The sequence below is a fragment of the Macrotis lagotis genome, chromosome 5 (assembly GCF_037893015.1).
Source record: "Macrotis lagotis isolate mMagLag1 chromosome 5, bilby.v1.9.chrom.fasta, whole genome shotgun sequence".
Lineage (NCBI taxonomy): Eukaryota > Metazoa > Chordata > Mammalia > Peramelemorphia > Peramelidae > Macrotis > Macrotis lagotis.
In genome coordinates, this window is record NC_133662.1 from 242,300,580 (window position 1) to 242,588,937 (window position 288,358).

Below are 288,358 nucleotides of genomic sequence, written 5' to 3' on the forward strand. Positions count from 1 at the left end.
TGGCTATGAATTGCTTTGCTCTCCTCATCTGTAAATTACCTTTGCATATCCTTTGACCATTTGTCAATTGGGAAATGGCTTTTTGTTTTAAAAATATGACTCAGTTCTCTGTATATTTTAGAAATGAGTCCTTTGTCAGAATCATTAGTTGTAAAGATTGTTTCCCAATTTGCTACATTTCTTTTGATCTTGGTTACAATGATTTTATCTGAAGCATACTTTTTAAACTTTATTTTTCTTTGTTTTTTTTGTCTGTTTTCTTTTTACAATATGACATATAGAAATATGTTTTGCATGATTGCATGTATATAACCTATATCAAATTGCTTACTGACTTGATGGAAAAAGAAGGAGAGAGAGAGAGAGAGAGAGAGAGAGAGAGAGAGAGAGAGAGGAAGAAAATTTGGAAATCGAAAAGTTTAAACAGTTTTTAAAAGTTCAAAAAGTTTAAAAATGAATGTTAAGGGGCCGCTAGGTGGCACAGTGGATAAAGCACCGGCCCTGGAGTCAGGAGGACCTGGGTTCAAATCCGATCTCAGACACTTAATAATTACCTAGCTGTGTGGCCTTGGGCAAGCCACTTAACCCCATTTGCCTTGCAAAAACCTAAAAAAAAAATGTTAAAAATTTTTTTATGTGTAATTTGAGAAACTTATCTATATATATCTCTATATATTTATATATATTTATATTTATATTTATATATATATACATATATTTATTTAGATTTTTCAAGGCAATGGGGCTGAGTGGCTTGCCCAAGGCCACACAGCTAGGTAATTATTAAGTGTCTGAGACCGGATTTGAACCCAGGTCCTCCTGACTCCAGGGCCGGTGCTTTATCCACTGTGTCACCTAGCCACACCTATAATACTTTTAAACTGAGGTTTTACTTTTGTAAATCTATTACCACAACAAGAAGAGCAAGAGAGTGCAGAAAGCAACTTAGTGAACAAACATGTGATTAATCAAGAGAAGAAATTTGGCAAAGGCAACACTTTTTTTTAAATTAAAGATTTTATTTATTTTTGAGTTTTACAATTTTTCCCCAATCTTACTCCCCCCCTGCCACAGAAAGCAATTTGTCAGCCTTTACATTGTTTCCATGGTATACATTGATCCAAATTGAATATTATGAGAGAGAAATCAAATCCTTAAAGAAGAAACATAAAGTATAAGAGATAACAAGATCAGACAATAAGATATAAGGTTTTTTCCCTAAATTAAAGGGAATAGTCCTTGGTCTTTGCTCAAACTCCATGGTTCTTTATCTGGATACAGATGGTATTCTCCATTGCAGATGGCCCCAAATTGTTCCTGATTGTTGCACTGATGGAATGAGCAAGTCCATCAAGGTTGATTATCACCCCCATGTTGCTGTTAGCATGTACATTGTTTTTCTGGCTTTGTTTTTCTCACTCAGTATCAGTTTATGCAAATCCCTCCAGGCTTCCATGAATTCCTGTCCTTCCTGGTTTCTATTAGAACAATAGTGTTCCATGACATACATATACCACAGTTTGCTAAGCCATTCCCCAATTGAAGGACATTCACTTGATTTCCAATTCTTTGCTACCACAAACAGGGCTGCTATGAATATTTCTGTACAAGTGCTGTTTTTATACTTTTTCATCATCTCTTCAGGGTATAGACCCAGTAGTGGTATTGTTGGATCAAAGGGTATGCACATTTTTGTTGCCCTTTGGACATAGTTCCAAATTTCTCTCCAAAAAGGTTGGATGAGTTCACAGCTCCACCAACAATGTAATAGTATCCCAGATTTCCTACAACCCTTCCAACAATGATCATTGTCCTTTCTGGTCATATTGGCCAGTCTGAGGGGTATGAGGTGGTACCTCAGAGAAGCTTTAATTTGCATTTCTCTAATAATTAATGATTTAGAGCAATTTTTCATATGACTATGGATTGCTTTGATCTCTTCATCTGTAAATTGCAAAGGCAACACTTTAGAAAAAACATTTGTTTGTAAAATCTTATGAAAGGATAATGGATGAATATGAGCAGTATCATCTCATAAAGAAGAGAAATGGGGAGAATAAAAATTCAATTTTTAAAGCTTGGCAAGAGATCAAACTAGGCAAAGTAATTCCAGGGACCTTTTGATATGAAAATGAAAGGACAGCAAATGGAACAAAAATGTAAAGATTTGTGGAGATTACCATTACATATTATCTTGCTAATTCCAGAACTTGGAGTTATCATACATAGATCTCCATCATCTTAATCTTAGTTGTGCATGTAGGGGAGGTAGAAATGCCACTGAAGAGAATATGGATGGAATAAGAAGTCACCTAGCATCAGGTATGTTAAGGACAATATAATTTTAAGATTATTAGGGATCAATATATAAGATATCAGAATGAGGGGAATATACAAAACATGTGGAAAAAATCTTGGCCCTTACTAATATCGAAATAAAAATGACCAATGAAGAAACCTAAACAACTCCTGGCCTATATACCTCCTCTATCATCTCTATAAAATCTTTATGACTCATGCACCAATTACTGACATCCTCAATGAAGCTATTAGTAATTAACAAGTTGAATTTGGTAAGTTATATCCAACAATGGACAACACCTTTACCTTTTTGTCAATTTACTGAAAAATGTAAAGAATATAAAGTCACATGGTGCCTATTGTTCATTAATCATGAAAAAACCCCAGATAATTCCCTAGAACTAAATGCTGCCAAACATAATCATCATTTAAGATTTTTTGAATCTTAATAACCTGCTGAAATAACCCATCCAATCACTCTCATTTTTTCTTACCTAGCCCAGATCACTGAATGAGTGCTTCTTCAGATGATGAGGGTGAGGGATGACAAGTGGACAATGCATTCCATATATTAATATTGTCTGGAGAAATATAAAGTATTATGTCCAATGGGTGAATGGATGAATTTATGGGATATTTGTATGCTTGCCAACTGTGTCATCACTGTGATGGTGGTGATCAGAGGAGGGTCCAGGTATAAAGAGTGATGGAATGTTCTTGTTGGTAGAGCAAGCTCCAGAACATGACAGCACTTTTTTTTTTAGGTTTTTTTTTTGGTAAGGCAAATGGGGTTAAGTGGCTTGCCCATGACAGCACTTCTTGGCAGAAATCTGCAGTCACACAAAAGAATTGGGCCTCACTATTCATGAGAAAAGATCAAAGAGAAGTAAGAATGTCTATTGCCCAGATTATAGCAAGAAGTTGAATGGACAAACTATAGAGCTGACCATAAGGATCGCTATCTGAGACCGATAATATCATTGCAGTATTAGTTGTCCCCAGAATTAAACAGGAGGAGATTGACTGGATTCTCTTAGGAAATTATTATTTTTTTTTAGTTTTTTTTTGCAAGGCAATGGGGTTAAGTGGCTTGCCCAAGGCCACACAGCTAGGTAATTATTAAGTGTCTGAGACCGGATTTGAACCCAGGTACTCCTGACTCCAAGGCCGGTGCTTTATCCACTGTGCCACCTAGCTGCCCCAGGAAATTATTATTAATTAATTATTTGTGTGTAGTAATATTAATATTAATAATTTAATAGTAAAAAATTAGATTATTGCATATTGCTGTTATATAATGATAACCCACTATATCATAATAATCAGCAATGCATAATCAACAATATATAATAGAATGTCTTTATATATAGCTGAAATAAAACTATAACATTATTATATTAGCTACATTATGATGGTATAGAATACTAACATTAATCATGATGTTAATAATTAGCAATATTATAGTGCTTTTATAACTTGATTTTAAAATGATAGCTAGCATTTATATTTTATGGTATATAAAGTATTTTACATATATTATTTCTTTTGATCCTCACAACAACTTTGGAAATGCTAATATTATCCCATTTTATAGATGAAGAAACTAAAGCACGGTCAAATAACCAGTATGGGTCTGAGACAGGTCTTATTATGCTTTCCTCCAAGGCTACTTTAATGACTCCAACTTTTCCAGGGAAACAAAAGTCCATCTTTTTAAAATACCTATATGCTATCAGCAGCAAGATGTGGCCTTCATGATCTCGACAAAATTAAAAACAAACCACAGAAAACCATGGAGAGACACATGGGAGATGTGATTAGGTTGCAGCACTTAATAAATGAGGAATTTCAAAGTCAAGGATATTGTCATGGAGATGAAAGACAGGAAGAGAAGAAGGGCTGATCAGATGGTGAATATGAGGGATGACAGGTGGGCAGCTAGTGTTTGGAGAAATAGAAGGTGTATGTCCAACTGGGTGGATGGATGAATTTATGGAAGAACTTAGAAGAGCTGCCCAGAATAGGTTGACCACCACAGGTAGAGACCCTGGGTGAGAACTCCTCAATCAATGACAAGGTCTATTCATTTGAATATTTCTGTAGCCTGAGGAGAATTTGAGTAGGCATTCTCCATGGTTTCTTAAAGCTTTAAATTGATGGTCTTAAGATCTGAAGAAGGACAGAAGTTTTCCTGCTGGTGCTATTAGGCCTGCAGTATGGAAGAGGACCACACTGACCAACCAAATGATTATAGGCATGAGTTGCATAATTATGTTTATGATAGTGAGGGGTATGCTGGGCATCCTTCTCACTTGTCTTTACCAGTATTGTTTCAGCCCGTGGTCTGACTGATAGGAAACAGGACTAAAGGAGATAATCTGGCTGCTTTGGGAGTCTCTTGACCTTTAAAAAAGAAAGTGATTCTGCTGGTGAGAACTAGGTGATCCACCTAAAATGGACAAACCAGGGAGGGAAGGATTTCAACAGACAGAAGTGGGGAGGGACACTATTCCCCAGGTAAAGGGTGGACGTGAGCATGAAAATGTGAATGGGTGGAACAGGCTCATAGAATAGTAAATAACTCAATTTGGCGAGAGTCTAACATCAGAAAAGGAGAGTAAGAAGTGATAGCAATCACAATAACTCCCATTGACTCACAGAATGACAGATTGCTAGAGCCAGTTAGAATGTTCAAAGCCCTCCAGTCCAACGCCCTTACTTCACAGCCAAGATGCAGAGAATTGTGAGTTACTCAACTGGAAAAGCCAGAACTGAGAGTCAAACCCAGATCATTGAACTACCCATAATGCACCCTTCCCACTAGTAATAAGAGCTGACACATTTATAGAGAGTATATCCATTTTCAGAATACATCCTATGCATTAATTACTTTGAGGAGCAAGATGACACAGTAAGGTAAATATTTAATTTACATGCAAGGAAGTTAGAACATGGTTACATGATTAATAAGCATCAAAGGTGGGATTTGAACCCAGGATTTGAGCCTGCACTGTGATATAGAGGTTGAAAGAACTTGGGTGCATAAGAGAGGCAGACGGTCCAGAATTAAGAGACAATAATCTCCCTATGTTTAATCCTGGGCAGACTATCTCATAGAACTATATTCACCTCTAGGTGCCACTTTTTTAGAAGATATGTTGAAAATGGAGAGGGTATGGGGGCGGCTAGGTGGTGCAGTGGATAAAGCACTGGCCCTGAAGTCAAGAGTACTTGGGTTCAAATCCGGTCTCGGACACTTAATAATTAAGTAGCTGTGTGGCCTTGGGCAAGCCACTTAACCCCATTTGCCTTGCAAAAACCTAAAAAAAAAAATGGAGAGGGTGGAGTTTTAGAGAAGAGCTCCCAAAATGAATTGGGTTCAAATCCTGCCTCTGAAAAGATTGACTGTGTGACCCTGGGCATGTCCCTTACCTTGTTGGTTCCTGGGCCAGGCACTAAGTTTTGGAAAAGGAAGTATCTTACTAGGAGTCCAAAGGGTCATAAGAACTTGAAAGATCATCTGGGTCAACCCTTTTTATTGAAATGATAAGGAAACTGAGACCCAAGGAAGTTAAGGGACTTACTCAAGTTCACACACTAGTAGATGGCAGAGCTGGCATTTGAATTCAGGTCCTCGGACTTCAGAATCAAGGTTCCTTTTCACTGTGCATGCCTGTTTCCCATATCAATGAATCAAAAATCTGTTCTCCCAAAATAGTATAAGCTAAGATACTCTCAGAGGAGAGTAGAAGTAGGATGATGATGGGTCACGCTGACCAGAATTGGTTGAAGGAACAAGGGATGTTTTTCCTGGAGAAGAGAAGATTCAGGGCAAGGGCTGGGACTTGTTAGCTGGGACTTATTCAAATATTTGAATAAATATTTGAATTTGGAAGAGGGAATGAAATTCCTCCCACTTATCTGAATAATGACAAATCACATTTGCATAGGGCTTACAAAACTCTCTTCTCACATCAAACTAGTTGAGGTTGATTTTTTCACCCCCATTTGACAAATGCGGAAACTATGACTTGCCCAGGTATCTCATATGGCCTCTGAGGCCTCTTACCACATCATAATTATGATTCTAAGACACTTAACCTCTCTGGGCTCAGTTTCTTCCTTGTAAAATGAGGGAGGTGGACCAGTTGACTTCTGATGTCTCTCTCTCTCTCTGTCTCTTTCTCCTCTATGTCTGTTATCTTTTGATAGTGAAATTCTAGGGAGCAAACTGCCTATAAAGCTGCTGTCCTAACTGTTCTTTCTCTGCAGCAGACATATAGGGACAGTTAACATCCTAGAGAGACCCACAGAAACAAAGTTCAAGATAATATAAAGTCAGGACCTGAGACCTTTGGGAGTCCCTGAAATAGACAGAGTAGGGTGGTAGTCTATGAACAGGTAGGATTTAAACCAAGACTAGTTCAATATTAGGCAGATTATTAGCATAGCTGACCATATCAATCACAAAACCAACAGTGATCATGTTTCAAGAGATGTAGAAAAAGCTTTTGACAAATCATCACTCATTCCTATTAAAAACACTAGAGAACATAGGAATAAATGGGTTTTCTTTAAAATAATGAAGTATCTACCTAAGCCATCAATGAGCATTATATGTAATGTGGATAAGTCAGAAGTGATCCCAATAAGATTGGGGTAAAACAAGGATGCCCGTTATCACCACCATTACTTGATATTGCACTAAAAATGTTAGCTGTAGTAATAAGAAAAGAAAAAGAAATTGAAGAATTTAACTTGACTAGGAGGAAACAAAATTCTCACTGTTTACAAATATGATGGTATACTTAGAGAATCATCTTAAAAACTATTTGAAATAACTAGCAATTTTAGTAAAGTTGCAGGATATAAAATAAATCCACATAAAACATCAGTAATTCTGTACATTACCAACAAAATCCAGCAGTAAGACATAAGAAAGAGAGATTCCATTTAAAATATCAGTAAATTACTTTAAATAAATGACCTTAAATAAATAAAATAAATTACTTGAGAGTTCACCTGCCAAGACAAAACCAGGAACTATATGAGCACAGTTACAAAACCCTTTTCACAGAGATAAAGTCAGATCTAAATAATTGGAAAAGTATCCATTGGTCATGGGTAGACTGACAATTCTACCTAAATTAATTTACATATTCAGTGCCATATCAATGAAACTACCAAAAAATTATATGATAGAACCAGGAAAAAATAATAACAAAATTCATCTGAAAAGAAGTCAAGAATATAAACAAAAAAAATGTAAAGGAAGGTGATCTAGCTGTACCTAAACTATTCTATAAGTGCTAATCATCAAAAGAATTTGGTCCTGTCTAAGAAATAGAGTGCCAGGTCAATGAAATAGCAATTGGAAGGCAGTAGTAAATGACCATAGAAACCTACAGTTTGCTAAACTCAAAAACTACAGTTTCTGAGATAAGAACTCATTATATGACAAAAACTTCTGGAAAAGCTGGAAAATAACATAGTAGAAACTAGGCATAAACCAACATCTCACATCCTATATCAACTAAGTTCAAAAATGGGTACATGATTTAGACATAAAGGGTGATACCATAGGCCAATTAGGAGAGCAAGAAATAATTTAGCTGTGAGAAGAATTTATGACCAAATAAGAGATAGAGCACATTATGAGATCCAAAATGGATCATTTTGATTCCATTAAATTAAGACACAATCAGGGCGGCTGGGTGGCGTAATGGATAGAGCACTGGCCTTGGAGTCAGGAGTACCTGTGTTCAAATCCGGTCTCAGACACTTAATAATTATCTAGCTGTGTGGCCTTGGGCAAGCCACTTAACCCCATTTGCCTTGCAAAAACCTAAAAAAAAATTAAGACACAATCAAAATCAATGAGGAATTAGGACTAAGGGAAAAGAAAGAAAACCATGAGATAGGAAGGAAAAACATAAGAGAAATTTTAAAAAAGTTTAGAAGGACTGTGGAAAGTTGGAAAAAATTTCTCAAATATAAGAATGAATCATTCCCAATTGATAAATGGTCAAAGAACATGAAAAAGGTTATTTTCAGATAAAGAAATTAAAACTACCTTTAGTCATATAAAAATGCTCTAAATCACTATTGAGTAGAGAAATGCAAATTAACTCTGAGGTACAACCTTATACCCATCAGATTGGTTAATATGGCAGAAAAGGGAAATGATAAATGTTGTGTTAGTTCATCTCCAGAGATGGTTTTACTGGAACTGACTGCTGAGAGCTAGATAAAGATGGACACCAAAGATAGATAAGCAACCCAGGAAAGGGCTCAGCCAGCCCTCACACCAGAGATAATTGAGTGGTCTAGGGTGTAAAGAAGACATTCATATTCTACCTCAAACACTTAGCTATGTGACCCTGAGAAATTCACTTAATGTCTGTCAGCCTTGGTTTTCCTCAACAAAAAAAGATAAGAATGATAGCAAATAGTATTTCATCATTTTTTTATTTATTAAATATTATTAGCATGTGAGTGAAGGGAGCAGAACCAAGAGAACATTGCACACATTAACAACACTGTGAGTTGAACAACCTTGATGGCTGCAGTTCCTCTCATTAGTTCAGGGAGCTAGGACAATCCTAGGAGACTGCTGTGGACAATGCCATCTGCATTCAGAGGAAGAATAACAAAACAAAACAGAACCAAACCAAAAAAACCCTATAGAATCTGAATGAACACGACATTCACTTTTTTAAAGTTTCTCTTATGTTTTTCCTTCCTATCTCATGGTTTTCTTTCTTTTCCCTTAGTCCTAATTCCTCATACAGAAAATGACTACTCTGTAAACATGTTAAACATAAATGATGTACAATGTTTACCAAACTACCACTGAGGGGAGGAGGGTGGGAAGAGAGGGTGGAAGGAAATTATGTAACATAAATATGCATATGCATGTAGATGAATGTTGACAAACTTTCATAACATGTAATGGGAAAAATAAAAAATAGATTTTATTAGTATTAAAATTATTGATTACTATAATTGTATTATGAATATTAATTAATAACATATAAATTTATCTCATAAGGTTGTAAGGATCTTATGAGATAACATGTGAAGGGCTTTGTAAAGCATATATAAATGCTAGCTTTTGTTATATAAATGTCAATGGGATATCTGGTTCAGAATGTCCAGTAGGCAGTTGTTGCAAATAGGGCCAACAATGTAGGCCTAGAGCCCTTAACATAGAGAAAATAACTAAACCCAAGTGACCTGATGTGATTACCAAGAAAAAAAAAGAGGGAAAAAGGGCCCAGGACAAAGTACTGGGCTACACCCACAGTCAGGTGGCATGTGGGGATGATGACCCATCATATTCCAATATTCCAGGCCATGACAATGAAAGCCTTGAATTGGGGTTGGAACACAGAGAATGGAATGTAACAGAGTGATGCCAGATACTGTGAAAAAATAATCCACAGGATTTGGCAGTTGACCGGGTGCTAAGAGTAAAGGGCATGGGGCAACTAGGTGGCACAGTGGATAGAGTACTGGCTCAGAGTCTAGAGAACCTGAGTTCAGATCTGGCCTCAGACACTTGACTCTTACTAGTGGTATGACCTTGGGCAAGTCATTTAATGCCATTGTCTCACAAAAACTTAAAAAAAAAAGTAAAGGGAAGGAGCTGGGGGTGGGCTTCCAGTATTGAGATTTTGATTCTAGTTAAGTGAAAGGATGATGGTGTCCTTAACAGATACACAGAGGACAGAGTGAAGATCTGGTTGGGATAATGAGAGGTTGGAAGTGTTATACTTTTGAACTATGTATTGTTGGTTGGACATTCAGATTTAAATGGCCAGCAGGATGATGGAAATACAAATTTCCTGTGATAGGTCCAGTGGAAACAAATATGCTAAAAGATAAATTCCTTATTTTGTAAATTTTCTTTCATTTTTAAATACTTCCCTGGTCCTATTGTTTCCTGCCTACCAGACCTACCTGATCTTATCTCAGATTGCTCTGTAAGCTAATGATGCTCTCTCTGAGTCACATAGCTCAGAAGAATAGAGAGAGAGAGAGACAGAGACAGAGACAGAGATACAGATGGAGATAAAGAAAGAGATAGAGATACACATATCTATAGATAAATGCACACATATGTATATACACATTGTGTAATACAGAAATAGATCAATCAATATCTATCTAGGGGTGGCTAGGTGGCGCAGGGATAGAGCACCAGCCCTGGAGTCAGAAGGACCTGAGTTCAAATTCGGTCTCAGACACTTAATAGTTACCTAGCTGTGTGACCTTGGACAAGTCACTAAACCCCATTGCCTTAAATAAAGTAAAAAAACAATAAACATCTATCTACATATTGTCTCTGGAATCATGAGATATTCATGTCGCTCACCTACTGATGGTGGATGACAAACTCTCAAATGGACAAATAAACTATGGTGTCCCTTTCTGTATCCTCTGCTAGCTGCTGCTTATAGCAGCAAACAAGGACTCTGAAAATTCATGTAAGGCCCCATTCCTCACCCAGAACCTATCAGGGAGCAGGTACTTGATTGTTTGGGTACATCTTGCAGCCTGCTTATGACCATCACAAATTCTTCCAATTTATTTAAACTACCCTGGGCCTCAGTTTTCTCATCTGCAAATTAAAGAATCTGGACTAGATGACCTCTGAGATCCTTCCCAGCTCTAGTGCTATTAGCCTACAGAAATTGTAATTAATGGAAAGCTAGAATGGGTTCACCTCAACATGCCCATGAGCTGTCTGCCCACTTGCAATATTCTGTACTGTTTGACATCTTTCTGGACTCATTTTTCTTTTTTTTTTCCTTTTTTTTTTTTTGGCAAGGTAAAGTGGTTTGCCCAAGGCCACACAGCTAGGTAATTATTAAGTGTCTGAGGCTGGATTTGAACTCAGGGACTCCTGACTCCAGGGTCAGTGCTCTAACCACTGGGTAGCCTAGCCGCCCCCCCCTTTTTTTTCAAGTTTTAAAGATTTTATTTATTTTGAGTTTTACAATTTTTCCTGATGTCAATAACTCCCTGATGTCAAGGTCTTCTTTGAGAATGAAGGACAAAACTTTATTATTATAGATAAAGAGCAGTTAGTGTCTGAGGATGGATTTAAACTCAGAAAGATGAATCTTCCTGACTTCAGACCCACCACCCCAACTACATAGCATATATGGATATCCCTCAGTCTCAAAGAGGACCCAAATGATATCGCTATGTCCAATTGTGACTAACCAAGACAATGAGTTCAAAATGCTCTCCCTCAGGTGGGACACAAATAGTCTATGCGAATACCTCAGGTGGATTCTTTAACTTGCACATCTCATGTTTCCTTTGAGCTACTTCAATTCTGTTTAGTTCATAGAGAAGCAACCTCTCTGATGAGGTCAATGTTGGGGATACAGATAAGAAAAAAAGAAAATTTCTGCCCTCAGGAAGTTTACAATCTAAGAGGGGAAAGATAAAACATGAAAGAAAACTGGAAAACTGGAGGAGGGGTTCCTGGGGAATATCTAGGCACTGGGGTATGATATTCCCCAGAATCTAAACCAAGCAAATCTGTTGATGGAAATGGAATTACTTGGAAAGTTCAGAAAGTTCAGAGCCCTCGATAAAGGAAAGGGTTCCCTTACTTGCTTCTACATCTCTTTTATCCTGGACCATTAAGAAGAGATATTCTTGGGGCAGCTAGGTGGCACAGTGGATAGAGCACTGGCCCTGGAGTCAGGAGGACCTGAGTTCAAATTCGGTCTCAGACACTTACTAATTACCTAGCTGTGTGGCCTTGGGCAAGCCACTTAACCCCATTTGCCTTGCAAAAACAAAAAACAAAAAAAAGAAGAGATATTCTTCACCTGGGGGATCTGTGCACTTGATTTTTGAAAAATTTTTAGAAAGATTTTATTTTGAGTTTTACAATTTTTTCCCCATTCTTGCTTACCTCCTCCACCCTCCATAGAAGGCATTGTTAGTCTTTACATTGTTTCCATGGTATACATTGATCTAAGTTGAATGTGATGAGAGAGAAATCATATCCTTAAGGAAGAAAAAGTATAAGAGATAGCAAAATTACATAATAAGATAATGGTTTTTTCCCCCTAAGTTAAAGGTAATAGTTTTTGGTCTTTGTTCAAACTCCACAGCTTTTTATCTGGATACAGATGGTATTCTCCATCGCAGATAGCCCCAAATTGTCCCTGATTGTTGCACTGATGGAATGAGCAAGTCCATCAAGGTTGATCAGAACCCCCATATTGCTGTTAGGGTGTATAAGGTTTTTCTGTGAACTTGATTTTTAAAAAGTATTTTGATACTGTATTTCAATATAATTGACTTCCTTTGTAATCATTTATTTTATGTATTTAAAGACATTCTTTTTTTCCAAGCATTTTATAAGGTTTATTAATAGTAACACATGTTTATTATATTGATTTAAATTGATGTACTGTTATAAATGGCTCAAGAGTACTTAGTCCAGAGTGATTATTTATTGAGCTGTCTTAACAAAATGGCACACTCTCTCATGGTGAGAGGGAGGGGTGGGGAAAATCCCAAAATACAAGCTCTTTTATAAAGTTTGAAAGGTAAAGACATTCTGAGGAATCCATAGGCTTCTTCAGATGGACTGAGACAGTCCATTACTGAATGGAGCATGACTAGAGCAAGGTAAGAACCCTTATTCCAGAGGCTTTTGCCACTGCAGTCAACTGCTAACTCAGGGGCTTTTGATGGGATTTTCACTTCCAGGTGTGTTCTTGAGTCTGCTTGGGTATAGATATATATATATATATCTTTAACCTATTTTTTTTAAGTTTCCTGTCTTTCCAAGGCTGGGGCACAAATACTGAGCCAAATAACCCACCAAGGGCCTTGGGAATTGTTGTTGTTCCATTTCCCATGGCCCTTGGAAGCTTAATATTTGTGCCCAGCCTTGGAGGGTTCTGCCCACCATGGTAGCTTGAAACATATCCTCTAAGTATAATCACCATGGAGTAGGGACCTAACTCGAGTATCACCATGATTTCCATTAAGACAGCAACCAGGACAGGTTGGTAGGTACCTTGACAACTTCCACACTGGCTCCAGATTTCTGTTAGGTGAACGCAAGAAGGACTTGAAATTCAAATTTGGCCTTAGATACTTTTTAGAGTGTGACCCTGGGTAAGTCAACTATTGTCTGCTTTAGTTTCCTCAACTGTAAAATAAAGATGATAAAAATTACTATGGGGGTGGCTAGGTGGCGTAGTGGATAAAGCACCAGCCTTGGAGTCAGGAGTACCTGGGTTCAAATCCAGTCTCAGACACTTAATAATTACTTAGCTGTGTGGCCTTGGGCAAGCCACTTAACCCCATTTGCCTTGCAAAAATCTAAAAACAAAAAAAAAAACAAAAAAAACTACTGTGTAGAGTTTTTGTGAGGATCACATAAGATAATATTAGCCTAGTGTCTAGTACATAGTACCTCTCTTTTCTTTTTCCCTTTCTCATTGAAGACCTCCTTTCACCTTGACATTGAACCAGTAAGAAATATACTTTTTGAGTTGATATTCAACCATTTCTGAATCATTTGATTTGATCATATTGTCATCTAATCCACATCTCTCTGTCTTCTCTTATCTAAGAAGAGTATGAAAATAGTTTATCTAACACTTTGCTAAAATCTAGATAAATTATATCCACAGAATCCCTTTCATCTACTAGTTTAGTAAGTTTCTCACAAAAGGAAATGATATTAATCTGGAATAAACTGTTCTTGATGAAATGATGAGTCACTGAAGAATTTTCCCAAGATTTGAGGTCAAACTCAGTGACCTCTAGTTTGCAGATTCTGTTACTTCCCTTTTTTTTGAAAATGGGGACCCTATATCTCAGTCTTCAATCATTTGAAACCTTTCCTGTGTCTATGACCTTTCAAATATCAATGGCTCAACAATGACCCATGTCAGCCCTTTCAGGACCTATGGTTACAGTTATTGGGGCCAGAGTCTCAGAAGAAAAAAAATTAACCTTGAGTAAAATGGAAAATATTTCAATAAAAAAAGGAAAGGAAAAGAAAAAAAATTTCAACCCCATATTCTTATCATTCTCTACTAATTACTACATTCCTAGATTTCAAGATATGGATTTGAAAGTGGAAGGAATAGCTAGTACTTTCAGCCCCATTAATCACTATGCTGGAACTCCTGAAAAGCAGCTCTAACATGAGAGATAAAATTATTCCTTTATATTAAGAGAAACCTGGGAAGTCATCTTTGGAGGATTTGTCCCATCCCAATCTGCACAGATTCGAAAGACTGCAGCCTCTGCTGCCATCTCCAGTAAGCTGGAGAGGATGTACCTGAATGAGTCTTTTCTGAGGATATCTAAGTACTGTGGGAGAACTTTTTCCTTTTCTCCTCTGGTATAGACGCACTACATGATCATTCATCTTGAGAGATGTTTGTGGTCAAATATCAGAAATGCAACGGACAGGAGAAACTGAACAAATCTCTTTATTTTAAAAAGCTTCAAATTCTTTACAGAGGCTTTGCTCCAAATGCTACAGTGAATGACCCTAATTTATTTGCAGATGGTGCCAATGGTCATGGCATGTATCTGTCCAATGGTGAAACCAGGACAAAGGAAGCTACCAGCTTGGGAAGAGATGTAAAAAATGAAGCCAGGGAAGCTCAGTGCCAGGGACGGGTGGTGATGAGTCAGAAAGACCAACCTCATTTTCTATGTTACCTTTGATAAAAACTCAAATCCAATTAATTTACTTGTCATGGTCTGATGTCATGGTCTTCTTCAAGAATGAAGGACAAACATCATCATCATCATCATCATTTTCATCATCCTCATAACTTGGACAGTCAGTTGGAGACCTATATTCATTACACGATTCCCTCCTACCTCATACTGCTTCTTATTCTTTCTTCAGGATCTGTGGATGTGGGTTCTTTGGGACCTTTCCCCAGGCACCCCAGAGCAGGGAGATAAGTCAGGAGGGCTCCATGTAAAAGTACTGAAAAATTTTCCTTGTATTTTTATGTTTAAAATTATGTGATCATAGCAAGTTAGTTGTGTAATGTGAAATTTTTTAATCTTGAGTTCCAAATTCTCTCTCTCTCTTTCTCTCCTCCTTCCCCCCCAGAGACAGTAATAATCTGATATATGTTATTTATGTTCAATCATGCAAAATATATTGATGAAAGGAATTTTAGAAAATTTGATTGATAGATCTCTAGAGAATAATAAATGGGAATGGAAAGAAGTATTTCTTTTCCTCAGCTATCCACAGAACCTTCACAAAAACTGATCATGTATTGAGGCAAAAAAGCTCCCACACAAATGCAAAAAAAAAAAAGCAGAAATGTTAAATTTACCCTATGGGGATCATAATGTAATTAAAATTACATAATGAACCTTTGAAAAGTAGATTAAAAATTAATTGAAAACAAAAGAAACTAATCCTAAAGAATGTATCAAAGAACAAATTATAGAGACAATAATTTCATCAAATATAATTGCAACAAAGAGAGAACAAACCAATATTTGTGGGATGTAGCAAAGCAATGTTAAGGAGAACATTTATGTCTCCTTAAATGTTTATATTGATAAACGAAAGAGCAAATCAACAAATTATCATTAAAAAACTAAAAAAAGAATATACCCAATTAAACAACAAATTAGATATCTTGAAAGTCAATTTAGAGAATAATAAAATTGAAAGAAAAAATTCCATTTACTACTAAAACAGGAGGTGGTTTTATGAAAAAATCCAACAGCAATAAAATAAATCATTGATTAATTTCATTTTAAATAAAAGAAGAAATGCAAATTATCCATTTCAAAAATAAAAAAGGATAATTTCATCAATGAACTGAAACTAAAAAAATTATTACTATTTTGCTAATTATATACCAATAAATCTAACAATCTAAGTTAAATGAATGATATTTACAAAAATATAAATTGCTCAGATTAACAGAAGAGGAAATAAAATGCTTAAGTAACTCTATCATGGAAAAGGAAATTGAATAAACCACCAATGAATTCCCTAAGAAAAATATCCCAGGATCAGATAGATTCACAAGTGAATTCTACCTTACTTTTAAAGAGCAATTAGTTCCAATACCACATAAATTACATAGAAAAATAGGCAAAGGAGTTCTACCAGATTTCATTTATGACACAAATATGATGTTGATATATTTAAACTAAGAGGAACAAAAATACTGAAAGCTATAGACCAATTTTCTTAATGAATGTTGCTGCAAACATGTTAAATAAAACACTAGCAAGGAGATTACAGCAATATATAACAAAGACCAAACTTTGTGACTAGATTGGATTTACATTAAGAATACAAGTCTAGTTCATATTAGGGAAATTATCAATATAATTGACCATATCCAGGACAAAAAAGTCAATCAATCATATGATATGTGCAGAAAAAGCTTTTAACAAAATACAGGGTGCTAGGTGGTGCAAGGGTGGCTAGGTGGTGTAGGGGCTGCTAGGTGGCACAGTGGATAGAGCACTGGCCCAGGAGTACCTGAGTTCAAATCTGGCCTCAGACACTTAATAATGACCTAGCTGTATGGCTCTGGGCAAGCCACTTAACCCCATTGCCTTGCAAAAACCTAAAAAATACCCAGCATTTATTCCTATTAAAAATACTAGAAAGAATAGGAATAGTTGGAGCTAATCTTAAACTGTCAAAAAATATCTATCTAAAACTATAAGCAAGCATTATCTATAATTAAGATAAACTAGAAGCCTTTGTAATGAGATCAGGGGCAAAGCAGGGATATCTATTACCATCATTTTTATTCAACATTGTACTAGAAATGCTAAATATAACAATAAAGTGAGACAAAGAAATTAAAATAAAAAGGCAATGAAGAAACAAAACTATCACTTTTTGCAGATATAATGGTACACCTAGCTATGCCTAAAGTCAACCAACAACCACACAGAAATAATTAAAACCTTTAGCAAAGTAGCAGTATAAAAAATAAATCCACAAAAATCATCAGCAGTTCTATATATTACCAATGAAATCTAACAGGAAGAGATAGAAAGAAATTCCATTTAAAATAATTGCAGACAGATAAAATCCTTGGGCGTTACCAAGACACAGGTTATCATGGACTTTAAGACCCTTGACATCACTGTTAGATAAGCACCCTCCACCTGTGGATGAATCACTACTTCCTTTAGTACTTGCTTTGGCTTCCATCTTTTGAACAAGTCTCCTGATCCTTTGTTGGCCTCCATTTTCCATCTCCATTGATATAATTTTTATGACTGGTTTTAGAATCCAATTCTCATGACCTTCCTTTTTAGCCAATTTCCTTCGAAAATTATGAGGTCCCTGGCTCCTACCTTTCTTTTCTCTGCCCCTTTGAAATAAGATCTACCCAAATCTAGGGCCATGCCAGACAGCATCTGACATTCTTCCCCTTCTTTATTCCAAAACTGTGATGGACAGAGTCTGAACTTGCCAGTGGTCCTCTTGTTACTAATTCAGCAACTGTTTCCTCCTTGTAATTGGAATCAGGTTCAGAATAGCAATTTTCCTTTGTGACTTCTATTTTTTGAAGGGTAATGAAAGTATCATTAAGGCAAGTTAGGAACACAAGCACACAGAATGAAACCACTATCTAATGAGATCTGCCCAACTCATTTCACATTGCTACAGATCTCCAGATAACTTATTCAGCTTTTCCAGACTCTAGGATCTCATTTGGGACAGGGGCTAAATTTGTTTAGCAAGCATGCGAATCACAAGAAGAAATCTAATTGTCAAATTAAATCTAATTGAATTAAACAAATATTATTCAAGTCCATGAAGACACTGTGCTAAATGATGGGGATATATTAATAATAATAATATTTTTCATTATCATTGTTCTGTCATTTCAGTCATGTCTGACTTTTCATGATCCCATTTTGGGTTTTCTTGAAAAAAAATATTAGAATAGATTGTCATATCCTTTTCCGACTCATTTGACAGATGAGGAAACTGAGGCCAACAGGTTGAAGTGACTTATCCAGGGTCACACAAGTAGCAAGTGTCTGAGGGTAGATCAGGATTATGAGTTTTCCTAATTCTCTGCCAGGCATTCTATCTACTGTGTCATTTAGTTACCCATAATAATAATAAGCTAGCATTTATATAATGCTTTAAGGTTGGCAAACCACTTTATATATGGCATCTCATCTGATACTCAAAACAATCTTGGGAGCTAGGTGCTAATTTACATGTAGATAAACTGAGTCTCAGAATGGTTAAGTAACTTGCACAGAGTCACAAGGCTGATAGTGGGGCAGCTAGGTGGTACAGTGGGTAGAGTACCAGCCTTGAAGTCAGGAGGACCTGAGTTCAAATTTGAATTCAGACACTTAGTAATTACCTAACAGTGTGACCTTGGGCAAGTCACAACCTCATTGACTTGCAAAGCCAAAAAAACAAACCCAAGGCTAATGGTGTTTGAAGCCAGGTTTGAACTCAAGTCTTCCCAACCCCAAGTCCAGTACTCCATGAAATTGTTGTATGTTGTCCTTTGCTCTGGAAAAGGACTATGACTTCCAGGAGATGACACCATGACATGCAAGTGCCTTGGATTTAAGTACTGGAGGGCTGTGCAAAGACACCAGCCTCACTCTCTCCTCTGGAGCCATAAGTCATCACTAAATAATGGCTATCATTTACATAGTTCTTTGAGATTTATAAGGTGCTGAACAAATATTATCTCACTTGATCCTAGCCACAAAGCTGTGGGGCAAGTCCTATTGTTATTTCCATTTTACAAAGGAGGAAATTGAAGTAGAGAGAGATTAAAGAACCCAGGGTCACAGAGTTAATAATCTGAGGCCAGATTTGAATTTAGAGTTTCTTGAGTCTAAGCCCAACACACTCTCTACTAAAGACAAAATGGAAAAACTACAAGCAAAACCACACCCTGCTTCCAAGAAGCTTAGAAAGGATATAGAATACACATAAACAAATAAGTAAATCCAAGGGAATTTTAAAAGGAAGAAGTAGAGACAACTGAAGAGATTGACAAAGGCTTCTTGGATTTGGTGGGGCTTGAGCTGTTGCAATTTGTTTTTTTTTAAATTTATTTAAGGCAATGGGGTTAAGTGACTTGCCCAAGGTCACACAGCTAGACAATTGTTAAGTGTCTGGGGCTGGATTCCAACTCAGATCCTCCTGACTTCAGAGCCAGTGTTCTATCCACTGAGCCATCCAGCTGCCCGGACATTCCAATTTCTAAGAAAGACTAAGGTAAGGGGGGCACTTGTTCCCAGGATGGGGGAACCCTTAATTGGGTAGCAGATGTACTGTGGCTTTGGGAGCACCAACTAAGGGCCAGTTCCTAAGTGGGAAGGAGCAAAGAGCAAAAAAGAAATATGCAAGAGATGTGGATGGATAAGATTTAGCAATTGATTGACTTTGGTGTGAGCCCAATGATAACAAATTTCACCTCTGATATGCCTGTGTGACCCTGGACAAGTCAATTAATAGCTCTTGAGCCCAGCTCCTCATTTGTAAGATGCATTGACTGGGAAGCAGATGGACTGGGGCTTTGGGGAAACAGGAGAAGAACAGGGAAGTGTGTGACAGAGTCATAGGAATGAAGTCAGAAAGGCAGTGGAGGGTTTGCGAAAACAGGTTGAGAATACTGCATTTTATACAAGTGAGAAGAAGACTCCACAGGGACCTCACAAGGTCAGGCTGCTGTTTAGGGAGATTCTTTTGACAGTTGCATTGGGAAAGAAGAAATAGGAGAGAGGGGGAAAGGAAGCCCAACTAAGGGATGGTTACAAAGTGGAAAAGAAGAAGAAAGGTTAAACATGTAAGAGATGTGGATGGAAAAGATTTAGCAAATGATTGATTGTGGGCTGAGTGCAATGATAACAAACTTCACCTCTGATATTACTAGCTATGTGACCCTGGACAAATCATTTAATCCCTCTTGGGCTCCTGTTCTCATCTGTAACATGAGGAGATTGAACTAAGATAGGCTTTTTTTATCTCTAAATCTATGATCTCTTGTAATTAGAGTCTGATATGTCAACTTGCCTGGCTGATAGAATTCTCCACCCAGAAGAGGGCTGAAAACTTGTTTCCAGGAGACCCCATGACATTATAGAATGGAAGTACTTTGGAAAGACCCTGGAGCATCCATGGACATTTTATAACTGGTCCCAATTTGCAAACTACTTACTGAAATGGAGGTTTTTTGTTTGCCTTAAGGAGGCATTTCAGTAAAGTCCCTTCCTCTTTGCCTGATAGCTTTTGGGAAAATATGATTGGGTCCATTGCTCATGATGATCAGTGAGGGGAGCAGACTGTCCAACTTTGTGAATCTGAGGATGAGAGGGTCCTTCGGCATTCAGGTGTTCTAGAGTTCAAGTTGGTAGCCAACAGGAATGAACCAAGGAGTGAGAAATCACCTTTGGGAGTCACCTTCAGGACCCCAGCCCAGGATCAGGGAGGTAGCAAGGACCTAGAGTCAGGAAGACCCAAGTTCAAATCTGACTCCAGACACTTATTAGCTGTGTGACCCTGGGCAAGTCACTAACCCTGTTTGCTTCAGCAGAAAAGAGAATAATTGGACTCACAGTACTGCAAGAGAGAGAAGGGAGACATTGACTTTTGTTTTTAGGTTTTTTTTGCAAGGCAAATGGGGTTAAGTGGCTTGCCCAAGGCCACACAGCTAGGTAATTATTAAGTATCTGAGACTGGATTTGAACCCAGGTACTCCTGACTCCAAGGCCAGTGCTTTATCCACTATGCCACCTAGCTGCCCCAGCATTGACTTTTTTTAAAATTAATTTTTATTAAAGATATTATTTGAGTTTTACAATTCCCCCCCCCCCCACAGAAAGCAATCTGTCAGTCTTTACTTTGTTTCCATGTTGTACCTTGATCCAAATTGGGTACAATGAGAGAGAAATCATATCCTTAGAGAAGAGACAAGAAGTCTAAGAGGTAACAAGATCAGACAATTAGATATGTGTTTTTCTAATGTGAAGGGAATAGTCCCTGAACTTTGTTCAAACTCCACAGCTCCTTATCTGGATACAGATGGCACTTTCCTTTGCAGACAGCCCAAAATTGCTCCCGATTGTTGCACTGATGAAATGAGCAAGTCCTTCAAGGTTGATCATCACTCCCATGTTGCTGTTAGGGTATACAGTGTTTTTCTGGTTCTGCTCATCTCACTCAGCATCAGTTCATGCAAATCCCTCCAGGCTTCCCTGAATTCCCGTCCCTCCTGGTTTCTAATAGAACAATAGTGTTCCATGACAAACATATACCACAGTTTGCTAAGCCATTTCCCAATTGAAGGACATTTACTTGATTTCCAATTCTTTGCCACCACAAACAGGGCTGCTATAAATATTTTTGTACAAGTAATGTCTTTACCCTTTTTCATCATCTCTTCAGGATATAGACCCAGTAGTGGTATTGCTGGGTCAAAGGGTATGCACATTTTTGTTGCCCTTTGGGTATATAGACAGTGACTTTTTAACTATTTATTTCTATTCTATCCAAGCTCCCTTTGGCTCTAGTGAATGACTTAAAGCTCATCTTATTCTTACTTCTTAATATATGCCATTTAATGTGTGAAGGATCAGGATATAAGTACAAAAACAATACAGGTTAAATTGATAATTAATTTATGAAATGGAGCCAAAATCTTTCCCATTAAGTACTCTATGAATCTCTTGTAAATAGGATCTGGGAACTTGATAGGGCACTTTTTTTTTGATAGGTTACTTGATGGGAAAGACTTTGATTGAAAGGGATGCAGAGGTCAACAACATTCTGGGAACATTGAATGGGTGAAGGAAGGCAATATGAGGCAGATGGTCAGGAAAGAGACAGAGAATATGACTCATGTAAGCATGGAAGCCCTAGGCCCCAAGGTCCTGATGAAGATTAAAGACTTCTGGGGAGTGGGAATTAGAGAGGGCAGCTAGCTGTTTGAAATCTGATTTTTTTTTTAATTTTTGCAAGGCAAATGGGGGTTAAGTGGCTTGCCCAAGGCCACATAGCTATGTAATTATTAAGTGTCTGAGACCGGATTTAAACCCAGGTACTCCTGACTCCAGGGCCAGTGCTCTATCCACTGTGACACCTAGCCACCCTGAAATCTGATTTTTATAGAGTTTTTTGGGGGAAGAAAAATAGATCAACTCCTATTTGAATCACCTTGGACTTAGTTCATTAACCTATCCAGATCATCTCAAAGTGACCAGTAACACGTCAAAGTCATCAACACCTTTGTTTTTTGATGTTCAGCTGGTTTAAAGCTGCAGAAGTATGGATTTTGTCTGGAATTTACCTATTTTAGGACCAGCACTTTAACAAGCAGGCCCATCTGGCTTCTGCTGCTTCTGCATATATTACTAGGATAGGAATTTTAGTTAATATAAAGTATGCTCCCTTAACTGGTTCCTTAGAAAACTTATAATTCTGCCTGGAGGAGTGGGAATGATCAGGAGGACCAGGTCAAGATACAATTTTCACACAGGTCTTGTGCTAAAGGAATATATATTCAAATGGGAAGAAAGAAAGCTTATAGGGGAGTGTGGTCCAGATAGGAGGGTTTTGATTTGAAAAGTCATAAGAATGGAAAGGGAAGTTTATGGACAGAAGCAGGCAGTAGTGATTTGATTAGAGTTTTAGAGATAGAAATAGGTGTTCTATGAGGTCCTGGGCCCTGAAGAGAGGTGAAAAGTGAAGAGGCTGGGTAGATATAATGATCCACATAAATCATTCAGGACTGTGGGGCCCAGAGCAGTCATTCCACAGCAAAAAGGATTAAATCCCCTTGGGTATGGTCTATGATCCAATGGGTAGAGCGACAGGTGGGATAGGTAGCAATGAGAGGGCTGGCTATAATGGGAAACATGGTTGAGGTTGGCTAGGAGTAGTGATCCATGCTCACTATTTGACAGTAGAGTCACTAGAGCAAACCAGGCATGGGGGCATGGTCAGGGAGAAGAACAGGTGAGACATTAGAAGCCTTCCTCCCTTCTCAACTCTGCCTGTGGACCTCCCTTGAAGCCCCAGCCCAGATCCCATCTTCTATAGGAAGCCTTTCCCAAGCTCCTTAATTCTAGGGCCTTTCCTCTGTTAAGCATTCCCTACCTAGTCTGTTTATAGCCTGTTCGTGTGTTCTTGTTTGTATGATGTCTCCCCATTAGATGGTGAGCTCCTTGAGGGCAGGAGCTGTCTTTTCCCTCCTTTTCTATCCATTGCCTTACACATAGTAAGCACTTAATAAAAACTGATTGATTGATAGATAAATTGGCTAGTGCTGTTGGTTGAGTTGAATAATGACGTCAAGTTTAGGCAAAAACCTGAAGACCAGCGTGGTTGGATCAAAAATTGTGGAAGAGATTAGCTCTAAAGCTAGAAGAGATCCATCTAGTCCAGCCTCCATTTACAGATAAGACAACTGAGGCCCAAAGAAGGTATCTTGCCATAAATATTAAGCATCAGAGGTAGGATTTGAACCCAGAACCAGTAAGGTCTAGAGAAGAAAGTATTAAATCCCCTAGGGTGTGGAAGTCCATTTCAAGGGTGTAACCACACATTTGGTGGACAAGTGGTGTCAAGTTGCTGAGGTTGGGGAGGAGGATGAGTTCTGCCAGGTCTTTCTCCTGCTTGCCCTTGTCAGTCAAAAGACTTTCATCAAGTGTTGTTTGTGCTTCAGCCTCTATACTAAGCACTGGACAAAACGGGAAGCTGCCATTCCAATGGGGAGACAACGCATAAACGTCTATCACAGACAGGAAACATCTTACGGAAAAGGAAGGTTGGTGTTGGTGTTTCTGTGATGTGTGAGTGACTTGGATTTAAGTGAGGGAGTCTCCCATCTCTGAGGGAGGGCATGGGGTCAGGGAGGACCATGAGAGAAGCTGGGATTCAATGGGGTCTGGAAGGAAGGCCCAGGGCGAGGAGGGAGAGCAAACCAGGCATGGGGGCATGGTCAGGGAGAAGAATAGGTGAGGCATTGGAGGCCTTCCTCCCTTCCCAGTCTTCTCCTATCACACACTCTTCCACCAGTAACACTGGCCTCCCCGCAATTCCAGGCACAAGTCATCCCATCTTTCAGCTCCTGACTTTTTCTTTGATGCTCCCAAGCCTGGAATCCTCTCCCTTCTCAACTTTGCCTGTGGACCTCCTTTGAAGCCCCAGCCCAGATCCCATCTTTTTTTTTTTTTTTTTTACAAGGCAAATGGGGTTAAGTGGCCTGCCCAAGGCCACACAGCTAGGTCATTATGAAGTGTCTGAGACCAGATTTGAACCCAGGTCCTCCTGACTCCAAGGTGGGTGCTTTATCCACTACACCACCTAGTTGCCCTCCTCTGTTTCTTTATAGAACTGCTTCTTATTCCTTCACGGTTTTGGCTAGGAGACTTCTCAAAAAACCCCAGGTCTCCCACTGCATCTGGGGACCATCTCCAGTCATCCTGAACCATATTTGGCCCCTTGGCTCTGGGGGAGAAAGTGAAGCTGGTAATTGCATAGCCTTCCCTTATTAAATCCAATTCACCTTGCATGTCTTGCCATCACCTCTGGGAAGTCATGGCCCTTTCTGAGAAGAACAAAGAGCTAGAAAACTTCTAGCCCAGCAGCTAGAAACTTCCAGATCCTTGGTTTGGATCCCCACTGGGGACCCTCATCCCATCTATGGTCTTTTCACGTGGAATTAGAGAGCAGTGTAGTCTGGGTTAAGTCCCTTCCCTTAGGGATGAGGAAGAAGGATGAGATGATCTTCCAAGACCACACTCTCCTCCCTAAACTACATCATATACATATATGTACACTTGTATATGAACGTGATGTCTGCTAGATAGAATGGAAGCTTCTCCAAGGCAGATTGTTTTAGTCTGCCTCTGAATCCCTTGTACCTAGCACAGTACCTGCACGGTGCTGAAGGATTGCGGCAGGAGGTAGGGCAGCAGGCTAGGAGTCAGGAAGGCCTGAGTTCAAATGCAGCCTTAACTGGATTACAGTCACTTAACTCTGATTTTAGGGTATATGCCTTAGAGATCATCTGTCATATTCCCTCAGTTCACAGTAGTTAGGTTCACGAGTGCTGTAGAAAGTGCTGGAGCATTTGGGGAATTTATGTAGCGGTAGGGCTATTCTGATCTCCACGTTACAGATGAAGAAACTGAGGCAGAGCTGGGTGAAATGACGTGTCCAGGGCCATCTAGTTTCGTTCGGCGTCTTGCTTTTACGAAGAGAAATAAAGACTGGCTGGAGAGCAGACAGGTTAAAGCCCAGGGTCTGGCTCTGCTCATTAGTCCCACTTCCTTCACAAAGAAAACAACCTCTATGAACAAAGGAGATGGTAGAAGAGGCGCAGAGGCCTTTCTGACAAGAAAGCCCTCCTATACACTCACTGGAGCCTGTATTGGCGATTAGAAGAATTCTCAAGCTGATCAATTGTACACATCCCTTAACTAGTTCTTCGTTCTCCACCTTAAACAGAGTAAAACCCGACCCAGTCCAGAAGGTGAAAGGGGGATTCGAACCCGCGCTCCCGGGACATTCAAGGAAGGGGGAGGAGGCAGCTCTTGGTTCCTCAGGCTCAGAAGGCGTGACGTCTGAAGGCGGAGCCTCGGGATCACGTGATCACTCTTCCCTCCCCCCCCCGGCGGCTCCAGGGAAAGTCCTCCAGCGTCCCAGAGTTCCGCGGCTCCCGGAAGTGCCGTGGCTTCCGGAAGCGCCTGCTGGCTTGACCGAGCCGGTGCTCGCGGGGGCACCGGGGGGGCGGGGGGGCGGGGACGGGGCGCAGCCGCCGCCGCGGGCCCGGCGGGATGATGGAGGAGGAGGAGCTCGAGTTTGTGGAGGAGCTGGAGGCCGTGCTGCAGCTCACCCCCGAGGTGCAGCTCGCCATCGAGCAGGTGAGGCGGCTGGGCCCGGGGAAGCCACGCCCCCGGGGCGGGGGAGGGGAGCGGCCACGCCCCGAGGCGGGGGGAGGGGAGAGGCCACGCCCCGAGGTGGGGGGGAAGGGGAGAGGCCACGCCCCGAGGTGGGGGGGAAGGGGAGAGGCCACGCCCCGAGGTGGGGGGGAAGGGGAGAGGCCATGCCCCCGAGGCGGGGGGAGGGGAGAGGCCACGCCCCGAGGTGGGGGGGAAGGGGAGAGGCCACGCCCCCGAGGCGGGGGAGGGGAGCGGCCACGCCTCGAGGTGGGGGGAAGGGGAGAGGCCACGCCCCCGAGGCGGTGGAGGGGAGCGGCCACGCCCCCGAGGCAGGGGGTAGGGGAGAGGCCACGCCCCAAGGCGGGGGGGGGGGGGAGGAGGCCCCAAGCGGGGAGTGGGACCCTGCGGAGTGGGAACCCCCCCAGGGTGAGAGTGTGGTGAAGGTCGTCCGGAGTTGGGGGCTCGGGCCGGCGAGGTGGCGCAGTGCATGGAGCACCGGCCCTGGGGCCCGGAGGACCCGAGTTCAAATCCGACACTTCATAATGACCTGGCTGTGTGGCCTTGGGCGAGCCACTTACCCCCATCGCCTTGCAAAAACCAAAAAAACAGAGTTGGGGACTCGGGGGGCCCCAGGATCAAAGCCTCCGGCCTCCCAGAAGTCAGGGGACGGGCATTCAGGGCCATGCTGGGCCGCCCTAGGCCGCTTGAGCATAAAGCCAAGGGGTTCTATGTTGTGGGTTCGGGGGAGGGATTGTTTGTAGCACATTTGACTGAAGGGGCCGGGGCCTGGAGGGTTTGGCCCCCAGCTGAGAGAAGGCGGGATCTCTGTACCTGTGCCAACAGGTATCACCATCTCCGAACCAGTTTGCTCCTTTCTTTTCCTAATATTTTACTGGGCAACCTCAGACCCCCGCCCCATTTCCAAACCCTTCCTCCTTTCACTTTCTGGATTCTGTTGGTTTTTACTTCTGTAGGAAGAAATAGTTAAGGGATTTTTAATACTGATTAGATCGAGACTCTGCGCCTCTTCTAACATCTCCTTTGTTGATAGAGATTGTTTTCTTTGTGAAGCAAGTGGGAGGTTAATGGTGTTTACACAGACCAGTGATTTCAGTCCCTGCCACCTGGCTACTGATTTCCCTGTCCTTGGTCTTCCCAGAGGAGAGGGACAGGCTGGATAGCCTCAAGGGCTCCTTTCCTGAAACTAAATTTATGTTCCTCTGGTGCCTTGTCTAGAGAAAGAATTGAAAGGCATCAAATAATAGGCAGAAGAGGAGACAAAGTGCTATGTATTTGCTGATGACTATAAAAGGGAATCCTAAAGAAAATAATTGAGATCTCAAGTAGCTTCATAGGCCTCTGCCATAAAAATCAGGAGCATTTCTATAAACAGTAACTACAAAGTGCAAGTCTGTTCACTTGCCAAGAACCACATCTAGACAATTATAAACTGAAGTAAAATGATTTATGTAACTTTTGTTAACATAACCTGAGGGTTGGCTATTTGGTGCTTGGGGCTGGGCCACTCTAGTACGATAAAAAGGTAATGCTAGGTCAGTTGTATTTATTGAGCACCTTCTGTCGGCCCAGCCCTGAGTGCTCAACCCACTGAAGGTAGGGGAGGAAGACTTCCCAGGTCTGTCCTCTGTACCTGGAACAGGATTCTGGGACTCTGACCACATTCAGATCCTGATTGCAGTCTAGGCCCCCCCTCAGCCCCGTGGCAGAGGGGTGCACTTGTGGTCATTTACAGATCAGGAGAGCAGTCAGAGCTTCACACATTGAGATCCTTGTGGGAGGGTATCCCAATAATACTCAGGAAGCACCCCAAAACCAGACACAGGCTGGAGAAATGAGGAGTTACACCATTGAGAAATACTTTGTCGGGGCTGCTAGGTGGCACAGTGGAGAAAGCACCAGCCCTGGAGTCAGGAGTACCTGGGTTCAAATCCCGGTCTCAGACACTTAATAATGACCTAGCTGTGTGGCCTTGGGCAAGCCACTTAACCCCATTTGCCTTGCAAAAACCTAAAAAAAAAATATAAAGTTGAGAAATATTTTGTCTATGATCCCAAGAAGGATCAAAATACTCAATCTGAAGATGAGGAAACACAAACTCCTGCATCCAAAGACTCCAAGAAAAGCAAAAATTGGGCTAAGGCTATGATAGAGCTCAAAAAAAAAAAGATTTTGAAAATCAAGTAAAGGAGATAGAAGAAAAATTGGGAAAAGAAATGAGGAGATGTAGGAAAAATATGAAAAAGAAGTCAGCTTAGTCAAGGAGATCCCCCCAAAAAATGCTGAAGAAAATAACATTAAAAACCAGCATAGGTCAAATGGATAAAACAGTTCAAAAAGTTTTTGAGGAGAAGAATGCTTTAAAAAGCAGAATTGGCCAGATGGAAAAAGAGATAAGAAAGCTCTCTGAGGAAAACAAATCATTCAGATGGAAACAGGACTTACATTACAAGAAGTCAAGACACAATACTTCAACACCAAAAGAATGAAATTTTCAAAAGAATGAAAAATTAGAAGGAAACCTGTCCTTTCTAATATCATGTCTTCTCTTGGTCCAGAAAGCGTGCCCCTCCTTTTCTTCCTTCATCCCCATCATGCCTTCTCAACCCCAATGGACTCTTCTGCCTCTTTTTGTATCCTTGAACTTAGAGGGGTTGGCACATGGTGAGCACTTGGGTTGGCCTGTCACTCTTCCAGAGCCCTGACAATGGGGGAGTCCCCAAGATCCGGTCCTCATCTCTCTTCTCTCCATATTTCTCCCAATTCTGAACAAATATTACTCAAATGGTTCCCAAACCCATCACCTTCACCTGGGTTCCCCCTTCTAGATCCATCCATCCCCAATTACATACAAGACATTTACTCACATCTGCATGTCCCTGAAGAACCTCCAACTCCTCACACTAAACTCAGTTCATTATCTTCTGCCCCAAATTTCTTCCTTCTGTCATTACATCTGCCAATGACACCACCATTCATTCCATCTTCCATGGTGAAGAACTGACTGTTCATATATATATATCTCACTTATATTCAGTTAGCTGCCAGGTTTGATCAAATCTGCCTCCATTCTCCAAGAAGTCACCAGTTCTCCCTCTGCAAAAGGTGGGGGACTTGTAGTAGGAGATACTACTTGATTCAGACTTTTTTGATGAGTTGGTTAGTTGACAGACTTTTCTTTTTTTTATTCTTTGTTATGGATGGCTCTGTAGGGTAAGAAGAAACAGAAAATACACTGGGAAAAGAAAGTGATAAAATAGTAAGAAGATACCAATAAAATTCTATTTTTTTTCTTTAATTCTTTTTTCCGGTTTTATTGAATGTGTTATCTTTTGAGTGATCTTGTTAATCTCTTAGGCTCTAGAAATGATTTAGTCTCTTTTAAATTTAATAGCTGCCTGGTCTTAAGACAACCAAAGAGTGAATCATTTACCTTTTAATAAGAATATAAAATTCTGTTTTTAAAAAGTCAACCTCTACAAATTCTCTTGTATTCCTTGCTTCCTTTCAGTTCCCATTGCTATAACCCAAGCCTGGAATACTTCAATGGCAGCTTCTCTTACCTCTGTTCTTCCCCTCCTCCTCACACCTCATCCATCCTTTTCACATCTGCCAGGTTAAACTTCCTAGCCCTTGATTCTAATCTCATCTTCCTTCTGCTTAATACCCTACAGCTATTCTCTGAAGCTTTCTGAGCAAAAGTCAGGGTCCTCCACAATCCCAGCTCTTTTGTGTTCTCTCATACCAAATCCCTGCCAAATCTGGCTCCAGTCAAAATGATCCCTGTGCACATCTCCTTCCCTTTGCCTCTTCTCTGTCTTTGCTCACAGTTTCCTAATCGAGAATGTCTTTCTCTCCCCACCTGCTGAATCCCTCATTATTCTTTGAACTGACACCCCATGTCATTATCTCCACGAAACTTTCCTAACCCCCTCCTCAACAATGAGCTTCTCCTAAGATGTCACTCGGCATTCCTTTAACACATTCATCAGTTAATGAATACCAGTCTCTTCCCAGAGATCTCATGGCTTCCCCAATATCTAGGACAGAGCTCTCAAAAATTTATGGAAAGTGAAGTTGAATGATGAGATCCACAAATTTTAGTGTCAGTCTCAAGCTAAAGCAGAGCTTAATGTTAATTAAGAGAATAAGTAGTTAGCAAGTAGATTGTGTGTGTGTGTGTGTATGTGTGTAGACGAAAGATTGTCAGATAGATAGTCCGAGCATAAGTCAACATATCTCATGGATTTGTAGGTAAAAGTTTTTTAATTTTTTTTTAAATTTTAAAATTTTTTTAGGTTTTTGCAGGGCAAATAGGGTGAAGTGGCTTGCCCAAGGCCACACAGCTGGGTAATTATTAAGTGTCTGAGGCTGGATTTGAACTCAGATACTCCTGACTCCAGGGCCAGTGCTCTATCCACTACACCACCTAGCTGCCCCAGTAAAAGTTTTTAAATGATTTTTGTTCTTCTGAACTTGTCTAGGAACCCAGAGATGACATTTAGACAGTGTCCTGTTTTTAAAAAATAGCAAGGTGAAAAATATCACCATTTCATGTTGACTAGAGAATATGTCACATGTTAGATTAAGAAAACAGTTGGGGCAGTTAGGAGTTAGGTGGTGCAGTAGATAGAGCACTGGTCCTGGAGTCAGGAGGACCTGAGGACAAATCTGACCTCAGACACTTAATAATGGCCTAGCTGTGTGACCTTGGGTAAGTCACTTATCCCCAATGTCATAAATAAAAAAAGAAAGAAAGAAAACAGTTGAATATTCCCCTGGGTTAACTATATATTAACACTTTGACTTGAAATCTAGAGTCCTAAATGTAGGAAGTATAGTCATTCCCCTCTTCCCCAGGAACCTCTCTTAAGATTTTTGGTGCCAAAAAATTCAATCTGTCTTCTGAAAGAAGAAATCATCCAAAGGAACTTGGAAGCTCTTAGGGATAAAATTTTACTTTGTTTTTGAAAGATTGGTATAAATTTTCTTTTTCTTGTTAAATGTATAACAATTCTGTAATTACAAACTAGCAATTCCCAATTCCTTCTGACATATATCTCTTCCCTAAAACAATGCAAACTTATGCAGAATCTTTCAAGTATATCACTGCAGTAATGACTTGAGAAATGTCATACTTTCTGCAAAGGACAAGAACATGCTACAGGTCGTTTTGATTTTAGGATGCTTGTTTATTTATGAATGAGCTTACACCTGCCATTTTGATTAGTTCCTGAGAAAGAGGAAAATGCAGTTTCCTGAAAACTCTAATTATAAAACCATCTACTAAACAACCATTAAAGGAATTGCTTTATTTCTTTCCAGTCTATGGGATCATGGGGTGGGGCAGTTCTTTCAGAAAGGCATAGATGGCATATTTAACAAATTTGCAGCTAACACAGGGCTGAGAGGAATAATTAATGAAATGAATGATTGTCAGGATTCAAAAGTGAGCCAAATCCAGGGGGATGAAATTTAATAGAGATAATGTAAAAGTGGTAAAAATATGTAAAAAGAGGTTCCAGAATTAACCTCAAAAGTGCAGGATGGATGAATGACTAGAGAGCAGTGCGTATCTGAGAGGCAATGTGATACAACGGGAATTGAGGACCTGGGTTCAAATCCTACATTTGATCATTTGATACTTACTATGGTTTTTTTTTAGGTTTTTTTTGCAAGGCAAATGGGGTTAAGTGGCTTGCCCAAGGCTACACAGCTAGGTAATTATTAAGTCTCTTGAGACCAGATTTGAATTCAGCTACTCCTGACTCCAAGGCCAGTGCTTTATCCACTACACCACCTAGCTGCCCCAACTTACTATGTTACCTTGAATAAATCATTTAACTTTACTTGTCTCAGTTTCCCTATCAGTAAAATATGGAGGTTAGACCAGATGGCATTCCAGTTCTAGATCCATAATTCCACATATTAGAAAGAACTGGGGCTTTCGGACAACTGAAAACTGACTGGGATATGGTATGCTAGAGAAGTCCAGAAAACAAATAATCATCTCAGACTATATCAGTAGAGAGGTAAAGCATCTAGTTAACAAGGAGAGGATGTTCCCATTGGTCTCTGCCATGGCCAGGGGCACCAAATGGGGAACATTTACTCAGGGTCTTACATTTTAGAAGATGCAAGGAAACAAGGAAGATAACCCACTAGATGGGAACCAGAATGAATGAAGGGTCTCAAATTTATACCAAAACAGGGTCAATTAGTGGTACCAAAAGACTTAGGAGAGATTTGATAAGTGTCTTTAAGGAAGGACTGTCAAATGGAAGACCATTTGAGTTATTATTAGAATTGCTTGTTTCCAGGACATAAGAAACTAATTCAAATACATTAAAGTAGAGCCATTCATAACTCTTAAATGATCAAAGGATAGAAACAGTTTGCTAAGTAATCCAAGCTATCAGTAGTCATCAAAAAGAAAATACTCCAACTCACTAATGATTAGAAAAATGCATATGAAAGTAACTCTAAGGTTTTATTTCATACCTATCAGATTGGCAAAGTTGACAAAAAAGATAAATGACAAATACCGAAAGGAATGGGAAAACAGGCACATTAACAGTCTTATGGAATTATGTCCCCAAAGTTAACTGTGTGTACTCTGCCTCAGTGATACCACCAGTAAGTCTATTCCCCCCCCCCCAAAAAATGAAAGAGGTAAAGGACTCATGTGTACAAAAATAGTTAAGAGCAGCTCTCTGTGTAGTAGCAAAGAAGTAGAAACTGAGGGGATGTCCACCCAGGGGGGAAAGGCTGAACATGAATGGCTGAATCTGAGTACTATGCAGTACTGTTTCACTATAAGACATGATGAAGGGAATGCTTTTAGAGAAGCCTAGGAAGGCTGGTATGAACCGATGTAGAGTGAAATGAGCAGAACCAAGAGAACAATTTATATATCAAGAACAATGCCATAAAAACAAAACTGACAGACTTAGTACTCTGATGCCTGCAATGACAAAACACAGCTCCAGAGGACTTATGATGCAACCATGCTGCTCACTGACTCAAAGTGGAGAATGAAACATAGTTCTTGGAGTTGGTCAATGAGGAAGTTTGTTGTGCTTGACTATTCATATCTATTAGTTTTTTGTTTTTTTTTTGCAAGGCAATGGGGTTAAGTGGCTTGCCCAAGGTCACACAGCTAGGTCATTATTAAGTGTCTGAGGCTGGATTTGAACTCAGGTACTCCTGACTCCAAGGCCAGTGCTCTTATCCACTGCGCCACCTAGCGGCCCCATTCATATCTATTACAAGGGTATTGTTTTTATTTTTTTTTCTTTTTCATAGTGGGGGGAAGGGAAAGAAAATTAACTGGGTAAACTGAAAAAAAACTAGAATTGCTTGACCCCAGAGAACAGAACTAAAAAAAGGTAAAAGCTGAAAAGGGAAATATTCCCAATTCTAATTTTTATAAGGTAGGATCTTTAATATTCATTATAACCATTTTGAGCTCATTGTTGAATATAGCATGGGTACTGATCACAAGTTAATTCCTACCACACTGTTTTCCAGTTTTCCTAGCAGTTGCTTTCAAATAGGGATTCCTTCCTTAAGCAATTTATGGACTCTTTCTATACTGAACATTGACTTACTGAATCACCTGCTTCTGATTTTTCCTTATTTATTCTATTCCTTGCAGTATTGCATTATACTCACATGTGATAATTCGTTCACCTGTTCCCCTCTGATTGGATATCACCTCAGTTTCTACTTCTTTGCTACTACATAAAGAGCTGCTCTATCTTTGTATAGATGAGTCCTTTACCTCTTCCTTTTTTAACCAATATTAAATAGTTTTGACAATTTTGAGGTCTAAAAGGACTATTTCCCTTTCAGACCCACTTTTTTTTTAAGTTTTTTTGCAAGGTAATGGGGTCAAGTCACTTGCCCAAGGCCACACAGCTAGGTAATTATTATTAAGTGTCTGAGGCCAGATTTGAACTCTGGTACTCCTGACTCCAGGGCCGGTGCTCTATCCACTGCCTAGCTAGCTGTCCCCAGACTCATTTTTTTTAGGTTTTTTTTTTTTTGCAAGGCAAATGGGGTTAAGTGGCTTACCCAAGGCCACACAGCTAGGTAATTATTAAGTGTCTGAGACCGGATTTGAACCCAGGTACTCCTGACTCCAGGGCCGGTGCTTTATCCACTACGCCACCTAGCCGCCCCTATGTTTACTCTTACAAGAATATTTTAGTTCTGTATTAAGAAATAATCACTTGTACAAAAATAAAATAAAAATAAAAGAAAGGAAAAAGAAAGGACAGACTGATGCCATAATGTGGGTTAGTAGTATTGAGATATAAAGGCCATTGGATGGGGCACATCCTATCAGTTGAGTGCTTTTTTTAATGCTGTGTTTTTTATGAATTTAAAAATGTGAAATTAAGAAAGAGCCCAGGGTGGCTAGGTGGCGTAGTGGATAAAGCACCGGCCCTGGAGTCAGGAGTACCTGGGTTCAAATCCGGTCTCACACTTAATAATTACCTAGCTGTTTGGCCTTGGGCAAGCCACTTAACCCCATTGCCTTGCAAAAAACTAAAAAAAAAAAAAGAGTCCAGAGGCTTCACCAGATTGCCAAAAACATCCATGATATAAAAATGGGCAAGACTCTGCTTTTTAGAGTGAAGCTGCAAGGCTTGACTGGGGGGTCCCCATGGCGGGGCACTGTGGGGAAAGCAGGACCCACAGGGCAAAGGTGCTCAGGTAGCAGATTCATCACATACAGCAGGCCTGGACTCACCCACTGGCTCCCCATACTTGAGCTGTGGCTGCCACCCCCAGGGCCAAACATGGAAAGAGTAGAATCAGTAACTCCACCAGGAAATCTTGGGATTGATGGTCCTGGACCTACGGCAGGATGACAGAGTTTCTCATGGTCTTGCCAGAGCATACTCCCAAGACTCTTTGCATATTTGGATCAAACTCTGAACAGGTGTATTCCCGGTCCCATCATAGTAGCTTCTGTGTCTCTGATTTTTAAAACCACAAATGGTGATTAACCGTTTTCTCTCTCTCTCTCTCTCTCTCTCAATCTCTCTCTCAATCTCTCTCTCTCTCTCTCTCTGTCCCCTGCCCCCTTCCTCCTCTATCCCACTTGTACCTAGGTGTTTCCAAGCCAGGATCCTCTGGACCGAGCAGATTTCAATGCTGTGGAATATATCAATACCCTTTTCCCAACAGAACAAGTAAGTCCTTTAAATTTTATTTATGACAATAAATTGCTTGCCCATAGAAAGAATTGTGATTTGCTTTCTCCTTAGTTACTATGGTGTCCCTTTAGCCTAGAGAAGGATGTTAATTCATGATTGAGAATGAAATACAGATCAAACCCATCATTGTCAACTTTGGAGAATAGCCAAGATTTACTGTGTTGTTGAGGAATTTTGTTCTAATGAGCAAATTGCTAGAAATCATAAATAGGGGTGGCTAGATGGTGCAGTGGTTAGAGCACCGGCCTTGGAGTCAGGAGTACCTGGGTTGAAATGCAACCTCGGACACTTAATAATTACCTAGCCCTGTGGCCTTGGGCAAGCCACTTAACCCCATTGCCTTGAAAAATCTAAAAAAAAAATCATTAATGACTGGCCTTTAAGGATTAGCCAGACTAAAGGGGTGGCTAGGTGGCGCAGTGGATATGGCACTGGCCCTGGAGTCAGGAGTCCCTGAGTTCAAACCCAGCCTCAGACACTTAATAATTACCTAGCTGTGTGGCCTTGGGCAAGCCACTTAACCCCATTTGCCTTTTAAAAAAAAAATACCTAAAAAACAATTAGCCAGACTCAGCAGTGAGTTTGTAAGTGAAAAGTGGTAATGAGGAAAAGGTTGCCCTCCCCATCTTTGTTCTTCATTGTGGTGTGTTTTGTTTTGTAGGCTGGGTTAGTAGTAAGGGTGACTTTTGTGCAGATGTGGGGGGTGTTCATGTTGGGGATGCAGTGGAATCCAACATCATCTGCTGCAGTTCCTGTTTGTCCTTACTGCCTTTTCTCTGTGATTGTGGAATTGATCTGCTGTCTAGCTTTTTGTTTGCATGTTGTATCTCCCAGTAGTTCATGAGCTCCTGAGGCCTGGGACTGCCTTGTGCCTGTCTCTGTATCCTCAAGGGCTTAGCACTGAACCCTTCATACAAACTTGTTGACTTGACTCAATGGCAGGTGAATGATGCTGCCCTGGTTACAGGTTTGCTCTGCTCCCCATCTGCAGGACCAGAGCCACAGCAGGAGATGTCTTCATCCTGGAGAGTAACAGGTCCATGGAGAGGAAGCAGGGGAAACATTTGCCCTTGGGCCCACATGGTTGTCTTATTCTGTTTTTTTGTTTTTGTTTTTTTTGTAAGGCACTGAGGTTAAATGACTTGCCCAAGGTCACACAACTAGGTAATTATTAAGTGTCTAAGACAGAATTTGAACTCAGGTCCTCCTAACTCCAGGGCAGGTTCTCTATCCACCTAGCTTGCCCCCTGGTTACCTTATTCTGGACCATGGAAATAGTTTTATGAGCCAGACATCTTCTCTGAAATAAGGAATCTGGAGTGTTGATTCATGAATGGCTGGAATTAGGGGCAGGGAGTCCAGCTCATTGTTGATCCTGGGAAATGAGGCCTGGGGTCAGAGGACAAAAGCAGGTGAGATCCAAGGCAGAATTTCCTAGGGTAAGGGATTGTTATATTTGGAAGTTGGGCTAGAATTTGTTTCCTTGAGGCATTTAAACAAAAGAATATCTCTCTCTCCAGGTTTCTGTGAGTCCCTGTGAGAGAACCTTCTAGGTTTCTGATTTCTTAGAATTCTTACTTTCTCTACCCTCCTCCAGGTACTGCCCTGGGGGTGGGGGCGAGTTAACCAAACTCAAGATTTCATCTGTACCAGGAACTCCCAATGAGGAAATTCCTTCTACTGAAAAATAGCAGCAACTTGAAAGTTGAGAAAATATTGTAGGACACTGAGGAGTTCAAGAATTTACTCATAACGATAAAAATATATGATAGCTGCTAGCTCTGTGGAGCTTTAGATTTGCACAGGGCTTTACCAATCTTGTCTCATTTGATCCTCATAACTCTGAGAGGTAAGAACTGCTATTATCCTCTTTTTTCATATGAGGAAGCAGAGTCAGGCAGAAGTTCTGTGATTCACACAGCTAGGGAGTGTTTGAGGCAGGATTTGAATTTGGATCTTCCTGATTCTGGGTCTCTAGACAGGACTTCGTCCCAGGTCTTCCTCATTTCTAGATCTGTTCTCTATCTACCGTGTTAGGCACCTTTCACAAAGCTCCTTAAGGAATGAGTCTCTTGACTGGGTCCAGCTGGGTTTTCAGTTTACTGTCAGTTCCTCTTTCAGGACTGTGGCCAGAGCTAAAACTGATTATTGTTGGTGACCTCATGGGATGACTTAGTGGAAGATGAAATAAACCCTGATTTTCTTGAACTTCCTCTTAGGGTTTTCTCAGAGTCTTCAGTAAATATACTATATCCCAGAAAAACCAGTCTGCTCACTCAATAAAATGAACAAAAATAATGATTTATGTCATATTTTACACACACACCTGTTATCACCTGTTGGTTTTCACAACCACTCAACAGCATTGGTAATGCAGGTTTTGTTTTTATCTTTTTGCAAGGCAAAGTGACTTGCCCAAGGTCACACAGCTAGGTAATCATTAAGTGCCTGAATTCAGATTTGAACTCGGATCCTCCTGTATCCAGGGCCAGTGCTCTATCCACTGTGCCACCTAGCCACCCCTACAGTTATCTTTAATGATGAGAAAACTGAGACTTGTGGAAGTGAAATGACCTGTCCAAGGTCACACAGTGATAGAGAGAATGATGGTGCCATTAACAGCTATACATTTCTGACATCTGTATAATTTTTCAAAGTTTATAAACTGCAGAGATCACCCCAGTGACCCTTATTCTCAGTTTACAGATGATAAAATGGACCCAGAGAAGTTGTGACTTCTTGTGTCACAAAACACCAATGTCCCCAATGTCTTAAGTGGGATTCCAAACTAGGTCTTCTTGTCCCCATACATTAGTCTCTGTGACTCATTGCAGAGAAGTTAGGAGAGGTGGATTTGAGTGTAAAGAGAATGAATTCTCTTTGGACCTTGTTGTTTGAGATGCTGATGGTCTTTACAAATGGAGATGGCCAACCAGTGGTTGTTGAAGCTTAGGAGAAAGGCCTTGCCTGCCGTGTAGATTGGAAGTCTCCTGATCTCAGTACCCATGGGAGAAGAGGAGAGGACCTTTGGTCCACACATGCCTAGGAACCAGGCCAAGACTTGAGAATCCCATAAAAGAGAGACTGAGAACTATCATAGACACCGAAGGAAAGAATCTTCTGAAGGAAGGCGTCATCAGTGTCCACAGCTACCAAAAGGTCAGGAATGACTTTGGAGAAAATGGCCCTGCCACAGCAGGGCTCTGATCTTCCCTCAGAAGGTTTGGGAGTTGATGTCTCCGAAGCTAGCCCAAGGTTTCTTAGAAACTCAAAAAGAGCTTAGAACCAAAGACAGATCCTGATGCTGACCATGTCCTCCCTTTCCCCTTTTCTCTGCTGTTTAACCCAAGGAGCACAAGTCTGTGACCCCCCCACCCCCACCCCACCCCCACCCCAGGGCAGATACATAGAACCTTTGGATGGATCTCTCTAATACAGAAGTTCAGAGGTTGGAGGTTCTCTTTTCACAGAGCCCAGGGTTATAATGGCATGTATGGTGTGCTCAGAGGACACCCGTTAACAGGTTGTAATCTCCGGGAAAAGATAACAATACACTGGACAGGTGACTTTGCTTAGTTTCCCTGGGATAGGTTTTTGTTGGTAAAACCTGTAAAGTTTGGAAACAGAAGTTGTTATATCTGCCCCAGGCCATATAAATTTATGTTGGCAGTTAGCTAGGGAGATGAGCTGGTGTGAGTCAATCCAGTTGTAGGAATGAGAGTGTATTATGGAGGGAGGAATTAAAGAAATGAATGGTAGGGCCATTTGACTTTAATAAAGAATGGGACCTATTTAAAGAAAGGTGTGACCAGCAGGTAAGGACTGACCTTTTCCACCTCTTAAATCTTTAGCCAGTCTTTTAATAGAGATGAGTTTGCTTGTTCAAGGTAGTAAGTGGCAGAGTGAGGATTCAAGTCCTTGAACTCCAAAGTCCTTGAACTACCCTCTGCACCATGCTGCCTTTCCAATAGAAGCAAGATACAAGACTTTTTTTAAACTCTAAATAAAGATAGTTGCCAAGGAGTTTGTAGCTTATTCTAGAGATCTTCAAAAGTGAAATGGCACCTTAACTCCTCTCCTCTCTAGATGCTGGCTGGTGGCCTTCATTGCATCTCGTGAGTTTGTGGTCCAGGGTGTGGTGGATAGGGGCTCAGCGGCCGAGCTACTTGGTTGTAATCTTGACTGGACGGCAAATTGTGTCCTTGGAGATTGGAATGTTGACCATATCCCCGAATGTCATCTTGGAAAAGTTGCCTGATGTTCCTGTGGGTTCATTTCACCATTGATAAAATGCTGCCTTCACCATGCCAGGGGCCAGGCCACCACAGTGCCTAGCAGGTTCAGAGGGGTGCCTGCTATTTCTGGTCCAAGACCCTGACCAAGTTCCGGCTCATTTACTGTCACAGTCCCTCGAAAGATGTACTTGCTTTGGGCAACTCTGGGGACCTTCCTGCGACTTCAGTGAGGTTGACTTAGATGACCTCTGAGCTCTTTTCAATTATGATCTATGGTCCTGTAACCCTCTGATTATGGAGGGCCTTAAGACAGCTTGCCTTGGAAGGAGTTTGGATATGACTCTGTAACTAACAGGGAACCACTGAGGATGCTTAGTAGTTGAGACAGGGCATCACTCCTGTCTTGAGCTGAGTGCATAGGGCGAATCCATGCAGGGATGTGGTTTGTGGGAACCTGGGGGAGAGTTAGGGGCAGCCTGAACTAAGGTACCCAGCGTCGGCCAGGTTTTAGAAGTCACCGAATCCGGTCCAACCTGAACAAGAATCTCTTCTTTATTTCTACAAGGGATGCCATGAATGGAGAATTGACAAGTGTGTTTAGTTCCTCTGAGCATATTGATTTAGAACTCCTGGAGAAACCATAGGAATTTGGTTCTTGATCTGAGGTTTGGGAAGCAGTGTCCACTAGCAGTCTACTGGACCATAGTCACTGGACAAGGCTGTCTTTCCCTCTCCCCACCTTTATTTGACTATGAGGGAACTAAGTTACAAAGGAGACATTGATGGCACTGGGCCCAGAAGCCTCCTGACCCCAAGGGTAACATTCTAGATGCACTTCTGCTGAAATACAATGACTTTGGCTTCCCCCACAAGAGTAGTTCATTGCATGATATTATGTATTCTTGACTAAAACTGCCCATGAGTTCAGAAGATGAGGGAGCGCCTTTGCCGGTTTCCTTTGTGAGAAGCATGGAAGTCTAAACTCACTCCTTGTTCCTAGCCCCTCTTTGTTATCCACCACAACAGTGAGAAAGGTCTCTGAAGGCTTGACCCAAGCAGTAGAAAAGGGATAAATGGGCATTTTTGGTTGAAAGTAGATATTTAAATCTTGTCATCGATTTCTTTCTCCTAACAAGGTAGCTGATAGCCACCCTGGGCCTCAGGTAATTCTTAGTCAAATGAAGGAATCCAATCTGGCCCTCAGCTGCCTCAGCTGCCTGAAAATTGAACCTTTGCACATTTGTACATTTTGTACATTTGTACCTTTTCAATTTTGTCCACTAGAGGGGAGCATTTCCTCAAATTTTCTTTCATCTAGCAGACCTGAAGCAGAGAGAGAGAACTGTTTTCATTTACAAAGGAATCAAGACTATTCATTTTCATTTAGAGGGTTCACAAATAAGGCCTGTTATTTTCCAAGGAAGGCAAATTCTATTAACTGAAATACCAGGCAGACTGACTCTCTCTTTCTTCCTTCTTTAGTCTCTGGCAAACATAGATGAAGTCGTGAACAAAATTCGATTGAAAATAAGGTATGTAACCCAGCATTTGCCTTATCTTCATAAATTGTGAACAGGCCAGAGCATGTGTTGGTTATCTTCTGAGGAGTGCTTAACCAGAGGGAACATTTAAATCTCAAGTTTTATGGTGATTTTTTTTTTAAGGCCTCACTTTCATCTGAGTTTCTTTATAAGGTTCTTGTGCCAAAGAACTTAGCTCTAGGGTCACCTCTCAATTAGTCATCCAAAGAGGAGGGAGTGGTAGCCCCCGATATTGGATGAAGCAATTCTGCTGGATTTTGGAATGAATGATATAGCTCCTCTCCCATTGAGCAGACCAACCTGCTTTAGGCTTCTTTAGACTTATGTTCCTAACATACACACCAGATAAGTGGAGAATGTGGGCTTCTGAACTTGCCAAGGAGATGTCAAGGGAAAACCTATTTAGTTTTACAAATTATTTTAATTTTATTAAAAATCAAATTTTATGGATATCATTTATTTTTACATCACTTATTTCCCAATGTTTCCTTACCCTTTCTCCCCACCCAGAAATCTATTCCTTCTCCCAAAGAATAAAAAAGATTTAGCAAAACTGCCCAACTCATCAACTAAGTTGAGCTTTCTGAGCAACATTCCACACTCATGATTGGCCCACAGGGAGATGCTGTGGAATGGTGACATGGAACAACATCAGGAAAAAATTCTTAACTTCTTATAGTTAAAGCTATAAAGATCCACAGACTGAATTCTTGGGACCTGGATAATTTAGAGTTGATTCTATGCTGTCTCAGCTTTCTTTAAGCTGTTGAACTGCTCAGGATCAGTTTTTCTCATGAATGGTTTAAATTATATCTCTCGTTACCATAATGTGTCAGTGACTTGTATTTCTTGTTTTTAGCTGTCAGCAAACTGGCCTGTGTGGGAAAGAATAGGAACTAGGCCATTGGTTCTTGTTCATTCATGTTTGAATCTGAAGCAAATGGGGCATTTTTAAACTTACAAGAAAAGAATACTCAAATGGGCTCCCAGTGTTCATTCAGGCTGTCACTATCACTGCTGAGACCTGAACCTCCCTCAGCCCTTTGTACTCAATTCTTGTTTTTTAAAAACAGTTTGATGAATCGTACCATTTTTTTTTTCTGCCAGGAGATTGGATGACAACATTCGAACAGTTGTGAGAGGTCAGACCAATGTGGGGCAGGATGGAAGGCACGTAAGTAGTTTCTCCTTGTCCTCAGCTTTCAATCTTGTAGTCCTTTACATCTCCCTTACCCCCTAAGACTTTAGCCACTAATTGCTGGGCTTCCTTCTTATAGACCCTCTCCATGTTCTGAGCTATCCCATAGGTACTTAGCCATGAATGTGACTTCTGTCTCCAAGAGGAGGGATGGGTGTTGGTGAATCTCATTTTTATCCTTTCATTATTGATAGCTTTTGCAAGATAGTTCCCATGGGCTAAGGGGATGGTCTGTGGCTGTGGGTGTATGGCCTGGATTTCTCTTCATCCTCTTTCCTAGCATCACACATCTCTGCCCTCTTTTGCATCTGTGCTACTCCTGGAAGAGACCCTTTGACCACAAAATAAGTGGGTGAGACCTTTCCTGATATTTCAGTACCTGAAAAATATAATAATCCCCAAAATATGATCCAGTCTCCAGTTTTCATACTCCCTGCTAACACTGAATACTTCCACAGACTCCCCAGTTCAGGAGGACAGTAAAAAGTAGGGATTGGGACAGAAAGGCTGGGTGATCATCTTGTAAGAATTTCCTGGGCAGTTAGATTTTCTTTCCACATTTATTCATTTCCACAATCAGGGTAGATGTCTGACCTTTAACTCTAAGAAAAAAATCAAAGTCTGTGTCCCAACATTCCTTGGCTGAGTGACCTTGACCAGGTCACTTGTTTGGATTCCAGACTGCTTTTGAAGATGATAAATTACTGAATGGTTATCAGGACTGCCAGTGGAGCCAGTTTACTCACTGGAAATTCCCTTCCAAAGGAAATCAATTTCAAATCTGAACCCAAAAATGTTCTTTTAGAAATCATGATCAGAGCAGTGCACTCTTGAACTTCATTATATCTCTTCTACTTCTTTCCTCAGTAGTAATTAAGTTGGGGGCGGCTAGGTGGCACAGTGGATGAAGCACCAGCCCTAGAGTCAGGAGTACCTGGGTTCAAATCTGGTCTCAGATACTTAATAATTACCCAGCTGTGTGGCCTTGGGAAAGCCACTTAACCTCATTGTCTAGCAAAAAAAAAAATAGTAATTAAGTTCCTTGGGGGGGTAGGATAAGTTTGCTATTGTCTTTGCTCTTTCTACAGCCAAGAAATTAGTAAATGCTTATTGGAGGAAGGAATGAATGAATTCTTAATTCCTTTTAGAATGATTTCTCTTTCAATAATCCTAATCCTACTCTGTACTTTCTTTCACTTTCTCTACTTTATTTAAAAATGTAGCCTCTGGTGGCTAGGTGGCACAGTGGATAGAGCATGGGCCCTGGAGTCAGGAGTACCTGGGTTCACATCTGGCCTCAGACACTTAATAGTTACCTAGCCGTGTGGCCTTGGGCAAGCCATTTACCCTAATTGCCTTGAAAAATCTAAAAAAAAAATATAGCCTCTGTGTGGTTGGCCTCTTAATACTTTAATACCATTGATCACTAAGGTCCTTCCTCATCACTTCCTCATCTTTTTAATGTAACCAATAGGATGTCAGTTCCTTGAGGGAGGGGCTGGTTTGTTTGGTACTTGGTACCACATCTCAGTTCTCAATTTGTGATTAAAGGACTTCGTGGTCTGTGGAATTCTTCTTTACTTTTCTGGTTGCTCCTGAGAATCCTGTAGTCAGGTGTTATTGAGACTCTTTTGCATTTACAGTTTTAGTTATATTTCTGTCTTTTCATTCCAGGCTAACTGTAATGAGACTTTTTCATTTCTGTCTTCCATTTATCCTTTAACCTCTTTTCCTAGTAGATAGGGTGTTTTTTATGGGCTTCTTCTCAGGGTTGTGTTCCATTTTGGCTTCTTAAACTGTTTGCTTGATTCTTAGTCCTGATTGCTTTTATTTTTGGTTTGAATAATTGTATTCCCTGAAGAGCCATCATTGGTTGTGGTGGATGAGGTCCATGCCAGTGTGACCTTTGGGGGAAGTGAATGGGCATAGTGCTTGAAGCAGTTCTCTTCACGCTCGGCCTATGAATTCTGCTATGAAAGAATGGAAACCCTTTAGAATAAACACCAGGATCTGGGTACATATGAGTGACTTAGTGCTGGATTGGGGTCCGCATTTCCCATCGGCCTTCTTTACTATTGTTTGGTAGGGAGCACTGCTGCTTACTGTGACTTAGCCAGCCCCGCTTACCACCAGCTTATTGGAAGCGTAAACACACTTGGGAGAGTCTCTGGTCCTTCAGTTTTAAGGGAAAAAGAAAATGGGTGATTCATCAGCTTTTACATTGGGTCATGCTTTGTCGATACAGAGCGGGTAGATATTTATGTTTAACCTCCATGTCCTCCACATGCTAGCAATTCTTGGAGAACTGGTCTGAGAATTATACAGTGGAAAGGGCAGGCATGTTGGCGTTCCCACTCCCCCACCCTCCAGGACTCCCAGGTCACAGGATGCTACAGCAGACAGTTCCTCTTTCAGAGAGCAAGACCATAATTTGCAAGAATGTTTAAATAGCATTTCAGTCTGCCATGGAATTGTCTCTTCGTCTCCTTAGAATCCAGACAGAGGAAGCCCAGGAAAAGTAATTGCTTTTCCTCTGATCTCCTCCATTCGTCTTTTTTCCAGTCACTCGTGTGATGCAAGCTGAAGTTAAAACCTGTTTTAAGGGAACTTTTGGATGGAGTCCTTGTCAGCTTATGAGGGTGAGAGCTTTACTCTTGAGCATCAGCCCATCGGTTGGTCTGCTGAAGGGAGGCTTTGTTTGACTAACACATACTTGGTGGAATTAGGACTGCTCCAAAATGGGATGTTTTAAAGGGTGAGAGGCCCTTTATTTCTCTCTCCTCTTGAACAGAGGAAAGTTCACTTTCTGAACTCCTTGAAGAGTGATTTATTTCATTAGCTTTGCAGGTATACCCCAAATCAAAGTGGAGGCCTGAATGGGAAGGAAAGGAAATAGATTTTACTAAGGGGAATCTTGAGAAAGGATCTGACTTTGAGCCAGGGCAGACCAGTTTTTAAAATATCTTTCTTCAAGACCTAGAAGGACAGCTTCTCCTATCTCTTGGGTGTCCCTGTTAGGGCACAGAAATAGTCAATGAGTGATTGCCAACTGACTAACTACAACCTTTTACAAACAACTTAAAATTCTTTGACTATGCCAAACATTTGCAACCTGACAGTATGTTGCATTGCCATCCTCTGGAATGGTATGCCTGGACCAGCTTCACTCTATTAATCTTTAGTTAGATCCCATCTATCTCCTCCTTTCTGTACCTCCCCTGAGGCCTGGAATGCAAGTGGTGCTTGGGAAGATCCTGGAACCCAGTGCACTGTCATCTGCAAGGGTCCTTGAAGTGGCTCTTCCATGGAAGGCACTGGATTTTAGTTTATTTTTTTAAAATGTTGCATAGTGAGTTAGGTCCTTTAACTTTCTTTGACATTTATGAAATAATTATGACTCACTTGGCATTTGGTTGAATATAGTGACCTTTTGCTGGTTTAAACTTATTATAATAATAATAATAAGTTAATTAACATTATACCACTGTTATCATTCTCATAGTAACAACATGCCATATTTCTACTTTATTTTAGAGTAAAAAAGAACTTTTCATCCAGCGTTTCATTTGGTCCTCATGTTAGCCCTGAGAGAAAGACAATTCTGAGGATTCTTATCTTCACTTTATAGAAAGGGAAACTGAAGCTCAGAGGAGTTCAGTGACTTGCCCGAGGTCTTACATTGAGTCAGTAGCAGAGTTGGAATTAGAGGATCATAGACACTAAGTTGGAAGGAACTTTAAAGGTCAACTATTCTTATCTCTTCATTTTCCAAATGAGGAACTGAGTCTCAGAGAGATTGAGGTGAAGTGCTTTGCCCCAGTCACACAGATAGTAAGTGATAAGAGTCAGAATTCACACCTAGAGCTTGTGACTCCAGATTCAGCCTCCACTCCTGGACTCCTGGTCCAAGGCGACAAGTTTCCTGCTCTAAGGAACCTATAAAACTTATTACTAAGTCTGTGCTTCACTTTTAACTGTTTAATATCAGGATTGAAAATTAATGGTCTCAGGGCAGCCAGGTGGTGCAGTGGATGGAGCACTGGCCCTGGAGTCAGGAGGACCTGAGTTCAAATCTGACCTCAAACACTTAATAATTACTTAGCTGTGTGGTCTTGGGCAAGTCACTTAACCCCCTTGCCTTGCAAAAACTAAAAAAAAAATAATAATGGTCTCTGAGTTTAGGGAGAATGATTGTAGTATCTCCAGACACCTGGTCCTTTTTATCTGTGTGAGAGTATTATAGCTCCTGAGGAGCAGAGCCACATTGGTGAGGCATAGTAGAAAGAACATTGGAATGGAGGCAGAGCCGTTACACAGGCATGTATAGTTGTGTTAACCACAGGTAAACCATTCACCTTCCCCGAGCCTCATCTGTTAACACAGTCAGTTCCATTGAAAATGCTTTGTAAAGCTTATGGGAGGATGTACGCATGTGACTTATTAGTGTCAATAACAGTGATAATTGGGAAGTTGTGGCTAACTCATCATCATCAAAATTGCTATTATTAACTCCCAAGAGCAGCCAGTGTTTGTTCAGTTCCCAGGCAAGAGAGAGAAGGAAGTTGAAGGGCAGGCGGGAGCATGGCCACAGTGAAGCTGGTTCACTCAATTTGATCAGAGTGAGCTTGAGGAGGATGTCTCCAAGATTCTCCTTCATCTCAGCCTTTACCCAGAGCCCTGAACTGGTAACTAAGAGGATATGACTTTGTTCTGGTCTTTGCCACTGATGCACATTTTTTCAAGATTGTGCTGCTTAAAATCTCTGTTTCATTATCCATTGACAAAGAGGCCTGCGAACACTGGCTCTCTTGTGAGAATTACCTGGAGAAGCATGTCACCCTCCAGGGGAAAAAGTGAAATATACTTTCTGTTTTTAAAATTAAGCTATCACCTACTTTAGGAAGACAAGCCCAAAAAAAAGTATTGTTTTTGTGGGGGGGTTTTTTGTTGTTGGTTTTTTTTTAAGAAAGAAATGTCTTCCAAGCTACAATCTTGTAGCTTCCAAGCTAGCTTTGAGCTCTTTGCCCAGATAGGTATTTGACAGCCTGAGACCAGTTTGAATGGATCCAAGGATATTCCAGGACATCTAGGTATTACAGTGGGTAGAGCACTGGGTCTAGAGTCAGAAAGATCTGAGAACAAATCAGATACTTCCCAGCTTTGTGATCCTAGGCAAGTCACTTCATCCCTGCCTCCATTTCCTGATCTGTAAAATGGGCAAAATGATAGCCCCCTACTTCCCAAGGTTGTTAGGAAGATCAAATGTGATAAGATTTGCAAAGTGCTTTGTAAACCTTAAAGTGCCTTATCAGGGCTAGCTATTCTTGTCACTGAACGGAGATGATAAAGTCACAGCCCTCTGGTTATTAATCATTGCTCATATGTTGAGGATTTTTCTCATGTCTTTTTTTTGTTTGTTTGTTTTTGTTTTTGCAAGGCAAATGGGGTTAAGTGGCTTGCCCAAGGCCACACAGCTAGATAATTATTAAGTGTCTGAGACCAGATTTGAACCCAGGTACTCCTGACTCCAAGACTGGTGCTTTATCCACTATGCCACCTAGCCGCCCTGTCTTTTCTTGTTTTTAAGGTTTTTGCAAGGCAGTGGGGTTAAGTGGCTTGTCCAAGGCCACATAGCTAGGTCATTATTAAGTGTCTGAGGCTGGATTTGAACTCAGGTACTCCTGACTTCAGAGCTGGTGCTCTATCCACTGCGCCACCTAGCCGCCCCTCTCATGTCTTTTCAAATTGATTCCATCTCAGTTTTTTCTGAGGAAAATATTTTAGAAGATTAGTAAATCTCTATCTAAAGAAGCATTCTGTTTTTAATAATAGAAATATAGTTAATACAAAAAGAATAGCTTATACAGTATAAGAAATTGGTATTTTTCTAGTGTCTCCTTATTTAAACAAACTAAATCCTTTTCAAAGAGTCTTCTCAAAATTTCTTCCACACAATTTGGTCTCCCTTTCTGGAATGATGTTTTGTCAGAACATCTGAAACCAAAACTGCACTGATCTTCCAACAGCTCCTTCTGTAGGTGGATATAACTACACAGTGCTGAACATTCCATCACAGGGTGGAGCCCCACTTTTCTTGGGAACCCCGTTATCACTCATTTCTGATGTGGGGGATGCTGAAACCAGCCAGCCCCAGCTGCCTTCACTAGAGAGACCCGAGGCTCCAGCTTTGAGTTCAGTTATTGCTGTCACTCCAGGGGATTTCTTCTAGTGTAGAACCCAGCCTGCCTTTGCTTACTGAGCTGTGTTCAAGTGAACCAAGACAAGCACTATGGAACTTCTGTTAATGATCTATTTAACCACGGTGATGATTTTATTCTATCTTCCTAATTCATCCTGCTTATTACCTATGGGGTGTTACACTGCAGAAAAACTCTGCTCCCCTACCCACCTTCATAAACTCCTGCTATATAGATAGTCCATCCATAAGGAAAAGGAGGGACAAACCTTTCTTCTCCTGTGTGTAGAAAAAGAGCTCGCTGTTTGAATTGGCTTAAAAAGGTGGTCTTGGAACATTTTCATGAATGTTATATTGTTAGTCATTGTTTCTTGGGTGCCTCCAAACTGTGGTCAGAGTCTGTGAATTTTTTCCTTTCACTTCCTTTTCTTTCCATTCTTAGAGGAGGTCCAGGCCATCTTACCTTCAGTGCCCTGGCCTTTGTGAAAAGCTTGACTCAACTTACATGGTGATGTTTTGTTTTTTTCCAATAGTAATGGAGACCATGTGATCTGGTCTTTCCTATGGACATAGAATAAAGTATAAAATGCTTGATTTTAATACTCTGGCTAATAAAAGGTACTCTGCAGTACCACTGCCAGAACTGCCTTTACTAGGTCTGTCCCTGATAATGTTGCATCTTGTTTCCAAACCATGTTCCTTGCCCATCATTAGACCACTCCGAGCTGCCATACTTACTTTGTTTCCTCTCTGATCCTAACCTGCTCCCTTTATTTGCCTCAGTGTTTTTTGTTGTGCAGTTATCCCACTCTTACCCTCCTGTTCCACCTGAACTCAGACCTGGAATAATTTGCACACCTCTAGTTTTCGAAGGCTTCTTTCTTCCTCTAGGTTATAAAATCGTTCCTCTTCCTTGATGTCTTTTGGTTGAAGACTTTTCGCAACTCTTCTGTTATCCCTACCTCTTTCACTGAAGATATCCCTGTACTTGCACATGTTTATCAATTTGTTTTTATTGAGTTTATCTCTTATTAGCTTAATTGACTAGAATATTTTCTAATGAGGCCAAGCCTACCCCATTGCTGTCATGGTACTTGACCAGCTGTCTTGCACATTAGTATTATCGACTGAGGAAAATCAGGGAAGGGAGTATAGGTTGTTCTTCTCAGTTCGTTGAAGCTATTGAGGATAGAAACAACAGTCCTATCCATAATGGGAGATTAATAGCCACCGGTCATATATCATGACATTTAGTATACTTTTATTTGTTTAATTGTTAAGAAATAATTCTATTCAACTGTTATCATTAGCCATTTTAAGATGTCTGCTTTTTTCTGTTCAGTAACACATTAATAAGGCATTTGATATTTTTTGATGAAGCATATGAAGCATTTTAAATCTGAGGTATTTGAAAGGCATTGATGATCTGTGTTTCATTTTCTGTACCCATATCCTAAAATGGTGATAGTGACTTAAGCTGAATGGACAGGACAGGGGAGGCCATTTTGGACTTTCTCATTTTATAGATGAGGAAGAGGTTGATGACCAATGCTGCACCAGGAGGAAGTCCCAGAGTGGGGTTGGAATCCAAATCCTGTTTCTGGAGCCAGCCAAGTGAACTCAATGAGAGTCTGTGCTTTGAAAATTTGGGAGGCTGAGGAAAGGTGCCTTTTGGTATTGGTTAGCAAATCTTGTCTGAGTCTAATAGAGAAGAAGGGCAGCAGGAAGTCCATTAGTTGTGGCTCTGCTCCAAACATACTACTTCACTTTGGACTGTTTTCCTCCTCCTCCTTTCAAGTTTATAAATCTCTTTTATGTCTGTGGTCTCCTTAGAGCTTTCCCTCCCTGCCTTTACCCCCACCCCTAGGTGAGCAGGCAGTCTAGGAGTCATTGAATTCATTTTACAGGTGAGGAAGCAGGGTTGGGGAAACCAAGTAACTTTCCTAATCAGCTTGTAAATGTCTGAGGCAGGATATGAACCCAGGTCTTCCTAGTTCCAGCTCTGCTTTTTATTAGTTCCTATTGACATTCTTCTGGGTCTTGATTTACTCATCCTTACAACCAGAAGGGCTTGGGCTGGTTGGTCTCAGGGATCCCTTCCAACTCTCAAAGCCCAAAAATGAGTCCCAGGATTACGTGTGGAAGGTCGCTTTAATGTTACCTGAGTCTTATTTGAAGTCTTTGTTTTTTATAATGAATGAGCCTACTAATTACCTGTTTTCTTAAAATATTCCTTTTTTAGATTGGGAAAGAGATTGCAATAACATCTTGGATTTAAAAATAAATCATATCGTGTCTGGAGTCTTTAAGTTTTAGTATCCACTGAGCATTCAGTAGAACTTGCCCTAACCATCTCAAAACTCACCGTGAGACTTGAAATTCTATAGTTAGCCCTCTAACAAGTCTAGTAGTCTAACCAGCAGTTAGACAGAAACCCATCCCCAGCCCCACTTGTCTGCAGCATGGTTATTGAAAATGGTTGGTAACGAGTGGCCTGCCAGGAAGAGCTCTGTAGTTTGTTTCTCTTCTGGCCCATTGCCATTTATTTTGGCATTCTCCAGTGACTAAGATAGAAGGTCAAGAGTAACTTTCGCCATTTGCTTGGTTCCAAGGCAAAGGCAGACAGACACCAGTCTGATTTCAAGTCGGAGAAAATGCAGTTCTTCACTACTGTAACCACCCTGGCTGCTACCCAGCTCCCCTTTTTCTTTTTACTGCTAAAAGGTTGTACTTGCTGGAGACTGCATCTGTTAGAAATTGTAGTAGTGATGCTGATAGGGCAAGGTTGGCTATGTCCTGACAGAGGATGGAATTTGGAAACCCTGGCTCCTTGTAAGAGTTTGACCTCTTTTTTCCTTTCTTCTTTCCTCTTTTTTCCTTTCTTCTTTCCATCCCATGGAAATACAGTAGTTAGAATAGCAGCATATTCACAGTGTTGTGGTTGACATGTCAGCATTTCCATTTATAAATCCCTGTTTTAAAGAGTCTGTGACTTGGCTGTAAAACTGGCTTCTGCTCTTATTTGGCCTTTGAGTTTTTAGCTTGAAAGTTGAGTCAATTTTTGGAAAATCAGAGACACTTTTGTTTTAGCCTTGTTTTTGCGACCTCTGTAGCAGTGTTTGGCTGACACAAAGAAATCGGGCTATGCATCCAGAGAGCTAATATCCACAGTGTTTGATGAGATATCAGGAATTTGGAGTTGTGTTTCCTTGTGGTGACTTAGCCCAGACCTGGCTCTTGAATTTACACATCCTTCTTTTTTAATGCCTCATCTCTCTGGGCAGAGCTTTTATAGTATTACCTCACCAGGCAAAGATTGTACCTGACCCCTAAGTCATTTTTCAATTTTTGAAAATTACCAAATGTTTGTTTTATTTTGCCTCCCTCCTATCTCTCTCTTCCCCTCAGGAAGAAAAAAGAAAATGACAAAGCAAGACATATTCCTGCATTAGCTATATCCAAAAAGTGTATGTGCACGTGCACATACACACACACACACGTATATACATGACTGTTGGACTACTAATCCTGGGATTTTTCTTTTTTCACTAAGCATATTTATTCAAAGGAACTTATTTTTCATTTTCTTTTTTCTAAGGTAAAGGGAGAGATTGGGAGGGAGAGAAAATAAAACATTTGGTAATTTTCAAAAATTGAAAAGTGACAGGGTCAGGTATAATCTCTGCCTAGTGAGATAATAATATAAAAGCTGTGCCCAGAGAAATGAGACATAAGAAAAAAGGATGTGAAAATTCAGGAGCCAGGGCTGGATTAGGTCACCACAAGGAAACATAACTCAGAATTCCTGATATCTAACACTATGGGTACACATCTCAGTCTGCACCCCAAGTCCACACCCTGTCCAGAGGTGGAGCACAAAGCCATGTTTATGATGCCAATGTGTCATTTGGTACCTAGAATAGAGTGATACAGTCAACCTGGGTTGGTTTTCTGTCTAGTGATGCAGGTCACCTTTGCATCTGTTGTCCCTGCCCTCCTGAGAATCTTTCTTGTTGTTGAAAAGTGGCCTTCCCTTACATCTTTTTTTTTTTCAAACTTTTCTTTTTTTTTATTTTGAATTTTACAATTTTCCCCCTCTGCTTGCTTCCCTCCCCCCATCCTCCACAGAAGGCAGTCTGTTAGTCTTTACATTGTTTCTATGCTATACATTGATCTAAGTTGAATGTTATGAGAGAGAAATCATATTCTTAATGAAGAAAAATAAAGTATAAGAAATAGCAAAATTACATAATAAGATAATGTGTTTTTTTTTTCCTAAATTGAAGGCAATAGTCTTTAGTCTTTGTTCAAACTCCCCAATTCTTTCTCTGGATACAGATGGTATTCTCCATTGTAGCTGCCCAAAACTGTCCCTGATTGTTGCACCGATGCAATGAGCAAGTTCATCAAGGTGGATCATCGCCCCCATGTTGCCATTAGGGTGTAAAGTGTTCTTCTGGTTCTGCTCATCTCGTTCAGCATCAATTTGTGCAAATCCTTCCAGGCTTCCCCGAATTCCCATCTCTCTTGGTTTCTAATAGAACAATAGTGTTCCATGGCATACATATACCACAGTTTGCTAAGCCATTCCCCAATTGATGGACATTTACTTAATTTCCAATTCTTTGCCACCACAAACAGGGCTGCTATGAATATTTTTGTACAAGTGATGTTTTTATCCTTTTTTCATCATCTCTTCAGGGTATAGACCCAGTAGTGGTATTGCTGGATCAAAGGGTATGCATATTTTTGTTGCCCTTTGGGCATAATTCCAAACGGCTCTCCAGAAAGGTTGGATGAGTTCACAGTTCCACCAGCAATGCATTAGTGTCCCAGATTTCTCACATCCCTTCCAACATTGTTCATTGTACTTTCTGGTCCCCTTACATCTTTTGATGCTATGTGGGAACTAATGGATGGCATGCAGATTATCCATCTGTATCCTTTGCTCTTGATAACTACTCTTGACCAGGCTACCTCATCTTCTGGTCATAGAGAACATGATGTGACTAAGCTCAAAAGTATTAATAGTGTGGCTATTATTGCTTTCCCTCAGCTACATAGGAGAGACTTGGAAGGGGAAATCGTCGGTACTCACAGCAGACTGCCTCTTTTGAAGCAGGAGGTTGGTTAAGTGAGTGGTGAGGTCCTCAATCAAGCCACAGGTCATTTTGATTACTGAATTGATCTCTTTTCCCTTCTTGATCATAGGAACAGACAGCTTATGAGGGGTGAGAGGCAAGATGGAGCCATTTAAGCCAGGCCTTTGAAGAGAGGCTTCCTAGAGTGGGGTCTCGGGCACTGGATTGGGAGTCAGGAAAGATAGCTTCAGATCTTGCCTTTGATACTTCCTCACTAACCATGTCCTCCTTTGGGGCTTACTTTCATTATGCTAAACAAAGAAGTTGATTGATTCAGTGATCTTTAAAGCCCTGTTTAGCTCTCCAATTCTGTGTGCTTGTCCATGGGAAATTCTGAGCTCCTTGGGATCCTCCTGGAAGGGATTGACACCCTTGAGGTGGAGAGAAGGAAGAATCTGGGAACTAGTCAGCCTGCCAGAAGGCCTCTAGCTTCTGACTTTGGCCAGGAAAAGTCATTTTTATGTCTTTAGTTCTGCTAATGTGACTTCTGTGTACAAAGATATCATTGTTCATCTGCCATCAGCAAGACTTATGCTTTGAATTGTTCTTCTAGTAGTGATAATTAAACTATGCTACTCTGTGATATTTTCATTTGGTTGGTTGGTTGGTTCTTGTCCTTTTGTTATCAAAGAAGACCAAAACAACATCACTAGGTTTGAGACAAATGACAGTATGTCTGACTGTGACTGATCAGACCAATATGAGCCCAGAATGCTCTGCCACAGGTCAGACACAAATAGTCCACATGAACACTTGGGGGTACTCTGAACTTATGGATGTTTCATTTCCTTTGAACTCCCATTCTGCCTTCCTTATAGAGCACAGCTCCCTCACTGATAAGGGCACACCATGCTGGGCAGTACTGTGCCAGTGTCTTTCAAGCTGTATGGTCAATTCTGTAATTCTTCAGTAAGATCTTCAGGGTGTTTCGGCATTGCTTCTTCTGACCCCCTTGTGAGCACTTGCCCTTTATGAATTCTCCATAAAATAGTTTCTTTGGCAAGCATACATCTGGCATTCTAACAAAGTGTCCAGTCTATCATAGTTGTACTATCTGTAGTAAGGTTGGAATGCCAGGCAGTTTGGCTTGAGAAAGGACCTCAGGGTCTGGTGTCTTCTCCTGCCAGGTGATCTTCAGAATCTTCTTAGGACAATTTGAATGGAAGCGATTCACTTTCCTGACATGGTTCTGGTAGACTGCCCAGATTTCACAGGTACGCAGCAATGAAGTCAACACAATGGCTCTGTAGACCTTCAGTCTGGTAGGCAGTCTAATACCTCTTCTCTCCCATACTTTCTTTTGGAGCCTTCCAAATACTGAGCTCGCTCTGGCAATGTGAGTGTCATTGTCAATGTGGACCTCCTTGAAAAGGATACTGCCAAGGGAAGTGAACTTGTCCAGAGTCCTCAAAACTTCTCCATTTGCTGTAATTGATGATTCTGCATATGAATGGCATGTGCTGGCTGATGGAGCACCTGGGTTTTCTTGGTGTTAATAATTGTTAGACCAAAATGAGCACAAGCAGCAGAGAATCGATCCATCTTTTGTTACAACTCAACTTTGGAGACTGCTTTGAGGCACAATCATCTGCACCAACACTCCCTCCACTTTGGTCTTGGCTTGTAGCCTTTTCAAGTTGAAGAATTTGCCATCGGTGCAGTAACTGACCTTGAGATCATGTTCATCCTCAATGAAGGCATTTGAGATGCTTTCATATACTCTTAGAATGTAAGGTACTATTGACTTGGGCATGTGTAGGAAGTTTTCAATGAAGAACTCCATTTATACATCTTCTTTATTTATAGTGAAAGATTGCAAGGCTTGCTTAGAGTCACTTGGTTGGCATGAGTTAGAGACAGTACTTCCTACCTCTGAGGTCAGCTTTCTAGGCAACATACCACACTACCCTCCAATTCATTTATTCATTTTATTTTTTATTTTTAGAAAGATTTTATTTATCTTGAGTTTTACAATTTTTCTACCATTCTTGCTTCCCTCCCCCCACCCCCCACATAATTAAAGTAAGAGATAGTAAAATTACATAATAAATTTTTTTTTCTAATTTGAAGGTCATGGTCTTTGTTCAAAGTCCATAATTCTTTCTCTAGATACAGATGGTATTCTCCATTGCAGATAGCCCAAAATTGTCCCTGGTTGTTACACCGATGGAATGAGTAAGTCCATCAAAGTTGATCATCACCCCCATGTTGCCATTGGGGTGTATAATGCTTTTCTGGTTCTGCTCATCTCACTCAGCATCAGTTCATGCAAATCCCTCCCAGGCTTCCCTGAATTCCTGTTCCTCCTAGTTTCTAATAGAACAGTAGTGTTCCATGACATACATATACCACAGTTTGCTAAGCCATTCTCCAATTGAAGGATATTTACTTGGTTTCCAATTCTTTGCTACCACAAACAGGGTATAGACCCAGTAGTGGTATTGCTGGATCAAAGGGTATGCACATTTTTGTTGCTCTTTGGGCATATAATTCATTTATTAATAATTTCTTGAAATTAGGTAGTTCTTTGCTATTTTTATTTTTTATTCATTTATTATAATTTCTTACTTTACTTTTTTAAACAGGAATTTTCTAAATTATAAATAATAGTTTCAATAAATAGAAGAAAACATAATGAGGAAAGAATATGAAAACATTGAAAGAGCATGAAGCCAACTTGTCATTTTTTTGAAACTTTAACAAAATAATAGTAGCATCTTAGTTGCTTAATGCCTCTTTTCAATCTCACTTCCAATTGTATTTAAAAACCCAGCAAAACCAAACATGTTACTATTTATTCATATTTCCTTCATTTGCCATTTTTAATGGGTCAGTAATATTCCATTCATTAATAAACCACAGGTCACTGGTCATTTGCTATTTGTTGTATATAGAGGTTGTTTCCAATTTTTCAATACTGGAAATTGAAGATATTTAAGAATGCTTAGCTTCTATTCTCTTCTACTGCTACTCTTCCTTTTCCTTTATCCTGAAAGATTTCAGCCATAAAATCACTGATGTACTGTTCATATACAGTCTCCTGTGTTCATACTGAGATGTTCCACTTTCAATAAGCCATGACAGTGTCTTGCCTTTCTGGAGTAAGAGGAATGGACAATGGAGAAGAACCTCTATCTCTCCATTCTCCTTTTGTCAGTAGTGTTCATTGCTAGTTGGGTCCCAAGGGTGAGGGGTCTAGGTGTGGCAGCAGGTGTAGGAATGGAGTGTCTCTGTATCTCTTTCCTAGCAGCATCTTCTCCATCCTCATCTGGCATCTTGTGCTATAATTGGAGGAGCCCTTATGACCATGAAAAAAGAATGCTTTTGTTCTTTACTAATTGTCCAGTAGCTGCAAAATATAATGACCTCTAAAATGTGACCCAACCTCCAGACCTTTCACCCACCTCTCTGGAGAAGAGAGCTCTTACTAAATGCCCCTACAATTTCAGTTTTGTTTGAGTCCAGCTAATAAGAGGAGAACAGAGAGAGTCAGATAATCAAGTGGCCAGTTTTTCCTCTTTAGTTATATTATTCTCATTTTTATGCATCACAGCCAATGGCTGGTCATACTGTTAAGAAGATGCAGATTCAAGGCCATGTGTGACCCTGAACATGTAAGCTGAATAGACTTTTAAACTACCCAAGTCTCTTGGATTGGGAATCAGACCTCTTTGCAGTGCCATATGTTACTGCTACACCTCTCTAGTATGAGAAAAGACATGTATTTCCTTTTTAAATAAAAATAATGTTTTTATTGCTGAGAGGTAGCATGGCAGAGCGATCTGCTGTCAAAGTCATGTTGACCTGGATTCAAGGCATGCCTCAGACAAATACTAACCAAGTAACCTTGCAAGGCTCTAGACCTGTGGAGTACTTCTCAAATAGACCTGGTGCCTTGCAGGCTTCCTGGTGACCATCTCTATAGCTGGTTTACCTGCTCTCAGGAATTTGAAACCCTCCTGTAGCCATGCTCTACAACATGAGATTGTCTGACCCAGTAGCTGCTCTTTTCTCCTGGCAGAAGGGAGGAATGTCCCCTATACCAGGGAAATCACAGGTCTTTTCTCTATATTCTTTGCTCCTCAAATTTTTTCACTGTCTCCTGTTTTTATTGCTTTCTCAATTTGCCACATCCCCTTCCCTTATAACAGAGAAGAAAAAAAGCTAATCAACTTATGGGGTCAGTGATGCATGTTTTCAAGGTGGTTATACTGGGTACACAATAGAGCAGAGTTTCCTGGCTTGCATGAAGATCAAGTCCATGACCTTTGACTCCAGATCATATCTGCACTGGGTCATGGGAAGCGGAATTGAGACTCAGGAGAGATGAAGAATGAAGAGATAGAGTTGAGGAGCAACTGTCTGGAGAGAGCTCTGAAAACCATGACTGACTTCTCACTGAGGACAGGTCTAAAAGTACAGATGGTCTAGGAGAGAGGCCTGAGAGAGCATTGAATGGTGGAACCGGAAGAAAATTGAGATGGAGATCTTGTAGCGCAACAGATGAGGGAATGCATTTGGTTCACATGCATGGGAGCAATGTTTCTGGGGAAGCAGCCAGAGAGAAGCCAGGAAGGTCGAGGGGGACAGGAAGGACAAATGCCTCTTAGGTGTTGGGGATTGTGAATGCAGAGAATGAAATAATCATGGCTCACATTCTAATATGAAAAATAACTAGGACATAGATAAATGTACACGGAAAAGAAATACTGAGTGACTAAATATAACAGAAACACATGGTAGCTTCAAAGGAAGGGCTTCATACAGAAGGTAATGCTTGAGCTGGGACTTGAAGGGAGAAAGGCAGCCTGGGGGGCAAAGGTGAGAGGGAGGATATTCCAGACATGGGGGGTGGAGGAAGAATATTCCAGACATGGAAAATGGGGTTGGTATTCTAAGTATGGGAGTGGAGGGTTATTCCAGACATGGAGAAATGGCAAGAAGTCCCAGACAGGGAGGATGAAGGGTTGTGTTCCAGACATGGCAGATGGGGAGGTATTCTAGGCATGGGGGATGATGACTCCTTAAAAGCTAAATTGGAGAGAGAATTGTGGAGCATTCAGTGACTAAATGATAAGGTAGTGTTAGAAAGAAGAAGACAACCTTGGACTTGTGATGGAGGAACTCATAGCTATGTGTAGGGAACAATGAGGGTTGTTGTGGTCAAAGGCAGTCAGCATTCAGAATGAAGTTTCCTTTATATGTATCTTGTCTCCTAGATTATCATATTTCTTCACTCCTACTCCTTACAACTAGGTATAGTAAGACTTATGATTAAAGGCTTTTTCTTTTCTTTTCCCATTTGAGGATGTTCCTTAGAAAAAGAGCTTTTCAAAAGTTACTTCTTGGGCAGCTAGGTGGTGCAGTGGATAGAGCACTGACCCTGGAGTCAGGAGTACCTGAGTTCAAATCCAGTCTCAGACACTTAATAATTGCCTTGATGTATGACCTTGGGCAAGTCGCTTAACCCGATTGTTTTGAATTATTTTTTTTTTAAAAGTTACTTCTTGTAAACTAAAGCTGTTTCTTTAAACATATTCACCACTTCCAATCATTTCAATGCTGACTTTTTTTTTTTTTTTTAAGATATGGGTGAAAATAGACTTGAGACTGTGATGGTTTTGTCTTGTTGGGCTTTTGAGTTTGTGTCCAGGCTTTGTCTTGTGATTTGAACTTCTGGCCCATCTACTCAAAGCTGTAAAAAGTTAGGTCTTTAGTTCATGTTTTCAGTAGATGTGGTCTGCACAAGTTGTAAATAAAAGTCACTTACGTGGAACAGAGCATTTTAACAAGCATGGCAAGAAAAGACCTTTTGCCCTTTGCATTCTTTTGGTTAAAAAAAATGGAAAGAGATTTGTTTTAAATAAAGCCCTTTTTGTTTTCCAAGTTTTCTGTAGAAGAATAAGTGATATATTTACTGACGGCTTTTCTCCAAAAAGGAAACCTGGCATCTGACCAGGGTCCGCAGGACCTGTAAGATAATGGACTTAGGGATCTGATGCGCATGAGCCCTTAGCACTTGGGAGCATTCATTTCTAAGAGGTGCTTTTAACCCATCTTTTTCTTACTGCCATGGCTCATGGGAAATTCTGTTGGCATTGCTCTTGTCTCCCCATTTGTGCCAAAGCCCAGAATGTGCTTCATCCATTCCAGTAACATCCAAGAGTGGCCTGCCAGGAATTCTGTTGGTGACAAAGACCACCTTTTTTTTTTTTTAAGGTTTTTGCAAGGCAATGGGGTTAAGTGACTTGTCCAAGGCCACACAGCTAGGTAATTATGAAGTGTCTGAGGCTGGATTTGAACTCCGGTCCTCCTGACTCCACTGCGCCACCTAGCTGCCCCAAAGACCTTTTTTGTAAAGACAGGGACTTTTTCTGAGTAACCATCATTACTAGGATGAAGGTTCTCACAGTCCTTCTTTCTTCAGGTTATATACAAGACACTATATGTGAAGGTGAAGGCCCAGAGGGGTGGCTAGCAGCTTCACTCACTTCTACAGAAAGAGAAGAAGAAAAGGCAGGAGGTTGTAACAGGGCCTAATGTTCCTTCTGCTTCCTTTATGGCTCCTATGTAGATGATGCCACCTTCCTCAGAAGGGCACGGAGAGGGAGAGTCCATGCCATACAGAAAGAAGCCCAGATAGAGTAGTTGGCTCTTGCTGAATCTTCTAGGTTATTCTTCCAAAGCTGTCTAGTATCTCCATATTGCAGACTCTCTGGGAATTACGAATTGCCTCAGTAACTGCCTCATAATATGCCCTTGTACACTAGCTAGAGTCACGCTCCGGTGCTCCGTTCAGAGACTCTGGCTAAGTAAAATTGGAAACAGACTTATATGGGCAATTAGTTCTGCTTTTAATCCACATACAGCTTGGAGTGGAATATATGGCCACATTTTATTTTAAAGCATGTCTAGGGATGGGGCCAGAGTCTCTATTTTAGCACGTTTTCTGATTAACCAGATAATAAATTTACTCTACTGCTTATTTATATGAAATCTTGAGTATCTGCATGGCCAGAAATTGAGTTTCATTGATAAAATGCTTTTTTAAAAATTATAATAATTAGCTGTGAGAAGTTAAATATTAAGTTTTAGGGTAGATATCAAGAATGGATGTTTCAGGCCACTTTTGACTCTGGAAAATGAATTATACCAAAGTTTCCAACTAAGGTACATTATTCTAACAAGTACAAATATTCCAGGAAAAACTGGCAGATAATTTATCGTTATTTTGGTCTGGGAAACAGAAGATTGTATGAGTCTTAATTGTTTGTTGGAAAAGGAATACAGTAACTTTAGTGGAAGAAAACAATTTGAGAGAAGGAAAAAGAGAAGTGGGTGCATTTACCTTCTCTCCATGAAGGATTGCCTATGACCTCAGTTTAAAGATGTATAGGACTTGACTTTTGAGTTCACCACTGAATTCCACATATTTTAAGGAGTACATTTAGTGGGCAGGCTATTGTAATTGCACCAGAGTCTCTTAGAATCACAGGATCTTATTTAGAACTGCAAGGGACTTTGGTCCTACTTTTTTTTCCAATACAATCTATACACTCCCCCTCCCCCATTTTTATAGATGAGGAAATTGATGCCTAGAGAAATATAACCCCTTAATCTAAAGAAGTTGGAGTCACTTGAACTTGGCCTGTCAGGCTCCCAACTAGGGATTTTTCTATTATGTCATGAAGCCTTCTTATAAAAATTCAGATACCCATCCATTTATTTTTTACTATTTACTAACTTTATTTGAATTTTTCTGTAAAGTTTTTTTAATATTCATTTTTTTAATTCTAAATTCTTTACCTCCTTCAAACTTCTCTTCATTGAGAAGGCAAGTAATATGACACTCATTATAAAGGGGCAAGAAAAATACATTTTTAAAAATATGCTTCAGTCTGCACTAAGAGTTCATCAGTTTTAGTGGCAGCTAGGCAGCACAGTAGATAGAGCACCGGCCCTGGAGTCAGGAGTCCCTGAGTTCAAATCCAGCCTCAGACAGTTAATAATTACTTAGCTGTGAGGCAAGCTACTTAATCCCATTTGCTTTGCAAAAAAAAACCTTAAAAAAAAAGAGTTTATCAGTTCTCTCTGGAGGTATAGCATTTTCCATTAGGAGACCTTTAAAATTGTTGTGGATCATTGTATTGATCAAGGTAGCAAAGTCTTGTTCTTGATCATCATAATATTACTTTTGCTGTGTAGAATGTTCTCCTGGTTTTGCCCACTTCACTTTACTTAGATTAATTGATGATGGTGTAAGTCTTCCCAGGTTTTTCTAAAACCATCTCTCTTGTATTTCTTAGAGCAAAATAGTATTCCATCACAATCATATAGCACAGCTTGTTCAGCCATTCCCCAGCTAAGGGACATCCTCTCAATTTTCAATTCTTTGCCACTTCAAGAAGATCTTCTGTAAATATTTTGTACATGTAAATCCTTTTCTTTTTCTTTGAACTGTTTGGAATAGTAGTGGTAGTGCTGTGTCAAAAGATTTAGTTTTATATCCTGTTTGGTATAGATCAGGTTGTTCTCCAGAATGGTCAACTCCACCAGCAGTGCATTAGTGTCCATATTTTTTCACATCTCTTCCATTGTTTGTCATTTGCCCTTTAAAAAATAAATCATGTATCAATTTTGACCATATCTTCATAAATGGTATGAAATCTGGCCTCTGCCTAGACTACTTTTCAGTTTTCTCCCCTGCATATTTTGTCAGAGAGTGAGTTCTTGCTCCCAAAACTTGATAGATCCCTGCCCATTCATTTTTTAGATGAGGAAACTGAAGCTGGGGTGGGGGGGCTGGTGTAGTGAATTTTCTCAAGGTCAATGAAGTAAGTTATTGATAGAGCCAAGATTAGAACCTGGCTTTTCTGTCTAATCTCAAACTTGGTTTCTTGCCACTTAAACATGCTTCTGGTTTATTCCTTTCCTGCTAAGTTGTTATATGTTAGGGAAATGCCAGATAATGTTGGTAGTAACAATCTCAACAAAGTATAATTAGGAAGGTAGATCCCACTCCCAAAAATGTTATGTTATCTATCTAAAAGCCCACTAAGAATGCTTGGGAATTGTCTCTACTATTCTCCTGCCCCTCACCACCCTTCCCCCCACCCCTCTCCTCCCCATTAGAATAAGGGATTATATAGGGATAGATAGGAGAGCTGTCTAAGCATAAATAAGAAATGTTGTTTGACTCTGTGCTTCCTGGGATTTTCTCTGACTTTTTTTGGCAAGACTTTTTCTTGATTATAAATGTGAAATTCTAAAAGATAATATGAGTTGTTGTTTCAAAACCAAGAGCCAAACTGCTTTTCTATTAAGGACTCAGTCTATTCCAGCATCCAGGTTACAGAAGAGACAAGATGTTCTCATTTCTGACATAAAATCCAAGGCATATGGTAGAGCATGGAAATCCTTGTTTTAGGTATAAGGTTTGGCTTTGACTAGAAAGGCAGAGAGACAAAAACCCTATTAATGGCAGGAGGAGGTAAAGAGAAATTATTGTTTGGGGAAGAGCAAAGCCACTCAGTGTTCAATCTGAGGAAGGAGATTTCAGCAGGACCCCCCCCCCCCCCCGTAACCTAGGGGAGTCCTTTTTTCCTTGGGTGCTTCGTCCATTCCCATGACTTCAGTGATTATTTCTTTGAAGATGCTCAGATTCCTTTCCCCAGAGTGCTAGGCAGTCATTCAGCAAGTATTTCTTAAACTCCTACTATATACCAGGTACTGGGGATATAGATAGAAAGGCAAATATGAATCCCAGGAGAACTTCCATTCTAATGAAGGAAACAGATGTGATGTACATAGAGTAGAGGGGAACCAATTTTAGGAGGAAGACTCTGGAAACTGGCAAAAGTCTCCTACTAAAGGAGGTGGGTGGGCTTCTGAGAGATTCAGATGAGGGGCCAGAGCATTGCAGACCTGTGGTTTGAGGGGGCAGCCAGGGCAACAGTACAGAGATGGGAGATGAGAGTTGCTAGTTCTGAGTAAAGATTGGAAATGTGGGAAGTGGCCAGATGGTGCAAAGATTGAAGTACCAACCAGAGGGCTTTGTTTGATCCTGAAGGTAATAGGGAGTCATTGGCATTCATTGAGAGGAGAGGGTGACATGACCAGATCTTTGCTTGGCAGCTAGGTGGAGGGAGGCAGGGAGTTAGGCAAAGGGGATTAGGACCTGAATGTGGGCAGTAAGGTGGGGAATGTGGGAGTACAGAAGGGAAATAGATGAGAGCCAGAAAAGTTAAGATTTGGCAACAGATTGGATTTGAGGGTGGATGAGCATGAGGAGTTGAGGATGACATCAAAATCTCAAAACTGAGAGACCAGGAATATGGAGGTGCCTTTGACAGGAATGAGAAAGTTCAAAGAGGGAATGGTTCAGGGAACAAAGATAACACATTCTGTTTTGAATATGTTGAATCAAGATGTCTATGGTACATTCAGGAGACTGAGAAGCAACAAGAAAGAGAGAGATGTCATGAAAACTTGGAAGGAAAAAAGGGCAGGCAACAGTGTCAAATGTAGCCAGCCAATTGAGAAGACGTAAGACCAGTAATAAGGGGATCAATTGTAACTTTGGAGAAATTGATGTCCTTGAATAATGAGTCAGTTTGCAGAGGCTTAGAAGCAATGAAAGGCACTGATGATAATGAAGGAGAGATTGAGGATGATATCCAGCATCTGTCTTGCTTCTCTGTCTGTCTAATCTCATGGATACCTCAAACCCTGTGTGTCTAGGACTGAAATTGTTATCTTCACCCCCATACTTGCTGTTCCAGAATTCCTAGAGAGGGGAATCAGTGTGACAAAGTGATGGTCACTGATCCAGACCTGGAAAGTACCCAAGAAGTCACTTCGTCCAATGCCCTTATTTTTCTTTTTAGGTTTTTGGGTTTTTTTGCAAGGTAATGGGGTTAAGTGATTTGCCCAAGGCCACACAGCTAGGTAATTATTAAGTGTCTGAGGCCAGATTTGAACTCAGATACTCCTGATTCCGGGGCTGGTGCTCCATCCACTGTACTATCTAGCTGCCCCTGCAATGCCCTTATTTTAAAGAAGACTAAAAAAAATCACCAAACTTGCCAGAACTCACACACCTTCAGTTTGAATCCAGAAACTCCAAATCTAGATTCAGTGCATTCTCTGGTGGCCTTTCCCATCTTTTTTTTTTTTTTAAGACAGATTAAAAGAAACTGTGCTCATATTAAAGAGATACCCTTTAAAGATATCCTTTATTATCCACATTCTGCATTTGTGATCATATTCTTTGTGTTTGTAAAGGGCTTGCCAGGATGGTTTCAGAAACTCTGCTCTTGAATCCAAAGCAAACAATGCTCTTGGTCAAAATGAAGTTGCAATTTCTTTGTCTGGCTGCTATCTTCCATCAGCGCCATACATGTTCTACATGTGTGTTCCTTTAGTCCCACACAATTCCCACACTGATTTTTCCACTTGTGTGAGCTTCTGTGGATCATCCCTTTTAAGGTGTGGTATCCATTTTTGTAAGCCTTTCGTTTTCCTGGAAACTTTTGGCTTACTCGAGTGGGCCTCTGTTCTTGTACAGTTTCAACAGTGGCTTCCAGATGGGGCAATCCAGATGGAGGAGCACCACAACCCCAGCAGTCCTCTCCGCTTGCTGGTTGTTTGAGAAGTTTACATCCTGGATCTTCCAACATCCAGAAGCCCCTTCTCTTTTCCCCTTGCTCCTTCTCTGCTGTAATTGAAGGGGACACCTTCACAGGCTGCTTCGCCCCAGTCACATCTTGTTGCTGTCACTGTCCAAGAATGTTGAGGCCTTTTTGATACCTTTTCTCATTACATCACAGTCATTTTTGAAAATATTTTCTCAATGATACCCTCTCCCTTTTAACAGAGAAAAGTGTTGAGCACAAAATAACCAACACTGTACCTACATCTGAGAATGTCCACAAGATTCTGCCTCAGGAGTCCCCCTGCCTCTTTTCTTAGAGGAAGGAGGGATGAATCCATTTGAATGGATGAAATCTTGAAAGACTTTGTCTCCATACATGATAGGAGGCATTCCATATCAGAGTTACTGTGTAGTCGTCTAATAAGATTCTTGGTAGTAAGCAAAAACAGTTTTCCTTCAGTGCAGAGAATCGACTGTACAGGTAGTTGATGCTGCTTTGCATTTCCTGTTTTTTCTTACCTATTCATGAATCCCTTTTATTTTAGGCATTGGAAGAGGCTCAGAAAGCCATCCAGCAGCTCTTTGGCAAAATTAAGGATATCAAAGACAAAGCAGAAAAATCAGAGCAAATGGTGAGTGCATTAGTTCTCCTACATTTTTTATCTGCCTCAAATTTAGTCTTTTTCATTATTGGGCCTCCTTCCTCACTTCCTGTCAGCCACAGACAGTTACCCTCTGGGTAGGGCCAGCCTCTGGGAATACACTCTGGAACAACTTCACTGATAGCTGTTTGTCCTGAAACTTCCTTCTTTTCCTGTCCTTAAGGTAACCCTGTCTTTTAGTTTATTCCTATAGTTTCCATTGATTTCACATGTTTCTCAGTTGTCTGAATATAATTAAGGTGTCTAAGCTGCTCTAGTCTGGCCCCAGACCTGGCCAGGTCATTGCCATATTATTTCCCTTCCCAGTCTCTGCATTGTAGCCAGACTGAACTGCTTGCCAGTCCCCAATTTTGGTCTTCCATCTCTGGAATGGACCTGAAATGCACTCCCTCCTCCCCTCCACCTTCTTGAGACAATTCCTGGCCCCCTTCAAAGCTCATGTGCTATCTTGTACAGGACACGGCCTGATTCCTCTTTAGTTGACACATGTTGCTCTTTCTTCCTTACTTATTGGTATAGAGGTGTATCACATCCCAGTAGAATATAAGCTCCTTGAGGGACAGGACTGCTTTTCTTTCCTTTTTTTGTTTTTTGTTTGTTTGTTTGTTTTTGCAGGGCAATGGAGTTAAGTGACTTGCCCAAAGTCACACAGCTAGGTAATTATTAAGTATCTGAGGCCGGATTTGAACTCAGGTCTTCCTGACTCCAGGGCTGGTGCTTCTATCCACTGTGCCACCTAGCTGCCCCTCTTTCCTTTTTTTAATTAATTTTTTTCTTTAAAAAAAATTTCTTTAAAAAAAAATTAAGTTGGGGTGGCTAGGTGGCATAGTGGATAAAGCACCAGCCCTGGAGTCAGGAGTACCTGGGTTCAAATCCGGTCTCAGACGCACTTAATAATTACCTAGCTGTGTGGCCTTGGGCAAGCCACTTAACCCCATTTTCCTTGCAAAAACCTAAAAAAAAAATTAAGTTGATTTTTTTTTTTCAAGGCAGTGGGGTTAAGTGACTTGCCCAGGATCACAGAGCTAGGTAATTATTATTATTTTTTTTTAGTTTTTTTGCGAGGCAAATGGGGTTAAGTGGCTTGCCCAAGGCCACACAGCTAGGTCATTATTAAATGTCTGAGGTCAAATTTGAACTCAGGTCCTCCTGACTCCAGGGTCAGTGCTTTACCCACTGCTCCACCTATCTGCTCCAAAAATTTAGTTTTATTTTATCTTCAGATTTGGAATTTTCCCCTCCCACCCTCACTCTCAATTAAAAAGCCAAACAAAACAAGACCTTTGGTTTTGCCACAAGGTGCCAGACTCCTATGTTTGAGATCTACGCACCCATGCAATGCTCTCTTGCCTCCAAATCAGCCTTCTCCAAGATCAACTCTAAGGTAATTCTGATTCAGTTCTGCAGAATAGCAAGTCAACATTCTGGACCAGACCTACTTCAGACTAGCCTGGGACTTCAGGGTTGGGATTGGGATGTAATGAGGCATACTCACAGGCCATGAAATGGCCTCCTGTTATTTGCAATGCACCAGATCTCAGGAGCAGCAGTTCCCCATAGCTTGGGCTGTTTATGGCTCAGGTGATACAGAAGCCAGGCCAATGGTTCGAACTTTAGTACCCTGTACCAACTAAATCCTAAGGAGAGCCTCCTTGTCCCCTTAAGGGGACTGCTATTACACAGATGCTTTTCCCACCACACATGGGCTCAGGCCCTTCAGCATCCTGGTTGCCCTGGATGACTTCTAGCTTATCAGTACTCTTCCTTCACCCTGGTACCTATGGGTGAACACAGTCTAAGTATGGTCTTCACAGGCCATAGCACAAGAAGGACGATCACCTCTATTCTTGAAAGTTTGAGGTTAAATTCCCAAAATTGAATATCACAGGAAGTATTTAAGCAAGAACTTGATAAACTTTAAGATGTGTCATCTGTAAGGAAGATTCCTTTCTCTGAAAGATCTAAGGGGAGGCAGCTTGCTCTAATAAAAAATAAATGTTGGGAGTGGGGGAGGGAGGGTGTCAAGAGACCTAACCACCTCTGTATCCCTGGGCAAGTCATTGAATCTCACTATATAAAATGAGAAGCTTGAGAAAGCAGGTTATCAGATTTGGAGTGAAAGAACCTGGGTGTGAATCCTGTCTTTTTCCTTTTGTGGTCTGGCTGAGCTCATGGAGTGACTTAATGTCCCTGGGCCTTAGTCAGAGACCTAGTTGTCAAAGCAGAGAGCTGGCCTGAAGCACCTGTGGGTTTCCTATAGCTCTAAAGCCATGATGCTCCAATTTTGCATTAGAAAAAGCTCTGAAAAAGTCCTTTCCAGCTCTACAGTGGTTTGATTCTATGAGAACTTTACATTTCATCCCTTAGAAGGATGAGCTCTTCCTATGATCTGTTCCTTAGTCAGAATGAGGGGCTGTTATCAGCTGAACCATGGGAAAGGTCAAAAAGAGAAGTCTTCTTTGGGAGGGAAGAGCATAAGTATTTTGCCCCAGAGGTAAGCAACTATTGAATAATAGTTGTAGGCAATCAGTAAAGAATGTGAATTTGTAAAAGACCAGAAACAGGATGTCTTCCAGGAGCCAGAGCACCCAGAAGTTTTTTCCTAGCTGAAAATGAAACTGGGTACTCTGGACCCTTCCAAAGATGCTGGACACTTAGTTCTGTGGTTGGGCATTGCCCCGCCTGCTCAGCCTACTTTCTGGCCTTGCTACCCATTGAATCATGCCACAGACCACCAAAGTCTCTTTTCTCATTCTCTTTTCCTTCAGCCTTCTGATTTCAATTTGTTGTCCCTGTTCGTGTTCTGGCTAGGTGGGAGTGCTGTGCTTCTGAACGGGCTGTTTTTTAAGCAGATATGGCTCTCATTATAGAGCTTATTTATTGAGAAAAGGGTGCCCTTTAGACTATTGTGAGGCTCTTTCCCAGATAGACAATGCTCAAAGGAATTAATAAGTAACCTGATACTTATTGCAAGTATAACCTTGGGCAATTCACTTTATCTCCTTGGGCCTTAGTTTCCTCAAACTGTAAAATGAGATAATTGGCTTTTGAACAAAAAGAGTTAGGACTCTTGAGACAAAATCATCTTATATCTGCTGGTCTGGTGGAGCTTTGTCTGCCATGGCTTAAGTCCACTCCAGCTTAGCTCAACAAGCTGACAAGCCAATGGAGCAGAGATACCTTTAAGGAAAATGCTATCTATCTTCACAACCAGTTTTGGGCTGTCCCCTACTTATCCTTAATTTTGTATGACTTCTCACATAAGCTTGCTGTGAATGAAAGGCTCCCTGGTGACTTGCTTTTGGGGAAAATGGAAACCAAGTTGTGAGCAGTTTGCTCAAGGTCACATAGAGCATGGATTTGAACCCATCTTCACAGGACTCGCCAGAGTTCTTTTCAGTACATCCTTCTACCTGTCTAGAGTGAATTCAGTATCTATTTAAAGGGTGTCTTAACAGTCAGCATTTGAGGATCGTTGTTCTACTTGGAAGAGCTTCATCTTCTGCCAGTTGAGTATATTGAATATTCTTTTGCCTTCTTTTGGCCTGACTTGGCCCGCTGTGGTCCATTTGAATCCTTTTCTTGGGTGATTGCTCTTGTGCTAAGATGAGACCTCTCTTCTCTGCTCTTGGATTCATTCTCAATTTTGTTTTTCACCATTTAGGTTAAGGAAATCACGCGGGACATTAAGCAGCTAGACCATGCCAAACGTCACCTGACCACTTCCATAACCACCCTGAACCACCTGCACATGTTGGCAGGAGGTGTGGATTCCCTTGAGTAAGTTAATTGAGCCTCTAGCTCTTTCCATTCAGAGAATGTTCAGTGTTCCTAGAATGACATAGTAAGGTTGCTCAGGCCTCAGCTGCTCCACGACACAGTACCTTCCTTCTTCTGTCAGTTGGACATCTCAGACATTCCTCCACTTGTCCTTTGGATTGTGTGCCTCTTTGGGCACCATTTGTATCACATCTAGCTCATTTGATTCCAGTGGACTGATGCTTCCCCGGTAGAAATGGGTGTTGAGATGCATGACTCTACTTGACAGAGTCCACATCAGCATGTTTTTCTGTGCACGTCTAATAGCCCTAAAGACCCACTTGTGTCGCTCATTGTGGGTTTCTCAACCCAGGACTGCAAAAGCCGTGCTCCTTGAACCTGATATGTGGGAACTCTGGAAGCAGTATAAAAAGGATGAGCTGATTGAGAGTTCGATTTTCTCAAAAGTGATTCCCATAAGATCTATAAAAAATTCAAACTGCCTTTTTTCCCTCAGCAAAACCTAGACATTGTCATATGGTCTTATTGACTCTTTAAGCCACAGAATAGCATAAAGGAAATCTAGTTACTCTCCCTCCCTTAGGATGAGGGAGGAAGGTTGGTAGGACAAAGCAAGGATGCCCTATTAGCTCCCTGGCTCACCCTTTCAGTGTGGGTTAATTGATAGCTGGGGCAGGCTTGGGAGACCCACTTGAATTCCTGTGGGGATTATTCTCCAGTTTCTTTCCAGAGAACTCACTCGTTTTTATCCAGTTGAATTGGTTCAAGCAGTATGAACTTGACACCTTGACTTGAACTTGATCCTGCTCTGTTAAGGGCCTCACACAAGAATAATAAACCATGAACCTATGGTTTGGAAATGAAGACTTATTGAAGGATTTGGAAACTGAATGTTTAGGCCTCTTGGCCAAGTTTGACTGTTGAGTCCATGGACACTCTTTTATTGGCATTGGCTCAGATGACCTCAGTAGTCACCTTAGAAAAAAGATAATCTCTCTTGGCAAGGAATGTTGACTGAAATATTTAGTATTAGTGTAGTGTGTAAATCAGTGTCAACAGCTTTTGATATAACCTGGAAAATGCTTCCTGTCATTAGAGACCAAAATAGACTTTTCCCTATTGGTAATGTCCTGGATTTCTTAATCTCTGATTTTCCTTGCAGAGCTATGACAAGGCGGCGACAGTATGGAGAAGTTGCCAACCTTCTACAGGGTGTAGTGAACGTCTTGGAACACTTCCACAAGTACATGGGAATTCCACAGATTCGGCAACTTTCAGAAAGGTAAAATACCCATGAAGGGAATTAGGGGATATGTTACAACACTTAACTTTTCCAATAGTATAAAGTCTTATGTGTTCCCCATGGGTTTGTCATTGACCTGCTTCTCTTTTGTCTATACTTTACCATCACATTCCTTCCCATGGCTCCAGCTTCCACCTTCCACCCCAGTGATTCCCAAATGTCTATCTGACCTCTTTGCTTGACGGAGACAGCCTCCAGATGTCTCCAGGACATGTCTGCTTGGATGCACTTTGGGCTCCACTTGAATCCTAACCAGTGTCTTATCTCTTAAACCAGCTCTTCCTCCTGATCTCAGAGTTTTTCTCTGGATGGTTCCTGCTTTTGCTCAGTCAGTATGTTTGAAGGTTGGGGTTCTTTTGACTCTTCTTTCTTCCTTGCCTTTCATATCCAGTCACTTGCCCTTCTCCTTGATTCTTCCCCTGTGACATCTCAGGTGTCCCTTTCCAATTCTCCACTCTTCTTCCCATCCTCCATCTTCATCTTAGGGACAAGCTTCTGTTACTCTTGCCCCCTAATAGGTCTTTCCACCTCCATTTTCATTTCTCCAGGCTAGCCTGTTGTCAGAATTAGTTTCTTTACATTTAGATTTGGTCAAGTTCTTGCTTAAGACTATTTAATGTCTTTACCTAATATTCAGGTCCCTTGACCTCCTGACACTGTCTGTCCTTAACCTCCCATTCCCCTGGGCCATTCACTAAGCTTAAGTTCCTCTCTGCCCTTTTTCCTCCTTATCCCTATTCCTGTAGCTTTCTCTTCCTCCCAACCCTTGGAGCTCAAAGACTGTCTCATCCATGAAGCCTTCTAAGTGACAGCCATCTCTCTTGAACCTCAAATGCACTTTGTTTTACAAGTCCTTGATACCCTTATGTTGGCACATTGTTTATTAGCTGTGTCTTAGACCCTCACTAGAACTGGAAGCCCCCAGCCACTATCTGTCTTTTGGTGAATAATGTCTCTCCCAGAGCTCTACATCTTATGGGCATCAGTAAATAGTTTAAATGCATGAATCAGGAATGTACTTGATATGATATGTTCTCCAGAATGGATAGCAGAAGGTAATTTGTTTTATCTTCATTTCAGTTGAATGCAGAAATTTAAGTAAATGTAGTATTTTTCCAAATTATTTTTCTAGGTGCAAACCTTGCTGTATTATAATTTCCTGTTTGATTTTTAAGTGCTGTTGTTGGTTGCAGTCAGCATGGAACTAAAAATTATATTTTTAATAGACTTGATTCTTCAAGATTAAAATTCCCCAAATTAATTAGCTATTATAAGATTGGAAGAGTTTTAAGGTTTTTATATATAGTTTTATACTTTTTCACCTCTTCACATACATCTTTTTTCCTTCAATTAATTGCCAGATAGCCTAGATTATCAAATCAGTCAATTTATTAACCTACTATGGCCAAATAGAAGGCTAGGCTTAAGGGATACAAAGACAAATGTGAACTAGTCCATTCTCGAGGATCTTCCTTGTTGATGGAAACATCAGGTATAGGTAGAGGGGCTGACCAGTACAGGGGCATGGACATGGGAGATGAAATGTTATGTGTGAGAAATCTCCAGAAGGCCAGTTTGACCGGACTGTTGGCCTTGTGGAGTGGAAGTAATGTAGAATCAGACTAAGAAGATAGATTGATGTCTGGTCCTGAAGGACTTTGAATGCCAAACTGATGAATTTATATCTGATCCTAGGTGTGATAGGAAACCACTGGATTTTATCTAATATGAGAGGGACATGATCAGACATGGACTTTAGAAAAGTCATTTTGGGGGCGGCTAGGTGGCGCAGTGGATAAAGCACTGGCCCTGGAGTCAGGAGTACCTGGGTTCAAATCTGGTCTCAGACACTTACTAATTACCTAGCTGTGTGGCCTTGGGCAAGCCACTTAACCCCATTTCCCTTGAAAAAACCTAAAAAAAATAAAAAAAAAAAAATAAAAGTTATTTTGGCAGCTGTGGCCAATGGAATGGAAAGGGAAAAGACTCAATGCAGGAATGCTATTGCATAGGTCCACATGAGAGGTGAAGAGAGCCAGAAATAGGGTAGTGGCCATACTCATTGAGAAGGGGAATATTTGTAGGACATCATATGGAGGGAGACAAGAAGAGATCAGACAATCAGATGAGAAGAAAGAGGTAAGGCTGACCCTGGGGAATCCTCTGATGGTGGTGCCTTCCCCTCCCCAAAGTAACAGAAGTTTGGAAGAGGATGATAGCACTCTTCTGGGCTCACTCAGTGTATTGGGCCACAAGTGGGGGCCTGTAGTGGTGCCTGTCTTGCCCATTTTTATAGTGTATAATTCTCACTATGAATATTACCAGTGGGCTCCTTGGGAGTCACCTTATTATCTCCAAGAGGGATCCCAACTTGTGAACTGGAGAAACTGGGGCCTCTTTGGTCCCTAGAGAATGAGATGAACCTGAGGGAAAAAAAATTAGTAAAACTGATTACTGCTTCAAAAAAAAAAATAGGACATCCATACTGCTTTCCACCCATGTACTTTTGTAAAGGAATGGAGGGAGCTGTGTTCTCATGCCTCTTCTTTAGTGCCAAGTTTCTTCTTCATACTTGAGCAACATTGGATTGTTGGCATGGTTCTTTCTACTTCCATTGTTGCCGTCATTGTGTATGTTGTTTGCTTCACTGTGTTCACTTTTTGCATTAGTACGTGCAGATCTTTCCTAACTTCTTTGGACTCGTCATACTCATCATTTCTTTAGCACGGTCATATTTCATTGCAGTCATGTACTGTAATTTGCTTATTCAGTCCCCAATCTGTAACTTTGTTTCCAAATCAGTGCTATCATGAAAGGGTCTATTATAAAGATTTTGGTGTATGCAGAGCCTTTTTTTCTTTTGGTCAATGACTTCCTTGTACTTTGTGCCCACCAGTAGAATCTCTGGGTCATGGAGTAGGCGCACTTCAGTCACTTTATTTGTATAATTCCAGGTTGCTTTCTAAAAGGATTCTATCACTTCACAATTCCACTAACAATGCAATAATGTACCTGTCCGTCCTTTGTTCATCCATTATTCCTATCATTTGTCTTCTTTGCTACTCTGCTGTATTGAAATGTTGGGGTAGTTTTGATTTGCATTTCTCTTATTTTTAATGATTTGGAACATTCTTTCATTTGGTTATTAGGCCTTTGACCTTTTCTGTAGATTCTGGGGAAGCCTAGCTGGTCACTTCTGACTTGTTTTAGGGATTTTTATGGGGGGGGGGTGGAGATCCTTATTCCTTAGCTAGCTCTAGAGTATTTTAAGTTATCACTAGAGACAACCATTATTAGAAAATTCCTCAAATACTTTAAGCATCCTTTATTTCCACAGTATGGACTTTCCACCAAACACAGATCCCAATTCTTCCACTTTTTAGTAAATGGTGCTGGTTGTATACATCCATTCCTTGATAACTAGATGTTCTGGAGATAAACTTCACATTAAGGCTGGTCCCCAGACCTCAGACAGGGAGCTTGTTGCTGGCCTGTCCTGCTCATTAGGGCCTGTCATAGCTCATACGCCGCTGGCACTGCCTTGGTGAATGCAGGAGTGTCCTGTCCACACCATGGTAAGACGGACATTGGAGAAAGCTCCTGTGGAGGATGGGAAAATTGCTTGGCATAGATGGTGTTGGTGATACATTCTTGGATATGCAGACAATTCTCAGTTATTCTCATTAATGAATGTTTAGTACACATGATACATTGCATGGGCATTGCTCTTTGGCAGCTTTTCCCCTGTGCCCACAACCCCAGCAGATGAATTTTAGAGAGGCTTAGAGAGAGGGTTGATTAAGACTCTCAGATAGGGATGGGGGAGAGGGAGGTCCAAGTTTGAACATTTCTCTCTGTTAATGCCTGTTGCATAAATGACTGGAATGAAAATACAGACAGAATTGTAATTATCAGACAGATGAAAACACATTTTGTGGTCAAGAAGGATGTAGGGGTTGGCACCCAGCAGGGAATCTCATTGTCAGCCCTGTTCACTCCTGTCAGGCCAGGTTGCTGCAGGCCTCTCTAGCTGGGGTTTGAGTAATGCCAGGGGACTCTCCCCTTCCTCACTCAACCATCCTTTCTGGCCCTCCAGCACTGCTGTTGTCCAACCCACTCAGACCAGGCTGGTGGTGGAACTGATAGTCAACAGAAGGAAAACTGTAGGAAGCATCTGAGAGGGCTGGCAGCCTCTGGGGTCACATCCTTATCTGTTGTCTGTATGGTATTTCTGTCCTCAGGTAAACTGAGGCTTCTCGAGGACACAAGCTGTTCTCATTTTTATCTTTGTGTGCCCCGGACTAATATGTTGATTGGAATATAGTTGGTGCTTAGGAAATGCTCCTTAGTTGATGGGATGGTAGTCCCCTGGCTCCACATATAACCCCCTCTTTCCTCTGTGGTATTATACTCCTCTACATCTTCCCTGATCACACTCTCCTTCTTCAAATGACCTTCTATTTACATCCCTGCTTTCTTCACTGTCCTATGTGTTATCTGCTTGAGGACAGGAATTTTTTTATTTTCCTCGGGCCTAGAACTGGCACCTGAGAGGTGTTTATATTTGAAGGGTCTTGGGACAGTAGGTTTGGTTAAGTCACTTTCCTGTCATGAATCATAGAGTTTAGAGGTAGAAGGGACAAACTGATACCTTTAGAGGTTCAGGGTCTGGTCCAAGATTACGTCAATAGTAGGAAGCAAAACAAAGTTGTGAATCCAAATCAGGTGAATCCTGTTACTGCATTTTTGGTGTTTCTCTTGAAGGAATAAATCATTTTTCTGTGAAGAATATGGACAAGTGTGAGAAGACTTACATGAACTGATACAGAGTAAAATAAGCAGAACTGAGAAAACTTACATACCTAGTGAGCACAGTAAACTGATGGAAAGGAAAAGAAAAAACCAAAACTGAATATTGAGGCCTTAGCATGACCACACACAACTCTGACCAAATGATAAGAAAGCACACTTCCCCTTGTTCCAGGAGGAAGCCTGTTGGTACAGAGCAGTGCTTATACTGCCAGTCACTCTTTTTTTTTTTAAGGTTTTTGCAAGGCAAATAGGGTTAAGTGGCTTGGCCAAGGCCACACAGATAGGTAATTGTTAAGTGTCTGAGACTGGATTTGAACCCAGGTACTCCTGACTCCAAGGCTGGTGCTTTATCCACTATGCCACCTAGCCGCCCCTGCCAGTCACTCTTAATCACTTGGTTAGTTTTGTTGGTTTGCTCTTTTTCCTCTTCTATTCTTTTTTATAAGGATTAGTTTCTGTGTAGAGGAAAGGAAGGAATATATTTGGAAAATGTAAAAAACAAGAGATATCAATAAAAATTAAAGATAATAAGCAAAGCTGTTCTCTGAATAACATTGTCTTTCTTGAGGTCATTTTCCAATCTTTGTATTAACCAAATGTATTTGCACCCATCTCTCTGGATGATGTCCCCAAATATAGTTGTAAATTTATAACCTTGTTCCTTTGGATCTAACTGTTCTATAATATTGTTGTTGGGGTTTTTTAGGGGTTTTTTTTTTGCAAGGCAAATGGGGTTAAGTGGTTTGCCCAAGGCCACACAGCTCTATAATACTGTTTTTGCTGAAACTGTTATTTTTTTCTCTTTTTCTTTCAGTTTTAATCCCCCTCCGGTTTTTTTAATTTTTTTAATTTATTAAGGCAGTGGGGTTAAGTGACTTGCCCAAGGTCATGCAGCTAGGTAATTATTAAGTATCTGAGGCTGGATTTGAACTCAGTCCTCCTGACTCCAGGGCTGGTACTCTATCCACTGTACCACCTAGCTGTCCCTGTCCTCCCTGTTTTAATTTAAAAAAATTTTTAATAGTATCATTTTCAGTGAGAGTATGAAATCTCCTTCACCTTTCCAGTAAGCCATCTCTTTTAACAAAGAATAAAGAAGAAGAAAAAAGCAGATCAACAAAACAAATCAATTCCTAATCAGTATTGGGGCTTGTGGGATATACACTATTCTGCCCTTAAGCTCTCAATTCTGCAAAGAAAGCGGGGAGGTCCCATATTTTTCATCTTGTCCTTGAGGTCAAGTTTGATCATTACTACTGTGAAATATTCAGCTTCATTTTTTTGTTCTTTCCTTTTCCATTGTTATAGTTTTTATGTACACTGTTTTTTTCTGGTTCTGCTCATTGAAGTAGTCTTTTTATGAGGTCAGTTAAATAAGTTGAGCTGGGCATGTCTGTAGGTCAGTGCTCCAGACACTTGTCAATGTGTGGCCCCTGCAAACACACAAATTTTGGGTTCTCATGGGCATCTTCCTTCAGTACATATCCCTCCAGGCTACATGTGAAATTAAATAATGTCAATAAAAATGTAAAATGACCTTAGAGGATGGGAGGTGGGGGAAGAGTCTGATTTTAGGTCTCCTCTGTGTTTGCTTGTTTAGAAGGTTCTAGAAATTTAAGGAAAGCCCAGGCAACCTATTTTTAGTACTATCCCTGCTGAATTTTCTCCCTTGGATGTTTATATAGTGATAATCACACCATCTGGTAATGATAGAAGTAGCCATTGGGGTCAGGGAGGAGGGGGCATTAGGCCTGACTCTCTAGAGTAACTAAGTCTAAAACTAAGTTGCTGCTGCCTTAATTATAGAAATCCTAAGTAATGGTTTGTTGTGCTCACTGTGGCTTGGGAAGAGGAAGTGGATGGGCCTTGATTTTGGTTTAGCAATTTCTTTGGACTCTCCTGCTGGAAAATGTTTAATATAGCACTGAAGGAAATCTTTTTTGAATTTTGCCATTCCATTTCAAGTTTTAGTGGCTTAGGCATATCCAAGAAACCAAATGTTTCTGGGAATTAATCAGCATTATCCAAAGAAGGCATCGAAGAGCCCTGTAATCTCCTGAAAACAGATACTTTTGAACTGCAGACTTCTAAAGGCCGTTCTTTAAAAACTGATGAGGAAAGACATGGGGAAGTTGGAGAGGCAGTGGGAGGGGACCAGGAGACCTGGGTTTGGGGTCTGACCCTCCCACTCACTCGTTCTTTAATCCTGAGCAGGCCTCTCAATCTCAGGGGGCATAGGAGGGACTTGGACTCCATGATCTCCAAGGTTTTCTCCAGCTTCACTCTTCTGTGAATCTGTGATTTGGAGTTCAGACTCTCCTAGAAGCTGTTAGACTGTGGCACTGAAGTGCTGGCTCTGCTCTCTAACTAGACACTACATTTTGGAACCTTTTTTTTTCCCAGAGCAAAACTTTGTCCACTGGTGTCTTTGGGAGAAGCCAGTCCCAAGGGGATGAAAGGGACAGCCTTATGACAAAGCATGTTTTCAGACATTCCAACCCTCCTCTGTTCCCTCTCTTATTCTTCCCATCTTTTGGAAACTGATGATCCAAATGGGGGAAAGTCACCTTTCCACAGCACGGAGGCCACATCTGGATTTGGTTCTTCTTCTCTCCCTCTCCCTCCCCCCCCCCCCCCCCCAGAGGCCCTGGCAACTGCTGGTTTGCTTTTACCTTCCTGTATCTCAGGGAGGCTGTCATTCTCAAGTGTAAAGAGCACTGGCATCACATCACTTGATTATGCCAAACCTATTTGAATTACTGGAGATCTAATTGATTTTCCTTGGAACCAGGAATAGGATAATTTCTATTGCAACCAGGATAGGTGATTGGGTTAAGAATTAGCATTTACTCAGCACTTTGATATCTGAAAATAGCTTTATGAATGTTGTCTCAAATGAGCTCACAAGAACCCTGAGAGGCTGGTTTATTATCACCAAACTGCAGATGAAGAATGTAAAACTAAGAGTAAATGACTTACCCAAGGACATCTATTTATTGAGGATATGAATCAGGATTCATGCTTAGGCTTCCCCTACATTATATACAATATTCTATCAATGCGTAGAGCCTTGGACTTGGAATTAGGGGGACCTCAGTTCAGATCAAGCTTTCACTGAATAAAATCTTGAGGGATGGATCAAGTTCTCCATAGGAATGCCTATACATTCACTTTTATTAACGAAGGAGTTCAAATGTATCAGGCTAAGATATTTGCCCCTCAGAGCCAATTTTCTTCTTTTTGGTATATCCTAATTGGACACTTTATTATAGAGATGCATAATCTTCACCTGGAAAATAAATGAAGTCCCTCTTTAAATTCACTGACCTCATCAGTCCTTTGTGTAGAGAAGATTGTTGCCCTTTCCTGTTGGTTGGCTAAGATAATTTGGAGCATAATTCCAAGTCACTCCCAGTTCTATCAACAGGGCTTTTCACTTGCCTGTTTTTCTGCCTACAATTCCAGCTTAGGCTCTTTCCCTCCTTTATCATCTTGGCCACTTTGGAAGGAGTGAAATAAGACTTCAGAGTTGCTTCAGATGACTTTCAGATGCATACAATGAAACTGAATCTCCTCTAGTACCAATTGCTGGTAGAAGTATCCAGTGATGAAGACACACAACTCATGCAAACTCCCTGTGACACTGAGGAGTTCACAGCCAGGCCTGGTTGGGCCTGTGGAAGCTCCTTAGAGAATGCAGCCTCTGGGGCAGCTAGGTGGTGCAGTGAATAGAGCACCAGCCTTGGAGTCAGGAGTACCTGAGTTCAACTCTAGCCTCAAACACTTAATAATTACCTAGCTGTGTGGCTTTGGGCAAGTCACTTAACCCCACTGCCTTGAAAAATCTAAAAAAAAAATGCAGCCTTTACTTTTCTCCAGGTCAAGAGTTTCTGGGGTCAAAGGGGAGTCATCCCTCTATGATTTTCACTTCCTTTTTTGAATTCTGCACTGGTGGGTCCATTGTATTTTTTTCCCCCTGGTTGGAAAGTAAGTCCATTATTTCCATTACAAGATAGAAGCAGAGGATAGATGGAGATTGTAAATCTCTGTGAATTTGTTATTGCTCCTTGAGTTTTGTGGGTTTTTTGGTCCATTATATGTTGTCCACTCACAGTCCTGTTCCACAAGTATTTTGAAGGAAGCATGGTTGGCAACAGATGAGAATTGGATCCAGGTCAACAGTGATATACACATATAAGAGTCTTAAGAGCATGAGGTTGTTCTTTCTCTAGCAACTGAAAGTGCACTGGAGAGAGTCTGGGGCCTGGAGTCAGGAAGACCTGAATTCAGATTTGACTTAAGACACATTTACTAGCTGGATCACCCTGGGCAACTTAACCACGAGGTGCCTCCATTTTCAAGACTGTAAAATGAGATTCATAACAGCCATGCCTCAGAGGATTGTTGTGAGACTCAAATGGGATCATTTTTGTAATATTAGCCCAAAAGGAAATTCCATATTCCCTTCTCCTCTAGTCTAATTGGAGCTCTCCTTTGAGATGTGGAAGTGTGGAATACTTTACCAAAGGGATTGGGAGAGAGAAAGGGAGTAGGTGAGGGAAGCCCTGGAAATTCTTTCCTAGAACTTTTTTTTTTTTTTTTTTTTTAGGTTTTTGCAAGGCAGTGGGGTTAAGTGGCTTGCCCAAGGCCACACAGCTAGGCAATTATTAAGTGTCTGAGACTGGATTTGAACCCAGGTACTCCACTGCGCCACCTAGCCGCCCCTTGAAAGCTGTTTCAATTTATATTACTCTTATTGTTGATTTAGAGCAGGTTTTTCCTGGTTTTGGGTTTCTTCTTTTGTAAATTTTTCATATTCTTTGTTAGGGCTCTTGGTCTTTGATTTGCATTGATACCTTTAGATCTTGACTATCAGACTTCCCCCCCTAGTCAGTAGTTTTTCTAAGGATTCTCTCTCTGTATTTTGTTTGTGCAATAACTTTGTCAAATTGTTCCTTGGAGGGCTATTCTTATATAGATTTAGCTAAGGATAGCCTTATCTTAAGCATTTCTAGTCCTTTTTGATAAAGTCTTAAAGAAGATGTCATTAGTGTCAGCAAACCCACCCATGAATGTGGTTTGAAAAGTTTTGCAGATAGTGGAAAAACCCTGGAAAGTATTTAGGATAAGACATAATTATAACTGTATCAATGGAAAACAGACTGTTTAAGCCACCCTCCCCTTCCTTTTTCAAAAATCCCAGGTTGCCAGACCTAGTCTTAATAGTTTGGGCCAAAGAAATTGTGGTTTGGGATTCTTAGCTGTTATTTGAAACCTAGTGAAGTTAATGCAGGAAAAAAAAAGGGTGGAGATCAAGAAAGGGAGCAGACTTTTTTATGATGTATATGAAGAAGCTAACCTTAGATGCATTGAGATTTCATTCTGCATTGGGAGATGGCCATCAACTGCTGGCCTTTTCTTCTATTTTTGTTCCATTGAAGCTTAGGGTGATGAGAGTTCACAGTTAGATGGTGCTGTAGTTATGGTTTACAGCCTAGAGCCAGTATTCTATCATAGAAAGAACCCTGAAATGGAGTCTGAGGGCCTGGCTTCTATGTGACCTTGGGCAAGTCCCATCACTTCTGTAAACTAGGGGCTTAGGGGGCAGCTAGGTGGCACAGTGGATAGAGCACTGGCCCTGGAGTCAGGAGGACCTGAATTCAAATTTGGCCTCATACACTTAATAATTACCTAGATGTGTGGCCTTGGGCAAGCCACTTAACCCCATTTGCCTTGCAAAAACATAAAAAAAAAAGACTAGGGGTTTGAATTAGACAGTCTTTTAGAGACTTGAGCTCAGGCTTGGAAGAGCCTACAAAATGAGTGGGCCTTCAGACCTTGTTGGGACTGGTTAGAGTGGAGTGTTCCCCCTAGATAGTCTATTCCTTTAAAAATAGATTTATTGGAGCAGCTAGGTGGTACAATGGATAGAGTACCAGTCCTGGAGTCAAGAGGACCTAAGTTCAAATCAGGCCTCAAACACTTAATATTTACTTACTTAGCTGTGTGACCTTGGGCAACTCACTTATCCCCATTGCCTTGCAAAAGAAAAGAAAAAAACAGATTTAGGATAAGACATAATTATAACTGTGCCTTTTGTTTTTGCTATCACATTCATAATAAAAATGGTAGCTGATATTTTTGTAGTGCCAGACACTGCTAAGGACTTCCCAGCTCTCAAAACAACCCTGGGAGGTCGGGGCTATTATTAACCCCATTTGAGAGATGACAATACTGAGGCAAAAAGGAATTAAGTGACTTACTAGGGTCATATATCTCAAGTATCTGAGGTCAGATTTGAGCTCAGGTCTCTCCACTTCAATTCCTAGGCTCTAATTCACTTAAATATCTCACTAACCCATTCATTTCCAAATGCATCCCTCACCTTTTTAACTTTTACCCTTGTAATGAAGAGGTTTTAAAAAAGTAGCTCAGGAAAACTAAGTATTTTTTATAGCCTTGTTTTCTATCACAGCTAATTATTCATTCATATATCTCAATCATAAATGAATATGCTCAAGAAATATTGTAGTCTAGTGGTTAAAGTGCTGGGCTTCAAGTCAGGAAGACCTGAATTCAAGTCCTGTGCTGGCATTTACTAGCTTTGTGTCCATTGGCAAATCACTTACCTTTTTTATTTTTTAGATTTTTGCAAGGCAATGGGGTTAAGTGGCTTGCCCAAGGCCACACTGCTAGGTAATTATTAAGTGTCTGAGGCCGGATTTGAATCCAGGTACTCCTGGGCCACCTAGCTGCCCCATCACTTACCATTTCTGAGCCTCTGTTTCCTCATCTATAAAATGTGGGGCTTTGAAGAGATGGCCTCTGGGGTCTTTTCTTGCTCTAAGTCCTATAAATAATGCATCTATACTAGTAGAGGGCTTTCTCATCATTTTTCAAAAGCCACATATTTTTTATTTTGTTAAGGATTCTGTTGTTAGTTTCTGGGTCAGAAAGTGAAAGGGTATTTGACCTTCCTTCCTACTCCAGTCCTGCCCTAGGGATATTTGGGGTCTTCCTTCTTCAACTATCAGGAGCTGTGAATTCACCAACCTTTTCAGTCCTGTGGACTTGCCTTTTGTCTCAACCTCTGCTACACACAGGGATACCCTTGATGTCCCCATTACTTAACTGTTAACTCCCATCCTTCCAAGTGGCTATATGTCTTATCCTCTAAAGACTTCTTTGTCTTCACCTTGACCTTCAGTAGCACTAGTGCTCCCTCCCCTTTTGGCCCCATCATTTTGCTGTGGATTCCCTTTCCTCCTTTCAGAATCTTCCCATTACATTTAACCATTTCAGCCACCCTTCAACCTCTTGTTCCTTTCTCCTATTACCACTCATGCTTTGCCAAACCCCATTCTTGGCTTAACCCACCACCATCTGTCTTCTCGGCTCCTACATGTGTGCTGCTCCATTCCCTTGGAGGAAATAACACAATTGTGCTGACTGGATCCATTACTAATTTATAGGAAAAAATCTCAACTTCACCTTAATTGCTGCACAGCAGTCTTTTTATTCTACACTATTTGATACTCTCTGGTACTCCCCTAGGGGTTGTTCTAAACTTTCTGCTTTCTTCAAGCATTTCCTCCTTTACTTCAGAGAAAGAGGTGGCCCTTCTTTTCTTCTGACCAAGACCATCCCCTGAACAGGTAGAGGGATCCTTGATCCTCCCCCCTCTAACCTATGGCTTCTCTGTGTCCCATGAGTATCTCAAACTCACCTTGCCCTAAATGGAACTTATCCTCCTTAAACTTACTCCTCGGTCTCCTCCAAATTTCTTCTAAAGATCCCACCCTCCTTCTACTCAGCTAGGCCCCCACCATCTTGGTGCCTTCTTTCTCTCTGACTTTTCTGTTACTGCTCATAACCTGTGGCTAAGTCTATCTTGACATCTCTTATATCAGTCCTGAACTTTCACAACTGGCACCATAGTTGAGACCCTTATCACCTCTTGATCACTCTTACAATGGGTTCTTCTCTCTCTCCAAGTAAACTTCCATACAGTTGTCTTGGGAACACCCAAGACCTCCCTTGCTCCAGGAATCTTCACTTGTTCCCTCTTGCCTCCAATAGAGTCTGAACTCCCCCTTACTCATTTCAAGCTCTGTTTCCAAATGGGATTCCTGCCCCCACACCTTTGTACAGACAGGCTGTCCCCCATCCCTAGGACATGCGCTTTCCATAGCTTGGCCTCTTGGATAGTCTTTAACCTCTTTCAAAGCTCTCCTTCCATAGGCCTCCTCTGATAGGAAGTCTTTGCTGGCTTTCCTTGCTTGATCTCTCTTCCTCTTCAAATGATCCTGTTTGCTTCAATCTGTTGCCAGATCTGGTCACTTGGGTAGCAGGCTTGTGTAATGCTTTTTTATTTGTTAGGCTCACTAGGTAGAGTGAGTATTTCCAGAATTAACTGTGATATAAACATTGAAATGTTAGGTTTTAAGGCAGCAATTGATTTTGGTTTTATCCTTGTATCCCCAGTATTTGACGTAGTGCCTGCATTTAGTTGCTGTGCTGTGGATCATTCTGTCATTTTTTTGTGCAAATAGGAGGGTAGTAATGGAGATAGCTAGAATTCAGATCTGTGTAGCATTGTAGAGTTCTTATTTTACAAATTAAGCTTTTTAGTTTGTTTTATTGAATTATTTTACTTAAATTAGTTGGCATTTCCTGAAAATATCCCAAATGAGTAGCATAGGGCAACTTAAAGGAGTGAAGATGGGATTCTGGCTCTTTCACTGGGTTATCTTGAACAAGTTGTATTCTTTCTCTGGAACTCCATTTCCTCATTGTTAAAACAGAGGGATACAGAATGATTTCTTAAGAGCCCTTCTTGTTCTGTGATTTTGAGTCTAATTCAACACATAGGTAGTTGAGTTTGTCCTGATAAACCATGCTGAGCCATAACACATTTTCTCTCCCCTACAGAGTAAAGGCAGCCCAGACTGAGTTAGGGCAGCAGATCCTGGCTGATTTTGAAGAAGCTTTTCCTTCCCAGGGGACCAAGGTAATTAATGTTGGGATGTCATCTCTTTGTTGTCATGTCAGAACAAATTCTGACACTTTCCTCCTGGGCTTGCCAACACTCTGGAGCTCCTAATAGTGGTCTGGCTTCCTAAAACGTTCCTTTCTGTTTAGAATTTTGTCTGTACTGTCTATAATAGTACAGCACTGATTTCTGTATTTGCTAACTGAAGAATTGTATAGGCCCAGCCTGTGTATATTGAATCCTAATATCCTTCTTTCTCTTGAAATTAATTTTACTTATGGCTGTATATTTTTGTTAAAGTCATGAAAGGTTCTCCTCAGGCTGAAATTTCTTTTGGAAAAGTAAGCGACCTCTGATTATCCCCAAAGGAGGAAGAGATTCTGGGACAGTGTCAGCAATTTTAGATAGCATGTGATGAGATGCTGTCAAGATAATCATGGCTCTGCTTCTAGTGGTTGCCCAGTTGGAGAGCTGCCCCTGGTAGTCCAGTTGTGTCTTCCTGCATACAAGAAGCCCCCAGTATTCCATTCGGGGGCCTCTGCCTTATTCTTCTCCTGTGGCAAATATCCCTTGCTATGGCTGTGGATTTGTTGTGCTAGCCTCTAAAGGAAACCCTTTAAACTTCAACAGATGATGTCAAGGGTGTTGGAGGGAGACCCCTTAGAGGCAGAATCAGCTCCCATCTTAGATAACTAAGATATTTCTGGGGACCAAAGTGAGATATTGTTTAGACCAAAGTGAGAATAACATTGGCATGCAGCCTTCCTCACCATGACATGGGTAGCCAGATTTGTTTACTGAGTCAAGGAAGTTTCCTGGATCTGGTTTAATATTCTGTAACTGGAAACTCCCTAATCATATGCCTTTGTCCTCCATGGATGTAATTTAACATGCAGGTGTGGGTGTTTGGCCTAGGATCAGCTTTGCCCCTTCTTTGGGCAGCTGTGGAGCGTGGTTTCTGAGCGTGATCACATTCTCTGGTGGAGAATTCCTTCCCCATCAGGTCATGTTTATATGACCCTCCACTTTGACTACTGATCATAACTGATTTGACTTGATGTTCCAGAGAGAAACAGTGTGGTCCCCATTTCCTGTGAATACTTGACATGTCGGTGAACAGAGGGACTTGAGGGGCTCCGTGGCATAACCTAGACCTGGAGCAATAGGCACATCTCTGTTCTTCTTTGCTTCTTGGAAGGTTGCCCATGAAGGCCAGTTTTGCCATTTGGAAGAACTCGACTCTGACTTTCTTGCCATCTTTCTTTTTCCCAAAATCCCAGCTTGTTGCATTTTGGATGATTTTCTTTGACCTCTATTTTTCTGCCATCTGCTATCTTTAACTTTTATTTTTGTAAATAGCAAATTGGCATCTTTTGTGGCGCTTTAGAAACATAGACAACCGCAGTGCCATTTTGGGAAAGCTTAGTATTTTCTGCCAAGACCAGGAAGCAAGGCATCTAATGATGAAATCAGAAGGCCAGCCTGCTACCTGCTGAGCAGTGGACTTGACTTGGGATGAATGTGTGACCTTGGGGCATTCTGCAACTGGGCCACTAGGAGAAGCTGCTCACTGGGGGGGGGGGGGGGGGGGGAAGAGCCCAAAGAGATCAAATCAGGGTTTTGATTGTATATGCATTAACTTCAAAAGATCCTTTGGCCATTTGATGACTCAGTTTCTATTTTTGAAAAAGGAATGACAATAAAAATAATTGGCATTTATATTTGTTAATATATTTAACATTTATTGAATATTTAATATACTTTAAAGTTGACATTTATATAATGCATAAAAAATTTACTAGCATTTTCTAGCCCTTTTGAACCTCATGTTAATTTTAAAAGGTGGATACGCTGTAGATGATTTTGTCCCCATTTTACAGATGATAAAACTGAGGCCCAGAGAAGGGAAGTGACTTTTCTCATGGTCACAGAACTGGTAAGTGTTGTAGTCAGGTTAGGAGTCCAAGGTCTTTGGACTAGTCTTGCCCTTGTCAGGCAATAACAACATTCAGTGACTGAGTCGTTGTAACACACTTGGCAAACCTTAGAATGTTACAGAAAGATTTACTATTCTAGTTAATATTTGTCAAGTATTTTGACCTCACTATCCAAAAGAACAGCGCTAACAGCCACAGAATGTGGGGGTTAGAAGAGACCTCAAAGAACGGACAGGACAGAAGAGACTTGTCCACAACAGAGGTAATTACACAGTCCAGACTAGAACTCAAGCCTTTGACTTCAGGCCTGGATTTGTTTGTTTTTCCCATGTATTACTTTTGTTTTTTCAGTGTTTAGCTGCAGTGAAAGTTCTAAAGAATGGGAAACTTGGCTATTGCTCTGTCATCCTCCTCAGAGCTCTTCCCTCAGGGTGTAGTGTTGATACTTTTTTCTCTTTGGTAGCCTCACTATGACCCATTAAAACCTTGGGAGTGGGGCAGCTAGGTGGTGCAGTGGATAGAGCACCAGCCTTGGAGTCAGGAGTCCCTGGGTTCAGATCCGGCCTCAGACACTTAATAATTGCCTAGCTGTGTGGCCTTGGGCAAGCCACTTAACCCCATTGCCTTGCAAAAAACCTAAAAACAAAACAAAAAGAAATTTTTTAAAAAGCTTAGGAGAGGGGTGGCTAGCTGGCGCAGTGGATAGAGCACCGGCCTGGAGTCAGGAGGACCTGAGTTCAAATCCGGCCTCAGACACTTAATAGCTGTGTGGCCTTGGGCAAGCCATTTAACCCCATTGCCTTGCAAAAAAAAAACAACTAAAAAAAAAGCTTAGGAGACCTTAGATGGATGGTTTGCCATTAGCCAAACTAGTGTCAGAGTTTGGTACCCCTTTGGAGTTTGGAAGATCCCTCCCTTCCTCCTCCCCCCATGTGAACTATAGCTAGTGATTTCAGGCTAGAGAATTTCAGAGATTCTAGAGAATTCCAGAATTCCAAAGAAGCGAAATTCTTTCATCAAGATAACCAAAATATCCATCCACTGCAGTATTAACAAGTGTCAGGGGAGTGGGAGAAACAATAGCAGAAATGTAGAACAGGAAGGAGAGTCTGTCAAAGGCCAGACAAGTTTTAGGGACTTCTTTTTTGTCTTGTTTTGTTTTGCCCTAACTATTGAATTGTTGCCTAATTTTTGTCTTAACAGAGGCCTGGAGGCCCCAGCAATGTCCTTCGAGATGCATGTCTGGTTGCTAATGTGTTGGATCCCAGGATCAAACAGGAAATCATCAAGAAGTTTATTAAGCAGCACCTCTCTGAATACCTGGTGCTCTTTCAAGAAAACCAAGATGTGAGTGGTGACCAGAATTGGCCAGATGCTTCTTTGGGGTTTTATTAATAGTGATCAAGAGAGCCTTTGTCTATGCACTCCACCCCACTGGGCACAGTCCTTCCTTAGCATCCCAGACTGGTGATATAGATCCATGAGCTGCAGATGTCTGGGATCAACACTGGGGATCATCCATTGTTCTTTCCCAGACTCTCTTGAATATTGGGGAGAGATGGTAGACTTAGTTGTGTTCCTTTTTTCTCTTTAAATTGTCATTGATATCTGTGGGCACTGGGTGATTTTTTTGGCTTCCTATCTTAACCAGGTTGCTTGGCTTGACAAGATTGACAGACGCTATGCCTGGATAAAACGCCAGCTTGTGGACTATGAAGAGAAATATGGGCGTATGTTTCCACATGAGTGGTACATGACCGAGAGGATTGCTGTAGAGTTTTGCCATGTCACAAGGTAAATCAGTACAAGGCATGCCCTGAGTCTAGTGCTTTAGGGAATGATGCATTAGAGGAATAACTCCCATGTCTATCCCTCCAAAGTGACTCCAAATACAGACTGTCGTCGATGGGTGGGCTTCATTGTTCTCTGGTGCATATCTGACCTGAAATCTCATTCTCTACCTCAGTCCCCTCTCCAAGTACATCTCTGCTTAGGGATAGTGTCCTAGCTCTCTCTCATTTGAGCTTTTCTCACGATGCCCCTGGTTCAAAAAGCATTTCTCTTAGAAATCTCCTTAGATTGACCCAAAATTATCTTTGACCCCAGGCATTCTTAGGCCTCCATCATTCCCACACATGATAATATGATGGTATGATAAGCAGTAATATCCCAAGTCTGTAGCATTTCTGCTTTGGACTTGCTAGGAAGGGAAATAGAGGAAAACAAGAAAACTCTTCAAAGATTGAGATGCCGGGGTTGGGGGGGGGGTCCTTCACCTCTTGTTTCCTTCTTAACACCATGCCAGATGCATCTTTGATACTCAGTCATTATTGGCAGCTGTTGATAATAGTCCAAAGTAGTTAGAGATGTCATGTCATTTTTCTTCACTGGGTTTCATTGGGAGAGCCTTCATTAATTCAGCAAACAGGGCCTGCTGCCTGTCAAGGACTTCTTTGGGTGCTGGGGTCCCTGCCCTCAATCTTATATTGATGGGAAACAGCATCACACACAAGAGAATAGAAAAATAGATGCCCAAGTCATTTCCCTGTGTATTGAGGCCACAAGGATGGAAAGATCAGGAAAGACCTCCAAGTAGATGGACCATAGCCAGGTCAGTCTCCTGCTGTAGGAGGACTAGAGCCCCCGAAAATGAGGTCAGTCCATTGGTGACAAAGCTAAGAAAAAATCTACCAGACTCCTGGTCAGCAGTGGGTGGGATTAGTAATAATTGAGTTATTTGGCTGAGAGCCTCATGGTGCATGTTCAGACACACATTGAGTTAGTCAAGTATTTAGTACCGATAAAATAAAAAACAATGACCCTTTCAGGAAATAAATTAAATGACCATAAAAAAATAGGTCTTCTCTGCCCCCGTGACTTTGCAGGGAGTGGTGAGGATCCAGGGATGCAGAAAACTATATGTAATGTCAGATTTTTTTTGCTACATTGCCTGGTTTTGCTGGTTGGGTTGTCTCTCCTTTCTGTTCTTTATTATAAAGCCTAGCTCTGGAAAGTAACAAGAGAAGGAAGAGAGTGAGGAGTGAAGATGATGCCAAAGAGACAATCCTTTGAAACTTGCTAAAATCAAATAGATCAGCGTCCACTCATTCTCCTGATGCCTTCCTAAACACACCCAGAATATTCCAGAACAACTCAGTTCCATTCCTGTCTTCCTTTGTTTCAGGGCAGAATTCATTTATGTTTTAAAAACCTGTTGGGGGGTGCAGCTAGGTGGTGCAGTGGATAAAGCACCGGGCCTGGAGTCAGGAGTACCTGGGCTCAAATCCGGTCTCAGACACTTACTCATGACCTAGCTGTGTGGCCTTGGGCAAGCCACTTGACCCCGTTTGCCTTGCAAAAACCTAAAAAACAACAACAACAACAACAACAAAAGCTGTTGGAAAGCTTTTCTAGAAAAGGGGATACTAGATTGGTTTTTGTGGGGCAATAGTGACAGATCTGGACCTGGAGTCAGGAAGACCTGAGTTCAAATGTGGCCTCAGATACTCACTAACTGAGTGAGCCTGGGCAAGTCACTTCTCTCTGTGCCTCAGTTTCTTCAGCTGTAAAGTGAGGATAATGATAGGACCTCCCTCTCAGTTTAGTTGTGAGGATCCAATGAAATCTTTTTAAGGCCCTTAGTTCAGTGTCTGGCATTGGTAGGGATTTAATAAATACTTGTTTCCTTCCTTTCTTGAGAAACAATAGGCTCCAGTGCATTTGGATTTTAGAGCAGAGTGAAAGTGGGTGGTAACTTCCCTCTCCAGTTCTGATTCTCAAAGCTGCTGGGAGCTGCTGCTCCTTTGCCCAGAGGCTGACGGACAAGCAGGGTCCCTGGGAGGCTACAACTCTGGTCCTGCCAACAAGGACTTCTCAACTTCCGGATCTACTATTGTTCTGCAGTCAAAACCATAGTTCCTGCCAAACTTCAATTGTTAGAAATCTTGTGGAAGGCCTCACAGTCTTAATTCCCAAATAAGCTCCCAAAAAACTTTTGGTTTTGAGTTCTGTGGTTAGCCTTCTTGGGCAGGTGAAAGCAATTTAGCACTTAGCAAGCAGAAGGCAGGGGACTGGTTGAAAGAGTCCCAGTCCAGCCTTCTCCAAGTCCTACCTTTACAGAAATTTGCCTCTGCATAGCTGAGGGACTTTCCACACTGGGATGGCCACACTGATAAAGTCAGAGGTGATCTTACTCATGACCTATATTTCAGATAGAGCTGGTCACCAAGCACATCCTTATTTTTGATGGTGGCCACATAAACCAAGAGATAAATTATCAAACATTTTGAATTGCATTTAAATCTAGTTTAGGGATTTGATAGCAGAACCAGCCTCAGTTAGGAAGCCGAGGATTCTAGCCTCACCTTGAGCAAATGATGACTTTGTCACCCCAGGCAAGTTGTTTATTAACCTCTTCATGTCCCAGTTTCAGAACTGTTGCAGTCAGTATTGGCGGAAGGTGGTTTTTGTTTTTTTTTTTTTACCTGGGACATCCCTTATACCAGTGAAAACACAAGTCTGAGAACATACTTACATCTAGAAAATGTAATGATTTTTTATACAGCATAGTGATTTTTAATAGGCTATGATTTTGTTGTAAGGTGACACTTTATGAATTCATTGTCTGAGTCATAATTCTGGATAGTTCTTAGTAATAATATCAGAGGAGGCAGAAAAGAATAACTAAGTTCATTAAGTTGTAGGGGGGCAATCAAAGTTGACCTCACAATTCCTGATTTTATGTTGCTGGCTTTCCCTGAAAATTTTCCTGAGGCTCTGATGCCCACTTACCAGAAACTCAACTAAGGCAGGACTCATCTCAGTGATGGACATGCTCCCATGTTGTTTCTGACCATCTACTAAGGCCATTTGCCTTTTCCTCCCAGAAGTTATCTATTTCATGTGACTTTTTCTTTTTTCAAGGGTGGAACTTGCCAAGATCATGCGTACCAGAGCTAAGGAGATAGAAGTGAAATTGCTTCTGTTTGCTATCCAGAGGACGACCAACTTCGAGGGACTTCTGGCCAAGCGCTTTTCTGGCAGCACCCTGACAGATGGGGCCCCGGTGAGGACTGGGGAGGGAGAGAAGGGAAGGCAGGTGGCACCTGAGAGGTCCTTGACTCAAACCCTCTCATTTTGTAGCTGAGGAAACTGACACCTAAAACCCATCCAAGTCGGAATGTCACTCAGTTCTTGTTACTGACTTTCATTGGTCCTTTACAGAGAATGGTGGACTTTTTCCCAGTCATTTTGATTTAAGTATTCTCATTTTACAGCCTAATGATTCTGGCAGCTGTAGACACTCAATGTAATCACACATCTCTAACCTTTAAGCTCATATATACCCATTTTTATTGAAGTTGATTAAAAATTTTAGGGGCAGTTCTAATTGGAAAACTTCTATTGGTCATCATTTTGCTTCAAGATGTCAGGTTAAACCCTTCTCTCATGATATTTTAGAGTTGGAAGTAATCCTCAAGTTATTAGTTCATTTCACCTTGAAGGAAACTGAGATCCACAAAAGTAAAGTGACTCACTACTTAGGTGTCAAAGGCAAGACTAGAACTTACATTTCCTACATTTCTGCCTCAGGCATTATTGAGTGTATAAGACCTTGAAGAGTCCTGAAATTCTGCCATGATTGTTCAGGGAAGAAAGGCACTGCTTGTGTTAGGGCTGCTGAGACCTTTTCAGGGTTGTTTTCTATCTCTGATTGCTCAATCTCACCTGTGATTTCAAGAAGCTATAGCATGTGCAGCAGCCACACTGTGGTAAAACATCTTGGTAGACAGGCTAAAACCATTTGAGGGTAACCACCAGATCCAAATCTATAGCATGTGCAGCAGCCACACTGTGGTAAAACATCTTGGTAGACAGGCTACAACCAGTTGAGGGTAACCACCAGGTCCAAATCTGTTGGTTCATTGGATGGGAGATGAGGCCTGTCCCAATCTTGTGAAGACTTCCCTAGATGGAGTGAGTGGATGAGACCACTTTGTTCCCACAAGCCATGAAGGTGGCAGAAGCAGATGCTGTGGACTGCTTAGAGCTTGGTCAGTCATTGAAGACACCAAGGTCATCCATTGCATCCTGGGCCATTGCCTTTCATGTTGATTGTTGTCTTACCACTGGACTTCAGTTACTCTGCAAGAGAGAGTGTGAGAGAGAGAGAGACTGAAGATTTCACACAACAAAATTTAGTAAAAAGAAAAAAAATCGAATTCAATAAAAAAAGCATCTACCATGTAGGTAAAATCAGACTCTTCATTTTGGTCTGTGAGGAACCTACTCAGTAAATAATGAAGGTGACATCCTGAGAAAATTCAATGACTTCTTTGAAATCTTATAAGCTGTGACCCTCTAGAAGCATATTGGAGCTCTCCATCTTTTGGTCTGTGGAGTCCTATTCTTTGGGGTGGCAACCTTCTCACACCGAATTCAGACAGCAAACATGACAGTATTGCTTCTTCTAACCCCCTTGTGAGTGCTTACTCTGTGTAAGTTCTTCATAAAATAGCTTTTTTGGCCAGCATACATCTGACATTCTAACATCCAGCCCATCATAGTTTCACTCTCTGTAGTAACGATGGAATGCTGGACAGTTCAGCTTGAGAAAAGACCTCAGGGTCTGGTATTCTCTCCTGCCAGATGATTTCAGAATCTTCCTAAGACAGTTTAAATGGAAGTGATTCAGTTTCCTGAAAAAGTGCTTGTAGACTGTCACAGGCATACAGCAGTGAGGTCAGCACAAGGGCTCTGTAGACTTTCAGTTTGGTAGTCAGTCTAATACCTCTTCTCTCCCAAATTCTGAGCTAGCTCTGGCAATGCCTATGTCAACCTCACTGTCAATGTGCACCTCCTTGGAAAGGACACTGCCAAGGGAAGTGAACTTATCCACAGTCCTCAAAACTTCTCCATTTGCTGTAATCGATGATTTTACATATAAATAGTGTGTGCTGGCTGATGGAGCACCTGGGTTTTCTTGGTGTTAATTAATTGTTAGACCAAAATGAGCACAGCAGTAGAGAATCGATCCATCCTTTGTTGTATCTCAGCTTCAGAGGCTGCTTTGAGGCACAATCATTTGCAAACAGAAGATCCTCCACTTTGGTCTTAGCTAGTAGCCTTTTCAAGTTGAAGAATTTGCAGTAGCTGACCTTGAGGCTGTTCATTCTCAGTGAAGGCATTTGATAACATGACTGAAAACATCATGCTAAAAAGAATGGGAGTAAGAACACATTCTTGTTTGACTCCTTTGGTGACTGGTTAATCTTGAGAATATCACCCATTATCCAGAACCCGGACATGCACACTGTCATGAAGTTGATTTCCAATAATGATGAACTCCTCCAGGCAACCAAATTTTGACATAATTTTCCACAAATCCTCATGATAGATGGTATCAAAGGCCTTGGTCAGATCTATAAATATTGTATATAAACTTCTGTTCTATTCCCAGAATTTTTCCTGGAGTTGTCAGGCAGTAAACACCATATTGACTGTTCCTTGCCTGTTTCTGAAACCACACTGGCTCTCATCAAGATGATCATCTTTCATAGGTGAAAGATCAGCCTATTGAGGACTCTGTCAAGAATCTTACCAGCAGTAACTAAAAGAGAAATACCCCTGTGATTGTCACAGGACAATCTCTTCCCTTTACCTTTATAGAGATGGACAATGGTGGCATCCTTCAATTCTTGGAGCATAACCTCTTCATGTCATATAACCTGAAAATTTTCAGTCAGTTTTTGAATGAGCATAGGACCCCCCCACCCACCTTGAAAATAGAAGCTGAAATAGAATCAGTCATGCTGCTGGTAAACCCTGTGGAGTTCTTGTTTTCTTTTTTTTTTCTTTCATCTTAGTAAGATTGGCATCTATTAGACCATGTGATTGTAAGAAGAAGAGACAGATAGGATGTGACAGGCAGCGTGTGGTGCAGAGTGCTGGATTGATCATAGACTCATCCTCTGTAAGCTGTAATTCATATTCAACCAAAGAGGTGACCCCAAGGCAAAATGAATACTAGAAGAATTAATGCCCAGAGATTAGACTGTGTCTCTGAGCCAAAACGGTTGCTAATGGAGGGAAAGCAGAGCCAAAACACAGTTGGCAACAGTGGAGCAGAAAAGGAGTGGGCAGCTTTCAGAGAACTGGTGTACAGCTCTGCATTTGCTCATCTGAGCCAGAATACTTGCAAACACCAAGACTGGTTTGATGAAAATGATGGGGAAATATTGAAGCTGCTAATAATAGCTACTGGTTGAGGAAGAGTGGGCTGAATCGGCACTACTTGAACTCCCAACTCTGAAGAGTGGTAATGAAAATAGTGTGTCCATTGGAATCAAAAGTAAATGTTTGTACTTGATCTGGCTACACTCAACGGCCTTTATGAGGGACATGATGATTAGATTCCAGGTGAAGAGCACTCTACTCTTAGTCAAGTGAATAAGAGAAATGTTTTTATTATTGGCCACTAAAGTAGCTTTTGAAACCAAATGAACTTCTCTGCTTTATTGCCTTTGGACTTCTTAGACTTTTCTTTCTTCCTTCTTGGTTGCTATATATGTTAGTTTGTTTCCCTCCCTCCTTCTCTCTCTCCCTTTTTCATTCCCTTCCTTGGTCCCCTCCCTCTTCTCTCACTGTACACATAGGGAATCAAACCCTTATCTGCTGATGCTCTACCCACCAGAATGTAAATTTTGATCTCTGAAAACTCACATGATATCTTGGGGTTTGCAGGCCAGATTTCTTTTTTAAGGACCGTGTGCTCAACTCAAATCACTCTGGTTCTCATTGATTGACCAACAGTAGGTCCCAGCTCAAGCCTCATTTGGTCATTGTTTGGACTCTAATGGTTCAGAGTGAGTGTAAATTAGAAATTATTTGGCCAGAAATCCCAAGGATCTTTCCCTTTCAGATCAATTTTGTTGGTTTTTTGACTAGGTAAAATAGACCATTCTTTGCCTAATCTTTTACCCACCCTTAATCACTGAGTAGGCATTGCCTCAGTCAAGTGAAACCAGTTAAAGACTTTAACTTAAAAGGACCAAGGTCAGGGCCAGCTTGGTGGCACAGAGCATCCACTCTAGAGGGGACCTGAGTTCAAATCTAGTCTCAGACACTTAATGATTACCTAACTGTGTGACCTTGGGTGAGTTACATAATCCCATTGCCTTGCAAAAAAAGAAACCCCAAAAAAGACCAAGGTCTCCAAATGCACCTAGAGTCATCTCCAGTCCCAATGGCCCCAGATGACTCCAGAGGAAAAAGTGAGACAAAAAAGAGCAACCCCCACCCCCCGACACATACACACGCACACTCAAATCCAATTCATGTGCTTGTCATGGCATCACCTCCCTGATGTCATGGTCTTCTTTGAGAAAGAAGGACAAACAGCTGTCTCTTGATTACTGTTTTTGCAGTCCTATGTTTCTTTTTCTTTCCCTCCTTCCTTACCTTACTGCCTTTTTCCCTCCCTCTAAGGCTCTTTTAATACTTATTTATGCTTTTTTTTTAAACAGTATTTTCTTAATATGCCCAGAATTCAGAAGCCATAGGTGTGGTTTCAAGTTTGAGGCCCACCATGGTTACTTAAGGCTGATGACTTGCTGACTCTGCCCAAAGATTTTCCCAACTCTGCCCTCTAGCAACTTGACACTTGGGGTGGGGAGCTAGGGAGGGAGGCTGAGGCTGAGAGAAGAGAAAGGGTGGAGGGTTTGAAGTGAATGGGGGACAGGAGCAGGGCAAGGCTGCAGCCACAGTGGGTGAGGACTTCAGCAAGTGGGCAGCTTCTTTTCTCAGCCAGAAGGCCCCCATTTTAAGTAGCATCTGTATCTGGGGCACTGCCTTCCCTTGCTTTGCCTTGCAGCATCTTATGAGTAAAGTCCTCAGAATGGATGGCAGTCCCAGAGATGACTGTTAGAAAGCAAATGTGGCTGTCATTCATTTTTTTAGTGTTTTACTCTGCTGATGCTTGGGATGGGATTGGTACTCACTGTAAAGATGTGTGTCACTCCATTGCCATTCTCTTATCTGATTAAAGCTGTCAGAGTAGGCCAAACTCCAGATTTGTTAATACAGCCCTGATGGCAACTGAGGGCAGTGATTCAGAACTGAATCATTCCATCCAGAAACTCCAGAAATAGGAAAAGATAGACTGTTGGGAAGGAAGCCTCCCTATTAGTTTGCTGTTTTTCCAGTTTCAGCAGAAGATTTTGCCTGATCTTTCTTCACCAGTTAGTCCCCAGCCATGCTTCCCAAGTATGACTAGCACTAGACTTGAGCTCCAGACTGACTACAACTCTCTTTCGCCTCATTTTGAAATTACACGAGAAGTAAGTCAGGAAAAGGCTCTAGGAAGATGGCAGAACTCTGAGATCCTCCAAAATCCCACTTCCCTCTGGCAGGGAGAGTTAGAAAGATGACTTTGGCATTTCAGAATTTCATTCTTTGACAACTGGATATCTCTTGAAATGAAGAGAATTGTGTGCCCAAGTAGAGACAGGGCTCACTCAGCCAATGTCTCCTTCCCTCCCAGCAAACTTACAGACTTTGAAGCACAGCCCAGAGCCTCTTTTTTTCTTAAGGAATGGGATGGGGGGGGGATCCCAAATGATTTAATTGAGGGGATGAACTTGCTATTGGAAGAATTCTGCCTTTCTGAATGGCAGGAAGGCAAATGTTGTCATAATTGAAAAATAAGAAAAAAGAAAAGATTCTTTTAAAATAGGAAAATGTGTTTCATTTTCCTGGCAGATTTTTCACCCCTCTTGGTTTCATTTAGGAATCCTGAAGCCAGTGGACTATGTCATTTGAATTATGCAAAATTTAAACCCAAGCTTGTAATTCTGTCCCAGCCTTCTGGAGGCCACAGACTGGGGGGATGAGGTAGAACATGGCCTACCCTGGTCCAGGCCAGCATCCCCAGACCTGCCACCCAGGGCCACATTGGGTTAGCAGCTACTCCAACTGAAACTGGTTAATGTTTCATTTGTCTAGTGCTATATAAATACCAGATGAGCAGGGTGGCTCAGTGGATAGAACATTGGGCTTGGCTTCCTCTTTTGTCTGGGAAAAAACCCAACATTTTTGTGAAGGCCTTTCCTGCCTTCTCTAGAGGTTCCCTCTTCCCTTTGCCTGGCACCCCTCCCTTTTCTGCTTTAAACTTCCATACCCTAGGCAGGCTTGTTAACTGGCCCCAACTTGTGTTCCATTCAAGGTGGGAAAACAATCAGATATACCTGAGTGATGGCTTGGTTGCTGCTCCATCTCTAAGGGACCAACTTCCAGATCTATGGCCCCGGATTTCTTATTTGACCTCCAGACTCCTGTCTTCATTTAACTATACAAAAGAGGGCCCTAGTGGAGTTTCAGATTCAGTGTTTAGGGGCAGCTAGGTGGTGGTGCAGTGGATAGAGCAGCAGCCCTGGAGTCAGGAGGACCCGAGTTCAAATCCGACCTCAGACACTTAGTAATTACCTAGCTGTGTGGCCTTGGGCAAGCCACTTAACCCCATTGCCTTGCAAAGCACACACACACACACACACACAAAACCCAAACAGATTCAGTGTTTAAAACCAAGCTTATCATCATTCCCCTTAAACCAAGGACAGGGAAGGTCCTGTAAGCCTTATCATATGGTATGGTTTTGCTACAACAGCTGCAGGTGGGACTCAGATTAAGGGTGATTTAGTTAGGCTAATTCTTTTTTTTCCTTTGGTTTTGGCCAAGTAGTGGGGTTAAGTGACTTGCCCAAGGCCACACAGCTAGGTAATTACTAAGTGTCTGAGGTCGGATTTGAACTCGGGTCCTCCTGACTCCAGAGCCAGTGCTCTAGCCTCTGCACCACCTAGCTGCCCCCAGCATGATTCTTGAATGATGTTATATATATCCAAATGACCCTTGGCAGGAAAAAGGTTCCCTACCACTTCTGTAAACTTTCTAATGCCTATTATTGGCATCATTCCCCTTCCTCATTGTGCATGTCCAGTTAGTTATCACCTCTTGTTGAAGTCCCCATGCAGCATCTCTCCCATCCATCTCTTTTGTTCTATTCTTACTTCAACCACCAGGACAGATACATATTACCATCAAGCTCATCATAGGCCCTCCAGACTCTACCATCTTCTGTCATCTTGATACCAGAATAATATTTTTTATATCTTGAGCCAGTGATCACCTTTCCTCCTCTGCTTGGACACCCTCAGTGATTACCTTGTGACTAAAGTGGAACCTTCTTTGCCTGGCATTTAAGACTTTTTACCATCTGATACCACCCTTCCATCTCCTCTGCTTGGGTGCAACAGATGCCCCCAGGTATCCATTGTGCTTCTGTCCTTGTACCTTTACTCAGTCCTTTCCCTTTTAGAATAAATTTGTTCCCTTTCCTTGCCTGTTAACTCCTTACTCATTCTTTTAAGCTCAACTGAAATTCCCTGTCCTCAAGGAAGCCTCTCTTATTATTGGTGGTAAACTTCTTGCTCAGATATCCTATAGCACTTTGCTTTGAAACTCTCAGTTATACTATTTTTAATGTATTCAATTTTTATTTATTTAAGGCATTGGGATTAAGTGACTTGCCCAAGTTTACACAGCTAGGCAATTATTATGTGTCTGAAGCTGGATTTGAACTCATGTCCTCCTGACTCCAGGGTTGGTACTCTATCCACTGCACCACCTAGCTGCCTGGGTTAGAAATCTTCGTTATAGGGAATTTTTTGTTGTAAACAGAATTTGACCTGAAAATTTTAGCACATAATGTTAAGTGTGTTGATGACACTGTTGGGAGCATTATTATCAAGTTGAATGCAAACTCCCTGGATCAGGGGCCATTCCCCCTTTTGTCTTTGTATCTTTATTCCATAGTCTGCTGCCTCATACATAGTAGACATTTAATTGAGTTTTTCTTTTTTGGTCACATCTCAGCTCTCAGTCCTCATATTGAAATCTTGGAATTAGTTTGCCTATCAGAATTATTAAGAAGGCAAAAAATTGGAAGGGAGGGGGCAGGAGCTTGTTGAGAAGATCAGAAACAAATTCTTCCTCTTTTCTTTTGTTCTCTTGATAGAAAAAGATTGAAGTCCCTCCTCCATCCACCAATCCTTTCCTGGACGATGAAACTGGACCCGAGATGGAGGAATTGACTATGGACAAAGGGGACTTAGATCAGGTAAGTCCATGGGGCTTTGCAATCTGTTGAACAGCCTATTATTTTAATCTAAAAATAGTATGACCAGTGACTGTATATATACTTGATGAGGAAGCAGCTTTGGCAGTTTTTATGTAATTCTCTACTTGAAAATGCATCTTAAAAAATGATGGAAAAAACAGCCTTTGTTCAGTCTCTGTGCTATAGAGGGGTCTCTGGATTCTCAGCACTGAATTCATTGACATGCACAAACATAATTAACCCATCTGGGAGAGCAAACAAAATTCTGTTCTGCCTCATCCATCATTCCCTGAAATTGTCAGCTCACTTTTCTATTGCACAATCATCTGTTTGGTGGTGATGTGAGATATTGAAAGATCAATTCTTGGCTTTCAGATTTTTTTTTTTTTTTTTTTTAGGTTTTTGCAAAGCAAATGGGGTTAAGTGGCTTGCCCAAGGCCACACAGTTAGGTAATTATTAAGTGTCTGAGGCCGGATTTGAACCCAGATATTCCTGACTCCAGGGCTGGTGCTTTATCCACTATGCCACCTAGCTGCCCCAGATGTTTTCTTTTTTTAAAAAAAAATTTAATTTATTTTTTCTTTTGTTCTTTTTTAAGTTCTAAACTGTCTGTATCCTTTTCTTCTTCCTTTCCCACCCACACTAGAGAAGGCCACTATTTCACATAGTAAAATCATGTTATACATACTTTCTATTTATCTGTTTTTACCTCTGGAGATAGATATCATATTTCTTCTTAGGTCCTTTATGGTTGATTTGATTGTTTATACTACACAGAATAACTTAGTTCATAATTATTCTTAAAACAATTTTGCTGATACTTTATACAATGTTCTTTTGGTTTTGCTCATTTCTATTATTTAATGCTAATCTTTCCCATGTTTTTCTAAAATCAGTCTGCGCATCATTTCTTATAGCACCATAGTATTCCATCACAATCACATAACACAACTTGTTTAGCCATTCCTCAGCTGATGAGCATCCCCTTCATTTCCAGGTCTTTGCCATCACAAAGAGAATTACTATAAATATTTTAGGACATATATATTCTTTTCCTTTATCCCTAATCACCTTGGGAAGCAGACTTAATAATGGTATTGCTGGAGCAAAAGATTTATACAGTTTTATAACTTTGAATTCCAGATTGCTCTCCAGAGTGGATCAGTTCACAATTCCACCAACAATGTTTTAGTGTCCTGGTTTTTCCACATTTTCTCTAATAGTTGTCATTTTCCCTTTTCTTTTTTTTTTAGCCATTCTGATAGATGTAAGATGATATTTCAAATTTGTTTTAATTTATACTTCTCTAAAAATAATGATTTAGAGTGTTTTGGGGTTTTTTTTTTGGCAAGGCAATGGGGTTAAGTGACTTGCCCAAGGTCACACAGCTAAGTAATTATTAAGTATCTGAGGTCAGATTTGAACTCAGGTCTTCCTGTCTCCAAGGCCAGTGCTCTATCCACTGTGCCACCTAGCTGCCCCTAGAACATTTTTTGATATGACCATATATAGTTTTGTTGTTGTTGTTGTGTTGTTGTTTAGTTTTTGCAAGGCAAATGTGGGATTAAGTGGCTTGCCCAAGGCCACCACAGCTGGGTAATTATTAAGTGTCTGAGGCCAGATTTGAACTCAGGTCCTTCTGACTCCAGGGCCAGTGCTCTATCCACTGCACCACCTAGCCGCCCCCTATATAGTTTTGATTTCTTCATCAGAAAATTGCCTCTTCATATCTTTGACTATCAATTTATTTATATGAATTTGATAGAGTTCTCTACATATTTGAGCTATGAGACTTTGACCAAAAAGCTGTCTATAAAATTTCCCCTCCCGATTTTCTGCTTTCTTCCTAACCTTGACTACCTACTTTGTAAAACTTGACTTTCAAATTTCCAGGGCAGTTCAGAGTCCCTGCAGAGAGAGAAGAGAGAGTCTCTGTTGAGTTGCCAGCTGATCACTGGAGTGAGAAGTCACTGTGCAGGCCTGGAGATAATGGAAGGGACCAATGACAGATGAGGAGGGGGCTCTCAGTTTCCTCTTGCTTCCCCCTCCTTGACCTTGGTTCTTCTGTTCCAGATTGTTTCAGGAGCAGTCAGAGCAGGAAATCAAGTCTTTAAATGACCCTTCCTATTTAATTTGCTTTTCTTGGCTGGTGGGGGCTTATTTCTTGATATTTTGGTTCTTTTTCAAGGTGAATGGGGAAGGCAGCCTAGGGAGCCATCTCTGGGCCCTTGAAAGCTGTGGGCTTTTTCAGGTAGTTTTTCCCCATTTCCTGCTGTGGCGAGGCTAACTGTGTGGTCTCTGTGTTGGGCCTTAGAGCCCTCAGACCTTCCAGAATCCATTTCTAAAGGAATGCTGATGATTTCTATCTTGCTCTTTGCATAAAGGGAAGGGGACAGGGGACAGGAAATGAAATATCACATTCTGAAAATCTCTTTAAAAAGAATTCACCTGTTCCGAAGTCCCATTTTATTGCCCAACACTGTCCAAAATCAGAGGTTTCTTAAAACCAAATAATGACATTTTCACATTTTGCAGGAATAGATTCAGTTCCAAAAGGGATAAGAGAAGGGCTGTACTTAAGGAGTAGAATAACATTCTCAGACAGTCTGAGACCCACCTAGACTCTTCTGGCTCCTTTTGACTTTCACTTTTGCTTGGATTTTTGAGAGTGATCATACCTCCCCTCTTTCAGGTGCTGCAGAAGCAAATGACCATGATGCCTTGGCCATGCTTGCTTTTTCTGGATATTAATCCTTATTTTTAGCTGGTCAGCTCCAGGTATTCTGGAACTGGGTTAATTGGAAGTTAGTTGCACATTGCCTATCAAATCAGTACTGCCAGGAAAAAAAATCCCCTTCTCTGGCTGGCTCTTGTGGAAGCTGCCGACCTGAGAACAGGTGCATTTATTTTTGGTGAGCAAGATGCTGATGTGGCAAACATACATAAGCCAACAGGAGTTTTCTCTTTATTACTAAAGCTGTAGAATTCATGCTTTCACATATTATTCCTCAGCTCCTTCTCATCCCAAAGGTAGCAGGACAGCAACAGTTAAGGAAGAGAAAGTAGGATCTCCTTCCCCAGCAACTTTTTTGATTCCTCTTTGGAGCATATAAGGGGAAGTGTAAAGAATGGGAACCCATGTCAGTTCTCACTGCAGGACACTAATAGGACACATGGAGCCCAAAGATCCAAGGATGAGCCTGCTGTTTCAGGCCAGGCCTTTCAGGGCCAGCTTAAGGCAAGTGGCATTGTTAGGCATCTTGGCATTTGTCATTTCTGAACTTGAGAGGAAGGTAGAGCTCATTGTGGAGACAAGTTCTTAGAGAAGAGGCTGCATTTGAGAGGGGGATGGGATTGGGTTTCAGAAGGGGCTTGGGAGGTCACTAAGTTCTTTGTAGTCTCAACACTTGACATGATGCCTGCACACAGGTGTCGTACCTTAGTAAACCTGGATAAAGGCTTTTTGACTTGGCCAAGATATTTCCAGTGTTTAAAAAGGAGCATCTGAAAAGGGCATTAGGCAAGCATGTTAAAAAGGGCCAGGGCAACAAATAAGAAAGTCATGGTCTCAAGTCCACCCTTTGGGGATCCGAGCAGTTTGATTTAATCTGTTTACATTGGATGAGATTTAAAGGAAACAGGGCCAGCTGTGGCCCTCCTGACTGTGACAACAGGAATCTTTTATTATTCCATCAAACTCCAGGAGGAAATAGTTTAAACATCTGCAACTTTTGGACAGAATTCACACACTCAAAAATCTAGCCTCGATGCTACTGCTGAATGATTGAGTCTTTTCTTAAAGCTGAGAAGTGACCATTGGGGAACCTGAACAATGCAGAAGTGAGACGTTGTCAGTGTCCAGCTTAGACTCCCCAGCTGCTTCCTCACTCTATAAATGCCACTTCCCAAGCACATGTCGACTTCACATCAGGAGACAAAGAGCTTGGATCTTTCTTCCTATATGTAATCAGCTGCAATGGTAAATGCTATTGCCAAGTGTGCCAAGTCATAATTGTGAAGGGAAGAGGATAAGGGGAAATCAAGGTAGACATAGATGGTATTGGTACCCAGGGCTCCCTTGTCCTGTCGTTTCACCAAGGGTTCTGCTAAACTCTAGACTTCATGTATCTCCCTATGCTGTCAGAGAATCCTTGAGGGACCCCAGAAATTCATAGGCCCATTATAGACCCTCCAAATCAGGTCTGCCCTGACTGCAGAGGAGCTCCCAAGATACCTTGCTTCAACACAGAGCCCTGGGCTCAATGTAGCCTCATTGATTTGGTCCTGGGGGCTTCCCTGATGACCTCTCATCTCTAGGGAAAAACTAATGGCAACAGTGAAAATTCTGTTTCTAAGATATAAGGAAAGGGCAGCTAGGTGGTACAATGGATAGAGCACTGGCCCTGGAGTCAGGAGGACCAGAGTTCTAATCCAGCCTCAAGACACTTAATAATATTTGCCTAGTTCTGTGACCTTGGACAAGTCATTTAACCCTATTTCCTTGCAAAAAAAAAATAAGAAAGAAACATCTGTTAAATTCATAGCCATTGTGAATGGCTAAGGGCTTCCCTTGACCATCCCTATCCTCCATGTCTTCCCTCCCCCCCCCCCAAAAAAATCTGAAACTCTCAAACTGTAAATAGGGCTGAGTAAGGAATGATTAGAATTTATGTGAAGTTAGCTTTTAACTTCTGATGAACGTGTTCAGTTCTTCAGGGATATATTCAGGGATCATTCCTTCTCTATGTGCTCAGATACATGAGAAGTCCTACCACTCATCCTGCTCAAGCCATCTTTCCTTCTAGGGTTTCCCCTCATGTATACTTTTTGCTGTGTTTGTTAAGAGATAGAATCGGTTCTCTTCGACAAAATGTTTGAGTGTCCATTTTGGTGGACTTGAGCCCTGAATTTGAATTCCAGCTCTTTGGGTGACCATGGACAAGTCACCTCTCTCTGGTCTGATCATCTTCACCTATTAAAAAATCAGGGGTTTGGACAGATAATCTTTAAAATCTCTTCTAGCTTGACAAGTCTGAGAGAGTTTTGTTAGCAAGGCTACTTATAAGGTTCAGAGACTTTGGATAATAATGCTAAATCTGAAGACTTAGAGAAACAAAAGGTGACACATAGCAATTTAAAACTCCCCATTTGTTTTCAGAGTGATGTTTGGAAAGGGAATGAATTCATGGATGTAACTTTACTATAAGGATGCCTGTTTAGACAGCATGCTGGAGAGTCATTGAAGCTGTCACACAGTTGGTAAATGCAAAGGCTCAACACTAAATCTCAGGGTGAACAAAGTTGGTGAATGACACCTACTTTCAGAACTCACTTACTGTCCTCTGGTTGTAATCAACTGTAGTGTAGGGCCTGTGATCACTATATTATGGAACTGGGAGCGGGGTTTTAGTGGCTCTTGTCTTTGGAGCTGTTTGGAAGTGTCCAGAGATTGCTCACATGCTGTCTTTTTCCTTCCCAGCCAAAGAAGCCAAAAGTCCCAGAAAATCCATTTCATGGAATCATTTCCAAGTGTTTTGAGCCTCATCTCTATGTGTATATAGAATCCCAGGACAAGTGAGTTTTGAGCATTTTTTGTTCTTTCTCTTCACCTGTGCATTTTGGTCTCTCTAACCAACTATTGAGTCTTCACACAGTCTGTTTTCCATATTTAACACCACAGAGGTGTAGCACCTTCCAGGTGTTAGAGGAGAGAGACAGCAGGCCCGAGCCCCAGAAAATCTGTTAAGGGCATTTCATTTCCTGACCATTAGTAGCCGTGAATTTTACAGTTTATTGTGCATATAAATCACAGTGCTTACATGTGCCTCTCAGGAACCTGTGGCAAGGCCCCCACCTCTGTAGCATGGAGGTCAAGCCCAATTCCATGCCTGTTAAGATTCGAGGCTTTTTTAGGGGCTCAGCATTTGTGGCATGCAGGAAGAAGGAAAATGGGCTGAGATACATGGATGCTATTTGCAACCACCTGGGAAGAAGAGAAAACAAAAAGCTTTTTGCAGCTACAGGGTAGATGTGATTACTTTGTAAGATGTCGGTAGCAGATGAGATCCTCCCAAGTCTTGCCCTGGTAGAACAAGCTGCTGATGGCTCTTCCTGACAGAGTCTCACAAGATCACTTTTCTAGCTGAGCTGGTGCTGTCCCTGCTGAGGGTATTGATGGGATCTTTGGGGGAACTTGGGATAATAAAGAGTTAGGAGAATTTCCTAATGGGGAGGAACAGGAGAGGGTAGAGGAGAAGAAGGGAGGATGCAGGAAAATATTTAACTCCTGAGCTTAAAATAATTTTTCTAGGGTTTGGCAGACTCTTCCTTCCTGGTCTTTGCAAAAGTTCAACTATGTGAGCAAAAGAGTGCGCTTGCTACCCTCTGCAGAGAGGATTATACTGTAGGGGTCTCATCTGCTTTTCATAGAATTTTTTTTTCTATCTTTTCCCTTCTCCTAGAAAAAGAAATATTTCTTATTAGACTTATAGTCCTAGAAAATGTTTTTTTTTTTATTGAACTTATACTTTATTTTTCTAAAGTTGCATGCAATGGTGGATTTTCAGCATTCACCCATTTGCAGATTTATGAGTTCCACATTTTTTATCACCCTTCCTTCCCTCCCTCCCCCCCTCTCCCCTCCCCATGGTGGCAAGTAGTCTGGTAAAAGTTATACATGTACCTTCGTGTAAAACATATTTGCATATTAGTCATATTGTGAAAGAGGAATTAGAACTAAGGAGAACGAAAGGAAAAATACAAAAGAGGTTTTAAGAAAGTGAACTCAGTATGCTTTGTTCTATATTCAGACTCTAGTTTTTCCTTTGGATGTGAATGGCATTGCTTATAGCAAGTCTCCCAGGGTTGTCCTCACTGTCCCAACTGCTGAGAGAAGCTTCGTCCATCACAGTGGATCCACTCACAATGTTGATGTGTTCTGCTCCCTTTGCTCTGCATCAGTTCCTGAAATTTTTTCTAAAGTACGACTACTTGTGATTTCTTTTTTTTTTTTAGGTTTTTTTGCAAGGCAAACGGGGTTAAGTGGCTTGCCCAAGGCCACACAGCTAGGTAATTATTAAGTGTCTGAGATGGGATTTGAACCCAGGTACTCCTGACTCCAGGGCTGGTGCTTTATCCACTACGCCACCTAGCTGCCCCTGCTTGTGATTTCTTAAAGAACTTATTCAGTCATTCCCCAGTTTCCTATTCTTTGCCACTACCAAAAGAGCTGCTATAAATATTTTTGAACATGTGAGACTTGAAAATTAATTCTGAATTCAAGTTGCTATACTTTATTTTTTAGTTTTTACAAGGCAGTGGGGTTAAGTGGCTTGCCCAAGGTCATACAACTAGGTAATTATTAAATGTTTGAGGCTGGATTTGAACTCAGGTCCTCCTGACTCCAGGGTTGGTGCTCTATCCACTGCACCACCTAGCTGCCCTTCAAGTTGTTGTACTTTAAAAAATTCTTTTGTGCTTGCTTTCTCCCCCCCCCCCCCCCCGATTGTACTTTTAAAAGATCTCTTCTTGCTAACTGATCATTGCATGTAATCCTAGCAGTTCAACCTAATGACATTGGGCAGGTAGGCTGGTTAAATCTTTTATTTCCACCTCTTTTTGTTCTGGTTGAAAATAATTGGAACTCTTTCTTTGGGCAGATGGTTTGCTCACCCATTCAACAGACTCTGAACTTGGAGCTTTAAAGATGATTTAAGAGGCACTGCTGAAAAATGGAGTCCTTGATTATATTGGAATATTAAATTGCAGAGAAGCCCCCTAGTCTGGAGGTCAGATTCTGCCTTGATTCCAGGCCCTGGTCTGATATCCCTTAACTAACTCATCCTCAGAGAGCTCAAATGAAAATACACAAAGCCTGTGCTTGTGGAGGCCGTGGCTCAGGCCTGAAACCAACCTCATTTTCCCAGAGGCATGTGTTCCTATCAGCACGGCTCTGATATCCACTCTCCTCTTTTGACTTCAGGGTTACACAAAGCATTCACTGTTTGTGGTGCTTTGGGCAGGGAGCCAGATCTCTCCTCCATAGAGGCTCTCTCTTTCCCCTGTGAAAAATGAAGTGCTGCCTGCTCTGACTGCTCTTGGCCTTGTTCAGGGGATGTTACCATAGCATCAGGAGACCAGTGGAAGCTATCAGACCTGTGAGTTAAAATAGGTAACACCTCTTGTCAATTCAGAGCAATCAACAGGAGGCAGAAACAGAGACAGGAGCAGCAGGAATCATTCTTGAACTGGAAGGACCCTTAGAGTTCCTCTGGTCCAATCCCCTTCTATTATTGAGAGAGAAACTGAATTCAAAAGTGGTGAAATGATTTGCAGATAGCAAGTTTTAGTTTGAATCTCAAATTCCCTCTCATATCAAATGAAGTTGTTGGAATAGGTCATCTTAAAGGTTCCTTCTGGTATAGATATTCCATTAATAAATCCTAAGAAGAAACACTTAGAGGCAAGATGAAGTAAATTTACTGCTTTTTCCATTCATAGTCTCTTTTGCACCCCTTGCCTTGAGCAGCTCAACCAGTGGTAACTAGTGACTCTTGAGCCTGGTCTCTGACCTCATTCCACCCAAGCTTAGAGGTAGTTTTTTACTCCCTTTTTCTCCCTTGCCCTCAGAGCTAACCAGTAGCCAAATATTATTGATCCTACTGCCAGAATATATTTTATATATGTTCTTTACAATTTATATATGTTATATGTTATATATATGTTAACTCCCACTATCCTCAGCCAGACTAGATTGTTACAATAATTTCCTCACTGGTTTTCCAGCCTAATTTCTTTCCTATAATCTTAATTCCTTCTTCTTTTCCTTCATACAACCAAAATAATTTTGCTAAGGCACAGGGCTTTCTATGTCACCATCCCCCTTTCAGAACTTATAGTTCTGGATGAAAGGCAAATTCCTTAGCTTAGTATTTAAGATACTTCACAGTCTCACTCCAAATTACCTTTTCAACTTGATTTGATGTTCTTTCTATTGGTATCTCTTCTCCAATTCTATCTTGTATTCTCTTGTCCCTTTGCACACATTTTTTCCACATTCCTACCTCTTGCAATCTTTCTCTTACTTCAAGGCCTTACATAAGGAATCATTTCCTCCACATAAATTTCCTTGATCTCTCTTCCCTTTCCTCCCATTGGAAAGCCAGTCTGTCCATTGGCAGATTTTTTCAGTCATGATTTGCCCTTGTCACATTTTACTTGATTTCATCCTTGTTTGTGAACATATTACACTCTCCCCTTGGGGTCATGAACTGTTTCATGTGAGTGTGTCTTTGAAGCTCTTGATCTTCATCAAGTGGGTGGGTGGAGTATGGATTATTAGTGTGAAATAACTCCTGATTCACTGGTATAAGTGAAAGGCTGCTTTAATTTTGGGCCAACAGAATCATCTTGAATCTTAGACACCTTCTGAACCGCTCCTTTGGGGAAAAGGAGGAAGAAATAGAGCAAGAGCTGGGTAGAGGAGGGAGTGGAAAGAGTCAGTGACAAAAACTAAGGAACAACAGGCAAGCATGGTGGGAGACCGGGGGGAAGAGCACCAGACAGGCCAACGTGAGGGTGACAAAGATACATTGGAGTTGGAAGTATAATAATGAGGAAGAGAAGAGCAATGGCTATGATCTACCAGGCCATAGTATTGACCATTACCATTGCCTGCCCTTACCCTATTCTCCCCCCAAGGATCTGTGAATTTCATTTAAAGAAAAAAGTGACTGCTGTTCTTATCTTAAACCTCAGGCTTTCCCCCCTCACCTTCTCACCTTTCTGATTTCTATTCAGTAAGGTGAGCATGGCTGTCTCCAGTGCAGCTCTGCATGATCCTTGTCTGTCCTTCCAGCAGGCCTCCCTTGAGGATCTTTCCTCAAGAAAGTCTTTTATTTCATCTGAGAACACTCAGACTAACTACATGTAGCTTTGCTTTCATGGAATGAGAGCCTGGCTCCTTTTTTTTCTCTTAAGGTTATGAATAGGGGCAGCTAGGTGGTGCAGTAGATAGAATACTGGCCCTGGAAGTCAGGAAGAACTGAGTTCAAATATGACCCCAGACACTTAATAATTGCCAACTGTGTGTTCTTGGGCAAGACACTCAAACCCCATTGCCTTAAATAAATAAAAAAAAATTTTTTTAAAAAGGTTATGGATAGTAAGTCAGTTTGCATTGTTTGGCTATTGGTAAATGCCTTTCTCCCTCCCCATCTCCTTACCTCTTCCTTCTCACCATGTCTTTGTTAACCTGGCTCAAGGTATATGTTGTGAGCTCTTTGAGGGCAGAGAACATGTCTTCCAACCTTCCAACCTTCTGCTTTTTCCTGAATTTTTTTTTTTTTTTTAGGTTTTTGCAAGGCAAATGGGGTTAAGTGGCTTGCCCAGTGCCACACAGCTAGGTCATTATTAAGTGTCTGAGACCGGATTTGAACCCAGGTACTCCTGACTCCAGGGCCAGTGCTTTATCTACTACGCCACCTAGCCACCCCTTTTCCTGTGGTTCTTGACAAAGTTCCCTTGTAGTATTTTAGATATCTCGACACTATGCAGACCTCAGGCTTCCAGGTGTCCCTAGGAAGGTGACTGCTGCAGTGCTCCCTATAGTTGTGGCCTCTTGGACGCTTGAACACTTCAGTAATTCTGTGACCTCCAAGATGTGGGTATTTCCTTTGAAAAGCAGATTGAAACAGGCCTTCTCATTCTGCAGGCCTCTTGCTCATAGATTGTCCAGAGATTGCATCTTTATCAATCATGTCAAGAAATGTTTAAAAAAACTATTCTTCAGATCATCCAGATGCACATTATTTGCTGATAAGGGTGTGTGTTTTGTTCTCTATAAAAAGTCTTTTTTTTTTTCTGGTACCAAGCAAAAGCAAAGGGAAGGGAAAACTCACCTAGAGACTATTGGAGTAGTTCTGATGGAGGAGAAAGAATCTGGAGTAGGGGAATAGCAGTGGAAATAGAAAAGAGGGGAAAATGTGAACAATATTGAAGAGGTGAGAGGACTTGGCAGAAGGGAAGCCTGGATGGTTGGGACAATCTCGGAACTACTGATGGAAACAGAGAAGTCTTAGACTTCTTTATGCTTCCCCAGCACCTAGCTGATGCTAGGTCCTTGTAGACCCTCAATATGTATCAATGGATTTGATCACCCACTCACAGGAAATGAGGTAGTTACATATAACTGATTTAGAGGCTAGATCACCTTGTTTCCTGTGCAAGTCATTCTTACTCTTTGGACCTTCTTCTCCTCCTGTTTAAATGGCATGAGACTAAGATGATGTTTTAGATTCCTCCTAGCTTTTATATTTTTGAGAATTAGAACACCATACACTTGTGTGACCAGATTCGTCTGTGATGATGTAAGGAGGTAACCACAATAATTTGGAGAGGGGAGAGAGAATCAAGCTGCCAGTCCATCATCAAGTATTTATTGAGTGCTTACTCAGTCTAAGTTGCTGAGATAAAGAACCCAAAGGATGAATGAGCCCTGTCTGTTAGGTGCTTACATGCTCTTATCATCATGGACTAGAATTGCCAGAGCAGCCACACTTGAAGCATGGGGTTTTTGGAGGAGGGAGGAGGAAAGACAAGAGAAGATCATGTTAGCAAAGAGAAACAGATTAAATGAACAAAAATGGGATTTTATTTTTGCTGTCACATTTAAAAAATTTGTCGCTCTGAATTCTCTTCCTCTCCTTCCCCAGTGTGAAGGCAAGAAATGTGATCTTAATTATGCATGTGAAATTATACAAAACATATTCCATGTTAGATATGTGGCAAAAAAAAACAAATCCAAGAAAAATAAAGAAAAATTTAAAAGTATGCATTCAGACTATTCTTTCTGTGGAGGTGGATAGTATTTTTTTAATTGTAAGTCCTTTAGAATTGTCTTAGATCGTTGTATTGCTGAGAGTAAGTCAATCACAGTGGATCATCATACAATATTGTTACTTTGTGCAATGTTTTCCTGATTAGCTTCACTTCACTTGGCATCAGTTGATATAAGTCTTCCTGAGTTTTTCTAAAAACATTCTGCTGATCATTTCTGTCGCTCAATAGTATTCTATCATAGTCATATACCGCTCCTTGTTCAGCCTTTGTCCAATTAATGGGCATCTCCTCAATTTCCAATTCTTTACCACTACAAATAGAGCTGCTATGAATATATGCTATAAAAAAAGACACATAAATCCTTTTTCTTTGATTTCTTTTTTTATACAGATATCATAGTGATTTTGCTAGATCAAAGGGTCAGTAGACTTTTAGGAATAATTCCAAAATGCTTTCCAGAATGGTTGGATCAGTTCACGACTCCATACAATGCTGCATTGTAATTCCCCCAAAATGATGTTTCAGGAAAGGGATGACCTAGCTAGGAGATAGCCCCAGTTGTATGAGAGATTGGGGAGTGTGGAAGATGAGACCAGATCTAAAGAATGAGCCCAGCAATCATTGGACTTTCTAGGTTCAGAGAAACCAGACTTTAGTCTTTTCTCCAGCCTTCATACCAAACAAACGACCTGAATAAGTCAGAAGCTGTTGGAGGCCAGTCAGTTGCTCTACCACATCTGGTTACAATAAGTTTTCAATAACAAAAACACTTGAATAAAATGTCAGTATTCTTGGGTTCGTGCTAATTGGTGCTCTGTGTGTGTGGTTTTTGTCTTTTTCTTCTGTTCCTTAATGTAAATACTTTTTAAAAGCACAGCTGGGTTTCTAGAACATTCCCTGGTAACCCCAGACCAGGCAGAAGATGGGAAAAGCCCCTTTTTTTGCTGATTATCATATGGAAGGGGTACCAGGCAGTGGCAGAGCTTTGCCAAGTGCTTTTAGATTTCTGCTCTGCAAAGCCCAGAAATGGAGCCTGAATGGGCACAATAGCTCAAGGGTCCAAAACCTAATTTCTTTATGTGAAATTTGAGGTCTAATAAAAACTGTCATTTCCAGAAGTCTACCTGAGACCTTCACTTTCTCGAAATTCCTCTTCAGATTCGTGGGCAGTATAGACTGTGAAAGTTCAAAGGCCGGCAGGCCTCAAAGAAGCCAGGAACCAAGATAGCCCATTCCAAAGGAGGGTGGCCATGATGATGATGATGATGATGATGATGATGATGATGATGATGATGATGATGATGGCATTGGAGGCTGGATGGCAGATAGGTAGATAAAGCTTGAGGAAAGCAAGGGAGTTTTTTTAAATAGTTGAAAAGTTGTCTCAGAAGAAAGATCAGACATACTTTTTGGCCCTCAAATACAAAATCAGGAGAAATGGAGGGAATCAGATTTTAGTACAACAAATGAGTCAGAACTATCTACCAGGCTGGCCCAAAGGATTCACTGGACTCTCTTGGAGCTGAGAAGGTGGAAAAGACCTGAGTTTCTCATCACTCATGAAGGTCTTCTCTTGGACATTGGATGACTACTTCCTGTGAATGAAGTAATAGGTAGTCATCATTTTGGATAATGGCAGACAACTATTGAGGTTCCTCCCAGGTCTGACACTGGTAGATTCTAAGCATCAAGGGAAATTTGAAGGACATTTACTTGATTTCCAGTTCTTTGCCACCACAAACAGGGCTGCTATGAATATTTTTGTACAAGTGATGTTTTTACGCTTTTTCATCATTTCTTCAGGTTATAGACCCAGTAGTGGTATTGCTGGATCAAAGGGTACACCCTGAATTCTTACTCTGGAGTTCTCGTGTTGCTTTTTTTTTTTAATTTTTTTAAAATTTATTTAAGGTAATGAGGTTAAGTGACTTGCCCAGGGTCTCACAGCTAGGCAATTATTAAGTGTCTGGGTCCAGATTTGAACTCGGGTCCTCCTGACTACAGTGCTCTATCCACTAGCTGCCCTGAGTTCTCATGGGTTTTTTTTTCTGAATTAATTAAATGTTTTGACCAAAAATAGCCTGTGAATGAGATTATAAATATCTAAATGTCCCTTGACAGAAAAAAACAGTTCCCCACTCCTGCTCTAAGAGTGGATTCTGTTTTCATTTTGTCACTAAATGATTTGAAAAATAGACAAATTACCTAAATATAACTGAACTTCAGTACTCCCATTGTAAACTGGAAAGACCAGTATATGCTCTGCCTATGTGGAAAGGTTCTCATGTAGATAGGGAAGTGGTTTAAAACGTACAAAATATTCCTCCAACACAAGGTTGTTCATTGGTGTCCTTTTTGTGAAGACCTTTAGAAATTATCAGCTCATAGAAATATTTTTGTTGGTGTTATTTTACCTTCATTGGAGAAAATCAACACTTTTTTCTCCTCTCTTGTTAGGAATCTTGGGGAACTGATTGATCGATTTGTGGCTGATTTCAAGGCCCAGGGGCCTCCCAAACCAAACACGGATGAAGGTGGCGCTGTGCTGCCCAGCTGTGCCGACCTCTTTGTCTATTATAAGAAGTGCATGGTGCAGTGCTCACAGCTCAGCACTGGTGAGCCAATGATTGCTCTGACCACCATATTCCAGAAGTACCTCCGGGAATATGCTTGGAAAATACTCTCTGGCAACTTACCCAAGTGAGTCGTATTCTCTTTTCTACCCCTCAAGTGGTGACATGAAATCTAAATGAGGAGGAATTATCCTAAATACTGTGTTTCAAACGTTCCATGCTTAAGATTGGTAAGGAAATTCCTTGAGATATTACTAGACTAAACTCCCCTCATTGTGAGAAGTACTAGCCAGTAAATAGTGAGTGTGATGGAAGCCAAGGCCCTGATTGAGTTTTTAAGGATCTTTACAACATCTTTATTGCAAGCCCTTTGTGTCTGTCAACAACTGTATGTCTATAGCAATAGGTCAAATCCAAGAGACTTTCTGTATTATGTTGTCATCGATTATTGCTTACAATTGAGAAATCATTGATTAAGGCGTGAAAATAATTGGAGCTACTTAGAGATTTTCCTTGTAATAGGCTTTGACCTATAACCAAAAAGTCTACTTCTTGGCTTACTCAACAGAATCAGTCCCCAAGGCTAAACCCACTGACTGGTTTGAACTTTTGCTCTTATTGGTAAAGTGTGTTTCATGTAAATGTTTTCTATATTATTTGGAAAGAAAAATAAAATATGTGCCAATACTCAGGGCCAAGTTCTATAAGCATCTCATTTTAGAAATCTTGTTTGTTTTGTGCCTAGTATACCCGCTTTATTTTCTTGAATGACTTGAGCTTTCTGTAGCCAGACAGAATAGGTGGAAAATATTCTAATTCTGTTAGATTTCCCCTTTAGAATATGGCTATGTCATCAGGATTTCAGGATATTACCTTGACTGTCATTCTGGTTTGTCATCACCATAAAAAACGAGGTCAGGGGCCATGTCTGACCCATCATGTATCTCCAGTGGGCCTGGCAAGTCCTTCTCATTTAGCAGTCACTCAGTGAATATTTATTGTCGACCTGAGCTGCTAGACATGTGAAAACTGCCTGTGTGTCATTGAATATATTGCTTTGCACTTGTTAGATAAGTAGAATCTAAGCACTTGGAACAAGCCCCACTGCCAGTGTGTCTAGTGTATGATGTAGGGCTCCATTAAATGCATGGCAAATTGAATCATATTAGGCACCCAATTAGTATTGTTTGGCATTTGAATTTCCAACTGCATTTTGTGTCTAAAGACCTCTAGATCAAAGTGCAGAATTTCAGTTCCAGTGTCAAATTTTTGGAAAACATTAAATCAGGCAGCAACTTCTGTGTCTCTGATGTGCCAAAAGGAGTTCTTCCTATCAGGAAATGCCAGACTAACTAGGCAACCCTACAGGCTCTTTGATGATCAAGTATATAGTGAACATCCCACTGTTGACTAGGTAAGACTTGATGTCTGGACTTCCTATAACTGTTGCTCAGAAGTTTTAAACAGATGAGGGTCAAGGTAAGGTCAGTAGGAAAGAGGCTCATTATATTTGGACTTGGATCAAGTCCAATCTATTACTTGCTTTGTCTTGTGAGTTACCCTTTTTCCTGCTCAGGAAGAACATTAAGAGTTTGGTACTGACCACCTCCTCTTCCTCTTCCTCTTCCTCTTCCTTTTCCACTTTGTCTTCCTCAGGACCACTAGCACCAGTGGAGGGCTGACCATCAGTAGCCTCCTCAAGGAGAAGGAGGGCTCAGAAGTAGCTAAGTTCACTCTGGAGGAGCTCTGCCTCATCTGCAGCATCCTAAGCACAGCTGAGTATTGTTTGGCTACCACCCAGCAGGTGAGCAAGTCAGTGTCCCTCTTCTCTCCCTGACTTTGTCGCCTCATTCTCAGCATAGGCAGATTGAGCCATTGGAAAGGTGATGGATGCTAGCTCCATACAATTTAGAGATGCATTGAATTGATTTGCTTTCTTTTATCAAAGAAACTTTTTTTAATATTTTTTTTTGCAAGGCAAATGGGGTTAAGTGGTTTGCTCAAGGCTACACAGCTAGATAATTATTAAGTGTCTGAGGCTGGATTTGAACTCAGGTCCTCCTGACTCCAGGGCTGGTACTCTATCCACTGCACCACCTAGCCGCCCCCCATCAAAGAAACTTTTAAAAAATGTATTAATTCATTTTATTTTGAACTCAAAAGTCACTTCTCAAAAGCCACCTAGGCACACTTATCAAAGTTTGTTCTCTCAAAAAAAATTCAAGCAAAAGGAAACTTCATTGTAACCCTGTTGTATGACCTTGGTCAAGTCACTCAGCACGCTGGGGTTTGGACAAGGCAGCCTATGAGGAGCCTTCCAGCTCTACATCTGTGAGCCTTTGGTTCTTTCACCAAATAACCTGAAGGTCATTGAAAGTATGTGACATGGGCAGCTAGGTGACGCAATAGATAGAGTGCCGGCCCTGGAGTCAGGAGGACCTGAGTTCAAATCCAGCCTCAGACACTTAATAATTACCTAGCTGGGTGGCCTTGGACAAGCCAATTAACCCCATTGCCTTGCAAAAACTTAAAGAAATAAAATAAAAATAGATGGTATGTGACTCTCTCCTTCTATATCTTCTCAGTTGTTTGTGGATGGGATGCATATATATACCTTTGACTTTGGATGGTTTTGAACTTGATGGTTATTTTGACCATTATACATGACACATGTTTAGATTCATAGCCTTGACTATGGAAAAGTACATGAGAAATGCTGGAATACCAGAGGTTATGAACTTGAGGCCTGTGAACTTGTTCTTATTAATTTTCAATTAATATTAACCTCTTGATCTAATTAGATCTAATTGAATCTTCCCATTTTTCAGAGGAGGATAGTGAAGTGCCAAGAGATTAGATCACACTGGGAAGGAGTAGATGACATGGGATTCAAGACCAGGTTCCATAGTCACAAATCTTCTTTCCCATCCATCTCACTGCTTCTCTTCTCCAGCTCCCACTGGTGAACATGAGTAGCGGAGACTGGTCCTGGAAGGGAATGCCCGAGCAGGAGAGCCCAGCAGGCAGCTCAGGACACCAGTGTTGAGGACACACCCTCCTCCTGAAAGTGGATCACTAGCATCCCCTCGAACAAGGAGGACAGTGATGGGCCTAGTTACACAGCATCATTGTGGAAAGGGGCTGTGCCGATGCTTGGCCATTAGCCACCATGAGTCACTGCCAGTGATTCCATTCTCAGGAGTGGTACCCGCCGAGGGAGGTCCCTGGAGGTTAGCATCTGGCTCCTGAAATGGCCATCGCATCCTTGTTCTGCCTAAACAAGCAGCTTGTGTTGGGGATGATGACGTCCAGGAAGTGCGTTGCAGGAAAGGCTGATGACTATGTGTTGGAGCCACCAAAAGTGGCAGCATCTCAGTGACCTGAGGAGGCCGCAGAAGGACCCCCTCTTTGTACCTTTCTATGCCCCACATGAAGCTCACCAGAGGCATCTGGGGTCCTGAGAGGACGACTTGTAAAGTCTCAGCCTTTTCCTCCTGTTCAGGATGATTCTTTATATTTGTCTGGGTCAAAGGAAGACAGATATAAATTATTAGTGAGTTGGCCTAACTTGTGGTTCTTGTGTGCCAAAGGAAGAGCATGTGAGGCCAAATAGAAGACTGAATCACTCTTCATGTTGACCCAGTGAAAAGCAGAGATGGAGTCCTGGTAGGGGAGGAGGCAGTTAGTAAATTTGAGGGAAGGGGATGGGAGAACTTGGTTGCCTGGAGTTGCCTAATAAATATCTACAATGACATGGCTTTAGAGTAGAGAGCAGCAATCTACAGCATAGCCTGGGACTGCCTGGGAGACACAGAACCACAACTTTCAGGTTCACAGTAGTGATGGAATAGGTGTGTTGATGGAGAAGTCCCTGTTAGACCAATTAAACTTGAAAGCAGTGGATAAGTGGGGTGTGTCAATGGCCACCTGCTATATTCCCCACCCCCCACCCCCCTTGAAATCCCTGTGAGTCAGTGGGGAAGGAGGGAACTTTGTGGGGTTTTCTAGCCATGCCCTCTCCTTCCTGAAAATAGTCTTGGGTGGCAGGAGGGGACCAGAAAGCAGCCGCCCCTTAGACCTCTGCATACAGAGTCAGAGAGAGGGTCAAGAAGGGGAATCAGAAGAGAAGAGAGGCAGGCATGCCTGGGGAGCTAGATGGATTTAGATTAGTCCCTTCAAATGATCCCTTGGAGCCCCATTGTTGTATAGCATTTTCATCTACTCCAGAAAAAGAAATGGTTCTGAGAGAAGAAACTTGACTCCACTCTCCTCACCAGCCTTTTCTTTTCTTTTTTTTTTTTTTTTGCAAGGCAAATGGGGTTAAGTGGCTCGCCCAAGGCCACACAGCTAGGTCATTATTAAGTGTCTGAGGCCGGATTTGAACTCAGGTACTCCTGACTCCAGGGCCGGTGCTCTATCCACTGTGCCACCTAGCCGCCCCATCACCAGCCTTTTCTGTCGGATCCCCTCTTCCCTTCAAGAAGCACATCATGGAGAGTAGGAAGACTTAAATTGTCCCTGATGTCTCAATTGTTTCAAGGAGGCACCACCTAAGGGAAGGCCTAAGACAAGAGCCTAGACTGAGGCTCCCATGGAGTTGATCTCATGGCTACAGAGAGAACACAGTGGCAAGAATAGGGGTTCCTCAACTCCCAGGCATCTCTGGAGATTCTTGGAGTTCCTGGTCCAGAGAAGTTTTCTTCTAAGTTGTTGGGAGAAAGTAAAAAAGGGGAACCTGTGTTGCCTGCTTACTCAGCAAAAACTCTCTTTTTAAATATTATTTATTTAAGGCAGTAGGTTTAAGTGACTTGCCCAAAGTCACATAAGCTAAGTAATTAGGTGTCTGAGGCCAGATCTGAAGTCAGGCCCTCCTGACTCCAGGGCCAGTGCTCTATCTGCTGCACCATCTTGCTGCCCCTTCTGCAGAAACTCTCAGAGCTGGTTGGCAAACTTAGTGAGGATAAGAAGGGAATTTTTTTTTTTTGCAAGGCAATGGGTTTAAGTGGCTTGCTCAAGGCCACACAGCTAGGTAATTAAGTGTCTGAGGCTGGATTTGAACCCAGGTACTCCTGACTCCAGGGCTGGTGGTCTATCCACTGCGCCACCTAGCTGCCCCAAGAAGGGAATTTTTAAAGGAGGAGACCATTAAAATGGATTATATGTATGGCACAGAGGATAGAATGATGGACTTAGAGTCAGGAGGACCTGATTACAAATCCTGCCCAGGATCCTAGGCAAGGTACTTAATTTCTCTTTGCCTTAGATATTAATTCCATATAGAGGGCAGTTAGGTGGTGCAGTGGATAACACTGGCCTTAAGAGTTAGGAGGGCAGGAGTTTGAATCTAACCTCAGACATCTGACTCTTACTAGCTGTATGACTGTAGGCAAGTCACATAACCTTGCTTGCCTCACATCCAGTGCCATCTCTAGTCATCCTAATTCATATCTGACCACTGGACTCAAATAATTCTGGAGGAGAAAGTGAGTCTGGGGACTGAGGGGACCCCCCCCGCCTTACTCAAATCCAATTCACATACATGACATCACCTCCCTGATGTTGTGGACTTCAAAAATCAAGGACAAACATTAATTCCCTGTAGATCAGTAGGAGTCCCCATACTTGGAGTCCTTTAAGCTACCAACATCATAGATGTTTTACCTATTTACCTAGAGGAAATGCTCTGCAGAATCCTCTGTGGGGCCATCTTTAAGTATGTCATAATTTCTTTTGCTTCCTAACAGCTTGAAGAAAAACTCAAAGAAAAAGTTGATGCGAGCCTTATTGAAAGGATCAACCTGACAGGGGAGATGGACACATTCAGCACGTAGGTGCCACCCACCGCCCTCAGTGGTCTGTCCTTCCCCTTTTGTTAGTGCAGGATTCCTCTTTTGGGGGAAGATAGTGGTTGTGATAGATGCTGCAGTGTAGCAGCCCATGAGTGATGGGGTTCTTCAGGATGGGCACCAGTCTGCCCCCTGCATCGCCCTGAATGGGTCACAGATCCTTCTCAGCCACCCTTAATCAAGCCACAGATGGTTTCCCAGGTGAATTGTAGCCAGTGCACAAAGTAAAATAGATTGCTGGGTTATAAAAAGTATGAAGTTTGGTCTTAGTAGTGTCTCTGCATGTGCACATGTGTGTGCATGTTTGTGTGCTGTGTGCCTGAACTCCAACTTGGGAATCAGCCTTGCCTTTATAGAAACTGCTGGGACCCTTTGAGAACAAAAGCTCCCTCTGAGGCATTCCTGGTTTTTCTTTGCAAGATGAACCACATGTGATCAGTCAGCAGGAGAGGCTAGGGATCAGCTTTCACTTAAGAAATTAATTGAAGAGAGCTCAAAATTCCCTTTAGCCATGGGGGCATTTTTTAGTTTCCTGTTTCTCTGGCTTCTGTTTGTAGGACTAATACAAGTATTTGGGGGAAACGATAGAGCAGATTTTCATGGGAGGTCAAAAGGGATTTGGGAATGGGGACCAGGAAGAGTCCCCATGGAGATTCCATGTCTAGACCACATGGAGGGATGACAGGATGTATAAACAGGACTAGACCAGCCAGCAGGAAGGCCAGAAATATTGTTGTCTCCTTCTTGAAATACATCTTGAGCCCATCGGATTACTTTATGGTTGGAGCCTTTTCACAGGATGAAGGCTACAGGAATCCCAGTTGTTTAGAGAAAACGATTGTTAGTGTTCGAGGCTTATCCCTGATGTATATAATGTGTTTGCCTTACAGTGTCATTTCCAACAGCATTCAACTGCTGGTTCAGGATCTCGATGCTGCCTGTGACCCCGCTCTTACTGCCATGAGCAAGGTAAGTTTTCAAGAAATGGATCTCCACTAAGTTTTTATGACTCATTCCAGAAGGTTTCCATGACTCTTCTCTTGGAGCTTCTGGCTCTCCACCAAAGAGAGGTCAGCTTGAGTAGAAAGAAGATTCTTTTTGGTACCTGCCTTAGATGCCTGCCATGTAACAGCATTCCCTATTTCCCACTAACCAGGAGCCTACCCAGGACAGAGGGCTCAGGGCTCCGGAAAACTAGAAGCCAGTCCCACACCAGTGAGGCAGCAACAGAGGCCATTTCTGGAATAAATGAGCGATTGAGAGAATGAAATCAGTTTCTTGTCCTTTTAAAGAAACAGAGCAGATGTCTTGTGTGTGTGTGTGTGTGTGTGTGTGTGTGTGTGTGCATTTAGCAAACAGATGATATTTAATTGGTGTCTAACAGGACAGCGTTCTTTTCTGTAGCTTTCAGGTATGCTTGGTGCTTTCCTCACCTCTCTGTGATATAAATGGTCTTCTGAAACCTCTCTTAGCAGATGAGTAAATCTTCACTGGCTTCACTCTGTTTCATTCTTACCTACTGAGAGTTGAGAGCTTTTTCCTCTAAATTTTGCTTCTGGCTCCTGATGTGTTTTTTAGGAGACATCCAGAGGGTAGAACCAAACTGGCATCCATTAAGTCTTAGATTAATTTTGGTCAGTGATTCATTACTTATTATCTAAATCACTCTTCACTCTTGTGGTGCTTCCTTTATATTGTGTGTGTGTGTGTGTGTGTGTGTTTACATAGTAACCTAAATAATCCTATAGATTAATTGAGCTGGAATGTATGAGGTTATTATTTCTAGAGCATCACCAGAATGAAGCCATCCCCTGGAAGCTTTTAGGCTCCCAGGTTTCACTGTCTACCCTTGGGAACTCAAGGAAAATTTTTCTCCAGGGGCATCTTGGGCCAGCAACCAGCACTCTGTAGGAAAATGTAGTGGGGGAGTGACCATGCCACAAGGTTATATAAGCAGAAGGTTGTCTGAATTTGGGTTAACAGAGTTTTGTAAATATTCAATGAAAATATAGTTAAAATTGCAGTTCTCATTCATTTCATCCCTAGGTGGAGACCATGAAGGAACTGGGGAGAAAATAGGGAGGGGGACAAATCTTAATATTCTGAGTGTTATGAGGTCCTGCTTTCATAATAGTGATTGTTACAGCAACCATGTGGTCACTCTGAGAATTCCTACTAGACTTTGGTATTTCTTCACTTGAGCCCTATTTTCCATATTCTCCTCATTCATATGCAAACAGGTCCTCCTGCTTAAAGGAAAAGAATGGAAGCTGATCCATCCTTCCAAAAAAGTCAGAACCAGAGAGTATAGGGTTCATTGTGTAGATTCTGATTATCTCCTTGCTGCTGTTGAACATTAGCTGTATCCTGACTGTGATGCATTCCAGCTGCCATCTACCCCCAAACCTCTGCACACTCTAGGTTGGAATGCAGCTGGTGAAAGAATTTTTACATTTACCAAAGAATGGATCCTGCCTCCCTGCCTCCCTGCCTCCCTCCCTCCCTCCCTCCCTCCCTCCTGGCCTACTCTCCTCCAGTAAAATAACACTTGTAGGGTTTTAACACTCCAGGTGTTGCTTATATGAACTGTCAGTTCATTAGGTGGTTTTTCCTCACACTCCTTGTCTCCCCATCCCCCCCAACCCCCAAAAACTTCCTAGCCAGAAAATATTAACAAAGACTGGATCTTCAGACTGAGTTGTTTATACCTTAGACAAAGCACAGACTTGGGAAAATAGCAGCTGGTTGGCCATTATGTTCTGTTCTTCTGCCTTCTTTGGAGGAAAATGAAATCCATGTGATAAAAATGACCAGATAGAAACTAGCCAAGTGGTCATAAATTGACTCAACCAGTTCTTTCTGTTCCTTGTCCCTGGGTTCTGTATTTTCTATCCATCAGCCTGTCAAATGTGGCTTCTTCTTCTAGGACTTGGAAAACTTCCATTTTGTGAAATGGTTATTTATGGTGCCATGTTCCATTTAGCTTTGCCTCCCGTTGAATAGCTGGTGTCAAAATAACTGTTCTTTATAAAACACACTTGGAGTCTACAGAAGATGTATGCTACTTTGCTGGGAGCTGTGGGGCTCAGGTAGTTAAGGTGGGATGCATATACTTAGCATAAAGGCAGGGACTTTGTTGTCCAATGTTGGAGACCTGGTGGGCTAACCAATGAAATTAATAAAATTAATCCGAACACAGGCACATAACCCAGACAACTGAATAGCCGCGGTGCTTTGGGCTAAAAGGGGGTGGCAGCAAGGAAAACTTTATTATTGGGAGCCTGCACCTGATTGATCAAAGGCATCTGATTGGCTAGAGTGGAATCAACAAGCTCTAGGCAGAGAGCACAGCTTGGGTAGAGAAGCTGGCGTCCAGTTGGAGGGAGGGAGGGAGAGAGAGAGAGGGAGTCAGTGAGTCATCTAGACTTGGGAAAGATGGAGGAGGTTTATCTGAATAGAACCATTCAACCGCGTGAATTGTGAACGTAAGGCCTCTTGGTAAGATGAATCATAGCATGTTCTAGAACTGAGAAAGGACCTCAACTGGACCCTTGCTTTGCTACGTCAATCCTTTTATTCTTGCCAAACCGACTCTCTTGAACTCCTTGTGATACCTCTTACAGACCTCTTCTCAAGTTCCTCCTCTTCTGTCTAAACCTAACCCTAACCCTTACACAGAGGCCACACCTTATGAACTTTCTTTTTTCACTTCAAAATCCCTTAGCAGTGCATCCCCTTCTTTCAAGTTTCTGAAACTGAATTGACCCTTTTCCCCAAAATCAACCCTCTCTGTCTCCTTGGTCCCATCTCCTCCTGCATTTTGACCTCCATCATTTTCACCCTCATTTTCATCTTTTCTTTTCTACTGACCCCTTCCTGCTTGATCTCCCTCATCTTAAAAGAAAATATCCTTGGTTCTGCTGAGTTCTCAAGTTACTTGTCCAATGCCTCTTTTTGCTTTCCTAGCTAACCTTATGAAAAAATACATCTTGACTCATCGCTTCCATTCTACCTGAAAAGCCTCTCCTGAGCCCCCCAGTTATGAATGTCTTCGCCCTCCCACATTCCTTTGCCTTGTATTAGGCGAGGCACTCACACTGTTCTGGAAAGCCAGCATTGTGTCTTCCCAAGACCTGCTACAAAGGCCTCGTGTGGAGAAGGGGCTTGGTGAATGGCTATGACCTGAATGGTTTCCTTCCACTTCCATTAGACTGGGTAGGACTCCTGGAGGTCAGGAACTACCCTCTTTTTGTTTCTTCAGTGCCTGGCAAATAGTAGGTGCTTAATAAATGTTCATTGACTGACTTCTTTCATCCCCTTGACCTCACCCCTCAGCTCTCCAAAATTTCTAATGGTCACTTAGTTGAAATATCAAACGACCTTCCTCTTTGACCTGTCTGCAGTATTTGACACTGCTGACATTCTTCCCAGGGTTTGGGGACACTGATTTCCATCTTCTTCCCCTCCTTAGGCTAAACTTGATGAAGAACTGTATCTGATCCAGTCTGCTTCCTAAGCACGGCTGTCACTAGGTCCCCATGTCCAGCAGTCATACAACTGACCTACAATTCTGGATCACCAGAACAGAACATCTGTGGCTCTAAACTCCATTATTTCTGTCGAAGGCTGCCTCCATTTTCCCTCTCACACCAAAATAGCTGACAAATCTTGTTGATTCCTTCCTCAAGTCATTCCCCTTATGGCTATGAACTTCCTTCAAGCTCTGATGTCCTCTTCCCTAGTCAATTTAGGCAGTCTCATTGGACTCCCAACTTTAAGAATTCACTTGATCCTCTTCTCCATGGCTCCCAAAGTCATCTTCCTAAAGTTCACGTTCATTGCTCAAGAATCTTCAGTGACTACCTCTTGTCTCTTAAGATAAAGTATATATTGTACAAATTATTATTCATGTCTGAAGCTTGTCCTTGGTCTCCATAGACATCAAAGAATGACCAATGATCTTTGAGGATAATATATTAACGGCAAAGGCTGTGATGCCACCTTTGCCTCTTCCTGCCTGAGTATCCTTTTTTTTTGTTAATGGCCCCACGGTGAAAAGACATATCTTTCAAACAAATCTTGTCTTCACTTAATAAATGAAATTCTCATGACAAGTAAGCAAAGTTACTTTTCGAAAGTTACCTTTCTTTTGACCTGAGCATTGGGCTACACTAACATTCCCAAAGAGATTTCGAGATGACTGACAATCCTCATTTGCCTTGACTATTAGTGAGCAGATCTATTTCAGAAGACTCTCTGTGACCTTTCTCATTTGAGAAACATTTCAGTTCATTCTCCAGATTTTTATAATGATCATTTTTATGATCGAATGTTTGTTGTATTTGTTGATTTGACCACATTTCTTTTTCAAAATAACATTTTTATTAATATTTTTTGTTTTCATATTACTTACATTCCCTCATTTATCAAGGAACATCTATCCCCTGCTTCCCAATCCCCCCTTTATAATAGAGGATGAAAAAGGTAGGGAGTGGGGGACCAGGGAAATATCTATCAGAACCTTCCAGATCATAAAAAAAATCTGACATTATTTGTAGTATTTCACACCCATAAACTCTTGTAAAGAAGTGAGGGAGTCCTCTTGGAGTCCTCTTATATCTTCTTTGAATCAAGCTTGGTCATTTTAATTTCATAGCTTTAGATATCAGTTGTTTTCCTGGTTTGACTTATTTTGTTGTGCATCAATTTTTAAGCGTCTTGTAACCTCTTAGAATTCATTTTTTACAGCACAGTAATATTCCATTACATTAACATGCCACATTTTGTTCAGCCATTTTCTATTCAGCATATCACCAAGTGTTTATTAAGCATTCCCTACCTGCTAGACACTGAATAATAATACAAAGAAAGGCAGGGACATAGAGTCCGTGTTCTGGGTGAATTTACATTCATTCTGGTAGGGGAAGTGATCAATGCCGATATCAGTCCCTAATCAGAGTAGATACAAACAACATTGGAGGTTGTCTGCCACTACCAAAAAGACTGCTAGAAACATTTTTACTACATTAAAAACAGAAAAGCACTGAGCTCCTTGGAGTATCTGCCTCCCAGAACTCTGAAGGGTTCGGGCGGTTTCTTTGTGTACTTCCAGATTTCTTTCCAGAGTGGTTGGACTGATTCACATCTCCACCAGCAGTGCAGTGTGGAATATTTTTAAAGCTACTGTTGCCTTTGGGTCTTTGCCTTCTGACATTATGAAGAATGCTACTTCCTAGTCTCCTTTCCTTCTCTTTCCTCCTCTTCTTCCTGTCTCTCCTCTCTCTTTCCAGCCGGTTTTTTCTTTCCCTCTCTTTTTTTCCTTCTCTTTCTCTCTTCCCCCCTTCTCCCTCTTCTTTTCTCTTTCTTGCCTCCCTTTTCTCTCTTCTCTTTACCCTCTCCTCAACCTCCTTCCCTTTCTTCTCTTCTCCCCCTCTCCCTTGCTCCTCCTTCTTCACCCTTCTCCCTCCCTTCTTTTTTTTTCTTTTCTCTGTTCTTATTCTCTCCTTTCTCATCCTTTCTTCAGTCCTCCCCCATCTCCTCTTTCTTCTCCCTTCCTCCCATCTTTTTTCATTGATGCTGCTCCTGGCTACCCTCAAAGCATTTTTCTCCTCCTATTTTTCTTAATCAAGATCTCACCACTTTCCTTATCTGACATTTGTGTTCCCCTGCATCTTGGGTTCTGCTTTCTTCCCAGAAGATTTTTTTTTCTTGTTTACATATTGACTGTTAAATACCAGCTGGAATAATCCCAAGAAAAGCACAAAAGGAAAGACTTGAAAGTTGGAAAACTCCATTTATAATGTCAGGAGCAAAGTTTACCAGAAGTTAGGCTCATATTTCCACTGATGGCTTTTCTTGATGTTTGTTATTTCTTCCATCTGAGCTACTGTTTATTCTCCAACTCCCCCCTTAAAAACCCAAAATATATTTCTAACAGCCTCACCTTAAGGAACAAGACCACTTTGGATGAAGACCCAGTAGAGTGACTGGACTTCTTTTCCCAGTAGATTTGCTTATCAGGGGATGTTAACAGCCATAGCCCCAGATGGACCAGGGGTGGATAATGAGCAGCCCCTGGACACAGCCATTGGAGTCTGTGAGTGGCAGGAAAAGCCTCCTGGGAGTGCCAAAGATGTGCTCCCCAAACAGTAGAGGCATTGGTGATGCCTTTGTCCCCTGCATTGGAAAGTCTATATTCTCATTTTGTTTAAACCTTAGCCAACTGAAATCATGAATCAGGATTGTTGTTGTCATTGTCTTTAAACTTAGCTAGCAGTCACCACTGGCTACAGTGGAGCATAATGGCTAGAGAACTGGAGTTGGAGAGAGGAGACCCAGCTCCAATTGGCCCACCCTCCAACAGACTCACTCCATAGGTACCCTTGGTCCTCACACTGTTGGCCCTGCCTGGAAGACTGATCTGCATCCTGTCCATCCTTCAAGATCCAGCTTAATTGTGGTCCTTTGGAAGGGGGAGCAAAGAACTCCCCCCAAAGCCTCCATTCCAGGAAGGCACTTAAGCCAACTGTTTCTTCCTTTCCAGCTTCCTTTTGTGTGGTGACTTCCCCCTTAGATCATAAATTCCTTGAGGCCAAGGACTGTCTTTTTCCATATTTATGTTTCCAGTGTTTAGCATAGGGCCTGGCACATGAGTAGGCACTTCCTAAATGTCTCTCAGCCAACTGAAGCCTTCCCATGGCAATTCCAGCCCTCACTGACCTCTCCTTTTCCTGGCTTCTTTAAGCTAGATCCACAACCTAGATCGTGTATTTGCATTTGTTTTATTGATGTGACCCTTGCAGGCAGGATATCATGATGATAGAGGGCTGGATGTGGAGTCAGAAGGATCTAGACCCTGATTCTGCAACTTGGACTTCTCAGCAGCCCCTTCCCTCCCCGATCCACAGCTGATCCTCTAAAACTGAGCTGCTCAGCTGTATTCTGACTTCAGGCCATTCTGATGTGGAGCTTCCCTCCAAAATCCCACAGATTTTTGACAGATTTTTGACATGTTAGATACTGACCCAGGTGCCCAGCCAGGACTGACAGTGGCCAGCCATTACTCGAAGTAGTTAGACATTTCACTTCACATTTCACATCAGTGCACTACTATTTAGTAGACTGGAATAGGGATTAGACCTGGGAGAGGAACTTTCAGGTGATGAACCTCCCTTTGCCAGTACACATTAGCTCCTCTTCAACATACAATCTTATTGGCCAGGTGCACTTAGAGGTTAAGTGACTGGCCCAGGGTCATTCAGCCGTCAAGCATTAGAAACAGGACTTGAGCCCAGTTTCCCCTGTTTACATGACTGTCTTTCTGTCCACCACACCAGATTGCCTCAAATCATATGAATAGAAGGGGAAGTGAGGAGGAAGGAGTCTTATTCACCATTTCTCTGTGGCATTTGCTACTCTCCACCTCCAAATGGAAATACTGCAGTTTTTAATGAGGTGTTTATAAATGGGCGATTCTTCCATGTCAGAAGCTGCCAGTATATATACCATAGTGTTGTTGCTTTGTTGATAGCTGTTGCTAGTTATGAATTGATGGAATTCAAAGAAAATATCCTAGAGTCACCTAGGAAATATCCTTACCATCATTTGCCTTGTCCCTCCCTCCATCCCCCAGGCAATCTTAATTTTTTTTTAAATTTTGTTAAAGGTTGGGGGTGGGGGTGAGAAGCGAAGAGACATTGAGGACATAAGGTTTGGGCCTCTCCCTAATGAGATCATTTAGCATCACCTAAAGAATTTTCTCATAATATGGGTGTAGTCAATTCCCTAAAATCAGATTGAGGGAAAAGCCATGGTAATAAGATAAAAAAGTAATGAGGAAAACATTACACATATGTAAGAACTGAAGGTGAATTACAGCTTCTCCTCCAGGGCCTCATTAGGAGATGGAGCTGACCCTGGGTCCTGCCCAAGGGCAAGCTCTGGCATGCAAGACCTTCCAGGTCTGAAAGGTCTTGCCCAGGATGGACTTTGTATCCTTCCCCTAAAGACCAGCCCAATGAAGTATGGAGAGAACAATCATCAGGGATTGGGTACTGTGTAGTTCATTGTTTTTCAACCAGAGCAGATCTTTAAGAGCCTTGTCTTGAGGCATCAAAGGATTCAGATTGGCATGACATTAAGACATGACATTAAGAAAATGATGTTTCTTTAAAGTTTTGAAGTGTTAAAACATAAAGTGGGGACTATCCTGGATCAACACTCCCTTTGGGGCCCTCTGGACCCGACTGCAGAACATCTTGGCTGTTAAGTGGCTGTATGATCCAGACCATCAGACAAACAGAGGCATCTTCTCAGCATTCTTCCAGTACTTTCATTCTCATTATTCAAGGACCCACACTTAAGCAGGACATGAAGAGATAGTTGTGCTTTATCTCCTATATCCAACCACAAGCAAGTTCTGAGTGGAGCTTGGTCTGATGGTGGGCAGTGCCAATCTGTGGGCCCTGTTGCTTGCAAGGATAAGGCTGCTTAGTCCTTTGAGCCTCAGCATTCTGGAGAGCTAAGGTCAAGAGGATGTTCACTCTTAAGTCTGACATCAATTTGGTGAACCACCAGCCTGCCTGAGAAGAGGCAAACTCACCCAAGTAGGAAGAACAGAGCAGTTCAAGTTTCTGTGTGATTGCCCAGTCTGGGTAAGAAGGGGAGATCCAGGCTTCCAAACAGAAATGGAATGGTGGATACTGCCATCCTGGTCAGAGAAAGTCACCATGCAGGTTAAGGGAGGCATTGATTAACTTTGGACTTTTCTTTCCAGATTTCGTTTATTCAGCAGATGTTAAATCATTTCTCAAATTGCTCATCACAGTTTGTGCAGTGTACTCTGTGTTAACTCCAGAAAAGATAGAGAGATAAATAAGACAGTCTTGGCCCTCCAGGAGCTGGTGATCTATCAACACTAGATAAAAAAGACTCATCTCTTACCTAGCCTTAATCACTGAATGGGCGTTGTCTCAGTCAAACTGAGACCTGTTAAAGACCTTAAACTTAAAAAGACCAAGGTTTCTCACTGTCTCCAGGACCATCTCTATCTAGCTACTGGACCCAGATGACTCTGGAGGAGAAAGTGAGGCTGGTGACTTAAATCCAGTTCACTTGGGAGTCACAGCATCCCCTCCTTGACCACATGGTCCTCTTCAAGAACAAAAAAAACAAAAGGACAAATCTAGTCAACGTTATAGAAGTTGTAGACAAATTAATGCAATGTAAGTTCACCTGGGAGAAGTGCCTAAGAGTAGTAATAGTTACCATGAGTTTAGATGAAAGAGAGCTTATTTCTTCCTTCACCACTGTCTCACATCATTAAGTGTCCTTGTTCCTTACCAAGTCTATTCCTCCCTCTACTTGTTCAGACGATCCATTCCATCCTGTCTCCTCCAACAGAGTGCCCTCTCTGTCATCCCCACTCCATTTATTTCCAATTTCTTCCTCTCTCCCAGCTCATTTCCTGCTGTCTGTTTTCCTTATCCTGAAAAAAATCTTAACTTGATCCTTCCATCCTTACTATATCTTACCATCCTTACTATAATCCTTTATCTCTTCTGCCCTTTGCAGATCAAGTTCTCAAAAAGGGTGACCCACAAAAGATGCCCTTTCTCTCCTATTTTCTTCTTAACCCCTTGTAATCTAATTTGTGAACTTACCATTTCAGCTGAACATCACATATATTAGGAACTGGAGGCAAATTATACTTCTCCTCCAGAGCCTCCTGTTTCTTCCAAAGTTACTAGTGATCTCTTAGTTGCCAAATCCAGAGGCCTTTCTCAATCCTTATTCTCTTTGACAGCTCTTTTTGACATTGTTGATCACTCTCCCTCCTGATGCTCTCTTCTCTAGGTTTTTAGGACTTTTTTCTCTCCTGATTCTTGTCCTACCTTCTCTGACCACTCTCTATCTTGCTCTCTAACCACAGGTGTTCTGTCCTTAGTCCTCTTCTTTGGTTCTACTTCACTCATCATATCTCATCAGCTCCCAGAGATTTAATTACCATCTCTATGCTAAGTCTCAGATCTGTCCACCTGAATCTTTTGCCTGACCTCCACCTGTCTTTCAGGATCTTGAACTGGATTTCCAGTAGACATCTTAAACTCATTGAATGCATCTTTTCCTCTAAACCCTCCTTCCATTTCCTCAGGCTTACAGTATGCCTCTTACCCTCACCCTCCCATATCCAGGCTGTTCCCAGAACCTGCCAGTTTAACCTCTGCACCTCCCTCCTCTGACACTGCTGCCAACACTTGGATTATTGCAGTAGCCAGCTGGTGGGTCTTCCTTCCTCAAGTCTCTCCCTGTTCCAGTTCATTCTGTTTAGCCATTAGAATGATTTTTCTGATGAACCCCATTGGCTACCTATCACCTCCAGGACAAATGCAAAATGCTGTTTAATGTCCAAAGCCTTTGATGACCTGGCCTCGCCTATTTTTCCAGTCATCTTATACCTTACCCCCCAACATGTATTCTTCTTGGATCCAGTGATGCTGATCTCTTGTCTTCTTCACAAACATCTTTTGGCTCTGCCTAATCCCCCATGCCTGGAACCCTCTTTCTTCTCTGCTCTATTGTCCTCTCTGACTTTTTTTTAGGGTTTTTTTTTTTCACAAGGCAATGGGGTTAAGTGACTTGCCCAAGGCCACACAGCTAGGGAATTATTAAGTGTCTGAGGCCAGATTTGAACTCATGTCCTCCTGACTCCAGGGCCGGTGCTCTATCCACTTCGCACCTAGCCACCCCCTTGATGACTTCTTTTAAGTCACAGCTAAAATCCCATTTTTTACTGAAAGCCTTCACTAACCTCTCTCAGTTCTAGTGCCTTCCCTTTTGATCATTTCCTCTTGTTCTTTAATAGCTTTTTTGGACTATAACTGTGTTCATGTAACTGTTCTCATTAAATTGTAGGCTTCTTCAGGGGAATTTCCTACAGCTTTTGCCTCTTTTTGAATCCTTATCACAGTGCAAATAGTTAACTCTTAATAAATTTTGATTGATTGATAGATTGACTGCAGCTGTCAGTGGAATTGGGCCTTGATGGATAAGTAGGATCTTGTTGCTGATCCATCACAATGTGGTCATCTCTTTGAAATCTGCATGTAACCAAACTTTCAGATTTTATTCCTTAGTGGGCGTCTTTTTGCCTCCTAGCAGAGCACTAGGCTTCTAGCTCCCTGTTTTCCAACCTGTGTGCACTTATGATTGCAAGTTGTGTGCATATCTAATAATGCGTGACACAAGTGGGGGGGGATAGGCATCATCGAAAGTTGTATTTTTCAGTTATCTATTGCTTTAGAGCATTTGCATCATGAATTCTATACAGCCTTAGAGATATTTGATAGCAGACCATTAATGGTTTGCATACAGAATAATAACTCCCCTGGTTTTATTTTCTCTTGGAATAGCACTCAAGCTTTGCCTTTGACCACAGAAAAGTGGAAAAGCTGCTTATATCATTTTAGATAGAGAAGTGGGTTTGGGATATGTTGATTGTACAAGATGTTTTGGGCTATATACACACACACACACACACACACACACACACAGAGTGGGCTATATGGAGCATCTGCTGGTGTACTTAGACTAGAAAAGAATACACACAAAGGATCCATTCAGAGACTTGTTTCTCCACATTTCACATTCTAGAAAACTCATGATGGATTGATGTAATCCCCACGAGAAGGGCTGGGGTAGGTAGTTTTGTTGAAGATGGAGACGTTGTTCCAAGCATGAGTAACAAGATGCAAGAAGGCATGGGCTTTTTTGCATGGCTGTCTGGCCCAAGATCAGCATGGGCTTAGGTCATGCCTTGACACCCTACTCCACCCGGGCAAGCCGGGCAAATGTCTTTAGCAATCAGGTGAAAATCCCAAGGCTTTCAGCCTACTTTTCCTCCCCTTGCTCCACCTCTACTGTCTCCAAAAGCACAACCCCCTACTTCCTGTTCTCCCCTGCCTCTTGCCCCCTACCTAGCTAAAGGACTCACAACTTTTCCTTTCTGTTCTCTTTCCAGATGCAGTGGCAAAATGTTGAGCACGTTGGTGACCAGAGTCCATATGTCACCTCTGTGATTCTCCACATAAAGCAGAATGTCCCCATCATCCGTGATAACCTGGCTTCCACACGCAAGTACTTCACTCAGTTCTGCATCAAATTTGCAAAGTAAGTCTGGGACTTTTTTTTTTTTAATGATTTCCTTTTTGTCATTTTACCTTAAGAAAAAAATGGAGTTCTTTCCATTATCTGATTGTGATGCATTGTCTTGAGAACTATCCTTGGCCCTCCTATTATGAAGCTCTTGGCTGGCTCTTCCCTCCAGTGTTTGTCTAAGAAGGGCATCCTTAGAATCAGTTCAGCATTTAAAGAGCAGACAGTATCACAAAGCCGAATGGAACTGATGGGGGCTGCTAGGTGACACAGTGGATAGAGCACCAGCCCTGGAGTCAGGAGGATGCGAGTTCAAATGTTGCCTCAGACACTTGATAATCACCTAATTGTGTGGCCTTGGTCAAGTCACTTAACCCCATTACCTTGCAAAAAAAAAAACCCTAAAAAAACCCCCCAAAAACGAATGGTACTGATGTTTAGAGCAATGGATAGAGCACTAGCCCTGGAGTTGGGGAAGACCCAAGTTCAGATATGGAAATATCTAGTAGTTCTGTGTTCCAAGGCAAATCATTGGTGCCTCAGCTGTAAAAGGAAACTCCTGATATCACCTGCTTCCCTGGGGGATTGTGAGGATCCAGTGACATATTATTTGTAAAATGCTTTGCAGATCTTCAAGTGACCCATCAATGATGTGGTTGTTTATTAGCCAAGGTTTTGGGTGAAGCACACCAATCTCTTGGTATGCATAGTCAAGGACTTTCTTTAGTTATTTTTTGTGGATTATTTTATCTCCTCAACTATATTAGAAATTCTTCAAGTACAGGGAGCCTAGATTCTCTATCAGGGATTCTTAACATAGAGTTCACAGATCATTCTGCAGATAGATTTCAAGACTTCTGTGAACTGGATTGGAAAAAGGGACCCCTAGATTTCCCTGGCCTTGGTGGGGTCTCCTTTGTTTTCCTGGGTACTGTATGGATGCATTTACAATCACTGTTCTGATGTAATCCCCCGTCAGATGGAATCTGAGAAGCAGTTTTAGGCTTTCCCAAGCACTACCCAAAGCATCAGGACACACAGACAGGGCACCGAACCTCTTATCAGTCTTCAGGGTCGGTGCCTGCTTCCTGCTTGGGGCTTCCTTGTTTCTCAGGCAAGGTGGCAGGAAAAAACCCCAACTCTGAGCTTATTGCATATTGGCTCAGCCACTTTTCCCCCCAAGTGTTTATCCCAAGAAAGGCAAAGACCAACCTACTTCAGGTGTGACCCCAAGTAGTTCCCTTTACCTCCCTGTACCTCAGTTTCCTTCCCTGTAAAATGAGGGAGTTAGATGTAGGTTTTAGTTTTCTCTCTTGGGAGTTGGTCTCAGAGGTCTCTTCCAGCTCAGGAAGGATCTGTGATGAACCCACTGCATCCCATGGCACCAAACCAGATACAAAGAGGCAGTGAGCCATGTGCCCGTTCAATGGGGGAAGGATGCTGCAGTGGATTAAGTCCAGGGAGAGTGCCGGTGGCCTCCAGGAACTTGTTCACAGCTTTCTTCAAGCATGAGTTTGAAGACAGGAATATGAGCCCCTCGAAGCAGTAGCGGCTGCTTCCTGATTTCAGCCCAGCGTTCTGGGCTGCCGCCTTCCGGACTGCCCACTTCCTGGAGAGTCTGCCAAGATGAGAAAGCAGCTCTGGGGCATCTGCTGCTTCTCACCTTGATTCCCCAGCAGGTCCATGGGTCCATTTCAGGGCATTTGTGACTGAATGCAGAAAAGACGCATTTATCTTCATTCACCTCCAAATGGAATTGCATTTCCTTCAGATAAGCAAACATGCTTTTGAGAAAGGGTATGGTCCCAAGCTTCCCTTGATGCCAGAGCATTCTGTGGCCCAGAAAAATGATGTACTTCCATTAGAGTCAGATAGCTCCAAGTAGCCAGATAGCATCCAGGCCTTGGAGGCCTGTGATCAAGGAGCTGAGGACGGGTTCCAGGAGGGTCAGCCGGGGCTGACCAGCGCTGCTGCCATGGGCTCCCTAGTGACCATGCACCTGCACCTCACCTGCAGATTTCTCTCCCAAAAATCTCTCCCAGTTTTTGCTCAGTTAAGTTTGAGGTTGTTTTCTCCTGCTTTTCTCAACAATAAATCTTGAAGGAATAACAAGTATGGGCTGGGTTTTATACTCAACTTCAGTTCTCGTTTGTCAGGAAAAGGATATGGTGGGATCTCCAGCGGGGCGTTAATGTTTGCACTGTGGCAAATGAACTAAGAGCCAACATTCCCTCTTCTCTCTCTGGGTACTCATTAGTTTACATTAAGAACACCGCCTGATAAATCATATTCTGACGCTCCCCATAATCACTGTTAGAAATTCTGTCTCAGTGAAAATTTATTATGCTTAAAGCCTCCTACGGGGATTGCACAGGGGTTTGCTTGCTTTAGTGAACATAAAGAGAACCCAGACGTCCGTCTTCTCAGCTGGTCTCAGCACGAGCCTTATGTCCCGAGGCTGCCACAACCCTTTAGATGTCCCCTGAAGCCTCTCTGGAGGGTCCAGTCTGGAAGGAGTGACCTTCTGTCCCGAGGCAGAGCTCCCCATTTGGTGCCACTCACCCTCAAGTCAAGAGGGGAGATTTTTTTTAATGAAAAGTGTCACTCCCTGATCTCCACTTTGTTCTTTCTGTGCTTCTCCAGCACTAATCGGCCCATAGGGCCAGAGGTCTGGCTACAGAACAGGCCATCTAGTCTGAGCCCCTACTTTAAGGAGGAGATTAATTGTCCTACACAAGATCCTACAGAGAACAGACATCAGGTGAATTTTAACTCCATGGCTAGAGCCTCGTATGGCCCTCCCTTCTTCCACCCCTCCTTTAGCACCATCCACTGGACTTAGCTAAAGGTTGCTGCAGCCTGTAGGGATTGAGCTATTGGAAGTAAAACCCCCTGTCCTCCTCGTGACCAGCCTTGAAAGGTAGAAGCTCTCCCCGATGTTTTTTTTTTAGACTCGGGGTTGCTCTCATAGTGTTTCCTTTGGCATTTCTGCATCTGAGACCTATAGTAGCTTCATATAGAGACAGAGCTCTGTCCACTGTGTTGGGAGCCTCTCCATTTGTTAGACTACTCTTCCTCTGGAAATCCCTCTGGTACAGACTTGGCATTTTTTACTTGCTATCATGACCTATCCCCTCATAGAATGCAAGTTCTTTGAGGGGTCTATCTTTGTCTCCCCAGCGCTAGCGTAGTGCCTCCTATAGGAGAGATACTTAATAAATGTTTAGTTGAATTGAATTTTAAAATTTAAACTTAATAATGATCAAAAGCATATAACCCCTAAAATCCCAATTGCACATAATTGAATGTAAGCAAAGGGCCTGTGACTTTAGCAGTGTGGGTGTTTCCCACCAGAATAAATGAAGTACAAGAGGTGACATCGTTGGCCAGGGTCACACGGCAAGTGTCAGAGGTGAATTGGAACCAAGATCCTCCTGACTTGACGCTCAGCACCAGGCTGCTCCTCCAAGATCGCAAATGTATAAAATCTCACATAAAACTCATAGCATTTCACAAAGGAAAACTCAGCATATTAGACAAATGTAGACAGAAACCAAATCCACCTGAGGTTCCCTGGTCTTTGATTTTGTCTTCTGTTTTTATGTATTAATAGTTGTGTGCATTTCTTGGTCAGCTGATCTGTTCACTCCCCTCCCTGTGAGGGCGAGGAGGAGCTTTAAATGCATGTGGGTGCTTCTGTGACCTGAGAAGACATTTTCAGATTTATTGCTCTCTTTTCACAGCTCCTTCATTCCCAAGTTCATCAACCATCTCTTCAAGTGCAAGCCGATTAGCATGGTGGGAGCTGAACAGGTGAGAAACCCTGGCTCAGGATGTGCTCCCCAACCCTTGGGCTGCCTCACCTGGGTACAGAAAGCCCACAGGGAGTCCCCACACCAGTGATGACGACTGAGGGTAATGAGGATTCTTGGTTTGGGGATGCTTTGCTAGCACATGCTGACTGACTACCTCCAGTAACAAGGGTCCTTGAAAACTCCTCTTCCCAAAGCTAGCATGATGACAGGCAAGGTGGCTCCGTGGAAGTTCCTAAAGGACCAAGGCCATTTTCACCCTTCCACTCCTTGTAGAAATGTAATGGCATAAAATAACCTTAGAAGCAAACTGCTGTGTAGGCCTAGTCCACATGATGTGGTTTCTTGCAGAACCCAATGTGAGGCGGGAAAGCATTGGTGGCATTTGTTCCTGGTCCACCCTCCAGTTAACAGAGCAGCAAAGATGGGCATCTTGTGCTGGAGGCTACTTCTAAGGGCCACTGATGTGACTGGCCACCCCTCCTCTCTTCCTCCCTTCTGGTGGACTGGAGGGTCTCTGAGGGCAGACCTGTTGGTTTCTCTGTCTGTGTTCCCATCCCCCAGCACACAACGACTCACCTCTAGTAGGTTCATTAAACGTATTTGTCCAATTGAAGCATTGTCAGGCAGGACTACTACATGTCTTTCGTGTCTGAAGCAAGCCTGTCTTTTGTGGGGAACTGAGAGAAGGGGTTTTTTCCCATTGTTAAGAATTCTGCTTTCTTCCTCCAAGAAACATCAACCATAAAGTCCAGCTTCCCACTGCCAACACTTTGTATTTGCTCAGTCCTGACAGATTGTGTCCTTGCTGTCCTTGTTGATGTGAATCTGAACAGGTCCTAGCACTCTCTTTGCAACTTAATTCTAGGTGGAAGCCTCGAATGGCCAGGTTGGAAGGAAGGGCCAGCCCCAGCCAGAATTCACACCAGCCTGCCTTTTGTCAGATCGTGCGGAATTTGTTGTTGTTTTTGTTATTTTTGTTTGTTTTGTTGTTTTTGTCCTTTGTTCTCAAAGAATAGCCGCCAGTGAGATGGTGCCGTGACAAGCACATGAATTGGATTTGAGTGGGGGTGGGGGGAGGGGTCTGTGCTAAGTGTCCAGCCTCACTTTCTTCTCCAGAGTCATCTAGGTCCAGTGGCCAGATAGGAATCAGGATGCCCGGAGATGACCCTGAGGGGGGCAGTCCAGGGTTAAGTGACTTGTCCAAGGCCAGACAGCTAGGAAGTGTTAAATGGCATGATGTGGATTTGAACTCAGATCCTCCTGACTCCAGGGCTAGTGCTCTATGTGCTACGCCATCTAGCATCATCAATAATCATAGCTAGTGACTCTCTGAGTTTTCTCTGTGAATTATTTCAGGTGTGTGTTTTCTTTTTATAACTAGTGCCTAAAGAGTCTTTTTAAAATTTCTTTCTAATTTCATGTAAAACTAGTTTTCATCATTCATTTTTCTTAAGATTTTGACTTTCTCATTTTTCTCCCTCCCTCCTTCACGTCAGCAAGAAATCTGAAATGGGTTATACATGTACGATCATGATAAGCATATTTCCATATTAGTCAATGTTATAAAAGAAAAATCAGAACATAAGGAAAAAAGGCAAAACAAAGTTAGTTTTTTCTCTGGATGTAGATGGCATTTTGTATCACAAATCTTTTAGAGCTGTCCATGATCACTGACTCACAGCTGATCATCACACACAATGCTGTTATTAGTATGTAGTGTTCTCTTCATCTGCTCACTTCACTCAGTATCCATTCATGCAAGTCTTTCCAAATTTTTCTGAAATCAACCTCCTCATGATTTCTTACAGAACGGTAAGTAGTATTCTGTCACATTCATATGCCACTGTTTGTTTAAGCCTTCCTCAATTAATGGGCATCCCCTCAATTTCCAGTTCATTGCCACTACAAAAAGAGATGCTATAAATATTTTTTTACGTCTGGGTTTTTTTACCCGTATCGTATTTTATGATCTCTTTGGGATACATACCTAGTAGTGGTATTGTTGGATCAAAGGGTCTGCACACTTCTATAGCCCTTTGGATGGGGTTTCAAACTGCTGTCCAGAAAGGTTGGATCAGTTCACAACTCCACCACCAGTACAGTAGTGTTAGGGTCTAAGATTCCTGAGAAGGCCTCTGTCTGACCTAGGCCTCTTAATACCCTACAACACCTCTCTGGTGCTCTGAAGGGTGCCAAGGTTAGTCAGTAATCATTGAAGTTAAAATACAAGCCCAGCCAGGGTCCCAGGAGGGGTACAATGAAGCAGTCATTGACTGAGTCTTACAAGACTCCTAAGACTTCCCCCAGTATCTGAAATCCCTGACTCTTGCATATTCAACATAGAAAACTAATTCTTTCCATTGGAAATAGCAGAATGATGCCCCAACATGTGGTCTCCAATTTCATTAGCATATGAATCTGGGGATTCTAGACTGTGGAGTCTGTTCACTTACTGTTGAATGCAATCAGATTTTTCTGGGTGATTCCTGGATTCCTCTCCCCTTCGTCAGATCACACTCTGGTATGAAATTTCTGACTCCAGACTTGCTGAGGCCATTGGAAACATAAAGTAGATTTCACACCAAAAAATGTATTTCATGTGTCTACAGCTTTGCCAAGTCGTTGCTAGCTGACTTAAAGGATTTAATGTCTGATAGCCACAATCTTTTTGTTTTATTACATCAGTCCAGTACCTCATCTGTTTTTTTCAGGTTTGCTCTCCAGCCTCCTCCTGCCCCTTCTTTTACCTTTCTTTTTCCTCCTTCCTTTAGTTTCTCTTTCTCCCTTTTTCCCTCTCCTCCCTTTCAGCCCCTTCCTCCTCTTTCTGTTTTCCCTGTCTCTAGCCCCAAAAAGAGCATTGAATAATTCAGCACCTTATAAAGTCATGGGGGGGGCATGTGAATGAGTGGACTGGCAGATTCATTAAGCAATATGAATAATCACTTGTACTTTCACTCATGAGTGAGAAAACTCATAAGTCCTATTTAATTTTTCTCAGCTTGGAGACATAGCAGGGGAATCCATAGAAATGGGGGAGAAAAAGCAGGCTGTGCCCCCTCAGGACTCACTGCAGCTGGCCCAGGTTTACCTTTTTGGACAATACCTAGTCTCAGAAATCCACAAGGGTGGGTGGTGTAGCTTGAGCAGCCTGGGAAGGGGCAGGGGAACTGAGACAGGGAGACTCGGAGGCCCCAACAGATCCCTGCCATGTGACCCAAGTCATGACAAAGGCCATGAAATTCAAAGCTCCAGCCTGGCCCCATCTCAGCCAAGTCTGCTTTGCTAAGTTGATGGAGCCTCAACTTAGGATTCGCTGTAAAGCCTGAGCCTACTCAGAGAGAGGGAGAGTAGGGGCCTTACCCATTTCCTTGTCTGTGATCTCTTCTTGGTTAGTTTAAAATGTTTGAGTTATTCCCCTTCTGGTATCTGCACTGTCCTTACAAAGATGTCTGGAGCTTAATAGAGGTCCACACTGGTCTCCTGCCCATATTCATAATTCAACAAATTCAGCCTCTGGGGATAAAAAGACAAAAGAAAGGCTAATGATCATAGATCAGAACTGGTATGGACATGCTGCCTACAAAGTGGCGTAGGAGGGAAAGGGGTGGGGGTGGGGGCAGAATTAGAAATCCCTGTGGCAGGTGGAACTTGGAGCCAAGGATTCTACAAGATGGAGGAGAGGAGGGAGTGCCTGCAGGCAGGCATGGGGAACCACTGGTGCAAAGGGATGGCGATGGGAGATGGATCAGCAAATGCCCCAGATGTGTAGACAGGGCATGTCAGTAAAAGAGCCTCTGATCCTAGAGGAATGGGGAGCCATTGAGTTTATTGAGTAGGAGGAACACCTTGCCCAGAAGTGGACTTTTTCAAAACCACTTTTGCAGCCTCAGGGAGAGGCAGAGCCTGGGGTCCGGGAAGCCAGTTAGGAAGGGACTGTAGTAATACAGAGGACGTGATGTGTCTGAGCTAAACTAGCAGCCAAGTAAGGGACAAATGAGGGGGAAAGGGAGTGAGGGGACGAAGATTGTCAACTTCCATGACAGGAAGGAAGGGGAAGGATGGTTCATCATAGAGTCTGGATTGGACAGAGAGGACATAGAGCCGGTAGAGGAGTGAGAGGAAGGTACTCTGCTGAGGGATCAAGGTGAGAGTAAAATATGGATTTAGAGGTGAGAGTGGGGGACGTGGTAAAAAACTGGGAACAGATGATGGCATGTCAGTCATGGAATATGTATGTGTGGCAGGCATGAGGGGCTCTGACTACTACTGTCTGTGTAACTGGAGCAGCACAGTGGATAATGGCAGAGGTGGGGAAGCTCTCGGGGACGGGTGGGGTGGGAGAGTGAACCAGGCCCTGAACTCACTGGGAAAGAAGAGACCATGTCCTGGTCAGGCTAAACTGATAACCTGGATCTGGCCAGGATGAAAAACATGGCTAAAGTGAACCTCAAGGGAGAAGACACTGCAGAGGGATGTCAGTCAAGAGTCTGGAACTGACAGTACCTGGCAGAGAGGGTTTCTGCCTCCCTCACAGGGATTAGCAAGTCAGGAGTATAAGGGGGGAAATGCAGCAGTAGCAGTGTCATCTGGGGAAACTGGGGCTTAAAGAGAGCCATTTTTGAATAGAAGCTCCCTAGGCCCCCATGGGTATGGGAAACAAATTAGGAGTAGGTATTGATGCTGGAGAATGGAGGTGGACAGAGATGGGGGCTACATAAGGAGGGAAAGGGTTATTCTTGCAGTCCAGAGTTCTGTAGCGCTGGGATGGAGAAGGTAAGGGGCTCAGTGTATGCTGACCCTTGGGAATGAGTCTAGATGGAATAGGTGGGAGAATCTCTGCTGATGAAAGCAAGAACTTTACAAGAGGCAAGCTCTCTGGGTCTCTTCAGGCCTGTGGGTGGTGTTTCTAAATCTTGAGGTGTCCGAAAGCCTGGCCAGGAGGCAGGTAGTATTGCTCTGTGTTGGGGAGGGGGGACTTGGAAGCCCAGCCCCCTTTGCTCACCATGAGTAAGGCATGGTGCTGGGGAGTACAGATGACTCTTGGTGGTTTGGAGAGAGAAGGAACCAGCAGCTGGGGCTTAGGCAGGGTAAGGAAGAGCTTCAGAGAGATGGACTATGGCCCTTGAAACAGCTCATGAAGGAAACTGAGGTTCCAAGAAACCAAAAGTGAGGAGAAGGTGCTTCAGGGACATATGGGGGTCCCCTGTGCTCAGCACAACTACTGCCAGATCTGAGGTCTTCATGGCTCAACTCTGTGTCTATAATTTGCTGGCACTAGAAGGGAGCCAGCAGAAAAGGGAAAAGTGACTTGTAGAATGACAGGGACAGGACTTGGGGTCTCAAAGACACAGGATACTCCCAGGTAAGGAAATGCCCTTCTCTAACGGGGACCAGTGCCTTCTTTCCAAGTCTTTGCAGACCAAGTGGTGAAATAACTTACTCAGGTCACCTAGACAGTACATCACAGTAGCAGGACCCAGGGCCTGATGTGGAGCCAGCTCACTCCTTCCCCAAGACTGTCTCCTAGTAGAATAATGCTGAGAGCCGGGCATGGTGGTGCCTGCCCATACGTCCCTGCTGCCAGGGAGGCGGGATTGGAAGATCTCTTGTTCTCTGGAGTTCTGAGCTGCCTTGGCTTTGCCAAGTGAGTGTTCAACACGTTGGGGAGGCCAACAATTCATTGACAGGGCTCAGTGGGCCCAGGTTGAAACATGCAGGTTCAAGCCTCCATGCTAAGCCTGGGCCAGTTAACAGCCCAGGAAAGTGAGAAAAATGAACCAGGGAATGATCCTGATGCATCATTTTCCACTTGACCCTGGTATAGACAGTGACTAGGCTTAGAGTTAACCTGGGTGGCTTTGTAGCCACGGCCAAGGCTGCTGCTGCCCCTTGACCTGGGCTCCTCTCTTGTTCTTGCAGCTGCTGCTAGATACCCATTCTCTGAAGATGGTGCTCCTGGATCTGCCATCCATTGGCTCCCAGGTGGTGAGGAAAGCACCTGCCAGTTACACCAAAATTGTTGTGAAGGGCATGACCCGGGCTGAGATGATCCTGAAGGTAAGAGCTTGTTCCTCCTTTTCTGCTGGGCCTCTCTGATCATGTAATCTTTGCCTCGGGGCCTGATATAATGAGGCAGCCTCTGCTGAGAGGTCTAATAGCATATCTTGATGAGGTCATTAGTAGGAAAAATCAGTGACCCATTTAGTTTACAACAGGAATTCCTGGCCCGGTGAACTGTTAGCTCTCCTTCACAATGCTGCTCTGCCACCTACACCCCAGGACTGTGAAGTGAACCCAGAACAAATGTTGTAGTCATTGAAGCTAGCCAGTGAATGATTTGTGGGCCGAACTTTTAAAATTCCTTTGGAACAGACTCTTGCCTCTTGGAAGACTGGCATTGAGCAGGACAGAGAAAGGTTCTGAGACTGAAGCCTTCCCCATCTGCCACTTGATGGGATTAGAGCAGAAGGATTGATGGCTACCCCCTTTCATAGCACGTCCACAGCCACAGTGGACTTCAACAGGGTCACCCTTGACCAGCTTCTGACCTCTGGACTCCTTTTCCCTTCGTTCCTTCTCTCTTCCCCCAAAGTGGTCACTGGTGAGAACTTTCCACCAAATTGTGCTGTTTCTCTGGTCCCCCTTGGAGTCAGAGGTCCTGGGCTGCCTCCTGACTCTGCTTCTCTTCTTGAGGATGTTAGTCAAATCTGCTCTGGGCTTCAGTTTACTTTCCTGAAAAAGAAGGGATGAGACCAAATGACCTATCAAGTATCTTCTCTCTCACACTCAGTCCTGTGATCCCCCAGGGTGGTCGTGGAGGTGGGTGATGAGCAAACTAGGTGCAGTGAGGGTGGGCAGCAGGTGGTTTTCTTTGTTATGCCCTTTCCCTTCTTGCTATGGGGGTTTTGGGAAATGTTTTACAAAGTAATTAAAAATATAGTGCAAAATAGATCATGTTAATCTGTGATCTTCTAAGTAAGTCACTGTATCACCCAGAGGCATCTGTTTCAGCTCAGGTTGAACACCACTGTCTTGGTACCACCTTAGCAGCTGTACACTTCAAATTCAAGCTATTTTTAAAAACAGGCCAAAAGAGCATAATTAGGGAGGTCAAACTCCTTTCAGGATTCTGAAACAAGATGGAAAAAAAGTGGGCATTACTTATAATCTAGGAACATTGGAGGAAAGACACTGCTCTCATTCCTGGCCAGCTCGATGATTCTTTGCCAGAGAATATAGATTGGAAGGTATAAAGAACATGCCCAGATTCAGGAGCCTCTGGGTTTGTAGATTTGCTTTGTTTTAACTCTTTGGGAATTAAGGCTGTGCAGATTTGCAGGAACTAATAAAGTAACCATTTATTAAATGCCCAATTTCTGCCAAGCATCATGCCAAGTCTTCAGAGAAAAAGTGAATCTGACCCTGCCTTCAGTAGCTTCCATTCGTTTACTAGGAATGCAAAGAGAAGGGGTGGCCAGGAAAGGACATTTTGTGTTGAAAAGTCCTGGTGAAGATGAGTTGAGTCACAGGGTCATAGAGTGAATCCCTGCAGCAGGGACAGTATTAATTTGAATATGGTTCCAGAACTGGAAATGGGAGGAGCAAGGGCCTGAGTGTGGTGCTGTGGTGACTGGCAAAAAGATGGTAGGATAACAAGTGAAGTGTGGCATGCATCGTCTAGATAGAGGGCCACCATGGGGAGGCACTGACCAGGGCCCACTGGAGCTCCAAAATGGAAAGGGTCCAACCCTCTAGCACTTGGGTATATCTGGAGGGAGCAGCATCAATTGCGTTCTGCTTCTCTTTTGTTTCTGTTTTTTTAACTAAAGGAAGAGTTTCATGTAGGTAATATAAATAATTAAATTTTGTGTTCTTAATTTTAAAAAGCAGGAAAAAATGAAAGCCAAGAATTTCCTTCCAGTTGCATAAGAGCAAAAGAAAATAATTAAACTTTGTTCTGACTATTCTCTAGGCTCCTTTTCCTTTTAGAATCAGAGACAGGCCAAGAGCAGAAGCAGAGACTAAAATAAATGTCTGTTAGTGGCCTTTCGGGGACAACCAGGCTTTAGGGAGCAGAATGATCTTGGTTTTTTTTTTTTCTCCCCTTGTAGGTGGTGATGGCCCCTCATGAGCCGCTGGTGGTGTTTGTTGACAACCTCATCAAACTCCTTACAGACTGTAACACAGAAACCTTCCAGAAGATCCTGGACATGAAGGTCAGAGCCAGGATACCCCTGCCGCCCTGAGGACTGTCCCTCTTGACTTTCACTTCTCTTCTTCCCTTGCCTCCAAGATTCCTCTTCCTCTTCCTTGCTCCCTCTCCCTCTATTCCTTCTCCTTTCCTGTGCCATGGGTTTGTTTGCTAGTGGACAGAGGGCTAGAGAGAGTCACGGGCCTGGTGTCCAGATCTTGTTAGTGGCCCTGGGACTTCCAACCAGACATCCCACCTCTCACCTCACCTCTGCTTTCTCTTTTGTAAAATGAAGGGACAAGTCAGGTTTCCTCAGTGCCCTTCTGGGTGTGCTTCAGTATGAAGGGGCAGGGTCCAGAATATCCCCGCCATTTCTGTTGCCCCTCACCCCAGCACCAAGGGCCTGTGCACTTCTCTCAGCATCATGACCTCTTTTCTGTCCCCAGGGCCTGAAGAGGAGTGAGCAGAGCAGCATGCTGGAACTCTTCCGCCAGCGGCTTCCCACCCCACCAGCAGCATCGGAGGGTTCTGGCTCCACATCCCTGACAGCTCCCACACCCGAACAAGAATCATCCCGCATCCGAAAACTGGAGAAACTCATCAAGAAGAGACTCTAAGCAAGCTGGGCGGGGTCCCGGGTCCCCTTTGCCACTTGCCAGGCAGCTGGTTTGGAAGATCCTTAGGCCACCCCCTTCTCACTTCAACTCTCAGATCAGCATCATCCCTCCTGTTTTCCTGGGATATTTGGATTTGTTGATGTCCATTTGCCACATGGTGTTGTTATTCCTTCCCTAACCTGTGGAGGCACTTGGGGAGGAGAACAGGAAAGGGGGGTGGGTTGGGTAATATCTTCCACTTCTTGAGCCCCTGTTACCAGGAGCTGTTTCAACACCATCTCTACTCCCTAAAAACAGAGTCCCAGACAGAACAAGTGGAAGCTTCTCACTGTCATGTAATTTCTATGGATTCATTGCATGTCACCTTCAGCCATCCCCCCACCTCCCGCTTACACCTTGTTTCTCCCCTTCAAACTGCCTGTGGAGACCGCTGACTGCTTTCCCCCTCTCCAGTTAGAATTCTGTGTCTGATTGGTCCCCTGGGAGGGACCTCCAAGTCCTGAGCATGTGGAGGGACCGATGATATGCCTGCCCTCAAACCAATTTTGCCTTTGCCTGTCACCATTTGGCCAAGTGACATTTCTGCTCTTTGTCCAGCCTTTTCTGCTTCAAGTCTGGTTTCTCCAGCCTTGAAGGAAGCTCTCTCCCATTTGTGGGCCCAGCCCTCAGAGGCCGAGCGTCTGAGGATACAGTGTGGTCATTGCTTTGAGGAAACGGTTCTGCTCCACATCTTAGGAAGGTTGCAAAGGTGTATTTCCTGTTCCCATTTCTGTGCTCTTCTCTCCCTTTGGAGAGAGGGCCACTCTCACAGCCCCAGAAGCTTCTTAAGAAAGTGGTTGGGCTGAGAGAGGGAGGCAAATTTAGTAAGCTTATTTGATGAATTTGACACCTAACTGTGCAGAACTACGGGAAAACTGCTTCCTTTTCTACCCTTACTCTCCCCCTTTCCCTTAATTCAGATACAGTCCTTGTCCCTGTCCATACCTAATGTGAGTTTGAAATAGCAGGTGTTATATACACATATAACTGAAAAAGAGTTTCAGGAACTCATAAAGGAAAATATCCTACAGAACTGACTTTTAGACCTCCTAGCCTACCCATTGTACCAGTCCCTCCTTACTCCTTGAAATGTCCCTGGACCCTCTCTGGCTAATCTGACCTAGTCTTAGAGATAATATAGCACAAGAAAAAATGATTCCTCCTCGATCATTAGGAAATCATTTCCTGTGGCCACAGGAAGTGTAACAACTGCAGTTTGTTGGAAATCAATTTGGGGTTAACTGAGAACGACAGGAGAAGTGTGGCCCTTCCTGACCTATGTCCTTGCCTTAAGGATTGTGAGAAGGAAGGAGGGGATGCTTCATTTGTACCAAATCTGCTGTCAATGGAGGCCAACCTGACCTGTGAAGAGGGGAGAGGATGAGGAAGGGATTTGCAAAATTCATAAAACACCAAGTTTGAAAATCAAATCATAGGCTTTTCTTCCCTTTCCCTGTCTACTAATCATTTCTTCCTATTAACCTGTTTCCCTGATTTGGTTCATTGATCCCAATTCCCGTCTTCTGAATTCATTTCCTTGGTTTTGAATTTTTCTTGCTAATTAAGGGAACTTTTCAATCCCGGACCTCTTAGACTGCTGGACATTGATAAGGAAGACAGATGAAAAATCAGGATTTCGGAGCATATTTATAATGTGATTTTGACGGAAGACTGCAGAGTGGCTGACCAAGCTAGTAACAGGTTGACTTTGGAAAGGTCACTCAGCTGACATGAACTGGATTTTCTTCTTTTATTGGAAGTCAATTGCATCTCCTATGTACCCTTTCCCATCATATTTGGGCTGGTTGCTTTGAATTCAGTCTATGATTCTCTTCTGTCTTCAGGAGATTCCTTTTAGGTCACTGGCTCAGCAGCTTGTTGAAGTCCTGGTTCTCAGTATGTAGTGAGCTGATGTGTTCTCACTTTCTGGGATGATCTGGTGAGATGTATTTACTCCTCAATCCTTTGGATCTCCAGTACCTCCTCTCTGAAGGGGGTACCCCAGTACTGAACACTACAGTTAGGCCTTGTGTCGTGATGGAATGGAGAGATTTCTATAAATAAAATATATTAGACATCGTTCAGACATCACTGAAAATATTTGTTTACTGCTTAAATTTATAGTCGATGTTACGGACCTTGCCTCAAGTCTGACTTTTCCCTCAGTGACCATACTCTTGATATTCATGCCCACAACAGTCTTACAGTATTGCCCTCACTTCTGAGGAACCTGCCTGACAAGCAATAATTGGCAGCTTTTCTATATAACTTTAAATAAGGGCCTACTTCTCTCAATTGTCCAGATCCTTTAAGGAGAATAGAAAATCTCAAACACTTGGAAGTGACTTAAGCCAAATATCCGCATATAATATTGGTCATTTTCAACCCCACCCCCAGAAAGTGATGCCTGCTATAGGAGTTTTTCCATTTGGGTTGGATCAGTGGTGGTTCTTTTATTTGGATTATTTAGAATGAAAAATCAATAGACCTCATCTGAACAGGAAGAGTGTAGTAGCCAAGAGAAAGATTGGGAATACTGTCTGTAATGGACATAGAGACTGCTGAATGATGGCATCCTACAGTAAAAATAGTCATGGAATTTGCTTTATTCCTGAAGAAGTCTAAACTTCACTTTGATTTACAGAATGAATTAAACTGGGACTTGTTTTTCCCCCACCCAAAAACAATCAGCCAGACTTGCTGGTCTACATGTCAGACACTGGGGGACTGCTTTGCCCTACCTCCTTTAAACAAGAGTTTCTTCCTGCTTGCTCCCATCCAGTCGGTTCATTTGAGCAGGCTCACTAGCAGCTATTCTCCCAAAGATAAGGGTAGTAGAGCATATAGGCTAGCTCTGGAAAGATTCAGCAAATTACTGGAAAATCCACTGAGGGAGCCAGTGAGCTCTGCCAGATTTTGGTAGTTATATAGTGCTTTGTATTGAAATACCATAGCTACACCAGCTAAGGTGCCTTGGCTTCCTTTTTACATCTCTGCCATAGCCAGGGTGCTTGTAGGGTGAAGGCAAGTGGTTTATGTGTGTCTTGTTCCGGTTGGGATCTGTCTTCAAAATGAGCAGAATGGTGGCTAAGAGAATTGAGCCAAATATCAAATACACAGGCATATTGGAAAGCCAGTCTACATAAAGGATGTGTTTGTCTTTTGTATGTACAATAATTTGCTATTTCCTTGTATTTATCAAACTGGGTGCTTCTGGAGCCTTCAAATTGGACACCTAAGTAAGATGTAAATTTCCTTCCAATAAAAGGATGCCGTGTTTTTTGTCATAACTGTCTTTTATGTTCCCCATCTGGAAGTGATTTCTTGGTGTATATTGGAGCACGACACTGGAGCTAATTAAACCATTATTGGATGTCATTTGCTGGAATGAGTTTCATTACTGCTGACAGAAAGCAGAGTGGACAGCAGAGAACCACTGGGAAACCATGTGAGCACCCTGTTCATCTCTCTCTCTCTCTGTTGGGGGGGGGGCATCCCTTCCCTAAGGTCTTCTGACAAGCTGAAGATAGTGCACAGGAATAGGAAATGGTGGGAACAAGGACGTTTTAAAGATTCTTGTCTAGCAACAAGTCAAGTCAGCAAGCATTTTTTAAATGCCTACTGTGTGCCAGTCTTGACTTGTCCAACCAAGTGAGGCTGATGCCTGTGCACAACTCTCACATAAATCCAATTCACCCAAGTCATCCCCCGCCTAGTCGTTCAAAGAATGAACAATAGCTATGGGCCGAGCACTGTGCTGAGTTAAGTCCTGGGAGTACAAAGAAATACATTAAGGAAACCTGCTCGCCTAGTCTAGTGGAGAAGACCACAGGCAGACAAATATTCACAAAGAAATTAAAGGCAAGTTAACTTGGGGTTGTCTTAGAGGGAAGGCACGGAGACTAATGAGCACTGGGGGAGGCTTCCGATAGAAGGTGGAGTTTTAGCTGGGACTTGAAGGATGCCAGAGAAGCCAGTTCATTATCACTGAGTCACAGAGCTACGAACACGGCCATAAGCTGGCCCCCTTTTGCCTTTGCAGGTTATGAAGGGCTTTAAATAGCAAACAGGAATCTGTGTTTGGTCCTACAGAGGATGGGAAGCCTGAGATGGAAAACATCATAGAGGACTTGGTTGCATTTGTACCTTATGAAGATTAGTTTGAGGACTGAAAGAGAGGATGATTTGGAGTGGAGAAAGACTGGCGGGAGAAACCAACCAACAGGCTATTGTATCGTACAGGTGTGAGGTGATGAAGCCTGCACAAGAGTGGCTGTGGTGTCAGAGGAGGGACATAGTCAAGAGATGCTATGAAGATAGAAATGTCAGACCTTGGCCACAGTTTGAATGGAATAGTTGAAAATGAGAAGACATTTAAATTGTGAACCCAAGTGATGGGGAGGATAGTGATGCCTGTGACTTTAATAGGCAATTTTGGAAGGGAAAAGGTTTTGAGAAAGAGAAGTTCAGTTTTAGACATGAGTTTAAGAGGTCTACAGGACATCCATTTTGAGACTTCCAATAACAGGAGGATGTGAGATTGGAGGTCAGAGAGAGGTAGGGTTGTGTAAGTCTTCAAATCATCTGCCCTAAGATGTTATTTGAATCTGATATGATCGTCAAGCAAAAGACTTGGGAACAAAATAGAAGAACTGGATAGAGCTTTGGGGGACATCTCCATTTATTGGGCATGACCTGAATACAGATCCTGCAAAAGAAGACTGAGGAGTGGTTGGATAGGGAGGAGAAATCTGGGGAGAGCAATACCCTGAACATCTGGAGAGAGAAGAGATGATCAAGGAGAGTGATCAACAGTGACAAAGGCTAATGGGCAGCTAGGTGGGTCAGTAGATAGAGAACCAGGCCTGAAGTTAGGAGGTTCTGAGTTCAAATCCAGCCTCAGACACTGTGTGACCTTGGGCTCATCACTTTACCCTGATTGCCTTGCATCCAGGGCATCTCTAATCATCCTGATTCATATCTGGCCACTGGACCCAAATGGCTCTGGAAGAGAAATGAGACTGGGGACTTAGTGCAGCTCCCCCCACCCCCGTCCATATACATAAATGACATCACTCCTTGATGTCATGGTCTTCTTCAAGAATGAAGGATGATATAAAAAAATTTAAAAAATTAAAAAAAAAGAATGAAGGATGATAATAATTACCTAGCTGTGTGACCTTGGGCAAATCACTTAATCCCATTGCCTTGCAGAAACCAAAGTGGGAAAAAAGAACATTGGTTTAGTGGATAGAGCACTGGCCCTGGAGTTAGGAGGACCTGAGTTCAAATTTGACCCCAGACACTCGACGTTGTGTGACTCTGGGTTAGTCACCTTATTCCAATTGCCTTGCAAAAACAAAACAAAAATAAATAAACAGTGACAGGCTACATAAAGGTCAAGGAGAAATGAGGATGGAGAAAAAGCCTTTGGACATGATGAGACTATAGAGCATAAGAAGGAAAGAAGTGATTATAGACACCCTTGGACTGAAGCAGACCTCTTCCTCTGCTAAGTGTCCATAAGGAGGTGAACTACTGGCTTTGTCCAGTAGCTTTCCCAGAGGTTTGAGTTTCCCTTTGGCTGGCTTTTCTTCCAGATTTCTGTTCAGGAAACCAGCTAACTCTTGCAAGCTGTATTTATATTTGGAGCCATTTGATTGGTTCCCTCAAGAATAAGAAAACTAATTTTGTATCTTCAGTTACTGCTTGGTTGTTTGTGGATCTTCTAGTTTTATTTTATTTTCATGAAGGCCTTGTAGGGAAGTTTTAGCATAGAATTTTTTAGGTCATGTTCTCTTTTTTTAGTTTCACCTTGTGTTTCTTAAGGATTACAGAATCTCCCTGTGTTATCAATTTTGGGGGGATAACAGAGGCCATCTCCTCTAATTGAAACCTGATCTTGAATCCCCTCTGCAGTGGCCTTCAGGGTGGTCATACAAGCTTTGCCTAAATCCCCCTGGTCTAGGGGAACCACCCCCTCAAATCAAACCCAATATATGTTTCTACAGCTCAGATTATAAGGATCATTTTCCTTATATCAGATCGTCACTTTGTATAGTGTCTTTGTGCAGGCAGCAAGAGGAAGGCCTGGTCTTCTGGACTTCGGGACTTTTTCCTAAGATTATAGCATTTGGGGAAGTAGGTGGCTTACCAAGGAACTCCTTAGTCACACAATGGATTTACCTGTTATCAGAAATATTTGAACATTTGAATTTTACCAATGCAATTATTCCTAAAGAGAACTGTTTTGTTTACAAATCCATGAGGAGGCACCGTGTTTTGCAAAAATGGGTTCAGCCTAGAGGTATGTGATGGGGAGTGAGAGAGAGAGAGAGAGAGAGAGAGAGAGACTTGTCTAATGCTCCGGAGTGGCTCCAATGTAAGATGTCCTTCATACTGGGACTTGTCCTAGGGAGCTGGTGGAAATCCAAGGCAGCTTGCAGTCTCCAAAACATGGTGGTGAGCTTGTTCCTGGAATTGCTTTGTCCGAAGAACCCAAGTAAAGAAAGCCAGTGTCCCATCCTGCTGCCTGAATAAATGTTCTACCGCAGCAAGAATTTAAAGATTTAGTCTTTCTTTGCCTTTTTAGGGCATGATTACAAAATCAGTCTTCCTCAAGGGAGACAGGTTCCAAAAGCCCCTTTGAATTGGGTATTCTCCTGGCCCTGCCAGCTGCTGTTTCCGTAGCATTTAGGGAGAAAACCTGTTAAGGCCAAGAAGTGAACTTTTCCCCCGACTTGAATTGGCCAGTGTTAGTGTTGTGGAAACTGTGGCAAATTTCCTCTGAATGCCAATTGTAAGGATTGCCAGGGGGCTTCTTTCCAGAGCTCATTTTGCATGGTGTCTCGTGGCCTTGGAGGACAGCCTCTGCCTCTGTCTGCTCCTCAAGGCGACAGAGCCCCTCTGCCTGTGGGCTGGGCCCTGGGCTGATTGTGCTTGAGGAGACATGATGGAGCAGGATTGTTCTAGAATAGGAAACTGGGAGCTCTCAGGCTTCCTGGGTTCCTTTGTAGGTGATCCTCAAAGAGCCTTCAAGCTTTTCCCCAAGTCCATCCTGGTGAATAGTCCATATCTGGCCATATCTCCATTTGGGGAAGGGGCAAGAGTTGATTCAAAGTATTTATTGTCCTAGAGACATCTAAGGGAAAAATAGGCCTGAGAAACCTGCCCTTGGGAAGATAAATCACGGACCTGAGGCCTCTGTTGGTTTTGTCCAACAGCCTTTTGCAATATCCCTGGCAATCTTGGGTGCTGTCTCAGCAAGAAGGCCTGGGGACAGCCTCTTCCATCAGTCTTTCTTCCACCTTCCGGAGCTGCGAAAGCTATTTTTTAAATTGGACACCAATTCTCAGGTGAAAAAGTAGAAGGAAACTCAAGTTTCTTCCTCTTGTTTGTTTTTAGCTGTCCCAGGAGGGAGCGTCTTCCCAGGGAGAGGGGAAATGCAGCAGCTGCTAAAGAGACCACATTCCACGGAATTCTTTAAAAAATAAAACCATCATGGCTAGCCGGGGCGGCAGCTGAACAGCTTTAACAGGCAATGGAAAAAATATCAAATGCTGTTTAAAGAAAACCTCAGTTCACAAACAGACAGACACCCACACCCTCATATACATGTCTGATGCATCTAGGTGGAAGAATCCCAAGGGCTTGAAGGAGATCCAGGTCAGGGGGTCAGTCGGTGATGAGTCCATTGGCTTTTTGCTCATTCTCCCACCACAAACAGCGCCTCAGACCCCAGCCTGCTATCTGGCAGACAGACAGCCTTGGTCACAAGGAAGTCTGGGAGCAGGTGACTCAGCATGACCCACCCCCACTATTTGAGAAGCAAAACACCCCAGCATGGTGAGGTCCAGAGCATGCTGTATCGGGAGCCAGGAGACCCAGATTCCAGTTCCAACTTTGTCACTTGACACCTCTGAGACGTCACACCTTCTTGAGGCTTCCGTCACCTTCTCTGTAAAATGAGGGCGATGAAGAGACGGCTTCCAAGGGTCCTCCCAACTCAGACGGCTGTTCCTGCGGCATTGGTCAGCAGCATCCAGAGAGATGGCACAATCCAAATTCAGAGTTAACCACATAATCACCCTGAAGGGTGTTGCCCAGGATTGAGGTCATAGCTGTCTCAAGAAGGGACTGGGATTGTTGATGAAGTTCAGCCAAAAATAAAAGACCTAGTATGAGGACAGCACAAGAGCCATCACTGGGAGCCATGCCTCGGCCTAAATTGACATCTGGTGCCTCTCCCCAGACCCCAATGACGATGACATCTTGAGAGTGCTGCATTCAGATCCTCACTCTGTGTGACCTTGGATAAGTCACCTCCTGGATCTTGGTTTCCCCAACTGTAAAATGGGGCAATTGGACCGAATGACCTAGGTCTATCTGAACTCTTCCCCGAAGTTCATCTGCTTCTCTCTATTGGTTGTTCATGCTATTCATCCTCATACTCCCTGGAATACCATCCTTCAAGGCCCGGGTCCTATGAAGTCTTCTCTCACAACAAATAAAATCCACACCAACTTCTCTCCTCCCTTATTTCTTATAACCCTAACCACATCACACATTTGAGAACCTTATTATATTATCTTATATTTACATGAATGTTCATGTATGTATGCATGTATGTCACTCATGTCTCCTCAACTAAATTGTAAACTCTTTGGGGGTGAAGCCAGTGGAGCCCCCGCAGCGACCAGGACCAAAATTAGACACATTGTTATTCTCCAGCAGAATCATAATTAACAACATTTTGCCTGGACAATGTCAGGAAAAAGATCCAGGTGTCTAAGCTGCTGTGGGACTGACCACTTGTGCGGAAGGGGAAGAGAGATAGGAATGTCCCTGCATGGAGTAGGAGCTCGACCCCCAGACAAAGCTGGTACTGGGTGAGAGAGGTGAGAGGAGGAAGAAGGGCCCCGGAGAGCAGCAGGCTCAGTGTTCTCAAAATTTCCCACCATGTGGTACAGCTTGGGTGATCCTACCCCAACTGCACCTCTGCTCTCTCTGTGGAGAAATGCGGAGGGAGGGCAGTGATCTTGCAGTCAGAGAAGACGCCGAATTCAAATCCTGACTTGTGGCACTAGTGACTGTAGACAACTCATTTCACCTCACCAGCCTGGGTCTGCTCATCTTGAGATGAGAGCTTTGGACTCAATAGTCTTTTTTTTTTTTTTTTTTTGCAAGGCAAATGGGGTTAAGTGGCTTGCCCAAGACCACACAGCTAGGTGATTATGAAGTGTCTGAGACCGGATTTGAACCCAGGTACTCCGGACTCCAGGGCCGGTGCTTTATCCACTGCGCCACCTAGCTGCCCTGGACTCAATAGTCTTAAAGGTCCCTTCCTGGTTCAAAATCCCATGACCCTATAAATAAAATTTTTATTTCTTGAATGCAACCTAGATGCTGCAGGAGCTGGATAAAAAAGAAATGGAATTTCTCATCAATTCAGAAGCTTTTTCCTGCAGTTCTGGCTGAATAACAGCCATGGTTCATCTTCCTCATTGTGAGTTCTCTGAAGAGCCTTTGTCTCAAGTGAGTAGGCCCCACTGAGGGTGATGAGCTGATGAGCACCTGGGGATAAGCTTCCCATGTTTTGTTTTTTCATTTTGAACACCAGGGACCTGCGGACTGCAGGTCTGTAGAACCTTTACTGGCCCAGCCAGAACCACATCTGGTTGGACTCCTAGCCAGCATAAGCGTTTGCTCATCCTCCCCCTAGGCCAGAGGCCCGGGTGGCATTGTTTGTTGACACCAGAGGCAGCCGCAGGTGCAAGACCACGTTCTAACAACAACTAGCTATGAGGCTGTGAGCAACGCCATCAACTTATTTCCTCATTTGTAAAAAAACCCAAAACTGTGTGTGTGTGTGGGGGGGACAATTATATGTGCAGGTATAGTGCTTTGGGAGAGAAAGGGTCTGCGTCTTATTCCTGACTATGTCCCTTGATGCCAGCATGACCTGGGGCAAGCGACTTAAAAAAATAAACTTAGTGTGCCTCAGTTTCCCCAACTATAAAAAAGAGTAGATGGGGCTAGATAACTTCTAAAGGCCCTTTTGGTGCTAGATCCCTGATGTGCACTACCCAGCCTGGTGGGGATCTTCTCAGAGAAGTGCTCTGTAAGTTATCATCACTGGAAAATGAAAGAGAATGTTAAGAAGCCAGATCTAGAAGCTTCATTTTACAGGGGTGGACACGGATGCCCAGAAAGGTTAAATAACTCGCCTAAAGTCACAGATGGATGGCAAAGTGAAGTTCGAAAACATTTCTTGATACTTCAAATTTTGGCTAGGTGGTGAAGTGGATAGAGCAATGGCCCTGGAGTCAGGAGGACCTGGGTTCAAATCCAGCCTCAGACACTTAATAATGACCTAGCTGTGTGGCCTTGGGCAAGCCACTTAGCCCCATTTGCCTTGCAAAAACCTAAAAAAAAAAGAGAGAGACTTCCAATTTTAGCAGTCCCTCCAATGCTGCAGGGCCACTAATATTCCTTTTGGGGCATAAACCATCTCCTGTAGATACTCTGATGCTGTGAGCTGTGTGTTCAGTGGGGGACAGGGGAGATGAATTCCATAGGTTGAGGCAACCACCCTATGTCCTCATCCCCAAAGGGGCCCATTGGTAAGATGTGTCTGGATAGAGTAAGACATGCCCAAAGAATAAAAGATCCTAGAGTGGGAACTCTATTGCAAGTGGAGAGATGGGGAGAGAAGAGGACAGAAGGAAGAAAAAGAGATGGAAGTAGAAATGGCAGGATTCGGTGGCTTGATTGGATGGAAGGCGGAATGAGAATGAGTGGTGCCCTTGAGGTTTGGGGGAGGGGGAAGATCCTGGAATGACATTTGGGAGGTAGATTTCAACCCTTCTATGCCAGTCATCTGACCCCCTCAAAAATGCAAGAGGTGGAGGGAAAGAGAAACTTTTACCAGCCAATGTCTTGGAGAATTGAGCAGATAAAGAGCTCAGAACCAGCCACAAGGCTTCTACTGCAGTCATAAAGTGAAGAGGTGACCTGGCAGATCTGAGAGAAGAGGAAGAATTTTCCCACTGGCACCTGGGCAGTTGCTGCTGTAGGTACATGGTAGATAGATTATAATTGGCCAGAGGGACCCACCTTGAAGTAGAAAGAACTTTCACAGTCTCTGAGCAGGGCAGAATTAAGGATATGGCTGTGTGATAGCAAGCTTCTTGATTGGCTATTTTCCTATACTCATTTTCTCACCCATTTACTGGGCTGGGTAGGAATTTTTCCAGCTTTTGGAGAACTAGAGAAGCCTTCCCTGAGCCTATTTTTTAAAACATCTCATGCCATGACTGATCATATAACCTGGGGGGGGTCAGGGTCTGGGGGCCCCTACTTTGGAGATCCATCCTTTAGACAACGGGGCCTCATTCCCAGGTAAAAGTGTGACGTACTGAGGTCCCATGGAGCCATGGTCTTGTTGAAATCTCCAAAATAGCAGAATGCCAAGACATTGAGAGCAAATTCAAGTCAAGGCTATGGCCCATGAAGTTTGGCCAGAGGATGGTATCTTCAGCTCCTGGGTGCCAATCAGGGCCACTGGGCCTCCAGGCTTGACTAGGGGCTTCGTCTAGATTGTGACTTTTGTTTCAAAGTGAGCATCTGATGGAGGGAGGATACCAGATTCAGAGCAGTTTGGGTTCATTTCATTTAGGAAGATCATATATGTCCTTGACCCTAGAAAAGAATTTCAGTGAAAAGCCTAAGGGTCCAGGGAGCTCTGGACTTGATATCAGAGGACCTGAGTTCAAATCTCACTTCCTTCCCTCTGTGACTTTGTGTAGTCCAATGGAAGAAACACTAAATGGTTTCTTTGAAGACAAGATCCAGGCCAAATCCCAGTTCTGCTACTTTCTAGCTATGTGATCTTGGGCAAGTCTCTTAACCTTTGGCTCAATTTTCTCTACTATAAGGATCTATCCTTATAGCACTCGTTGATTGTTTTAATCCTAAGGAACTCCTTGTATGAAAACTCTCTCCGCAGATACAGATCAGCAACTCATCTGAAACTGAGTCTCAGGCAGGTGTTACAAGTGACTTGACTACAGTCACCAAGCTGGTATATAGAGAAGGCAGGATCTGAATCCAGCTCTCTCTCTCTCTCTCTCTCTCTCTCTCTCTCTCTCTCTCTCTCTCTCGCAATGTGGTTAAGTGACTTGCTCAAGGTCACACAACTAAGTAGGTATTAGGTGTCTGAGGCCTGTCCCAGGATATGGGTCTTTCTTAACTCACAGTTGGTCCTCGTCCATTCTCTATCCTTACAACCAATGCATTAAGGATCTATTGTTCTGCTAAGCATCAGAGTTGGAAGTGGGATGGGGTTGTGATACACGGGTGAAATTAGATCACCACTGTTCTCGGTCTCCTAGAAGAGACTGAGCTACAAATCAGACCAGGTTAAGTGGACTGAAGAGGCCCAAACAAGATTTAAGGGGAGAGGGGAGATCGAGGAAGGCGGTGACAAGGCAACTGAAGCCCCAAGGAGAGCAGAAGGGCCTTCAGCAGCTGTCTTCATGGTGAGCCTGCAGAAAGCAGACAGAGGCCACTGGGTTCCAGCCTCATCTCCACACCCATTCCATCCGGCAATCCTGCCTTTATTGGGCAGCCCGTCAATACCGATTCCTATTGTAGGTCAGTGTTCTGTGGACTCTCTTCCTCACTAGGTGATTTCCCTCCAGCATCCAACAAACCAGCTCCCAGCCAAGGCCTCTCTGGGCCAACTCAGTGAGTGAGCCGCCTCTTTGGCCTTTTAGCCTACTCCTGGTGGAAAATTTAGCAAGAGCTCCACATTGGGCTGGAGATGGATTTTTCCAGCATTCAGAGAACTAGAGAAGCCTCTTCTGAGTACATTTTTTTAAAAAAAAAATCTCATGCCATGAGTCTTCTCTCCTTGAAGATAGGAAATGCCTCCTCCTCTTCCCCGTCCTCTACTCCTTCCCACTGAAGATCCAGAACTCCCTAGTAGGCCTTCAAAAGAATGGAAATGCCTTTAGGAAGTCTCAGGAGCTCCCAGCAGAGTACATAACTGCAAACCACAGATGCCTCTGGCCAGCAGGCTCTTCTGCTTTTAATTTGGGATAGGAGAGGAATCCATTTGCCAGGACCCAGATTCACTTGGGCTGGACACAGCAGGCAAGGCTCTGTGTTGTTGTAGAAATGGATATTTCCTTCAGGGGCCCCTCCAACTAGGGGCACCCCTCCCAGTGCAACTTGACCTCTAGGGAAGGACCAGGCTCATGGTCACCGATGTATCAACAGTAATAATAGCCAAACTGGATTCTAATCCTGCCTCAGACACCTGCTTAACCATGTAACAATGGAAAAGTAACTTCACTTCTCAGCCTCAGTTTCTCCATCTGTACAATGGGGAGGAGCCACAGCACCTACCTTAGAGAGGTGCTGTGAAGATCAAATGAGTTAACTTATGTCAAGTGCTTTGCAAATCTTAGAGTACCATATGAATGTACCATATGTCAGACACCAAATAAAGAATCATATAAATTATAATAAATATGAACTAATATAATTATTAGTATTATGATTATTATTAATGCAGATATTCTTAAACAGAATCTACTAACTTTTGAAAAAATATTTTGATAACTATTTTAATATAGTTTTCCTTATAATTCTAGAGATTTTATTTAATGCCTTGCAAAATATTATTCTGAGAAGGGGTCTGTGGGTTTCACTAGACTGTCAAAGGATTCTGTGGACCCATCAATCAATAAACATTTATTAAGTGCCTACTCTTTTCCAGGCACTGTGCAAAGAGGCAGAAGATAATCTCTGCCTTCAAGGAGTTTACCATCTACTAAAGAAAACAAATCTATATAGAAACTAGCCATATACATAATCAATGGAAAATAATTCACCAAAGAAATGCCCTGGAATGAAGGGAGATTGGAAGAGGCTTCCTCTAGGAGATGGGGATTTTTAATTGGGATTTAAAGGAAACCAGGAGAGATGAAAGGAAAATTCATTCCCAGAATGAGTGACAATCAAGAAACTACCCAGAGATCAGAGACAGGGAACAGCCAAGAGGCCCCGGGATCCAAAAGTACAAGGTTGGGAGGAGGGTCTGAGAGAACTGGAAAGGTAGGAGGGGGCTAGAGCACCTAGGGTTTTCAATACAAAGTGTGAGATTTTTCTATTTAATCTACTACAAAGGTGATGAATCTGAGGTCTGTCAATCACTAAGGTCTGTCAAATGCTTTGGGGTTATCACGTTTGGTCCTCACAACCATATGGAAAGTTGGTGCTATTTTTATTCTCCTATTACAGAGGAGGAAACTGAGCCTCAGAGAAGTTGCAATTTGCCTAAACTTAGCTGAATTGAAATTCAAACTCAGGTCTTACGAGCTCCTGATCCAGGACTCGAACCCTACAATAATAAAGGTTGTTAGTTTTAGAACAAAAAAGAGCTGCAAGTGAACTCCAAGACCACAGGGTCCAACCTAATTATTTTTTAACAGAAGGAGAAATTGAGGTCCAGTGAGCTTCAATGGTTTACCCAAGATCTTAGAGATAATAAGCATCGTAGAGATGGAATCTGAACCCAAGTCGGTTATCTCTTTCCCAAGTGCTTTCATCCCATCCTTGGAAGCCCAGTTTCAGAACTTGCAAGTGTTACTTGATGATGCTAGGTGAACCTGACTGTCCTTCTTCCCCTAAGCCTCCCCTCCCTACCCAAATAGGGGCCATTTGCTCCTCAGACAAAGGGATGAACAGTCCTTGGATGGTCAAGAGTCTTGACATCTACAGTTCTGCTTTTGTTTCCGATCTGCATGTCTTCATGAGATCTGGCAGTAACGCAAGTGCATTGATGGGGTTCCAGATGAACCATGCACCTGGACGGACTCTTCACAAAAACTCTTCTAGGTTTAGAGTTAGTCAGCCCCCTCTCTGTGTAATGGAGACCTAGTCAGGGGGGATCAATATTACCTTGACAAACCTCACATAGAAGGCACTAGACTTCCTATTTTTTGTTGTTGACTGGCTTGGATTTGCTATATTAAAAGCCAGGCACTATGCTAAGCATTTCATAAATATCTCATTGCAATAGGTAGGTGCTATTACTTTCCCCGTTTTTACAGTCGAGGAACCTGAGGCAGAAGTTGACTTGCCCAGGGTCACACCCCTAAATAGATGTCTGAGGTTACATTTGAATGTGGGGCTTCTTGACTTCATTTTCAGCTCTAATCAATGTGCTATGTCGCTAAGTCTTAGGGTCAGGTTAGCACAGGGAATAGAAGCAGTGAGACCACACCCCAACTGTGTTCTCCTGGAATAGACCTAAAGATTTTATTACAATGTGATTTTACCAAAAAGATTCCTTTGAACACATTATGTACAATCACTCTGAATTTTTACAGTCTCTTTGGCTTGGCCCTTCCCATTTAACCTCTGAGGGGCAGAGATGGGGGTGGAGGAAGGAAAGGGCAGTGATAGATATGGCAGGACAACTGACCACCATCAGAAAGTCAAGGGTAGAGCCAGATCTTGGGAGGAGACAGGACATCAGTGGCCAGTCCTTGGCTGCCATGTGGTAGAATGGGTTTGAATTCTTCCTCTGAGACTAATATGAACTTGGAAAAGCCACTTGAATAATGTCTCTGGGTCTGTTTCCTCACCTATAAAACAAAGAAGTTGGACTAGATGACCTCTCAAAACTTTCCCATCTAAGACTTGGATCTAAGTCTAATATTGCCTTTTTACAGAAGAGGAAATAGAGAAAGGAAGTGATTTGCCCCAAGTCATAGGACTGGAAAAGAATTTTTGAGGTCCTATGTAGTCTCAAGGTTCTTCAAGTGGAGTCCTTGGACTTCTGTGGATACGTTTGAAGGATCTGTGAATTATTTTCTATATTTTGATAACTATATGTCAATATATAATTGGCTTCCCTTGGAATCCTAAATATAATATTTTGTGCATTTGACCAGACCACTAATAGAATCCAGTACACAGAAAAAAAGTTAGGAGGAACCCCTGATCTAGTCTAAGTCCTTCATTTTATAGATGAAGAAACTGAGCCCCAAGGAGGGGATAGAGGTTTAGAGTTGGATGAAGACCATCTAATCCAGCCCCTTCCTTTTATAGATGAAAAAAAACTAAGTTTTTGGAAGGTAGAGACAGAAACAGAAACAGAAAGTGAGATGAGAGAGCAAGAGAGAAAGAGAGAGATGAGATGAGATGAGATGAGATTTGAACTCCAGACCTCCTCACTCCTAATGTTTATTCTCTTCCAGTCATTCACTAGGGTTGGAGTAACCATCATCCCTGGGAACATATGCTTCATGTCACCTTAATCCTATCTTACTGCTGCTGCCCATAGCTAAGCTGGCAGAGAGATTAGAAGGTGGAATAGTGGTCAATCTGTCCAGCCCATGGCAGAAATCCCACATCACACCTTTGGAAATATCCTAGTGCCAATATCACCATTTTTACGTTACGCCTTTTCCATAGTTGGAGCTTTTAACTGGCAGATTGGGCTCAGGACATTGCACATACAGGATTTATTAAAGTGAGCTTTAAAGGAGGCTGGGGGGTCTACGTGGGACTTGTCCATCTTTTTTTGTTGTTGGTACTTAGTTATTTTTCAGTTGAGTCTTACTCTGTGGGGTTTTTTCCTTTTTTTTCTGTTAAGTAACTTGCCCAGGACCACACAGCTAATGTCAAATGTCTGAGATTGGATTTGAACTCAGGTCCTCCTGACTCCAGGGCTGATGCTTTGTCCACTGGCCTTCTCTTGGCAAAGATACTAGAGTGGTTTGTCCACTGATTTCTCTAGTTCATTTGACAAAAGTGGAAACTGAGGCAAACAGGAGGCAAACTTGCCTAGGGTGACACAGAAAGTGAGTATCTGAGGCCAGATTTGAATTCAGAAAGTTAAGTCATCCTGTCTCCAGCCCAATCACCAACCATGTCACCTAGTTGCCCTTATTCATAGCAGGGGGTAAAGTTTAACAAAATGTTCATAAGAAATACTTCTGGGGTGGCTAGCTGGCGCAGTGGATAGAGCACTGGCCCTGGAGTCAGGAGGACCTGAGCTCAAATTTGACCTCAGACACTTAATAATTACCTGGCTGTGTGGCCTTGGGCAAGTTACTTAACCCCATTGCCTTGCAAAAACCTAAAAAAAAATACTTCTAAATTTAATTTTTATTATTAACCTTTTATCCTTGCTTTCTTAAGACTAGACCATCAACAAAAGAATGAATCAAGACCAGATCTGTATTGTTTGCCAATTTCCAAGGTGTAAATGCTCACATTAAAAATTTAACAATCTGTTCTTGAGCATCACCCAGTTTGGCAAACCCTTTCTTTACATATACTTATAATAGGTGGGGGTTTGGGTTATTGGGGAGGACTAGCACCTCTGGTGGATGGGCTGCTGAGCCCTTTTCAGAGCTGTTCATCCCTCTTTGGTGTCCATCTGCCACCCTGCTCTCACTTGTGATTCCAAGAAGCTGTAAAATGTGTAGCCAACCACTCCAAGGTGAACCATTTCAGCCAGCAGGCTAAACTACATTGAATGAGACTGACAGATAGGACTCAACCCTGTTGGTGAGTTGGAGGATGACTACCCCAACCATGTGAAGACTTCCTTAGGTAGAATGGGTGGATGAGAACCATTTTGTTCAGCAGGTCATGAAGGTGAGATCATCCAATGTACCCAGGCCATCACAAGTTGTCCTGACTTTGGTCTTGCCACTGGACTCTGATGACTCAGGAAGAGAAAGTAAGGCTGAAGATTTTGTGCAGCTCTGCCTCACTGAACTTCAGTTCACCTATGATGCCACTGTGGTCCCCTTTGAAAACAAAGGACAAAAAATAACAATGAAATTTAATATATAGTTTTTTTCTAGAACTGAATATAATAGAAGTTCAAAATTTCATACACAATTCTCCTTTTTAGTCTTCTTTGTATATTGAAATGTTTGTTGATTTGTGAAAGTTTATTTTTTTTCTATAAAAACTCCTACAATTCTAAGACTGACTAGTATTTACAACCATTATCATTCACAGCAGTCATCAGGATTCAAACCCAGGTTCCCTTCTTCTCAAAGCAATCCTCTTTTCACTCTAGGGCAGCAGGCATCAGACAGTGGGGACCCATTGGATTTGACATCAGAAGACCTGTTGTTCTAATCACAACTTTCTACTTTAGACTTAATTTATTGAGCCCTCAATATCTAGAAAGAACTTTGAATTTGTTGTCTTTCAACTTTTAATTAAAACAACTCTGAGGTTGTTTTAAAACCCCATCTAGCAGCTGGACTAATGTGCCAGAAAAGGCAATAGACACATGCCAGAGAAGAAATGAAAAAATAGAGACACTAATGCATTGTTGGTGGAGTTATGAATTGATCCAACCATTCTGGAGAACAATTTGGAACTATGTCCAAAGAGCTCTAAAACTTACCCTTTGACCCAGCAATTGTGTGTGTGTGTGTGTGTGTGTGTGTGTGTGTGTAGCAGCTCTTTTTGTTGCGGCAAAGAACTGAAAATGTTGAGGATACCCCATTAACTAGGAAATGTGCTTTAAGAAATGACAAGGGAGGCAGCTAGGTGGCACCGTGGATAGAGCACCAGCCCTGGAATCAGGAGTACCTGGGTTCAAATCCGGTCTCAGACACTTAATAATTACCTAGCTGTGTGGCCTTGGGCAAACCACTTAACCCCACTGCCTTGCAAAAACTAACAAAAAAAAAATGACAAGGGAGGTGGTTTCAGAAAAACCTGGGAAGACTTTTATGAACTGATGCAAAGTGAGCAAAACCCAGGAAACCATTGTACACATACATTGTAAGGCTGATCAGTTGTGGAAAACTTAATAATGATCTAAGACAATACCAAAAGACTCATGACCAATGCTATCCACCTCCAGGAAAAAAAAAAACTAATGAACCCTGAATGTAGCTGAAACACTGTTTTTCACTTTATTTTTCTTGCTTTTTTTTGCAATGTGGCTAATATGGAAATATGGTTTTCATGACTTCACATGGATAATGGGTATCATATTGCTTGCCTTTTCTGTGGGTGGGGGGTAAAGGGCGAAAATTTGGAACTTTTTAAAAAAGTGTAGAAAAGTGATGCTTAAATACTAATTATTAGCATTATTATTGCATCATAGTTTCTATGCTAGAGTGGAAAGAGTGATGGATTCAGAGTCAGAAACCTGGCTTCAAATTTGATACCTGTAGTTATTACCTGACTTGAAGGACTCAGTTTCTTCACATGTCAATAGAGCCGATTGGACTAAATCACCTTTAAGACTGCAGTTCTAACTCTACACTCCTGAGTGGTACGGTGAAAAGAGTGCTGACTCTGGAGTCCAAGGTTGTTGTTCAATCGTTTATTAGTTGTGTCTGATTCTTCCTGACCCATTTGGGGTTTTCTTGGCAAAGATACTGGAGTGGTTTGCCATTTTCTTCCCCAGCCAGGGAAGTGAAGCAAACAGGGTGAAGTAACTCACCCAGAGGCACACAGCTAGGAAGTATCTGAGACAGGACTGAATTTAGGTCTTCTGGACTTCAGACCTGGGTTCAAATCCTTGTTCTACTATTTCCTACTTGTGTGACCTTGAGTAAATCAACGAATCTCCCCAGTCCTCAGTGTTCTCATCTGTAGCTGGAATAAAATGGCCTCTGAGGCTCCTTAAGCCCTTGATTTATGAACCTCTAAATCAATTAACCTCCCTAGACCTAAAGCCTGTGACATTCCCTCAGTCTTTAGACTCAAAAGTCTATGAGGTTCCCTCAATCCTTATTCTTATGGTAGTAAGCTTCCAAAGTCCCTTTGGGCAGGATTCCCTCTACTAATCCTGAATCACTTTATATTTCTCTTTCCAGACCTTATCTTCTCCACCACCATTTCCCTGAATCAACCCCCACTGAGTCCCAACTTTCGGATACTTCCAAGCAAGCCTTGGGATCCAATCTATTTGAAGAGCTGGAATGATGGGTTCTCCCTGGGGCCATCTTTAATAATCCCACCTTTGCATGGCTCTCATTTCAAACTTCATCATTCCCCAATGTTATGTAATGATGCTACATCACAAGTGACTGGACAACTCACTTCTCTCTGGACCCCACTTTCCTATTGGATAAAAAGAGGGTAGACTTTCTTCCTACCCTATTCCCAGCACTCCTAAGAATGTAGCTCTCGGAAAAATTGTTAGGCTTCATGTTCTTTAGTAATTGTAGTGAACATTTGCATGGGGCAGCTAGGTGTCAAAGTGGATAGAGCACCAGGACAACTCACTTTCCTGACCTCAGACACTAGCTATAAGACCCTGGGCAAGTCATTTCATTTTGTTTGCCTCAGTTTCCTCCTCTGTAAAATGACCTGAAGAAGGAAATGACAAGAACAACAGGTTGCAGGTCTGTCAACTGCTTTACAAGTATCTCACCTGACCTATGAGGTAGAAGCTATGACTATTCCCATTTTACAGAGGCGGATACTCAGGTTGAGAAATGGGTAGTGTTGCCAGATGTGACACAGCTGGGTATGTGTCAAAGGAAAGATTCAAATTCAGGTCCCCCCCCCATGCCAATTCTGGTGATCCAAACATAATTCCAACCCTATTCTTTCCTTCTTATTTAATAAACCTTTTTGAGTGTTACTGGGTGAAGAGCACTGTGCTAGGCCCTGGTGGAAGTACAACGTTAAGACTGGACAAGGGTCCCTGCCTTCAGCCAGCTTACAGTCTAGGAGGCAGAGCAATAGTAGGGAAAGGGAACAAATATTTAAGAAGCATTTCATATATTTTAATTAATTTTTTTAGGTTTTTGCAAGGCAAATGGGGTTAAGTGGCTTGCCCAAGGCCACACAGCTAGGTGATTATGAAGTGTCTGAGACCGGATTTGAACCCAGGTCCTCCTGACTCCAGGGCCGGTGCTTTATCCACTACACCACCTAGCTGCCCCATTTCATATATTTTATATGAATTTGAAAAAGAACCTTGGATCTGAAGGCAGAGGACCTAGATCAATCTCTGTCTTTCTCTGTCTGAGGGCTGGACAGTTGACTTGCCTGTCTGGGCCTCAGTTTCCCCTAAAAAAGAGAGGCTTTGGTGAGATGATGTCTGAGGCCTCTTCCATCTGTGGCCCAAGGCTCCTGCGCCCTTCTGGATCAATCTCTGGTATCAGCAGCTACTGAATCTGGTTCCCACTCAGACACCCAGCCCTCTGCCAAAAGGGAGAGGCCTCCCCAGCTTGGCTTTCGGAGGGAAAACACCCACCCGCTGCCGGCTAGCTCGCTTCCCCGGCGGGCCCCAGCCCCAGCACCCAGCCCGGGCCGGCCCCAGGGTGCGGGCCCCCACGCTGGGCTGCACGCGGCCTGGTGGCCCCAGAACTTTCCCAGAAGTTTCTTCTCTGTTTCTGGGAACCAGGCGCCCCCCCCCAAAGGCAGAGGCCTCCCGTTTGGCGTGGGGTGCGACCTGCCCTGGCTGCTGCACGGCCCCTCCCAAGAGCGCCGGGGCCCTGGGGTCCGCAACGTCGCCTGGGGGCCGGGAGCTTCCACCAGAAGGGAGAAAGAAAAGGCAAAAAGGGGGGGCAGCGCCGCCGGGGCGGACGGAGGTCGGAGCATGTGCGGCGCATTAAGCGCTAATCGTTTCCAGCCGGGCTCTTCCCGGGCCAGCGGGGCCAGCGGGGCCAGCGGGGCCAGCGGGGCCAGCGGGGCCAGCGGGGCCAGCGGGGCCAGCGGGGCCAGCGGGGCCAGCGGGGCCAGCGGGCTTTGTCTCCTCCGCCCCCGGCGGGGGTCTTGGCCCCCCGGGCTCGCCGCCCGCGCCCCCCGGGCTCGCCGCCCGCGGGCGCTTCTGTCATCGGACCTTGGAGCTCCCCAGACCGGTCGGTGTCGGGCGCTGACAGCCCGCGGGGCCTGCGGGGCATCCCCCGTCCGAGCCGCCCCGGGGCCCCCCATCCGTCCCGGGCCCATTCCCCCACCGCCGGCGGCTCTTTCGGCCGGGGCGCCCGGGGGGGGGGCGCCCCTCCTCCTCACCTTTGGGATCCCCCCCAGCCCGCGGGCGGGGCGGGGCGGGGCGGGGCGGGGCGGGGAGCAGCCGGGGCGCCCTCCAATCGGCGGGCCGGGGCGGGGCCGGGGCGGGGCCGGGCGGGGAGCGGGCGCGCAGCGGCCCCTGGCGCCGGGCAGGGCGGCAGAGCGCGCCGAGGCGGGAGCCCCGCGGCCGAGCCCAGCCGGCGCCCCCTCCCCCAGCCCGGCCCGCCCCCTCCCCGGCCCCGCGGCTGCAGGTGGCTGGGCGGGCGGCGTCTGGCGCGGAGCTGCCGGCCCCCCCGCGGCGCCCCCCGGCCCCCGCCATGGTCGGGCGCCTGAGCCTGCAGGATGTCCCCGAGCCGCTGGACATGAAGAAGAAGGGGGACGGGGTCCTGGACAGCCCGGACTCGGGGCTGCCCCCCAGCCCCAGCCCCAGCCACTGGCTGCTGGCGCCGGGCGGCGGCGGCGGGGGCGGCGCGGAGCGGGGGCCGGGCCCGGGACTGCCGGAGCCCGACGGGGCGGCCGCGGTGAGTGGCGGGCCGGCCGGGGGGGAGGGGGCTGGGGGGACTGGACCCCCGGCCCGAGAGGCGGGGGGGCGCCTCTCCAACGGGGGCACACCGGGACCCCAGCCTCCGCACCCCGAAAATGGGGGCGGCCCCGGGGGTCGGCCGAGGGTGGCCCGGCCGGCTGGCACCCCCGCCCCCGTGTCGGCTGCTAAGATGGGCGCTGGGGAGTGGGCGCCTCTCGGGAGGGCGGGCGGCCCCGGGACCCGTCGTCATGACTGTCATGGTGGCGGTGAATAGACAGACGTGAGGGCGCGGGGCCGGGGCCGGGGCCGGGGCCGGGGCCTGGGGCCGGGGCCCGGGCCGGGGAAGCGGCCGCTAGCCGGAAGGACGGGGCTCAAGGGGGAGCCCGGGCGCCTCTTGGCCGTGCCACCTTGGGCACGTCCCTCGACGTCCCCAAGCCTCGGGGGAGCGCAGGCGGCGCCGCTTCTGGGCGCCGAGGGCTTTGGGTCCGCGCCCCCCGGACCTCTTCTTGCAGCCCCGGGAGGCGCTTTGCCCCCCTCCGTCTAGGCTGTTCCCTCTCGAATGAGGAGACTGGACTAAACGAGCCTTGAAGCCCCCCAGCTCCGGCCCGGGGTGGGGGTCTCACTTCGTTACACCGAGGGAAGCACAAATCGGCTCCCCGCCCCCCCATGTAGGTGTACACGGGTACTTCCCCACCTTAAATGGCAGCATGTGCCTTTCTCTAGAGGAAAGGCTTGGGGATGGGCAGATGGGTGAGACACTGGGGAGAACTGAGGGCTTGGTTCAAATCCAGCCCCCGTCACTTACTGGTCTGTGTGACCCTGGGCAAGTCAGCTTAACCCCGTTTGCCTCGTCGGCCTCATCTGAGCTGGGGAAAGCTCCCAATAGGGTCCCCAATAGGGTCACAGAGTCAGAGACCAGTGAACGGCAGCATGCAGAGGATCCGGAGTTCCCTTCAACTAAATGGGGTGGGGGGGAGCCGTGGCGGCCTTCCTTTCCTCCTGGCTCCAGAAGGCATCCTAGCTAGGCAGCCTGGCATTCCGTCCAAATGGGGACAGCCCCTCCAGTTCTGCTGCCAGCTGGGGGTCCTTAATTCCCCGAATGAGGGTTGCTTTGGATCCTGCCAGTGAGAGCCTTGCCCTGGCCCACTGACCCATGGCCGCCTTCCCTTCCTTGGGGCGCTGAAGATGGCCGTTCAGGCCGGCCCAGGCCCAGAGACAGGGTGAGCGGAAGAAGCGGGCCAAAAGTATTCTGAAGTTAGGAAGAGACGACAAGGCGGCTTTTTATCTTGGTGTCTCTTGTTCTGCCTGCTCAGGTGGGGAGAGCTGGAGAAGTGTGCCCAGAAAGATGCCACCCCCCACTGTAGTACGTAGGCCGTTGTTTAACTGAAATAAAGGTCTAGGCCCTGGGGGGTGAGGGAGCAGGTGGCAAGTGGAGGAGGGGCACCCCAGGCCCAGCCAGTGTTCTCCTGGTGGGGAGCCCCAGGCAACCTCACCCCACCTGCTGGGACTGGACAGCTCCACCAGCTCCCTCTTGTTCCTATTGTCCCTATTGACAGCTAAATTAGCAGCTCTGGACCCACTACACATGTGCGTGTCTACATGTGTGTCTGTATATCTGCATATAGAGTACACACATGCATGTATTATCTGTGTGCATGTACAATATATCTGCATGTATAGTATATACATATATGTATTGTGCACATGCCTGTATATGTTTATATACATATGTCTGTAATACACACTCACACATGTATATGTTCATAAGTGCACATGCTCACATCTGCATCATGACATGTGTACGCATATGTACATGCATGCATGCATAGATGAGCACAGGCACATCGGTGCAATGTAATGATTGCACAGTATGTGTGCCATGTGTTTATGCACATACATGTGCGTGTGTGTTCATGTCACACATCACAATGCATCATATGTCTGCATTGTAGTATATTTACACACTGTGCATGTTAATTTATATGTGTATATATCATGTGTCTGTATGTATAACACGCATATATATGTCTGTGTGTGCCTGTCTATGTGTCTATCTTCATGTATAATATATACATGCATGTATGTGTGTTTTATATATGTATATCTGCATGTATAGTATATACATCTATATACCTCTACACACACACACACACATCCATCCATCCATCCACACATCTAGATGTCCACACCCCCAGTGAGCCCCAGACTTGCTCAGCCGCCTTTGCTCCTCCTAACTTGCTCACTTCTCCTCCCAGCTCTGGGGAGGCTCGCTGGCCCTCCTCCCTTTCCCCCAGGCTTCCTTTGCCCTGTCGCCCTCTCCACACCGTTCCCTTCTTGGCACATTCAGCATCTTGACCCACTTGACACCATCTGCTTCCTGCCCTGCTTGCTTGATTTAAGCCTCCCTAAGTTAGCTTTCTGTGCTCTCTCTGCCCAAGGGCCCCCGGCCAGGCTTGACGTGACAGACCCGGGGACTCTGCTGTCCCAGCCTTGAACCCCGGGCCGATCGCTTTTCCTCCCATTCTCTCTTGTGTGGCAAAGGAAATCGTGGATTGCAGAATCTGCCGAAGCACTTTGAACAAACACCCCCACTACTGAGAGCTAAGAGGGAGAGTAGGTAGAGAGCAGGGCCCTCCTCAATGAACAAAACAGGAGGACCCTGAGGCAAAAGAGGTTAAGGGACTCAGCCAGGGTCACTCGGATGAGACGAGGCAGAGTCGGGAATTGGAACTCAGATCCTGGGGTTTGAAACTCAGCAATGTTTCTACTGTAGAGTGTTGGTGATCAACAGAAGGCAAACGAAGATGACCCTGACAGACGCTGTTTGATCAGTCTTAGAGACTTGACAGTAAAACTTTGTTTCCATAGGAATTTTTTGAGGACGGCTTTGCTGATTGGTATGACTCCCTGAGCTGACTAAAGACAGAGTGACTTTGGAGAGCATCTATCTGATTTTAGCAATTTTTGCTCACTATGTCTCTGAACAAGTCACTTTACTTTATCTGTCAAATAAACTGGAGAAGAAAATGGCAAACCATTCCAGTATCTTTGCCACAAAACCCCGAAATGGAATGTTAAAGCGTCGGACACAGATGAAACAATTGAACTTTTGTTAAACGACATCATTTTAATTTCAATGTTTTTAAAAAACATTTTTTTTCTTAGTGTCATCTTGCTGTAGTTAGTAAAATCTAGGGAGCATAACTGGATCTCTTTTGGGTGCCTAATGATCTCACAGGACCTCAAGGTAGTCATTTGGTTCAGCAAGGCCCTTCCTGTTAGGGGGAAAAGGTGGAGTCCTGGTGTTAGAATGGGTAAATTTGTATTTCACCCCAGAACACTTCCATAAACAAGTTTTATGTTCTTATTGTGTACCTCAGAGAGGACACTGTCAGTGACTTGTGTTCCTGTGACTTGCCAAGTTCTTGTAAAAGTATAGTAAGGGATGATGGTTTGGGTTGCTTCATCACTTCACCGGGATTCTGGGTAGTTGCACCCCAGTGAGGATGTGGACAGCTACCCTTCCGCGTTCACATCTTGCTCAACGAGCAGGGTGGACATTGAAAAATGGATGGTTTCATTGCATCATTCAACTCAAGCTTGTTTTCTCATCAGAGCATCTTATCAACAGGAAGGTTTTCTTCCTGCCCTTTCTAGGGGAGGGGGCAGGGATGTAAAAACCATATGGAAGATGGTGGGATTTCTTCCACTCCCATAGTCTCAGGCACTATAATGACAGTTTAGGACCTTGGCCTCCCAGATTGAAAACCATGTTCCTAAGTCACTGTAAACTTTCTACTCATTGTTCTATCTATTTGCTTGGGTTATATTGATATCAGGGAAAAAGACAACAACCTCCTAATAATTCTAACCATTCAAAAGTATAATGGACTGCCTTAGGAAGGTAGTAAGTTGCCCTGTACTAGAGGTATTCAAACAGAAGCCAGATAATGTGGAAAGGATCTTGGTTAGGTAAAGTTTGGACTAGGTGACTTCTGACTGTCCTTTCCTCATTTTCCAATCTGAGATCCTGAGATTTGGAATGGAGAGAAAGGAACTTTAATCTTTAGGATACTTGACTTGAAATCCCACGCTGTCTTCCTCATGATCTTAGCCGAGTTATTTCCCTTCAACCTCAGTTCCTTTCATTATAAAACCTAGTGGTTGGACTCCATCCGAGGTTGTTAAAATGAGGTCTAAAACTTGTTTAAAAAATAGTTTGATAACTATCACAACATAATTGCTTTCCTTTGCAATCCTATGGATTTTAATTGATGCATTTAAAAACCTAATTCTGGGAAGAGGTTCCTCGGTTTCACCGGTCTGCCAACCTGAGGGGTCCAGAGCACCAAGAAGGTGAAGAATCCTCTGGTTGAGAAGCAGATGACCTCCAAGGTCCCGTCAAGCTTGGACTACTTTGGTTCTCTCTGCATTCTGCCTATAACCACAGTATATTCTTGCTTTCAGAATTCTGTCTTTCTCCCCAATCCCCCGGGGTCTGGCTGCCCTCCACGGCTCTGCCCTCTGTCTTTTGGTGAAGGAGTAGAGTTTGACCCGTTGCCTCCAAAGGAAATAAGGTAAATGTGCCCAGTGTTCTTTCTGCTTCCTTCCCTTTTCTAGATAATGTACCATTTCCATTGAAAGTAGGCTGTGGGTGGGAGTAGAAAGGGGTTGGTATATTTACTCCTCTTAGAGCATGTCCCTACATGATTTAGTTTTCCTCTCTGGAGGCAGTTGTTAGTACAGTATATAGAGTGTTGGGCCTGGAGTCAGGAAGACCTGAGTTATAGACACTTGCTAGCTGAGTGAGCTGAGCAGGTCACTTTACCTCTGTTTACCTCAGTTTCCTCATCTGTACAATGGGGATAATAACAGCCTCTACTTCCCAGGGTTGTTTGCGAATCAAATGAGATAAGATTTCTTAAAAACGATTAACCCAGGGCCCAGCACATAGTAGGTTCCTTTTCCTTTTGAGGATGATTTGGGGGAAGTTGGGTAAAAGAACCTTATTAAAGGAAAGGGAGTTCTACTTTGGGCCACTCCTAGTCTCCTAGCTAGAGTCTCTATTGGAGCAGCACATGGGGACCTCCCAAGTAAAAAGGAAAGAGGTTTTCCATTGTGTTTTCACGATTCATTCCATGAGGTGTAATTTTCATGGCATGTGGAGTCATGATCTTTGATCTTGAACAACATGGGCATAGTGAACTCCTCAGACATTGCCACGTACCCACTTGCCCAGGGAGAATAAGATTCTATATTCAAGAAGGAAGCAAGAATGCTAATTTACCATCTGGCTTCCCACTTGGGGAAAGCGAGGCCACAGCCCTGGCACCGCTGGCACCTGTTTCTTATGTACTTAGCAGGCTGTCATAGTGTACTGATTTTAAATGTTTCTTCACTCTTCTTCAAAGAAATTGAAAAGGAGTTAATAAAATAACTTGGATATTTTTTCTTTTTTTCTTCCTTTCTTATTCTCTTCTTCCTTTTCTCCTTACTTCATTTTCTTCCTTATTCATATCTTTCTTCTTTTTCTTTCTTACCTTACTTTCTCTCTCCTTTTTTCCTCCATCCTTTTCTTTTTTCTTTTCCTTCCTCCCTTCCTGCCTCCATTCCCCTTTTCTTCCTCCCTTCCTTTCTTTTTTCTCTACCCATTCCTTTCTCTTTCCTCCCTCCCTTCCTCCTCCCCTCTTTTTCCACCCCTTTTCTCCCTTTCTTCCTCCCTCTTTTCTTTTTTCCTTCATCCCTTTCTTCCTCCTTCCTCCCCTCCCTTTTCCTTCTTTCTTCCCCTCCCTTCCTTTCTACCTTTCTTCTTTCTTTCTTCCATCCTTTCCTTCCTTCCTCTCCTCCTCCCTCATCCCTTCCTTCCTTTATTTCTTTCTTCCATCCCTTCCTTCCTCCTTCCTCTTTTCCTTCTTCCTTCTTCCTCCTTTCCACCTTTTTTCTTTTTTCCTTCCTCTCTCCTCTTTCTTCCCTTTGTCTTTCTATTTCTCTTGTCTATATTCCTCTCTCTTTCCCTCCCTTTACAGAAACGAATATTTTATGAAATGCTGAGGTTTGCAATGATCCTTACTACTGAGCAGGGTCAAATTTCAAGAATTTGTATGGTTAGAAATAGGGATTGCTCTCTGTTAGTATCCAAGAGGATGACAGGCTGGCTGGCTGGCTGGCTGAGGCCTCCTCCCTTTAGCCTCCAGTTTGAAGCTGATTATTCCAAGGGCATGAGTCCCTAGCTGACTGGGATGGAAATGCCAGAATTCCCACAGCTATGCTGGATGAGGAAGTACCCCAAACAAGAAGTGTGGCCAAGTCCCCACATTGACACCCTCTAACTAGGACCCTGGTGCCTGAGCTGGAGCCCAGTGCTCCCCGCCCCAAGCCTGCTTCATGCCCTCTCGTGTGTCCTGGCCCGCAGGTACACCTCCTCGGTGAAGTATGACTCAGACAAGCACTTCATTGACAACATCTACATGCCGGTGGGCCTGGCGGTGTCCTCCTGCAGCCAGACCGTGGTCTGCATCCCCGGCTGCACCTGGCGCAACTACAAAGCCGAGCTCCACTTTGAGCCTCGCAACAAGGCCCTGCGATTTCTCAGCACCACCATCGTCTACCCCAAGCACACCAAGACCGTGTACACCACCACCCTCGATTACAACTGCAAGAAATCCACCAGGCGGTTTTTGTCCAGCGTGGAACTCGAAGCTTCAGAATGCCCAACGAGTGATTATCTTCTGGATGAATGCTGATGGAGACATCTGGGAGTGATGGAATGGAACGGTCCTTCTGAGTTTGCTGCTCAGTTCTTTGATCTAAGTGAAAATGGGCAATGCCTTTATTACCCAAAAGTTTTCATCTCTGAAGCAGCCTTCTCTATCATTCTAGCTTCATGTGTTCAGCCTTGGCAAAGGAGGGGGGGGGGCAACCCCCACCTCTGGCATCTTTTGGGAATTTGATTTTAGCTTTTCTTTTTAAAGACATTTATTTTTCTTGGCTCACAATTACATATCTCCCAAAGTATAAATTGAATAACAAATAAAGGGAAGATCCAAGTGAAAGGGAAAGTGGGAAAAAAAAACCCCAATCTTTGAAATCAAAAACATAGCTCCTGTATAGGGAGGGCAGAACTTGTCTGTGGTAGAGTATGGAAAAAGTCTTCTGGGTGGAAAGATTGAGCTTCCCATTTTAAGCAACTTCTGTTGGAAGTAATTGTACTTGTTGCCTAACTTGTCCCACCCATATGGGCTCAATCTGTGTAAACTGAGGTCCACGAGTTACTTCTGTTTCAATCAATATGCAGACCTTGTCCTTCCTGTTTGCCCAGAAGTCTGTTCTAAGGCAGTGTTTCCACCATGACTGACTTATGAACGTTGCTGGAAGTCACTCGAAAATTTAGTTAACTGATCCGAAGAGAAGACCAAAAGACATTGGTTAACCATTCTGCTAGTCATGAGGAAAGCCTCTTGTCTTCTTATCCATGGGCCCTGGAGACATGCCTTGCATCTCTGGAATCTTGCTAACACCACCACAGACTTGTGGAACTCTTCTGATATGTACATTGGGGTTACTTAATACTTTCCTAGTCTCCTAAGGCAAAATAGAGTATAGTGCATATCTGAAAGAAATGTCACTTTTAAGGCTGCTTTGATGGAATGCTTTTAGGATTTCTCAGATTGATGCCTTTTGACTCATAACTGGAAATGACTGGCATGGGTCATGTCTGGGTATTATTTAGAAGGGAGACGAGCTGGTGACGGTGTCCTTACCGAAGCCTCACATGTGTTCTGTCCAAAGTAAATGACATTAGACAGAAGTAAGTTACATCTAACAGAAGAATAAAATATCTACCCTTGGGATCACATTTGAATTTTAATTAGAGGAAAGTCATAATTCAAACATCCAACTTTGTTACTATAGCACACGGTTTTGATTTTTGCTCAAGGGTCAGAGGATCCTCCTAGATTCTCAACATCAGCTGGGATGATCCTTAGAGAGAACTTTGTTGGGGTGACTAGGTGGCACAGTGGATGGAGCACCGACCCTGGAGTTAGGAGAACCTGAGTTCAAATCCAACCTCAGACATAATAATTACTTAGCTGTGTGACCTTGGGCAAGTCACTTAATCCCATTGCCTTCAATAAATATAGTTTAAAAAAAAAGGAAGAAACAACTTTGTTGGTTTAGTGAAATCAGCCAGGAGAAGATGAGAGCATCCATATGTGGGTCACCCATGCAGAATCCAGGCAGGCAAACTGTCCCTTCTCTTAGGCCCCATTGCTCCTTCTGAAATCCTCCTATGTTCCCTCTCAGTAGGAGCCCCCTGTTAATTTTGACTTCCACTGTCTGCCAAATCCACATTTCTAATTAGGCAAGGCAGAGGTGGAAGTAGGCAAGTTATTGTATACAAACCTGCATCAGAGCATTGAATTACAATGTGGGAGGGTTTTGAGAGGCCTAAGGGGACAAGAACATACATGTGATCTCTCTGGAGGCTTGCTGTGGGCCCCCGAGCTTTTTACTTCTCTATTGGGGTTAGGGGAAAGCAGCAAGATGTAAGGAGAATCTAAGGGGGCTGTACAGGTAAGCTTTCTGAGACAAAGGAAGTGGGTAGGTAGCTTTTGTGGTCTTCCTGTCAGAAAGAACAAACCACTGATACGCTCTTTGAATCTGTTCTCATTCAGGCTGTCACTCCCAAGCTATAGGGCCTTGATTCTGTGGGGCTCAGTTTTCTTCTCTTTAAAAAGAAGTTTGAAAATTATCTCAAGGGTGTTTTTCAGCTCTGAAATGTGGAGACCCTATTCTAATGGGTGTAGACTATTATAAATGGCAAACAGGCCATGTCTCTTTCCTAACTTATGACTATTTTTTAATGGTATAGGTTGGTTTCAAAAGTAGAAATGGTCAGAGAACGCAATCACCATATCCAGCGGTCTCTTTTCCCCTTTATCAGGATATGCTGGTAAACTTGTAATGACCAGCTCTGAAAAAAACAACCAAACCTATACACTTTTAAATTTAAACTGCATCTTTAATATTTAATACTTTCCCTCATTTTCTTAAGTCTAGGTAATCAGTAAAACCAAGTCAAGCCATGTTTTGTAGCTTTTGTGGTGTCCAGAGTGTAAATATTCATGCTGAAGATTTAACAGTTGAGCTGGTTAGAGCTGGCTCCAGCATATCCTTTTAATAATGATTTTGCAGAGATAATCATGCTTTTTGGGAGACTTTGATACTTTCAGAACTGAATTGCCCAATGCTGATTTCAAAACTTATATATTATTTTGTTTTTCTAAAGATATTTTGGACAATCTGCCACATAGAGCGCTTAGGCCACTTAACTAATTTTGTATTAAATAATGTGATGTTGAACAGGACTGCGGGAAGTTGGGAGTACTTTTGGACCCTAGATTTCACTCCAGAGCCCATTCGTGAAGTGCTTCTCCAATGTCCATTTAATACTTATGGACAAATGAGAAAGAATTCAAATGTGGGATAATGTCTCAGCATTATGATATGGAAAAAACAGTAGAGGGGGGCGGCTAGGTGGCACAGTGGATAGAGCACAGGCCCTGGAGTCAGGAAAATCTGAGTTCAAATCTGACCTCAGACACTTAATAACTACCTAACTGTGTGACCTTGGGCAAGTCACTTAACCCCACTGCCTTGCAAAAAAAAACTAAAAAAAAAAGGAGGAAAAAACAGTAGAGGATCTACAATGTCATTGTACTATGTAATTTGGGTTACTTGTAATTTGATGTAATTTGAAGTGATGAGAAGTCATTGTTCTGTCTAGGTAGTTAACTTGGATTAAATTTACAATACATGAACCAACAACCCTCCCCACTCCCAACAGTATTGTTGATGGAGCAGGAAGAACCTCATTGGACGGAAAAAATCACTTTTCTGGCCAAAAATAGATTTGATTTCTCCTCTGAGAGCTATCCTTAAGTGAGAGTATTGTTTAGGTTAAGTTAAATTTGCAGGAAGGTTAGGTAGGTTGGTTGAGAAACTGTAAGGGTGGGGAGAATCTGACTTTGGGAATGTGAGTGCAAGTGAAGAAGTGAGTGTGAAAATGTAGGTAAAAAAAAGAAGAGTTTGTATTCTTTTATTGCTAAGTTATTCGATGGGGAACCAGAGGGTTTCTTCTCATCTTTCCTTTTCTATTGAAACTGCTTTTCTAAAAGAGAACGAGAAAGATACCATATAGCAATAGGACACTTGTGGGAAGGCTTCTTTTGGGAAACCATGGAATGAAGGATAAAAAAAATATGTTCTTGTGGGAGCTTGGGCTGCCTCTTCTGCTATTGCTCAGCTTCTTAGAATCTATTCTTGTGAGCAGCTAGGTGGCACAGTTGGATAGAGCACCAGTTCTGGAGTCAGGAGGACCTGAAAATCCAGCCTAGCTGTGTGACAAGTCACTTAACCCCAATGCCTTGCAAACCCCCCCCCCCCCAAAAATCTTTCTAAATGCCTTTGGAAGGTCCAATTTCTTTGTCTTTCCATTCAAAGTGGTTTTCTCTACTTGTTAAATAATGACTTCAGAGGCTTGCCAAACTGACCTGCTAAAATTGCACACAAGAGTAGTCGAGAGTTTTAATTTGTATCTTAAGGGAGACACTGGTTTCCTTTGCAAATGTTTATACTTTTAAAGATTTTGAAGGGAAAGTATGTTGAGCAATCTTCCCATTCTAGAACCTTAGGAACCCAGAATGTTCTTTCACAAAAACTGTGGTCTGTTATCTGTGGTCTTCTGCTTCTCCCCTTTCCACCCAACTTCCATTTGCTTGTTACTTTTTCATTTAACAATAAATTATCTGAAATATAATTCCAAGAATGCCTCTTTTTTTCTTTCTTTCTTTCTTTTTTTTTTTAAAAATGGAATTTTTAATTATGGAAACTAAGAGAAATGGAAAATTCTACTTGTCCATTCTGAGAGATCCATTCTAATGGATCACTTTTAGGGAACCCAGGGTTTCAGAGGGAATGTACAAAAGGGACAAGATGATTAGTGCTGACCAAGGGGAAGAGCTGAAGGAATGAGCATAGGCTCTGTAGTCAGAGAATCTGGGTTCAAATCCTACTCATTATTGATGTGATTTGAGGGTCAGAATATCTGGGTTCAAGAGATAGCTGTCCCGTCCCTTCCCTGGATCTCAGTGTCCCTTCTAAAATGAGAAGGTTGGGATACATTACCTCAGAAGCTCCTCTCTCATCTAAAGCTATAATCCTGTGGTTTGAAGTCATTTGCTTTTAGCACCAAGAACCATTTAAGACCAGAGAATGTGGGAGCTGGATTGACTAGTCCCAGTACCTCATGTTACAAAGGGGGAAGTAGCAATGCTGCTACTAGAATCTAGATCTTGAAATACCTAGCTCAGTATTCTGCCACGTCATGCTGCTATTTTTAGCCACCAGTTGTATGAGTTTGGGGTTTTTCTTTTTTTTTAAGATTTCATTTATTTTGAATTTTACAATTTTCCCCCTAATCTTGCTTCCCTCCCCCCACCCCCACCCCCATAGAAGGCAGTCTGGTAGTCTTTACATTGTTGGTATATATTGATCTAAGTTGAATGTGATAGGAAAGAAATCATACCCTTAAGGAAGAAAAATAAAGTATAAGAGCTAGCAAATTTGTAGAATAAGATAATGTTTTTTTTTTTAATTAAAGGTGGAGCAGCTAGGTGGCGCAGTGGATAGAGCACTGGCCCTGGAGTCAGGAGTACCTGAGTTCAAATCCGACCCCAGACACTTAATAATTATCTAGCTGTGTGGCCTTGGGCAAGCCACTTAACCCCATTGCCTTGCAAAAAAACTAAAACTAAAAATTAAAGTTAATAGTCCTTGGTCTTTGTTCAAACTCCACAGTTCTTTCCCTGGATACAGATGGTATTCTCCATCGCAGACAGCCCCAAATTGTCCCTGATTGTTGCACTGATGGAATGAGCGAGTCCATCAAGGTTGACCATCGCCCCCATGTTACTGTTAGGGTGTATAGTGTTTTTCTGGTTCTGCTCATCTCACTCAGCATCAGTTCATGCAAATCCCTCCAGCTTCCTTCCCTGAATTCCCTTCCCTCCTGGTTTCTAATAGAACAATAATGTTCCATGACATACATATACCACAGTTTGTTAAGCCATTCCCCAACCGAAGGACATTTACTTGATTTCCAATTCTTTGCCACCACAAATAGGGCTGCTATGAATATTTTTGTACATATGGGGTTTTTACCCTTTTTTATGATCCCTTCAGGGTATAGACTCAGGGTATAGCTGGATCAAAGGGTATGCACATTTGGGGTTGTTCTTTAGACTAAACCAGTGCTTTTATTGTATAGGAAAAGTGAAGACACTCCTGCCATTATAGGTCAGGTGAGCCTCATGGGGCCATGATAAATTAAGTCCATTTTGTCAGAGGTGGGACTGGATCAGATTTTCCTGACTACCTACCCTGCACCCTGCCTCTCTGAGGTAAAATATCCCATTAAGAATAAAATGTTCAGAGGTGGCTAGGTGGTACAGTGGATAAAGCACTGGCCCTGGAGTCAGGAGTACCTGTATTCAAATATGGCCTCAGACACCTAATTACCTAGCTGTGTGGCCTTGGGCAAACCACTTAATCCCATTTGCCTTGCAAAAAAAAAAAATACCCTAAAAAAAAGCATAAAATGTTCCCCCACCAAAGTGTTTGAGAAGTAAATTATTCATTAATATATGGAAAACAATAGCATCACAGCACAGTGGGAAGCGCCTGGGATCTGATTATCAGAGGACCTGAGCTCCCAGTCCACTTCTGACACCTGCATGACCTGGGTTGTCACTTCGTTTTTGTTTGTCTCAGTTTCCTCATCTGTAAAATGGGAATCATAACAGCACCTGTCTCCCAGAATTCTGAGGATCAAATGAGATATTTTTCTTTCTTTTTTTTTTTTTTGCAAGGCAATGGGGTTAAGTGGCTTGCCCAAGGCCACACAGCCAGGTCATTATTGAGTGTCTGAGGCTGGATTTGAACCCAGGTCCTCCTGACTCCAGGGCCGTTGCTCTATCCACTGTGCAACCTAGCCACCCCAAATGAGACATTTGTAAAACATGTAGCCTGGTTGGTGGTAGCTATAATTATTGGGAGCATGAGAGGCAAGATGGGATAATAGAGAATTGGTCTCAGAGTTGAGAATATTCAACATCTCTGCTGTGTGATTCTAGTCAAGTCATTTCATGTCTCAGGGTACCAGGCAGTTCTCCAATGCTACATATATGGCAGAAGAACAGAAAAAATTTCTTCATTTGAGTTTCCCTACAACAAAGAAGTCATAGGTCTGGTCTTGGGCGAGAGGATTATGGGTACTTAATCCTGAGCTGTTTTGTCCCATTGCTTAATTCCACCTTTGTCATGTTTTATATCCTAGTTAGAATGGTAAACTCCTTGAGGGCAGGAACTTTTGTATTCTCTAGAACACCTACCACAGGGTTATAACACAGCACCTACTCAAGAAATAGTGACTGAATGAATGGATACTACAGTTTGAGAGGTGATATTCAAATATCGTTTTTCTCTGTTTCTTTTGCTCCACTAGAAGCTTACTGTAACACTGTCATCATGATCCATAAAAAAGGGTGTTACTATGAAGGTCATGAGTTTGAATCCTGTTTCAATCATTAGTTGTGTTATCTTGGCAGATCACTTGGTTTCTGTTTGCCTCGGTTTCCTCAGCTATAAGACGAGACTAGCAGCATTTACCCCACAGGTTTTGTGATGAGGCTCAAATGAGATATTTAGTGCTTTGAAAATATTTTTGTTCAATCATATCAAACTCTTCATGATCCCATTTAGGGTTTTCTTGGCAAAGATACTAGAATGATCTGCCATTTCCTTTTCCAGTTCACTTAACAGATGAGGAAACTGAGGCAAACGGGATGAAGTGAGTGTAAGTGCCTGCATCTAGATTTGACTTCTCTTCCTGACTCCAGCTCTGGCACTCTATCCACTGTATCACATAGCTTGTCCTTGAAATTAGCAGCTGCCACTACTGACTTTTTGGTTATTTCTATTGTGCTTTTAAATACTTTTCTAAATATTTTTTTCAAAGAACATTTGCCAAGAATAAATCCCCTTGAATGGGATTTTAGGGAGAGCTCATATTGAAGCAGCTGTTGGCAAAACGAACAGAACACCAGACTTGGGAGTCATGGAGACTTCAGCCTCATATACTCAGTAGTTGCATGACCTTGAGCACTTTACCTCTGGGCATGGCTTTTTGTGAGGACCTGATAGTATTTGTAAATATCAGGTAAAACTTTAAAAGGTTTATTAACCCAGTGCCTGGGTCATAGTAGTCACTCTATTAATGCCGAGTCCCTTCTCTTCCACCTAAGATTATTGCTTTGGTTTGGGGTGGAAACAGAGGCCCAGAGGGGGAGAAGTTAGTTACCAAAGGAGCACACCCACAGGTGGCAAGGTAGTAGAACTAGGATCTGAATCCTTGTTTTCCACCTTCATGGCCAGGCTATTCATCTGCTGTGGACCACACCGCCTCTCAGCAAGTCCATTTCCAGAATAGGTCTGTAGCATTGCAGGCCTCCAGAGAGGCAGGTTTTACAGCATGAATAATGGAGGGATTATCTGCACCCTTTCTGGTCATCCTTAAGAATGAACAATAGAACCTAGACTTGGGAGTTGAGGTGGTCGGGAGGCTGGGGGGCGGGGACTGAGGGAAATCAAGAGTTGGACTTAATGAAATTCAGTGGATCACTACAAGTATTTCCTTTTTTAATTATTTTTTGAATAGAGAGGTTTTATTTTGGCATGTAAGAACATTTTTATTGAAAGAAGAGGTTGATTTCAATAACAAAACAAAGTATCTGTCCTCTCCAAGATTGGCTTGGTTTCTATTATTCTATTTTCCACACACATTCACATACACACACACACACACACACACACACACACACACACACACACACACACACACACATCCCTGGGATTAGGATAGATTTGCCAATGCAGAAGTAAGCTTCTGCTCAGGTACATTGGTTGTCACTAATTCTGGAGACAGTAAGATCTTTGAAGTCACGTTTCCATCAAGGAAGTAGCTAAGGCAATCAACCTTCACTACTGGTTGTTTGCTGTTTGAGTTACTCGCTGGTTCAGGAGGGTTGGAGACTTTCTCGGTAGTTCCTTCTGGGACACTTGGATTTGAGCAAAGTCCTTCCAGAGCTGAAAGGCGATAACGTTTTCTTCTATTAAGTTTATAGATACGGATCCGTTCTTCCTCTGCAACTGGGTCTTCAAGGACACCCTGCCAGCGAAGACTTTCATTGATCTTGTTGGAAAGGCTGTCTTCTACTTCAGCAGAAGCAAAGGCAGCATTCCCAGAGGGGGAATAAGACAGATGCTTATTTTCTTCTTTCTCTCTTTTAAACTCTTTCATAGACTCTAGTTTGGAGCTAGGATCTTTGCTGGAACCTAAAATATCATAAGAGGAAAAGAGGGGCTGAGTCTCTGTTCTGTTGATCTGAATTACTGGAGTTAGAGATTGTACTAGTAGAAGAGTTAATGAAACGAAAGTAAGCCAATCTAATACCCGCGATTCCCCAGGCTTCTTTGGGCAACTTAAGGTTCAATGAAAAAGTCCCAGCACTGTTGGAATGACTGCCATGTTTCCATAACTGAAGCTCTACAGAGGTTTTGTGTTGCCATTGGTGGGATCTTTGTTAGGAATAGGTAAGAATAGGTAAACATAGACTTGTATACCAAAGATGAAAGAGTGTACCATTTAGAATGGAAAAGACATCAGAACAAAAATTTATAAAATTCTCTTAACTTTACCAAAAGTACTAGAATTAAGCCAGGTTGGGAAGTCTTTGTATTATTGGCTTAGAAAAAATTAATGTAACTTCAGGACTATATATATATTTAAATATATACTATATAGTATATATAACATCATATATATTTAAATATGTAGGGGCAGCTAGGTGGTGCAATGGATAAAACACCGGCCCTGGAGTCAGGAGTACCTGAGTTCAAATCAGGCCTCAGACACTTAATAATGACCTAGCTGTGTGGTCTTGGGCAAGCCACCCAACCCCATTGCTTTGAAAAAATCCAAAAAAGAGAGAGATAAATATATAAAAAACTATGGATATTTTCAGTAGTTGACCATTTCTTGGAGACATGCTAAGAAACCCTTCTTTCAGTGTTGTGGCTAAAGATTCTCCAACCTCCTGCTTTTGGAAAACCAACTTGTGGTGCCTGCCCCCAATCCCCTGAGTCAATATTTAAAGGAAGTCTAAGCTAAAGAAAAATTTTAAAGAGATGATAAATGTCACCATGTGGCTTTACTCATTTCCTGTCTAAGTCACTTTGATCTGGTTGCTGCTACCCTCCCTAGGCTATAGATGCAGCCAAGTAGAGTCATCTTCCCTGTGCCTGCGTCTATGTAGCTAGTGGACTTCTCTTTGAATCTCTCCATTGGGTTCCTTCTAATGTTAAAATTCAGCAACCTGGGAATGCCAGTTTACAAATTCTGGAGCTAGGCAAGGAGTGTGGGGTGAGCACCAACTCAGAGCCAATCTCCTAAAACATCAAAGTAGCTTTCACTTTATATTTATAAATTTATAAATTTATACCCAAGCTTCCCATGAACAGCTCAAGGACAGTCACCAAGGCTTATTTTTAAATGAAAGAGCTCTTTGAATCAGTGGGTGCTTTGAATCAGTGGCAGCTCTGCAGAGAGCTCTCTGGAGGGTCTATTTGGGGGTTGATTGGGGTATATGTAGGTGTGTTTGGGGAGATATTTGTATGCATACTTGTCTTAGTGTGTTTACCTATATCTATCTGGGAATAGGGTGCTTCTGCTCCAAATATGTATGAGTATATGTAGGTTATGTTTTGAGAGCTGTCTGTATATGAGTGGCTGTGGTGGTAGCTATATGTGTGGGTGTATGTGGATATGTCTGTTTTGTGGGGCGCTAGCTGTGTCTGGAATGAAATGATTCTGTGTGTGTGTGTGTGTGTGTGTGTGTGTGTATCTGTAGATAGAGACACTGCCAAATCTGGGCAAGTAAGTATGTGTGGGAAGGTGTCTGCGGCTTTAAATGCATATGGTTGGGGATACCTTGTATGGGATATAAATTTATCTGTCTACATTTAGACTGTGTATGGTATATCTGTGTATGTTTAGGTTCTGTCTATATGGATGAGTGTTTGAGACTATGAGAGATGATAGCTGAGTGTATGGGCAGGATATTTCTTGGGATAATCTATATATTTTAGAGGGTACTGGTATATATTTGGGGTGTATGCATGTTTTAGTATGGGGTTTATATGTTTGGGTGTGATTATGGTGTATTTTCTGGGAAAAGTCCTGGACATTTGTGTTTGCGTATTAAACAGGACTATTGGCAGTGATATTTAAGGAGGGACTTGACTTGTGCTGTTTAACCTTAGTGATATAAACAGGCCCAATGGGGCCCCTTTAGAGTGGATTGTGACAGAAAACCAACCAACCAAACCAAAAGCCAACTTCCTAACAGTGACAGTGGAGTGGGATGACCATCATGCTTGTGGACTGACAGAGACTGGAGGTCTTCAATCAAAGACACCCTCAAGGTCTCACTGAAGAACTTGAGAACTCCTTGTACAGCATGGGACCACCCAGCATGGCATTCCCTCATCAGTGAGGGGGCTGTGCTCTATGAGGAAGGCAGGACTGAAGCAGCTTAAACATGGACTATTTGTGGTAGAGCATTCCAAATTCATATTGGTTTGATCAGCCACAGTTGGATGGACACACTGTCATTTGTCTCAAACATAGTGATGTCATTTTGGCCTTTTTCTACAATGAAGGACAAAAACCAAGTAACTAAGAATGATTATTGAGGGGATTTTTTTTTTTTGGATGTCCAATTATTTTGGTCCCTTTCCACTAAGAATCATTGAAATTCTATAATTAAGATCACAAGAATTTCTCTGTCATCACATTCAACTGAGATCATGTAAACAACTAACAGAATGCCTTCTGTGGGGGGTGGGGGAGGGAAGCAAGAATGGGGGCAAAATTTAAAATTCAAAATAAAATCTTTCTTTAAAAAAAGGATATGACTTCTATGTCATCCCATTCAACTGAGATCAATGTATAACATGGAACCGACGTAAAGACTAACAGACTGCCTTCTGTGGGGGGTGGGGGGTGGGGGAGGGAAGCAAGAATTGGGGGGAAAATTGTAAAACTCAGAATAAGGTTTCTTTAAAAAAAGGTCATAGGTGAGTAGCTTTGGAGCTGGAAAAGCCCATTTTACAGATGAGGCCCCTGAGGCGCGGCGAGGTCAGATGGCGTGCCCAGGGGGGCGCACACAGTGACTAAGTGGTCCTGGAGGATTTGGGATCTTAAACCTTCTTGGTTTCCAGCCCAGTCTACAAGCCTGAATCACTCTTTGTTTGGGGTGTTTTGGGGTGGTCTGAGGCTTTCCCGCGTCTGTGGACGTCTCGCATGTGCGTATGTTTGAAGAGTTGGGGAGGGGTCCCCCAGATCGTGGCGGTGGGGGGTTGCCCTTCGGCAGCCGCCCTGTCTCTTTCCTGAAGGTTCGACGCCTCCCTCCGCCTCTTACGACCTGCCCGACCCAGACTCTCTGAGCCTCAGTTTCTTCGTCCGTAGAATAAGGGGGTCCCTGAGGCCCCCCAGGTCCAGTCCCGCCCAGGACTCCTGTCCCACCCCTCTAGCCCCCGGGGCTCGACCCCGCCCCTGGGACCCGCCCCCTCCGCAGGCCCCGCCCCGCCCAATCCCCGAGGCCGGCCTCCCGCTCTCCTCCAATCGCCCTGCGCGCCCCGGCCCGCCCGCCCCGCCCCGCCCAATCCCCGAGGCCGGCCTCCCGCTCTCCTCCAATCGCCCTGCGCGCCCCGGCCCGCCCCGCCCCTCACCGTCGCCTCTGCCCGCGCCCTTGCCGGGCCCCGCGGCCGGCGCCTTCTTCTTCTTCTTCTTCTTCTTCCCCTTGCGCCGGCCGGGCTCGGGCGCGCAGCCGGAGATGGGCGGCAGCCGGGCCCCCTGCAAGGCCGGCGGGCCGCCCTCCCGCTCCTCCTCGTCCTCCTCGTCGTCCTCGTCGCCCTCCTCGCCGGCCCCGGCTCTCCCGCGGCCTCCCCGGACGTTCATCCCGCCGAGGCCGGCGGCCCGAGCCCGCGCGGGCTCCGAGCGGCCCCGGCTCAAGCGCGCCGCCGCCGCCGCCAGGCCCTTCTCGTGGGCCGCCCGGGGCCGCTCCCGCTCCGGCTCCCGCAGGCGGCCCCACGCGTCCCCATGGCGACGGCTCGGCCCCGCCCTCCCCTCCAGGGTGACGCCGCCCCCTTGGCCCGCCCGCCCGCCTCCGTGGCGCCGCCCACGAGCGTGCGCATGCGCGCCGCCGCCATCGCGTTCCCGCGGAGGAAGCCGACGCTCCGCCTGCAGCGAGGGGGTGGGGGCGGGGCGGGCGTCACGCAGAGCCACGGCCGGGCCTGGCTCCGCCCAACCGTCCCCTCAGGCCCGCCCAGGGCAGCGGCCGCGAGGGGGCGCACGGGCCCGAGCGCCGCCTGCCCGAGTTCAAATCCGCCCCAGACATAATAATGACCAAATCACTTCACCCCCCATTACCTTGCAAAAAACAAACCAAAAAAATTATATAGACTATAAATTAACGTATATATTTTATATATGTATGTATATAAAGTAAGATTTGTAGCTTAGCGGTGGCAGAATTTGAACTTGGGGCTCCCAACGCCAAGCTCACTACAACCAGGTTCTAACATCTCTTTCCAGTTTATTATACATTATTCCCCTCCACATACTCAGCCCAACCAAAATCAGCTATTTGCTGCGGCCCCAACATCCCTTCTCTTTTTTTCTTTATTTTTAGGGTTTTTGTTTTGCAGGGCCATGGGGTTCATGACTGGCCCAAGGCCACACAGCTAGGTCATTATTGTCTGAGGCCGGATTTGAAGCCACCTAGCCGCCCCAACCTTCTCTATATCTTTACATAGATTTAACTCTCTGGTCTCCCCCCCACCCCCAAAGCCGCCTTGAGTTCACTGACAAGTCACTAGTGTCCCCAAGGATTATCTTTGAGTGCTTTTTCTTACAAGGAACCTCTTATCGCCCCAACTTCTGGTTCCTCTTCCCCTTCCCCACCCCCCCCACCAGATACCAGCTTTGTAGTGATAAATTATACACACATTATTTTCATTTGTACACGTATTATGTGTACATGCTATTTCTCCTGATAGAATGAGAAAGACTTGAGCATACAGGACTATTTTGTTCCATATTTTCCATGTTCAAACACGGTTCCTCTTTGTTGCTATTTTTTAAAATATGTTTACAGTTCATGAAGGAAATAGATTGACTCCAGTGACTGATTTTTTACTAAAGAAGAAACCTCTATTGGAGTACAGAAAGTGTTAAGTGATCTGGAAGAAGGTGCCCAACAAATGGGGTTTTCCTCTCCACTCCCCAATTATGGATTTATGGGAGAATTTTGACCAGAGACCCTACCTCCTATGGGCTAGAGCCATGTTTCAGTGTGGGTAAGGAGACATAGCTTGCATCCTAATAAGCTTTCGTGGAGGGGCCCAACACAATGAGATCATATCTCTCTTCTCTCCTGTCATATTTATTGAAGCACCAGTGGAGGTCATCTGCTTTATGCTTGTGTTCCTTTATATTTACTTTTGGGGGAGTTCTGTATCATGTCAATTCATGCTTATTTCTTTGTCACTCAAGGACACTGGGATTTCACTAATGGAAATGTTCTCTCCATCGGTGCAGATGGCCCCCATCCATGCCCATTCCGTGAGATTCTTGTTACCTATGTTGACGTCGCAAGGATAACAATGGAGTTCCCAGGATGCCCGTTTGCTATCCTTTGTTCTTGCCACGGGATCATCTCATCATTTTCACTCCTACATTTTTCCCTGTTGATGTTTTTTACTCCAATTCTTTGAAGTTTTGTGGTCTTATGCTTCCCATCCCATCCCAGCCACCTTATCAGCAGTTTACCCCCTCTGTCCTGCTTTATCCCATCTGAACCTCAAGTCCATGTTCCTAATCTTGGAGAAAGGAATTCTTCCACCTTTGGAGCTACCATCCTAAAGCCCACCCCAGTTGATAGGTGACTGAGTTCAAACAAGTTCACTTAGACCACTCCATCTTTTCTGACCCTAGAGGCCAGGCCTCCATCTGCACTGTTTACCCTCTTCCTCCTCCTCCAACTTTGCTCCCTTTTTACATCTGTAAATGATCATCTGTTTTTGTATTGGAGGGCTCAGTTATTAGAGGACTAAACCCATGTGAAGGTCAATGAGGAGCCTTCTTTCAGGTATGCATAATGGAGAAGACCTGCCCCACAATTTCAGATTCCTTCATGGTGACAAAAGTCTTCTAGTTCAGACTGCTGACCTTATCAAAAAAGGTTTGAATGGATGGGTTTTCCCCTTTTCTCCATCAATTGAGGCAAGAGCTGCTGTGAGCTGCTAGCTGGGAGAGTTCTCCACAGGACTGCCAAATGTCCTCACACATAAAGTGCCTCTGCATTTTTTGTTTCTTGTGTTTACTCTTCCCCAACTGTGGTTGGATGAGTATCCAGAGATCAACAGAGCATGTTAAGACCTTTCAAGTCATGAGGTGACCCATAACTGAAGTGGGCAGCAAAATCTACTCAGAAGCCAGCCCTGATTGCTTAACCCAACTGAGCAAAGAGCCAGATGAACTGAAGAAAGGAACAACCCATGTCTCATCTATGTTTCCTCCAATGTATGTTGACATGACTTCTGTTGAGAAATGGATGAACAAACTGTTGGCATATCAGTGAAAAGAAATATTATTCTACTATAAAAACATTACAAGTGTGAAGAATTCCAGTCCTTTACTTATATCATCATATGCTGGTGAGTCACAGAACACTAATCCAAAGAAATGAAAAATGTGTTTTACACAAAAGTCATTGGAGGTGGGTGTTGCAGGCTATACCATGTAATAGTCAACGTGCATTATTAAGCATTTGCCACTTTACATGATGCCAAGACCCACCATGGATCACTCCCAACATCACTTCAGTTCATGCTTTGCCAGAGAAAGTTGTGAAGGTGCTGCCTCCATTACAAATATACATTACATTCTGAAAGTAGGGGCTCTCACTGTGGGAAGGCAATCCTCTTTGTGCCTCCCTAAGCAATTTACTATTCGGCTCACTTCAATCTTTTAGAATGGATGAGGTCCTTTAATACTCAGCTGAAATGCTACTTTTTAAGAGATCTTTCCCAGTTCTCTAGCCCCTAGTGCTTTCCGCTCTAAAGAAAACTTCTCTATCCATTCCAGTGGTTTGAGGACACTTTAGGGGGTTTGTGATGATGGTCTAAGGAGTTCTCACTAAAAATTATTTAATGATGCCCTAAGCAGTAAAGTTACTTAGAAATATTTTGAATAATATATTAAACACTCTGAGGTTCATAGCAAATTTGGGGGGCTTATTGGTGAAAGTTCACAGAACAAAAATGTTGGGAACCATTAATCTTTTCTATATGCACATATATATATATATATATATATATATATATATACACACACATGTTGTTGCCCACTTTGGAATGGAAGTTCTTTTAGAGCAAAGGTTCTTTTTACTTTTTCTTTGCATCCAGAGTGCCATGCTCAGTTCTTGGTCATATTCTTTGTTGTTCAGTCATTTTTACAATTCTCTGTAATCCTGTGTGCCATAGCATGTCAATACTGTCCACGTGATTGGGTTTTTTTGGTTTGCTTTGGGGGGTTATTTTTGGTAATGATACTGGAGTGGTTTACCATTTCCTTCTCCTTTGGAGTAAGGCAAAAGAAATTGTTACTTATTCAAGGTTACCTAGCTTCTAAGTGTCTGAGATTGGATTTGAACTCAAGTTTTCCTAAATCCAGGCCTTCACTGAGCTATCTAACTGCCTCCAAGACAAATGGAGGTTAGGTCACACAGCTATTAAGTGTCTGAGGCTGGATTTCATCCACTGAGCTCATCTAACTGTCTTGCTTGGCACACAGTTGGCACTTAGTAAATGTTCGTTGACTATTTCATTAAGCAGGCAAAACCCTCCTTATTGGATCTGCCCAGTGTGACTGACTCACAGGCTTTGTTTTCCAAATAAGCTCCTGGGCAGGGCCAGTGTAGGCAGTCATTTTCTTTCTCAAAAGAACAGGGAGAATCAGGAAATCCTCTAGAAGACTCGGGGATCAAACTCTCAAACTCTTCACCTTGGGGTTATCTACATGGCTATTCTCAAAGTGGGGGAGGTGCTGCCCAGGAAATCATCATCTAAAAAGCCTAGAAAGCAATCCTGCTGCCTAGGGAATCTCCTCCACAGAGGACCTTGGGGTTCAGGAGGAGTGTTCTCTGATGCCCCCTTCAGGCCATGCCCTCAAACTTTTGCTTTTCTAGTGGCTATTACTGCTCCTTGAAGGAGTATTGGAGAAAAAGACCCTCCTCCTCCCATTGCACTTTGAAAGATGAATAGGTAGAGACATTGAAACCCAAGACCCCAGAGTGTAATCAGTTTATTTTTATATTGCTGGAGCCAGCCAATCACTATAAGTTCCCTGCCTCCCATCAGTTCCTCAAACCCTTGGTAATCTCATCAGGGTGGCTGTGGGTCTCTTCAATTTGACAGGAATTCCCCACCCCACCTTAAAACTCCCAGCCTCATAATTTCATCACATAACATTTTTTTCATTCTCTGTAAGACCTCATTAGGATACTTTGTCTATTCATTCACTATTTTTCCAGCTTTCTTCAGATAGCTTATATTTGTCATGGATAATTGCACTTGAGAATCTCCTTGCATCAAAGTACTACAGTGTATTTAGCCAAATCTCCTCTTTTGGAGCATTTATGTAATTTCTGGTTTATTTATGATTACATATTTGGCCAACTATGAAAATCTTTGTACAAATATACAAATACAAATATACTAATTTTTTTAATTCCCAGGACATATTACTCAGTAAATCAACCCCAAGTATGTTAAGGACATATTATATGCTAGTGCTGTGCCAAGTGGAGAAGACACAAAGACAAAAGTGAAATAGTACCTGTCCTCAGGGAGCTTCTATTTTGTCAAAAAACTATATCCTCTCCTAAACAAAGAAAAGATTGTAAAGGATACCAAGTGCAGGAAGAACTGCAAATAGCTTCAGCTGGAGGTGGTATTTGAGCAGAACTCTTAGAGAAATGAGGAATTTTAAGAGGGAAAAGTGAGGTGGGAGTCCATTCCCAACCTGGGAGACAGTCTATGCAACAATAAAATGACTATATCAGAGTGTTGGCTTTGGGGTAGTGACTTTTACTATGTACTTTCAGATTAACTTTCCTAAAAGATGTGTTTGCAAATCCACCATTAGTATGAGTGTCCTCTCATTCGTGTAAATCTCATTGAGTTTCAGTGCTCTTCTTTTGGGGGGAAGATGTAACTGATAGGTTTTAGGTGACACCTTGTCATTCTTTTAATTTGATTATAAGTGAATCTGAGCATTGTTTTCAACATTGTATTTACTTACCCTGTACCAGGCACCCCTGCTAGACACTTTAAAAATATTATTTTTGTTGTGCTCACAATAACCCTGACAGGAGGTGCTATAATTATCTCCATTTTTACAGATGAGGAAACTGAGGTGTTATAATATCTCCATTTTATAGATGAAGAAACTGAGGCAGACAGTTGTTAAGTGACTTGCCCAGGGTCACAAGATTAATACTATCTGAGACTAGATTTGAATTCCAGGTCCAACACACTATCCACTCAGCCACTTAGCTTTTTAAATTAGCATTTAAATTGCCTACAATGTGCCAGACATTGTAAGGCTAAGTACTTTACAAATATTATTTCGTTTGCTTCTAACTACAGTCCTAGGAAGTATGTGCTTTTATTGTCTGAGGCCAACAATTGTATTCCCTGGGAAAACATACACTCAACAACAAAAAAAAATGTATAATTTTTTGGGCCTTGTATCTCTAGCATCTAGCACCATTGATTAATAAAAATTTGCTGAATTTAATCTGAATTGATGATTGCTGTTTGTCCTTGTGAAGAGATAGCCCAGGGCAGGTCTCTTCTAGCCTGACTCCATCATCCCCTGTTTGTTCTCAGTTTCTTTTTACACAAGTTACATAAGTTATTTTCTTAGTTTGTTTCCTTCCCACAAAAACAAGAAAATCTGATGAATATTTCAGCTTTGCCTAGAGGCAGATATATGGTTACCAAGAATTCTTACCTTTTAGTAAACATAGAAGCATTGAAATAACACCTGTCAGATACACTGCAGCTCAATAAAAAAGAAAAACCAAAACCAAGCCTGATCCTTGGGCCTCCCAGAGGAAAAGCCTGTTGATATTGAAAGCCTGGGCTATCATCCTTTTGATAGAGAAGCAGTGTTGGAAAGAGACAGCCTTATGGAGAGACTAAACAGGTTGGGCAGATGAAAGATTACAGAGAGCTGGGAATGGAAGACTAATGTGTGAAGCATCTACTTTTGCCTCCCTTTGCCACAAATGCCCCCAAAAGACCATTTCACTCCTTAACATACCTACAAAAGACTCAATAGTAGCTCATGAGCAATTGATAAAATCTGCATGGGAGAGCCCAAGAGAAAGACTGAGTTTGGAGTCAGAGGGCAATGTGAGTCCTAACTCTGCCCCTTATGGTCTGTGTGACTTTTGGCAAGTCCACTTTTCCATAAAAGACAGAACTTGAGTAGATGGTCATTGAAGATGCTCCTTCTAGCCTCAAATCCCCGATTCTTCCTATATGCTGAGTCTTGTCATCCTTTCTAGGGTCCTGTCAGTCAGGGTTCACCTGGATTTTAGTGCCACCCTATTATTTGGACTTTCCATAGAAGGGAAAGGAACTTGGGGTTCTAGGAGGCAGCTCCTGAGCATTCCAGGGAGTCTTCCTTTTATCCCAGGGATCCATAAAAGCCATCAACCTTGTGGGTCTGAGAAGAAAAATAGATATAAAGGTGGGGGCAGCTAGGTGGCGCAGTAGATAGAGCACCAGCCCTGGAGTCAGGAGTATCTGAGTTCAAATCCGACCTCAGACACTTAATAATGACCTAGCTGTGTGGGCTTGAGCAAGCCACTTAACCCCATTCACCTTGCAAAAACCTAAAAAAAAAAATAAAAATAAAAAAGGTAGAAGAGATGAGAAGTCAGAGTCCAAATAGGAGGAAATGGGCAGATAGGTTAATCAATAATCATTTCTTAAGATCCTCCCCCCCTGTGTTAGGCATTGGAGATAAATGGAAAAGACTTACATGTCTTACGTGTATCCATGGATGTGTGTGGGAAGAGGTGTGTGTGTGTGTGTGTGTGTGTGTGTGTGTGTGTGCTTATGTGGGTGGGTATACATACCTACATCTACGTATTGTATACACAAGGGTGCTTAGGAGGCTGGGCATCTGTAGTTGGTAGCCCACGAAAGGTTTCATGCAGAAAGTGGAGGTTATGTCACATGTGGAAGGAAAAGAGGGCTTCAGTGAGGTTGAGATAAGGTGGAAGTGGGTCCTCTTCAAGCCAGAAATTTCCAAGGCTCAAGGTCTGATTTTGTTGGTTCGTTGTTAGAAGGGAATGAGACATTCTTCAGTTAACCGAAGGAAGTTTGCTTATCTAGGGCAATGAAAGGATATTTAGAAAGGAAAAAAAGTTATTTAACAAGAAAACGATAGCACATAGTTTGGCTTGCCTCTGTTTAGACATAATTTGGTCCTAGAAGTTAGCAGAGTCAGGTACTGGAACATCTGTCAAGCCCAAAGAGCCCTGACCCCCTGGGTGGCTGGGGGGAGGTGACTTGGTAGGCACAGTGGGAGGGTAGCAGGAAGATAGTCAAGGGAGGAGTTACTTGATCTAAAGACCCTGGGCTAGTCACATCCTGGGACAGCTTTGTAGCAATTCAAGGAAAAACTGGTTCACCCCATATGGTAGAGGAAGAAGAAAACTGGAAGCTCATGGTCCTTCACAGTTGCTTCTCAGATCTCTCTCTATAGAGTGCCCATCAATGGGTCACATGTAGTCTTGTGATGGATAAAGGCAGCTGATGGTGCCCTCTTTCTAAAATGGAAACTGAGTCTTCTGCCTCTTTGCCATCTCATTGGGAGGTTTTGGGGGGCTACAACAAAGAGCCCTTGTACTACACCTTGCTCACCATTTCATTAGTTTATCTACCTTCCTAAAGCCATCCTCAACTAAGGTGCAGCCACAGAATCTCCCTGGACTCAGCTACAAGTTGAAATTTTCTCGTCCCTTTGTACCCCATTTCATCAGAATCCTTTAACCAAACCCTAATTAGAAAGGAACAGGCTGGACCTTAACCCATGGGACCGAATTAGAAGGTGCTCTGCCTCAGCAGTGTGGAAACAATAGAATTTAGCACCCAGTAACTAGGAATTGTGTAAAATGAGAAGCTTCCAGATGAATTGAGGATGAGGGTGTGAGCTGCTCCCTACTCAGCCTTTGTTGGCATGAGCACCTCCTCTGCCCTTTCATGATCCCCCCATCTCCCCTAGCTAAGGTAACATGTCATACCACTTGTTCGAGATTGGTGGTTGCCCCAGAACACAAATTCCTGGTTACAGTTCTGACGTCCCATAGTGGGGACTCACTGTAGTTATAGAGGATCCATATGTTAAGTAGGGCTTCTCTTGGCTGTCAGACCAACTGGCTAAATCATGGGGACTTCTAATAACTCTTGGCAAAGCTAGTATTTATCCCACCCAGAAGACTCTCTGGGAAGATGAGAATCTGAATCTGATTTATTTCTGCTTCTTTTTAATGGAAGTGAGAATCTTGTTGGAACTACAGACTCCCAGAAGGCATTGAGGAAATTTATTTCAAACCATGTAAATGATAGAAATCAGACTCATCCCCCAGCCCAGATGATAATTATGCATCCAGCCCTGTACCTTGATCTCTTCTTCCTATCTCCTGAGTTCACAATCCCTGTAAACTCACATCACTATTGCTAAAGTGCCTGCCTCATGAATGGAACTGAGCACCTCAATGAAGGTCCATGTCTTAGACCACTTGCCTGACAATTGATGTCCAGGTCCCTTTCCCTATGGCTATTCTTTACTAGAAGCCCTCATTTCTCTCCCAGAAATCCCTGCTCCATACTCATTATTCAAACATCTCTTGGTAAAGAGAATCCTTTCCTGTAAACATATGTCAGCTCCATGGAGAATATTCCTGACATTCCTTGTACTCTGAAGGAATCATACAGCTGTAACCTTTCGTCTAAGGCCCTCAAGCCCTACAGTTGCATGGATCAGCTTCCATCTTTGGTTCCTTATACCTTTAACCTAAAGTTTATTCTGGGGAGAATCTTCAAACAAAATTTGTGTCTAGGTCTCCCCAGGTGTAGGTGAAAGGGTCCTCCATGTCTTATACGGAACTCAAAGTAACAATGTCAAATTTAGTTCACTCTATAGGAAATGAAAATGCCAAGTTCTCAAATGATTTAATAAAATTTTACTCTTTTCAGTGACTTCCATTCTTTGCTCTCTACAAGATCCTAAAGTCTTCCTAATTAATCACAGCACACAGTTTAGATTTCCTGCTGAGAGGAACATTTGGTCCTGGGCACCTGCCATTCTGGTGATTTCTATTACCCCCACCCCGGGTAGAAGTCAGCCTTTGTGTTGAAAATTTGGAGGCTGGAAACTCTCCCTTATGATAATACTCTGAGACTGAAAACTTGGGAAGAGAAAGGGAAAACAGGAAACCCTGGTTCCTATATGTAAGAACTCACTAAAATATGAAGTGGGGAATGGGGGCAGTCAAAATTTTTGCCCTCCCTTCCCCGACAGGGTATTATTTCCATCCCTTATTGAATGCCCCTTCCCACACCAGGACCCAAATACATGAAGTTCTTTCTTCAAGAGGCACAATGGTCAAAGAATAGCCTCTCTATAGAGAGGCACATGGAAATGTGAAGCAGCACCATCCATGACTGGCCTTGCCCAGGTTATTCCCTTCTCTATAGCTAGAATCTAGGAATCACACTGACTAGAAAATCTCCCTTCACTGTCTCTGAAGCTAAATTTCAGGGGTCTTAGATATGAGATTGTGAGAGGCATAATGCTCAAAAAAAGTCTCTTCTCTATAGGGAGGCAGATGCCCACACCACATTCTGGAACTTGGAATTACTTGTGAAGAACCATCCATGACTGGCCTTGCCCAGCACATTCCCCTTTCTATAGCTAGAAGACTGGCCTCTGGGAATCGCACTGCCTAGAAAACCTTCCTTCTCTGTCTATGAAGCTGAATTTCAGGGGTCTTAGATATAGAGGTGCAAAAGGGGCAACTTACAGGACATCTGACCCTGGGGCCACTGTTTCTCCTAGGGTGCTTTCATCCAGACTGGCTTGCCTGGTTCCATATTGGGGAACAATTTCAATGAAGAGGAAAATTGGAACTTGTCTGAAAAGATCGATGTGGAAGCTTCATTCACCAACTGACTTAGATTTTAAAGAGAAATTATAGAAGTGAAGCAAGAGAGATTGACTATGAGTGCTGCATGGATCTGTCAAAATCATGCACAGGATGAACTGTAGGAAAAGTGAAGGGTTCTTGTCAAGTTTTATTGGGGAGAGGATAAGGATCAAAGAAAGAAGAGTATTACTGCTTGGGGTAGAAAGGAAGGATGATAAATGACAAGGGAGAGAAAGCTGAGCCAGTCAATTTTTATCCTTATTCTGCTTTCTCTGTCAAGGAGAATGAACATGGCATGAGACATGACAGAATAAAAGTGGCTAGCAGCATATGAGGGAGAAAACCTCTGTTGGCCTTGAATCATGTCGCCTGACTCAAATGGACTACGGCCTCAAGTAGATTCCAAGGATCATTAAGATATCAGGAAGTTTGTGGACAACAAAGAGATGGTATAGGGCTTGACATTTTTTTTTAAAAGAAAAGAGAATTGTTCACTGCAAATCATTGGCCAATGAGCTTGACTTTCACTTAGGAGGAAATTCTAGGATGGAGCCTTAAAGAGAGAAATCGTAAGCCATCTTGATTTCATCAGGAATTAGCCAAGTCCTGACCGATGGGTTTGCTTAACTCTACATGTTTATAAACAAATATTGGAGTTTTTTCCCCTTTCTTTCTCAATGAGGAGAGAGAGAGAGAGAGAGAGAGAGAGAGAGAGAGAGAGAGAGAGAGAGAGAAGGATGAAGTTTTGGACAGGAAAAAAATTTAATAGAATAGATCCATGTCTAACTAACCCTATTTGTTGTTTTTTTTTTGTTTTGGACAAGGCTACAAAAAAAAATTCAGATGAATTCTGTTTATGTTGTTTACTTAGATTTTTTTTAGCAAAGTCCTTGAGAAAATGTCTCTCACTAATCTTATGGAAAAGATGGAGAGATGGGGGCCTTAAGATAATATATATGATATATAAAATTATAAAACACATAAGATAACTATAAGATAACTCATATGAACCTTCTCATTTTTAAGAGCAGTTGGAAGGAGCATATATATATATATATATATATATATATATATATATATATATATATATATATATATATAGACAAGGCACAGGAGGGAGTTGAGTATAATGGCATAATATAGTAAAGATGGAGTCAATGGGTGATAGAGGAAACTACTGGGAGAAAGGGAAAGGACAGGTAGAATGGATTAAGTATTTCACATAAAAGAGTCAAGAAAAAGCTTTTGCAATGAAGTGGAAGGAGGGAAGGTGAGAGGGGAAGGAGTGAACCTTCATCTCACCAGAAATGACTCAGTGAAGAAATAACACACATAATCAATAGGGTATAGAAATGTCTCTTAGGCTAGAGAAAGAAATGAATGGAAAGGGATGGGATAAGGGGTCGGGAGGGAAGGGGGAATAGGTGTTAGAAGAAAGGGAAGATCCTGGGATAGGGTACTAAGATACAACACACTTCTGAGGAGGGACAGGGTGAAAGGAGAGAGAGAATAGAATAAATGGGAGAAGGGAGGAATAGAACGGAGGGAAATACAGCTAATAATAGCATCTGTGGGAAAAACTATTGAACTTCTGTGATGGACTTAGGCTAAAGAAGGCAACTCATCCTGGAGACAGAGCCAATGGAATCTGAACAGACTCAAGTACACTTTTTTCCCCCTCTCACTTCATTTCTCTTGAGGTTCTTCTATCTTTCTAGGGGAGGGGGTTTTATGTTTACTTTCACAGTAAAATTATTGTAAAAATATGAAATAAATAAGCCATCAAAAAACCATCAAAAATAAAAAAGATAATATCATCAGATTCATGGAGTCAAATCATGAACAGTTTGATATTAACTTGAAAAGAGATTTACAGTAAAGCATTATAGGATCCTGAATTTGATCATAATCTATGTTTAAAAAAATTTTTTTTTTCTTCAACGACTTAGATAAAGTTATTTGCAGACTCTACAGGTTTGGAATCTAATCCAGGGCAGTGTCAAGAAGAGGAAAACATTCTGAATTTGGAGGCAGAGGACCTGGGCCCAAATCTCCCACTTGCTACTTTGTGATCTTAGACAATCCTCTTAACCTCTCTAGGCTTCAGATCTCCTCATTTGTAAAATGAGAGAGTTGGTCCAAATGACTGATAAGATCTCTTCTACATCAAAATTTATAAAGATGCTCTCTCTAATTTTGTTGTAGCTCCATGTTTTAGGTTCTATTTATATACATGGTGGGTTTTTAAAAGCAATTGTTGCTTTATTGTTTTTTAAGTCAGTTTCTCAAATTAAGTTTTCTACAGAGCACTTTGAGGCTTATAATATATTGATGGAAGACATTCATATTCAGCTGAAGAGTGGATGTAGAAGGCAAGATGTTATGAAAGACTCCCTGGGATTAAGAGGGAGGTTGGGAAATCTTGGAGCAAAGGAGAGATATTAATTCTATTTATATGCATATAAATGGCTGCACATAATTTGCATTTTTGAATTATATATGATTTCCTAGTAAATATTTCAGAAGAAAACATTGTTAGTACCACAATGTCTTTGTGGAACTATTATCCACATAAATGGAACTGAGTTAGTCAAAAGCTGAAATTGAGGTTGTGTGTGTGTGTGTGTGTGTGTGTGTGTGTGTATGTACAACTACTACTCTTTGAGGGAATGGCTGTTTCTTCATAATCATAATAATGATCATCATGAGCCTCATCATCACCACCACCACCACCACCACCAGCACTACAGTCACTACCACCACCACCACCACCACCATCATCATCATCATCACATCATCAGCCCACCATTACCAGCACCAAAATCACTACCAAGACCATCATCATCACCTTCATCACCACCACTATCACCAGCACCACAATTGCTCCCACCACCACCACCATTACTATCCCCATACCACCATCATCATCATCTATAATGTAACTGTAACTAGTATTTATGTGACATTTCATTATTTGCAAAGCACTGTATATATGTTATCTCATTTGATCCTCACAACAACCTTTATAAGTGTTATTGTTACACTCATTTTATAGATGAGGAAACTGTTTCCCCAGGGTCTATATCTCCTAGAGCATTGTTTGATATGCAGTAGGTGCTTGATAAATAATTGTTGAAATGGCCATGGAAATGATAGAGATTGGTAACTTCACGTCCAAGCCTTTCTCTTTTACTATGTATATGTAAATGCTCATTTTATTGGATGTATGTTAAAATTCAGATTTAAAAGAAATGGAAATGAAAGCAACAATGAGAAACAGTACACTATGTAATTATAATGGCCAAGCATGATTCCAAAGAAGGAATGAGCAGATGAACCTTACCTCTCTCTTTGTGGAGTGATTATGGGTATGGAATATTGCATATTCTTTCATTCTTGGTTGATAACTCAGCTAGTTTTGCTGAATAGCTTTCCTTTCTTTTCTTTTTTTATTTTTCTTTTAGGCTTTTGTGTTTTTGCAGGGCAATGGGGTTAAGCAGCTTGTTAAGTGGCTTGCCCAAGGCCACACGGCTAAGTCATTATGAAGTGTCTGAGGCCAGAATTGAACTCAGGTCCTCCTGACCCCAGGGCAGGTGCACCACCTAGCTGCTCCTTTTTTCCCCTTTTTTAAAAGTTTTGTTGCAAAGGATGGTTCTCTGAGGAGGCAGGAATATATTCAGAAATGAATGTGATATTAAAACAAAAGAGCTCTATCAGTGCTAATTTTAAAAACTAAAAGCTTGAATGACTGAGATAGTGATGAAGTGATATCTGATTTCAAAAACAATTTTCTGGGTGCGTATGATGTTAATTTTCTCAGTATATGAAAGGATTTTGTTAAATATTTAAAAATAGTTATAAGGGGTTAGGTGGCGCAGTGAATAGAGCACCGGCCCTGGAGTCAGGAGGACCTGGGTTCCAATGTGACCTCAGACAATTCATAGTGACCTAGCCGTGTGGCCTTGGGCAAGTCACTTAACCCCATTGCCTTGCAAAAAACCCTAAAAAAACCCCAAAGTAATTGGGGGATAGTTAGGTGACAGATCTGGCCTCAGCCACCTAATAATGACCTAGCTGTGTGGCCACTTAACCCCATTTGCCTTGCAAAACCCTAGAACAAACCCCAAACCAGTTCTAAGGAATGGGTTCTCAGGGAGGGGAACAGAGGACTGACACAGGGAGAGCTCTAGGTGATGGAAGAACAAAAGCTTTTTAATAAAACTCCATTTAAAGCTGTCCAATGCCCCAGGTCCTGGGGGACGGAGCGATGCCAGCTCCCTTTCTTTCCCGCTGGACTCCTTCTGCCCGCCTTGCCCTAAGCAGGCCTTCCTCCTGCTTCTGGTCCTGAGGATGGCAGAGTCTGCTCCCCGGCTGGCCTTCCTCATTGCTAGTGCCCCTGACCTTGGCACCGAGCCCTTGGGCTTCCTTGCCATGGTCGTGCCCCTGAGGCTCGGGGCGGCACAGAGAGCATCTCTGCCGGGGGTCCCTGTTCTAGTTGTCGCACCCGGGCCACCTGCCCGGCCTAGACCCGGCCCCTCCTTGGCTGCCCGGCTGGCAGCGTCCCTGGCCCACAAGGCGCCCCTCCCCTCCGTGATGCGGGGCGGGGGGGCCCCCAGATCTGGCTCCCCCGAATCTGGCTACCCCGATGGGCGGATGATTCAAGCGGGAGGAGGAAGGGGGCGGCCCCGAGGCAGCAGGACAGGGATGGGCGATGCCCCTCCGGGCCCCTCCCAGGCCGCGCTCGGAGCCGAGCAGGTGGCCCTTCTGCAAGATGGGGGCCCCCGCCCGGGGCAGGGGCGCGCCGGGCACAGGTGAGGAGGGCGCGGGACCGGCCGCGGCCGCCAGGGGGCGCGCGCACAGCGAGAGGAGGTCACTGTGGCCGAGGCCCCTCCCGCACGGCATGTGGGGCGGGAGAGGGGAAGGGGCCGGGCCGCTGGGGCGACGGCAGCCAGCAGGGGGCACCCGAGGGGCGGGGAGAAGGGGGCTGGGCAGGGGGCGGGAGAACGGAGCCCCCCAAGCCTGGGAAGCTCCCATCGCCCCCGGGCCCAGAGGGAGGACACATCGCCTCCCGCCCACTCCCGCTGCCTCTGCTCCCAAGCGAAGAAAACCCGCCTCAGTTTCCTCCTCTGTAAAACGAGGGTAACCCCGCCTCAGTTTCCTCCTCTGTAAAACGCGGGTAACCCCGCCTCAGTTTCCTCCTCTGTAAAACAAGGGTAACCCCACCTCAGTTTCCTCCTGTGTAACAGGAGGAAAACCCCGCCTCAGTTTCCGTCTCTGTAAAGCGAGGAAAAACCTGCCTCAGGTTCCTTCTCTGTAAAAAGAGGAAAACCCCGCCTCAGTTTCCTCCTCTGTCAAACGAGGGTGACCCCTGCCTCAGTTTCCTCCTCTGTCAAGCGATAAAAACCCCGCCTCAGTTTCCTCCTTTGTTAAACGAGGGTAACCCCGCCTCAGTTTCCTCCTCTGTAAAACGAGGAAAAGCCCCGCCTCAGTTTCCTCCTCTGTAAAAGGAGGAAAGCGCGCCTCAGTTTCCTGCTCTGCAAAACGAGGGTAACCACAACTCACCTTCCACCTCTGTCATGCGAGGAGAAGCCCTCGCCTCAGTATCCTCCTCTGTCAAACGAGGGTAACCCCTGCCTCAGTTTCCTCTTCTGTAAAACGAGTAATACCCCGCCTCAGTTTCCTCCTCTGTAAAAAGAGGAAAACCCCGCCTCAGTTTCCTCCTCTGTCAAGCGAGGAAAACCCGCACCTCAGTTTCCATCTCTGTCAAACGATGGTAACCCCTGCCTCAGTTTCCTCCTCTGTAAAAGGAGGCAAACCCCTGCCTCAGTTTCCTCCTCTGTAAAAGGAGGGTAACCCCGCCTCAGTTTCCTCCTCTGTAAAAGGGGGAAAACCCCGTCTAAGTTTCCTCCTCTGTAAAACGAGGGTTAACCGCGCCTCAGTTTCCTCCACTGTAAAACGGGGGTAAGCCCAACTCACTTTCCTCTTCTGTGAAGCGATGACAAGCTCCCGCCTCAGTTTCCTCCTATGTAAAACGAGGGTAACCCCGCCTCAGTTTCCTCCTCTGTAAAAGGAGAAAAGCGCGATTCAGTTTCCTCCTCAATAAATCGAGAGTAAGCCCAACTCACTTTCCTCCTCTGTCACGCGAGGAGCATTCCCTGCCTCAGTTTCCTCCTCTGTCAAGCGAGGAAAACGGCACCTCAGTTTCCTCCTCTATAAAACGCGGGTAACCCCCGCCTCAGTTTCCTCCTCTGGCAAGCGAGGACAACCCCCCACCTCAGTTTTCTCCTTTTTCTAACGAGGGTAACCCCCGCCTCAGTTTCCTCTTCTGTAAAACGAGGGCAACCCCGCCTCAGTTACTCCTATGTAAAACGAGGGTAACCCCAACTCAGTTTCCTCTTTTGAAGGAGGAAAACCCCGTCTCAGTTTCCTCCTCTGTAAAACGAGGCTTACTCTTATGTAAAACGAGGGTAACCCCAACTCAGTTTCCTCTTTTGAAGGAGGAAAATCCCCGCCTCAGTTTCCTCCTCTGTAAAATGAGGGTAACCCCCGCCTCAGTTTCCTCCTCTGTAAAGCGACGAAAAGCCCCGTCTCAGTTTCCTCCTCTGTCAAACGAGGATATCCCCTACCTCAGTTTCCTCCTCTGTAAAACCAGGAAAACCTCGCCTCAGTTTCCTCCTCTGTAAAACGAGGAAAACCCCGCCTTAGTTTCCTGTTTTGTAAAACGAGGGTAACCCTGGCTCAGTTTCCTGCTCTGTAAAATGAGGCAAACCCCCCCTCAGTTTCCTCCTCTGTCAAACCAGGAAAACTCCGCCTCAGTTTCCTCCTCTGTAAAACGAGGGTAACCTGCCTTAGTTTCCTCTTCTGTCAAACGAGGAAAACCCCGCCTCAGTTTCCTCCTCTGCAAAAAAGAGGAAAACCCCGCCTCAGTTTCCTCTTCTGTAAAACGGGGGTAACCCCAACTCAGTTTCCTCCCCTGTAAAAGGAGGGAAACCCTGCCTCAGTTTCCTCCTCTGTAAAACGAGGGTAACCCCGCCTCAGTTTCCTCCTCTGTAAAAGGAGGAAAACCCCGCCTCAGTTTCCTCCTCTGTAAAACGAGGGTAACCCCCGCCTCAGTTTCCTCTACTGTCAAGTGAGGAAAACCCGCACCTCAGTTTCCTCCTCTGTAAAACGGGGGTAACCCCGCCTCAGTTTCCTCCTCTGTAAAAGGATGCAAACCCTGCCTCACTTTCCTCCTCTGTAAAACGAGGGCAACTCCCACCTCAGTTTCCTCCTTTGTCAAGACAGGAGCAGCCCCCCGCCTCAGTTTCCCCCTCTGTCAAACGATGGTAACCCCTGCCTCAGTTTCCTCCTCTGTCAAGCGGGGAAAATCCCTCCTCACTTTCCTCCTATGTAAAACGAGGGTAACCCCCGCCTCAGTTTCCTACTGTGTAAAACGTTGGTAACCCCTGCCTCAGTTTCCTCCTCTGTAAAACGAGGGTAACCCCCGCCTCAGTTTCCTCCTCTGTCAAGGGAGGAAAATCCCTCCTCACTTTCCTCCTATGTAAAACGAGGGTAACCCCCGCCTCAGTTTTCTCCTCTGTAAAACGAGGCAAACCCCGCCTCAGTTTCCTCCTCTGTAAAACGGGGGTAACCCCCGACTTAGTTTCCTCCACTGTCAAGTGAGGAAAACCCGCACCTCAGTTTCCTCCTCTGTAAAACGGGGGTAACCCCGCCTCAGTTTCCTCCTCTGTAAAAGGATGCAAACCCTGCCTCACTTTCCTCCTCTGTAAAACGAGGGCAACTCCCACCTCAGTTTCCTCCTCTGTAAAACGAGGGTAACCCCCGCCTCAGTTTCCTCCTATGTAAAACGAGGGTAACCCCTGCCTCAGTTTCCTCCTCTGTAAAAGGAGGAAACCCCGCCTCAGTTTCCTCCTTGGTAGAACGAGGGTAACCCTACCTCAGTTTCCTCCTCTGTAAAAGGAGGAAACTCCGCCTCAGTTTCCTCCTCTGTCAAGCGGTGAAAATCCCTCCTCACTTTCCTCCTATGTAAAACGAGGGGAACCGCCGCCTCAGTTTCCTCCTATGTAAAACGAGGGTAACCCCGCCTCAGTTTCCTGCTCTGTAAAAGGAGGAAAACCCCGCCTCAGTTTCCTCCTCTGTAAAACGAGGGTAACCCCCGCCTCAGTTTCCTCTACTGTCAAGTGAGGTAAACCCGCACCTCAGTTTCCTCCTCTGTAAAACGGGGGTAACCCCGCCTCAGTTTCCTCCTCTGCAAAAGGATGCAAACCCTGCCTCACTTTCCTCCTCTGTAAAACGAGGGCAACTCCCACCTCAGTTTCCTCCTTTGTCAAGACAGGAGCAGCCCCCTCGCCTCAGTTTCCCCCTCTGTCAAACGATGGTAAGCCCTGCCTCAGTTTCCTCCTCTGTCAAGCGGGGAAAATCCCTCCTCACTTTCCTCCTATGTAAAACGAGGGTAACCCCTGCCTCAGTTTCCTACTGTGTAAAACGTTGGTAAGCCCTGCCTCAGTTTCCTCCTCTGTAAAACGAGGGTAACCCCCGCCTCAGTTTCCTCCTCTGTCAAGCGAGGAAAATCCCTCCTCACTTTCCTCCTATGTAAAACGAGGGTAACCCCGCCTCAGTTTCCGCCTCTGTAAAAGGAGGGTAAACCCGCCTCAGTTTCCTCCTCTGTAAAAGGAGGAAAACCCCGCCTCAGTTTCCTCCTCTGTAAAACGGGGGTAACCCCGCCTCAGTTTCCTCCTCTGTAAAAGGATGCAAACCCTGCCTCACTTTCCTCCTCTGTAAAACGAGGGCAACTGCCACCTCAGTTTCCTCATCTGTAAAACGAGGGTAACCCCGCCTCAGTTTCCCCTTCTGTAAAATGAGGAAAACCCCGCCTCAGATTTCTTCCTCTGTCAAACGAGGGTAAGCCTGCCTCAGTTTCCTCCTCTGTAGAAGCAGGCAAGAGGGCCTCAGTTTCCTCCGCTGTAAAACGAGGGTAAGCCCAACTCACTATCCTCCTCTGTGAAGCGATGACAAGCTCCGGCCTCAGTTTCCTCCTCTGTAAAACGAGGCAAACCCGCCTCAGTTTCCTTCTCTGTAAAACGAGGGTAAACCCGCCTCAGTTTCCTCCTCTGTAAAAAGAGGAAAACCAAACACCGCCTCAGTTTCCTCTTCTGTAAAATGAGGAAAACCCCGCCTCAGTTTCGTCCTTTGTAAAACGCGGGTAAACACCGCCTCAGTTTCCTCCTCTGTCAATCGAGGACAACCCCCCGCCTCAGTTTCCTCTTCTGCAAAAGGAGGAAAACCCCGCCTCAGTTTCCTCCTCTGTAAAAAGGGGAAAACCAAACCCCGCCTCAGTTTCCTCTTCTGCAAAAGGAGGAAAACCCCGCCTCAGTTTCCTCCTCTGTAAAACGACGGTAAACCCGCCTGAGTTTCCTCCTCTTTCAAGCGGTCTAAATCCCTCCTCACTTTCCTCCTATGTAAAACGAGGGTAACTCCCGCCTCAGTTTCCTCTTCTGTAAAACGAGGCAAACCCCGCCTCAGTTTCCTCTTCTGTAAAACGAGGCAAACCCCGCCTCAGTTTCCTCCTCTGTAAAACGGGGGTAACCCCCGACTTAGTTTCCTCCACTGTCAAGTGAGGAAAACCCGCACCTATGTAAAACGAGGATAACCATGCCTTAGTTACTCCTATGTAAAACGAGGGTAAACCCGCCTCACTTTCCTCCTATGTAAACCGAGGGTAACCCCCGTCACAGTTTCCTCCTCTGTAAGACGTGGGTAACCCCTGCCTCAGTTTCCTCCTCTGTAAAACGAGGGTAACCCCGCCTCAGTTTCCTCCTCTGTAAAACGAGGGTAACCCCTGCCTCAGTTTCCTCCTCTGTAAAACGAGGCAAACCCCGCCTCAGTTTCCTCCTCTGTAAAAGGAGGAAAACCCCGCCTCAGTTTCCTCCTCTGTAAAACGAGGGTAACCCCCGCCTCAGTTTCCTCTACTGTCAAGTGAGGAAAACCCGCACCTCAGTTTCCTCCTCTGTAAAACGAGGGTAACCCCCGCCTCAGTTTCCTCCTCTTTCAAGCGGGGAAAATCCCTCCTCACTTTCCTCCTATGTAAAACGAGGGTAACCCCCGCCTCAGTTTCCTCCTCTGTAAAACGAGGCAAACCCCGCCTCAGTTTCCTCCTCTGTAAAACGGGGGTAACCCCCGACTTAGTTTCCTCCACTGTCAAGTGAGGAAAACCCGCACCTCAGTTTCCTCCTCTGTAAAACGGGGGTAACCCCGCCTCAGTTTCCTCCTCTGTAAAAGGATGCAAACCCTGCCTCACTTTCCTCCTCTGTAAAACGAGGGCAACTCCCACCTCAGTTTCCTCATCTGTAAAACGAGGGTAACCCCGCCTCAGTTTCCCCTTCTGTAAAATGAGGAAAACCCCGCCTCAGATTTCTTCCTCTGTCAAACGAGGGTAACCCTGCCTCAGTTTCCTCCTCTGTAGAAGCAGGCAAGAGGGCCTCAGTTTCCTCCGCTGTAAAGCGAGGGTAAGCCCAACTCACTATCCTCCTCTGTGAAGCGATGACAAGCTCCGGCCTCAGTTTCCTCCTCTGTAAAACGAGGCAAACCCGCCTCAGTTTCCTCCTCTGTCAAACGAGGGTAACCCCTGCCTCAGTTTCCTCTTCCGTAAAACGAGGAAAACCCTGCCTCAGTTTCCTCCTCTGTAAAAAGAGGAAAACCCCGCCTCACTTTCGTCCTTTGTAAAACCCGAGTAAACACCGCCTCAGTTTCCTCCTCTGTCAATCGAGGACAACCCCCCCGCCTCAGTTTCCTCTTCTGCAAAAGGAGGAAAACCCCGCCTCAGTTTCCTCCTCTGTAAAAAGGGGAAAACCAAACCCCGCCTAAGTTTCCTCTTCTGCAAAAGGAGGAAAACCCCGCCTCAGTTTCCTCCTCTGTAAAACGAGGGTAAACCCGCCTGAGTTTCCTCCTCTTTCAAGCGGTCTAAATCCCTCCTCACTTTCCTCCTATGTAAAACGAGGGTAACCCCCGCCTGAGTTTCCTCCTCTGTAAAACGAGGCAAACCCCGCCTCAGTTTCCTCCTCTGTAAGACGTGGGTAACCCCTGCCTCAGTTTCCTCCTCTGTAAAACGAGGGTAACCCCCGACTTAGTTTCCTCCACTGTCAAGTGAGGAAAACCCGCACCTATGTAAAACGAGGATAACCATGCCTTAGTTACTCCTATGTAAAACGAGGGTAAACCCGCCTCACTTTCCTCCTATGTAAACCGAGGGTAACCCCCGCCACAGTTTCCTCCTCTGTAAGACGTGGGTAACCCCTGCCTCAGTTTCCTCCTCTGTAAAACGAGGGTAACCCCGCCTCAGTTTCCTCCTCTGTAAAACGAGGGTAACCCCTGCCTCAGTTTCCTCCTCTGTAAAACGAGGCAAACCCCGCCTCAGTTTCCTCCTCTGTAAAAGGAGGAAACCCCGCCTCAGTTTCCTTCTCTGTAAAACGAGGGTAACCCCCGCCTCAGTTTCCTCTACTGTCAAGTGAGGAAAACCCGCACCTCAGTTTCCTCCTCTGTAAAACGGGGGTAACCCCGCCTCAGTTTCCTCCTCTGTAAAAGGATGCAAACCCTGCCTCACTTTCCTCCTCTGTAAAACGAGGGCAACCCCCACCTCAGTTTCCTCCTTTGTCAAGACAGGAGCAGCCCCCCCGCCTCAGTTTCCCCCTCTGTCAAACGATGGTAACCCCTGCCTCAGTTTCCTCCTCTGTCAAGCGGGGAAAATCCCTCCTCACTTTCCTCCTATGTAAAACGTTGGTAACCCCCGCCTCAGTTTCCTACTGTGTAAAACGTTGGTAACCCCTGCCTCAGTTTCCTCCTCTGTAAAACGAGGGTAACCCCGCCTCAGTTTCCTCCTCTGTAAAAGGAGGAAAACCCCTCCTCACTTTCCTCCTATGTAAAACGAGGGTAACCCCCGCCTCAGTTTCCTCCTCTGTAAAACGAGGCAAACCCCGCCTCAGTTTCCTCCTCTGTAAAACGGGGGTAACCCCCGACTTAGTTTCCTCCACTGTCAAGTGAGGAAAACCCGCACCTATGTAAAACGAGGGTAACCCCTGCCTCAGTTTCCTCTTCCGTAAAACGAGGAAAACCCTGCCTCAGTTTCCTCCTCTGTAAAAAGAGGAAAACCCCGCCTCACTTTCGTCCTTTGTAAAACGCGAGTAAACACCGCCTCAGTTTCCTCCTCTGTAAAATGAGGCAAACCCAGCCTCAGTTTCCTCCTTTGTAGAACGAGGGTAACCGTACCTCAGTTTCCTCCTCTGTAAAAGGAGGAAACCCCCGCCTCAGTTTCCTACTCTGTAAAACGTTGGTAACCCCTGTCTCAGTTTCCTTCTCTGTAAAACGAGGGTAAACCCGCCTCAGTTTCCTCCTCTGTAAAAAGAGGAAAACCAAACACCTCCTCAGTTTCCTCTTCTGTAAAATGAGGAAAACCCCGCCTCAGTTTCGTCCTTTGTAAAACGAGGGTAACCCTACTTCAGTTTCCTCCTCTTTCAAGCGAGGAAAATCCCTCCACACTTTCCTCCTATGTAAAACGAGGGTAAACCCGCCTCAGTTTCCTTCTCTGTAAAACGAGGGTAACCCTACCTCAGTTTCCTCCTCTTTCAAGCGAGGAAAATCCCTCCACACTTTCCTCCTATGTAAAACGAGGGTAACCCCCGCCTCAGTTTCCTCCTCTGTAAAACGAGGGTAACCCCTGCCTCAGTTTCCTCCTCTGTAAAACGAGGCAAACCCCGCCTCAGTTTCCTCCTCTGTAAAAGGAGGAAAACCCCGCCTCAGTTTCCTTCTCTGTAAAACGAGGGTAACCCCCACCTCAGTTTCCTCTACTGTCAAGTGAGGAAAACCCGCACCTCAGTTTCCTCCTCTGTAAAACGGGGGTAACCCCGCCTCAGTTTCCTCCTCTGTAAAAGGATGCAAACCCTGCCTCACTTTCCTCCTCTGTAAAACGAGGGCAACTCCCACCTCAGTTTCCTCCTTTGTCAAGCCAGGAGCAGCTCCCCGCTTGTTTCCTCCTCTGTCAAACGATGGTAACCCCTGCCTCAGTTTCCTCCTTTGTAAAAGGAGGGAAAGCCCGCCTCAGTTTCCTCCTCTGTAAAACGCGGGTAACCCCGCCTTAGTTTCCTCTTCGGTAAAATGAGGAAAACCCCGCCTCAGTTTCCTCTTCTGTAAAAGGAGGAAAACCCCTCCTCAGTTTCCTCTTCTGCAAATCGAGGCAAACCCCGCCTCAGTTTCCTCCTCTGTAAAACGAGGGTAACCCCGCCTCAGTTTCCTCCTCTGTAAAAGGAGGAAAACCCCGCCTCAGTTTCCTCCTCTGTAAAACGGGGGTAACCCCGCCTCAGTTTCCTCCTCTGTAAAAAGGATGCAAACCCTGCCTCACTTTCCTCCTCTGTAAAACGAGGGCAACTCCCACCTCAGTTTCCTCATCTGTAAAACGAGGGTAACCCCGCCTCAGTTTCCCCTTCTGTAAAATGAGGAAAACCCCGCCTCAGATTTCTTCCTCTGTCAAACGAGGGTAAGCCTGCCTCAGTTTCCTCCTCTGTAGAAGCAGGCAAGAGGGCCTCAGTTTCCTCCGCTGTAAAACGAGGGTAAGCCCAACTCACTATCCTCCTCTGTGAAGCGATGACAAGCTCCGGCCTCAGTTTCCTCCTCTGTAAAAAGTGGAAAACCCCGCCTCAGTTTCCTCTTCTGGAAAAAGGGGGTAACCCCGCCTCAGTTTCCTCGTCTGTAAAAGGAGGGAAACCCCGCCTCAGTTTCCTCCTCTGTCAAGAGAGGAAAATCCCTCCTCACTTTCCTCCTATGTAAAACGAGGGTAACCCCTGCCTCAGTTTCCTCCTCTGTAAAAGGAGGAAACCCCGCCTCAGTTTCCTCCTTGGTAGAACGAGGGTAACCCTACCTCAGTTTCCTCCTCTGTAAAAGGAGGAAACTCCGCCTCAGTTTCCTCCTCTGTCAAGCGGTGAAAATCCCTCCTCACTTTCCTCCTATGTAAAACGAGGGGAACCGCCGCCTCAGTTTCCTACTCTGTAAAACGTTGGTAACCCCTGCCTCAGTTTCCTCCTATGTAAAACGAGGGTAACCCCGCCTCAGTTTCCTGCTCTGTAAAAGGAGGAAAACCCCGCCTCAGTTTCCTCCTCTGTAAAACGAGGGTAACCCCCGCCTCAGTTTCCTCTACTGTCAAGTGAGGTAAACCCGCACCTCAGTTTCCTCCTCTGTAAAACGGGGGTAACCCCGCCTCAGTTTCCTCCTCTGCAAAAGGATGCAAACCCTGCCTCACTTTCCTCCTCTGTAAAACGAGGCAAACCCCGCCTCAGTTTCCTCCTCTGTAAGACGTGGGTAACCCCTGCCTCAGTTTCCTCCTCTGTAAAACGAGGGTAACCCCCGACTTAGTTTCCTCCACTGTGAGGAAAACCCGCACCTATGTAAAACGAGGATAACCATGCCTTAGTTACTCCTGTGTAAAACGAGGGTAAACCCGCCTCACTTTCCTCCTATGTAAACCGAGGGTAACCCCCGCCTCAGTTTCCTCCTCTGTAAGACGTGGGTAACCCCTGCCTCAGTTTCCTCCTCTGTAAAACGAGGGTAACCCCGCCTCAGTTTCCTCCTCTGTAAAACGAGGGTAACCCCTGCCTCAGTTTCCTCCTCTGTAAAACGAGGCAAACCCCGCCTCAGTTTCCTTCTCTGTAAAAGGAGGAAAACCCCGCCTCAGTTTCCTCCTCTGTAAAAAGAGGAAAACCCCGCCTCAGTTTCCTCCTCTGTCAAGCGAGGAAAACCCGCACCTCAGTTTCCATCTCTGTCAAACGATGGTAACCCCTGCCTCAGTTTCCTCCTCTGTAAAAGGAGGCAAACCCCTGCCTCAGTTTCCTCCTCTGTTAAAGGAGGGTAACCCCGCCTCAGTTTCCTCCTCTGTAAAAGGGGGAAAACCCCGTCTAAGTTTCCTCTTCTGTAAAACGAGGGTTAACCGCGCCTCAGTTTCCTCCACTGTAAAACGGGGGTAAGCCCAACTCACTTTCCTCTTCTGTGAAGCGATGACAAGCTCCTGCCTCAGTTTCCTCCTATGTAAAACGAGGGTAACCCCGCCTCAGTTTCCTCCTCTGTAAAAGGAGAAAAGCGCGATTCAGTTTCCTCCTCAATAAATCGAGAGTAAGCCCAACTCACTTTCCTCCTCTGTCACGCGAGGAGCATTCCCTGCCTCAGTTTCCTCCTCTGTCAAGCGAGGAAAACGGCACCTCAGTTTCCTCCTCTGTAAAACGCGGGTAACCCCCGCCTCAGTTTCCTCCTCTGGCAAGCGAGGACAACCCCCCACCTCAGTTTTCTCCTTTTTCTAACGAGGGTAACCCCCGCCTCAGTTTCCTCTTCTGTAAAACGAGGGCAACCCCGCCTCAGTTACTCCTATGTAAAACGAGGGTAACCCCAACTCAGTTTCCTCTTTTGAAGGAGGAAAACCCCGTCTCAGTTTCCTCCTCTGTAAAACGAGGGTAACCCTGCCTCAGTTACTCCTATGTAAAACGAGGGTAACCCCAACTCAGTTTCCACTTTTGAAGGAGGAAAACCCAGCCTCAGTTTCCTCCTCTGTAAAATGAGGGTAACCCCCGCCTCAGTTTCCTCCTCTGTAAAGCGACGAAAAGCCCCGTCTCAGTTTCCTCCTCTGTCAAACGAGGATATCCCCTACCTCAGTTTCCTCCTCTGTAAAACCAGGAAAACCTCGCCTCAGTTTCCTCCTCTGTAAAACGAGGAAAACCCCGCCTTAGTTTCCTGTTTTGTAAAACGAGGGTAACCCTGGCTCAGTTTCCTGCTCTGTAAAATGAGGCAAACCCCCCCTCAGTTTCCTCCTCTGTCAAACCAGGAAAACTCCGCCTCAGTTTCCTCCTCTGTAAAACGAGGGTAACCTGCCTTAGTTTCCTCTTCTGTCAAACGAGGAAAACCCCGCCTCAGTTTCCTCCTCTGCAAAAAAGAGGAAAACCCCGCCTCAGTTTCCTCTTCTGTAAAACGGGGGTAACCCCAACTCAGTTTCCTCCCCTGTAAAAGGAGGGAAACCCTGCCTCAGTTTCCTCCTCTGTAAAACGAGGGTAACCCCGCCTCAGTTTCCTCCTCTGTAAAAGGAGGAAAACCCCGCCTCTGTTTCCTCCTCTGTAAAACGAGGGTAACCCCCGCCTCAGTTTCCTCTACTGTCAAGTGAGGAAAACCCGCACCTCAGTTTCCTCCTCTGTAAAACGGGGGTAACCCCGCCTCAGTTTCCTCCTCTGTAAAAGGATGCAAACCCTGCCTCACTTTCCTCCTCTGTAAAACGAGGGCAACTCCCACCTCAGTTTCCTCCTTTGTCAAGACAGGAGCAGCCCCCCCCGCCTCAGTTTCCCCCTCTGTCAAACGATGGTAACCCCTGCCTCAGTTTCCTCCTCTGTCAAGCGGGGAAAATCCCTCCTCACTTTCCTCCTATGTAAAACGAGGGTAACCCCTGCCTCAGTTTCCTACTGTGTAAAACGTTGGTAAGCCCTGCCTCAGTTTCCTCCTCTGTAAAACGAGGGTAACCCCCGCCTCAGTTTCCTCCTCTGTCAAGGGAGGAAAATCCCTCCTCACTTTCCTCCTATGTAAAACGAGGGTAACCCCCGCCTCAGTTTCCTCCTCTGTAAAACGAGGCAAACCCCGCCTCAGTTTCCTCCTCTGTAAAACGGGGGTAACCCCCGACTTAGTTTCCTCCACTGTCAAGTGAGGAAAACCCGCACCTATGTAAAACGAGGGTAACCCCTGCCTCAGTTTCCTCTTCCGTAAAACGAGGAAAACCCTGCCTCAGTTTCCTCCTCTGTAAAAAGAGGAAAACCAAACACCGCATCAGTTCCTTCTTCTGTAAAATGAGGAAAACCCCGCCTCACTTGCGTCCTTTGTAAAACGCGAGTAAACACCGCCTCAGTTTCCTCTTCTGTAAAATGAGGCAAACCCAGCCTCAGTTTCCTCCTTTGTAGAACGAGGGTAACCGTACCTCAGTTTCCTCGTCTGTAAAAGGAGGAAACCCCCGCCTCAGTTTCCTACTCTGTAAAACGTTGGTAACCCCTGCCTCAGTTTCCTTCTCTGTAAAACGAGGGTAAACCCGCCTCAGTTTCCTCCTCTGTAAAAAGAGGAAAACCAAACACCTCCTCAGTTTCCTCTTCTGTAAAATGAGGAAAACCCCGCCTCAGTTTCGTCCTTTGTAAAACGAGGGTAACCCTACTTCAGTTTCCTCCTCTTTCAAGCGAGGAAAATCCCTCCACACTTTCCTCCTATGTAAAACGAGGGTAAACCCGCCTCAGTTTCCTTCTCTGTAAAACGAGGGTAACCCTACCTCAGTTTCCTCCTCTTTCAAGCGAGGAAAATCCCTCCACACTTTCCTCCTATGTAAAACGAGGGTAACCCCCGCCTCAGTTTCCTCCTCTGTAAAACGAGGGTAACCCCTGCCTCAGTTTCCTCCTCTGTAAAACGAGGCAAACCCCGCCTCAGTTTCCTCCTCTGTAAAAGGAGGAAAACCCCGCCTCAGTTTCCTCCTCTGTAAAACGAGGGTAACCCCCGCCTCAGTTTCCTCTACTGTCAAGTGAGGAAAACCCGCACCTCAGTTTCCTCCTCTGTAAAACGGGGGTAAACCCGCCTCAGTTTCCTCCTCTGTAAAAGGATGCAAACCCTGCCTCACTTTCCTCCTCTGTAAAACGAGGGCAACTCCCACCTCAGTTTCCTCCTTTGTCAAGCCAGGAGCAGCTCCCCGCTTGTTTCCTCCTCTGTCAAACGATGGTAACCCCTGCCTCAGTTTCCTCCTTTGTAAAAGGAGGGAAAGCCCGCCTCAGTTTCCTCCTCTGTAAAACGGGGGTAACCCCGCCTTAGTTTCCTCTTCGGTAAAATGAGGAAAACCCCGCCTCAGTTTCCTCTTCTGTAAAAGGAGGAAAACCCCTCCTCAGTTTCCTCTTCTGCAAATCGAGGCAAACCCCGCCTCAGTTTCCTCCTCTGTAAAACGGGGGTAACCCCGCCTCAGTTTCCTCCTCTGTAAAAGGAGGAAAACCCCGCCTCAGTTTCCTCCTCTGTAAAACGGGGGTAACCCCGCCTCAGTTTCCTCCTCTGTAAAAAGGATGCAAACCCTGCCTCACTTTCCTCCTCTGTAAAACGAGGGCAACTCCCACCTCAGTTTCCTCATCTGTAAAACGAGGGTAACCCCGCCTCAGTTTCCCCTTCTGTAAAATGAGGAAAACCCCGCCTCAGATTTCTTCCTCTGTCAAACGAGGGTAAGCCTGCCTCAGTTTCCTCCTCTGTAGAAGCAGGCAAGAGGGCCTCAGTTTCCTCCGCTGTAAAACGAGGGTAAGCCCAACTCACTATCCTCCTCTGTGAAGCGATGACAAGCTCCGGCCTCAGTTTCCTCCTCTGTAAAAAGTGGAAAACCCCGCCTCAGTTTCCTCTTCTGGAAAAAGGGGGTAACCCCGCCTCAGTTTCCTCGTCTGTAAAAGGAGGGAAACCCCGCCTCAGTTTCCTCCTCTGTCAAGAGAGGAAAATCCCTCCTCACTTTCCTCCTATGTAAAACGAGGGTAACCCCTGCCTCAGTTTCCTCCTCTGTAAAAGGAGGAAACCCCGCCTCAGTTTCCTCCTTGGTAGAACGAGGGTAACCCTACCTCAGTTTCCTCCTCTGTAAAAGGAGGAAACTCCGCCTCAGTTTCCTCCTCTGTCAAGCGGTGAAAATCCCTCCTCACTTTCCTCCTATGTAAAACGAGGGGAACCGCCGCCTCAGTTTCCTACTCTGTAAAACGTTGGTAACCCCTGCCTCAGTTTCCTCCTATGTAAAACGAGGGTAACCCCGCCTCAGTTTCCTGCTCTGTAAAAGGAGGAAAACCCCGCCTCAGTTTCCTCCTCTGTAAAACGAGGGTAACCCCCGCCTCAGTTTCCTCTACTGTCAAGTGAGGTAAACCCGCACCTCAGTTTCCTCCTCTGTAAAACGGGGGTAACCCCGCCTCAGTTTCCTCCTCTGCAAAAGGATGCAAACCCTGCCTCACTTTCCTCCTCTGTAAAACGAGGCAAACCCCGCCTCAGTTTCCTCCTCTGTAAGACGTGGGTAACCCCTGCCTCAGTTTCCTCCTCTGTAAAACGAGGGTAACCCCCGACTTAGTTTCCTCCACTGTGAGGAAAACCCGCACCTATGTAAAACGAGGATAACCATGCCTTAGTTACTCCTGTGTAAAACGAGGGTAAACCCGCCTCACTTTCCTCCTATGTAAACCGAGGGTAACCCCCGCCTCAGTTTCCTCCTCTGTAAGACGTGGGTAACCCCTGCCTCAGTTTCCTCCTCTGTAAAACGAGGGTAACCCCGCCTCAGTTTCCTCCTCTGTAAAACGGGGGTAACCCCTCCTCAGTTTCCCCTTCTGTAAAACCAGGGTAACCCGCGCCTCAGTTTCTTCCTCTGTGAAACGAAGGCAACCCTGCCTCAGTTTCCTCCTCTGTAAAAAGAGGAAAACCCCGCCTCAGTTTCCTCCTCTGTCAAGCGAGGAAAACCCGCACCTCAGTTTCCATCTCTGTCAAACGATGGTAACCCCTGCCTCAGTTTCCTCCTCTGTAAAAGGAGGCAAACCCCTGCCTCAGTTTCCTCCTCTGTTAAAGGAGGGTAACCCCGCCTCAGTTTCCTCCTCTGTAAAAGGGGGAAAACCCCGTCTAAGTTTCCTCTTCTGTAAAACGAGGGTTAACCGCGCCTCAGTTTCCTCCACTGTAAAACGGGGGTAAGCCCAACTCACTTTCCTCTTCTGTGAAGCGATGACAAGCTCCTGCCTCAGTTTCCTCCTATGTAAAACGAGGGTAACCCCGCCTCAGTTTCCTCCTCTGTAAAAGGAGAAAAGCGCGATTCAGTTTCCTCCTCAATAAATCGAGAGTAAGCCCAACTCACTTTCCTCCTCTGTCACGCGAGGAGCATTCCCTAAAGGGAACCCCGCCTCAGTTTCCTCCTCTGTCAAGCGAGGAAAACGGCACCTCAGTTTCCTCCTCTGTAAAACGCGGGTAACCCCCGCCTCAGTTTCCTCCTCTGGCAAGCGAGGACAACCCCCCACCTCAGTTTTCTCCTTTTTCTAACGAGGGTAACCCCCGCCTCAGTTTCCTCTTCTGTAAAACGAGGGCAACCCCGCCTCAGTTACTCCTATGTAAAACGAGGGTAACCCCAACTCAGTTTCCTCTTTTGAAGGAGGAAAACCCCGTCTCAGTTTCCTCCTCTGTAAAACGAGGGTAACCCTGCCTCAGTTACTCCTATGTAAAACGAGGGTAACCCCAACTCAGTTTCCACTTTTGAAGGAGGAAAACCCAGCCTCAGTTTCCTCCTCTGTAAAATGAGGGTAACCCCCGCCTCAGTTTCCTCCTCTGTAAAGCGACGAAAAGCCCCGTCTCAGTTTCCTCCTCTGTCAAACGAGGATATCCCCTACCTCAGTTTCCTCCTCTGTAAAACCAGGAAAACCTCGCCTCAGTTTCCTCCTCTGTAAAACGAGGAAAACCCCGCCTTAGTTTCCTGTTTTGTAAAACGAGGGTAACCCTGGCTCAGTTTCCTGCTCTGTAAAATGAGGCAAACCCCCCCTCAGTTTCCTCCTCTGTCAAACCAGGAAAACTCCGCCTCAAATGCAGCCTCAGACATTTACTAATGACCTGGCTGTGTGGCCTTGGGCAAGCCACTTAACCCCACTGCCTTGCAAAAACCTAAAAAAACAAACAAAAAACCCTAACATTTTTATTGATTTTTTATTTTTACATTGCCTGTATTCCTCTCCCTTTCACTCCTAGAGATCTATTTCATATAATAAATAATTCTTTAAAAAAAAAAGAGGGAAAAAGAGAAAATGTCAACAAAAACAATATTTTGAGAAAATCTGAGACTATTACAATGTCTCAGATCTCTGGACAGCTCCCCCCCATAAACTGCAAAAATGTAATCAACTTTTTTCTCTTATCTCTCCTTTGGGGCCAAGCCTGTTTTTTTTTTTTTTTTTTGTAATTTTATAACACTTATTTTCAATTGTTTTAAATTCGTTGTTTTTTCCATTTACCTCATTGCCTTCATTGAATGTATCTGCTTGCTTCTTTCTCCATCACTTCGTGAACATCTTTGGGTGCTTCTTTATCTTCATCATCCTCATTTTTTATCGCACAATAATTTTCTTATCTGCATGCCTAATCTCTTCATTATTTTTATTAAACATGCTTTAAAATGATTTTCTTCAGGAAAGGGGAAGCCTGGTCACCCAGCCAAACTAAGTTTCAAGAGGATGCCCTTCTCTCTTTTTGACAGGTCACCGTCAATATGAAAATGAGGCCCTGCTGCAGAATATTGTTGTCATGGCAACTAGGAGTTCGCCTAAGCTTCCATGCAGGGGTACATGGAGTGGGGGCCTTCTCATCCCTCAGGCTTTCCTTGCTATCACAGTGACATTTTAAAACAGAGTTTTTTAGGTAGCAATTTCTACGTTTAGGTGGGAATGTCAGAGCTTGTCTTTGTTTGACCAAACCTTCGATTGCACCCTGAGTGATGGCCTGCCTTCCACTTCTGATGTTAAACTGTAGCTAGTGCGTGATGAAGCAGCAGTCCTAAGCTCTGGCTGAGCCCCAGCCCCCAAGAGAAACCATGGAAAGTCACCAAGGAAGCAGATGGGACGTTAAGGCAAATGAGAGCCAGGATGAAGACTGTGAGCTGAAAATGACCCCCCCCCACTGCAACCTGGTGTGTTTGAGAGCCACGAGTGGCTCAAGACTCAACTGGACTATACATTTCTTCCTGCTATTAGGTCGGGGCAAGGCCATTTGCTTTTGGTTGTTGGGAACCTCCTTTCTTTGTTAATGAAGTCACTATGAGGAAAATCATTGACAGCCCAGGAAGGATGGACCAGAGGAAACCTTCAGCTTTCCTCCCCATGGATGCTGAGCCCAAACTTTTTAGTTGAAAGGGACTTCAAGAATAATGCCATTCAATCTTTTTATTTTACAGAAGAGGAAACTGAGACCCAGAGGATGGAAGCGATTTTGTAGGTTGTTGGTTATTCATAACTGTTAGAAATGGACCCCATAATCCCCTTTTTCCAAAGTGGGGTCACCTGGCTCCTAATAATGAAATTTAACCTAGAGTGACAGAAAGATTATTTATTTATTTAGGCTTTTTTTTTTTTTTGGCAAGGCAATGGGGCTAAGTGACTTGCTCAGGGCCACACAGCTAGGTAATTATTAAGTATCTGAGGTCACATTTGAACTCAGGTCCTCTTGACTCCAGGGCAGGTCCTCTATCCACTGTGCTATCTAGCTGCCCCAGAAAGATTATTTATTTAACATTTCCTGCAGGAAATAGACACTGCCCTTAATGAGGAGAGCCCCTAAATCTTATATATGGTTTGAAGAGCTTTTCCCCTCCCTTTCTAGTCATGATAGGTCAGGAGTACAATTTAATCGATATGCCCACCACATATCAGTCCTTAGTATGTCTCCCTTCCCAGGTAATATGTTATGCTAAATGAACCTCAATAGTCACCGGAACTGTGTAAGTTAATATGCATGAAGCTTATTAAGCATGCTTACTTGTAAAAGGTCAGAGACCCAAGTCTCTGGCTTGACCTCTGACCAGTTTAGCTGGCTTCAGCCTAATCTTGGCACAGGCACCTTTAGGCAGAGCTAGGGGAATACTTCCAGTTCAGTGATTGGCTGGGATCATTTCTTTTTTCTTTCCTTCTGTCTTACTTCCACATCCCTGCATGAAATCTTGCATCTTTTTGGCCTAATCGATAGCTCAGAGACCTCTGCCTTTGTAATGTATTGTTCTGACAGATATCTGTGAAATCCCAACAGTATCCTCTTACATCCTATGGAAACCAAATATTCAATGATTTCTCACAATAACCAAATCTCCAAGAAAACCTTTGGGATTTTCTTGGCAGATTCCAGCTCATTTTTACAGATGAGGAAACTGAGACAAAAAGGGTGAAGTGACTTGTTTAGGATCACATAGTAAGTGTCTGAGGCTGGATTTGAATTCAGGTCTTCCTGACTCTAGTTCTGGCTCTCTATCTACTGTACCACCTAGTTGCTCCCCTTCCCCCCCCAACTTTGTAGATAGTAAGGATCAAAACTAGGACTTGAACTCAGGTCTTCAGATTCCAAATCCAGTGGTGTGTATGTGTGTGTGTGTGTGTGTGTTTTCCCTCTATCTCTTCCACACCACTCTCCATTTTTTTCTCCTCTGTTGATGAGTATTATGGGGGCTTAAAACTGTAGAATTCTAGATTGATATGAATGGGACTTCAGAGACTTTTTAGTTCAGGGGTTTTTATCCTGGGGTCTGGGAACTTAGTTTTGCTTTTTTTAAAAATTTATTTTGGGGTGGCTAGGTGGCGCAGTGGATAGAGCCTTGGAGTCAGGAGTACCTGGGTTCAAATCCGACCTCAGATACTTAGTAATTACCTAGCCATGTGGCCTTGGGCAAGCCACTTAACCCCATTGCCTTGAACAATCTAAAAAAAAAGAAATTATTTGTTTTACTTTATTTTTCCCCTGGTTACATGCAACATTCACTTCCAAAACCCCGAGATCCACATTCTCCTCACCACTCCCCCTCATTGAGAAAGCATGTTCCTTGATCTAGATTAAAAATGTGTAGTCATGAAAAACATGATCACAATAGTCATGTTGTGCAGGTAAACACCTCCCCGCCAAAAGAAACATCTCAAAAAACAATAGAGTGAACAAAATAGTATGCTTCAATCTGAATTGAGACGTGGTCAGCTCTAGCACTCTTTAGCCTAAGTCCTTCATAGTTCTCTTGGGTCGTAGCATTGCTGAGAAAAGGTAGGTCATTCGTAGTGGATCATCCTGCAACATTGCTGCTGCCTTGTATACAGTTCACTTCCCACTGCATCTGCTCATCTCAGTTTTTACTGAGATCATCCTGGGTCATTTCCCAAACAGAACAGCATTTCATTTCAATCACATCCACAATTTGTTCAGCCATGCCTCAACCGATGGTCATCTTCTCAAACTCCACTCCCCCCACCAGAAAAGAGCTGCCTTAAATATCCCTATACATAAAGTGTGAATTTAGTTTTTTGAAAAAAAAAATATTCTGTTCAGTATACCTGGTTTCCTTTGTAACCCTATGCATTTTATTTTATGCATTTAAAAACATGAGTCTGAGAAGACATCCAAAGATGCCATCCACCTGACTACCCAATGGAGCTCTCTAAGCAAATTCAACTAAGTGGTGCCATAGTACATGGAGGGTGGGACTTGGAGTCAGCTAAGTCCGAGTTCAAATCTGATTTTTAGACAACATACTAACTGTGGGACCCTGGGCAACTCACTTTATTGTTATCTGCCTCAGTTTCACCATTTGTCAAGTAATGATGTTGATAGCAGCACCCACCTCCCAAGGTTGTTATGAGGATCAAATGAGTTAACATGTATTAAAGGGCTTTGAAAATCTGAAACATTATATAAGCATTCTTTTTTATATAATTTATAAACATATAAATTATGTGGAAAGATTAAATTTTTGAATTTTTTATTTTTGTTTTTGGTATTGAAAGATTAAGCTGTATTTTCTGCTTTTAAAACTACAGAATATATTTTGAAAGGAAGGAGAGGGGCATCCACCTATTTGCTTCTGCTTGCAGTAATTTCCCCTCTCCCCAAACTAGGTATCACTGGCATGGGGTGATCAGAGGGTTCTCAATTTCTTGGACCCATGGGGTGAGGTTGGCCTCCCATGGAAATGGACATATTTTCTGACTCTTGTACAATCCCAACCAGTCAGGGGATGCCTGCTACACAGAAATGAGTAATAGAAAATACCCTCCAAAGAAGAGCTAATACCATCCTTATGTTGCCGATGAGATATTTGGGGGGTAACCAGATAAGCATAGGAATTTGGGGATCACTGAAAAATGAATTCACACATTCTCTCTGGGGTGTTAAAACTGCTCAAGATTTATCATAGCAAATTATTACAAATATACAGAGTTTTATCTGAAAAAAGCAATTGGTTGGTTCTTGTCCTTCATGATTGAAGAAGACCAAAATGACATCACTATGTTTGAGACAAATGACAGTGTGTCTGTGGCTGATCAGACCAATATGAGCTCAGAATGCTCTGCCTTAGGTTGGGCACATATAGTCCATGTGAACACCTGGGGTGGGTACTCTAAACTTACATTTCCTTTGAGCCACTTCCATTCTGCCTTCCTCATAGAGTGCAACTGCCCCCCTGATGAGGGTACGCCATGCTGGGCAGGCCTGTGCCAGGGTCTCCCAAGCTGTACAGTCAATTCTAAAGTTCTTCAGTGAGACCTTCAGGGTGTCTTGGTATTGCTTCTGATCCCTTTGTGAGAGTTCTCCATAAAATAGACTTTTTGGCAAGTGTATATCTGGCATTCTAACACTGTGCCCAGTCCATTGTAGTTGTACTTTCTGTGGTATGTTGGAATGCCTGGCAGTTTAACTTGAGAAAGGACCTCAGTGTCCAGTGTCTTCTCCTGCCAGGTGATCTTCAGCAGCTTCCTAAGACAATTTAAATGGAAGTGATTTAGTTTCCTGACATGGTGCTGGTAGTCTGTCCAGTTTCACAGGCATACAGCAATGAGGTCAGCACAATGTCTTTGTAGAACTTCACTCTTCTCCCCCACACTTTCTTTCAGAGTTTCTCCAATACTGAGTTAGCTCTGGCAATGTGTGTGTCAACCTCATTGTCAATGTAGACCTCTATGGAATGGCCACTGCCAAGGTAAGTGAACTTGTCCATTGTCCTCAAAACTTCTCCATTTTCTGTAATTGATGGTTCCGCATCAGCCAATGTGTTGGCTGGTCTTCTTGGTGTTTATTTTTAGATCTAAGTGAGCACAAGCAGCAGAGAATTGATCCATCTTTTGTTGCATCTCAGTTTCAGAGTCTTCATTGAAGCACCATCACCTGCAAACAGAAGATCCTGCACCAACACTCCCTCCACTTTGGTCTTGGCTTGTAGCCTTTTCAAGTTGAAGAATTTGTCATCATTGCGGGTGGCCTTGAGGCCATGTCTATCCTCAGTGAAGGCGTTTGATAATATGCCTGAAAACATCATGCTAAAAAGAATGGAAATTCCATCCTTATGGTGCTGGTGGGATATTTGGGGTAAACAGATAAGCATAGGATTTTGGGACACATTCTTGTTTGACCCCATTGGTGACTGGGAAATCTCAAGAGCATCACCCCTGTCCAGAACCTGGGCAGGCATGCAGGCATGCCATCATACAATTGATGTACAATAATGATGATTTCCTGGCAATCAAATTTTGACACAATTTTCCAGAATAGGTTAGGTGAATTTCCAGAATAGGCTAGTGAAAGTGAGAGAGAGAGAGAGAGAGAGAGAGCAGACAGCCATAAGGCTTGGCTTAGTCTGGCCACATGGCATGGGGGAGGCCCATGGTGCTCCACATGGTCTAAGAAAGAGCATGAGAAAAAACCATCCTGCTACAGTCAAAGAAGAAGGAAAAAAGAAAGGAAAGAAGAGGCAGCATTTCCTGTTAAACACTATGTGTGGTGGGTTGGGCAAGGGTTGGCACATGGAGAGCGATCTTATTCCTTGGGCCAGGTATCTTCCAATGGCAAGCTACGTACTGGTCCTTCCGGTCCCAAGGTGCTCGACCCCCAAGTTCAACATGTCATTTCCTGTCATGCCAGCATCTACAGCCAAGATTTAGTGAAGGGGAAATGGGGGACAAGATACAAACAACAGGGTCAAGGGGAGACAGGGTACAATCAACAATCAAGGTCAGTTTACACTTCAGGAGCAAACAGCCTTCTACAAGTAACAAGATTTTAACAGCATTAAAGCGACATTCTTACTTCTCTACATCACTTAACCCCTCGATCCTTGTCATCCCCCCCCTCTATGTGTGTGTTTGGGGGAGGGGTGATGGGATGCCTAGGGGACAGATAATGCAGGAATGGCTTCCTGGCTCTCTTCCAGAGACAAGGGGAATGGATTGAAGAAGGGCACCCACCTTTGTAGAGTGGACTGTCAATAAGATTCTCAAACCTGTATTACAGGTAAAGACTGATTTCTTTAGAGAGTTCTCAACTTTTTAATCAGTCACCTTGATAACTTAGTAAGAAATGAAGACTCTCCCTATGCTCGTTACAAACTCAGGAGGACAAAGATCAGCATGCTGTCCTGCCAGGAAGAGACAAGAGTCCAGATAGTATTGTGCAAAGGTGATAGTCTTCGAGGAGCCACCTTTGTCAGGTAACACAAAGGAGATTAATAATTTTTCCTATTCTCTGTTTTTGCATAAAAGATCAACTCTTTCCAGTTGAAGGGTGGACATTTTTGTAATGGTCTGCACTTTAAGGTTTAGAGGTAAGATCTTAGAGAATAAAACTTAAAAAATGCCTATCCTATATTTTCTGCCATTTATTTATTTATCTATCTAGCTATTTATTTGTTTATTTATTAGGTTTTTTCCAAGGCAAATGGGGTTAAGTGGCTTGCCCAAGGCCACACAGCTAGGTAATTATTAAGTATCTGAGGTTGGATTTGAACTCAGGTCCTCCTGACTCCAGGGCTGGTGCTCTATCCACTGTGCCACCTAGCCGCCCTCTGTCATTTTATTTTAACCCTATATTTTTAAGGTTTTAACTTTCACAGGACTCTGATTCATCGAAGCTCCCTCTCTGGCTTTCAAAGTCAGGCCCTCTGCCACCTGTGCTGGCATGATGGTATAGCTAGTACCAACTTGGGGACCTCCAGAGCAATACTTGACTGTCCCATATTCTGACTCTCTTGCCAAGTTGAGACTTCTGCCAATGCATGGAGCAGCTGCCAGTGGAGCAGCATTGAATGCAGGACAAGTCATCAACATTTCATACCTCATTATGAGCATCTAAAAATATCATCAAGCCTTATGTAACTCCATAATTGTATACTTGAATCCTTATATAAAGGCATTTAAATTGAGTCAGAATGAAGAGAACTGTGCTTCTACAATGACCAACATGTGAATTAATAGGAAGCTAGCAGATCACTTGGGTCCCAGTAGAGATGGTATGAGCCCATCCGCCATACAATTCTGCTTTTTCTAAGAGAAAGATTGGCAAGGGCCCTCAATTAGAGAGTGAGGACCTGGTTCACATTCTGGCTCTGCTATGTATTACCTGCCAGACTTCAACCAAATCATATTACTTATTTATGCTTCAGGTTTTTTTATCTTCTAAAATAAGGGGGGTTGGAATAGATGACCTCTCAGATCCCTTCCAGCTTTAAATCTATTATCTTCCTGTGAATTACAAACCAATATTGATAAGTCATTTGTAGATCTGCAAAGCAATATGACTTGCAATTTGAATATATAATAGCAAAAAATTAATTTCCATATTTGTGTATAAAGCAATACTATTACCGAATACATATGAATGCTTTTAGAGTGGTATTATTCATTTGCATATCTTTACATAAAGTTCTTTTGATACAAAATTTGAATATAAAATAGGTAGGCACCCAATTTGCACTGGTATTGATACCTAATTGACATATTAGACTATTTTTTAGTTATTTTTTTTTTTGCAAGGCAAATGGAGTTAAGTGGCTTGCCCAAGGTCACACAGCTAGGTAATTATTAAGTATCTGAGGTTGTATTTAAACTCAGGTCCTCCTGACTCCAGGGCTGGTGCTCTATCCACTGAGTCACCTAGCTGCCCCTCATATTAGACTATCGATAACTTATTTGTATGTGCCTGCTTTGGACTTGAAATCAGAGGTAACCTGGGTTCAAATTCTATCTCCTTAAGTGATCCTGGACAAATTACTTAATTTCTCTGTGCCTTAGTTTCTTCATATGCAAAATGGAATGAGATTTGGTGACTTCAAAGGCTGCTTTGCCTCTTAATCTATGAACCTAAAATTTGAATATAAAAGAATATGAGCCCATTTGCAAATTCACCAGCACTAATGCTAATATGAAATTCACATTTGAAACTATTGATAGCTCATTTCCTTCTTTGCTTTATTCAATCCACAATTTGAATAAGAAAGTGTTCATTCTTAATTTGCACATAAAACTCTAATATGAATATTTGCATATCAAGCAATTTCCATAACTACAACAAAGCTGTACTGATAGATAATTTGAATACAAAGCAATATTGCAACTAAATTTGCATAATATATACCTGCAATGCAGTTGTGGTACAGTGAATAGAGTACTGGGCCTAGAGTCAGGAAGACTTTTCTTTGTGAGTTTGCATCCAGCCTCATATTTATAAACCCTGGATTTACTAGCTGTGTGACTTTGAGCAAGTGATGTAACTCTGTTTGCCTCAGTTTCCTCATCTTTAAATGAGATGGAGAAGGAAATGGAAAAACTACTTCAGTATCTTTACTAAGAAAATCCCAAATGGGGTTATGGAGAGTTGGACACCACTGAACAAGAAACAGGTGCAGCTATATTAATGTCTCATTTGTTCCTATTTGGGCAGTTCCAGCCAGTCTTTTGGGTGTTTGACAGAGGTTTTTAAAGCTTTCCTTAGATCTCACACTTAGATGTTTTTCCCCTTGTTCAGTATCCACCACTTAGACTGTGGACTTAGGTATCTAACTTGTAGAAACCTTGAATCTTAGGAAACAGGTCATGGCACTGAATTGCCCATTCAGGGAGGTTGGGAGGTTAAATGATCTGGACAAAGGGAGGAAGCAGAGATTTAGGGAATCATAGAATGGCAAGGGAGCTTAGATCTGATCCTAGATTTAGAGTCAGACAGTCTGATACAATGGGAGGGACATTGACCCTAGAGAAGGAGGAATTAGGTTCAAATTCCACCTTTGATGAATATTTACAGTGTGATTTTAAGTCAATTTGATGACAGATGCCTTTAGGAGGTGGGCACTGCTGGGATACAGGGCTTGCAAAGTCCTCTGTGTTCATTTATTGGTGAAGAAATCACATAGTTCTCTGACCCAGGAGTGCAAGAAAGGCCATAAATTTTAATTCATAGGTTACTGCAAACAAAAAAAAAGCTACAAGTAAATTCACACAACTCTTTAAGGAGACTCCAAGGTAAAGAGAATTTTTAAAAACAGAAATAGTGAAATTGAGAAAGAGGGGAAGAAGAAGAGAAGGTAGGAACAACTGCCAAGGCTGCAGCTGGGCTGCAGAAAAGTAGCCTGGCAAAAAGGGGGCAGAACTTTGTAAGGAAGCCTAACTCACCATCTGTGCTAGGAGGAATCAGGGGAGGGATGAAGGAATGGCTACCAACCTGAAAGTGACTAAGGTCAAGCATATACCTTGGCAGGGTATGTAATACGTTCAGGAAGGGCAAAGGGGCAGCTAGGTGGCACAGTAGATAGAGCACTGGCCCTGGAGTCAGGAGGACCTGAGTCTAAATCCAGCCTCAGACACATAATAATTGCCTAGCTGTGTGGCCTTGGTCAAATCACTTAACCCCATTGCCTTAAGTAAATAAAACTTTAAAAATTAAAAAAAAGAAGGGCAAGGGGAGAGTGTTAAGGGCAGTACCAGGGAGGGACTGAGGGGTGGCTTAACCATATGACTTATGCTGTTGTCTGGGAATGCTTATGTCTGGAGAGGTTACCTTTAGTTCAGGTTAGAGTTGGAGCTAGGGGTCTTAAGGAATTTATAGCATCTTAGTTTGGAAACTGCAGTTTCTGAGTCTTTGTAACCACAAGGTAGTTTAGCCTCACAGAATTTATGGCATCCTAATTTGGAGGTGCCCGTTTGGCTGGAAGTCAGAGTCTCTGTTAGCACAAGCTGGAATGGAGAAGGATTAACAGTTTTAAAGATTAACTACTTTGACAGAGTGTCTCTTTGCTATAGACCTTGTTAATTGAGGAGGGGAGCCATGTTAGCTACATTCCTTGCTTGTCAGTACAAGACCCAGACAGCAAAGGATTCTAATAATATAGAAAAGAAAAGGATTCTAATATTTGTCTAGATTACAATATCTGTCTCTAATATAGAAAAAGGAAAAAAAGATCACAAGATTTCTCTCTCTGCCCGTCCTCCTGCTATATGTTATCCTCCTTGAGCCTCAGTTTCCTCATGTGTAAAATGGGGTGGGTCAGTTGGGGACAAAAATATTTGTGAAGATTCTGTCCGATGACTTAGAAGATCCAACACAAGGTAGGGAGGAGTCCTTTTTGGTAGCCTTAATTTAGTGCCTCCCCCCATTGATTATTTCTGATTGATCCTGTCCATATCTTGTTTGTACATAGTTGTTCAAATGTCATCTATCCCATTAGTTAATGAACTCCTTGAGAGTTAGGGCTGTTGTTTACCTATCATGGTTTCCCAGAGCTTAAGACAATGCCTAGTATGCAGTAGGTGCTTAATGCATGCTGTTTGGTTGAATGAGAGATTGAAGTGCTCTAATGGAGAAAGGGTAGACCTTAGAATCGGGAAGCTTTGTGTTCAGATCTGGCCTCTAACACCGAACCTCTCACCGTCCCCAGGACACTTTCCAAGACCATAATGGACAGATGAGTTGCTGCATTGGTGGAAAGAGTTGGCATCCCCCACTCTCCCGACATCACAGGTCTGGATGAAAAAAGAGCTTCTCGGTAACTTTCCTTTTCTCTCTTCTAAAATCCCATGGCCTTGTTGTACAGCTGTTTTTCAGTCTTGTCTGATTCTTAGGGATCCTATTTGGGGTTTCCTATTTGAGGAAACGAAGGCCAACAGGATTAAGTGACTTGCTCAGGGTCACACACACACACACACACACACACAAACACAAACACACAGCTGTTAAGGGTCTAAGGTTGGATTTGAACTCATGAAGATGAAACTTCCTGACTCCAGGGCAAGTGCTCTGCATGCACTAGGGCACCATCAGGCAACCCCTCTTCTAATCGTCAAATATTCATGGGCAGTAATCACATTCTCCAACCCTAATCCCCTCTTTCTCCACCAAATACATTTGCTCTTCCCCAGGCTAAATATTTTCAGTTCACGTAACTGTTCCTCTTGTTCTAGATGTTTCTTGTGCCCCTCTGAAGATCCCTCACTCCACCTTCTGGCTAGATATCTGCCCGATGTCTTTACTTGGCATTTAGAACCCTAAATTGGGAATCAGAAGAGCTGGATGTGAATCTCTATTAAGGCAAAGCAGATAGAGAGCTGATTTACAGTACTCTCGGTTGTCCCTGTGAACAAGTCACTTTCTCTAAGCCACAGTCACCTCATCTGTAAAGGCAGGAGTTATCCTATGTGGCCTCGAAAAGTTCTTTCCAACTCTAATTCTGAGATCTGCTGATCTTATTTTATATAATTTCTCTGTCCTTTGAAAAAATCTTTTTTCAAAAAAATTTATTTATTTAAAGCAATGGGATTAGGTGACTTGCCCAAGGTCACACAGCTAGGCAATTAATAAGTGTGGGAAGCCATATTTGAACTCAGATCCTCCTGACTCCAGGGCCACTGATGTATCCACTGCCCCCCACCCCAAATGTCATAAGTCTCTCTGTCTCACTATCCTCATATGCAAAAAGAAGGGTTAGGACTAAGGCATTCTTAACCTGGGGCCCATAACATCTGTTTTAAAAATGTTTTGATAACTGCATTTCAGAATAATTTTATTTTATGTTTTTCAAAACACAATTCTGAGAAGGGTTCCATGGGCTTTATCAAACTCCTCCAGGAGTCTAGGATTCACTGAAAGTGAACTCCTTTCATTGAAAAATCCTATGGAGTCCAATTCATTAAGTCTTATTATGTGCCAAGCTTTCAGAATAAAAAAGCTAAAAGTAAACCAGTCCTGCCCTCAAGGAGTTTACATTCCATAGGACTGTCTCTATAATCTCCCTAGCCACTACACACAGGGCAGCTAAATGTGCCATCTTGGATAGAGCACCAGACCCAGAATCAAGAAGACTCATCTTCCTGAGTTCAAATCCAGCCTCAGATACTTATTAACTATAACCAAGTCACTTAATCCTATTGGCCTCAGTTTCCTCATGTGTCAAATGAGTTGGAGAAGGAAATGGCAAAAAAAAAAGTCTTATTTTGCCAAAAACAACTCCAAATAGGGTCACAAAGAGCTGGAAATGATTCAACAAGTCTTCCTGACTTGTACTTTCTATCTGTTCTGCCAGATGTTCTCTTATGTCTTCACCTATTTTGTAATAAATATATTTATGGCAAAGAAAAATTTTAAAAATCAAATAAAACTGGCTCAACAAGAGTAATCCCAAGCAACCAATAACACAAACAGGATTTCTTTGGCCTGCCCCACAGGACTCTTTTTCCTAAAGCAGGTTTGCTTTCCTAATTACAGTTTACATTGGCTGATATTTGCAGGGGCAGAGATCCCCTGAGTATACACCAGCTGGGCAACTGATCCCTCCCAAGACAGAGCTCCCCATCCCGCTGCTTCCTATAATAAGGCCAGACATGACTGGTTCAGATGAGCTCCCTTGAAAAGGCAATGTGTTCCTGTAGTTAGAAACTAGAGGAAAACTGAGCTTCAGAAAAATATGGGATGTAAAAGGCAGCTGATGATTTTCAAAATAATTTTTTTCTCCATTATGCATAAAAACAATTTTTAACATTTGTTTTAAAAAATGTTGAGTTCCAAATCTCTTACTCTTCCCCTATTTGAGAAGGAAAGTAATTGCTACAGATTATACAATCATGTAAAACACTCTTTTATATTTTGATCTACCTTCAGAATCTATCTAGTTCTTTCTCTGGAAATAAATACCTAAAAGGCCGTTTAGACCCGATCCTCCTGAAGAGTCTGAGGGGCATGGCTTCCCAAGGGATGGTGATGATGGGATGAGGAGCTGTGCTCTAAAGGGACTTTGTTTGGAATCTAAAGCCTTTCCTGGTGACCTTCCAGTCTTCCTTCCTGGTATTTTTCTTCCTTGCTCTTTAGGCCAGCCCAAATGTTGACTGTTCACTCAGGACATCTCATCTGCCATCTTGATGCCTTGGTATATGCTGTCCTCCATACCTGGAAGGCACTCCAGCCTGACTTGCAATTTTTAGAATCCTGTTTCCTTCCAAGGCTCAGCTGAAAGCACCAACGGTGGCCTGTCCTCGAAGGTCCTGGTTATTTTCCTTTGCTTTGAAAGACAGTATGGTCCAATGGCTAGAGAATTAGTTCAAAGCCTGAACTCAAGTTTCAGTTCTGTAAGTGAATGAGGAGGAATTATTGGGGAACTGTATTTAAAACTATTTTGGTAACTTCATTTATTGTAACTGGTTTCTTTTGGATCCCATATATTTTCCTTTTGTGCATTTAAAAACACTCCTCTGATACTATTGTTCTATTAGAAATCAGGAGGGACAGGATTTCAGGGAAGCCTGGAGGGATTTGCATGAACTGATGCTGAGTGAGATGAGCAGAACCAGAAAAACACTGTACACCCTAACAGCAACATGGGAGTGATATCAGATCAACCTTGAAGGACTTGCTCATTCCATCAGCGCAACAATTGGGAACAATTTTGGGCTGTCTGCACAGGAGAGTGTCATCTGTATCCAGATAAGGAGCTGTGGAGTTTGAACAAAGTACAAGGACTATTCCCTTTAATTTGGAAAAAAAAAACCCAGATGTCTTATGGTTTGATCTGGTTACCTCTGAGAATTCTGTTCTCTCTAAGGATATGATTTCTCTCTCATCACACCCAATTTGGATCGAAGTACAACATGGAAACAAAATAAAGACTGACGGAGTGCTATCTGTGGGGTGGGGGTGGGGGGAGGGAAGCAAGAGTGGGGGAAAACTGTAAAACTCAAATAATATCTTTAATAAACATTCTGTTGCTTTAAAAAAAAACACTCCTCTGAGAAGTAGTTCATAGGTTTCACTAAACTGGGTCCAGGACACACAAGTAAATGGTTAAGAAGCCCTGCTGTAGGGCTAGCCATCTCAGAGAAGGTGCTGACTTGCATTGGTAGAGTTTCCTCATCAGGAATGTCCATACAGCAGCAGCAGTAGCAGCATGTACAAATACTCATTTTATTTTCCCACCCTGGGAGATAGGTATTATTATTATCATCCCAATTTACAGATGAGGAAACTGAGGCAGACAGTCTTGCCCAGGGTTGTCACTCAGCTAGAATGAGGCATAATTTGAAAGGAGTCTTCTTGACTCCAGATCCATGACTCTTAGTGACTATACCACCCAGATGCCTAGTATATCGTAGGTGCTTAATAAATGCTCGTTTATTGATTGATTGATACTGTACAAGGAGATTGGGTTGGTTTTTATGATTTCCGAGGACTCCTGTAACTCAGATTCTGTGATTAGAAGACTTCAAAATCCTTTTCTAGCTCTAATTAATTGAGCAATTATTAAGTGCCTACTTCTTGGTGGGCTAGGTGCTGTGGTTACAAAGACCAAAATGAGATAGTCCCTGCCCTCAAAGAGCCTTACACACACATATCAATATATGTATGTGCATATATGAGCATGTGCATGGACATATATATTTATGTCTATTGTAGATGCATGTGGAGACATGTGTATACAGGTGTGTATATACAGTATACACATGTGTACATACATGCAATACATTATATGCATGTATGTTTATGAGTATATAGAGGTAAATGAATATACATACAAATACATGAAAAATGCATACACATTTCAAAGATATAAAACAAATTACCTTGGAGGGGAAGACGCTGGCAACTGGGGTGAGGGAAGGGCTCCATAGAAGCAGGTGCATGGACTGAGTCTTTTTGTTTATTTGTTTTTCAGGGCAATGGCATTAAGTGACTTGTCCAAGGTCACACAGCTGGTAATTATGATGTGTCTGAGGTCGGATTTGAACTCAAGGTCCTCCTGACTCCAGGATGGGTGCTCTATCCACTGTGCCACCTGGCTGCCCCTTGAACTGAGTCTTGAAGGAAACCAGGGGTTCCAAGAAGAGGGGAATGAGAACTTTTCAGGCATGGGGAACAGACTAATGAAGAGACCTAGAATCCAACAATGGGGTGCCATATGCGAGGAGGAGCAAGTAGCCCAGTAGTATGATAGAGCATTGACCTTGGAGACAGGAGGACAGGAGTTCAAATTTCAGTCTCAGACACTTGTCACTTATTAACTGAGTGATCTTGGGCAAGTCACTTAACCCTGCTCATCTTAGATCCAGGGCCATCTCCGGTTGTCCTGATTTCTATCTGGCCATTGGATCCAGATGGCTCCAGAGGAGAAAGTGGGGCCGGTGACTTAGCACAGTCCTCCCCCCCACCAAATCCAGTGTCATGGCATCACCTCCCTGATGTCATGGCCTTTTTCAAGAGCAGAGGCCAAACACCATCAGTTCAGCTGAATTGTAGAGTGAATGGAAGCCTTTAGAGTTTTATGCTAATACTGGAAAGGTAGGAGGAGAACAGAGAAGATGTCAAACAGGGGCTATCTATTTGATCCTAGAGATAATGGGGCGCCAGAGGAATTTGTTGAACCAGAGAGTGACATGATTAAATTTATGCTTTAGGAGATTTAAACACCTAGTGCATTATCTGAAGTGCGTTTCCAAACCATGTCCAACCCTCTATCCATTATCTGAGCAGCTCTCAAACTCTTTGATCTTACGTGCTTAAAAATTATTTAGGATCCTTTTATAGGGACAAAAGAGCTATTGTTTTGTGGGTTATATCTATTACTAATCATATTAGAAATTAAAAATGACAAATCAACCATACATTTATTAATAATAAACCTTTAAATTAATTATTAATTTATTCATAACCCCTTCCATATTAACATAATGTTCTAATGGAAAAATAGCTACAAAAAAATTTAGTGAGAACAGTAGTATTGTTTTATATATTTTTGCAAATTTCTTTAATGTTAGTAAAAGGCAGTGGGCTTCTGTCTGTTTTGAGATGCAGTTCTGACTGAAGTATATGAAGAAAATCTGACCTCATTCAACCAATAAATAATTGGAAAAGGAGGAGTATTTTTATAGGTAAATAACATCTTAGTATTTTTTTTTTACTTTTTAATTTTTTTCTTCATCTTAGTATTTTTTTTTTTGGTCTCTTTTTTTAGGGTTTGTTTTTTTTTTGCAAGGCAAACTGGGTTAAGTGGCTTGCCCAAGGCTACACAGCTAGGTAATTATTAAGGGTCTGAGACTGGATTTGAACCCAGGTACTCCTGACTCCAGGGCCGGTGCTTTATCCACTGCGCCACCTAGCCGCCCCATCTTAGTATTTTTTAAGAAAATAATTTTGATCTTGCAGATTCCCTTGGGAGGGTGTCAGGAACCTCCAGGATACTTGGATCATGCTTTGAGAAGTCTTGCACTCCAGATGAGAAGCAAAGGCAGGATTTGGATGCGGCTTTCAGAAGGTTTTGCGTGTTTATGAAGAAAGAGAAGTAGGAGTTTTCTCTCTCTGGGGCTTGTATATACCCTAGATTGAGTGATACGGCAATTTGTGATGAGCAAAGCTGAGAATTGAAGTTGCTTCTGTCAGATCTCTCCTACTTCCCCATTCTATTTCAAGGCAACAAAAATCAGAGATTTGGATTTATTATTGTCAAGATGATTCCCATACAGTGGCATCTCTCAGTTGTGTAGAAATGAATTGCCCCCAAAATTTACTGAAATATTTCAGTATTCTCTATTTCCTCTCTCATCTTCCAACTTTGTTAATAATTTTTAGAATTTTTCTTCTTAATATCTTTTTTAAACATCATCTTCTTTGCTGAATATATTTTTATGCCCCTGTCCAGTGGATCATTTCATATAACATTAAAAAAGAAAGAGGAAAAAAATCAGCAAAACAGCCTTTATATTAACTATTTCTGACAGTGAATGCAATATTCCATAGCTGGACAGAATATGGGCTATAGTGCCCCACGGGAAGGTACATTTTTTTCATCTCTTCTCATAACCAAGTTTGGTCAATATATTAATATTGCATTCAATTTCATTTCCCCTCCTTTTGCTTAACATCATTGTAGTTATTGGTTATATTGTTCTCTTGGTTTTGCTTCTTTTATTTCCAAACAATTCATACATGTCTTTCCATGCATCTTTGAATTCTTCAGAGCTTTCATTTTCTTAAATTGATCTTTTATTTTATTTTTTTCCAATTTCATGCTAGTCATTTTTCAACATTCATCCATTTGCAAATTTATAAGTTACACATCCCTTCCCTCCTCCCTCCCCAAGGTGGCAAACAGTCTGGTAAAAATTGTACATTTATGTTTAACATATTTACATACTAGTCATTTTGTGTAGGAGGAATTAGGGCTAAGGGGAAAGAAAGAAAACATTGAGATAGGAAGGAAAAGCATAAGAGAAGTTTTAGAAAAGTAAACATAATATGCACTCAGATTCCATAGCTTATTTTTCCTCGGGATGTGGATGGCATTGTCCATAGTGGGTCTCCCAGGGTTGTTTTAGAGTTCTGAACTGCTAAGTGGAGGTGCATCTACCACAGTTGATCATCTCACAATGTTGTTGTTAATGTGTACAATGTTCTCTTGGTTCTGCTCCCTTCAGAGCCTTCATTTCTTACAGTAATATCCCACAACTTGGTCAGCCATGTCCATTGATGGGCATCGTCATTGTTTCCAGTTCCTTCCTAACTCCAAAAGTGCTTCTATAGGAATGTTGGTGTGTCCAAGTTCCTAGTTTCTAACAATTTTACCTTGGTCCTTAGTGGGGAAATTAATCCACACCCATAGGGACTGACCAGTGAATGGGGCAGGTGAAATATAAGACAGTTTTTTCTCTTTTTCTAGCATGAATTCCCTAATATCAGGTTTCTCTCTCTTGTTTGTTGGAGTCAATCAAGTAGGGAGGGATTAGATGAGAAGGGTGTTAGGAGTAATGATCAGAAAAATGAGGATTGGGGCTAAATTATTTTTAATATCCATTCCTTTGAGGACTTTCCCTTATTACTGCTTAGCATCCAAATTCTTCTGATATAAGTGGCGCCTCATTAAAAAGTTTGTTAGAAGTGTGTGCAGCTGGCTAGCGGTAGTGGGATGGAATTAATTCTTTAGTCTCTTCTGAGTTGCTTTTTTAATGTCACAGAATCATAGGGATTAATGCTGGGAAATAGCCCAATTTTAGTTGGGCTTGGGATTGTCATCAGGCTTGTTCTGGTTAATGTTAATGTCAGAGCCTGGGAGAGTGTATTTGATCAAGGGCAGGACGCCATCCTCAGAGTTCTCCAGGAAAAGGTCACAGATGAATTTGAAATCATCTCCATGTGAACATGGTAAAAAAGCCAGTTCAGCTCTGTCTCTGCACAGCCTCTGAATTGCCTAGATATTTCATTGTTTTTGTTTTGTTTCTGCTGCAGCTTTCTCTGATGGTCTTCTGTCTACAATTCATCCAACTGAGCTTACTCTGGGACTGGCCAATTCATAGACATTTTCATGGAGATGCATGGAGATAAGTCCCATTCAGATACAAAAAACCATTTCAGTCCCTTTGAAAGACATTAGGGCCATTAGTTTTGTCCAAAGTTAAGCAAACACAAATGATTTCTCTAGTGGGAATAAGTTCAACTTGCCTTTCCACTTTCATTGCAAAACCTTCATGGGAAAGAGGACTTTGCTTTGCTTCTAGTGGGGAGAACCAGCAGGAGTGTGGAGGCCTCCATTGGCAAAAGGAAACACTTTCTAATAATTTGTCATCGTTCAGCTGTTTTTAGTCATGTCCAACTCTCCATGACCCCATTTGAGATTTTCTTTTTTTAATTGATATTTTATTTTTTCTAATTATATGTTATAAAAGATTTTCATCATTCATCCACATGCATATTCATATTTTTAAGTTGCATAATTTCCTTCTGCCCTCCTTTCCCAACCCCCTCCTCTCAGTGAACAGTCAAGTGAATCATTGTACATATACATTTATGTTTAACATGTTTAGAGGTTAGTCATTTTCAGCATGAGGAATTAGGATTAAGGGAAAAGAAAGAAAGCTATGAGATAGGAAAGAAAGAAATAGGAGACATTTTTTAAAAGTGAGTGTAGTGTTCATTCAGATTCTGTAGGGTTTGTTTTATTTGTTTTGTTTTGTTTTTCTTCCTCTGGATGGGGATAGCATTGTTCATAGCTGATCTCCTAGGGCTGTCCAAATCATTTGAGGTTTTCTTGGCAAAGATACTAGAATGGATTGCCATTTCCTTCTTCAGTTCATTTTACAGATGAGGAAACTGAGGCAAATGGGGTAAAGTGACTTGCACAGCGTCACAAAGTTAGTGAATGCCTGAGGCTGGATTTGAACTCATGAACATAATAAAGCTTGATCCCAAGACAAGTATTCTAGTCATTGGGTGGCACAGTGGATAGAACACTGACTGACCTTGGAGTCAGGAAGACAGGAGTTCAAATCTGACCTCAGACATTTGACACTAGCTGTGTGACTTTGGGTAAGTCACTTAATCCTGGTTGCCTCCCATCTAGGTCATCTCCAGCCTTCCCGATCCATATCTAGTCACTGGACCCAGATGAATCTGGAAGAGAAAGTGAGGCTGGTGACTTAGCACAGCTCCCCTCACTCAAATGCAATTTATGTGTGTTATCAATGACTCATTATTATAAATACTTAGTAATTAAAATGGCTTTTATTAATTCTTTTTTTTTTTTTTTTTTTAGGTTTTTGCAAGGCAATGGGGTTAAGTGGCTTGCCCAAGGCCACACAGCTAGGTCATTATTAAATGTCTGAGGCCGGATTTGAACCCAGGTACTCCTGACTCCAGGGCTGGTGCTCTATCCACTGCAACACTTAGCTGCCCCTATTAATTCATCTTTGCAAAGAAGGACCTCCTCTCTTAAGGAAAGAGGACCCTGAATTATATCAATATCCAGTCTTATGTGCAGTTTGAAAGGCTTATTCCTTCCCTTTATAACAATCATTGATCAACATCGTAATCTAATTGATGCATTCCCCCTATATGTTTTCCCCGCCCATCTCATTATACTAATGAGCACTGGGGAGTGAACAGTAATATGCATGAACCTCCCTGAGCAGAAGCACTTGGAAAGGACCAGGACCCTGGGACAGGCCTGCTCTAATCTCAGGTCTGATCAGGTCAGAGTCAGTTCCTTTGTCTTACACTCACATACCTGCCTATAGGTACAATCACAGGCAGACCCCAGTCTTTGTAATATAAATTAATAATCTCTCCTTCCATTCCATTCCTTACAATATACTTGTCATGGTATCACTTTCCCTTCTTTGAGAAGGAAGGACAAACATCACTATCTACCTGCCCCTTCTAATATATATATATATATATATATATATATATATATGTATATATACACACACACACACACACACACACACACACACACACACAAGGCACTTGCCCAAGGTCACACAGCTAGGTAATTATTAAGTGTCTAAGGCTGGATTTGAACTCAGGTACTCCTGACTCCAGGGCCGGTGCTCTATCCATTACGGCACCTAGCAACCCCTGCCCCTTCTAATATTTAGAGCTATTCAACAGTGGAATGAAGACCTTCAAAAAGAACCAAGATTGGGGTGGCTAGCTGTGTGGCCTTGGGCAAGCCACTTAACCCCATTTCCTTGTGAAAACTAAAAAAAATAAAATAAAAAAGAACCAAGATCTTTCAAAACAGAGTACTTCCAAGCAAAAAAAAAAAAATGTAGATGAGTCCTTGCCTGGAATGGAATCCAGAAGGGCTTCTTCAGATGCTGGTTAGACTCAGATTGTGAAGTTTGACCATCTAATGAATTTTATATATTCTGCCCAACTCAAGATGAAAACAAAGTTTGCCTTAAAAAAAACCACCTAACTAGTTGAGGAGAAAGGTGCAAAGAAAGGAAAAGACATGGGGTAGATGGGATAATGATAACCAAGAGCAGAGAGAGAAGGTAGAGACGTTCTATGCTTACTTTGATTCTATTTGATTCTATTTTCTCTGTCAAAGAGATTGACTTTTGGACTGGAAGGGACAGAATAAAGGAGATTAATAAGGAGCTGATACTATTGGGTAAATCAGGAATTAGTAAAAGAGTATCTAATTGCCCTTGATGTATGAATGAATGAATGAAAAAGGCACTTATTATATATCATACTAAATACACACATATTATATACCACTGGCCCTGTCTCTGAATTAAGGTCATCTGGTCCAGAGGAATTATGCCTTTTGCAACTAAAAATATTGTTAGGTGTGATTGTGAAGCCATCGATGATGTTTGAATGATCCTAGAGGCTGAGAGGGACACTAAAGTCCTGAAGAAGGGCAACTGTCTCATTTTGCAAAAATGGGAAAAGAGGAGTCTACAAAATCATGGGAAAATTCTAGAACATGTTATTAAAGAGATGGTGAGGGAACACCCAGAAAGGGAAGCAGGACTCATCAAGAACCATCCTGGTTTCATGTTCAGCAGACCTTATTTCCTATTTTAATTAATTAATAGCCTGGCAGGTCAGTGAGAGGTTGTAGACAAGAGTTTACCTGGATTCTAGCAAAGACTTTGATAGTCTTTTAAAAAAAAGTTGAAGAGATAGGGGATAGGTGAGAGTTGGATTAGATTCATAATTGGTTGATTGACTGGACCCACAGAATAATCATTAATGATTGCTTCAAGGCTATCTTTCACTTGGACATCAAATTGATTTTCCTAAATATCAGGTCTAACCTGTCAAGGAATTCTCTCAACCAAGAAGATTGGGATCTGATGGGAGAAGTGTTCCCATCAATATGGGTCTATGTCTGTGGGTCAAAGATAAGGAGGCCAAGCTGAAAGGGAAACAATTTATTAACTGAATAGCAGATTCAGTTTCCTAGGGTAAAGATTGGTTTTTATAAACCTTTAGGCCTGCTTAGTGTATATAACCAATTAGCATCATTTTGCAGCAACTTAAGAGAGATAAGGTAAGCATTTTACAGATGAGGAGGGGCAGAGAAAGAGGAGGATCAACCAGGGCAGGATGGGGAGTAATTTTGTAATACAACCAGTAGAATTTATAATTGGAATAAGAATGCATTTCTTGTTCAGGGACAGGAGGCAAAGGAAAATGACCAAATACTTGTACTATTAAAAAAGAAGTCCTTTTAGACTATATTTCAGGGTCTCTAATCCAAAAATAGTGGATGAGACTATTCTTTTTCATATGTCCTTGCATAGTTATATTTTATTTTTTCTTCAATAAGGGTGAAGGACTTTCTACTATTAGGTTACCAGGTGTTTGGGGATATTAATTTATCAAGATATTACAACACCAGGGGGTGGCTAGGTGGTGCAGTCGATAGAGCACCAGCCCTGGAGTCAGGAGTATCTGAGTTCAAATCTGACCTCAGACACTTAAGCTGTGTGGCCTTGGGCAAGCCACTTAACCCCATTTGCCTTACAAAAACCTTAAAATATATATATATATATATATATATATATATATATATATATATATATATATATATATATATAATTATTACAACACCACCAAAATAATAATCCTGGTTCTTATTTTTCCCCTACATCTCCCTATTTAGAAAGTTCCAGTGGCTTTTTTAATTCTAGGATTAAATATAAAATCCTCTGTTTTACTTGTAAAGCCCTTCATAACCTGGATCATTCCTACCTTTCTGATCTTCTCATACCTTACTCCTTTCCACATACACCATGATCCAGTGACACTGATCTCCTTGCTCTTCCTTGGACATGGTTCCTGATCTCCCAGCTGCCTATCCCCTCCCCAGCCTGCAATTCCCCCTCCTCAGGGCTGTCTTCTGGCTTTCCTCTCTAATCTTGGAGTCTCACCTAAAATCCTATCTTCTACAGGAGGCTTTTTCTATCCTCTTTAATTCTAGTGCCTTTTCCCCCTCCCTGAGATTACTGTCCCATTTCCCCCATTTATTCCTGTTTATAATCTATTTGTATATAGATATTGGCCTCTTGACTTCCTATAATAGACTATAAGCTTTTTGAGGGCAGGGTCTGTCTTTTTCCATTCTTTGTATCCCTGTGACTTAGCATGGTGACTGGAGCATAGGAAATGTTTATAATAAATACTGATTGTGTTGTGTAGTCTTCATGACCCACTGTCCATGGGATTTTCTTGGCAGGATACTGGAATGGTTCACCATTTCCTTCTCTAGTCGATTAAGGATTAAGTGACCTGACTCTGGTAACATAATTTTCTGTATCTGAGGTCACATTTAATTCAGTTCTTCCTGATTCGAGGCCCAGAGCTCTATCCACTGACCCACCTCTATAAATAATCCCTGAGACACCACAAGAGCTACTTCCTCCTCAATAAATATTATTGCTTGACTAATGAATCATTATCTTTCGGGAAAGAAGTCTTCATTGTAATGTACTGGAAATCTGGGCTTGGCTCTTTACTGTTTATATATTTAAAAAAAAACAGGAACTCAGATAAAGGCATAGATGACATGTTTACCAAATCAGCAGTTGACATTTATCTGGGGGGGAGTAGCTAACAGGCTAGAACCCTGGGCCAAATCTAATACGTTAAAATTAATAAGGATAAATGTAAAGCCTCATCTTGGATTTAAAAACTCAAAATCATCAATCTGGGGACTGAATGTGGAAAGATTTAGTCAAAATGGCCTTTGTGATCTTGAAGTGTCTTGGAGATGGGGTTTCTGAGAATAAAGAAGTCATAGAGTCATTGTACTCTGCCTTGGGCGGCCCACACCTGGCACAGTGTGTTAGGGTTCAGACCTCAGAGTTTAAAGAGGGCTCTGTTGATCTGAGGGCCAGCCAGGATGAGGACGGGCCTCGAGTTCCTGTCATTTGTGGATGGCTAGAAGGAATGAGGCATGGTCAACCTGGAGACGCTTACTAGGCCTGTCTGTAGTATTTGAAGGGTTGTTACATGGAATAGGGATGATGGGACTTCTTTTATGTGATCCCTGGATTAAAATTTATGTATTTCTCATTTGTTTATTTGAGGGGAGTTTTGGGAGAAATGAGTGACAGTTGCAAAGGTTTGATGTCAGGAAAAACTTCCTAACACTCAAAGTTATTCCAAAAATCAGTGAACTGTTTAGGGCAGGAAGGGAGAGAATGAGTATTTATGAAGCACCTTCTGTATATCAAAGACTTTATAAATATCTTTCCCAAGCCCTATTAATTCTAGTACCTAATCTCTGTTAATTATTTCTGATTTATCCTGTATATATATATATTTTGCATGTTGTCTCCCTCATTACATTGTAAGTTCCATGAGGGCAGGAACTGCCCTCTGTCGCTTTTTGTGTACCTTCTATGCTTAGTAAAATGCCCAGCTCATAATAGGTAGATAATAAATAACTATTGTGTACTGATTGATTATCTCATTTGATTCTCTCAACAATTCTGGGAAATAGGTGCTATTATTATCTTCATTTTACAGTTGAGGAAATTGAGGCAGCAGTTGTGATTTTCTGAGGGTCATAGTGTATGAGTATCTAAGGCTAGATTTGAACTCAAGTCTTTCAGATTCTATGTCCAGCTCTCTATTCACACCCTGGAAAAGTGATGGATTCTCTCTCCTTGGAAGTCCTTGGGCAGAATCTGGGTGACCCCTTGTAGGGATGTTATAAAGTAGTAAGTAGTATCAAACTCAAGTAGAAATGGGGGCTCCCAGCCTGTGAGCTCATATTGACTTAGAAAATCACAAATGACCATTATCTATATTTTATTGTATTTTCAGGTCCTCCTGACCCCAGGGCCGGTGCTCTATCCACTGTGCCACCTAGACGCCCTGCCATTACATTTTAATCTTGAGATACCAACTTCCCTTTTGGAGGCCTTGCCAAATTCCCCTCAGTGTTGGTGCTCCTATTGCTTTGTGTTTATTTTAGTTATATCTGGTATTTATGTATCTAGGCTACTGCTGTATGCTCTGGTAGAAGCGTGCGAACCAGAGGGATGGTTCCTTCTGGTCTTTGAATCTCTAGGACCTAGAGCAGGGTAGTCTAGCACATAGTAACTGCTTTAAAAATGCTTTTTGATTAAATGAATGAGCACAAAACCTCACTAACAGTCTTCATCACAAAATGACTGTTGTCACATTATAGCAAGGGGAATTAACCTGGGGCTCATAGACCCTGAAAGTTTCCATGGCTAGATTTCAAGGGATCGGTTAACTTGCATGGGAAACTATTGCATCTTTATATAATTACTTTCCTTTGTAATCCTATATATATATATTTTATCTTATATATTTAAAAGCATGATTTGGAGAAGGAATCCATTGACTTCCCAGATTGCTCAATGGGTTTCAATGCAGGGGAAAGATGAAGAAAATTGTGAATGTAGAAATTGGGTGGAGATGTAAATTGACTCCCACCTACTCTTGAGATGTAAATTGGCTAGAAGTAGAGAATTATGATTGTAACAGAAACAATTTGTAATCTTAAAGGCTGCTTGGGTAGAGAACTCCCTTTCTTGAGGTACCATTGACTGTTTAATATAAAATTTGGTTTCACCCTCTACCTAATTCCTGGTCCAGTAAGATGAGAGGCAAGACATAAAAACCTGGGTTGGACTCCAGCTCAGGGCTGCAGAGTTCTCTGACCTGTGGTCCAGCCAACCCTGCTTGGCTGTTCTTTTCTCTCTCTCTCTCTCTCTCTCTCTCTCTCTCTCTCTCTCTCTCTCTCACTCTCTCTCTCTCTCTCTCTCTCTCTCCCTTTCTATGTCTTGTAACCTTTTTAATAGATTTTTGTTTTATTTCCACTCTTGTTTTCCTAAGTCTGAATAATGATTCCTCATAGGCAGAACCAAACTCAAGTAGCCAGCGGCTACAGGTTGACCATGACACAGATTGGAAGGCTAAGAACCTTTGCTTTCTGGAATTGCAGTATGTCAGAACTTGGAGAGAGCTGAGAGGTTATAGGAGCCAAGATCAAGACCCAGAAGAGCTTCAGAATCCATCTTTTCCAATCCCTTTAATTCACAGTATTAGGAACTGACTTGCCCAAGATCACATAGCATATTAGAATCCTCTTTGGCAATGCTGGCAATGAATAATGTGGCTCAGTGGGAAACAGAGTAGAGAAAAAGATATTTTAAAATAGTATTTTATTTTCCTCCAATTATATGGAAAATGATTTTTAACATTCATTTTTTCATTTTTAATATAAACAGTATTTTATTTTTTCCAATTACATGTAAGGCAATTTTCAACATTTTTTTTTTTGTTTTATTTTTGCAAGGCAATGGGGTTGTCGAAAGTCACACAGCTAAGTAAATATTAAATGTCTGAGGTGGGATTTGATTTCTGATCCTCTTGACTCCAAGGTCAGTGCTCCATCCACCAACATTCATTGCGGGGGCTGTTGCAAGGCAATGGGGTTCCGTGACTTGCCCAAGGCCACACAGCTAGGTACTTATTAAGTGTCTGAGGCCACATTTGAACTCAGGTCCTCCTGACTCTAGGGCCAGTGCTCTGTCCACTGTATCACCTAGACACCCAATATTCATTTTTTAAATAAGATTTTGATTTCTGACTTTTTCTTCCTTCCTCCCTCTCCTTCTTCTTCCCCAAGACAGCAAACAAATAGATATAGGTTATACATGTGCAATCATGTAAGCATATTTCTACATTATTCATTAACATGATTATTCTTTTTTTAGGAATTTGCAAGGCAAATGGGGTTAAGTGGCTTGCCCAAGGCCACACAGCTAGGTAATTATTAAGTTTCTGCCTTGGATTTGAACCCAGGTACTCCTGACTCCAGGGCCGGTGCTTTATCCACTGCGCCACCTAGCCGCCCCCATTAACATGATTTTAAAAAAATCTTGAGTACCAAATTCTTTTTTCCCCTTGCTCCCAGAGATAGTAAGCAATCTGACATATCATTCATGCAAAACATATTTCCCCATTAGTTGTGTTGTGAATGAAAACACCGGCCAAAAAAGAAAAGAAAAGGGGGGAAAAAGAAGCCAAGATAAAAATGAAGAAAGTGAATAAAGGTAGGTTTCGATTTGCAGTCAGACTCCATCAGTTCTTTCTCTGGAGGTGGATAACATTTTTCATCATAAATCCTTTGGAATTGTCTTGAATCAATGTATTGCTGAGAATAGCAATAGGGAGTTGACCTGGATGACCTCTAAACTTGATTGTTGATTCCAGCACTATATCCATTTATTGTATAGTTTAACCCCAGGGTAATGCTTTCCATTGCAAAAGAATCCTTCATTTTACAAGAGCATTCACTATAGGATTTCCTTGCCCTAGGGAACTTCCTCTGTGTGTTTGAAAAATCCAGTTCTGGTTCAGTGGTATAGCTGGGGGCACTCCTTGGAGACCATATAAAACAGGAGCTCTTAAGGGGGGAGGGAAGGTTTGATAAGATTCCAAGGTATCTGTGAATTTAGATTGGGGGAAAAAATGACATCTTGATTTTCTAATCTAACTGAATTTCCCTGTTCCTCCAATGGTCTCAAAACCTTATTCTGAGGAGGGGATCCATAAACTCCCCCAGGGTGCCTAAAGAGTACTGGTCCCATGGGAATTAGGGGAAGCCTGGAGGGTTTTGCATGAACTGATGCTGAGCGAGATGAGCAGAATCAGAAAAACACTACACCCTAACAGCAACATGGGGGCGATGATCAACCTCATTCCATCAGTGCAACAACCAGGAACAATTTGGGGCTGTCTGCAAAGGAGAATGCCCAGAGAAACAACTGTGGAGCTTGAACAAAGACCAAGGACTATTACCTTTAATTTAGGAAAAAACCCAGATATCTTATTGTCTGATCTTGTTATCTCTCATACTTTGTTTCTTCCTTAAGGATATGATTTCTCTCTCATCACACTCAATTTGGATCAATGTATACCATGGAAACAATGTAAAGACTGGCAAATTGTCTTCTGTGGGGGGTGGGGGGAGGGGAGTAAGATTAGGGGAAAAATTGTAAAACTCAAAATAAAGTCTTTTTTAAAAAAAAAAAGAGCATGGGTCCCAGAAAAAGAGCAGACCAAGCTGAAACCAGCATTTCAGAATTAGAAGAGATCTTAACATCCCTCTTTTTAGAGAGAAGGAAACATTCACTGACTGTCTCTGTGGCACCCAGTAGATGGAAGAAATGGGGCTAGAACCCATATTTCTTCATTCCCAATCCATGATTGGCTCTGTAGAGAAAAAAATTCCATTTATGCCAAACTTTTTTGTCCATTTGTCATGGAAGATGAGGCATCTTCCAAAATTAGAAGGATGCAGGGCATGGTTAGGCAGCTCTGAGACAGTGTAGTCTAGTGGTTAGAGAGCCAGTCTTTTAGTCCTTCACTCCTGCCTCTAACACTTCATAGCCATGTGGCTCTGGGCATGTCACTTTGACTGTAAGTCGAAAAGAAGATGCTAATCAGCAATGGTAGAGAGATGCCTACAGCAATGAAGTCCCAGGTCCAATTGGAACTTTGCATTGATATTTTCACAGATCTGGGATCCTATTTCCTTCAGGATACAAGCTGTGTTCTCCTGTGAATATTCTGCAGGGGTTCCACTCAATATGCTCCTGGCTTCCCTCTCATATTGTTGACATGCTGTGGATACCAGTATCATGGAAAGAGCCCCAATTTTGGAGTCAGTGGATCAATTAATGAATCAATAAACATTTGTTAAGAGCTCACTGTGCAGGCAAAAAAAAAATGCAGTCTCTGTCCTTAAGGAATTTGCAATCTAGTGTCTGAGACAATGTGCAAATAAATTTGTGCAAAGCAAGCTGTAAGATAAAGAGGAAATAATGAACAGAGGGAAAGCATTAGAATTAAGAGGAGTTGGAGAAGGCTTCCTTCCATAGGGGGTGGGGTTTTTGGTTGGAACTCAAAGGAAGCCAGGGAGGTCAGGGGTTGGAGTGGAGAAGTGAGAGCATTCCAAATATGAGGGACAACCTGAGAGACTGCCTGGAGCTGAGAGAGATGGAGGTTCTTTTTTTTTTTTAGGTTTTTTTTTTTTTGCAAGGCAAATGGGGTTAAGTGGCCTGCCCAAGGCCACACAGCTAGGTAATTATTAAGTGTCTGAGACTGGACTTGAACCCAGGTACTCCTGACTCCAAGGACAGTGCTTTATCCACTACGCCACCTAGCAGCCCCTTAAATGGAGGTTCATATCTATGAAACAGCCAGGAAGCCAGTCAGTGGCTGGAAGCGAACATGGTGGAGAGTAAGGTGCAAGAATACGGAAAGATGGGAGGGAACTGGGTTATGAAGGCCAGAGCATTTGGTATTTGATCCTTTGGCCTTTGGAATTTACTGAATAATGAGGTGACAAGGTCACTTTGGTAGCTGAACAGAAGATGGACAAGAGTGGAGAAAGAGACAAGAGGTAGGCCAACCCCCCAACAGCTATGACAATAGTCCAGGCATGAGGTGATGAAGGTCTGCCCCAGGGCAGGGTCAGAAGAAAAAAGGGGGTGTATTTGAAGGATGCTGCGAAGCTTCAGTTCCTGTTTCTGATGCTTAATTTTAGAGTGACCTTAGGTGAATCATGTCCCTTTATGAGGCCTCAGTTTCCCCATTTGTACAATGAGAAGGGGCCTCTAAGATCCTTCCAGTGCTAGACCTAGGAGTCTACAAATTTTTGTTTTCTCTGGGTGACTGACTTCTCTTTTCTTTCCCTGTCTGATGACATCCTTCTGACTGTTTTGCTTGCACAGGTTTTTATTTGGAGTAGAATGAAGCATGCTCACACTCATCCTGTAGCTAGCTTTCCATTGCCTTTCAAGTGACTTCCAATCTCAGTTCTATAGAGTTTGAGGTATTCTATGACTTACAACTAGATAGAGTCACTGGAAGACTATTTTTTTTTAATGAGCCTTAAAAATCTGTCCACCTCCTCACCAAAGATCAAGAACCAGCATTTTGGGGGGGTAATTCCAGATCTTGAAGCACCAGGACAGGTAGAGGGCCAAACACTGAGGAAGCAAAAAGCAGTGTTGTTTTTCTCTGTCATTTCATTTCTTTTTTTTTTTTTGTTTAGGTTACTTTTTTTGCAAGGTAATGGGGTTAAGTGGCTTGCCTAAGGCCACACAGCTAGGTAATTATTAAGTGTCTAAGGCAAGATTTGAACTCAGGTACTGCTGACTCCAGGGCCAGTGCTCTATCCACTGCACCACCTAGCCGCCCCTCATTTCTTTTTTTTTTAACATTTTTTTTATCCCAGCTACACATAAAAGCAAATTACAGCATTTACTTCCTAAACCTTGAGTTCCAAATTCTCTCCCTTCCTTCCATCCCACTCCCCGCATTGAGCAAGCCATTTACTTGGTATAGATTAAAAATGTGTAGCCGTGAAACACATTACTACCAAATTTATGTTGTCAAAGTAAACATAATCCTTCCCCCCAAAGAAAGAGAAGCTCAAGAAAAATGAAGGTGGGGGGAGAGTGTGCTTCAGTCTGTATTCAGACACCATCAGTTCTTTCTTTGAAGTGGATAGCATTTAATATTTTTTCCCATAGTTGCTATTGATAACTGTATTTCCCTCCATCCTAGTGCCTTCCACCTCATTTATTTATCCTCTCTCCATTTTCACCCTGTCCCTCTTCAAAAGTGTGTTATAAGGAGTGGTCAGTTGGTGAAGTGGTTAGACCACCAGCCCTGGAGTCAGGAGGACCTGAGTTCAAATTTGACCTCAGACATTTTAATAATTACTTAGCTGTGTGACCTTGGATAAATCACTTAACCCTATTGTCTTGCAAAAAAACAACAAAAAAGAAAAAAAAATGTGTTGTATGTAACTACCCTCTCACATGACACTCCTTTGCTAAAGCTCTTTCTTGCTTCTTTAATGTGAAATAACTTACCCATTCTGTCACTCCTTTCTCTATTTCCCAGTTCATTCCTTTCTCATCCATTAACTCCATCTTTCTAATTTATTATACCTTCAAATTCAACTCCCTCCTTATCTATAGAAGCTGCCCTATATTCTAACTGCCCTAATAAATGAGAAGGTTCATAGGAGTTAGTGGTATCATCTTCCCATGCAGTAATACAAGCAGTTCAACATCATTAATTTGCCCTTCCTGACTGCCCTCTAAGCTCTTTTGCCTTCTGGAACATCATATTCCAATCCCTATGAGCCCATAATGTAGAAGATACTAAATCTTGTGAAATCCTGATTGTACCTTCACAATATTTGCATTGTTTCTTTGTGGCTGCTTGCAATATTTTTCTCCTTGACTTGGGGAGTTCTGAAATTTGGTTATGATATGACTGGTAGTTTTCATTTTGGGATCTCTTTCAGGAGGCTTTTGGTGGATTCTTTCAATTTCTTTTTTACCCTCTGCTTCTAGGATATCAGGGCAATCAATTTTCCTGGATTATTGAAAAATGAAGTCTAAACTCTTTTCAGGGTCATGACTTTCAGGTAGTCCAATAATTTTAAAATTATATCTTCTAGATTGGTTTTCCAGGTCACTTGTTTTTCCAATGAGATATTTCACATTTTCTTCTAGTTTTTCCTTCTTTTGGTTTTGTTTTGTTTTATTGTTTTATGATTTCTCAAAAAGTCATCAGTTTCCCTTAGCTCTATTTTACATTTTCTACAATGAATTTTTCCACCTGGCTAATTCTGCTTTTTAAGGCATTCTTCTCCTCATTGGCCTTTTGGATTGCTTTTTCCATAGGCTCCAAACTGGTTTTTAAGATGCTGTTTTCTTTGGTATTCTTTGGTAATTACTTCACTAAGATGCTGGCTTAGTTTTCATGATTTTCCCACATCACTCTCATTTCTCTTCCCAATTTTTCCTCTACCTCCCTTACTTGATTTTCAAAATCTTTCTTGAGCTCTTCCAGAACCTGGTAATCATATTCTTCTATAAACAATTCATATTTTTCTTGAAGGCTTTGAATACAGAAGCTTTGACTTTGTTATCTTCTGAGTGAGGACCTACTTTTGATCCTCCATAGGACCAAAGTTATTGTCTATGATCAGATTTTTTTCTTCTATTGTTTGCTCATTTCCCCAGCTCATTTCCCCGACTTGATTTCATCTCTTTGTTAAGGTGAGGCTCTGCTTCCAGGGTGGAGATTACACTGTCTCAAACTTTTGAGAGTTTTTGCAGGGAACTCAACCCCTCTAATGTCTTGTGAAAGGTTCTGACTGCTCTCCTGGCCTGGGCTCTTGTTTGTGGATGACCACAGGCAACCCCCTCTGCCCTGGAGTTGTGAGGAGGGACCCTGCTCCACTAAGGCAGTGAAACTCCTTTTCCTGAGACTGAGGCCCCAGACTGTGACCTGGACCTGAATAAGGGCAAAGCAATAGAGTCCTACCTCAGGGATATCAGAGACTTCTGCAATCTCCCTTGATCCCCTTACCATTCATTTGCTGAGCACTCTTTTTTATCATGGACCTCCTCAGGGTCTGGTAGTGGGTCAAAGGGCATGTAAAGCCAACCTAGTCAAAGCTGTTTTGCAATAATGCTGCTCATGTCTTCAAATGGACCTCTTCCCTAATACCTGGGTTCTCCTTCTACTGCCATCATTGGGGAATGGATTCTGTGCCCCTCAGGACTCATGACAAGCTGGGGCTGGGGGGGCAAGTCTTGGGAGTGGATAGATGTTCTCTTGTTTGGGAGCAGCTAAGGTGGAACAATGGATGGAGCAGTAGTTCTGGAGTCAGGAGAACTGGAGTTCAAATGTGGTCTCAGACACTTGACAGTTACTGAGTGACCTTGGGCAAGTCACTTCACCCTGATTGCCCCGCAACCAGGGCCATCTCTAGTTGTCCTGATTCATATCTGGTCACTGAACCCAGATGATTCTGTTTTTTTGTTTTGTTTTGCTTTTTTTAGGTTTTTGCAAGGCAATGGGGTTAAGTGGCTTGCCCAAGGCCACACAGCTAGGTCATTATTAAGTGTCTGAGACTGGATTTGAACTCAGGGACTCCTTACTCCAGGGCCAGTGCTCTATCCATTGCACCACCTAGCCACCCCCCCCCCCCCAACCCAGATGATTCTGGAGGAGAAAATGAGGTTGTTGACTTAGCATGGCCTCCCCTCACTCACATCCAATTTACTTGGATGTCATGGTATCCCCCTCCCTGATGTCATGGTCTTCTTTAAGAACAAAGGACATGCATAATTTGGGGAAGGTCACAGGCAACACAAGTGAAGAGGGCATTGGTCCAAGCAGGAATGGGGACTAGCTGCCACATCTGTGTCTGAAGTGAAGACATGTCTGAGAGGCTTAGTAAGAGGCAGAAATAGGGCCGATTATTACAGGGATTCAACCCCTAGGGGAGCAACCGGCCACCTAGCCCACTGATTTCTGGGAGCCCACCACGCGCCAGTGTGCGGTTCCTGTTCAGTGACTCCTCCCCTCCAGCCTTCTCTGAATTGATCTCAGCTGAAGGACTCTTGGCTCCCATCAGTCACACTAACCCATCTTTGTTTTCCATGGCAACAGCGGACCCCTGAGTGGTGAGGGACAGCTGGAGATCAGGCTCACACTGCCCATCCCCCTGCTCCACTTCTGCTCAGATCCAGACCTCCAGACACCCTCAGACCCCCCAGCTGTAAGACGTTAAGTCAGCAACCCTTCTGGCTATCAGAAGGCCAAAGACAGATGCTCGTTTTTAATATCAGCATTGTGTGTCCCCTTTTTCTGAACAGATGTGAGACAGGAAATCTTTTTTACTGTGAGACCAGAGAAAACAAACAAACAAAGATTTGGATGGGGAAAGAAGCAAGGGACTAGCTTAGCCTGAGCCCTGGTATCTTGAGGGAGCCTTCAGGAGCTGGGGAAGCATCTTCCATCTTCATGGATGTGAGTGGAGGCAGTGGCAGAAATGGAATCACTGGATGACCAAGGGGTTGGTGAATCTCCTGCCCCTTAAGAACTCTCCAGTTGTTGGGAATTGTACACGTTGGAGAGAGCGCCACCAGGCGAGCCTTCCCGTTCACATATGCCTGCCAGTGTTTCAGTCTAAGAAACAAAATGGAGGCTATCTTGACCTCTCATCTAAAAAGAATGTTTGTCCTTCATTTTCAAAGAAGACAACACCAGGGAAGTGATGCCGTGACAGCACATGAATTGGATTTGAGTGAGGAGATGCTGTGCTAAGTCAACAGTCTCATTTCTCCTCTAAAACCATCTGGGTCCAGTGACCAGATATGGATCAAGATGACTGGAGATGGCCCTGGATGTGAGGCAATATACCTACCTCAAAGCAGAAGGACCTTGCCATGAGACTGATTCAGGATTTCTCTGGCACTCTCTTTAAACAGATAAACAATTGGTGTGACCTAGGTGAGGCAGGCCAGAAGGGGAGAAAACGATAGAGACAGAGGACTGTACAGTGGAAAGAACATCAATTTTGGGGTCAGGTTCATATTTTACCTCTGTCCCTTATTACCTATGTGACCTTGGACAATTAACCTCCCTGGGCCTCAGTTTCCTCATTTGTAAAATGAAGGGATTGGTCTCAATGACTTTTGATGTTTCTTCCAGCTCTACATCTATGATCTTGTGAGCTAAAGGGCAACAAAGTCAGATATTGTGCTTCTTTTTTGAACGTCAGTTTCCTAAAGGGGTGGGGAAGGGGCTCACTTGGGTTCTGGGGGTTTGGGGGTCCCAGATGGTGCATGATCTCATCATTGTTGATTCAGGGTAGTTGTAGAGCATTGCCGGCTCACTCTTTACACTGTGCCACACTGTCTCCTCCTTCAAGTAGAGACTGAGCCAGGACCAATTCTGGATAACCCTTTGTTGGATCCTTCTTTGACTTCTTCAACAGAGCCCACACCTGCCACCTGTGTTTACCTAATTTGCTTCAATGAATGTTCTCCTTGTTGGGGAAAATCCCATTGAAAAGGATCCAGTGTTGGCCTCTTATTTTCATCCCCCATGAATAGAAAACTCTGAGTGTGGGACCTCATGGACTCCACTGCTTTGGGGGTATATTAGGGTGTATTGGAGCGTATTGAATGAATGAAGAGTTGGGGAAGTTGGAACTTGGTGTGAAGGTGCATCTGGAGGACACATGTCTGGGAGGAAGAGACCTGGCTTTGGAGTCAGGAGATCTGGGTTCAAATACTGCCTCAGTCTATCATCAGAGCATAAATTTAATGAATCTGAGGTCTGGAGAGATGGCATGACTTCACAGATTGGAAGATAGGAAGGAACAAGCCTAAATATTTGAGCTAGTGGACTCTGGAGCAAGTGACTTCATTTTTTCGGGGTCTGACTTTTGTCATCTGTAAAATGAGACCCTCCCAGCTTTAGAACCTTGTTTATTTTCTTAAAATAAAGAGAGAGGCTGAAAGGAGAGAGAGAGAGAGAGAGAGAGAGAGAGAGAGAGAGAGAGAGAGAGAGAGAGAGAGAGAGAGGATAGAGGATCCTGGAATGATGAATCCAAAAAGAATTGGGCCTGATTCACTGGGACTTCCACTTAGAGAACATTTGTTTTGTTTTTTTGGTAAGGCAATAGAGTTAAGAGAGTTATCCAAGATCACACAGCTAGGTAATTATTAAATTTATGTGACCAGATTTGAATTCAGATCCTCCTGACTTCAGGATTGATGCTCTATCCACTGAGTCACCTAGCTGCCCTAGGGTCCTGAGTTCTAATCCGGCCTCTGTGACTTATCAGTTTCCTGTATTCACGTTTTATTTTCCTTTTGGTTCATTTTCATCCAAGCACAGTACCTGGTCCAAATGAAGTTCTTAATGTTTGTTGATTGGTAGATAAGAAGAGAAGTTGAATCAAATGACCTCACGTTCATCCATTCTGCTCTTCTTGGATGCTAAAATAACATTCCCTGTCAATGGGAGCTGATTCCCAAGTTGTGCTGGGTATGTTGCCAAATGCCTGGTATCTCCCATCACCACCAGCATGGGGCACAACCACGTGTCATTTAGAGGGTCATCCTGATGAGTAAGGGTTTAATTTGTGACTGAGAAATAGGACTTTCATTTCTTTCTTTCTTCCTTTCTTTCTTCCTTTCTTCCTTCCTTTCTTTCTTTCTTTCTTTCTTTCTTTCTTTCTTTCTTTCTTTCTTTCTTTCTTTCTTTCTTTCTTTCTTTCTTTCTTTCATTTTTTTTGCAAGGCAAGAGGGTTAAGTGGCTTGCCCAAGGCTACACAACCAGGTAATTATTAAGTGTCTGAGGTGGGATTTGAACTCAGGTACTCCTGACTCCAGGGCCAGTGCTCTATCCACTGCACCACCTAGCCGCCCCGGGACTTTCCTTTCAATGAGGATCTGGTAGGTTGGCATAGGGAATTGAATCCATGACCTTGACTTATTTGGTTTTGTGCTCTCTCTCAAACCCATCAGACCCAACATGGTCCTAAGACACCACTGGGTTGTCTGTTAAGAATATTCTGATGGGGGGGCAGGTGGTGCAGTGGGTAGAGCACCCTGCCCTGGAGTCAGGAGGACTTGAGTTCAAATCCAACCTCAGACACTTAATAATTGCCTAACTCTGTGACCATGGGCAAGTCACTTAACCCCATTGCCTTAAATAAATAAAAAATTAAAAAATTATGATACCATCTGTCTACTTTTTTTGGGAGGTAATTGGGGTCACATACCTAGTAAATGTTTGGGGCAGGAGTTGAACTCAGTTCCTCCCAATTCTGGGGCACTTCTTCCACCATCTAGCTGCCCCTCACCTGTCTGCTTTGAATTCCTCTTGTACTATTAATCTCTCCCACCTAATTTGCTTCAATCTTGCTTTGTTTACTGTTTCTTGTGTGCTAAACTTGTCTTCCTTTCACTCTCCAGTCAAGCTGGCCTCTCTCCTGTTCCTCAACCTCGTCTCCAGGCCTTTGCACAGGTGGTGTCCCCATGCCTGGAATGCACTCCATTCTTAGCTCTGCCTCAGACTCGTGAGCATCCTTCAAGGCTCAGCTCTTCCTTAGACCCTTTCCTGATGCCCTTTGGTTGTTATTGCTCTCGCTCTTCCAACCTCATAACTGACTTGCCAGTTTATGGTTTATATCCTGGCATTAATATCCAGGTACCTTATCGATTCTTGTCTATGGATTGCTGTATTCTCCTTAGTAGAACAGAAGCACCTTGATGTCAGATACCATTGTCTCTTGTTTTTATCTCCCCAGTACCTGGCCTAGAAGCCTCCTTTGCCCATAGTAGCTGCCTAATAAATACTCCCTGGATTGAGTAGGATTGATTCCAAACTCCTTGAGGATGATGATGATATCTTTCCTTTGTTTTCAAAGATCATGACATCAAAGGTAGGTGATGCCATCCCATGCATGTGAACTAGATTTGAATGAGGTTTACTGTGCTAAGTCACCAGTTTCACTTTCTCCCCTGGAGTCATCTGGGTTCAATGGCCAGATAGGAATCAGGATGACTGGAGATGGTCCTGGATTCCATCCTTCAGGATAGAGATCAGATTTTCCTGCCTCAGGTACTTACTGACCCTGCACTTAACCTCTTTATGCCTCAGTTTCTTCTTCTGTAAAACAAAGGAGTCATGCTCAGTTTCTTGGGTCCCTTCTAGCCAGAAGTGTGTTAGTAAATGTTTAACAACTAGTTCCCTGAAAGAATTAGATTTGCTATATCAAATTGCTTACACTGACTAAGAGAGGGAGGGATGAAGAAAGGGAAGGAAAAAAATGTGGAACTCAAAATTTTATTTCAAAAAAGGCTGTTAAAATTGTCTTTATACGTAATTAGAAAAATATCATTTAAAATAAAAAATTAAAAAATATTTTACTAAAAAGAAGAAATAAGAAAAATAGGTATCTAGGCAGCTCATCTTCACTAGAGAATATGGATTCATTCATCCATGTTTTTGAGGCACCATCATTATTCTTTTCAAGGGAGAGAGAAAACAATTGGGTCAGGATGTTTGTCCTCTGTGTCTTCCTAATGAGATAGAATAATAGACCTGTTGAAAAATGTGGTCTAGTGGGAAGTGGACTTCAAGCTTTACATGAATCAGTGGGGTCAGGGCAGCTAGGTGGCCCTGGAGTCAGGAGGTCCTGGGTTCAAATCTGACCTCAGACACTTAATAATTGCCTAGCTGTATGACCTTGGTCAAGTCACTTAACCCCATTGCCTTAAATAAATAAAACAAAATTTTAAAAAATGAATGTTGAATGAATCAATGGGGTCTCATGGCAGTCAGAAAAGAGCCAAGGCCTTTTAGGATGTGTTGAGAGAGGATGCATTTCAGAAAAAAATTTAGAAAGGAGTTCCTAAGGCTTGTTAAATTTGAAATAGTAATCATTTGTGGCAGAAGTTCATGGTTTCATATCCAATATTCTTTTTTGATCTTCTTTTGAAGATCTTTTGAAAGATTTGTATTTTTGTTGAGTTTATTATTTTAAAAGGAAAGAGAGGGACTAAGGGTTCAGGACTGGGTAGTGATAGCTTTAGAGTACTCTGTTCTGTTCAACTACATCTTTCATTTATTCATTTTTAATTAATTTATTTTGTCCAACTATAAACAAAGATAGTTTTCAACATTCATTTTTGAGTAAGATTTTGAGTTTCATATTTTTCACCTTCCCTCCCCTCCCTTTTCCCCTACCTCTTGATTGCAAGTAATCTGATAGAGATTACACATCTACAACTATGTTAAAATATTTCCAAATAAGTCATTTTTTGAAAAAATAATCAGAGCAAAAGAGGAAAAAAGCAAAAGACATAAACCAAATTGAAAATAGTAAGTTTTGTCTGCATTCAGACTGTTCTGGATGTGGATGGCATTTTCTATCACAGGTCCTTTAAAATTGTCTTTGATCATTGTACTTCTGAGAAAAACTAGGGCTGTTATAATTGATCATCACACAATGTTACAGATGATATTTACAATGTTTACTTATCTAGCATCAGTTGGTCTTTGTTTTCTTTCGCAAGGGTTAAGTGACTTGACCAAGGTCATACAGTTAAGTAAGTATTAGGTGTCTGAGGCCAGAACTGAACTCAGACCCTCTAGACAGTAGGGTAGTGCTCTAACCACTGTGCCACCTAGCTAACCCTTTCCAGGCTTTTCTAAAGTCCATCCACTCAAGATTTCTTACAGAACAATAGTACTCCTTGATATTAATATACCATAATTTGTTCGGACATTCCCAATTGATGAACATTCTCTCAATGTCCAGTTCTTTGCCACTGCAAAAACAATTCCTAGAAATACATGGGTCTTTTTCCTTTTTAATGATTTCTTTGGGAGACAGACCTAATAGTGGTATTGCTGGACCAAAGGATATTCACAGTATTGGTTACCCCTTGGGCAAAGCTGGTCAACCACATCTAAGGGATTATGTTCATGTGTATATCTTCTCATTAAATATTCCTTTTATAAAACTTTATTGCTATTAATTACTTCTCTAATATATTGAGGAGCTATCAATTGACAAATGATACTGGAGCAATAATCAGTGATTGGGGAGATGTCAGATTAAGTCATCAGGCATTTATTAAGAGCATACTGTATCCCAAGCAATGTGCTATATCTGGGAATACAAATATAAACCAAAAAAAGTCTGTCCCCTCCTCTCAAGGGGAGTGAAAAGAGAGGCAAGGGAGCCGGAATGAATATGAATCAGCTTGTCTCTGAAATCTGATTGTTAAATTTTCAGTGTTGGTAAAGCTACAAGATTCATATTTGCTTTATTGTTGTTGATGATCTAAGAAAGTGATGGAGAAATATCAATGATAAAATTAAACTTTAAAGTCTGTTGTTGGGGCGGCTAAGTGGCACAGTGGATAGAGCACCGGCCCTGGAGTCAGGAGTACCTGGGTTCAAATCCGGTCTCAGACACTTAATAATGACCTAGCTGTGTGGCCTTGGGCAAGCCACTTAACCCCGTTTGCCTTACAAAAACCTAAAAAAACCAAAAACAAACAAAGTCTGTTGTGGGTTCATCCTCCTCAAGCTGGTTGTTAAACATGGATTGGCACACCGCTGTGGGGAGGTACCCTTGTAAGAGCATGGTGGTCAAGAATAGAAAATAAAGGATGCCTAGTCTGAACTTTTCTTCAAAATGAAAGTAATAGGAGGAACTGATCAGAGAAAGAAGTGGAACCAGAGGGACAGAAGGGAAAAAAAATTAAGTATGGCAAGGAAGCTTAAAGTGGAAAAATGTGGAGAATACACTGAAATAGGGGTTTGAAAATTTGGTGAGGGGTAGTTTGGAAGGGGGACTATCTTCGATGAACCTGAAAACTGTAAAAACCTTAAAAATAAAATTGATAGAAAGTATAGATTAGACATGAAGTTTGATTCTGAATTTACCATCTAAACCTTCAGAAAAAAATGATCACTTTTTTTAACTGGGAAAGAGTTGATTTTTGTACAGAAACAGAATTAGGGAAAAACATTAATGTCCTTTGTGGCCTAAACATGAAAGTTGCACTGTATTAAGTTACTCAAACTTCTCAAAGACTATCATGCTCATACAAGACTATTTGGACTCTTGTTTATCTCTTCCTGACAGGACAAGCATCCTGATCATTGTCCACCTGAGTTTGTTATTAACATGAGGGCAGCTATGTGGCATAGTGGATGGAGCACTGACTTTGGAGCCAGGACAGAAGTTTGAATCCAGCTTCAGATACTTGACATTCACTAGCTGTGTGACCTTGGGCAAGTCACTTAACCCGGATTGCCTCACATCCAGGGCCATCTCCAGTCATCCTGATTCCTATCTGGCCACTGGACCCAGATGACTCTGGAGGAGAAAGTGAGGTTGCTGTCTTAGCACAGCCCCCTCATCCAAGTTCAACTCATGTGCTTATGGCATCAGCTCCCTGATGTCATGGTCTTCTTTGAAATGAAGGACAATTTTTTTTTACAATTACAATTAATGTAATTAAGATAGGGAGAGATACCTAGTAATTTTAATTTCTTATTTACTGATATGTGATTCTCTAAAGAAATCAATTTTTTTTCCCTGGATATAGTTTTGAGAAATGATTATTCTTAACACTTCTCATAGTTGAAGGGTTATCCTCTGGGAGGAAAAAGAATAAACTTGTTCTGTTTGGTCCCAAGGATCAGAACAAAGGATAAAACAGGAGGCAACAGGGGACATTTCAGAGAGGTAGATTTCAATTCAATGACGGGCACTTTTGAACCCTTTGAACCATCTCAGAGAAGGTGGCCTGCCTCAGGAGATAATGGGGTCCTTCTCACATCAGTTGAAGGCTAGAAGGCAAATTTATTTGGATTCCTTGAGGGCAGGGACCTTTGTTTCTGTGCTTTTGTCTTTGTAATCTCTCTGCTTAGGACACAGTAGGTTTTTTAAAACATTACATTTTTTCCAATTACATGCTTGTAAGGTTTTGAGTTCCATATTTTTCTATTTCCCTCTCAGCCCTCCCCCTCCCTCCACCATCGGGTAATCTGATATAGATTATATATGTACAATCCTGTTTAATATATTTCCGTATTAGTCATGTTGTGAAAGAAGAATCAGAACTAAAGGGGAAAAAAGCCATGAGAAAGGGAAAAAACAAAAACAAATTTTTAAAAGTGAATATAGTATAGTATGGTCTGCGTTCAGACTCCACAGTTTTTCATCTGGATGTGAACGAATTGTCCATGGCAGATCTGTCAGATCTCGATTATCATACTTGCTGTTCATGTGCACAATGCTCTCCTGTTCACATCGTGGGCTTTTTACGAATGACTCATTTATAGAGATTTATTGTACAGATAGATACTAGTATGTCTGGGAGTGTGGAGCTCCAGTGATTCAGGAGGCCTAAGCTGGAGTCTCACATCTTCCGGTCATTGTCTATGTGACCTTGGGTGAGTCATCTGTAACTGGGGGATCCGTTCCGTTGGCAAATGAGGAAGCCAAGACCCCAGATGGGACTTGCTCAAGGTCACATCGGGATCCAGGTCCTCTGACTGCAGAGACAGTGCCTTTTCCTTTGTCTCTCAGGTAACCTGTCTACAGTCTCAGTCTTCTCATCTTTCAAATGAAGATAATAAATCTGGCAGCGGCTTGTTCCTGAGGAAAGCGTTTTGCAGACCCTCTGGGCTGTAGAAATATGACTTGTCACTGCTGTTATTCATTTCTCAGTTTTCTGTCTGATGGAGTCGGGCTGGGAACTGTTATGGGAAAGTTTCGGCTCTATTCTTGTTCTTTTGTACAGTCTGGTTGAATAGCTTTGGAAGTGAGTAAAGTGATTCCTTTTTGTTACTGAATGAGTGAAATGAGTGCAAAGGGGCTGTGCTGTGTGGTGGGAGTGCAGATAGAAACAGCCCCCTCGCAAGGACTCAGACTCAGAAGAAGACAAGACCTAAAAGAAAGCAACTGAATAGAGATATTAGGAGTGTAAACTGATTTGCTGTAGGCCCCCTTCCCTCCAGCTTTCCCTCGGAGCTTGTTGCCTGTGCATCCTTTATGTAGCTTGCTTTGTGTATGTTCATTTTCCTGTTGTCGGCTGCTTTGAGGGCAGGGATTGTCTTTTTTCTTTCTTGATTGACATTTTACTCTTTATGAAAGTTTTCCCAACATTCATCCCTTGCATGTCGATAAGCTGCACCTTTTCTTGCCTTGGGCCTCTCTTTGCCTCTCTTTGCCTCCCATGCACAGGGGCCGGCACACAGGTGTGCAATAAAGGTGTCTGGTGGCTTCCTCAGCCCGCTCGAGGCATGCTGGGGGGCCCCGGCCTCCCCGGCTCTCTGCAAGGGCTCTACCCCTTGGGGGCCTTCCACTGCAGGGGGTTTGGACCTTGCGGTTCCCCGGCTCCCGGGCAGGGCGCACCTGGCCCCGCCCCGGCTCCCTCCCCTCAGGTGACTTCCCCGGGCCCCGCCCCGGCAGCCAGGCCGGGTGACGTCACGGGGCGGGGCCCCCGGCGCCCCTTGCTCGCGGGCGCCCCCCGGCGGCCAGCCTGAGCCGGGCGGCGGCGGCCCTCGGGCTGCCCGCGGAGTCCAGGCCTGGCTCTGGCTCCGGCCGCCGCGCGTCCACTCCCGGGCTCCGGGATCGGGATCGGCCCGGGCACCTCGTGTTGCCCCTGACGACGCGGTCCGACACCCGCCGCCGGCCGCGGGGCCCCCCACCGCCGGGTAGGTAGAGTCCGGGGGGCCGGGGGCGGCCCCGGGACAGCGGGGAGGGAGAGCCCCGTCGGGGGGCCCCGGGGGGTCTGCCCCCGCTCCGGCTCGCCCCCCCAGGGGGGCGCCTGGGTGCCCGTTCGTGCCCGCGGGGGGGCGGGCAGCCCGGGCAGAGCCTCTCCTCTGCTGGCTCCTGGTCCGGCTCCGGAAGCGCCGGGGCTGGCTTCTCCCCTGGATTCGGGTGAGGGGCGCTTGGGCGGCCCCCGGGCCGGCCCGGGCACTGGGCAGGGGAGGGGGCCAGCCACTGGCAGCCCGGACCCGGTGGGAGGCTCCTCCGTGGGGGGCGCGGGTGGAGAGCTGGGAGGGAACCTGGCCGCGTGCCCTCCCACCCCCAAGCTGGCCGTGTCCGGTGCCCCCGGCTGACGGGGGGCTCCCGGCCAGGCCCCCCGAGGTCCTGCGGCCTGAGGCTTCTGGCATGGCCGGGCTCGTTGGAGTGGGTGGAAGGAGGGCTACCTCAGTTTCCTCAGCTGTCAAGCTTGTCAGCTCCGTGGCACAGGATGGAGCAGCGGCCCCGGGCACTTGCCACTTACTATCACTAGCCGTGCGGCTGGCGAGTCACAGTCCTGATGTCCTCCAGCCCTGCCCGTTCCTGTCCGGCCCCTGGACCCAGATGGCTCTAGGAGGACAAAGTGAGGCCGCGGACTCGGCCTCCTTCACACTCTTGTCACCCTGGTATCGTGGTCTTCCTCCAGGATGTGGGAGAACCGTCCAAGTGTGTCTGGGCGAGGGGGCCGGCTCAGACGGACCTAACCTGCCTTTGGCCCTAAGGCCCCGATTTAAAAGTGGACGTAGGGTCTGCTCAGGCGTGCCCAGAAGGTCCCCTGGGGAGCATCCAGAAGGAGGTGACATGAAAAGATCTAGAGATCGGGTCGTATTAGAATTGGCTCCGGGAAATGGGATATGGGGTCTGCAGGAGAGATGACTCAAGGCGCCTTGCCTGAAGTACCTGCCATTTACAAGAGGTATTAGCTGTGGCATTAGGGCAAATTCAGACTGGCCCTCAGGGAGCTGACACCTCCCTCCCTGGGAGTCTTCAGTCTGAGGCTAGAGGACACTTGGGAGGAAAAACTGGAAGGGACCTTAATGGTCATCATATCCGACTTCCTTGTTTCATAGATGAGAAAACTCAGGCCCAGAAAGGTTAAGTGTCTTGCCTTGGGTCAAATAGCTAATGTCTGGCACAGAACTGGAACCCGGAACTTTCTGTCTTCAAGTACAACAATCTCTCATGATATCACCTAGCTTCCTCTCCTGTAAAGTTGCCTGTTGTAGAGGTGGTGATTTACCTAGATGGCCTCCAGAGCTTCCCAGCTCTGACATTCTATAAGCCTCTCTGGTCCCTCAAAGGGAAAGGATACCAGGAGACATTCTTTTTTCCCCCCAGTGTTGTATGTACATCATCCATGGCCCAGTGGCAGACATTGGGCTTGTCTGGGGTCAGAGGAGTAGAGTTGAAGGGGGACTAGGGAAGTAGGAAGCTACCACACCGGTCTAAGGCCAGGCAGGTTGCCCAATAGCTCCCTCAGTCTATCCCTTACTGTCCTCAGTTATAATTGCAGAGGAAGTTTGCTGGGTGGAGCTGATTCTGGAAAGGAAGCCCCCAAGAGAAGGAAATGGGGAGATTAGAGTCTTTCTCCCTGGGCTTCGGCCCCACCATAAATCTGCTCTGACCTCATCTGATAAATGGACCTTGACGATGAATTCGGCAAGAACTGCCAAGTTCTTACAATTAAATGCTCCCCTCCCATTTTCCTCTTCCTCTTCCTTGTCCTCCTTCCCCACCCCCCACCCATTATATTCAGTGTGGGAGATAGGGAGAAGCGTAATGGAGGAGCTTCTGGCCTCAGTTTTCCTGACCAAGATTAAAATTTTAAAGTTGAAAGTTGAAAACTGCACCAAGACTTTTAGGACGGTCCTGCTTTTTTCAAGTGTAGACGAGTATAAAAGCACAACCTAAGCTGCTTTGGAACCCTAAGTTCCTGAAGCCAGAGATAGAGGGGACCTCAGACATCATCTTGTCGTGTTCTTTTTGCAGCTCTACATGTTCCAGAAGAGGAAACTGAGGTTTAAAGGAAGTCAGATGACTTGCCCAAGATCACATAGGTAGTGGATGGGATTTGAACCCATAAAAACTCTGATTCTAAAGCAGAGATATGTCACAGAACCCTTTGGTGATCTGGTGAAATCTATGGATACCTTCTCAGCAGAGTGGTTTTAAATATATAGAATTTATAGGATTATTAAGGAAATAATTAATAATTAACAATTAATTAATTAATCCTTAATAATTAATTAAGAATCCTAGGGAAACCAATTATGTTGAAACAAGTGTCAATTTTTTTCCATCCAGATGGCGCAGCTAGGTGGCGCAGTGGATAGAGCACCAGCCCTGGAGTCAGGAGGACCTGAGTTCAAATCCAACCTCAGACACTTAATAATTACCTAGCTATGTGGACTTGGGCAAGTCACTTAACCCCATTTACCTCACAAAAACCTAAAAAAAAATCACCCTCCAAGTTCATAGATCCCTTGACATCCCAGATTAAGAGCCCCTGCTCTTTCTACTGGATCACATATCTTCCCACAAAAGCCAAAATAAAGTAATCCCCTCCTTCAAAGAACTTTTCTACTGAGGGAATATGTGATGTCCACATATAAGTAAATGCAAGTGTATGTGTTATGTGTGTGTGTGTGTGTGTGTGTGTGTGTAGTTTCACAAGTATAAGGAACTCCATGTATGAAAACCCCCTCCACTGATTCAGGGTGGCTAACTATCTCTTAAGTTTAACAGTCTAAGTGTTACCTGGGTGGGGTGGGGGACAATGAGAGGTGACATGACCTGGCCAAGGGCTCAGGGAAGCTGGATCTGAACCCAGGTCTTTCTGACTTCCAGACTCTCTACCCACCAGTAGGTCACTTCTGCCTCTTTCCAAATGTTGCTAAATTGAATCTCATTGACTTTGCCCCAGGTCACACTGTGAGTTACTGAGTACAGTTAACAGTTGTTGGCATTCATAGGTGAGAAGGACCTTCCATCCATTGTTGAATTTTGTCATCACCTGGTGATTGCCTGTGCAAGTTTCTGTGGGTTGTTTTCAGCAATGTACTAGTAAATGATTGACTTTCTCAGGGGAAAATGGCTTCATGATAATACCTTTAAGTTTAATCTAACATTAATAACAGTTGTTAGTCTATCACTTTCTTAAGTCTGGACAATCAGAAAACCAAAAACTCAAGCCGTGACTTGTATTGGTGCTTCTCAGTTTCCAAGGTTTAAATGCTCACTCTGAGAATTTAACAACTGACTTTAGTGGGCCCATTTGAGCTAGGAGACTTGGGGGGAGGATAATAGAAAACTGTTTTTTACAGTGGTCCTTCTCTGTGGGCCATTTTAAAGCCTTAATCTTCTTCATGGGCATGGATTTATCAGAGGCTGCTAGAGATGGTCCATCTGGTCCAACTTCTGTATTTTACTAAAGGGGAAACTGAGGATTAGTATTTGTACATGGGGATGAGTTTATCAGAGGCTGCTCAGGGGGAGGACAATCATCTAGTTCAATCTCTATCTTTTACAAAAGAGAAACTGAGGCTTAGATGGCTTGCCCAGATTTGCACAGTTGATAATCAGGAAAACTGGAATTCTTCTCATTCCATATTTATAGTGCTCCATTGAAACTCGTCCTCAAGGAATGAGAAAAAGAAAGAGGTAATTGGGAAGAGAGAGGGAAATGGTGCTGTGGGTGACTCAGTAGGGGGTAGTTTTGTTTAGGGAAGAGTGAACTGAAACAGAGAGAGCCTGGATCTCAGACAACTTTTACAACTCCCCCCAGCACTAATTAATCACTTGTAGCATACTGTGTTCTACATAAGAATTTTTTCCAAGAAATACTTTGTATTTCCCTAAAGCAAGGGTTCTTAATCAACCAGTCAACCAACCAATAGACTGTCATTGAGTGCCTACAGTTTGCTATATACTATTCTAAATGCTGAAGTCTGGGGAGGGAATCTGTGTAGAGAGATTTCAAGAGTATCCATGAAGTTGGATGAGAAAAAAAAACTGCATCTTTATTTTCACCAACATCTTATCAGAAACTTAGCATTTTCTTCAATTATTTAAAACATGATTCTGAGAAGGATCTCATGGCCTTCACCAGAATGCCAGAGGGATCCAGGATCCGAAGAAAGGGTTGCCTTAGCATCTCCCCCAGGAGTCAAAGCATATGGAGAGGATTCCATCAATGCTATCTCTCTGGGCAAAGTTGGCAGGGAAAGGCAGTGGACAGTGGTTGACCCAAGGACAAGTTAGGAGACCCAGTATTTTGTGCCAACCTTTCTTTGGGCATAGGTGAAAAGCACTTTCAGATTTGAGGTTTGGGTTACCCACATTCCCTTTTCTGGCTTTGTACCCCCATACAAAGATGGGGGTATTGTACTACCCCCCGAGTACAATCCAGCTATGTGGAAGACCTGAGTTCAAATGTGACCTCGGACACTGAATACTTTGTAGCTGTGTGACTTTGGGCAAATCACTTAACCCTATTGCTCTACCAAAAAAAAAAATTGGCAATACAATCCAAAGGAATGAATCCCAAAGGGTGGAGTTAATATGGAGAGAGAATTTTCTTTTTTTAATGTACTGGGTCTTTTCTGGTGTCCCTCAAATGAAAACAAGAAGCAATAAACTCCCTATTGGATCTCTGCCCTGCCACAAGGTCTTAAAGTGAACACTTAACTAAATAGTGATTCACTTTCCAGCTCTGTCCCTCCCAGCACATCTGTTGCCCGTCACCTAATGAGCCTCCAGTGTGACTTTGTCATCTGTAGTCCAACAACTTTTATGAACCCTCCCCGAACGATGGGGGTGGGTGTGATCTAAGGCTCTGCTCATTTCATTTGGGATTAAGAGAAACCTTGGTACCTGCCCATAGCTGGGCAAGTGAAAATAAGTGAATGTATTTATGTAACACTTATTACTGTGGCTCCAAGGAAGCCCCCAATTCTCTTGTCTCTAGGTAATGGAGGAGCTTCATTTTGTCTTTTTCTAATTCCTCGTTTCCTTTGCCTTTGTGACCCTGGGTAAATCACTTTATTTTCCTGACTCTTTATTTTCCTACCTGTAAAATGGTCACCTTCTTTACCTCATTGAGAGAATCAAATGAAATAATGGCTTTCACGTGATTTACAAACCTTAGGTGCCAGGTAAATGTGAGCTTTTACTATTCTTGGCTTGGGAACCATATTAAAGTATCCCTTTAATTCTTGTCATACAATTAGGGATGTTCCATCTGTTAAACTTCTCTAGGAGAATGTAAGTCTCTTGAGGGCAGGCAATATTGCATTTTTGTCACAGCTCAAACTAGTAAAATTCTTTCCATAAAGAAGGTGCTTAAGGTTTATATGAGGTCCAGCAATGTTCTTGATTAGGATAATTAGAAATTAATTTAAATAGCTTAGTTGATCAAGTTGTTGTTTTAATGGGGATGTGAATTTGTTTACTTTCTAGGTCAATTTTTTTCTTTTTTTATTAATATTTTATTTGTTTTCCAATGATATACAATAGTAGTTTCTATCTATCATTTTTGTAAGGTTTTGAATTTTATAATTCCCCCCCCCACCCTCCTTTCCTCCTCCCACCTCCCCACAGAAGGTAGTCTCATCATCTTTACATTGTTTCCATGCTATACATTGACTGAAATTGAATGTGTTAAGAGAGAAATCATATCCTTGAGGAGAAAATAAAATATTAGAGATAGCAAAATTATATAGTACATAAGTCACTTTTAAAAAAAAATTGAAGGCAATAGACTTTGGTCTTTGTTTAAAGTTTAAACTTTGTTTAAAGTTCTTTCACAGTTCTTTCTCTGGGTACAGATGGTATTCTCCGTCACAGGAACTCTAAAATTGTCCCAACCCCACTTGCTGTTAAGGTGTACAGTGTTCTTCTGGTTCTGCTCATCTCACTCAGCATCAGTTCATGCAAGTCTTTCCAGGCTTCTCTGAATCAACTTCTTTTCAAGTCATGTTTCATTGAATGAGAGGAAGGGTGCCAGTTTTTGCCAATTCTAGTGGCATTCTTGAACACGAGGGTTCTAAGTTTTCTCTCACTTTTTTAGAATCTTTGAGTGGATTCAACAAATTTGGTTACTTTGCCTTGGGGGGATGGAAGCAAGAAAGAGGAATGGAGAGAATGGGGAAGAGAGAAAGAGAGTATGTGGGATACAGACAGATACAGAGAGATAGAGAAAGGGAGAACCATGCACATATGTCAATAAATAAGTAAATAAGATCATCCTTGGCCTCAAGGACCTTATATTCTAACAATGGAAGATGTCCTAGAAAGAGGAGTCCTATCTGCCAATATGTTGGTGAAATGACGAAGAGGCAAAGGGAGAGGGAGGAGAAAAAGAGAAGTGGATATATGGATACCCTTTTATCTACGCACATTGTTTCTAGGAATAGAGTAAGAACCTTGAGGGCAAGAAATACTTCAGAAACTCTGTATCCTGGATGTCTTTGTAATAACCACTTAGGTAATGTTTTTGGAAGATAATTGAAGAGAAGGGGGAAAGGAGAGAATAAAAACTTGGCTCATCCATCTAGCATGCTTTACACTACAAAGTCTCACATTTCATCCACACAACAGCCCTTTGAATAGATAGCCAGAGCCACAGTTAGGAGCAAACGCCTTTGAAGGGGTCAAGACTCAGTCTTCTGTGATTGGGGGCATTCACATCGGGAGAGAGAGTGAGAGAGAGACCCCCAGTGGTCTGGAGGACAATCTGAGACCTCCTAGTTCCTATGGAAGAAGGCTGAGAGGGGTGGGGAGCTAAAGAGGCAATCAGCCAAAGATGTGGCTCTGCACGTTGTAGATGGAGCACAGGGAAAGGCAAAGGACTATATTTAATTATTATAATATACTAGTTAATATTTATATAATGATTTAACATTTTCAAAATCTATACACATATTTCATTTGGTGCAAAAATTCCTTTCAATTCCTTTCCCCCATCGCACCAATTGTAGGCTATAGAAATCATCCCTAGAATAAAGACCCAAAGGGATGTTTTATTTACCCTCCCTGTCTCCTATTACTAGTTTAAATTGAATCAGTAATAGGTACTTTAAAAAGAAGCAGTTTATACATAATAGAAATTTATGATTTCACATTCAAACCCCTTTTTTCTATTCTTTGTATGTGGAAATGTTCATGTTTGTTGGTGCTTGTCAAGTTTATATTTAAAAAGAGAGAAAATTGGGGAGAGGGAAAATTACTGCCCTTTAGCCATGAATTTATTCTTAGGTACTTTCAGCTTGTTTCAAATTGATTAGCCTCACCAGAAGACTATAAGCACTGTGAAGGCAGGAGCAGCTTTTTTTACATTTTTGGCATTCTCTAAGGTATTGGATGCACAGGAGGTATTCATTAAATCCATATTGGTTGCTGTGTTGATGGCTCTTCACTTCTCTTCTTTCTCCCTCCAATTTTCCCCCTTCATTTCCTTTCCTTTCCACTCCTCTCTCTCCCCCTTCCTCACCCTCTCTTCCATCTTATCTCCCCTCCCTTCTCCTTTCCTCCTCTTTTTTTTCTTTTTCTCTCTCTCCCCTCCCTGTCTCCCATCTCTCTAGCCCTTATCTCCCATCTCCCCCTCCTCTCCTTCCTTCTCCCCTCCAGATATAAGGCAGAGGATTTTCCTTTGAATGGACCTTTCTGAAAGCCACAGACTTGAGCAGGTTGAGCCTTTCTGTAATTTGCTTATCCTGCCCATCCTTCTCAGTATCCCACCACCTGCCAAAAGGGCTTCAGTCATCCCTGACACAAGGAGCCCCCCTGCCCCCACTCTTCCCCGCTCACTGCTGTGCCCATGTCCTTGGCTGGCTCTGAAATCTATTAGCAATTCAAATGGGCCCAGGGCTGCTGATGACTGGTTTCTCCCAGGGACACCAGGTTGGAATTCAGATGTGGTTTCCCTCCTTTCTTTCTCAGAGGCACATATACATATCTCTCCACCTCCCAACCAGCTGGGAAATTCCTGCTTGTTAGGAAGCCAAAGTGTCTGCCAGACAGATCAGGTGAGTGTGTGTTATGTGTGTGTGGAGGGGCTGAGGATGGGAAGAACAGTGGGGAGACCAAGAGAAAAGATGGCAGCTGGTGCTGGGGTGCTGTATTTAACCTTGGAATGATATTAGAGGAGTGGCCTGCCGTCTGTTTGTGTTTCCGCTAATGTGTAAGGACATCTGGCCCACAGATAGAAGGGTAAATCAGCTGTAGGGGGTTGGATCAGCTAGTTCTTTCTAAGCAGACAGTTGGGACCATGCTTCTACCTGGGTAAAGGCACTTGCCCTCCTCCTGTGATGGATGATAGGATGGGGGTAGTGTGAAAAGAGGAGTTTTTGCTATGGCTTAGTCTCAAAAATTGTTTTTTTGATGCCTTAAAATAAAATAAAACTAAACCAAACATTGGTGTCCCTTGCCAACAACTTCCCCCCCAACCTACCAACAGAACTTTTCTACTAACAAAGAGTTATAGTTAAAGAAAACAAATGGATACATAGACCATACCTGACAGTGTATATAGAAAGAAGGCATGCGTCATAATCACCTGTCCTCTGATCATTGATTGATCATTGCATTGATTTGAATTCTCTGTTGTTTCACAACCCTTATGTTACTGTATCCAACTATCTTGTCCTCTTGGTTCTTTTTTGCTTTTCTCTGCATCAGTCCATGCAAATCTTTTCAAGTTTCCCTCTGTTCTCTTTGATCACTGTCCCAGAACAGAAATATTCCATTGTTTTCATGTAGTCCACTTTACTTGGTTATTCAACTCCCCTTTGATTACAGTTCTTTGTTATTACAAAAAATGTTTTCCTAAGTATTTGGTGGACTGTATGGCACCTTCCCCTCTATTTTCTCTCCTTGGGGAAGACGCTCAACTATTTTATCACTCACTGGATGAAAGAGCATAAATGAACAAGTCGTTTTTCCAACCAATTAAACAATAAGCATTTATTGTGTCTACTGGGACTGAATGAGGTGTTGGGAAGAACTCCATGTTGTTTTTCTATGTGTCCAGTGCCATCAACTCAATATACCCAGTTATAGATGACTGTCATTTCATATCTTTTACATTTTTTTATTTATTTAAGGCAGTTGGGTTGAGTGACTTGCCCAAGGTCACACAGCTAGGCAAATTATTAAAGTGTCTGAGGCCGGATTTGAACTCAGGCTTTCCTGATTCCAGGGCCAATGCTCTATCCACTGTACCACCTAACTGCCCTCTATTTCATATCTTTCAGTAATCCTTAGATTGGCTCTCAGTGCTCTAGCCTATGTATAAGCTCATCTATGTGGGTTCTCCTTCCAATGATACATAACCCATCTTACCCATTCTCTTTGAGACTTGTGATTCCATTGCCTAAATTAGATCATCACCTTTCACATAGTAATAATAAATAATATAATTAATATAATAATATATTATATTATATATTATATTATTTTATTTTATTATTTATAAATAATATAATAATAAATGCCTGTTGGGATTGAATTGAATTCATTAGAGTTGCCTTTCCCAAAAGGGTAACCAGAATGGAGAGGAAATTAGAAACCATATTGAAGTAGGACCCATTGAGGAAACTGGGAATGTTTATTCTGGAAGAGAGAGAGAACTTAGCTGGAGCTATGTTTATTGTCTTCAGATATGTGAATTAGCATGTTCACAGGGGATTCAACAGGTCTGCTTGATTCTAGAAAATGGAAATAGGTGGTAGAATGTTAGGGAGACATATTCAGCTCAAAATAGGAAAACACTCCCTAACAGTGGGGTGGTTAGTGAATCTTCCATCATTGGATATGATGAAGTGGAATCTGGCCGAGTACATTATAGGTGAGAATCATGATTGAATATGAAAATTGGAATCCCTTCTTCAAAGGTTTCATATCCTTTCTTTATCCTCCTCCTCCCCCTTTGCCAGATGGAGAAAAAAATACTAGCCCCTATTAGTATTAGTTCTGAAGCTTGACTGGCTCTTTTTTAGGTAGCTGACTTGTGATTTCATCAGTAGAGGGAAGCCATTGACACTCTTGGTGTCAGGCCCATAGCACTCACTTATTAAATGTCTGTTGATTGTTTGAATTAGAGATCATGGGCTTCCCTCATTTGCATGTCTTATTTTCTATAATCTACATTGTGAGTATGGCTGGTTTGTAGTTTTGAACTTGCTCCATTGAAGGTCAACTGGTCAGTGAGCAATCATTGTTTAAGCTCCTACTATGACATTACAAAGTGCCAATCACTTTGCTAAGTCCAAAGGTAGGAAAAAAGGGCAACCCCCCAAAACCCCCTTAAACCAAAAATCTAGGAGCTAATGGAACAGACTGCAAATAGGCCAACAACTGTGTACAAGCAAGCTAAAGAGAGAAGGAATGAGAGATAATCAATACAGGTACTGGTATTAGAGTTTGGAAAAGGTTTCCTATAGAAAGTGGGAAGGAAGCCAGGAAATGGGGATAAGGAGAGAGATTATTGGGGGTGGGGAGGGATGACCTGGAAAATGAACAAAGTTGGGAGATAGAATGTTTTATTTGATTTTTTTAAAAAATTATTTTATTTTTAATTTATGGACTATCACCAGCATTTCCATAAAATAGTATAGTAAAAACATAATTGCCCATGGAACTGCAAATCTATTATGTATAACTTGCTGTAGTGTTTTGTTTGAGGAACAGTAAGGAGGCAGGTGACACCTTAGTTTGTGGGGAGTGGGTAAAGAGTAAGAAGATGGGAACATTTCTCAGGAATAATTGAGACCAGAGGCAGCCCAGACGTAGTAACATTAAACCAATTGGAAGTTGGTAATGCCCACATGGAGTACCAGCCTTCTCTTTGGGTTTGTGCTTGAAGTTATTGAGCTGGGGGGGGGGGGTGGGAGAAAGGAGTGAGGCAAGAAGATGAATCCAGTTGGAAGATCTGTTTCTGTGTATCAAATAATAGCTGTGTGACCTTGGACAAATGAGTTAATCACTATCAGTCTCAATTTCCTCATCAGGAAAAAGAGGGAATAGTGTTTGCTGACCTCTAAGATCCCTTCTAACACCAATGATTGGGGTAGTTTTAAGAAGTTGAGTCTGGGGGTGGTCTCATCTCTTCTCCTCCCCGCCTCCCCCCCTCCCCCAGTTCAAGTACTCAGACCAGGAAGGGCTTCTAAGTGGAGCCTCCATGGCTCCACATCAGGATTTCCCCAGCTGGTGTTTCTGTTCCCTTGATGGAACAGGGGATATTGTGATTTTGCCTTATCTCCCTGTTCTCATCATGTTTTCCTTGTTCTTAGTAACTGAGTGCATGCTGGTTCCTGTTGCTAGGGGCTGCCTAGGACAGCAGTGTTGACTGCGCAGTGCCTGAGATTTATAGCCTGGTTCTGCCCTGGCTGATGGGCGATCTGAGAGCCCAAGGGAGATTGAATCTGAGTCTCACGGGGGAGAGGGGTAAGTTCTTTGAGGGTGGGGGTGAATTTCTTTATTCCTCTGCCTTCTTTCTTCCAAGCCTGCTCCTGCTCTTAGGTTCTGACAAATAGACCCACCAGGGTCTCCTACATGATCCAGCCTGGCGGCATGAGACAATCCAAATCCTCTTGACCAAAGTGTATCATCTTGGGCAAGTCTCTAGGTCTCAATCTTCTTACAAAACGAGAGGTAGGGAAGTGGGCTGGGGGGAGGGTAATATTAGACTAATGGGCCCTGAAGTTCTTGCTAGCTTTAAATGCACAATCCCATAATCTAAAATAAAGCAGATGGTGCAGTGGGATAGAGGGCAAAGTCTACGGTTAGGAAAACTCTTCATGAGTTCAACTCTGGTCTCAGACACTTAGGAGCAGATGTGGCCCTGGGCAAGTCACTTCACTCTGCTTGCCTCAGTTTCTTCATCTGTTAAATGAGCCTGAGAAGGAAATGACAAACTACTTTAGTATCTCTACATAGAAAACCTCAAATGGGGTTACAAAGAATCATATGTGACTGAAATGACTGAACAGCCATAAATCTAAGGTCAATGATCTTAGGTATAAGTATCTTTATATAGGTATAAGTATCCCTAGTTATATTCTCATAAGATTATAAGATCATTGATTTAGAGCTGGAAGGCTGTTTAGTTATCATCAAGCCCCACTTTGTCATTTGGAGGTAGCTTAGTAGTGCAGGTGGGATGAGCACTGGAGTTGGAGTCAGCAAGACCTGAGTTTAAATCCAGCCTCAGACATTCCCTAACTCCCTGGGCAAGTCATTTTCAATGTTCAGTTTCTTCCCTTTGTAAAATACTTGACAGGTGCTCTTGTCATAGTTACTGAAAGAAGAGTTATTTTGTAGACAAAAGGAGGTAATATTTATCTGTGTTTTCAAACCCCAAAGCATCATTTAAATTCTCGCTATTATTATTGAGTCAACAAACATTTTTCTAATGCACCAGATACTCTATTTTTTTTTTTGTTTTTTTTCAAGGTAATGGCATTAAGTGATTTGCCCAAGGTCACACAGCTAGGTAATTATTAAGTGTCTGAGGCAGATTTGAACTGAAGTCCTCTTGACTCCAGGGTCAGTGCTCTATCCACTCTGCCACATAGGTAATCCCAGACAGTGTACTAAGCTCTAGAGGTTCAAAGACAAGCAAAAGCAAGTCCCTGCTCTCAAGAAACTTACCTTCTAATAGGTGAGATCAACATACAAAAATCACTGGGTCCCAACATGACCCAATTAGGATTGGGGAGCAGTCTCAGAGAGAAAGCTCTGTGATGAACAACCGGGGAAGGCTTTTTTCAGAAGGTTAGACTTTTGATTGGAAGTGAGGTGAAAGAGATGAGAGAAGATTCCAGGTATGAGGGACATGCCCCCCAAGTGGGTAAATGGAATCTTGTGATAGCAACCCTTAAGAGATGGATTTCATTGGATCAATGAGTATGCTAGTTAAAGGAACCTGGAGAGGCAGGAAGGGATCAGGTTATGAAGAGAAAACCAAATGGGGTTTCATAGTTGATCCTGGAGGTAATTGAGAGCTTTAGGGAGATCAGCTGGACTGCTAAGTGGAGGATGCTTGGGTGATAATGATGCTGCTGAAGGAAACTGAGGCTTAGAGAGGCCAGGAATCTGCCCAAACTGGAAGAGACCTTAGGGGCAGTCAGGTGGCACAGTGGATAAAGCACCAGCCCTGGAGTCATGAGTACCTGAGTTCAAATCTGACCTGTCACTTAATAATTACCTAGTTGTATGACCTTGGGCAAGTCACTTAACCCCATTTTCTTGCAGAAAATAAAAACAAAGAACCTAGAGACCTCTGAGCCTAGCTCAGGCTGTAATGCTAACATTGGTAATAAAGCATTTCTACCCTGCCTCCCCCCGCCCCCCCCAATCCTGTAAGGTTTTTACATGCTTTTTTCCTTATGGGTTTGGTTCCATAACTTGTGGATGGTAGGACTGTAGATTTAAAGGTGGAATGAAGTGGTGGAAATTACCTAGGCCAGTCCCCTCATTTTACATTTGATGAAACTAAGGACTAGGGAGGCTGAGCTCCACATCATCAGTAAGTCTATCTGTCTTCTCTTCTTTCTGACCTTTGACCCTTCTGTTAAGGGTTGTCTACTGGCCTCTCCCAGGAGAAGGGGGGGCGGTCAGAGAACCGAATTTGCCTGTGGTCAGTCCCTCTAGGAAGAGATTTGGGTGGGAAAGGAGAGGGGTGAGAAGTGTTGGTTAAAAGAGAGATTTGGTGATGTTTCATTTGCCTGTTAATCATCTGTCACATTCAAGGCCAGTTTTTCTGAGTATGTCATTTAATAGCCTTGGCCCTGGAGGCTCAGGGTAAGCCATTCTAGGACATCTGTGGGAGAGGGTTGAGGAGAAAGCCTGGGCATTGGACTCTGGCTTGCACGTGGTCACTGCCCCAGCCCAGCTGGCTTCCCCCAGAGCCATTAGCTTTCATGGACATTCAGCCCTTAAAACCTCATGTGGTTGTCATTTCATGTTCTGAGTTTCCACTCTGGGGCCTTCCTGTCCCCCCACCGCTCTCCCTGCACTCAATCATCACCTGCTGTCACTGATGAAAATGACACAGCCAGCCCCTTTCGGTCATATTTGTTCTGGCCTTGGTCTTTCCCAAGAGTAGAAAGTGCTTTTACCCGATATTCAAGGCCCCTCTATCATCTGACTCTGCCAAACTCCCCAGATTTAGCTCAGGTCTCTCCTTATCTTTACCGCCCAGCAGAACTGGATGACTCATTCTTCCCCATTATTGGCCTTCTCAGTCCCAACTCTGCACCTCTATTCAGACTGTGCCCCAGTACAGGAATGGATGGACTTCAGCCTCTCCTCTTCTCTCCCTTTCTTTCAACCATGATTCAAGTACCACTTCTTCCCTGAAGCCTTCTTTCTCCCCAACTCCCTCTAAGCCTCTCTCTGTAAAAATGATCTCTTCTTCCTTGAGTTTTCTATAATACTTTGCTTATACTTGCATTTCCTCTATTGTTCTTGATTCTTTATCATTTGCATTGTTTGGAAATGAGAAAGTTCAGTGTTCATGGATTTACATTCTACTGGGAGGCACTTTATTTCTTCAGATCACTCTTTTATCTTATTTCTTCTTTGTATTCCCCATATTACTCAAAATAAATAATTGTGGAATTGATGTGAAAAGAGAGACAAGACACACTGGCATTGTCAGCCCGTTTTAGACCAATAAGTAAGCCACTGGCTGGGGTCGGGACTAATGCTTTCCTCTGTGAGAAGGCAACTGGTCAATTCAATCCAGTAAGCATTTATTGAGCAGCTGGAAGATGGATAGAACACTAGGTCTGGAAAAGGAAGACTCGTTTACATGTATTCAGGTCCAGCCTCATGCACTTAGCAGCAGTGTGACCCTGGGCAAGTCATTTCACTGTTTACCTCAATTTCTTCCTCTATAAAATGAACTTGAAAAAGAAATGTCAAACCTAAAATAGTTTCCTTGCCAAGAACACCCCCCCCCCCCCAGGGTTGGAACCCTAGACTCCAAAGTCTGTGATTACTGTACCTGACTATTTCTCAAATCAAAAAGCTTAGTTAAAAAATAAAAGACTCACAAAATCACAGGGGATAAGACTTATAACATCTTATAAGACTTCTCACCCGCCACTCCTCTGATCTGCTTTGTTCAGCATCCCAGCACCCTGGTGGAATAGGTCACCTGTGAAATCTACCTTATAAATCATTCGAAGATAGTAAAATGAAGGTTAGAAGACAAGAAGACAATGAGAAGGCTAGCTCCCTGGGCCTCCCTTTCTTCTCTTTTTAATCCCCAGTGTGCAGTGAGAGTAGGTATATGCCTTTTATGCATGTGAACTGAAAAGGATAAGCTGGCATCCTCTTGTGGGCTATGGACAATGATGCCCATTCATGGTTCATGGATCTCTGGAAGTACAGACTGGGTTTTGCTAAGAAGTTTCAGAAGGAAAACTAAGGGGAGTGTTGTATTTGCATTATTACTTTTAAACCTATACCAAGGTTGTCACTGTATCAGATCTTTTTACTTAATTGTTTTATTATAAAAGAAGTTCAGCTGGGGGGGGTATTTTCCCTTCCCAAATTGATTTTGATGTAGAGCAGAAGGCATCAATAAGACATTAAAGAAAAGGAAGGAGGGGCAGCTAAATGGTGCACTGACCCTGGAAGTCAGGAGGATCTGAGTTCAAATCCAGTCTCAGCCACTTAATTATTACCTAGTTGTATGACCTTGGGCAAGTCATTTAACTCTATTGCCTTGTTAAAAAGCAAAAAAAAGAGAATTTTTTTTTAAAGCAAATTCATTGTTAAATATTTAGCAGTATACTCTTGAGTGGTAGAGTTCAAAGACTTTAAGAGTTGAGGGGTGAGTGGAAGGGGAAGACACTTTGAGGGTGTTTTACCAATGAAAGGGAGGAGAGATATAAGACAATAGCTTGAAAGATAGAGGAAAGATTTTAGATTTCTAGTGTTCCCTCCCAATCTACTTCTCCAATTCCCATTTGCATCAGAGGAGTGACCTTTACTCTGCCCTCAGGGTCTTGCTGAAGTAATCATGTAGGTTGGATTTTTCTAAAGCTGTTACTCATGGGTCCCCACTAGTGTGCTTCCCATTGAATATCAGACAATTCATTTTAGAAAGGTATAGCAAGGGGGCAGCTAGGTGGCGCAGTGGATAAAGCACCGGCCCTGGAGTCAGGAGTACCTGGGTTCAAATACGGTCTCAGACACTTAATAATTACCTAGCTGTGTGGCCTTGGGCAAGCCACTTAACCCCATTTGCCTTGCAAAAAACTTAAAAAAAAAAGGTATAGCAAGGACAACTGTTGCCAAAACAATCCCCTCAAATTTTAAAGCCATTTTCTCTTTGTATACTCAAACTTCATAAGAAGAGTGGGTTTAAACATATTAAAATGGTAGTGAGGCACATGTGCAGAGAATATGTGGCAAAGGGATAATTCAGAACGTTATTGGTTAGTGAAAGTGCTTTTCTCCCTTCATAGAATCTTATGAAATCCACTTTAGGTATAACTCTCTGTCAGGCTCCAAGAATCAGTGAATTTGTAGGGCTCCTAGCTCTTATTTCTCTCTCTCATAAAGGACCATGTTCCCCAAAGATGCTGCCATTTTTGTCTGACTGTTTTTATACATTTATCTTCAGGTGCTTTCTCTGTTATCATCTCCTGCTATGGAAACCATTATTAGATTGTCTAAGATATCAAAGTCCACAAGGTCATAATCTTGTCAGTGGCAGAGGAATAGAGTAGAGACAAATTCTTTTTCTCCTCATCTCCCCCCGGGCAGTTCCTTTTCAGGGTCCTTCACTACTCAACTGACTTAGGCAAAACTTTTCTGTTTATTGATCAAATAAATTGACATTGATTAAAGAATTGTTCACACTTAGTTTCTAATTTTGACTGAATGATTTAATGGAGCTGTCTGAGCCTTCTGTGATTCCATTAATTACCTGAGGATAGGGAGACCAAAACATTTTTGTAGGTAGTAGGAGAAGGAACTAGTAGATAGGGAGAGATTTAGGCTAAGAGACAGAGAATGTGATTAATGGGACAATCTCCTGAAGGAGATAGGAAGAATAAGGGTTAGTCTTGGCAAGGAGAAGGACCCTTCTTTTGTTTAGAGATTGGAGCACAGGGGGACAGGATAGGTTGAGATGGAAAGGAGGAGAAGTAAAGGAGTTCATGATGGATGGCTTGGATTTTCTCAGTAAAGTAGGAAGCAAAGACATCAGTTGAGAGAAGAATTGAACTGGAGTGCTTGAAGGAGAGAGAAGAAAATTTGGGTCTCTGGCAAAACACCAGAAGTGTTAGAACCAGATTAAAATGTAATTAGGGGGGCGGCTAGGTGTTGCAGTGGATAAAGCACCGGCCCTGGAGTCAGGAGTACCTGGGTTCAAATCCGGTCTCAGACACTTAATAATGACCTAGCTGTGTGGCCTTGGGCAAGCCACTTAACCCCGTTTACTTTGCAAAAACCTAAAAAAAAATGTAATTAGGAAATATTTAACAAAATAAGTAAAAATACAACACAATATAGATAATGTAATTTGTGGTTTTCTAAATCAACATCCAGTTGCAGGAATCTGTGGCTATGTGATTTTGGAAAAGACTATTGAGCATCAGAGGAATTTGTGTTGGAATCCTAGTACCCTGTAGTAAGTAGCAGAATTATCCTTAGAGGTCATCTGGTTCAAACTCATTTTTCAGATGAGGAACCTGAAAGGGAAGTTCAAATAACTTGTCCAGAATCCCATAGGTAGTAATTGAGTGAGCTGGGATTTGACCTCAGGTTCTAGGTCTCCAGATTCTGCCTTCTTTTTTACCCTGTGCCATTTTTCTCAATAGTAATGGGGATGTCAGAGTGTCAGAAGGAGAACAGTCTTAGGAGATAAGACTGGAAAGGTCATTTGGGCCCAGATTGTGGTGGGAACAGGGAGGGGATTTGAACCTTGGCGGAGAAATGGCCAGACCCTAGGTAACAGGAAGAGCAGATGAAGTTGAGGATGTACAAAGTCAGAACATTCATCAGCTCATGAATGGGACAGGTGGCTGGATTTTGTAAACCAGAGCATTTGGCAAAGGCAGGCAAAGTCCCTGGCATCCCCTGCAGTGGCTGCTCCTGGCCTCCCCCCCCCCCCCCCCATCTCTCTACCATCTGTCCAGGGGCTGCTCCTGGTTGCCAGACAGCTGTAACTTTGCTTAAGCCAGACTCATCAAAGCAGACTTGGGTTCTTCTCAAATTCAGTTCTCTGGGGCCATTCTGTGGCCTGGCTTTTTCAATATATCCTGAGACTCAGTATCCTCAAATCCCGCCCCCCCCCCCAAAAAAAAAACCCAACCTCAGTCCTGTCTGTATGACTTTTTATCATATGGTTTCCTGCTTCTCTTCTTCCATATGTTGGACAATAGCATAATTGCCTTTCTATTCCTCTCTCCTTTCCCTCAGGCCTCTTCCATTTTTCCCTTTACAGCATCATGGAAATGTCAGGGGAACAGTGGGTATATTGCTCCAAATCATGTTTTTGAGGGTCCAGTCCTTTCCCTTCTGGCCATTGCTTTGGTGACTCATCTATGCCAAGTAGCATTTGTAGTTATCAAAAACTAAATTAGCATTTTTGAACTGATTTAGCACCTTGACTTTGTCATTTAAACAACCTCTTTGGTACTCAGTTTCCTTTTCTCTAGAATGAAGGGGTAGATGAGATGATTTTCAGGGTTCAAATCCCAATTCTGCTTATTATTGCTATTATCATGTGTGACCTTGGGCAACTCACTTTCCTCATCTGGTATAATCTCCATCATCTGATAGGTGTGTAGGAACAGGGGCAGAGTTGAATTTAGTTTTTATTCTCAAATATGGAGGAGTACAAGGGTCACTCACCTGGGGATAACAGAGGACCAGGTCATGTGAAATGTTAGACTATGATGAGTGGGGTTTCAGCAGAAGGATTTCAGACAGGAGATGTGGATTCAATTCCCAGTTCTATCCCTAGGATTGCAGTGGATGAGGCATTTTATCCTCTGGGGTTCTCAGTTGAGAATGGTAAGAGTCTGAGAGGGCAGAGTGTTTTGTGCATTGTCAGATGAGGTCACTGCATCAGCTAATTTTACTGAACAATCCTCCTTGTCACAAGGGAAAATTCAACTCCAGGGTAAGAATGTGCCATTCATTGACATCGCATGGGAAACATATCCCAAAAAAGACAGCGATACAAAAACAGAAGTATCAATAAAACTTATTTAAAAAATAAGTAAGGATAAAGTGATCTATTGGCCTGGATAGCATTTGAGAGAAGTGGGTGGGGAAATGCAAGCAGGGAGTGTGGAATAAGGTCCTCCTTGTAGGACTTTATGCAAGTCACTTGACTGATCTTGATCTCAGCTTATTCAAAGACTAGATGACTTCTAAGATCCCTTTCTGCTCTGAAGTCTATGATCCTGAAATTCTACTGACACAGTGCTCAGGCTCTGGGGATACTAACACAAAATGAAACTGTTTCTGTCCTCGGGGAGCTTATAGTCTTTAATGGTGAAGTGACTTGTATGTAACAAGTTAAATGTAAAATCTCATCTAAGAAGTAGGAGAAAGGTGATAAAACAGAAATTTCTAACCTTTTTAATATTCTGGCCTCCTTTGGTGGACAATCCAGTGAAGTCTGTGGACCCTTTTTCAGAATAATGTTTTTAAATTAATAAAATTATGTATATATATATATATGATTACAAGAGCAATCAATTCTATTGAAATATAGTTATTAAAACATTAAAAAATTGAGTATATCAATTGTAAGTTAGGATCTTTGCTTTGCTGGTATTCAAGAGCATCCATGGGGGAGCAGAAAAGAAAGTTGATGGGGGGATAATCTGGAGTCAGGATTTACAAAAGGATGAATGGAGATTTGGGACAAGGAGGCAAGAGATTCAAGCCTAGAGAGGACCACATGGAAATGAGTTGAAATTACAGCTAGGTCTCATTGTTGTAAATAATGAAGCCCCTGAAGGAATCTCTTGTATTGAGAATTCAAACTATTCAATTTTATAATTATGTAAAATGTGATCACTGGTTCTAGCCCAATGGAAATAGGAAGTGTGGATTTTAAGAATGGGACCACTTTGGGAGATTGCTTATTGGCATTCATGGGGACCTCACAGTAAAAGTCAAGAATATAAAGTGAGCCCAGAATAGGATAATGGCCAGGGGAAACAGGGACAGGTGGAATGACCTGATGTTAGCATGAGGTCAGAACCCCAAAATCACAGAACTTTGAAGTTGGAGGAAACTTTGTGGGCCATCTAGTCCAACCTATACTTGAAAGAAATTTCTACAATAACACGACAAGTGGTTGGCTTGCCTGTTTGAAGACCTCCAAAGATGGGGGTTCATGGTTCTTGTTTGTAGCCCATTCCACTTGCAAACATCTCTAATTTTAGGCCAGCTTCTTGTTAGCTTCTAGCCATGGCTTCTATCCTCTGAGGCCAGGCCTAATAATTAATAATTAATCCCTTCTTTACATGACACCTTTCAAATATTTGAATAGTCATTCACTCCCCTCCTCCAAGTTTTCACTTCTCCGGGCTGAATATCTACAGTTCCTTCAACTGATCTTTCTATGATATAGATTCAGGCCCTTAATCATCATGACAGCCCTCCTCTGAATGCTCTCCATCTTCTCAGTTGCCCCTCTTAAATTGGTGCTCTGAACTGGATGCCAGATTAGTCTGACCAGGGCAGAATGTAGAAGGGATTGCTCTTGGATGCTTTTCAATCCAGGAAAACTCACTGGTTTGATTGTTTTTTTAAAGGCAAATTCCTGCCAACTAATCTCTTCCAATCTTGCACTTGGGAATTTGACTTTTTGAACCCAAGGACAAGACTTTACATTTATCTCTTTGCATCTCATCTTATTAGATTCAACTCAGTGTTCTAGCCTAGGAAAATATTTTTGGATTCTGACTCTGTCACCCAGTGTTAGCTCTCCCTTCCAGCCATTGTGTCATCTACAATTTGCTAAGCATACCATAGATGTCTTTATCTAAATTCATTGGTTAAAAAATGAAAAACATCCCAGAATGAGCGCAGATCCCTGAGGGCATTTCACTGGAGGACATGGACTAAGATGACATTGAACTACTGATGACTCTTCTTGAAATCCTGTCTTTCAACCAGTTCTGAAAGGATCCGAGTATAACATCCTCTCTGTCTTTTCCATAGTACCATGAGATACTTTATCAAATGTTTTGCAAAAATCTAGGTAAACTATTTCTATAGCTTCCTCTCTCCCTGCCAATCCAAGCAGAAAAAAAGACAATGTTCTTGATGAGGCCATGATGATGCATTGGAATTGATGCTCCCTTTTTCTAATGGTTCACCAGCTATCTCTTTAATTTCCCCAGGAGTTGAAGTTAATTCATTTAGCTTACAAATTGTACACTGTTCTCTTTTCCTTCTTCCTCTTTTTGAATGTCTTTATTTCAGTTTTTTGAATTTACTTTAATTTTCACTTCCAAATTCTCTCCTCTCACCCAAATTCTTGGATTAGTCATACCCTCCCCCCCAAAAAAAAAGGAAGAAAGAAAAAAGAAGGAAGGAGAAAATCTTAGTTCTTTGACTCTGTCTGGAAACGGAGACTGGATTTCATCATGAGTCCTTTGGACTTGTGATCATTGTTTAGATCAGAGTTTCTCAGTCTTTCACAAATGATTATCTTTACAATTTTGTTGTTATTATATAAAGTGTTCTGTCATCTTGTATGAGGTAGGTTGTAGTGTCTTCTGAGGGGAGCCAGGCTTCTTTGAGTATAAGAAGACAGGAGAAGCATAATGAAGCAAAGGGGGGAAGACAGAGCAGGCTATAGAAAGAAAGAGGCTGAAATTTCAGGATCCCTCTAGATTTGGAAGGGACCTGAGAGGCCACCAAGTTCCATTCCCCTCATTTTACAGATGAAGAAAGTGAGGTCCAGAAAAGTGAAAGGACTTGGCCAAGGTCATACTGCTGTCAAGTGTCAGAAGTGGTTTTTGAATGCATTCTATGGTTATTTAGTTGTGTCCAACTCTCTGTGATCCCACTTGGAGTTTTCTTGGCAGAGATACTGGAGTGATTTGTCATTTGTTTCTCCAACTCATTTTACAGATGAGGAAACTGAAGCAAACAGAGTTAAGTGACTTGCCTGGTCAGTAAGTATCTGAGGCTGGATTTGAATTTAGGTCTTTCAGACTCTAGGCCCTAGTGCTCTACAGATGTGCTCTTTCCTCTATCCAGGTACATAGGGATAAGGAAGCAAGAAGGAGTAGTTGGCAAAAAATTGTTTTGCCTTAGGCAGCCTCTGATTATTAATTGTTGCCGTCATGTGTCCTTCACTCTAGAAGAGAGCCATAACATCAGGGAGGTGCAAGTGAAGTGGATTTACGTGAGGGAGGTTTGTGCAAAGTCACTTTGCTGGTGATTACTAATTATAAAGACTTGAAGAAGAAGAGTACTTTACTAGCCAAAAGATAGTGTGGTCTGGTACAAAATACTTTAGCTCTGGATTTGGGGAACCTAAGTTTACCTTTTGTCTCTGATACTTAGTAGCTATGTGATTTTGGCCAGTTTCTTCAACTTCTTGGGCCTCAGTTTCCTCATCTGTAAAATGAGGTAGGTGCTCTTGTTATCCCTATTTTGCAACCAAGGAAACTGAGGGAAACAGAAGTTAATTGACTTGCTCAGGGTTACACAGCTGTCAAATATCTGAAGTAGGATTTGAATGGAAAGAGAAAGGAGAGGGAACCCCACTTCTAAAGCTGGAATATAGAGATTGTTCAGGAATAGCCCCCAGTTGTCTTTGTGGCGTGAGCATGGATAGTGTGGTCTTTGGGGATAGTATAAACTCCTGCCATGGGAGGTCCCCTCCAGCTGAGGTCTTGACTCAAACGAGTAGAGAAAGGACTTCATTAGCAGGAGAAAACCTTGCTCCTTCCATGAAGATCAGAGCTTTCAGTAGCCAAGAAGGCCTTTTATCAGGTTGGACTAGGAATCAGGAGACTTAGATTCTAGCTCTGCATGTCAGCTTCCTCCAGTCCTTCTTGTTCAGGACCCCAAGGAGGTCAAGTAACTTAGATATTTTAATAGGATTATAGATAGAGAGTTAGAAGGGACCTTAGAGATTTCATCATCTAACCCCTCATTTTTCAGTTGAAGAAATTGAGAGAGGTAAGTGACTTGTCTAAAGACAAAATGGCAGATTGGGAATTTGAACCCAGTTCATCTGGTACCACACTGCACCATACATTTATTTTTTTATTGATGGCTTTTGTTTTTTTTTTTGTATTGGTTATTTCTAGTGATATTCTCCTCCCCTCAAATATTGACCTTCCCTTGTAGTCAAAAAACATAACTAGAAGAATCTTCCCAGTTTAGTGACTGGATCTATGTGTAATATTCTCTCTCTATAGCCTTGAACCCTCTTCCCCATTTGTCAAGAGGGAGGATATAGCTATTATGATCTATTTCTTGGGACCCAAATTATTCATTCAAATTCCTTGGAATTTTCTTTCCTCTTTCTAGTTTTTTTCCATGTTTTCCCTAGGCTGAACCAAATTAATGTACCTTTCTGTTACCCTACTGTCACTTGATTGGAAACCCCCCCCCCATCATGTCACAGAAGGTGAGTTAGGTACCGTAGAGCCACTTGTTGGCATAACTGCTGGTACATGATTCATTCTACAAAGAGAGAAATCCCTCACTTCGGGGAGAGGAGAAAACCTTGGAGCATCATCTGCTCCCAGAAAGGTGCAATGGGTCCTTCTGTGGTCAGAGCTGCAATGGCCTCCGGAGTTGTTTTCTTGTCTGTAAGTTTGGTTGTGGTATAAATCACTCACCAGCTTTTATTTTGATCCTTTCTTTTTGATCTTGTTCTTATACTTTCTGATGTAAATGGTTTTTTTTGTTTTTCAGGTTTTTGCAAGGCAAAAGTGGCAGAAGGGGTTAAGTGGCTTGCCCAAGGCCATAGCTAGGTAATTAGTAAGTGTCTGAGACTGGATTTGAACCCAGGTACTCCTGACTCCAGGGCTGGTGCTTTATCCACTACGACACCTAGCCACCCCTGTAGATGTTTTTATACAGGTTTTTGACCACTCAGTGGGACCACTTCGAGGGGTATGGTCCCTTCTAGCCCAACTCAAAGAATATCATTGGGTATTCAGATGATGCCTCCATCAAATACCCTGCTATTCCTTCCACTGATGTTATCCTTAAATAGCCTTTTCGCCCTTCTGAGCATGCCTAATGAACTTAAAAAATTTTTTTTATTGATTTGTGTTTATGTCAGCTTCATTTCTGAATGTACCCTTCCTTCTGCTTAGAGAACCAATTCCTATAATAGAGAATTTAAAAAAAAGAAAGAGGGGAAAAAAACTGCTCAGCAAAAACAACCAATTCATCAACCATATATGGTGGTGTGCTCAACATTCCACATCCATAGTCCCCCTGATTCTGCAAAGAGGACAGGGAGATGCATTTTCTCAATTTCCTCTGAGCCTAGGCTAGGTCATTAATCATAATTAGACAACATTCAAATTGATATTTTGCTCTTTCCTAAGTTGCTGCATTTATTATATGTTGTTTTCCGGGTTTCAATGACTTACTTCACCCTACTCTGAATTCTCACTCATCCTTTCTTATGGTATAGTCATATTGTTTTATGATCATGTATTCCTTAATCATCAGACATCTACTTTGTTTTCATTTGTTTTTTTTTTTTTGCTACCACAAAAAGGGCTACCATAAATATTTTGGTAATTATGAGACCTTTTATTCTGTCTTTGACCTCTTGAGATATGTGCCAGTCATATGGGATCTCCTGTCTCTCCCCCAAAGTTATAAACAATTTAGTCACTTTTTTAGTATAATACCAAATCATTTTCCAGAATGTTTGAACCAGTTCACAGCTCCACCAACAGGTTATTATTGTGCCTGGCTTTCCACAGCCTCTCCAACATTGTCTACTCCCATCTCTTCTCATTTTTTTTTAATTAACAAAGATTTTATTTATTTTGAATTTTATAATCTTGCTTTCCTCCCCCCACCCCCCACAGAAGACAGTCTGTTAGTCTTTACATTGTTTCCTTGGTATACAATGATCTCAGTTGAATGTGATGAGAGAGAAATCATATCCTTAAGGAAGAAACATAAAGTATAAGAGATAGCAAAATTACTTAATAAGATAACTTTTTTTGGTCTTTGTTCAAACTTCACAATTCTTTTCCTGGATACAGATGGTATTCTCCATTGTAGATAGCCCAAAATTGTCCCTGATTGTTGCACTGATGGAATGAGCAAGTCTATCAAGGTTGATCATCACCCCTGTGTTGCTGTTAGGGTTACAATGGTCTTCTGATTCTGCTTATCTAGCTCAGCATCAGTTCATGAAAATCCCTCCAGGCTTCCCTGAATTCCCATCCCTCCTGGTTTCTAATAGAACAATAGTGTTCCATGACACACGTATACCACAGTTTGCTAAGCCATTCCCCAATTGAAGGACATTCACTTAATTTCCAATTCTTTGCCACCACAAACAGGGCTGCTGTGAATATTTTTGTACAAGTGATGTTTTTACCCTTTTTCATCATCTCTTCAGAGTGTAGACCCAGTAGTGGTTTACTGGATCAAAGGGTACATCTTTTGTCATTTTTGATCTTTTTAAGAGGATGATAGAGTTATTTTGATTTCAATAAACATTTATTTAGTGCCTAATATTTTGTAGGTACATAGTGATGCTAAGTGTTGAATTTGCATATAATTAGTGGAGAATCCCCACTTTCTCTGTCTTCCTCTATCTCTTTCTTTTTTTCTCCCTCTCCCTTTCTCTGTCTGTGTATCTTTCTCTTCTTCTGTCTCTCCCCCAATCTTTTCCCTTTCTTTCTCTCTGTCTCTTTCTGAATGTCTCTGTCTCTCTCCCCTATCTCTTTCTCTCTTTGTCTCTTTCTCTCTTTTCCTGTCTCTTTGTTCCTCTCTTTGTCTCTCTGTCTCTGTGTTTGTCAATGTCTCTCTGTCTCTGCCTCTCTCTCTCTTTCTTTCTCTTTCTCTCTCTCTTTCAGTCTCTTTCTCTCTCCCTGTTCCTTTCTCTCTCTCTCTCTCCCTCTGTCTTCTGTCTGTGTCCCTCTCTCTGTAGGGATGTTCCTAGGAACCCA

The 288,358-nt window shown here is 42.9% G+C and overlaps 4 protein-coding genes across 8 annotated transcripts in view; 3 read left to right on the forward strand and 1 right to left on the reverse strand.

The window, feature by feature from the left end:
* The first annotated feature begins 26,110 nt into the window (after window positions 1-26,110).
* VPS53 (VPS53 subunit of GARP complex) lies at window positions 26,111-151,214 on the forward strand. Of its 2 annotated transcripts, XM_074189157.1 has the most exons (22): window positions 26,111-26,223; window positions 35,382-35,462; window positions 41,204-41,253; window positions 42,370-42,436; window positions 65,996-66,082; window positions 69,777-69,892; window positions 71,055-71,174; window positions 84,939-85,017; window positions 88,140-88,283; window positions 88,588-88,730; window positions 91,860-92,001; window positions 100,006-100,107; window positions 105,588-105,682; window positions 114,404-114,646; window positions 116,176-116,323; window positions 120,264-120,346; window positions 121,256-121,334; window positions 133,384-133,532; window positions 137,261-137,330; window positions 143,252-143,389; window positions 145,444-145,548; window positions 145,970-151,214. In XM_074189157.1, the coding sequence occupies exons 1-22, from the start codon at window positions 26,137-26,139 to the stop codon at window positions 146,138-146,140; spliced, it is 2,499 nt and encodes an 832-aa protein (XP_074045258.1). In that variant the 5' UTR covers window positions 26,111-26,136; the 3' UTR covers window positions 146,141-151,214. The 2 variants fall into 2 exon arrangements, with proteins under 2 accessions (XP_074045258.1, XP_074045259.1); XM_074189158.1 differs by lacking the exons at window positions 26,111-26,223; window positions 35,382-35,462; window positions 41,204-41,253; window positions 42,370-42,436 and adding an exon at window positions 45,771-45,775.
* Window positions 151,215-168,421: 17,207 nt separating this feature from the next.
* On the forward strand, window positions 168,422-176,540 carry RFLNB (refilin B). Its single transcript, XM_074189159.1, has 3 exons — window positions 168,422-168,723; window positions 173,193-173,302; window positions 175,138-176,540. The coding sequence occupies exons 1-3, from the start codon at window positions 168,520-168,522 to the stop codon at window positions 175,466-175,468; spliced, it is 645 nt and encodes a 214-aa protein (XP_074045260.1). The 5' UTR covers window positions 168,422-168,519; the 3' UTR covers window positions 175,469-176,540.
* A 6,932-nt stretch (window positions 176,541-183,472) lies between these two features.
* On the reverse strand, window positions 183,473-188,006 carry LIAT1 (ligand of ATE1). The gene is made up of 2 exons (XM_074189160.1): window positions 187,635-188,006; window positions 183,473-184,178 (listed from the first exon to the last, which is right to left on the reverse strand). The coding sequence occupies exons 1-2, from the start codon at window positions 187,861-187,863 to the stop codon at window positions 183,697-183,699; spliced, it is 711 nt and encodes a 236-aa protein (XP_074045261.1). The 5' UTR covers window positions 187,864-188,006; the 3' UTR covers window positions 183,473-183,696.
* Window positions 188,007-261,912: 73,906 nt separating this feature from the next.
* The window catches only part of RPH3AL (rabphilin 3A like (without C2 domains)), a 173,504-nt gene continuing 147,058 nt past the window's right edge, over window positions 261,913-288,358 (forward strand). For 2 of the 4 annotated variants that reach the window (XM_074189162.1, XM_074189165.1), the window contains exon 1: window positions 261,913-262,108. The gene's annotated coding sequence lies outside the window, so the exon portion shown is untranslated. Of the gene's footprint in view, window positions 262,109-273,487; window positions 273,642-288,358 lie in introns of those variants that run through there. The other 2 variants (XM_074189164.1, XM_074189163.1) reach the window with 2 other exon arrangements.

Excerpts from the sequence above, each read along its gene's own strand:
- VPS53 (XM_074189157.1), top strand. The coding sequence starts at position 26,137 with ATGATGGAGGAGGAGGAGCTCGAGTTTGTGGAGGAGCTGGAGGCCGTG. Across the intron at positions 88,731-91,859 it reads GAGTTTTGCCATGTCACAAG|GGTGGAACTTGCCAAGATCA; the intron begins GTAAATCAGTAC and ends TCTTTTTTCAAG. Across the intron at positions 105,683-114,403 it reads TATATAGAATCCCAGGACAA|GAATCTTGGGGAACTGATTG; the intron begins GTGAGTTTTGAG and ends CTCTCTTGTTAG.
- LIAT1 (XM_074189160.1), bottom strand. The coding sequence starts at position 187,863 with ATGAACGTCCGGGGAGGCCGCGGGAGAGCCGGGGCCGGCGAGGAGGGC. Across the intron at positions 184,179-187,634 it reads GGGCGCGGGCAGAGGCGACG|GTTCCAGCAAAGATCCTAGC; the intron begins GTGAGGGGCGGG and ends ATGATATTTTAG.
- RFLNB (XM_074189159.1), top strand. The coding sequence starts at position 168,520 with ATGGTCGGGCGCCTGAGCCTGCAGGATGTCCCCGAGCCGCTGGACATG. Across the intron at positions 168,724-173,192 it reads AGCCCGACGGGGCGGCCGCG|AATTCTGTCTTTCTCCCCAA; the intron begins GTGAGTGGCGGG and ends TCTTGCTTTCAG. Across the intron at positions 173,303-175,137 it reads TTGCCTCCAAAGGAAATAAG|GTACACCTCCTCGGTGAAGT; the intron begins GTAAATGTGCCC and ends CCTGGCCCGCAG.